The sequence below is a fragment of the Cydia amplana genome, chromosome 17 (assembly GCF_948474715.1).
Source record: "Cydia amplana chromosome 17, ilCydAmpl1.1, whole genome shotgun sequence".
In the NCBI taxonomy this organism is placed as follows: Eukaryota; Metazoa; Arthropoda; class Insecta; order Lepidoptera; family Tortricidae; genus Cydia; species Cydia amplana.
Genome location: NC_086085.1, coordinates 5125746 through 5355460, shown reverse-complemented (window position 1 = coordinate 5355460; position 229715 = coordinate 5125746). Strand labels below are relative to the sequence as shown.

Sequence of the window (229715 nt, the reverse complement as noted above, 5' to 3'; positions counted from 1 at the left end):
ACAGATGTCGCCAGCATAGGTTTTCCGGTCAATCCTTAGAATTCTGTCAAGTTCTTGTTTTTTCTTTGAAATTTTATGGCCCTTTAAGTCAAATCTCATACATATAACAAAAGAGGCAGGGAAAACCTGGCAGCATCTATGAAAACCTTTAACAGTTGCCAACCCCATTCTGGTTGTCAAAAATCGATCAAAAACCTATGGCGCCGCACAGCACCACGTGTTCAGCTGTCACCTCGGAGGCACGAGTTTTTCTTCCATCATCAATAACTTGCACTAAGGTGGCCACGACATCAGTTTACATCATGAAGTCCCCGCAATCAACGCCCATGTCCCAGTCATCGCTGGTGCCCGAGTCGTCATACTCGGAGAGGGCTTGGTCGTACGCGGACGCTTCGTACGCCGTGACACCGTCCAGCATGGAGCAGGCTTGGGAGACGTTGGTGTGGTGCATTATGGGCATCGCGTGGAGGGCGAAGTCGTCCCCGTCTTGCGACCAGGTGAGGCCTGGAAATGATTAGTGTCGGTTATATATTTGGAAACAATTATAGGAGGTACACTATAAAAAGCATTACAGTAATAGCGACTTTTGATCCGTTGACGTCAGTCAACTCAATGGCCGCGAGGGGTGTCAGCGTTGGGTGGACAAGGTCATCATTAGGGATTGCAAATATTCGAAACTTTCAGATATTCGAATATTCGACTTTTTCTGACGACATATTCGAATATTCGAATAATTATTCGAATATTATAAAAAATAAGAAAAGGAACGAGAAATCGGTTTACTATCGTTTTATTCAAAAGCTTTTTTTCACATATTGCTAAGACTGATGATATTTTGCAGAAATCCACTTAATTGACTAGATTTTATCATCCTACTATGAGATGCCCACATTTATAAAAACAAGTAAAACGCCAAAATTAGAAGTACCTATTCAATATTTCTAGATAAAACTTTTATTATAAATGCGTCGTTGCGTGAAATAATATAACTTTAACCATCCAAACACCTAGGTATGTAAGATATATTTTTAGTAGGTAATTATTTTCCGATTTATATTAACTTGTAGTCACTTCTGAGTGAAAAGGCCTTTAATTCCATTGTATTTTGAAATTTATTGACTTTATTTGTTTTGGAAAGTTTTTATTCCTAATGGTCGGCTAATTATATAATATTGGAATATTTAAGGGAAAAAGTTAGTTGACTACTGGGTGGATTATTCGTCAGCTAAAGGTGCATGGTTAGATTACCTAGTTGGGCAGGTTTGGTGTATGATCAAATTTGAGAATTGCGATAATTGGCAAGGTTTAGACTTCAAAAATTCGCTTAACGTATGCTTGTACTGAATAAACAGAATGACCCTTTAACTTAAAACTTATGCACCGTAAAAATAACATCCTTTTTGATTTCGTCTTCTTTGAAATTGAGTTAGGTTTCACTGTATACACGAAGTCTATCGAGAGGAATGCAGTAAAACTATTATTTCCTTCGTGTTTGGGTACCTACCGTTCCTCATTCAGTGTAAATACCCGGAAAACACACAGAAACTGTAACTACAGCGGATGAAATAATTTTTTTATAGTAATAAAAAATATTCGAATATTCGAAACCTGAGCGGCCGAATATTCGAATATCAAAACAGGTCGAATATTCGACAAATTCGAATATTCGAATTGCAAGCCCTAGTCATCATACAATTATTTCCTTTTAAACAATATAAAATTGAATTACATAACGAATCATCATAGCATCTCCACCCCACCCGTATCACAATCCTCACATGAGACCAAGACACGTATCCAGCACCTTTTGGACGAGTCCAAAAGCTTGAAGAAAACTAACTTGATATTGGGAAAAAGTGAGCTTGATTGAGTGACTTGCTGAAACTACCATAGGAAAACTAATTTGATAATGGGAAAAAGTGAGGTTTTTCCCAATATGAAGTCGACATCGATTCTGCCTCATATGCATGTAATGCAATGTCTAGTTTAAATAAGGACACTACGTGCCAGTTGCACCATCCGTACTTAAATTGACAGACTGATCAACGTCACTATGACGTTACCTACTATGAAACTCTCCATACAATAAAAATTTGCGAACTCTTTAACGAAGACAAACAGTTTGATGCAACAGACCCTAACTGTATTCAGTCTAACAGTTAAAGGTACTCACGTCCGCTCCACACGCCGTTCGGCAGCGTGACCCACCCCCACCCTTGCCCCCAGGCGAGCTCGTGCCCCAGCTGGCCAGCCAGCGGGACCTGCCGCTTGATGACCGCCACCAGCCCTCTGCTGTCCAGCGCGCCGGACGCGTTCCGCTGCCGGTTGTACATTTCCGACGACGTGGCTGCTGGAAACCGATGAATACGATTTAGTAGTAGTAGGTAGTGACCCTGCCTGTGAAGCCGCGGTCCTGGGTTCGAATCCCAGTAAGGGCATTTATTTGTGTGATGAGCACAGATATTTGTTCCTGAGTCATGGTTGTTTTCTATGTATTTAAGTATTTGTATATTATATATATCGTTGTCTGAGTACCCACAACACAAGCTTTCTTGAGCTTACCGTGTGGCTTAGTCAATTTGTGTAATAATGTCCTATAATATTTATGTATTTATTTATTTATTTAGTAAATATAAAACGGAGATATTGCACGCCTGTAGTATTTCTCTTAAGTATTTTTAATGGCACCACTAAGCAAAGCAAAGTGCACTATGGCAAAGTGGCGTGCTCTTGTGTTGGAGGCCAAAACTCATTTTGAATCATCGTGCCAGCCAAGTAAGTAAGTATTTTTAATGGGACTAGGCCAGTCAACGTCTAATATAATATGACATTAACCCGTGGAGCGCCCCAGAATTACCGTAGTATGGAACTCCTTACAGGTTAATATTATACGCACCTACGAGTAGAATGATTCCTTAAAAAAACAACAAATGTATTTTTTTCAAACTTCTCACATAAAAATAATCCAAAGGTCACACACAGTCCAATAACCACAACTTACTATTTATATGTAACTCAGCATTAAGCCCAATGGTTCCGCAAAACTGTGAGCCCAGTGATTCGGCCTGTTTGCCCACAACAATGCTTTCAAAAAGCAGAATGGCCGCTTAATAAATTTATGAGGTCCGGAGGGACGCGGACCTTAAAGTTATCCCGATTGCTTGAATAGCGCGGGTGAATACCTACATATGACGCTAGGTGGAACCATGAGCCTGGTTCAGATTGAACCTAGAACCCAACTGCGGAAGTACCTCTACTAGGGCTTCCAAATACCGGACTTCTCACAATACCGGTATTAATACCGAAACTGTCTTCATCAATACCGGGATCCCGGGATCCCGGTATTGGATATGAATCGCTTAAAAATATATAGTTTTATTAAAAAGGGGAATTAGAAAGGCTCACTGGAATACCAGATATGTCCTAAAAGCTGTTACAACAATAAACAATCAATGCCGCCATCTGTAATAATTTTATTTCACACTCCAGGTTGGCAATAATTTTATCCAATTTGTTCACCTCACCAGTCACATTTGTAGTCCAACTTAACCAACCAGACAACATTTTTTCAAATTTCCGTCAAAATTGGTTTGCCATTATTACAGTTATCCTTGCTCTTTCTTTTTATTTTTTGATATAATTATAAGAACTAATTATGTTAATGTTAATGTCACTATCATCATATTCATCACTCACATAACTTCAGGATTCATCCACCACCAACCACCAAATATTTATCTGACGCATTAGACAACGATCTTGTTTCAATAATAAAATGCGGGCTTGATAGCATACGCAGTACGCAGTGCAAGTGTTATTTGTACGTCATAATTTTTATAGAAGTTTGACGTTTAATATAGCACTGCGCGTGCTATCAAAATCGTTGCAGACTTTTCTTGGTCTAACTCTAGATGCGTCTGACGTTTAGTAATCTTTTTGATACAGCCGAATATAATGGATTTAAAGGGTTTATACTGCGCATTTCCCTCATTTTTTAAAATACCGGGATCCCGGTATTGCCTTTGAAAATACCGGTATTGAAAAATGCGTTTAAAAAGACGGGATCCCGGGATCCCGAAATACCGGGATCCCGGTATTGGAAGCCCTAACCTCTACCTTACAGAAAACCGCAGCCAAATAACACTATACCCTACTCATAGTGTTGTGTTCCTGCCGTTGAGTAAGGTTGCCAGAGCTACGAGTATGCGGGGTGTTAAGGTCGGCAACGCGCATGTAACATCTCTGGAGTTACAGGCGTCCATAGGCTCCGGTGACCGCTTACCATCAGGCGGGCCATATACTTGTTTGCACCGGCGTAGTATAAAAAAAAACTTGTTATGATTATGAACTGGTATTGAATTGATACGACGTTAACGATCGTCTTGGTAATTGGCGCGCATCTCACCCACAACTTTCACATCATTTCGCATGCAACAATCAGCGTGCGCGATCTTCAAGGTCGTTATCAAAACCGTAATAACCTCTAGCCGCCTAGAGACCTATAAAAAGGTCTCCTGTTCCATTCTAATTTGAACTTTGTGTTGACAAAATAAAATTTCATTTTGCTTGGCAAGGTTTGACGTATGCGGCTAGAGGTTAAGTTTTTAATCTGAATCGTGTTCCGGATGTCGGGCTCTCGCTACACTGGAAGGTCTGGAAGTAAGATTAGAGTTGCGCTCTCTCATCTATAAGCAATGGTATTTATATAAAGTCTTTATATAAGTTTACACATATGTTTGTATCTTTGTTAGTTCGAGGGTCAATCGTAAGGCGCTCGAGTGTTGTAAAATTTGAGTGTTTATTTCAGGATGGCAATAGGGTTTAGTTAACATATACTTCTGCTTCTGTCCATTGGTACCTATTCAGCTAAACTAACGCGAATTCAGAGAGCATAGGCGACTGAAAAGTGCCAATATATTTTATTGGTAAGTGATTTAAGTGATTTCTTATTACATTTTATTTTATTAAAATATTTTTGTTTGGGATCACTTCAGTCTTAAAAATAGATAATATCAGTTTTTTAATTGAATTTATTTTAGTAATACATTTATTTTGAACTAGCGACCCGCCCCGGCTTCGCACGGGTTAACAAATTATACATAAACCTTCCTCTTGAATCACTCTATCTATAAAAAAAACCGCATCAAAATCCGTTGCGTGGTTTTAAAGATCTAAGCATGCAGACAGACAGACAGACAGACAGACAGCGGGAAGCGACTTTGTTTTATACTATGTAGTGATAGTGATAGTGATGATGAAGTGATGACCCTTACGTCACTCTTGATGCGTCCTCTAATATCACCGTTATAGCACCCAGAGCTCTGTTGCAGCCATAGAGAATTAAGTGTTGCAGCCCTACTTTTAATAATACTGTACATGTTCCAAGTTGCGTTATTAGGCGGGAGGGCCCAATAAGGGACGGGCTTTCAATAAAAATGGCCGTCCTCATTAACAGTCGAATGAGGCCCGGCTAAGGCTGCATTCTGATAAAGAGATTTTTAATTTACGTTTGTTTATGCTACATGAGTTAAGAGAGTAAGAATGTTCCTCTAGAGGATGGCATCCTATAACGATTCCTTATAGTTATAGTTTTGGTTTTGCCATTTTGCCATATTAGGCCAGCATAATTTATTAAGCTTTGCAATGTCAATCCGATTGATTGTACGATGAATGAATCATTGTTAGAATACGCAAATCGGAAGTCACATAGGTAATGTATGGAAATACCTAATCACGTGCCTTTTTTCCCGCATCTGTCATCCCGGTACATATTTTCTTTTCGATTGGCGTTTGCTGATGTACGCAGCACGCTCCAGGTGTGGACACAACTTTGCTAAAAGGAGCGGCCGGGCCGCCGCCTTCATAAAGTATTGTTCGGCGGACATAGCTTATGCATTATAACTTCTGAACTCTCTCTGAATTTTTTGATAAATTGATCTCATTTTGAAAAATAAATGTTCTTTGCTTTGGTAGCAAACTGAGATCAATTAATAAACTGAAATAGATGTCATATAAAACGGCCACGTGGCCTTAATGGTCAGAACGTTAGCCGCGTAAGCTGAAGATGCCGGTTCGAATCATTATTTATTACCTCAACACTTTATATGTACCTAAACGATTTTGAACACAGGATTATCTAGCCTACCAGCGCTAGGTAATTCTATACAGACTCCTATGCTATGCAATAATATTTGTGTCTCAACTGTCTCAATATTATATTTTCGCCTAATCTCCATTGCCATAACTCAATAATCCTAAATACTTGTTCTGAATCTTGACAGCCAATAAGCTAAGGGCAGGTCGTGCGTTTGATGAATATGGAGGCATTGTTCTGACGTTTAGGACAAATTTATGCAAGGATTAATTTCGCTCAACCCTGATAAGCGTTACAACTAATTTACATATATTTAAGAGTATGATATTCTCGAGGTTTTGCCAACCCTTGCTTGTTAGTAGGGTTGGTAATTTTGTTATTGAATTGGAATTGTGTTGATAGTCAGGTGTATTATTCTATTTGGAGTTGTATTTTAGACAGAAATAGATGCGCTACTAACGTATTTTCATAGTGTATAGCGGGTTGAAGGGGTACAAATTAAAATAACAATTCTATGTATTTAATACACCCGATACGAGCAGAGGGTGTTCCAGTTGCGATCGTGCCATTATGTGCACTTCGTATCGTGGTTGCTTTTCAATACGGAGGTCGCGGGTTTTTAACCCCGGTAGTATTAACGATTTTTTTTTATTTTAGTCGCTCTTCGGTGAAGGAAAACTACTAATCCCAATAAGGCGTAGTTTCTCCTCAGGGTTGAAGAGTAATACGCATATTTTATTTCTTTTGCAGCGATTATATCCTAAAATATTTACTACATATATTTAAAAAAAAAGACCCTTATTAGTTTTGAAAGACCATATCCAACGATACCCCACAGTCCCCACACGATAGGGCTTAAGCGAGTTTTTTTTGTAGTTTTAATTTTATCACTTTGTCGCCATGATTGATTTATGTTATTCATGCCAATTGCAGCTTTCTAGCACGAACGATCACGGAGCAAAGCCGTAGACGGACAGACAGACGGACATGGCGAAACTATGAGGCTAAGAGCAATTGCAATACCTTGAGATGTCCATTATCGCGGTCTAATTAGGAATTAATTTAACACATCTTCCCGGCCTCATCTAATTCCCTTCCATTATGTAAAAGGTACACGAATCGCTTTTAAGGCGCGTTGTTCGCCCAAGGACTTTTCTGAACATCATAGCTTTATTTAAGTTTTGCTTTTATCTCAAGTTGGACTATTTTAAGCAGCAAGGCTAAGCATTTTTTCGGGATAATTAGCATAAGTACTACTTAACTTTAGTACAAACATGCACCTGTATCTTTTATATTGAACTATAGTTCAGAATTCCTGCTTTCACGAACAAGCGTTATTTTTCTATACAAAAAAATACTTGGTTGTTAGGAAGTCGATGTTTTTTTTTACATAATATGTTAGTAACCCGTTTTAAATATATATTCAATATGACTGAGTCTCACGGAAGTTTTGTTATTAAAATATGTGACAGTTAATTTCACTTCGTTTCAAAGCTGGTCAAAACGAATCATCGCTTAAAAATAAATAAACACATGAATATAAGTACCTATTATTTATTTTTTACCTTGGATAACGAGTGGAACTTTTGCCAATTTAGGTTCGTTTCATAAATAATTTATCCAACGTATTAATTTGCTACATTTATCGTACCTGTCACACACATATAGTACCCTTCGTCAAATAGAGTAGAGTGACCCTGACCCTTTCATCAAGTGTTCTCAATAATTAGTCTAGAACGCGTCTCGGTGACAGGACGTTGACTTGACGTCTCCTAGGGTCACTAATTACCAATTTGTTCGGGAATTGTAGATGGCAATGCATGGAAAACTATAATATAGTTACGTATTATAAGAGTATTGTTAGTAAGTTGTTTACTAAGGTTTCTAATCGATGAAGTCACTAGAGAAACGCCTCAATATTTCTAATTCTATTCATATTTTTGATAACCGTATTATGATTATGACAACGCTACTGATTTTTCAATAATGTTATAGAATAGAATAGAATAGAATATAATTTATTCGCAAGCACAGACAATACATAATATGACAGAAAACACAAAATAAGATTAAAGTGCCACGAAATGGCCTCATCTCAGCATGTTGCTGGTGGCTTCCAGCGCTGGTCTTCCGATGAGATGTTAAGATCCAGAGAGAAAAATGGGAACTACGTTTGTATGAACAATTTCGCACGGGTCCTCCACTTTCGTCTTTTGTATTAGTATTAGTACATAACTGCGCCTTAAGCGAGCCCCGCCGTTTGGGTCACTCAAATATTTAAAATATTGTCTCGCCTCCATCCCAAATCCCGAGCATTGGGCACTTTACTTTCTGCAATTAAGCTGTAATGGCTTATAAGGCCATGAAACATTAATAATAAAAGGTTTACCTATATGAGACGTATCGCTTATTATCTATACCTACTTACTAGGTGGTAATTTTTACGCGATTGCTTTTGCGAAAAACACATCTCATACAATTTTTTAAATGCCCTTAACTCATATAATAAGTAATTAAAAATTCGAAAAAAACAAGCAACAACGGTTGCACTCCGGGAGTGCCGATAGAAGTGAAAACTCACCTCACTATGTTACCGACGCCCGCGGTAACACGATACATACGTTTAGCGGAGGTATTCTATTTATTTATTATATATTATTAATTATTATCATTCTCAAATAAGATCACACTTTTTCATTGACATGTTTATTTACATACTGCCATGACAACGTTAAATTATTTGAACATAGGTAGGTAAAGAGTCTTGAAAAGGAGTCCGCAACATAAATGTCAAATAACATGAGTTTTTCTTTATTGATTTAAATGCCATTTAAATTATGAGTGGCCACCTTACGGGGCTTACGGTCACGTGATCACCTTACGCCCCTTACGGTCACGTGATCGCCTTACGCTGTCTCGAGTTTATCATTTTTTCCCCACCTCAAAAAGTGCCCAGCGCCGCTAAAGAACTTTTCACTTCAAAAACAAACGTAGGGGCATATACTTAGTTCGTTTTTTTTCAGCATTAGAAAGAACTTGCAAGAAGGTAAGCGATCTTGACATGTCTTTTAATTGAAAAACGCTTTTTAAAAATAAAAAACTACTACTTATGAAAGCAGAAGAATATAAATGATTGTATTCGATTCATAATTGTTGCATATTTGCCGTAACTTATTTTTAAAATGTGTTTTTCAATTAAAAGACACATCAAGATTGTTTACCTTATTTCTAATACTAAAAAAAAACGACCTATAGCTGTGGTTAAAATACAACAACTTGTGTCAAATGTTTTCAATAAGTAATGTTAATATCCAGAGAGGAAAATGAGGACTACGTTTGTATGAAAAGGCGATTTCACGCGGGTCCTCCACTTTTGTCTTAAAGATTAGGTAATACAAAAATAGTCATACTTCAAGCTAAGGCTTCACAAAACAGAGTAGAATATGCGAGTAAAGTAATAAAGTCGCAAACCGGTGGCGAACATGCCGCCGACGTCATAAGCTCCCTAACTTTAGTGGGACGCCGCCTACTTTAGTTGAAATGTAATCCGATGCTTCCCAATCCGTAGTAGAAATGAAAGTGTAATGAAATATTCTTAAATCCTGTCCATTGGCCTTTGCGTCTATTGCAGACGATTTATGGTGCAAATCGGAGAGACAATGACACCACTTGGGACAGAATTAAGGAAACGCAGGGATGCCCAGCACCTGCATTACCCTCTCGGCTTCACTGTCTTAACCCACAGGAAAGGCGAGCCAATACGTGTGAAGGCAGGTCAGCTGCAGGAATCTGCCGCTTATTTCAGGTTGGACCCTACTCGCGCCTTACGGTAACTCCATTCCGGGATTTAATTTTGGAGTATCCTTCTCCTAGATGGATTGCAAGCCAATGCTAAGAGGTCCATGTCCCCTGTGACGAAACAGCTTTTTGCTTCGTTTGTGGACTTAGTCGCCTCGTACGACACCCTTATCCCATGTGAGGGTCAATCCTGTAAGTCTAAAGTTATTAGCTGACCTATTTAAAAGTGACATTGGTAATATACCTACAAAAATATCGTTTTTGGCTCTGGAATATAGAAATAAATGAGACAAGAGACAAATTGAGGTCACAACGCTCGTTGGTGTTTTTCAACTCTACTTCCCACCCACCCTTAACACGTAGAACGATTTCTGGTTGTTTTTTGTATACTTAAATAAAAAAAAAAGACAATATAAATGCTAAGCTACTAACTGTCAAGCGACCGTCTTCAAACGACTGAGCGATTCTTTAATTCTTAAGACCTCGACCAAGTCAGTATCAAACAAAAGAACTTAATCACTCTCCATTCCATTTCAATGAAGGATTTATTAGTATAAAATAAGACACCTTTTTAGCAATTTTCCACTTCCAATATCAGGCTCCAAAGGCAAACCCATCTGCACGTGATGAAAATAAAATGGAGACAGGCATCCCGAGCCTTCACAATTCAATTTGAACTCTTATCAGTTGGAAATTAAACTTGAATTGGCTTGTCAGGATTTTTCCGATTTGTGCTCGTTGATTAATGCGAGACGGACCGATCCGTCCTTGCCCGTCATTCGCGCCATTTTTCTAGCTCTTGTTTCGTATGAACCATTATAAATATGACCTCCTTATCGGTAATAAGTTTCAGACTTTAGTGTAAGGTCTGAGTGGACGCTCGAGTTGGGTGTGCAGCGGGGCGGGGCGTGCGGCGTGCATGTTAAAGTTAGTGCACGCTGCTCAAATTACTTCTGGCCCCGACGCCATGCTGCACGCCCCGCCGAACGCTCCGCTTCGAGCGTCCACTCAGGCCTTACACTTAGACATCATTTCATCTCCGAGACCTAATATTTTGACCGCACTCTCTGTTATATTGAAGTAATTAGTTATCCAAAAGGGTCTCTATTGTTTCCCAAATAGTTTTAAGTGATTAATGTATTGTTTGCCCGCATCGCATCGCGTTCGTTAGTCATAATATATTTGGTTCAGAAACGCGTCACTTTTCAGGATTGCCATAAAACAAACCAAACCTAATCTAACCCATCTATAGGATAACCTGACGAAAATTCTGAAAAACTAACGGTTTCAGTTGTATGACTAACTAGCGACCCGCCCCGGCAGACAAGCATACATACAGACAGACAGACAGACAGCGGAATGCGACTTTGTTTTATACTATGTAGTGATGATAATATGACAAAGAATACATTATGACTTAAAACTTTAGGGGAAACAAAGGGACCCCAGTTATTTTATTTTTATTTTAGTTGTAGACCTTTTCTACTCAAACATTTTTGGGATCGCCTTTATGTTTAAACTTGTGCTTTTCCTATGGAAGCGGTGTTTATATTTAAACAGTACTTATATTTAAACAATAATATCTGAATAAGTATATAAAAGATCATGCTAACATTGTGTTTGAGGCGATTGCTTAGTAAGCGTTTGGGACACAACGACTTGTTTGAGTCGAAAAATGGATTATCGACGTCACGAATCAGTGACTTCAACAGGGTAATTTATTATTTCGTTTAAGTTTTTCTCTTTGATTTTCCTCGGGACATAAATACGGTATACTAATTGGGCACTGAACTGTATGTCACGCCGCTTCAGTTCGCCAGGCATTATGCTTGCTATAGTTGGTCAAACCAAATTGTCAGTAAATAAGAACAAAAAAACCGTCCAAGTGCGAGTCGGACACGCGCACGGAGGGTTCCGCACCATCAACAAAAAATAGAGCAAAACAAGCAAAAAAAAACAAGCAAAAAAACGGTCACCCATCCAAGTACTGACCCCGCCCGACGTTGCTTAACTTCGGTCAAAAATCACGTTTGTTGTATGGGAGCCCCACTTAAGAGCCAACAGGAGTGGTCATTTCTCCATACAAACGTACTCGACTGTTTCCTCCGTGGGTTTTAAAGCTAGAGCAATGATTTTTTCAACACAGATTAATATTGTCAATATCTATGTCGGACCGTTTTGCTTTTTTTGATATTTTTGTTTTTTAAGGCGCTAGAGCCCTTCAAAAATGGCCAAAATGGCCTAATTGACTATGCCGCAATGAGAGGCTTGCTATTCAAAACTGACATCTATTAGCCAAAAAAGCAAAACGGTCCGACACAGATAATGTCATAATCATTTAGATTTCCAAATTTGGTTACGATTGGTTAAGTTTTGGAGGAGGAAACAGTCGAGTACGAAACCTCGATTTTTGATATTTTTACGCAGGATTTTTCGCCTTGTCCTTATCGCACTAGTTTTAGGTGCCGCTTCCGTTAGGGAGACGGGTATATTTACCTAAAATATTTAAATCTTAGCTCCTGTTGGCTCTTAAATCTTTATTTTATTCTGTTTTTAGTATTTGTTGTTATAGCGGCAACAAAAATACATCATCTGTGAAAATTTCAACTGTCTAGCTATGACGGTTCGTGAGATACAGCCTGGTGACAGACGGACGGACGGACGGACGGACGGACGGACGGACAGACGGACGGACAGACGGACGGACGGACGGACGGACGGACGGACAGCGGAGTCTTAGTAATAGGGTCCCGTTTTTACCCTTTGGGTACGGAACCCTAAAAAACTATAAGTATTCATCCTTTTCTTTTGGGTGCTAGTACTAGTGTAAAATAAAGATAGTATGATTCTCTCTGTCTATGTTTGAAATGGGACAGTCCTTTAACAACCTATAGTTAAATAGCGCAATTTTGCTTTTCGCAGAGCATTTGTCATAATAATGGTGTACAGCAGCCAGATGCTTCTTTGATTCCCTATTAAAGAGAACTGACTAAATGTATTTTTGTTAGCAGATAATAATATATTAAATTTAGGTAGTTTTGGTACAGTCAGCAACAAAATTAGCGGATCTGACTACGCGTCAAAAGTTTCTAACAGCTTTCAAGAGCAACCACTTCTAACAGTTTGACAAATATTACGCTCGCGTAATATTCCGGATTTTGTCAACCGTTAGTTTGTTGAAATTAAGGCCTAAAATGGCCGTTTAATAAAACGACAATGAATCAATACTTAAATTGAACAATACTTACGCCTTACTCTAACCGTAGGTTTCTTGAAGGCGGTGCGAAGGTACGGCATGGACATAACCAGCTCGATGTGCGGCGGTGGCGGTAGCTGGAACAAACCAGGACATCAGCAAATTGTGTGCATTTTTCTCTGTCACTCTAATTACGCCTTCATTGGAGTAAAAGTGGAAGATCCCCGCAATTTTGCGAAATTCGGTTTTCGCAGTAGCCCCTCAGCTGACGTTGGGGCACATTGGAGTCAACGGAATACAGGTTGATTCATGAGATGTGAGGGCCAATCCTACACACTGGATCGTTAATTATCGTATTCGAACTTTAAGATACGTCAAATATAAGATATTGAAACGATATGGATCGGATATTTGTGTCAAACAAGTGTCAAAAGTGTCGTTTCTTCAAATAAATACGTCACTTTTGACACTTGTTTGACACTGACATATCCGATCCATAACGTTTATATCTTATATTTGACGGATCTTCGAATATGGCTGAAATAATCACACATTTCCCCTGTTTAAACTTTTAAACTTGTTTTGGTAAAGAAAAAACTATGGTTACCTTACAAAATCTACTTAATACAGATAAAATTTTTAATTTCGCATAAACGCTTTCTTTTGAACCACAAACAATAATTAAATGTGTAAAGACATATAAAAGGCACTTTTTACTTTTTGCTTCTTTGTATCCAATAAAAGATGGGACAATGTGAAAACGCTCTAACGCTACTATGGTACAGTCGCCATCAGATATATCGGAGCGGCCAAGGTATTCACAATATCTGAACACGCACTCTAACGCCCTGACAATAGAGGCGTGTTCAGATATTTGTGAGCGCCTTAGCCGCTCAGATATATCTGATGGCGACTGTACTCAAGGAGCGAAATAACAATAGAAATTTACTCGTCCGGTAAGCAAGGGAAGGACATTTTAAATGGCGACCCTGAGTTGGCAGTCGGAGCGAAGAGAGAGCCTCGCTCTCCTCATATCAATCGTAATTAGGGTTTGCACGACGGATCCGAAATGTATGGGAATATCCGCGGATCCGGATTCAGATCCGGATAATTTCATACATTTCGGATCCGGATTGCAAACCCTAATCGTAATCAGAGATGTGAAAAATACTTTATAAAAAGTATTTAAATACAAAATACAAATACTTCCTTGATATACTATTTCAAATGCAAAATACAAAATAGTTTTTGAATTTGTATTTCAAATACAAAATACAAAATAGGTATTTTCAAAATACTTTTTAAAAATACAAATACTTTGCGATAAAAGGTACTCTGAATAGTGAATACCTAGTCTGAATTAAAAAGTATTACTCAGAATATCCGAATTGAAAAGACTCTCTTCATTCTTTGAAAACAGTGTGTCAATCAGTCCTCTATCTAAAGTGCAAATTTCTAGTTGTTTGCTCATATTAACCGGAAGGATGGATGGATGATGGTTTATAACGGACAATTTTTAAAAGCATTAATTTAGATTTGTAATGTTTTACAGCTAGTATAATGCCTCTCGTTAGTGTGATGAAAACGTCTCGTTTGTGCAGAAAAGTTTCATCAGGGCAGAAAAGTTTGTTCTCCTCTCGTACCTTGAAACCCTCGCAACACTCAAGATTCCACTTTTTTAACCACTCGCTACGCTTGTGATCATGTGCGACGTTACTAAACAGATTCAACAGTATGAGAGAGTTGCCAGGATTGTAACATCAGAAGAGATTGTAACTCCTACCTACCTACATTACCTACTATAAAGTATTTTGTATTTTGAAAATAGAAAATAGGTCCCAAAAACTATTTCAAATAAAATACAAAATAGTTTTCTTCAAAAGGTATTTAAATACAAAATACAAAATAGGTATTTTGCATTTAGTATTTGCATTTTAAATACAAGTATTTCAAATAAGTCACATCTCTGATCGTAATGCACTCCGTCTCGACAAGGCGAGTAAAATCGCACTGATGTATACTCAATCGATTCATTTATTAAACATTCCAACCCTAGACTTCAACCTACGTTCCACGAAGTTAGATTCCATCTGTTTTTCTGACAACTAAACAGAGCGTCAACATTTTATACATCTTATTTTCTTGGAACATTTCTATCTATATTCTCGTTGCAATAAAGTAGCTGATTAAGCTGAAAGGTGAAGTATCCACGGCCAACCTCTTCAGTCGTCAAATACTCGATCTTATTATCCTAACGACGGGGCAAAGGTCACTCCACACCACCAGTATTCAGACCGGGGTTTTAACACTTTCAATGCCAGGTGCAAGCGGTTACTCCGAGGCTTATTCATAGAGCTAGCAAACCAGTCATAAATTTTCTCTTTCTTGCTAACACAATTTTTTAATTGACGGATAGAGACAAACGATTATCAACGACTCAGATTTGACAGACGTTTATGAAAAACGTCATTACTGTCAAACGGGTCACTCACGTTATTTTGGTCGATTATCGCTCCATGCGTCGAGCCTCGCTCATACACTCCGTATCGATTCTTTCTGTACAATCGATGACGACTTATCGTTGACGCTTACAAAAGGCTAGCCAACATGCGTTGCAAGGGGCCTACCAAAGATGACAACGATAGCTGTCTCTATCGCATTAATATGGAAGAGTGATAAAGAGACAAAAGCGTTTCGTTTCGTTTTCTGCAAACGATTGTCATCTTGGCTAGGCCCCCAGGTGTTGCTCAAGTTAACGATCCACGATAGCGATAGCCCATACCCCGCAACGGAGCTAGCAAAACCGTAGCATATATGACAGTTTTGTGTCAGGGTTGGCGATTATGATGAACCATTTTGCTTTAACTTTATTAAGTGAATAATTAATAAATAATTAAAATTGTCCTTCGCTGCCTGAAACACATGGAATCCTAGTTCAGGCATTTGTAAATAACTTGTCTTTATAAATTCTTAGTCTTTAAGAGCAACCGCTGTACTATACTTTTCTCAATAAATTATTTGTATTTGTATTTGTATTGTATGTAAGATTAATAAAATTTATCGAGAACCTTGTTGACCCTCTTCCGATAGTTCCGATATAACCCGGTTTAATTTACTGTCAAATAATATAAATTAACAGGTCAATGTCAATATTAGATGAGTTTCAATGTATCTGTTATTTTGTTTATAAATATTATTTATATAAATATTCTTTCAAATATTAACATGGAATTTTCATTGCTTGAAAATATTGCTGTGTTTGAAAACAAAGAAAAAATATTTTTTATACTTTAGTTTATGCGTAGTAGTGATAACCCTGACGTACAATTTCTACAGACTTGCTAGCTCGGTTGCGAGATATGGCGATAGCAATTTAGTTCGTAATCCGTTATGAATTAATTTTATTACATTTGATTTGATTATATTTGATCTGAATCTTTTAGCATTCAATCTTTATTCTGCAATAGAAAACTTATCGTAGTAAAGGCAGACTTAATGAAAAAGGGCAATTTCTGCTAGTCTAAAAGCCAAAACAGAAAAGTTTATAGGCAGCCAGGCTGCCATTATATGTATTTGAAATCAAACCTATAAAATCATGGGTGTGTTGTTTAGAAGCACGTTTGGCGTTTTTTAGCATTTCAGTTGCACGTTATGGCGTAAAAAAATCGCCTTCAATCACTGGTGAACTGTTTAACTTTACCTAGTAGTGAAAGGGTTAAATAAATTGATCACGAGCCGTTAGTGTAAGGTTCGGATCGGGTCTGACCCGAGTCACTCGAGGGTCAACGCTCGGCACCAGGCGGCCTAGCCAAGGTGGCGATCGCTATCGCTTCGCCATCGAATCGCTTTGTGTCTCGAATCTCTATCACTCTTCTATTTAGTGTGATAGTGACAGTTGCGTTTCGTTCGCTACGTAGCGTTAGCGATTGGCATGTTAGCATCTGCCTGAATTGTTTCAGTTTCAACTACCGTATAATTCGTATACCTACATATATAAGTATCGGTGCAGTCAGTTCCCTAAATAAGTATCCACTTTTAGACACAGATACAGCTATACTTGGTCAAGCAGATCTTGTCAGTAGAAAAAGGCGGCAAATTTGAAAAATGTAGGCGTGAAGGGATATCGTCCCATAGAAAATTTGAATTTCGCGCCTTTTTTTACTGACAAGATTTGCTTGACCAGCTATAGTAAGGAGAAGTGGGTAAATGTTTAAGCTGGGGTACTTGCTGTATTTAGCCTTATAGCGTGCACGAGGAATGTTATGAAAGTAACGGAAGCGAAAGAGGTATGTCAGGATCGTAGCAAGTGGAAATCCGTGGTCTCTGCTTACCCCTTCGGGAAATAGGCGTGATTATATGTCTACATATACATATATCAACTAGAGAAACAAGAACTATACAGGTTGGATTAAATTAAAATAATCCAATTTATACCTTTTATTTAACTTGTAATAGCGTCATGAAGTAGGGTTGCCAACCGTACTATATTATATAGTATTGTACTATATTTTGGCTCTCTGTACTATATACTTTTGGAAAAATATATAGTACGCTATAATACTATATTTCCGATTAAACGTATGTTACACTTATGTTTAGTATTTTATCTAAAAGTACCATATTTTTTTTAAATGTACTATATTTTTGATGCCCTATTCTGGAAAATACTATATTCTACCAAAAAATAGTTGGCAACCCTATCATGAAGTGTATAAAAGTTAGTAGTTGTTCAGGCCCACCCTGTCTAAGTACTAAGTATGCAGGACAGAAAACGCTCCAGGACCTTTGCACTCGTCCGTTAAAGTTCTCAATGTAATTTAAACTTGAAAACGAACACGGAATAGTAATAGAACGAATTCTACTACGGCATCACTTTTTTTGTACTTACAGGAAAATCCGAACGTACAGTCGTACACTGACATCAGAATGATGTCAATTATTTTATTTAACGAGGATTTTAAGCTTAATTTATGGATGTTAATATAATTTAAATAAACTTTAAATATATAGCAACGTTAAAAGCATTTTTTTCAGTAAGCAGAAATGGCTTCCTAGTTTATGTTTTCAAAACAACCCCGTTTTCGAAGATATCCCAATGTTGCACTATGACTTGTTAACTAATTCTTCACACTTACCGTTTTTGATATGGCGTTCATCCAATCCCTATGCAGCAATGAAACAGAAAACAACATATTTACATTAAGAGTCACACGAACATGGCCGCCGCCATACAATCGAGGTAACGCTCTCATTTTAAAACAACTTTAAGTAATATCTGTCTGGTAATCGTACTAGTATTCGCTGCTAGAAATTGTAATAAGATCAGGGGCCCGTTTCTCAAAAGCTTGTTACTTGTAATACAAGTGGAAGTCCCTTTCTAACAAAAGCTGTCAAAAAGTGACATCCGCTTGTATTACAAGTTACAAGATTTTGAGAAACGGGCCCCTGGTAGGGTAAGAGAAACACCGGGGCAAGACCAACTCAGAGTCGGACCATGCTAAGTTTTCATACAAATTGGTGCGTCAAGTAGGGAACTTATGGGCATCTGTATGCATTCTTTTCTTACCTACTGTCAAGTTTATGCAAAGTCCTACAGATTCTCTTGCTTCTAGCAAAGTTAACTATGTTTCTCTTACCCCACCTGGCTTTACAAAGAAATTAAAGCGAGTAGAAGTAGAAGTTTTACATACAAACACAAACATACTACAAGAAATACATGATGAAAGCGTTCAGAAACGAATTAGTTATAGTTTTAAAATCGATGAACAATGTGACCCTACGAATCAAACTAACCCCAGATTACCGGTAAAACTACCAAGGTCGCAGTGGTTGCTATTTCAAGCTTGGTTGTCAGCCTTGTATACATTCACGTAGCGACTTGGCCATGTAACATCCAGCCTCGAAAACAAGTGGAATTGTCCTTGGCGCCGAAGCGAAGGGCGAACAGGCATTGTGGACAGCGGCCACATGCGGCGCCGCGTGCGCTCGCACGTGCGCGGGCACGCGCGAGGAGTGTTAGGAAACCAAATGTACCTTGCTCTAAATTTAACATCTCGCTAATTTCTTTACTATTTATATAAAACCTTTAAAATTGTTGACGGAGGCTCGAGTCTTTTCGAGTTGCGTTTAAAAAATACGCAATAAAGAACTCAAATTGGGACTTAATTTATAAAATTTTATCTTCAAATGTAGACTCTAAAGGACTTTTGACTAGGGTTGGTAGTTCCTACCAACATTAGTAAAGTATAGTTTCAATATGCCTTTAACAGTAGATGTCTCTCGCCTTTAATTTAGCCAGGAAGCTTAAAATTGGCATTATTATAAGGCAACGCGAGCCCGCCTCATTATTTATAATTTAATTGGGTGAAAACGGATAAGGAGGAACACGAAGCGAGTGCGTCGCCGGAGTGAACGGAAAAAACCGGCCAAGAGCGAGACGGTGTGGAGGGTTCCGAACTATGAGAATTTTATTTATTTAATATAATGTTTTTTACACAGAACGCAGCGTTACAGTTAGGGTTTGCACGACGGATCCGAAATGTATGGGAATATCCGCGGATCCGGATCCAGATCCGGATAATTTCATACATTTCGAATACGGATTGCAAACCCTAGTTACAGTCAAAAAACGAATACACATTAAGATGATTAGTTCGTCACCTCACAAAATCTCAAGCATTCCTGACGTAAGTGACTAAACCGCCCAACGCCACCATGTACTGACTGACAAAACAACATCTAAGCTATATCGGACATCTATAACAACAAAATGGGGGGCAAAGAGTAGTTATTATTATAGTAATCGAGAGAAAACGGATTAAGGAGGAATACCAAGTAGGGTTTGCTCCCGGGAAATACCGGTACCGAAAGTACCGGGAATTCACGGGATTTAGAGCCAAGCAAAGAACCGGGATTTCAAAATTAAAATCCCGGTACTCCCGGGATTTTCGGGACTAAAATTTTCGGTACAATATTTGCCTGCTTTCTGTTACTTAGCATGAAATATCATGTTTTATAAAGAAAATAAATATATTTTATCAATCTAAGGCTGTTGGTAATACTTTTACGGCTGACCACTACATTAAAATAAATAAAAAAAAGGCAATGGGTTTGACAATGCCGACAATATAAAATTGCGTAATTTCATACTTTAAGTTAAGGGCATAAATATTTGTACGATAAATAAATTTATATGAACAATTAGTTATTTCATATTTATTTGTATACTAACTAGAAGCAAAAATAGAGACAATTTTGTAATTAATAAAATACTACTTTTAATTCAAATTCAAACACGATATAAGAAACTCACATATGATAATGATATTTTAAATGAATTAATAATTCTGGCTGAATAATTTCTTGATTTGTCGTATTGATAGTTCTGTTATTATATGTTCGAAGGTCCACAGCCCATTTTGAACACATGCAAAAATTATCAATTTTTTTTTATCCTTTTTCACAAAACGTCTAGCGTCTAGCGTCTTACATATTGAAAAAAAATTATGATATTACTGAGCCACAATTCAGTTTTTGCCAATCAACAAAAATAGTAAAAATATCATGTGGTTTAGGAAAAAAAACAAATTATATTAATGATTGTGTGACTTAAAGACACATATTATGGTACAAAAAAAGTGTGTACCTTCACTGTGCTACTTTTTTATTGTTTTAAGAAAGATTCGTGGTCGTTTTACGCTTTTTTTTACTGAAAATTAATGTGAAAACTGATTTTTGAAGGCAGTCCCGAAAGTACCGAAAATACCGGGAAATCCCGGTTCCATTTTTGCCCGGTACCGAAAATCCCGGTTCTTTTAAACAGTACCGGTTCTGCAATCCCTAATACCAAGCTATAGTGCGTAGCTGGAGTAAACGGAAAAAAAAACTGGCCAAGAGCGAGATTCGAGATCGAGAAACAGCATCTACGCGTCATTGAGTTTTTATTAATATTACGTGACAATTTTACACGAAAAGAGCTGACAAAATGCTAGGAGTGCCTCAAGGCTGTATCCTAGGTCCAATTCTAGTTTTGGCTTACCTTTAACAGCCGAATTGCTTTTTTAAAAGTTTTCAAGTTTGTACTGGATGTTAAATAAGGTTCTCTCGTCCCCGCGGACCCCTACAAGCCGTAATTTATCATGCGGGGCCTGATCACCGCGTTATGTGATCGCTTTACCATGTGCTGACATGTTAAGGATCGAGCGCTAGCAGGGTTATGTTTTAAAAAAGACGGAAGAACAACCTGATGGTAAACAATATTCTTGAGAAGGGGCATAAAGCCAGGAAATTAAATTAAACCTGCATGTACTGTACTCAACCTCAATAGATTTAAGAATATTGCTGTGCCCTACCAGGGCCCATGTGAAACAACTATTACCTATGTAACACCTGTGTACTTACCATGAATGCAATAAATATATGAATATGAATATGAAATAAGAAAATAGAGATATTGCGCGTCGCGCCAAACTTTTGGGACGGAAGATATGGCCACCGCGCGGGGTTTTACTTTTTATCTCAATTACTCTGAAAATATACTTATGCTTAAAATTTTGCTTATCAGACCCATCGGTTATATCACTAGCTATTTTATAAAAAAATATACTGCTATGGTATGCAGGGTAACGATATACAACTGAAAATAAATTTAAATTAGAATTTTATGATTTTATGGCGTTGATAAAAGGTAAAAAAAGTTAAATAATAGTATTTTATGCAACCGTTGTTTAAGAGAGGTCAAAAAAGGCGAGTGGCGTGAGTAACAATTTGAGGCGAAGCCGAAAATTGTTAATAAAGACGCCACGAGTATTTTTTGACTCGGTTAAACAACGTTGCATACAATACTTTTTCTACGACTTAGCACTTACTTTGAAATAAAATTGTATATTTAACAAATATTTTTAATTCAAGAAGTAGCAAAAACGGAGGGTACGGGCGGGAAAAGAATGAATGAATTAAAAAAAAAACATGTCTATGGTTCACTTATTTGTCAGAGATGACATTTAAAATAAGGTTGGCAACACTGTATTTCATTCAATATTTTTTAAGTGGTCATTACACGAAGTATCGTAAAATCGCCAAAAAGATACTGCGTGTATGCACAAATTATATTTTGGGGAATAGACTAAAGACTTGTCTTGACAACTATAAGGTAGGGTTTTAAAGGTGTGTGCACGACCCTTTAAATGACAAATAAAAGTACGGGAGTAGAAAAAACTATAACTGTACTAATGTATTTAGCCACCTCTTAATATACTGTAACACAGATGTCGAACAAAGAAAGATAAATAATTTACAGTTAATCAAAAATAAAAATCCGAGTGACACTGTAAATAACGCGTCCAAACACACATACAAAGGCATTAAAATACAAATAAAGAAATTATAAATTATATCTAAATATCCGTCTGCGTTAAAAGCAAAGTAAGCAAGGAATTAACTCAAAACTTTTACAATTTAATCGTGGATATAAGATCAAGTATGGGCGACTTCACGAATGAATACTAAAATTCAACAGATGAATCTTGGTTATTTTAAAATACAGTCGGGGCTACGTCGCACTATGTTTTTAAACGTGAATAAATATACCAATGCATATTTTAGCTTCATTTGAAAACCAAACTTTATACCTAATACTGATAACCAATCATTTCTAATTTACCTAAAAAGCCTCAAAGTTGGAAACCTTTTAATGTATCAGGGTGCTCCCTGTAACAGGAGCAATAAATTAAACTGTAGGCTGTACTCCTCATACTGACCAACATTTGTTCAGCAACTTTTGAAAATAACTCATGTTTTGATTTTTATTACACTTTTAAGTTTATTCTAAGACGCAATGTATTGCAAATTTTGTTATGTTTAAAGCGTGACATGCAACGTCAAACACACTGATGTCAGCGTACATTGAAGGCAATATCTATTTTGTATGAAAAAGAGGAAGTCTAAAGGATTCATAATTTTTAAAAGTTGCTGAACAAATGTTGGTCAGTTTGAGGAGTACAGCCTTTAGTTTAATTTATTGCTCCTGTTACAGGAAGCACCCTGTATATCTAATCTATCTAATACCTTTAAACGAGCAATCCTTGTTTATTTATTTAAATGTATATTTATTTATTTAGGTACCTATATATTTCGGGGATCTCGGAAACGGCTCTAACGATTTCGATGAAATTTGCTATATGGGGGTTTTCGGGGGCGATAAATCGATCTAGCTAGGTCTTATCTCTGGGAAAACGCGCATTTTTGAGTTTTTATATGTTTTCCGAGCAAAGCTCAGTCTTCCAGATATTTTATTTTATTTAGTTATTTCAAACTCTATACATATCTACACAAACATGTCAAGAAAGTTTTCGTTTATAACTTTTTATATTCATATTTATCGTTAACTATACTTACTCGTATCGTTATGGTTATAGTTCATAGAAATCCGGGAAAGAATGATGTGGTTGTATCGTAAAAATGTTTTGTATAAGGGTACTTAGAGCCTGATTCAGATTTAAAGATTTGTTACGGTTTTGATCATATTCGTTACGAAAATTGCGTACGTTGATTGGTAGACCAACACGATCGACTAGGCTATTTACTTTATCTATACCTATAGATAAAGTAACACACCTTGTACACATCAAAAACAGTTCAAAACATATATTACTATTGTTTTAGGACCGACCGTCTGGTGTAGTGTATTTTTACGTAAATTTATTGCTTTTCTTCGTAAGTACACTTAATAGCCGTAAAAGCCATTTAAAACCAGTTTGAATGTGAAATTTATCGGCGAGAATACGATAAACAATTGAATGAATTTTCCAAATGATATACCTACCTACGAGTACATGGCGTGGTGAGACAGAAAAATGTAGTTTAAGAACACAGCGAAACTAAGGGCTCATTTAGACGGCGCGGCGTGCGAACTCGTATTCGCTAGGTGCACGACTGGTGCTGCCCTCATTTTGTCGGACTTTCTACGTTAAATCTTATGGAGTAAAATTAGTTCAAGCGGCTGCCGCTAGTACTAATGTCGGACATTCCATAAGATTACCTGTGTTTGTGACGATCAGCGCCACTTCCCCCTCCACCGACTTCGCACCTTGCCAATACGATTTTAGTTACATTGATGCGGACCATGGAGGTTACATCGATTCAGCCGACCGATTAAATGACGCAATTTCTCGCACCTTCTAAATGAGCCCTAATCGATATTAACAACTAAGACTAGTAGTCTAAATCCGCATGGAGTATTTTTATAAAATGTTTTTGTGAAAGGAATATTCCCTTTTCCACTCACACGATCGGTATCCTGAGCACGTTCTACACATTTATACAGGGTGTTTAAGACAATGCATGGAGATTATCAGCGTGTACCAACACTTTAAAAAAATCTTTTGCTACAGCCGCTACAGGCAGTATTTTACCTTTTGCAAAATAGTTCTTACTAGGTACACACAGAATAAATCCGTACACGGAGGGAAGAAGCTGATAACTCGAGATATTTTGTTGTAGAAATTAGAACTTTAAATTAAATTCCATTAGGTTCAAATTTCTTCCATTTTTTCCTGCGAGTTATCAACTTCTTCCCGCCGTGTACCGAAATAATAAGTAGTATTATCATACTACGAGTATATCTTTGTATTATGTGGCATCTAATAATACTTAATGAAATCTTGTAACTTGTTTAATAAGTGGAAGTTGGTCTGTTTTTAATACAATAAGATAGTAATTAAAGTAACAAACGCTCATCAAATTTTACGAGAATAGATTTTTTTTCCGATAATATGTCTAGTGCGGCACGTGTTTTGCTTCCAACTGGGCATACAGTACCTAGTATACCTACTAAACGTGGCAGATATAATGGCCTGGTAACTATTTATAGTTCTGGTAATTTATTACTTATTAATCTCTGTATTTTTTTTTATGTAGTAAAATAAAAATACGCAGTCAACATCAATAGTAGCGCATGTAACAATGCGTCAAATCGCAGATTCCCACACTCGAATACTTTTTCAAATAAAATAAATCTCTACAGTTCGTACTCAAAAGTATCTACTACATTCCAATTATTCTACATATACTGCCGTATTCGAACTTCAAGATATTCACAAGAGACGACACGTACTAGATCCATTCTAGATACGAGTAAGTTATACGGCGCGATTCGGGAAATGAATTAGATTCACTAAATATGAAATAGTAAAGATATGTGACGTTCCACGGCAAAAGGTACCTTATGGCGGCTGGCGCTTACGCTATTATTAACGCCGCTCCAATATTCAGCCGGGGCAATGGTAACTTTTACCGTGGAAAGTCACATATCTTTACTATTTCATATTTAGTGAATCTCTAAATCATTTCCCGAATCGCGATGATAGTTTAGATTTCAACTAGTTCTCTTTTGCAGCGCAATTTGGGCAACCAATGACACTTTTACGTTAGATAGAGTTAGATATCTATTAGATGCGAATTGGATCTCTAAGTCATATCTTGTGGAAATCGTTCGAGAGTATAGATCCAGAATCGCGCAAATGTCAAATTTGACAGGTTACATCTTAAACATATCGTTATCGTATCTTGGTGAAGTCTAAAAGATATCTAATAGATGTCTATTTCAAAATCCGAATCGGGCCCATAGAAACATAAGTATCTTTTTGATCCGCTACTTTTGCTGCTGATTGTACCCAATTACAGTCAAATAAAGATATACTGCATGGAATAATGGTACTCAATGCGCGGAAGATATAATAGGTACCTATAAAGTATATTTATTTCCATGTATAGATAAGGAAACTGTAAGGTATATAAACTCTCGAGTTATCCTTTCACAACCCATAAAAACTTGGACCGGAAAACAAACAGGGAATATAGAGACTTGGCGCTATTTTTATCGTTCCGAAAAGGAGAATTTTATTGATTATAATATAGGTACGTAAAGTACTTATCTATATTTTCCCTTCTAGAAAAATGATCCGTTTCCGTTATTTGGTGAGTACTTGAAAGTTGAATCATTTTTTAAACAAAGGTAATGCTAACGAGTGACAAAAAAATATCATCCAAATGCATTCAAACGTTATAACCATTACTTGTTAGTATACTCAATACCAATGAAAACGGGTAGATTTCTATAAAAACTCTTATACCAGTTTTGCTCCCAAGTCTACTTAAACAGGACTGCCACTGTCTGCATAGTTTATAACACGGACAGATGCACGTTACATAAAAGCTTTTACTGGTGTCAGGCTAATGTTAGGGATTTAGGGTTTTAGTCGAGCGTGCATGATGTATTCGGGTAAAAAACTGGTGGAGTGTGCAGATTTCGCCAGTCACCCACCTATGTTCGTGATACGGAATATTTGATCAGACGCGGCTTGACTTTATGGGTATGCAATAAATTTTTAATAAATTGCCTTAATATTTTTAGGAGCCTTAATTTCATTTATATATTTATTTTATTGTAAAATTGATCGGTGCGCTGATCCGGGTCAGTGTGACCGAGCCGTTAGTTGGCACTTGGCAGGTAGGAAGACGTGTGCGGTTATAATACTATTAATGTATGTATATTTTATAGTATGGAATGATGTAAGATTTCTTTAGATAGGTAGCGTACATTTGCGCGAAATGGCACCTAACATGCCCTAAACTCTGCCGCGATCCTAGTGCCATCTGCGAACGCTTCGCCCCTGGTGGTAACAATCGTTTACGACACGTGTCTCTATATCACAGAAACATTTCATCAATCGATTCATATATCACTTAATTTCCTCATAATTTTTAGCGAGCATCCATACACAATACCCTGGACTCTGCAGCGATTCAGCGCTATCAACTGGGACAGCTTCGACTCTGGTGGTAGCGCCGTCCGCCACAGAATTCACGGAACCTGTCCCATCTAGGTCGAGATGGCCTACAGAGTACTCTGTCGTGACAACTTCATCACCACCATCAGCTGTGACAACTTCGCCTATCACACACAAATACCACACCTATGGATTAAAATACTCACTTCATTTCCTCATCATTTTTAGCCAGCATCCAGACCACAGTATGCCCTGGACTCTGTCGCGACCCTAGCGCCATCAGCTGAGACAACTTCGCCGCTGGTGGTAACGCCGGCCGCCACGGAATTCACGGAACCTGTCCCATCTAGGTCGAGATGGCCTACAGAGTACTCTGTCGTGACAACTTCATTTATTTATTTATTTATTTATTTAAACTTTTTTGCACAAAATATATACAACAATGTACAAATGGCGGACTTAATGCCAAATGGCATTCTCTACCAGTCAACCATAGGGCCAAACAGAGATACCTTCAATTGGTGCAGAGAGAGAAAATATATTGAGTGAGTTAAAAAAAAGCAAACTATACTTATAAATTACATAAATAAATAAAATATATATAATCATCACCACCATCATCACCACAACTTCGTCTATCACACACACACACATATATATACCACACCTAGCTATGGATTAAAATACTCACTTCATTTCCTCATCATTTTTAGCCAGCATCCAGACCACATGCCCTGGACTCTGTCGCGACCCTAGCGCCATCAGCTGGGACAGCTTCGCCCCTGGTGGTAACGCCGGACGCCGCGGAACCTGTCCCGTCCAGGTGGAGATGGCCAGCATCTCGGGACACTCCTTCACGAGGTGTTTCTGTGTGGCCATGCATTTGCCTGATGCGTCCTGTAAAAGAGTAGATAGTTTAGAAAAGTTGTTGACAAGTTAAAAATCGGTCTGTACTTAGACAATATTCTTAATTACCTATTATTTTTGTTGCCTTGCTGGCATGGGGCGGACGCGAGTGAGTAATAAGTTTTCGGCAAAAATTTCATTTTTGGTACAAGCTTTTATCGCTGACTGTACTTTTCTTACGACAGACAACTAATACTCATCGAGACAATTCTAAAAACCCCTAACACAATTAGGTTGCGTTGTTTCATCACAGAGTTCCTATGGCCACCTCCTGTCTCCATCATCAGATCAGCTCGATGGTTGCATTGTCATCCGATTTATACATGCATGCAAAATTTCAGCTCAATCGGAAACCGGGAAGTGGATCAAATTTAACTTGCAAGATTTGATTACAGACCGACAAACAGACAACGGTCAGGTGAAAGTAAATAAAAGCTTGTAAATAAAAATAGTCGGAGCGCTGTAGAAATCCGCGCCAACATACATTCAGGTGCTATATTTTTATCCTGAAACCCCAGCTTCCAACATATGTAACTCCTAACTCACGAATGTATGAATACTACTACCGCTGATAACCTAGCGGTAAGAGCATGCGACGTTCGATCCGGGGTTGCTGGTTCGAACTTCGGGCCGAACCAATGAGTTTTCTTTTCAGGAACTTACGAAATTTACTAGTCGCTTTTCAGTGAAGGAACACATCGCGAGGACACCGGGTTAGAAGGTCGGGTGGCAGTCACTTTCGTAAAAACCAGTGCCTACTATTAGTTGCCTAGCGGATCCAATGCTCCCATGAACCATGGTAATAAAATCTAAGACAACGGGCGGAAGATGATGATGAGGTATGATTACTAAGGCTGCGGTCGTACTGCAGACGCCGCACGCAGCCGACAACGTCACGTCGCACGCAGCGTCTGAATGGTGTGTTCGAGAATGCTCGGGAGTGGTCGTTTTCGCTCGCTGCGTGCGGCGTCCCCCCGCCAACACCATTCAGACGCTGCGTGCGACGTGACGTTGTCGGCTGCGTGCGGCGTCTGCAGTACGACCGCAGCCTAATAAATAAGAGGTAGTTTAGCGTAACTTCAATATAATATTGGTATCATACGTCTAAAATATTAATTAAACCCATGTAATTATCATGGTATAGGATAACATGAAAGCGCTCTCTCGCGAAATGTCTATGTAGCGCAAAACATGCCAAACATCCGTTTAATACAAATTTTCACGCTCGAAAATACCTGGTAATTACACTTTAGTAGAGTAAACATGTTGCCTTTCAGGGCAAAGATGCGTGAAATAAAAAATGTTTAAAAAAAAGCGAGTGTAACTGATGGGGCGCTGTCAGGTTGTGTGTTTTTTTTTCACTAGATGAGCGAGCGAAAGCTGCCGTAGAAACGAAATGCTACTAGAAAAGTGGGTGGTTTTACCTCCTTTTCTACATAGCGCACCATCTACAATAATTTTTAACCGGGCCGCACAGAAGTCGGTTTTTTTTTCTTAAAAATTATCATTTTATCGAAGATTACTAACGTTGATTGGTGCATTCGAAATGAAGTGAAAGTCGTGCGTGGAATCATAATATGAAAACCAGTTCGCAACTATAACAAATTGTTAAATTGGAATCGACCACCATTTGTCCGAGCGACCAACCAACCGGCGGCGATCGTCAAGCGCCTGGAATCACAAGGGTCTCTCGTGCGTGTAGCTCACAACTCGCGCGTTAAACACAGCCTGTTTTACCCGACTAGTGAAGAACGGCAATGTTTTTCATTATTATTTATCACTGTATACAAAAACTGTGCAGAATATTATACTAATAACTTTAGTAACAAATACGAGCGAAATGAACGCGCGATTTATAACAAAATATCATAATTTAGATATCAATATGTACTTTAGAATTCGCCTCCTGGCGGTCTAGCATGAGTTGATTTACTTGAAGTCGCGCAAGATGTATGGACTAGTATGGAGTCGCGCGCGAGAACGCAACTCATGCTAGTTAGTCTTATGTTTTATTTATTTGTTTGTTTTGTTTGTGTCCCTATGTGCCACTCGACCCTATCGGAATCCTAGAAATTCAGCCCTTTAGCGGTTCACGCCTAGTTTGCCCTGGCAATAAATCATTGGTACATAAAGGGAATATACAAGACATGTCTGCAGACATGTCTTGTATTTTTCCCGGCGTCGTTAGGTCGCGTCGAGGGCCCTTCTGGGCTTGGAATCGTTGTGCCGGGGGCGAATCTGGCAAGTTTGTGACGCGAAGGGCTCTCGAGGGCGGTTATTAAGGACCTGGTAATTGAACTTATTCTGTATAAGTGTAATGTTGCGGTTGTAAATACACACCCGAATGTGTTGATGTAAAGAAGTTTGTCGTTATAAAAGTATTTTAACGTTCATGACCAACAACAATAAATAACATATGAATTTGAATTTTTATGCCGTTACATGAAGACAGAGGTAAACAACAGGCGGCCTTATCGCTAAAGAGCGATCTCTTCCAGGCAACCTTTAGGTAATGGAGAAATGAAAAATGATATAATTAGGAGGTGCAAAAAAACTAAATTTAAATTGATCCTGATGTTTTAAGGTTAGTGTTTTTGGGTCACCTCAAAATAAAGTACATTAGCGAGACTTGCGTCTGAAACCTATAAATATAAAATGAGGGTACCTGTTTGAAATGGCTCGAATCTGTCTGCGACATTTGTAACGGGATTTTAGTTACGAGCCAATGGTTTAAAAATTAAAAACGGTAGGCTTAGGTGATTTTGGCATTTCATAACGTTGTATTTATTCTAGATTTCTCTAAAATGTACCTGTTACTAGAAATGAACTCTTAGTATTATTAAGAGTTTTTATTTAGTCTTAGTATTATTAATAGAACCCTTAGTATTATACCAATGAGATGTCTCCCCCATAAATAAAAATTCTGTATGTGAAGCTCGGGAACATTTACCTCGTAAACAATATGTAGGTACTCACGAGCATTAATAATGATCCAGGTTTAGCGCCCCTGACAGCACATAAAGGCAGCGCATTTATTACTCGTAAATGAACGCTCCAACCAAATGCGCACAACCCATAGCTAAGTCGATTAACTTTTTTTTATCGCTTTAATTAAAAAGACATCATTTTTTACGGCAGATTCCGCGTATAAATTACTGCGCTACGTGTCGATATGTAACGTTCCCAAGGCTTTGTAGCTCTTGGATATTTGTCTTGATTGCAAGCTTATATGCTAAGGCACAGGGTCGATTTTGCAACAATGGAAGAGCATTAGATAATATCTTGCGTAAGTTAATAATGGGTTTACGTGCCGTTACGGGCTGGTATCACGAGCTTACTCAGCTTTTGGCTTTGTAAGGGGTCATAAAGAGGCTATGATGAAATTGACCTTTATTGATTTCGGGCTACGTCACAAATGAAAATAAATTCTGCTGTATTTTCTGCGGCATCAGAAGAGATTTAGTACTAGCGATGTGACATAATACAGCTTTTGGATTATATATCCTGCAGTTCCTTAGTTAAAAGTACGCTTCGAAGTTTAAGTAGGTAAGTTAAGTACCTAGAGTTCGTGTACGTACGTCACACAGTCTGCCTCCAAAAAGCCGCTCCCGCCTTTTAAAATAAAGACCGTAACTTCGAATGGGGCTAGGCTCGTGAGATTCTTAAGTTCATTTCAATTATGTGGCTCCCATAAATTGTAACTGTCGAATTCATGTAAACTGAGCGTAGTCGGACTTTTATAAACATACAAAGACAACCATTACCGAACTCCCAAATAATCACCAAAAAACTATCTAACGATCCCTCTATTTTTAGGGTTCCGTACCCAAAGGGTAAAAACGGGACCCTATTACTAAGACTCCGCTGTCCGTCCGTCCGTCCGTCTGTCACCAGGCTGTATCTCACGAACCGTGATAGCTAGACAGTTGAAATTTTCACAGATGATGTATTTCTGTTGCCGCTATAACAACAAATACTAAAAACAGAATAAAATAAAGATTTAAGTGGGGCTCCCATACAACAAACGTGATTTTTGACCGAAGTTAAGCAACGTCGGGCGGGGTCAGTACTATGGGTGACCATTTTTTTGCTTGTTTTGCTCTATTTTTTGTTGATGGTGCGGAACCCTCCATGCGCGAGTCCGACTCGCACTTGGCCGGTTTTTATTTATCATTATCACCGTGGAATTTGTCATTTGTCACCTGTTATTTAACTCAATTCGATGGGGACGGACTTGTTCCATAAATGTGACAAGGAGCAGATGACAACGGCACTTACATATTTTTCCTCCTTATTTTGTCGTTTATATAAAGTCAGTTATATTAATAATGTTGATAAAAACATGTATTTGACGACCTCTTAGACTGCGACCCTTTTTTATCTCCAACAAGGTTTTATTTAACTGAAAATCATAGGAGTAATAAACAGTAACTTATCAACTACAGATATCGTTGTGTAATGGATCTTAGTTCTATTAAATCCACGGTATAACATTCCAACAAGGAGACCGATTATGATTGAACATTTTGTAAGTTTCGATTTTGTTATGATACCTTGACACGAGGGCACCCTAAACCGGCAAACGTGTATGAGGAATGTTATGAAAGTAACGGAAGCGAAAGAGGTATGTCAGGATCGTAGCAAGTGGAAATCCGTGGTCTCTGCCTACCCCTTTGGGAAATAGGCGTGATTATATGTATGTATGTACCTTGACACGGTCACGGGGCATCTCGCGCGCACTAATATATCTTAACGTATCTTAAAGTTCGAATATGGCCGTTAGACATAGTCATGTATTACGCGCGCACCAATCAGCGTGAGCGATCAACAAGGTAGGTATCACAGCAGGGACTAGAGTTGGCTGCGCTGTGCGTACCTAGTAACTACGACATTACTTTTGTGACTAAGATAGTATACTAAACTATAGAGTAATAATAAAAAACGCACACATGTATCCTTTATTAATGACTACATATCGGTCAACACTTTCATAAATAGTCTGGATACACATTTCAGGACTTTAATAAGTGCAAAATAAAATACAAGTGCTTCGATATTCACGCATCAGCTCCAAATGATGCTAGTGTATCAAATAAATTTAGACCCCGTTATCTTGTCGCACTGACATTAATTTTCCGTAGAGCGTGAATGTTTTTTTTAACGACTGTTTAAGTTTCGATAGTGTAGAACTTAAAGTTATATGTCAGTCATAATTTCAAACCGCCGGTTTACATTCGCGTGCGAGCCACGAGCCGAGCTGCGAGCCGAGCCACGAGACGCGAGTGTAAGCGGTGGGCTCGTGGCTCGCACGCAAATGTAAACCGGCGGTTTACCTATTTATTTTTTTAATCAAGAAGTTTTCATTGGACTTAAAAGGCGAAAATTCAATTGCATTATAATAAACATCGATATCAAGATAGTCGATAAAAAAAACATTCACGCTCTACGGAAAAGCAATGTCAGTGCGACAAGATAACGGGGTCTAAATAATATAATAAATAATAATCTTTTTTTATAGCATGATTCATTCATTCATTCATTGGCCTTTGCGTCTATTCCAGACGATTTATGGTGTAACGCCGGAGAAACACCTTTTTTGGTGGCTGAATAGACCGATGCGAGACCGACATGGTCTACCACAGGACTGACAAAGGAGATTTCCGGAAAACGGCACTGAGACGCCTTGTCGTCGCTTTTGCCTCTTGTCAGCGAGTGCGGCGAACCAGGTCTCATCACAAAACTTGCGACCCTCCACAACACGTTTGCGCCAATCCGTCCGCTGTTCTGCAAGCCTCTCCCAGTCTCGGTGGTCGATATGGAAGGCAATCATGTCCCTCTTTGCGCAATCTTTAAAGCGAAGCAATGGCCTCCCAACGCTACGTTTTGCATTCGCTACTGCACCAAGAAGAACACGGCGGGGTAGTCGAGAGGGTTCCATCCTGTGCACATGCCCTAGCCAACGCAGACGTCTCTGTTTGAGAAACGCGGTTAAGCTAGGCAGCTGTGCAATTTCTAGAACTCTTTCGTTTGTTACCCGGTCTTGCCATGATATTCCCAAGATCTTACGAAGGCAACGCATGTAAAAAGAGTTTATCCGACGTTCTATTTTTGCGTACGTCGTCCAGGTTTCAGCTCCGTACAAGAGTATGCTTAATACCATGATTAAAACCATCAAAAATCGTTTAATCAAAATCGGCCTCTAGTTCAATCAATAGAACTTACAAACTGTGTAAATATAGACCAGCGATTGAGCTACAAATGTTGTATTACAGTTGTTTACTGTTCACTAGAACCAGCGACGTTAGGTACAGACATGATCGCCACTTGAATAGGCGCGAAGACAAATAAAAAGCTCATAATAAAAATGTCCCAAGTTTCAGCGTCTCGCTTTATTGTGACAAATACGAGTGACGTCAGACGAGTAAAAAGCGAGGGAGTGTTCTTAAAGTAATAAAGTGGAGCGAAAAACTGGTCGTATTTCTGTAATGGTCGCGAGGGGCAACGCCAGTTTGACGGGACCTTTACGTTGTAACTTCTAGTTAGATCTCGTTTATCAAAATCGTGAATCAAATAAAAGTAGTATTTATGATTCGCTTATGAACAAATTTAAATATTTTAAATTTAAATATGAATATAAGCATGAGCAAACATATTCCTACTGTAACCCGCCCCAGGCTGCTCCCGACGCAAAAGTGCCCATCACGCTCGCTGCGTAGGATTGCGATGGACAGCCTTTTCATTAGGAAAAACAAGGACGGGTGTCAAGATTGTCAAGGTCCCTTTCTTGCAGGTCATCCAGGCAGTATGACCCGGCTGTCTGAGGAAAGCATTTGCTTCAGCGCACCAGCACAAAATCATAAATAGTATAATAAGTAGGTTGATTCACAAGTGCTGGCGAGATATTTGCACTGAAATATCAAAAGTTTGGTTAGCTATTGGAATGTCACGTCTGATCGTCGTTTACGACTGTTTTGGGACGGACGTGCGCCTCCCATGTTGTTTTACCCGTTCGGCCGTTCGAAATTTGAATATTTATATCGTGGTTGACTTTTTATTGCGGTTTTATTGAGTAAATCGTATTTATTACAAGGTAAACCTAAAAATATTTTATTAGAATGTTAAATAAAAAATCCCTACACAGGAAACTCATCTATACTTCGTTTTTTTTAGCATTAGAAAAAAGGTAAACAATCTTGATGTGTCTTTTAATTGAAAAACACGTTTTAAAAATAAGTTACGGCAAATATGTAACAATTATGAATCTAATACGATCATTTATATTCTTCTGCTTTCGTAAGTAATAGTTACTGATTTTTTTAAAGCGTTTTTCAATTAAAAGACACATCAAGATTCTAATGCAAAAAAATACGAAGTATAGGTAGGTATCTAAAGCTTCGTCACACCTTAGGTTGCATTTTTATAATGTTTAAAATACTAACTTCCTCTCTCGCAAGCGACTCCCGAGCTCCCTAAAGAAGGACCGCGCCTCCGAGCACCAACACCCAGTGGTGCACCACCGCGAGCGGAACAAACAAATAACCACCCAGGCACGCGTACTTTTCCCGCTTTCTAAGCTATCTCAGCAGCTGCCCCCGCTAGACCTACTGTGCGACTCAAGTGCGAAGCAGCAAAACTTACTTAAAAAATACTTAAAATGTTACAAAAGGTAATTCGTAGCTTCTATTGCAAAAAAAATGACATGCCTTTATTACGCTCGCGTGGGCTTGCTTTCTTATTAAATTCCTCCAAATTCAGATTTATTTACAATATTTCCATTTACATTTCAAGATTCCGAATTCTACAATCCAAGTGACAAAAATATAATAAAAAAATAAAAAAGGTATATCTCAGAAAATATTTAAAATAGACTAGAAGACGTGATTTCTTACGCAAATAAAATGTGCTTATCATCATTTTGTTGTCGAGTCTCGAGACAGTACCATAAAAAGAAACTGCCCTTTAATGGTAAATTGGGGGTCGAAATTTATGGCACGAACCTTCGTATCCGCGTTGTTTCCATTTTTCACTCCGTAGGCGTGCTTTAAGGGCCGTATCTACAACCTGCGCGTAAAATATTGTATTGTGTATTGCTTAAATTTTTAATACTCTCAAACGCATTGAAAACGGGTCACTTTTTGTATGGAAATTTGCACAGATTCTATTAAATAGAAAATGTGCATATTTCCATACAAAATGTGGAAAAATTTTGTCCATAAATGTGCATATCGTTTCTGATTTCTCTTTATTTTATAGCTTTACTCGTAGGTTTGTTTTTTAAGTTTTCTTTACATGGTTTGGATTATATTTATTTGTCATGTTATGTTGATACTTAGAGTATTTTTAACAACATTGTTTATTTTATATTTCTCGTAGGTATTCGGGAAATAGTTTTGGGTCCATATCCAATTTTTTAATTTACTTTTACACACTTATGGAATCGTATTCATAACTGTACTACTATGGCACTTTTATCATTATTATTTATCTGAACTCTTCAAATTGTTTATACTTCAGTACAAACTTATTTCAACCATGGATTTTCGTTGCTATACGTTTCAACAACGTTATATAATAAAACATCAGCCGAAACACGAATGTAAGCAACGCTACGCCTTAAATGCGAGAAAAATGTACTGCGTTAACATGAAAAATATCACCGTCCCAGAGGGGAGTTTATCAACTCTGTTGAACTCCGTGTTCACTCCCTGAAATCGTCTGCCAGAATTATCACATACAGCAAGTGAATGGCTCAATTTGAACACATTTGGCGCGGTGTGGGAACTCTTTTGTTTATTACGCTATTTGTAACAAAATTCCGTCCACATTCCCGTGAATTAAGCACGAATTTGTGTGAATTTCGTGTTCAAATTACTAATCAAATTATTTATTTATTTAAACTTTATTGCACAAAACAAAAACTTATCGTACAAAAGGCGGACTTAATGCCAAAAGCATTCTCTACCAGTCAACCTTAAGGCAAATCAGAGAGATTGTGGGCGGTGCAACTGCTACTACTACTAACAAAATTTAAAATAAACCGCAAAACAATTTAAAAAATTTAACACACATATGCAAGTACATCAAAATATACACGATATATAAATAATATAAATACATATACCTAGGAATCCTTTATTCTACCAGCAAAGAAAGCACGTACGTAATTATGTCGGAAACGACTCATATTAATTAGGCTAATTTAGTTATTTAAGAAATAGTTTTAGTTTAATTTAATTTGTAATGTATGGATCTTGTTATCTGAATTAAATATATATAAATAAAATATATTTGTATCGAGAACGACATTTTTACATTTTTAACGATAACTATCTTTACCTCTTATGAAATTTCCGAGAACTATTCCAACTTTTAGGAAACTTTCCCCAACTTTAAATTCGTAGTTTGAAAATGATGCGTGCAAGAAATCCCTAGGCGTCATACTTTAGTAAGTTATCTGCAAAAGGCAACCAAATTATATTTAAATGCTGCCAAAAGTTGGGGTTCATTCCCGTTTACTAAAACCATAATTTTTCGTATTTATGTTTTGCTTGTTGATATTATGTAGTTATCTAGTTATTTAGAAAAGTTAACGTTCAGGTAGACGAAATTCTAAAACAGGTTCAAATGAGAAAGCTCGATCGAATCAATGATGTTACTCTACGAATCAAAGTTTCAATAATTATATACATAGTTATCAAATATTCTTTTGTTATATACGCTCTTGGACTTCCCCCGATTACTTTAACGAACGGAAGTGGCATTTGATATTTAAAAATCTGATCCTAATTTGATCTTGGTTTCAGATTACTCGCAGTGCGTATTATTAGCACTTTTAAAAGGAGTTGTTTTTTCTCTTAAATCTTATGGCTAGTCTACGAGGTGAATATTGAACAACTTTAACCCTGGGATTAACCTAAAAAAATACTTATTTCCTTACTAACTATGATGTGGAATAACGATGATTTCGGAGTTGGTCCCATCGCGAAAATTGTTTTCGTTGTCTCGTGTTTTGCCCTAAAAAAATGTGCGAGAGTGGAGCTTTTTGTATGGGGTAAAATTTAGTTTTTAATTTGTCTCAAGCGAATTATAATCTACAACTTGTAAGACAATCACTAAATTTTATTTATTTATTTGATACCTAAAAGACAAAAATAGAAACAAGACAACGAAAATAATTTTGACCCAACGTCCTTCAAATTAACCTCGCCAACTCAATTTTAATGTAAATTTAACAATACAGACCACGACCGTGTAATCAAAAACAACGTCACGTCAAGATCAGATTTTTCAATGAATATCACCGCCACCTATTATGATAACTCGCCAAAAGCCGACTGGCGTCGAGTTCGCAAACTTGTTATAACTTGTCACAATGATCTTAACTCGAGTGGAATCACGGCGTTTGCCATCAACAAGGGCCCGGGGAAAACGACTGTGAAACACCGGCGAGCTCGGAATTTAAGTGTAAGAGGCCTGAGTGCACGCTCGGAGCGGAGCGTTCGGCGGGGCGTGCAGCGTGGCGTCGGGCTCACGCGTGATGTGAGCAGCGTGCACTAAGGCCGCTCATATACGCTTGCATTTGTTTAACATGCACGCCGCACGCCCCGCCCCGCTGCACGCCCAACTTGAGCGTCCACTCAGGCCTTACACTTAAGTGTAAGGCCTGAGTGGACGCTCGAATCGGAGCGTTCGGCGGGGCGTGCAGCGTGGCGTCGAGTTCCCAAGGGATTTGAGCAGCGTGCACTAAGGCCGCTACTATACGCTTGCATTTGTTTAACATGCACGCCGCACGCCCCGCCCCGCTGCACGCTCAACTCGAGCGTCCACTCAGATGGGTCGTTGTTGGAGTCACTTTGTGAAATAGTCCCTTGATAATAATTCCCTTAGGAGAATGTCACGAGATTTGATTGATTAGAAAGTGTATACCTACAGATACGTGTAATAATCATAGGTACACTCATTTTCGCTAGAGCGATAATATGCCTTGAAGAAGTCAACTCATTCTTCGTGCCTGTTTATTCCTGACATACTTAAGTCTGTTTTTGAGAGTTTTTGAAGCGTGATTCAAAAGGAATCGAGACTTCGATGTAAATTTTATAAATAACACTATGAGAATGAAATTATTTGTAGTACGTAATTGATTTATAAGCGTACCTATACTTACATCTACACATTACCATTTATTTTGTGACTTACATTTTTACACCATTTTGCTGTGTGAAAAATCTAAGCGCACAATTATTTCCTGCATTTCTCAACGTAACAATGCTCTCAGGCATAGCTCGTAGCGCTACGAGCTACAAGCCTAGTGCCGGCGTAGCACTCTGCTACGCCCACAATGTACCCATTAGTATGGTAACTTCACCGGTGTAAAAGTTTTGTTTTAACTCTTTATTATAGAATATATGTAGATGTTACCATTCGGAACCCTTTCTAAACCTAATAATGTAAATATCAGACAACAAAATTTAGGGTTTTCGTAATCCGTGCATAAATTCACAAGCACGGTTTACTCCTTACCTCTGCTATTGACGATACCTACTCTATTCATGCCGATGCAAAACACACCACAAATCTTGTCATATATAGGTAATGATGGAGAAGGGAAAAGTTGCCATCTATTCACAAACAAGTGTAGTCAAGAGCTACACAACAACACAATAAGCCCTACGCGTTCAATTTGTCGGCAGCGGAAGTGTTTACCCTCAGTGACCGTTTCCCTAAGTAAGATGTTTGTATTGGGGAGATGACGGTCGCCTATTGCTTTCCTTTTATTAATAAATAGCTTCTGCTTGCGACTTTCCGAACCTCCTATTTGAAATCGGTTATTTTGGAGTTGAAACTCTAGGTCCATGGGGTCCCAGCGCGCATAAGTTGTTCGCAGAAATCGCGAAGCGTCTGGTTGACGTAACTGGTGACCGAAGAGCTGGCGGCTACCTCGCACAACGTATCAGCATTGCGATACAGCGAGGAAATGTCGCCAGCATCCTTGGTAGAATGCCTCAAGGGCCTATTTTAGATTTAAGCTAGTTTTTAATTTCTTTTAGTAATACCACTGTATATATCTTGTTTGAAATCGGTTAAAAATACGAAAAATAAACCAACATATCTTCCGCCTCGACCGTACTAAGTGCTGTCTCGCGTTGAGTGAGGTAAGCGCCAGAATACAAACGCGAAACGCGAGAATTGAAAAAGTGATATGAGCCAAGACATCCGTATTTCCAAGACAGTGTTTAGATTCGGCAGAATAGCTTTCTTGAGATTACATTTCCGATCTCGTATTGATCTCGCTGTGCTGAGCCAACTTTTATTTATTGCTGTTTGAATTTTAGTGGACAGGGGATGGATAGTGGTATTAGGATTGGACATTAAAAGGACAAATTCTAATGTTCATGTACGTATTGTTTTTATATTTTAGTTGTTCAGGAGCTGAGAGTATCAATGACTATCGGGCGTAATTTTTTTTAAAGTACGAATTACGTCTTTCCTGTAGTCATAAATGATGTTACACACAAGTCTAACCTATGAAATAATATCTTCAACGTATGCAAATATGCTACTGTGCTGCTCCCTTTAGTTGATGCACGCTCCTTATAATAACCGTTTTGTAATTGTTAGAAACCGTTCAAGAGGCACAATGTTTGTAAGACATTATTTGTAGAGCCATAAGAGCGTGTCACATATTTAATGCGGACTTCGAAGAGTAAAATATTATTGCAGGTGACCTGTACTCGTATGGCGGTTATATCACACTGGATGTGATTCGCACGTCGCTCCGATGTGCGAGCGGGATGTCGATAATACGCGTATTGCGTTGCTTGTCTAACTCAAACATCGGAGTGAAGTTCGAATCCCATCCAGTGTGATAACCGCCTATTGCGATGGCGCTGATAGGGCGGCGAGATAAGGTATGCAATATGACCGTGGTCGTATCATGTGATTGATATCGGCTTTAATATCCTGGCTGGAAATGTAGCCATTGTTGGCTCTGATGGAATATAATGCCATCTACTTGGAAAATTCCTTGTAGAGTAAGCCCAAGCCTATTATATAATCTGTGCCCAAGCTATGTTAATATCCAGAGAAAAAAATCGTTCCACTGAAACGGAAATATTCATGAAGAATCTTTTTTTTATTCAAAAATAAGAAGAGGCGAATGCTGAAATTGAGTATATCATTATTTACTAATGCCGTGACACATCATCAGAAAAACAAGCAACAACGGTTGCACTCCGGGAGTGCCGATAGAAGTGAAAACTCACCTCACTATGTTACCGACGCCCGGTAACACGATACATACGTTTAGCGGAGGTATTCTATTTATTATATATTATTATCATTCTCAAATAAGATCACACTTTTTCATTGACATGTTTATTTACATACTGCCATGACAACGTCAAATTATTTGAACATAGGTATAAAGAGTCTTGAAAAGGAGTCCGCAACATATATGTCAAATAACATTGAGTTTTTCTTTATTGATTTAAATGCCATTTAAATTATGAGTGGCCACCTTACGGGGCTTACGGTCACGTGATCGCCTTACGCCCCTTACGGTCACGTGATCGCCTTACGCTGTCTCGAGTTTATCATTTTTACCCCACCTCAAAAAGTGCCCAGCGTCGCTAAAGAAGTTTTCACTTCAAAAAACAAGACCGAAAAACCACTGCTACTGCCTTTGTATGCCCGAATCATCAAACTTTAAAATACCTAGGGGTCCTAGGGATTATACACATAATTATCGGTCTGATCTCATAATGTCAGTACTTGTTAGCCGTGTTCCCCAAATTTATTTACTTATGGTTATGGTATACGCCAGGTATGTCGTCCTATCTATTCGCATTTATAGGTAGGTGAACCAGGATCTATTGAGGGTGCGCCATGTTGCGGAATTTCACTGGAACTAATTTTTTCATACTACACTGAATTGTCACCCTATACATGAGAATAACAGCGCCCTCTTGACAATTATCATATATTACTGGTCAGGCTATATACATTTCGATCAGGCGATCTCTGTCACAGACAAACAGTAAATTAACTTAAAGAAATTAAGACCAAGAGAGATGTCGGTGTGTACTCTAAACAGACCAAAAGTTAACCTAATGTCGTTTCAATAAGGCCTACAAATAGTCAGCTAACGGCGGTATGTTAACGACTAACCTCGGAGTTCACATTTGTCATGCTGAACAATTAAAGTTCCCGCGGGGTTAATGGAAATAGTTGGAAGTGAACCGCGCATCGATTCGCCCCGAAAACACTAAGCGAGGAACAAGAGTCTAGTTCAGGGATCGGCAAACTTTTCTAAGGCTGGCTTTAGCTAAACAAAGCAAAAACAACAATAATTATGAGCCAATTCAGCGCTAATCGCGACACGCTGTCTATTGGTTGCTACGAAGCATTCCCGCTAGGTACATATCGGGAAACCCATGTAATCGGCTACGACGTATCGCTACGACCGTAGCTCAGCGATAAATGTGTTAAAGATACCACTGACAACACTTGTGTGTTGTTATCAGTGGTCTAAGAACTCTCAAGTGTTATTTTTCGTGTGGCTTACAGAGCCCCGATTGTACCTTCAAAGAGCCGCACGTGGCTCGCGAGCCGCGGTGTGCCAACCCCGTCTAGTTAAGAGCTTAGTATTTTTTTAAAGTAATAAGTAAAAGGGTTCAGAATTTTAACACCTTACATATATGTCGCTATGAGTCTTGGTAATATTGTGGTTTCATATTAGCTTCAAATATGCTGGTTTAAGGCTTAATGTATCCCGGACCACGTATATCGTTGGTATTTTCTTCCTGGGTAGTTAACCTCGTAGTGGTTAAGAGAGATGTGTGATGATGCCTCGTGAAAAATAATGTATATTTGAATCGTACCTTGAACCATGCCATGGTTGAGTCGTCGTACAGCACCACCCACTCCTCCGACCACGAGTTCCACAGGTATTTCCCTGTTAACAGAACATTTCTTCAAATAACCGGTTGGGAACCGACCACACCGCAACGGGCTCATTTAGACGATGCGAGAACTCGCATGCGAGTTTCATTACATTTGATCGGTCGGTTGAATTGGGCAGTACGCAATGTAACTAAAATCGCATGCGAGTTCGCGCGCCGTCTAAATCAGCCCTAATAGACACACTGGATAATTGAATATGCCTGTATGACAAAAATCACAAGAAGCTGTGTATAGGCTGCGATGTGGTCGGTCCTGGCCTTTATCGGGCACAATCAGATATGGTAAGGTAAAAATTACCACCAATAACAAATATAATATACTCATGTATCATCTTCTTCTATTGTAGGACTATGAAGTGGCAATGAAGCTTGAATTGCGTTTTTGTTTTAATATGGCTCGTTACCATTAACGAACCATAAACCCATAATCTGTATAAACCCATGTTTATACAGATTTTTGTTTAACAATCCTTATCACTATCAGCGTGTCCCTGATAGTGATAAGGAAAGAACTACTAAGAAAACTGCACCACTTGCACCAGCATTTTCTCGGAAACACGATTTTAATCTAATGTAGTGCAACAGGGTAATAATGACTTACTTTTGTAGCGCAGCATGTAGCCTCCCTTAATTTGTGTGCCGCCATGTTCTAAAACAATTAATTCGCCTTTTAAAATTGTGTTACGTGAGTTTAAACGAATTTTAGAGCGTCGTCGGGAATATTAGTGTCGTACTGTTTGAGGTTTTAGTGTAATGAAGAAAATTGCGGAGGGTACAATTTAACTATATAAAAATAAAATAAATAAATAAATAAATGTTATAGGACTTTCTTACACAGATTGACTAAGTCCCACAGTAAGCTCAAGAAGGCTTGTGTTGTGGGTACTCAGACCACGATATATATAATATACAAATACATAAATACATAGAAAACACCCAAGACTCAGGAACAAATGTCTGTATTAATCACACAAATAAATGCCCTTACCAGGATTCGAACCCAGGACCGCGGCTTAACAGGCAGGGTCACTACCCACTAGGCCAGACCAGTCGTCAAAACGATATAGACTGTTTTTTACAGAAATTAACATTACAACATTAGAAACGGAAATATGTTTTGAACTGGTTTTGATACACCATGACGATTATTTATTTATTTATTTATTTTATTTATAAATACGTTTACACAACATTACAGATAAACCAATACGTCGTGAAACTAACACTACACATAACAACATAATTATAATAATTGATACTATTTACATTACATTTCACATTATATAGGTGATTGGTGCGCATCTCGCGTGCGGCTATCACTTCATTTCGCACGCACCAATCAACGTGAGCGATTTTCAAGGTCGTATCAATATATGGTCAAAACCATAATATGTTCTTCAATCTAAATCGGGCTCTGTGATACTGTTTATGCATTTACTGTGGCATGGCGTAATATCGTTAATCTGCGTGTGGAAGGATCAAATAAATGAGGGATTAAAATTTATCGCGGTAACGTAATACTATTTGTGGTGGATCTATATCTAAATCCCTAAAGTCTTTTCTCCTATCGATGCATTCCCTAATATTGTTTGTCATAATGATCAGTTGTCCTAACACTAAAAACCCTAATTTTGGTTATCCTAATATTGATGTTATTATTCATATTTTATTTTTTGCGAGGGTCGCAGTTGAACCCTAACCTAACCCACTTTTGTGGCAGCAAGTTCTAAAACCTAACCATTTTTCAGAACTTTACATTATGGAAAATAATCGTTATGATATCTAAGTAGCTAGGTCTTATCTCTGGGAAAACGCAAATTTTTGAGATTTTATATGTTTTCCGAGCAAAGCTCGGTCTCCCAGATATTTAGTTCCTTATATTCCACGACTCTTCCCTTCCCCCCACAGATTATACAAAGTCAAACAAAAGGCGAAAATACTTATCGTTATTCATAAAGGCGCTAAATACAAGCTTAAATTCTGTATGTCTGTAGGGCAGTGGTTCCTATCCTGGGGGTAATTACCCCCGTGGTGGTAAAACTGGTATTTTACGGGGGTAATAAGCTAACCTAATATAACAAATACAACAAATGTACACATTTTATTTTTTATTACCCAATGGTAATAGGAGGAGGGGTAAAATCAGGTTCTCTAGTTAGTCATAGGGGTGACCGGACTGAAAAGGTTAGGAACCACTGCTGTAAGGCCACTTGTACCATCCCACTAACCCGGGGTTAAGGGGTTAAACCATCACCCCAGTTTCAAATTGTACTGGTAACCATGATAACTCCAGGTTTAACCGGTTAACCCGGGTTAGTGGGATGATGCAAGTGACCCCTAACCCCTAATCGGTCATTTTGACTTATATAATGTATTTGTAATAAAGGAATTAAACATAAATTAAGCGGTAGATTGATAATTGAAACACTTTATGTTTTTAATCACACAAACGGGTCTAACGCGATATAATTTCATTGTTTTTACCTTTAATCCCGACGTTTGAGCTGAGTTGCACCAGCTGTGGTCACGGAAAGACTGACGTCTCAACAAATGTCAACGGAGATATTAATAAAACACCACTAAACTACCCGAAATTAGTTAATAAAAATGTTCGGGGTAGACAAAGAAATTGCAGCTACCCGTCAAAGTCAGTCAGTCAGTCAGTCAGTCTCAGTGTCAGTCTTTCCGTGACCACAGCTGGTGCAACTCAGCTGAAACGTCGGAATTAAAGGTAAAAACAATGAAATTATATCGCGTTAGATCCGTTTGTGTAATTAAATATGTGTACAAAACGCGAGAGTTTAAAGTGTTACACTTTATGTTTATCCGCCTGTTGGTATAAAACCGTTTTAAACTAAAATCAAATTGTCTGTATGATGCCTGGCTAGACCCTTTATTTTATAATATATATCTAGTTTCCAAACTTTATCTGTTACAAAGCAGAAATTTCCTTTTTGTTAAAAAGTTTGTTATCTTTTTTCGCAACGAACTTGTTCTCAATGTTCAATTAAAATTACTTTCGAATTAAAAATTCACTGCGAAATGGAGATTATTATTTTTTGAAGAGCGCGAATTTTGTGCCTGCATTTCAACTTTTATTCGCAATAGATTCCAAGAGAAAGTAGCTAAACCGCTTAGGTACCGGTACCTACCTACCATAGACTAGGAATCCTCTAGACTGAGCATAGTAACGCTACCCCCTCTGCCACTTATACCGTGCCATGATTGGTCCGTGTCTTTGAATGGACCAATCACGGCACGGGATTCGCTCACCTCGTCCCCCCGCACCCCCGTATTTTTGGAAGCATCGGTTTCATGAAATAATTGCTCTAAACTCAGTCTAGAGGATTCCTAGTCTAAACTACCTACAGTCAGCAGCAGAGATGCTAAGCGGGCGAGGTGTTCAATATTACATTTACATATAAGAATACAGATAAAAAATAAACAACATTTGCGTGTTATTTAAAATTACATTTACATTAAAATTTCACAGCGTTCGAAATAAAATTTGTACCTTTTGAATATTATGCGTGCGTAATGGAGTGATCGGATCGCGTTACAAGTTGCAAAAATGTGAAATTTTGTGGGTCTTTTTCATGACAGGCGGCACAATTGCGCACCCAACTAATAAATATTACAATACAATAGCAATAGGCCTTATACAACATAATTTATCTACAACGTCGACGAAATTCAGCAGAAAAGTTAATTAGAATTGGCAATTCTTCCACTAGTACTCGCAATTCAATACTCCGCCTAAGCTTGAATATCACAATTAAAGACAAAGATAGCGCCAGTTGCGTGTAGCCACAGATCACTGACCGTTTAGACGGATCATGTATATTGTATAGTGTCATTCTATGGAACTTGCTAACTACGTAAACAAAAGCACAGAATAAATAATAGTACTAAGTACAGAAGACTCGCACTCTCTAACAAAACGCGTCTGTTACGATCAGCACAGATATGGCCGCTAGGTTTATGGCTTTCCCCAAAATTGGGGCCGAACGGATGTACTTTTAGCTATCTGTAGCAAAGCGACGAAATCGCGGAGTGAGACACGCCTGACAAAAGTCACTAGTAAATTCATCATTTAGTGACAATTTCAATATGGCGGTTTGTTCCCATAGTTAGCAAGTTCCATAGAATGACACTTTATTGTACGATAGTTCACGGCCACAATAGCAGGGATGAGACCCTCAGCGCGCTTTAGTAAGATACTTTGCGTCAGGCCAAATAATAAACGTAAATGTACGCGATGAAGTCCAGTATTCGTTTTAAAAATAAAAATGAATAACTTCAAACATTCTCTTCAGATCTGATACATAAACGCAAACGTTTGTTAAAATTATCAACTATGCCGTAGTAAAGAAAATGTCAACGTATTTTTGGGCCAACCTGTAAATCTTTGTATATACTTTACAATAGGGTATTTTCCTATTAGTCAAATCAGTTTCTTTTTTAGAACTGTCAAAACGATTTGCTAATATGGAATTTATATGAAACATTACATCGTGACGTCACGGTCAACTCACCTACTTTTTATATTTCTATCCGATTTAAAAGAACTTGTGTTTAAAAATAACTTCTATCTAATATTTATCTAATAATTATGTGGTGCTTTATTTCATGCATGGTGTGAAATTTATTTTAAATGCAGTATAATACCCTATTATGCGGAGTCTCGAAGAGTAAGTCTACACTCGCCGGCAACCCTTACAAGGCAATTTAGCTCGTTGCCGACACCCTCCACGATGGGAGGGCTAATCAAAACGACAATCATCCATCATTGTTGCTGCCTTCATTATGGCTTCATCCACTCTGACAGTTTATAATTAAAAACCGGCCAAGTGCGAGTCGGACTCGCGCACGGAGGGTTCCGCACCATCAACAAAAAATAGAGCAAAACAAGCAAAAAAACGGTCACCCATCCAAGTACTGACCCCGCCCGACGTTGCTTAACTTCGGTCAAAAATCACGTTTGTTGTATGGGAGCCCCACTTAAATCTTTATTTTATTATGTTTTTAGTATTTGTTGTTATAGCGGCAATAGAAATACATCATCTGTGAAAATTTCAACTGTCTAGCTATCACGGTTCGTGAGATACAGCCTGGTGACAGACGGACGGACGGACGGACGGACAGCGGAGTCTTAGTAATAGGGTCCCGTTTTTACCCGTTGGGTACGGAACCCTAAAAACCGCGCTATCCGTACAAATGCCGAAATTAAATTAACAGTACATATGGTGCTACTTTACCGCCCTAGTGCGGTAATTAACACAATAGCCTATGTCGAAAATTTAAAGGGCCATATTTACTGTAAAACGTTGTACAATACACGTGCGAAAAGGTAATTCGCAACTCGTGTCGATTTAAGACTCCCCCTTTGGTCGTGTTTCAATTTATCGCCACTAGTTGCGAATTTCCTACTTTTCGCACTTGTATCGTAATGTATTATTACTTTAAGTGCCTATGTCGAAAATTTAAAGGTTACTAGAACTATGTAAATTAGCTATTTACCTACTAGCTTTTAATTCGTAGTATTCGGTGTAGGGGGTTAACGCCCAAATAGAACACTTAAATCAAAATATCTGGGAGAACGAGCTTTGCTCGGAAAACATATAAAAACTCAAAATTGCGCGTTTTCCAAGAGATAAAACCTAGCTAAATCCATTTTTAGCCCCCGAAATTGATGTTTGCTATATGGGGGTCCATATAGCAAATTTCAATGAAATCGTTAGAGCCGTTCCCGAGATCCCCGAAATACATATAGGTACATATAAATAATTAAATATTCAAGAATTGCTCGTTTAGAGTTTTTTATTTATTTATTTAGAAAACCAAACAGTCATATAAACATATCAAAAATACAATACAAAAGATGTACTGCAACAAAAGGTACAATAAAAAAGACCTGGAGGTTCATAAATTATAAATTATGTTAATTGTGTAAGTACAATTATAACTATATATACTGCATATAGACATATAAGATAGAAAAAACTGCTATCAGTACTTAGGTACTAAAACAACTTACGTTTAACTATGGTTTTTAGACTAGACATCGAATTTTGAAAGCAATATATTTCGGAGAGATGTTTATTTAGAATTATTAGATAACATAATAAACTATAGTACCAAGTACTAAATACCTATAAGTATTTGCTTTAAAAGCAGCTCGGAGTGTTGTTCTAAACTCCGAGTCGATTCCTGGTTATTAATAAGGAAACTTTGACAGCTCTTTTTACATAATCTTGAGCGGTTATTAGTGAAGTACCGGCCCAAGTAAACCTGCTAGGAATGTTTGATGAGATAAATTATTACATATTTAATTACACAAACGGGTCTACCGCGATATAATTTCATTGTTTTTACCTTTAATTCCGACGTTTCAGCTGAGTTGCACCATTACCTAAACTTTGACGGGTAGCTGCAATTTCTTTGTCTACCCCGAACATTTTTATTAACTAATTTCGGGTAGTTCAGTGGTGTTTTATTAATATCTCCGTTGACATTTCTCAGTGACGTCAGTCTTTTCGTGACCACAGCTGGTGCAACTCAGCTGAAACGTCGGAATTAAAGGTAAAAACAATGAAATTATATCGCGGTAGACCCGTTTGTGTAATTAAATATGTGTACAAAACGCGAGAGTTTAAAGTGTTATATTGAGATTAATTATTATTAAAAAAAATATTATGTTTATTTAACGTAAATAATACAAACTTAATACCTTATACAATAAAATAACTAAAACTAAACTTAACAAAAAAATAAAAATCCCTAAAACCTACCTTCTAAGCCTAGGCAGGCGTGGCACACTCAGCGATTTCGTCGCTTTGCTACAGGTAGCTAAAAGTACATCCGTTCCGCCCCAATTTTGGGGAAAGCCATAAGCCGCGCGTGGCTCTGTCGCCACCTAGCGGCGATATCTGTGCTGATCGTAACAGACGCGTTTTGTTAGAGAGTGAGTCTTCTGTACTCAGTCCTATTATTTATTCTGTGGCCTAGGCCCCTTGGCAAGGTGCCCATCCCGCAGGCAGCATTCCCGCGCTGTATAGCTATGGCAATTACAAAATAGTTATTTTCGATACAAGTGCGAAAAAGAGGAAATTCGAAACGAGTGGCGATAATTAATAATCAAACGAACTTACCTGTGAAGTTTGATTACAATTATACGAGTATCCAAATCCAAGACAACAATATAATTTACTGAGCAGCAGTACATGGAATCATGCCGTCCTTGTCACACATTTTAGAGATATAATATTTAAAAAACAAGTTCGCACTGTCCCTCTCACTCGCTACGCTATCATCCCCCGCCATCCCACTCCGACGTCGCTCCTCAGATACTCGTCATTACATGTTTTTGTGTTAGTCCGAGTCACACGTATTTTCGCCAAAATAGTGTTCCTCTAAATATCTGTGTGTGTTTCGATTGATGAAGTAGGGTGTGAGGTGTGAGTAATTTTAATATGTCTATTGTGCGCTGAATGATATAATGTTTGTACTACCGAGTAACCCCGAGTGAAAAATAAATGTTTTTTCGGCACGGCTAGTCCCGTTTACATTACTTAGATGGCTGGTAAACTTTCATTTGAAATTGTATCTTCATTTAGCGTAATAAACTCATTACCTAAGAAACCAACTAAGTAATCTTTGCTTTCGTACGAAATCAATCACTTATTATAACTACCTTCATTTTTGAAGGGTACGGAAATAATAACTACGGGGCTATAAATAGATCTCAGAATGAAATTTAACGCAGTTAAATATATGTATGACTAGTTAAAAATCCAAATATTATAGTAATACCTACTTGTAAATATGTATGATACACATACTCATTACTTACATTTCATGTTTCGAATTAAACACGGTACATTCTATGATGCGTACAATGCAATGTTTTCCCACTAAATTGTTAAAGAATGCAAACACTATATTATATTGACATGCGAAAGCCTACAGATTTTATATATTGTATACTAGTATACAAACCATATCTGAATTGAATAAGGTTTAGAAATACGTACCTACTAGGTAATCATTTCACGAAAACGGCTCTTGCCATATCCGATCTACCCTACCATGTAATAAAATAGATACTCGTAGGTAACAAGTATAATGAGCATCTTATGAGGATACCTACAGGTATAAATGTACATGAAAATTTAATTTACAGGTTTACAGTACATATGGCACTTTAAAGTTTCGACATCGCACGAAAAGTGCTATTTTACGCACTAGTGCGGAAAAGTAGCCCCATATGTACTGTAAAGGTTTTTTACAGTACATATGGTCCTATTTTCCCGCACTAGTGCGTAAAATAGAACTTTTCGTGCGTATGTCGAAACTTTAAAGTGCCATATGTACTGTAAAACGTTGTACGATACACGTGCGAATAGGTAATTCGCAACTCGTGTCGATTTAAAACACTCCCTTCGGTCGTGTTTTAATTTATCGCCACTCGTTTCGAGTTTCCTCTTTTCCGCACTTGTATCGTAAATAACTATTATGAGCTCTCTGGTATGCGCTAACTATTGTACAGGCCCTAGCCTGGAGGTTTCTATTGTATTTTTGAACGTATGGCTCCAACAATAACGTTTTATTAAACGAAAATTCTATTAAGGATGACTCACGTTAGACCGGGCCGTGTCCGGGCCGGAGCTTCCGGCGCTTACTTTTCTATGACAGGTGACGTGATGCTTTCCATAGAAAACCAAGCTCCGGAAGCTCCGGCCCGGACATGGCCCGGTCTAACGTGAGTCATCTTTTACAATTGTTATTTTAATGATGATCCAAAATGCATTATATGCTAAACAGTATCTTAAATTACTTATACCTTAGCTGTAGCATTAAATTAGAATGCAGTACTTTTTTTTACTCACTGTGAATATTTTTTTCTGTTTAATATACATATAAAAGGCATGTCCCTAGCGCAGTAGTAAATTAAATATGAAGCCAAAACCATTCCGATATCGAATATCGATATAAAATTGTAACGAGGCACTTTATCGCAAATCTTTGCCGCCCCGTCTACCCGTCTCAGCTTATCAATACGGGAAGAGAGGAACCGAGACCCTCGTTTAAAAGCCCAATCGTGTCGGCTTTGTTCAAAATGAGATTTTGTTAAGTACCTACCTGTGTTCTTTACGAAGTAATGGAAAAAAAAATAGAAATTGAACTACATGCGTACATTACGTATACATATAGTCCGAGAAACTTACTCGCAAGAGAGTGTTGAGTGTTTTATTTTCGCTACCTACTTAAAAAACCGGCAGGCAGGTGCCCCAATAAAAAAAACAACGGGTTGCACTCCGGGAGTGCCGACAGAAGTGAAAACTCAATGACTAGTCAAAAATGTCTGCAGCACTGTATATAATTGACCCATCTTCCTTTCTATTGAAAAACTTTAGTTCCGAAATGCTGGCCAGTGAGCTTGTTTAAAATTCGAAATTCAAATTTGTAGCGTTTGAATTGTAAAGTTACCTTGCAGACCTTGCATTTAAATATATTTGGTCATGATATTTTGAGTTTTATTCACCAGTACTAGAGTTCACTTTTATTAGTGATTTCATCAAGGTAGCTTTATGGAATTATATTTGAGTGATATAAAGTTAGAATGTAACTGTGAGATCCTATCGTATTTCAGCCCGTACAAGATTAGAACCTTTTCCATGTAATGTCATGGAGTTTTTCTTTATTGATTTAAATGCCATCTAAATGAGTGGCCATCTAAACCTTACGGTCACGTGATCGCCTTATGCTGTCTCGAGTTTACTATTTTTTCCCCACCTCAAAAAGTGCCCAGCGCCGCTAAAGAAGTTTTCACTTCAAAAATAAAAAAAATATTTGAGTTACGTGACAAATAATAGGTATTTAAAAAAATCTCGACTAAAGATTAGATAGGTTATAGGTACCTACTAAAATAATTAGTAGTTACCTGGCTTATCAACCTCAAAGCGGTTAAATAAATAAATAAAATAATAACAACTGTTATGAAAATCAATCGAACCCTAACTTTCGGAATTCGAAACAACAACTTTGTGGAAGTCAAATCTAAGTCGGAGTGATTAAATTGGATCATTAGTAAATAAACGTTATATGTACGATACTTGACGATACCAAAGGGTATAGTCTCTCGCAATATGTGCACGTCTTTGACATTTATCACTTTTCATAATATTATTTGCCTACCTAAATAAAATTCATTATTAAAATTCAGGAATCCAGGTAATTATGGTAAAAAAAATTACAAAATCAGGATCCATTATACATTTTAAACCTGCTTACCAAATTTCATGAGAATTGGTTTAAAAATGCGACCTGTAGACAAGAAAATCCGGACATAGGAAAGAAGTCTTTGCCCTAACTGAAACGGAGACCTTCGCTTTCGCTAAGTCAATAAAACCGTAAGTTACGGGTTCAATTCCCCTGTAATTTATATCTGTGCACTTTTAACATCAATATATCACTTAACGTACTATTATTTCCACTCTACCCGCACAAATATGATGCCCCTGAACAAAATTTCATTAGTAAAATCCAGGAATCCTCAACCTGCCTACCCAGAATTTTATAAAAGTGCAATATAGCTGGCCCCACGTCCGTGAGTGCGGAGTCAACAGCATTACCATAAAACCAATATCACGGCAGTGGCACCTGCGGCCTTGCTGAATTATGGACCTGGCCAGGGCCGATTCGAACTTACAAATTGATCTCCATGAACCGTAAATGTTATTAAACTAGCATATTTAAAAATATCATCTTATATCGCACACTTTTGGAAATCAGACCCTCTTTGGACAAAGGTTTTTACGGACGGTTGCGTATGTTAGACTATTCATAAATATTTTAAATTCAATCGTGAACTGTATAAATTGGTCCTAAGACTTCTAATAAATGTGTATTGTAGGATCCGGCTTATACTGGTCATGTTTCGGAAATTCATTGGAATTATTTGTGAATTACAGCCTTGTTCAAATAAAATTCCCGACTAGAGTATCTATAGAAATGGACACGTGCAGGGTAGAATGGGTGACTCTTGTATTCAAATTTTCTCAATATGTACAGCTTGGCAAAAAAGAGTATAAATTAAAAAGTGACAACACTGTAGTTTCGTCCCTTTCAAACCAATTTATATAAGAAAACGGGACGACACTACTTTTTAATTTCTACACTTTTTTGCCAAGCTGTAGAAAGTTTAATACCGTGAACTTATTGTCTCAAGCTGTGTAAGGGCCGCTTACACCATCCCACTAACCCGGGGTTAACCAGTTAAACCATTAACTCAGTGTCAAACTGTACTGATAGCACCAGGTTTAACCGGTTAACTCAGTGTTAAATTTTACTGGTAACTCCAGGGTTAGTGGAATGGTGCAAGTGGCGCTAAGTAGTATAGCAGTTTAATTCCAATAAGTACGAGTATGTATCAGTGTCGTAAGAATATAATAAGAGAGCCTTATTCAAGTCTTCATCTTCAATATATTAATTTTAATGGGTACCACCGATGTTATGCTGATCCTTGTAGGTACTGTGTATTAGTGATGGGTAGGACATCAATTTAAAATGAGTTTGTATGAGTACCTCATTTTATAAAATGAGGTGTTACAATGTCTTACTTCAAATGAGGTGAGGTACTAGCATATTTTCAGCGTCGACTATTCCATTAATTCCAACGGCGACAAAAATATTTAATGTATATACATATTTATGTATTCATCACTTCCTTTATAAATAAATAAATAGTAACATTTAATTGGAGTGCAATTCTGGAGGTTAAGAATAGAACTTTTAGGAGAAAGATAATTTTAGAATCAAGTAAAATGAATAGAGGAGTGAAGTAAGACATTTTTGCGGTACGAAGTACTGCGACAAATTGACAAAATGAGTGGTACAAATGAGGTGCCTCACGAGTGAGCGACTCAACACTACTGTGTATGGTACCTATACTGATTAGAAAAATAAATTGGCGCGATTTTATACATTATAACAGCTAGGTATCCGAAGTTGAGTAAAAAGATCAAATGGGAATATTTGAGTATTTCAGAAACATTTCTTATTAAGTATGTAGGTATTTTGATCATTGAAGAACGTCGGCCTGTAGCGGAAATTGCTGACCAGAAGGACATCCTCTAGGTAAGTATATTCCGAGATGGTCTGATATTACATTTATAAAAAAGTATAGATAAACGATATTATGTTTATAAGGAAGTGTTTTTATTTATTTATTTCTTATATTTTTACTTACATTACAGCGGTAATTGACATTAAAATTAAAATAACGAACCATTTAAGGAATTCTCAAACTGTAACCGAATATAAGCTTGTTTCATAAACTATCTGGTATACCTACACAAGGCATGGAATATTCCCTATGACGGAATTCACGGAATTAGCCACATTGACCTTACACAACCTTTGTTATTTTGTATGTTAATATTATTGTTATGTAAATATGAATTAATTTTAGATATTATCTAAGTGCATGTTTAGTTTTAGGCATACAATTTGAAATTTGCATGTCACTGTGTAACAAGGCAGCGTGGCTCACGTAACTATGTATACCCTATCTTTCACAAATAAATCACTTATGACTTATGATAGAAGTTTTACCAAAGGTGTCTGACGGTTGAAAAATGGTCTGAATACCTTGGAACCCCCTGTTATTGACAATAGTGTTTACGTCCTCGCACCACAAATACAAGTTATCCTTTATCCAACCCATTGTTCGACACGATAAAACAAATTCAAAGACAAACCAAAATGTCGATCGGGAGACTTGGCGAAACTTCTCATATAAATCTTTTCTACTTATATTTATCCTCGGATCGGTCACACGTTCGATTCCTGAGTTAAGAATGGATAGTGTTACACCGTATCGAACCAAGATCATGACTATTTTGATGAGTTACACTCTCTCAATTTGTTTTGTTCAAATCGATGCAAAGTTATCTCAGGCGGACTATAGTATATTGGTGTGGATGTTTAGTAGTGTGAGCGAGATGCACTAATAATATTTTTATTTTTATGAAAATCCTTATAGAATGTGTGAGTACTACACTAAAATGAATAGCGTGCGAAGCGACGACAATGCATGGCGTGGGAAAAGCGTAAACAATCATGAAACACCGGCATTGTATTTGAAAGATGTCAACTGTCTGATGACTAAATGCAGTCGTTATAGAGTAAACACGTGCGGATACGGCTACGAGAGAATTAAAGGCTAAAATCGCGCTCAACTTGGCGAAAATGTAAACATTCAAGGGACCCCAATTTTCATGCAATATGAAATATTTTAATTGTCAAATAACTAATTAAGATTTTCAAGATCCTTAGATTTTTGTTAGGAGAATAAAAAGTTATCGTCGAAAGACAGAGAATTCTAATATCCAATCACAAGTATGGCGTCGTTCCACAGGTGAGCCGTCCCGGACTCGTGACGGTGTAACAACCGCCCTTTATCCTGTTTACATTATCCACAAATGGCCGGGAAACTTTCGGGGAACGTATTTATAATCCGATTAGACGGCGCTTGGGAAAAATGTGGCCTTCCACAAAGTCGGTATATGTCAGACCTCCGCATGGAAATTATTATTTCCATTCCCAGGATGTGGGCAGAATCAGAATCAAAAAATTCTTCTTCTTTGCCGGTCTCTCATTCTGAGGATCGTGACCCTTGGTTTAGCAGCTCCTGTCATGTGTCTCCATCGGTTTCGATCTCCCGTAGCCCTCGCCACTTGATGGAGTTTGCCTGGACGCCGATGGAGGTGAGCGAGGTGGCCTTGGTGGTGGTCTAACTTGGTCGGACCATAGTCTTTCGCCTTCCACTTTTGCGTGCATGATCACTTTTTCTTCCTACGCACAACATGGCCAAAGTAAGCGACCGCCAAGCAACCGGCGTTGGCATGGCAAAGGGATTATAGTTACATTGTTATATTTGGGACGTAGTATACACTAATAATTAGGTGAAATTTCCAAACAGACAGGTTCACTTAAGGGGCCCACTGATTACCAGTCCGCCGGACGATATCTGCCTGTCAATTGTTCGGAGCTGTCAACTTTTTGTTCTGACAGGCCGATTCCGTCCGGCGGACTGTTAATCAGTGGGCCCCTTTAAACCTAAACCAATCAATTCTTCAATTGTTAACCGTATTCTCGTGCAACAAATTCTAAATTACAACGGATTTTTCAATGGCTGCTAAGGCTGTTATGCGTGGTGGGGCAGACCTATTCTTTAGTGTAGGTACTATACCGACGGACTGTTATTAATCAATTGACTGTATCGTTTTTTCTTTAGTTCTTAACGATAGTTAAAAGCTACTGCCAGGGGAGCACATTAGGTCCATCCTTGTTCCTGGCCCATATAAATGACCTTTGTAAAACTAAGATCAAGGGAGCTAAACTTTTAATGTTTGCTGATGATACAGTTTTGGTATTCCACGGAAAAACTTGGGAAGATGTCAAAGTACTAGCAGAGGCAGGATTAAGTAGTGTCACATGCTGGCTCGAGGACAGCCTCCTTAATTTAAATATTATAGTAAAACCAAATATATATGCTTTAGCAAAACGTCTCCAGGAGCACCTGACTCAGCACTTGACACTATGAAAATTCATACCTACCCCTGCAACAGACAGACAAGTAACAGTGAAATTACCACGAACTGTAACTACGGTATCTTATCTAGAGTGGCTACAATTAAATATCTTGGCGTTGTGATCGACGATAACTTGCAATGGGGTCCCCACATATTATCTACCACCGCTAATAGAATCCGAAAACTAATATTTATATTTAAAAGCTTGCGAACGGTGGCGGATCATAATCTTTTATTACAGACATATGATGCCCTATGTCAAAGTGTCTTGACCTACTGCATATGCTCATGGGGAGGTGCCTCCAAAACACATCTTATCGAGCTCGAGCGGGCACAACGAGCAGTTCTAAAAGTAATGTTCTATCTTCCATATCGATACCCTACTGAGCTACTTTTCAACATAGCAGAAGTATTAAGTGTACGCAAACTTTTTATTTATCAAACATTACGAAGATACCACAGACTAATAGCACCTACAATCACACTTGGCAACAAACGCATAGCTCACTACCCCGTACCTCGCTGTAATAGTGCATGGTCTAAAAGGCATTTTTCTTTTTTGGCACCATACTTATATAATAAAGCAAACAAAACCCTTATTATAAACACCATTAGTAATTTTCAATTAAAAAACAAAATCAAGACTTGGTTAAAATCATTAAATTATACTGAAGCGGAAGAGCTATTACGAAGCGTGTTCTAGTACATACAATCTAAAATAACCAGACACACACGCGCGTAAACACACATAAACACACACATATTCAAAAAATCAGACATACAGAATACTCACATACGCGCGCGTACACACACACATCATAGTTTCGTATGTTTAGATTATCTTTCTTTAATTTTAATCAACATTACGAATATACCACAGACTAATAGCACCTACAATCACACTTGGCAACAAACGCATAGCTCACTACCCCGTACCTCGCTGTAATAGTGCATGGTCTAAAAGGCATTTTTCTTTTTTGGCACCATACTTATATAATAAAGCAAACAAAACCCTTATTATAAACACCATTAGTAATTTTCAATTAAAAAACAAAATCAAGACTTGGTTAAAATCATTAAATTATACTGAAGCGGAAGAGCTATTACGAAGCGTGTTCTAGTACATACAATCTAAAATAACCAGACACACACGCGCGTAAACACACATAAACACACACATATTCAAAAAATCAGACATACAGAATACTCACATACGCGCGCGTACACACACACATCATAGTTTCGTATGTTTAGATTATCTTTCTTTAATTTTAATTTTAATATTGTTGAAACTGAAATATAAAATGTCTAACTTGTAACATTACTGACGCTTGTAATTGGGAAGGAACTGGCTCTTGAGACACAGGGACACCTACTTTGAGAGCCAGGAACCAATGCTATGTAACCACTCAAAGTTGCAATAAAGTTTTTTTTTTTTTACTGAAATAACCAACTTGCCATATCGGCATATCTATACAATATGTCAACTTCAGCTTTGCATAACACATACATTATACCGTATCAAGTCCACACCGTACCGTAACATAAATCGTTTTATTGAAGAAGAATAGTTTTGCTAACAGTAGCAATAAAATGTATACCTAAAGTGACTTATTTGTTTAGTAGTTTAGCTGTGTTGACAACACGAAGTCGCATTCCGAATAATTATGTTTTGCCGTCAACTAAACCTTTTCGCCACGCCATTTCGACTGAGTTCCGTCGACATATTCAATTATACGAGAAGCTAGGTAAATACTAGGGTTTCAGAATTCTGTAAAATGCAAACTGTAACGTGCAGTGCTAATTGTTCTCTGACTACTGTCGAGGCCAAGTATTCCGATCGGTGCGATAGCAGAGGTAACAGGCCAATTCGAACGTGCACCTGACATCAAACCGATATTTGGAAGATATTGGAATCATGGACCTAGAATATTACGGACGGACTGTCACCTAAAACAAACTGTGACACTGCAATGGCGAACGGTTTGATAGTGTGCGTGTAGACGAGTGTTACCATGTCACACAAATTCTCCCCTAAATGTGAAATCATAGAGGTATATATTTGACAGAGAGAATGTCACTTAAGAGAAACTGTGATACTGCAATGGCGGACGGTTTGAACGTGCGCGTGGGCGTTTTTTTTTTTGTTGTCCCAAACACTTTTTTTCCAAATTTGGGATTTTTTATGTTATTTCTACTCAGAATCACGAGCTCTTTCTATCCTAATAGGAGAAAAAAAGTGTCCCAAAATTTCCATACATTTTTCGATCTTTCCATTACGCGACCGCCATACAAAGTCTATGAAAAATGGTGACGGAATGGAAAAAAAAACCTTAGGACACTTTTTTTCTCCTATTAGGATAGAAAGAGCTCGTGATTCTGAGTAGAAATGACATAAAAAATCCCAAATTATAAAAAAAAGTGTTTGGGACAACAAAAAAAAACGCCCGTGTAGAGGAGTGTTACCATATATGTAACACAAATTCTCCCCTAATGGTGATACAATTATTTTTAATATCGTCCTTGTTTTCAAATAAAAAAATTAGGACAGTTTTACGTTAGGCAATAAAAAAGGTGTGTACGTATCTGATTTTATTTGTCTTGAAAATGCGGAATATTGCACAATTACTTTGTGCAAACATTATTTTCAATACCTAACGATATTTAGTATCGTAATGAAATCAGTTCGTCATGTTTTTTTAATTTATACATTTAACTTGAAACATATCTGGTTTTCAACAAAAAAAATGATAATACATAATAAACAAACGTTAACTATCAAACATGCATGTAAGCGTCTAATCTACTTAGTATCGGGAAATTACCATACCGACCTAGTTTGAAATGCACAATCAATAATTTAACCATTTACCTAAATGATCTCTTATATACATAATGATTTAATAAGAAGGGTATCAATTACCCTACTTTCGGGAAATTACCCTATTCATATTACTGGTCACACTCCTGTTTTGCAGTTTGATAATTTATAAACAACAAATTATCGTGATTTTACGTACTAATTGATAAACTTAGTATGAAAAGTTATTCCGTGACTTTTTTTCTTTCGATCGGTACAATTCTAGCAGGATTTAACTACGCATGCCGGCATATTTTATATTTTTCTTAGACATGTTTACTTCAATGACGTTTCGATTCGTCTGACGGCAAACTGGTGGATGTGGGCTGTCAATGTGTGTGTGTCACGCGTAAATACTATGAAACTGGTGGATGTTGGAATCACAGTTGTGTTGTAAGCGAAACTCTGTCCGTAATATTCTAGGTCCATGATTGGAATCATATCAGTTGAGCGTTGAGCTGTTAACTGGCTGTCATTGGCGCGGGCGTCTCAATTTTATGGCGTAGAGATGTCATGTCGCACAACAAATGCGTACCTATAGAAATGAAAATCTCAAATCCATTTTAACAATTCACGATTAATATCGAAGCGAAGAGCGTACCTTTGACTCTCCCTCGCTTAGGTAGTAATTTTGTAAGCAATTAGAATTACATCTGAGTTCGCGTTTAACAAGCTAGTTCGTTAACTGTAGGACCTAGCTACAATACCTACCTACTAGCATATACAAGAATATGTTAGAAATGTTTCAAATTCCATTCCTCTTAACCGAATTTAGTAACTGATATTCCTTATACTCATAGGGTGCCGTTTCGGTACCACAGCCTCGAAACTACTGAGGTTTGAGCATTGAGGTGTCATTTGATTTGTTGTGAGCCCTGGGGACATAGCTACATTTTTTATTTGACTTCCAAAACTTGTAAGAAGTTTCCTTACCCTCGTACTTTTTAAGCGCCACTTGCACCATCCCACTAACCCGGGGTTAACCGGTTAAACCTGAAGTTACCATGGTTACCAGTACATTTTGACACTGGGTTAACGGTCTAACCCCGGGTTAGTGGGATGGTGCAAGTGGCGCTAAGTGTCCAGCCAAATTGCATTAGGGTATGATCATCAGCGCGCCTAAACACAAGGACTATCCAACTTGATTAAAAAGCCCTTTCTTTTTACTTGGTCGCTGGTTCATATCCGGCTCGAAGGACCATGTTAAGATCAAGTCGTGGGCCATGGGGTCCAAATAAGTAAATAAATGAATTAAAACACAAAATATGCGTACTAAACGAAAGATATAATTTTCCAAGAAGACAGTTGACAGGACAACTTTTTTAATGTTGATATACAGACTAAAACTTCATTCTGCAACAGTTACCAATAAGCACAGGGCGGACACGCCATACATCAAAAATGATTTGCGTTTATATAGTGTGCGCGACACGTCTGTACACGCGTCATTGAGTTTCTGACGGAATCCTGACATGTTCTCAGTAGAGCGACTTACGCACACATTCATGTCGCGGCCAGTCGCGGGCGAGGTAATCCGAGTCGGGGCGGGGCGGTGCGTGTATAATACTATTACTTATTCTGTGTCAATAGTAACAAAATATAATGAATTTCTTTCTTTCCTTATTTAGGCTGCTTCAGCCGCTTACGGCAAACAGCGATTAGGGAAAGTTGGACGAGACTTGAATTTTTATTAACTCACAATTAATTAGTTTGCCGGCTAAACGTGGATTAGATATTTCTTGAACCATGAGCCTTCAGTAACAAAGTATGTTTTTGGTTAGTTTGTATTATTGATTTTTCATTAAATAACAAACCAACATCCTTAAACCGCTGAAATGTCCGGGGAAGGACATAATAGAATATATTTTATCAATCATAGAATATATTTTATCAATCATCATCATACCCCGGGTGCGGTTGGTTTTACACTAGACTAGCCAAAAAGTAGGTTAAAAACTGTAAAAATAGAAACTATTTGAACATTTCTAAGCCCGTTTGGAGTTTACTACCTATTTTTATTCAGTTTGATAACTATTTTCCAATAAACAAAGTTATAAACACACGAAATCATTCCTGCACCCAAAAATCTGAGGATTTATCATCATCATTATTCCATGCAGACAAAGTCGCGGGCTAAAGCTAGTTTACATATAAAATTATAATTTGCATTTGCAAACAGCTGCAACAGATTGCTGCAATCTACACATACTTTTATAAAATATCAACCCGTTTTTAAATGGAAAATCTGTATGGGTAGCTGGTAGGTAATCGGGCGTATATTTAACTCAAAAGACTTTTTCCAATATGTTTCGTTACATAACTGTCGGCGAACTACAAAGACTTAATTGCATCCTTTGTAGACGTAATAAATTGTTTATTATACAAGGAATTATAATAATATTATATCGCATTATCTAGTAAGAGGACGATAGTTACAACATTTTTACTAAAGTTTGTTGATTCTCTTATTGAAGTTATTGTACAAATTTGGTAATTTATGGGCTAACTGTAATTTAATATTTATTTGGTTCAATAATATTTGAATTACATTGGGAGTCTAGGCAGGGGGGTGTCACTCCGCAGTTTAGGTACATTTGGCCGGCGCGCCCATCGGACAGGCGTATGGCAGTGGGCTGCCGCTCGGCGTGCACGATAGTTGTGTCACGTGGCGCTCGCGCAAAATTGAAAATACACAATGGCTTCGAAACTTACTTCCGTGAGAATCAGACATACTGTGTAAATGTATGTTTACATAATCAACGTTTGTAATTCCTACATATTTATCTTAAAAATAATAAATCGGTGGGTATAAAGTCTATTTTTTTATTCGGTAGACTAAAATGACATTTCATAGTATGAACATCATGTGTCATTTCATACTATGAAATGTCATTTTAGTCTACCGAATAAAAAAAAAGACTTAAAGTATAAAAACTTGTCAAGTGATAACCCCGTGCCGACACTCACAGCTCGGTCATAAAACTGCGGCGCGCAAAGGAGATTCACGGTTCGTGCGCGGTTATAAGTTTCAATTTTGCTTGCAGGCAGCGATATAGGTGTAATTTTATACCTAAATCTGACTTTTGTGAAGGAGTGAATTTTCTGTACGGTAGTACTATTAGTTATTCTGTGGTCTAGGTCTGGGGGTAGGCCTAATAAATGAATAGGACACGAATACAAATTAAAAAAAACGTACTCATTTAAAATCGCCTACGCAAGAAGTGCGAGCAAGGTGACTTTACCATGAATGTTTGTTTTTTTACTGTCAAAAAAAAAACACGCAAAAACACGCGACACGGTGAAGCAGAGGACTTAAATGTCCGAGAAATTTTATCGTAAATGTCGTTAAATGTCGAAAATTTAAATCGTCGCAATATTGTAGATGTCAACAACCACGGGATGCCCTACAGTTTCATAATTTAATTCACTTGCTTTATTATAGTGACTGTAGTAGGTATGTACCGTAAGTTTATTTCGTTCTCCAAGGTAAAGTATAGAAGCGGTAAGTAGGTACATACCTACTACTATACATATCCGCATCCAATTTTTATTCTTTATGGGAGCAAGCGAAAATTGTCGCTCTGATTGCAGAGTCAATTTCAATATTAAATTGTTGATGAGACTGAATTTTTTAATGGTTTTCCCGTATACAATTAACAGCCTGATTGTTTATGTAGTACACGTTGTATATTGTCAATATTGTATCTATGTTTAGATATAATAGGTATGTCTAGGTACATAGTCATAGTCGCCTACAAGTCCCAGATAACATATACTTTTACCAGCGGTTTAAAGGCAATATTAAATACTTATTTCCTTTAATATCTAACAGTGGACCTTTTTCATTTCATCACACTTCCCAAAAACAAATTAAATAAATCCCTTTAAGCTCGGAATTAAACTTTAATAAACGTCAACGAGCGAACTAATATCCTTCGCTTTTACTTTTAAACTTGAAAATATTTCAAGTTCACGCCACGTCGTATGGTGAAATTTGGAATAACATCGTCCATCGCTGTTCTTCCTTTACACATTTTTTGACTCCAAAAGGTTAAAGAGCAATGATTATTCAGGCGCTCGTTGTAGTAATTACATAGACGTTTCTCGGTAGCTAGTTTATCGATCCGACTTAGTTTTATGAATGGCCGCCTTCCGCCCGGGACGTGACGCACCTGTCTGAACATATGAAGACCTAAATATGATGCCAGATGGTGAATTGAATGTCTGCAATCTGTGGGTATTGTGTCTGGATTGCCTTATGCAAAATGAGGTAAGGCAGTTTGATTAGAAGTTTCTATGTAGTGGCATGACTTTACATTTACCTACAGCAGTGTGAGAGCGGTAGCTAGGCAAGCCGTAGGTAATTTTTAGTGGCTTTTCAACCAGAGGCTGCGGGATTCAATCCTAACCTGTACCAATAAGTTTCACAAGATTTTTCGAGTGCAAATCCATTACATTACTGTTTGTGGAGACTGGTCTATTTAAGCTAACACGAGCTATTATATTTAGTTACTTTATTTTTGAGGATAATTACATGGACACAGACACACATCATTCGGTTCTCGTATGCTATTTTATTTTTATTGTCATTTTCTTACTTAATGAATGTTTTAATTAGGTATACAGGATTTTGACTCTTGGAGACCCTATACATCTCTAAGGATAATTTGATTAACTACTATATATTGTAATCTTTTAGTTATGATGACACTTAGAGACATTTACATCACTAAATACTTTTAGATTATAGTTTTGTATCTTTGTGTTCTTTTTTTTTCAATACTATTGTTATAGCGTTTTTTTTTGTAATTCGACATTTAGAGACTTTATACATCTCTATGTAATACTTTAGTTTGATTTTATATTTGCGGCTTAGAAAGTTGTATTTTATAATTGTAGATGTTTTTTTTTTTTTTGCTGTATGTAAATTCCATGTTGACGTGTAAAAGTGCCCTTGTGGCCTATTTGCTGAATAAATGTTGATGTTTGATGTTTGTTTGACAACTCAGTTCCTTTTTACATTGGCGAACCACAACAAAATCAATTCTAACAAGTCTCAAGTTTTTTAATGCACTTGTAAACTTCTGAACCACCACGTGTAATAATCGTTACATTCGAAAACTTATTCAAATGTTATTCCCGTGTATTATGAGAGTTCGAACTGGAGGCCAATTCGAACGAACGTTTTGATATCTAAATGATGCCATTCAGTTATCGTTAACGCGTACGACGCGAAAATTTCAATAGAGGGAATGGGTACAAATTATCGTCAACTTAGGGAAGCAGTGATTCACATGTTGAAACCACCCCATCTATCTTTGGATCAGCGCAGGGATATTGTGAATTTTGTGGGTGCGAAGACAATCATAAACGGGTATTTTAAATTTCTTTGTCGACATCTAACATTTTTATACATTATTTTCAAGGATGTTAGTGTTGTTTACCCATATCTCCGTTGACATTTTGCTGGCACGTTATTGTGAAAAGTCATCCGTAACCGCAGCTGGTGCAACCCAGTTGAAACGTCGGATAAGGTAAAATAATGAAATTATATTTCGTCAGACCCGTTTCACCCGTTCTAATCACAAAATAGAAGGGCTTGATTTTACATATCTCGTACAATCAATAATTGTTTGATAATATAGTGTCTGGGAGGTAACATGCATAGATTTTACACTAGGAGGAGTAATACTTCCTACTCCTACAATAGTTGGCAGTTGTCGATAATAAACTCACGCCGTAACAATTTTACGATATGACTACTAACTCAACCCTATCCCAAGTAATAAAACGGGAAGCTAGATCGAGTTCAACGGATTCTGATTGATTTTATATATAACTCGGGACTTAAAAGACTGATTTTTTGTCAGCGCAGTGTCGTAAAAACTCAAAAGATTCGAGTCCCTACTAACTACTCATATATGTGACAAAATTATGCCACAACAATAATTGTGTATACAATAGTGGCACAATTATTGTGGACGTGCCATTAAATAGGTACTATCGGAGCAAAACAAAACATAGTTAGGTAATTTAGTTCCATACCCTGTAGACTAAAGTTCGCAACTGTTCCGAGTGCCTCAGGCCGTACATCCACTCCGTTGTATTGTACTTTATTAAATTACTAGATCGCTTTCGCTTGCGGCTTCAGTGTGGTATGTGGTATGTGTTTATTTATTTGAGCATACTATTATGGTCTAGCTAAACCATTTTGTTGATAAAAATGCGGCAATAGAGCATGCCATGCAAATTGTCTACCGGTGTTCCGTACAAACGCGAATTTTTGCAGGTAAATAAAAAGTTCATAAACGGTTTTTAAAGCTTAGATTTCTTACTGGATCCTTATAGAAATGTTAAAACTTTCTTAATATTTATATCATGAAAGTGTACCCAAAGCGTTACCTAACTATTGTAATGTCCACAAGAAAGACGCCGGTTTTCCCGAACTTTTTTCACCCATACGCCTTATGAAACGACTTCTGGTTAAATTTTATCAGCACTATTCAGCGTGAGCCAATGACGCTGATTGTTACTCACAGTCAAAGTCGTATCGAAATAAGATTAAAACCATATCAAATTGTCCTACAGAATCGACCTCACGAAACAAACTTTTATTCATCCGTGCTACTAGCCCACATCATCATCATCCTCGCGTTTGTCCCGGCATTTAGCCACGGCTCATGGGAGCCTAGGGTCCGCTTGGCAACTAATCCCAGGAATTGGCGTAGGCACTAGTTTTTACGAAAGCGACTGCCATCTGACCTTCCAACCCAGAGGGTAAACTAGGCCTTATTGGGATTAGTCCGGTTTCCTCACGATGTTTTCCTTCACCGAAAAGCGACTGGTAAATATCAAATGATATTTCGTACATAAGTTATCCGTGCTACTAGCCCACGCTTAATGAAATTAACCCACGTAGCTTATCTTAATTGTTTTATTATATAATGAATTTAGAAGTATTTAGTTATTCGTACGACGCCTCCAAGCCGTTAACATCCTATGTTGCCATTAGGGAATTAACTCTTTAGTACGGATTTAAATTAACGACCACTTCGGTTTAAGAGGGCATTAGGTGGAATACAATGTTTGCGTTATACGTTACTAGCTGTTGCCCGCGACTTCGTACGCGTGGATTTGTACATTGGTGGTTATATGTTCTACATTAGCTTAGAACATTATGCAGCAAAAGATAGCAGTAGGGACGGTTAATCATTTGTTAATTATTATATGAAGTTTCAAGCCCCTAACTGAATAAAATTGTTCTAGATATAATCTCAACCCCCTTAGAAGATTTTCAAGCCCATCTATATAAAATTGAAAAACCAGAACGGGATAAAAACGAGGGAATAAGAAGCGAGATGGCGCCTTACAAGTTTCTAAGAAAGCTTTTGACACGTTTCTCGAATAGGTACGACGCACGTATGATAAGAAAAAACTGTTTAAATCTCAAATTTGTATTCTTGTTTTTTAATTTAATACCTTTTTGCGAAGTTTCAAGGTATCAGCTTAAAATAAAATTTGCACCCCCTTCCAGACAAACTTTCATCCCCTTTCTAACCCCTTTAGGGGTTGAATTTACTAAAACGTCGCATTTACTTTTTTTTGTAATCGTCTATTATGCCTTTCTAAGTAGTTTTAAAACATTTGTAATGGATTCAAACTTTCCACCCCTTTTTAACCCAGTTGGGGGATCAATTTTCAAAAACGCTGAAATTACTTTTCACTTTTCCTGTCTTCTAATAGTATCCCTATATACAAAGTTTGAAGTCCCGCGCTCGTAATTTTTTTTTATTTCCATACAAACTTTCAACCCCTTTTTCACCACCGTACGGGATGAATTTTCAAAAACGCTGAAATTAGTTTTCTTGTCTTTTAATATTATACCTTTTCACAAATTTTCAAATTCCTAGCTAAAATTGAAACTTGCACCCCATACAACCTTTCATCCCCTTTTTAACCCCCTTAGGGGCTGAATTTCTCAAAACCGCTTATTATCTCTTGTACACTTTATAAATGTAACCTGGTGTGCAAATTTCAACTTTCTATCTTTTGTAGTTTCGGCTCTGCGTTGATGAATCAGTCATTCAGTCAGCCTGACAACCTGACACTTGCATTTATATACATATAAGTATACTATAGATAGATAAATTTACTGACACCAATTTATGTTGTTAGCACTTATATATTGTACTTACAAATATATTATTCAGTTCACTTGTATTTTGTGTCATGATTTTTGGTAATTATATCAAAAAGTGTAAGCAAATATGAATTTTACTTGGCAACTTTCTGAAAATACCTGAATTTAATATTAGGGTAATGGGTAATGTTTAATGACTTACCTGGCAACACTTGAGTTAGCAAGTGGTAGGGGTAAGTGGGAGTTAAACGGACAGTTGTGCAGACTCGTTCACTTGGATTGGGGAGTCAAAGAGAGAACATCTTGATGGTAACGGGTGAGCAAAGTTAAAGAGGCACCACCATTTTATAATTAGAACAATCATAGATAAATTTATAATATTTCAGAAGTGTTAACGTACCACTAACCCACAATAAGATTTTTAGATTCGATCGGTAGAATAAAAACGTAAGTTGTCTTTATTTTATTTCAATAGTAGGTACCTAAGTACCTACATAATGGATTGATTTTATGAACCTCGAGTAGTTTATGTGTTTCGAATGCAGTTTTGTAGCTGTAAGAAGCTTAGACTTTCTTTACATTGTTGCTTTGTAGTGTTGTTTTAAATTATCAAGATATTTTAATGCAAAAAAAAAAATATAAGGTAGTTTTATTATACATGAGTGGTAGTTGTATAATCAGCGACAAAGTAAAATTTTACATCAATTCATTGTAAAAGTATTGAGTTTAGTTTGGTTTGTTTTAATGAAGGTAGGTAACCTACATTTTGCTAACGGTAAAAAGTTATATATTTAATTATATACTCTTAGATGGATGAGTAATTAGAGTATCTGATCTAGGTACGTGTTCTTTGCAAAAGTATTTGGAATATAACATTATATATAACATTAACATTTACTGCGCAACCCGATCGAAATAATACACGTACTTATCCGTGAAATATTTAAAATACTTGAAATGTAAGTACTCAAACCCTTTTCATGTCTTTACATTACAACCTTCCAGACTCAGTCTTACATAGATTCAAAATGCTTGTTATCACAAAAACACAACAAGAACTACCAGAATATTAATAAAAAAATCTGTGGAGCTGTCGCTAGTACGACATAAATCCTCTGCACTCTCACGATATCTATGCCTACTTTTTTTCCACTATAAACATTTTAACATGATCTGCAATAAATGATCAACATTAGCCTGTCAGATCCACATCAGTTTATTTTTTAACTTTCAATAACGTACACGCGCGCTATACTATGTATTTTACTTGTTCCAAACATCTCTAAATTTTCAAATTTAAATAAAAAGTCATCTTCATCAGACGCATACCCGCGTTACACAAAACGAAACTCCAATAACGCATGCTTAAGTAGTACAAATGACGCACTTTCGTGTCATATAGAACTTAACCTCAATGACGCCCCAACGTCAAAAATTCAGCTTCAATGACGTCTCCACGTCATACAAAACAACATCAATGACGCCACAACGTCACACAAATGACAATGCCATGTCATACAAGTGACGCTTCCACGTCACACAAATGACGCCTCCACGTCACACACAAATGACACCTCCATGTCATACAAATGACGCCTCCACGTCACACAAAAGACGCCTCCACGTCACACAAAAGACGCCTCCACGTCACACAAAAGACGCCTCCACGTCAAACAAAAGACGCCTCCACGTCACACAAAAGACGCCTCCACGTCACACAAAAGACGCCTCCACGTCACACAAAAGACGCCTCCACGTCAAACACAAAAGACGCCTCCACGTCACACAAAAGACGCCTCCACGTCACACAAAAGACGCCTCCACGTCACACAAAAGACGCCCCCACGTCACACAAAAGACGCCTCCACGTCACACAAAAGACGCCTCCACGTCACACAAAAGACGCCTCCACGTCACACAAAAGACGCCTCCACGTCACACAAAAGACGCCTTCACGTCAAACACAAATGACACAAGCTGGCCTAGCCAAGGTTACATTCGCTATCGCTTCGACAACGAAACGCTTTGTGTCTCTCTATCACTCTTCCATATTAGTGCGACAGTGACAGTTGCGTTTCGATCGCTACGAAGCGTAAGCGATTGGCATTTTGGCTACGCGTAGGTAGATAGGTATATAACCTATAGTTTTTGTCCAGCAATTTTTAGTGACAACGGTACTTTGTTCCTCTCGGTTAAAGCCTATTTGATTTTTTTTTGTCATATGCAAACTAATAATATTTTATGATACAATATAATCATTACAATTAATTTAAATGAGTACCGTATAAGTAGTATTGTGCAATGCAGTGCATTTACGAAATAAATATGACATTAGTAAGATAACAATAGCACAGGGATCCTGATACTTTAAATCGACGTTAATATGAGCTTGCCGCGTAGCCAAAATGCCAATCGCTTACGCTTCGTAGCGATCGAAACGCAACTGTCACTGTCGCACTAATATGGAAGAGTGATAGAGAGACACAAAGCGTTTCGTTGTCGAAGCGATAGCGAATGTAACCTTGGCTAGGCCAGCTTGTGTCATTTGTGTTTGACGTGAAGGCGTCTTTTGTGTGACGTGGAGGCGTCTTTTGTGTGACGTGGAGGCGTCTTTTGTGTGACGTGGAGGCGTCTTTTGTGTGACGTGGAGGCGTCTTTTGTGTGACGTGGAGGCGTCTTTTGTGTGACGTGGAGGCGTCTTTTGTGTGACGTGGAGGCGTCTTTTGTGTGACGTGGAGGCGTCTTTTGTGTTTGACGTGGAGGCGTCTTTTGTGTGACGTGGAGGCGTCTTTTGTGTGACGTGGAGGCGTCTTTTGTGTGACGTGGAGGCGTCTTTTGTTTGACGTGGAGGCGTCTTTTGTGTGACGTGGAGGCGTCTTTTGTGTGACGTGGAGGCGTCTTTTGTGTGACGTGGAGGCGTCATTTGTATGACATGGAGGTGTCATTTGTGTGTGACGTGGAGGCGTCATTTGTGTGACGTGGAAGCGTCACTTGTATGACATGGCATTGTCATTTGTGTGACGTTGTGGCGTCATTGATGTTGTTTTGTATGACGTGGAGACGTCATTGAAGCTGAATTTTTGACGTTGGGGCGTCATTGAGGTTAAGTTCTATATGACACGAAAGTGCGTCATTTGTACTACTTAAGCATGCGTTATTGGAGTTTCGTTTTGTGTAACGCGGGTATGCGTCTGATGAAGATGACTTTTTATTTAAATTTGAAAATTTAGAGATGTTTGGAACAAGTAAAATACATAGTATAGCGCGCGTGTACGTTATTGAAAGTTAAAAAATAAACTGATGTGGATCTGACAGGCTAATGTTGATCATTTATTGCAGATCATGTTAAAATGTTTATAGTGGAAAAAAAGTAGGCATAGATATCGTGAGAGTGCAGAGGATTTATGTCGTACTAGCGACAGCTCCACAGATTTTTTTATTAATATTCTGGTAGTTCTTGTTGTGTTTTTGTGATAACAAGCATTTTGAATCTATGTAAGACTGAGTCTGGAAGGTTGTAATGTAAAGACATGAAAAGGGTTTGAGTACTTACATTTCAAGTATTTTAAATATTTCACGGATAAGTACGTGTATTATTTCGATCGGGTTGCGCAGTAAATGTTAATGTCTTATTCCTCTTTTAAAATGTCGACGTGGTTAATGAGAGATACTGCAAATAGTTTCAACATAATGAACAAATTGAAATAACATTAAGAACAGTATGGGAGTAATTCTCTTAAAAAGGACAGAAGTTAATGACAAGTAAAACTTTACCAACCATATGACTTGGTCAGTCTAATAGGATGAGTTCGGAGTTGATTTTTTGATCCCTGTCTTGTGCGAGTGATCTGTTTGCACGGAAATGTAGTTATGTTTTCATTAACGTGTTTTGCAAAGTCATATTAAATGTATTGAGAAGGAAGTGTAAGAATTTTGTTTATTTTAAAATGATCATGTGCTGGAGTACGAGGTGGAACAAACGAGATACGAGAAACGTTGAAAGCATCAAAGGAAGTTGATATTGGTTTTGACCTGCTCAAATAGCAGTGAGGGGTCAAGGTGACTGAGAATTGTTGAATGAATTGTGAAATGGGGTCAATGAAAATTTACAGAGTTAGTTAAAATGTCACATTTGTGCTAACTTTATAACAAAGGTCAGAGAATATTTTTTTATACCAGAGAACTCTTGTCATTGGCGGAAGATTGAAAAGAGTAGTTGATTTTTACCTCATCGGGTTTTTCTAATGAATATATTTTGACTATGAAATGAATTCAATAAAATAATATCTGTGTTGAATATTAAATACAATGATCTTTTTGAAGCTATAGTTGACTGATTGATGTCAGAAAACTGTTTGATTTAGAATTTTTCACACTAACGCAATTGGCAATAACTTATTGTATAAATTAAATTAGTATATGTACATGCCATAAGTGAGTGGTAGTTAAAATATTTCAAACCCATTTTAATGAACTATGAAGCAGTAAATGTTCAAAAACTAACTATAAGTAAACATTTTTTTTTAACATTACGAAATAGTCGTTTCAAAATTAGTGGTGATAATGAATGTAATTTTTAAAGTAAAAACTTCTTTGGCGGCGCCGAGCATTTTTTGTGATGAAAAAAAAAAATGTTAAACTCGCGAGAGCGTAAGACGTAAGATTCGTAAAACGTGGGACGGGCACGTGGCCTGGTCGAGGGACTGTTACAATGTCATTGAGTTCTTCTTTGTTGATTTGAATTGAATGCCATCTGGTGACTTTCCCTCTAGCTGGTACTGGTATGGCTCGAGTACTGACAGCGATGTGTTTGGGGGTTTCAAGTGATGAGACGTAATAACGCTGGTTGTGTTGGCCTCAATTGAGACAATTGTCATTTTGCACTGGTCATTGAGTTTTCGCTGCTGGCGCTCCCTGGGTGCAGCCCGTTTATACTGTATGCAGTTGTTTTTTTTTTCTTTAAGTTGCGTTACCTATGGAAACATAAGGAACATTTTTTAGTATCTGTTCCGCAATAACTTTGGTACCTAATACCTATACATACAACGTTATTCTGATCTTTGTGAAGTTTGATACGATTATAGCTTTATAGCTAGCAGGATTATTAAATTGAGAGAGTTACCTATATGCAATTGACTCAGAGGTCTTGATGTAAGTATTAGTGGTGATCTCGATGAAGATAAGGTGCGATCGAGTTTGGTGTCATGTAGGGGTTGGGCTTGATTTCCTCTCTTACAAAATAGTATTTAAGTATCGTTACATGCGGTCTCGAAATATTTTGAGATAAAAATGTACTTTCTCTATGATTGAAAGTTTGATGCGAGTTTATTTTTGAAACTTAGAATATCCAAATGAAAAAAAAAGCTCTAGTAAATTAGATATCAATGTCAAAAGGTATTTTATTTTTAGTTGTCTGTACGTCTATATGAAGAATATTTAGGGTTATATACAGTTACAAATCACGTTATAAAAGCGAAATTGTAGAAATGGCTGAGTTTGTGAAGAAGTTTAGAGCTACAGCCTCTAGATACGTAATAATATGTTTGAAGCATAGAAATAATAAAATACATGTATAGTCGTAAATTAAAAAAAATAATATTTGAATTAGGTATTTGACTTAGATTTTGGTTAGAGACATGAAATAGGTAACATTCATTGCCTATGCGTGATTTCAGTAACTGATTTGCTTTTAAATTATGCGAATTGTGAGATTAGTCGTATTTATGCCAGTGTCTAACTCTAAACATACTCTGCTTGATTATTATTGATTTGTTAATCGATTTAAAAAACAGTGTCTAGAAGAATAGTTTATCTAAATGATGGGATAGCATTAGTAGTTGTTAATAACTGTTCTAGCATATCTAGAAAGGGTTATATAGGGTAACATATACATCAATGATCGAGACATCCAAAATTAAAACCATCCTATCTCTCTCGTATTCAAAGTTATGATTGTGATGTTTCATTCGTATCAGGATCAGGATAAAAAAAAAATGTAATTCAAAATTCATAATTTTCATAAGTTGTAGTTGGTATATCACATGACTTTCCACATTTCCGCTTTTAATATCTAGTTTCTGTATTATTTACGTTCTATTTTCAAAAAGTTAATTTCGTGTCATTGTGTCGTTTGTTCATTTATTTATTAATGAAACACTTACATTTTGAAGTTCATCTTAACAGAGGTAATATAGTAGTTTATGCAACAGTGATATAATAAGGGTTCTTAAAATTCAAGGGTCGAAGTTACAAAACGAGACGTAGTCGAGTTTTGTAAAAAAAGACCCGAGAATTTTAAGAACCAATTATGAGCTGTTGCATACATTACTTTTTCTATGACAGCTGCAGCAAAAAAAAAATAAAAAAAAAAAAAAAAAAAAATAGAGTTATTATTAAAAAAAAGAGTTATTATTAAAAAAAAAGAGTTATTATTTAAAAAAAATTGAGTTATTATTTAAAAAAAAAAAGAGTTATTATTGTAAATGAAAACATACCTCTTTCAATCAAGATGATCGGAACTTGTATCTTTAAAAAAAAAAAGCAGTTGTATTATACTCATAAGATGACTGCTAGCAGTCATCTTATGAGCCTATAGACAAAGCATTCAAATGACATTGCTTTAGATATCACTGTCAGTCATTTAATTGACACATTTAAGTGCTGGAGTAGAAAAAAATAATATTGAAACGGTTATTGATTAGGTACTTAACATATGTCGGTACGCTTAAAAAATGTATGTCACATAAAATTGTTTACTTCAAATTGAATTTTAATACTGTCAATAGAGTTGAATATTATAATTGCCATAAATGGCTTTATATGCACTATAGATAGGTACTTAAAATCAATTAAGTTAGTATGAAAGAAGAAACCAATTGCACCAATAAGATTGGTTTCGTCAGAAATGTTTGCATTGATTTGAAAAATCTGCTATCTTTGCATGATTGCTGTGAGAAATAATATTGAAAGAGTGTGAAGAAACATGTTTTTTTTTGGAAAGCTTACTTTGATTAAAAACAAAAAAAAAAAAGATAAATTGCCATCTTTAGAAGACTGCTGTAACGAATGATATCAAAAGGGTGTGTACAAAATGCAAATCTTCCGTTTGGTCCGACCAGTTGATTTATTTCTGTTACAATAGATGAAATAAAATAAATCTTCAAGAAAAACTGGTAAATTATTAGATATATTGGGTGTCAAATAGACTTTGAAATTTAGAAAATGCATCAAAATATTGGACATTATACAATTATTTAATATTATTTGCAAAAATAAAAATCTACAATTATGCATGATAAAATTGATAAAGTCTGCGTTTTGCTACTGAAACCTGTCTCAAGTGTTTCTGTCGACTTTGATTTTAATATTCGGAAACAGGTTAGCAAGGTTATATGCTAATAAAATAAAGAAAATATGTATATCTTAAGTAACACCAATAGCTAAAGACCTGTAACGTACGAGCTGAAAATAGTATTACAGTTAAAAATCATAAACGATAAATAATGAAAACATTTTTTTTACTATAAATGTAGCAGCTACGCTTTTGTAAGTTTGAGAATTGTTTTTATCCCGTTTTTTTTTTGGGTACCTATTCGGAAATAAACATACCAATATGGATTTACACTCAAGAGTACCCTAGTACATACATACTCGTTGATACTATAAAGCATAAAGGGGATTGTAACAGGCCAAGTTTCTTCCTAGAGAGGTACCAAAATCTGATTTATTTGTCAGGTCTGTTTCAGAGAAATACAATAAAAAAAATAGTTTGTGTTCATAATATTAAAATTTAAACTTTTAAAGGTACAATATCATATTTTACTTGAAGACTATCGAATTCATTGAATAAAATCTATTTATTGCATAAACTTATATCGCTGTATGATGAAAAATGTTTTAAGCGTTTGTAAGACACGTAGTAAACATCAAGTAAATAATTAACTACAAGTCAAATTCTCATAAAGCTAAACATATGCAATTGACAGTAAACATAAAGAAAGGAAAGAACTGAAGGCCGAATGTCATGATAGACGCGAGCTCAAACATATTGATTTAAAACAAAGTTTACACATTTAATGTTATTGTTTACAACTAGGTATAAGAAGCTGAATAAGCATTTCGATCTCAGAGGAATTTCATGGAGTAGGTACGATTTATTTCAGTGTATAAGAAATGTTTTATAAGTGTTTCTAAAGGCGCTTTCTTAGCTATTTTCTTTTCAACCTTAAATTGAGTTTCGTGCGCCGGAGTCATGCACGAAGTAGGATGGCCGAATGTCATGATTTTTGGTAATTATATCAAAAAGTGTAAGCAAATATGAATTTTACTTGGCAACTTTCTGAAAATACCTGAATTTAATATTAGGGTAATGGGTAATGTTTAATGACTTACCTGGCAACACTTGAGTTAGCAAGTGGTAGGGGTAAGTGGGAGTTAAACGGACAGTTGTGCAGACTCGTTCACTTGGATTGGGGAGTCAAAGAGAGAACATCTTGATGGTAACGGGTGAGCAAAGTTAAAGAGGCACCACCATTTTATAATTAGAACAATCATAGATAAATTTATAATATTTGTTTATTTTGTATTTTATCTAAAAATATAAGTGTAACAAAGAACTAACTGTTTATAATGAGTTCTGCCGTGTCACGCGCATCTCATGTAACTTTAAAAGTTGAGTTTCGAGATAATTACGTTTAAAGTTGTAAAGATTCAAATACAGTTATCGTTGACAGTTCATCGTATTTTTTTTATTTTTTCTAATCAACATGTAGGAAATATGGTCACAGAATAGGATCTTTAATTTTTTTTTGCATAGTTGAATAGTTTTCATTTTATTCGAATTAAATGGTTCCGCATGACCAACTCTTCCATGCTATAGTGGTCACACGAAGTCATGTAAGTCAAGTTACATGACATACGCGTGATCAAATAATATTGTTGTCGTATAAACCAAGCGCTCGGCCAGTCATGCCTAACTCCGGTAACTTAAGAAACGATGGTGATATTTTGGTTGTGTCCATCATGCAACTCAAGTTAACTGAGCTGTGTCTGACGCCATCGGCAAAAAAATGAAGTTACATGAGTTATAATATTTAAAACCTTCGCGTTTTGAACACATATTAACTCACATACACATCACACACACAACACACACATTGACAATAATTAACATTATGTGTAGTGGGTGGTTTGAAAATGTGATGTCTACCCCAAACTTTTTCATACACTTTTCGTCGGGTAGTTGCACAAATCTCTGTTTTGACATTTTGCTGAGACTTTAGTTGGCCGCGACCATGACCAGTGAAACCTGTGTCGAAACGTCGGTATATAAAGGTAATTGAATAAATTTCGCGTTAGACCCGTCTATAAATGTGAGTTATTACATGAGTTAGTCATATGCTTTTCTCAGTAAATAATGAAAATTCTCAAAATTTTCTTTTAGAAGATATATATTTAATGGTTTTTAAGACGATTTAGACGGTTACCCGTAACTCATGTAACTCGAGTTAACGGAGTTTGGCTTGACACGGCAGCTATCCGTGAATCCGATGTCTCCGAGGTGTCGACAAACACGAGAAGTATTTTATGTATATTTAAATATACATATGATCATAAAAATAAGTCAAAAATAAACTGCGAGAGCCAAAAGCCAGTCCAATTTGCCGGACGATATTTGTATTTACTACATAGGTACTAATAATCTCTCCGATAATGCAGTTTTAAACTGAAGTACTATGACTGTGAATCTCAGAAACACCAGATATAAAATGAATAAAAACTCTACCAATGTTACTTAGTATCAGAATTATTTTTTTTAAATCTCTATGTAACTTAGTAATGCATAATATGTATATTTAATCCTAGAGATAGTTCGAAAAGTGGATAATGTGTGTAATACAAGTGTACTAATTTTATCATACTGACTACATATGTATTAACAGTATAAGTGTCTTGGCTATAGCTGTAAACTTATACTTAGTGTTTACCTGAATAAAGAATAAAGAATAAAGAATAAAAGCCAATTAGCGTCAAAATGCGTAAACAGGCACGTCAATTCAGGCCGCGTAGCCAACGTGCCAATCGCTTACGCTGCGTCTTACGTAAGCGAAAAACTCGCGAACGCGAAGCGAAGCGGCGCGGCGGGCCCACGGCGGCGTTCGCTTTCGCCCACGTAGGACACTTCTATAGGTATCAAAGGATCGATTCACCCCGCGCCGCATCGCTTCGCTTAACGTTCGCGTGTTGTACGCTGCGTTACGCTCCGTAGCGATCGAAACGCAACTGTCACTGTCGCACTAATATGGAAGAATGATAGAGAGACACAAAGCGTTTCGTTGTCGAAGCGATAGCGATTGCCAGCTTGGCTAGGCCGGCTGCCGGCTATGTCAGGAGATTTCTTGAATTCTCGAGCTAAATAATTATATTCTCTGTGTCTCTTAAAATGAAATCCATTTATTAAAGCCACTTAATCTGATCCACTCCGTTAGTTTTCCTTATTCATGACCTAGAAGTAAGTGTTATTCACATCGACACTCCAGCGTATCGCCTCCGACTGAACCAACGCAAACAACCTTCGACCTTCGACGTCTATTAGGTGCTCAGATTATACCAGCGCCGTGCTCAGATTCAGAGCTCTAAATACTATGTACAAGATTGCCTATCAATTAGAATTCAAAATTATTGAATTCAGAAATAATATGTGTTTACTGATTTGATTACGTAAATTCTTTGCTTTCGTAATACTATATTATGTATATTCCAACCCCACCGGTACGTCCGTAACCCACCGTATCTCTTTTGGTGTGTCTTTGTTGTATCTCTCAGTAGTGGTCGGTTCGATGTTTTTCGAATGAAATGTTCATATTATACTTACTTGATGGCTTCCCTTTTGCATACTTCAATTATCTTTAAGCATGAAAGTAATTTTAGATCTGCGATCAGACTCAAGATAAAATGTTGAGCACCCCATGAGCTTAAATTGTGGCCGTATTCGCTAGCGACAGCGTGAAAGATAGTAGGTACAGCCAAGTCACAATATTATAAGATATCTAAGCTTTTATGCAAAATAGATCAAGATAAGAAATCAAATGTAGAAGTAGGATCCTTTGTAACTGTGAGTCTAACGGTAAAATGACCTACCAAAATCGTTTTAGCTTAGCTCTGCGTTGCCAACTAAAACTATATATCGGCTAAACCTAAAGGTTATCGAAGCTTGTTTATTCGCCATCAGCTGTTACCCAATTAGTAATAATAACAATTTTCGATAGCAACTCGCAATATTATCTTAAATAAAGCCTATATAAAGATCTAAGTCCACCTCAAAACCCACAACCGCCACCAAATTTTATCTCGGCCGTTAGTTGAAAGATTATACATCTCACCCTTTCTCTTCTAAATAGGGTAAGACATTTAATGGGGTGCTTGAGACAAATTATGTTACTATTAACGGTTCTATTTAGATTAGGAAAGGTAATAATTGTTTTCGTTTTGTAATGGGGATGTTTTAATCCAAGACAATTGAGCAAAAATATCCAATTTACCTAAAGCAGGTCGTGTAATTTTTATTAAACTTATAAACTCTTATATATAATATAATAACTATACTAAGTATACCATTATTTTATTTATAGGACCTTTTTACTATTGTCAAGACCTGCACTTTTTAATTAATGAGTGCCTTGGCCGCTCCGATATATCTAAAGACGACTGGAGTCGGATCTACATCATCTTATTCCTAAACGTCTACAGAAATCAACATTGTATAATTTCTATACAAAGCCTTTAAGATAATACCTTTTACAAAACATTAGAGGTGTTGATGTTTTAATCCTTCTCTGAATTTTATATAAGACAACCCTTTACAAACTTAGCTGGCTGAAACTTGGAGTTTTAACCAGTTAAGTTTAAGAAACATGTATTTACATTTAGATGTACATCTTTCTAGATGTGCAAGAAATTTAAAAATGCTAAATATAAAAGTTCACATAATTTTAAAATAGTTTCTTTGATTGAACTAATAACTGGTGGATAGAAATAGGTAATCTAATATCAAAGATAGGTACATTATCGTAGATTGTAAGTTTATCCGGTATTCAGCGGTCGGCAACCCGCGGCCCGCGGGCCGCATGCGGCCCGTGCACCTGTCACTTGCGGCCCGCGAGCGTCCCTGGCTATTTTGTATGTAATATTGACAAACGACAATGTCTGATAAAGTCATAAATACTAGCAAAAAGCAGAGCTTTGTAAGGGCTCGCGGAGTTTTTCTACCTAAACGTACCGTACCGCGACTTTGATCCAGTCCGAGGCTTGTTCCATGTTCAATCGAGTGGGTACGTAATAAGTCCGTTAAGGACGCAGCTATAAGTGAGAGCAAGAAAGAAATATACCTACTAATTGGCCCTCGGTCGCTGTCCGGTACGCCTGTCTGATACAACTTTTACTTTGTCCATTAAAAACGTGTCCAGACGACAAAATCAAATTGCCAATATCATCCACACGTAATATACAATTTCATAAGCCCTTATTTCATCCTACACGATCGCCCAGTACTTCTTGTAAGGAAGCCAACTGGCTTTTCTTTTCTGGCAATGTTGGGTCAGTGAGCCAATGTCCTTGAATTTATTTATACGTCCACACCACACAATTGAGCGTAAAACTATCCCGTCTGGACACCTACTGGCGGTAATCATGCTGCTCCGCACATAAACTCTGTATAATTTGCTCTCTTAAGTGCTCATCAAGACGAGTGAGATGACCAAAACAGCGTGTGCCTATGTTGCAACAAACGTGAGTTCCATTAAATAAGTACTGCCAGGGTTCAGCTACAGCTATATCGTGAGTATCTCCTAAGTGCTCAAAAAGACGAGTCGGATGACCAAAACAGAGTGAGCCTATATTGTATAAAACCCGAGCTCTACTAGGTACCTACTGCCAGAGTTCAGCATCAGCTACCTTGGGTACTACTCTACCAAGTGATCATCATGACGAGTCGGATGTCCAAAACAGCGTGTGTCTATGTTGCACCAAACCCGAGTTCCACTAGGTACTGCCAGGGTTCAGCATCAGCTCTATCTTGGCCATCTTGGGTACTACTCTCCTAAGTGCTCATCAAGACGAGTCGGATGTCCAAAACATCGTGTGCCTATATTGCAAACCTGAGTTCCACTAAATACTGCCAGGGTTCAGATACAGCTCTATTTTAGGTATCTCCCAAGTGCTTAAAAAAATCGAGTCGGATGACCAAAACAGCGTTTGCCTATGTTGCACCAAACCTGACTTCCAATAGGTACTGCCAGGGTCCAGCATCAGCTCTATATTGGGTATTGCTCTCCCAAGTGCTCATTCTGACGAGTCGGATGTCCAAAACAGCGTGTATCTATGTTGCACCAAACCTGAGTTCCAGTAGGTACAGCCAGGATTTAGCATCAGCTCATCAGCTCTATCTTGGGTACTGCTCTCCCAAATGCCCATCAAGACGTGTCGGATGACTAAAACAGCGTTTGCCTATGTTGCACCAAACCTGAGTTCCACTAGGTACAGCCAGGGTTCAGCATCAGCTCTATCTTGGGTACTACTCTCCTAAGTGCTCATCAAGACGAGTCCGATGACCAAAACAGCGTGTGCATATGTTGTATTAAACCCGAGCTCCACTAGGTAATGCCAGGGTCCAGCATCAGCTATCTTGGGTACTGCTCTACCAAGTTATCATCATGACGAGTCGGATGTCCAACCCAGTGTGTGTCTATGTTGCACCAAACCTGAGTTCCGCTAGGTACAGCCAGGGTTAAGCATCAGCTCTATCGTACTGCTCTCCCAAGTGCTCATCAAGACGTGTCGAATTATAACATGACTGATCAGTTCATAGGCATCACAGAACAGAACATCGAGTAAATTGACCTCCGCAGTGAATATGTCGTAGTCCGATCGTATAATCCGCCGTATTACATTACGGCTAGCCGTTTTCAAAAACAGGAGCGTTTTGAAATGCGGCGGTTCGACGATTAGCCGGATTGTCATTGCGATACGTTCTTCAATAAGGCGGCCTACGTGTAGCCGCATCGTATCTAAGTACTATTTAGATTGTAGAGTGACCAGTTCTTTCGGTCGCCTACGTAACCGGAGTTTGACAATGTTTGCAATTTAATTTATTTTTACTATGGTCCCACCGCACTACATGTTTCTTTTCCAAAACATTTACTTCACAACTTAAATAGACGGAGCCCCGCAAATGCGGGGCTCCTATTTCTGGGCGGTTTGCCCTTCGGGCATCTGAAGCTACCTAACCTAACGAACCTAACCTACTTACCTACCTACGCTTTTTTCCCTAAAGTGTAATGTTTTCACGGACGTCTCACTAAATCAATAGGTAGGTAGGTTAGGTTCGTTAGATAGCTTCAGATGCCCGAAGGGCAAACCGCTCAGAAATGGGAGCCCCGCGAGGCCGGGCTCCATCTAGTTAAGTTGCGATGGAAATGTTTTTTGAAAAGAAACAGTTCGACGAACTCCAGATTTGATGGACACCCCAGCGTTTTTCATAGTTTGTTGTTGTTATGTCAGGCAGCGCCACGAGTGTTAAAAATGGGAACTAAAAACTGTCAAAGCGGCGGCTAATGACTCGCTGTATTACATTACGGCTAGCCGTGTTGAAGAACGTATGGCGCCGAATACATTCCGGCGGATTCTCATTCAGCCGCATTCAATCCGGCTAATAGTTAAACCGCCGCATGTCAAAACACCCCTGTTTTTGAAAACGGCTAGCCGTAATGTAATACGGCGGATTATACGATCCGACTGCGACAAATATACAGCAAGATTATTGTTCCAGTATTCAGAGAAACTTAATTGCTAAATTGGGAATCAAACCGAGCGAAGCGAAATGGGTCTGAATCCAAAATTTTAACCCTTTTTAGGGTTCCGTACCCAAAGGGTAAAAAACGGGACCCTATTACTAAGACTTCGCTGTCCGTCCGTCCGTCCATCCGTCCATCGTCCGTCCGTCCGTCCGTCCGTCTGTCACCATGCTGTATCTCATGAACCGTGATAGCTAGACAGTTGAAATTTTCACAAATGATGTATCTCTGTTGTCGCTATAACAACAAATACTAAAAATAAAATAAAATAAATATTTAAGGGGGGCTCCCATACTACAAACACGATTTTTTTGCTCTATTTTTTATTGATGGTGCGGAACCCTCCGTGCGCGAGTCCGACTCGCACTTGGCCGGTTTTTTTGTATTCATCGTTGTTAACACATAGTACATTGACACGAATTTTAATTCATAATTTTTCTAATAGATGGCGCTAGTAGTCATACAAAGTGTTATTCCTTTATTTTATTTTATTAAGTTGATAAAATGATATTTTTATGTTTGATAACACATCTAGACATGAATTTAAATTACTATGTTAAATTTCAAACCTATAAGTGCGATAGTTTTTCCGTAAAGTGTACCACAAGAATGCATAGTTTGTCGAATAGTGATAGGGCTCGCTTCGCTCGCCCTAATTAACAAAGTGCGGCCCGCGTCAACTTCCTTAACTACTATGTGGCCCTTGGCTGCTAAAAGGTTGCCGACCGCTGCGGTATAATAATGGCAAAAAGTAGTTTTTGATACTTTGTCGGGGAACGAGACGCGCGTTTGGCAGCTACATTAATAACCGTCAGAAGTCTGTATTATAACACCATTGGATTTAAACACGGAGTAGGATTTAAAGCTAGGTACTTCGTTAAGTTATTAAACGATATCATGCCTGATACTGATTTCTTAAATGTATCCGTATTAAATAATAGCGTTACGTAGGTACCCGATAGTGTCATGTACAGTGCAGACACTTTTCTGGAATGCCCCCAATGAGCTCCATCATTCGTTATGGCTCCTCTACACGATGGCCCAGCGCTGGACCAGCGAGATGGCCATGCGATGGTTATGGCTCCGCTACACGATGGCCCAGCGGTGGACCAGCGCGATGGCCATGCGATAGTTGAGAGCACGCACTATGGAATGGACCACGTAGATGCGTACACGCCATCGCTGGCCCACTCCCTTTGATGTGCGGCCGAAACCGACCCCGCGACCGCCGCGCCTTAGGCCATCTGACACCACTACCCTCTCTACACGCTGGACCATCTTAGTGGGTTAGTATGATCATCGTGTAGAGCCATTACATGGAAATAATAGGCCAAGCTCTTAAGTGGCATTGTACAAAAGATCCACTTAATCGAATAATATCCGTAAGGGCCTCCAATCAAACAACACACAAGATAAGATAAAATACATAGCACATAAAACTTCTGCTTTTAAGAGTTTTAAGTACCTATTTAGGTACTTCAGTCTAACTTTGCGATGGATCCATGGTTTCATCACCCTGAAGTAATAAAACGCCTCAGCGATGAGGCCGACGGCTGGCGGGACTTAGGAGTTTTTTAATCTACTTAAACCCACCGCAGCGTCTGAACAAATGTTTTTGTTTCCGATACATTTCGGTGGGAATCGAGGAAGCTGATGACATACTTACTGAACAATTTCGTAAAACGTAATTTCTGATTTGATTGAAAGCTGGCAAAACGTTGCTAAGCCGACTTTAAATGGAAACGTTCAAATATCAAATATCAACATTTATTCAGCAAATAGGCCGAAAGGGCACTTTTACACGTCAATATGGAATTTACATACAGCAAAAAAAAAACACATCAATAATTATAAAATACAACTAAGCCGTAAATATCAAATCAAACTAACATAGAGATGTATAAAGCCTCTAAATGTCGAATTACAAAAAACGCAATAACAATAGTATTGAAAAAAAAAAAACACAAAGATACAAAAACTATAATCTAAAATTATTGAGAGATGTAAATGTCTCTAAGTGTCATCATAACTAAAAGATTACAATATATAGTAGTTAATCAAATTATCCTTACAGATGTATAGGGTCTCCAAGAGTCAAAATCCTGTATACCTAATTAAAACATTCATTAAATTAAAGAAAATGATAGTAAAAATAAAATAGCATACGAGAACCGAATGAGGTGTGTCCATGTAATTATACTCAAAAATAAAGTTACTAAATATAATAGCTCGTGTTACCTTAAATAGACCAGTCTCCACAAACAGCACCCGTTCACGAGTATGACGCGTATCTCAGCCATCGCCTCTCTCAACCTTCATTCGGGAAAGTGGCGACCCGATCAACAACGCCACCGTAAGCAAAGACTTAAGCGAGCATGACATATTCAAGCTGCCGGGCCATATTAATATATAAATTGTAATAACGTATAGCTGTGAGACACAACATTTTGTTCTTGTATGTTACATGTAAAACGGTATATCTTCACATAATTACTAAGCAAAATGCCCTATATTGACTAAGAGATGTATAGGTCTCTCAAGTGTCAGAATCATTAAAAATATAAATACCTATGTACAAACAAATTAAAAATAAAATTAAAACTTAGAGATGTATAAGGTCTCCAAGTGTCAAAAACTAAAATTAAATTAAGCAATATAAACAATATACCTAATTAATCGAGAACATGTTGGTCTCATGTGTCAATTCTACTGGACACTAGCATGATTAATTCACAATGAAAAGAAAAGAAAAACAATACATATTAACTCTTATTATACTATCGAAATCAAGCTGCCGGCTTAAAGGCATCTCTATCATCTATAAAATCATTTACAGTGTAGTAAGCCTGACGTTCGGGATATTTCCGAAAATAGGTACTATCTTTGTCAAAATGTGGTTTTTGAAGACCCCTATTCATTTTGAAAGACCTATCCAACGACATTCCACATCAAAGGAAAAACTTAGTTGCCAATATGAATTAAAATAAGCTAAATATTCAAAATTGGACATTTAAAAATGTCGATATTCTACAAACAGGTCTCAAGGAAGAGCCATATTGAGCCCTCACAAGTCAATATTATAGAATATAACACATAAATATTTGAGTAACAAAGACTTATAGGATACAGTCTAGCTACCTATATTCTTGGCTTCATCCAATCGCCGACATTAATTATAATTAATTAACGCTGTTAATATAAATTAATATTAATTAATAATGATGAATGAACGTACCGTGCTCATCTTTGTACCGGCGACACAGGGAGAACATCCTGCCGAAGCCCGACCTGCGACAATTATTCATTATTACACATTGTATTCATATGTACTCGTATTATCGCTAAAAGTTACTACTTGTAGTAACTTAGCGATAATACGAGTACGTAGCGTAGCGTACTACTTGTATTAAGGAAAAACTTAGCAAGCATTTTATGACTAGAAATTTTTATTTTATTTTAAGTATTATGGCAACAAACAGTCCTTACATCAAAATGGATGGATGACAGAAAAGACTAACAGTGCACAAAATTTTACAAGTGATACTGTAGAAACGATATAGGAGTTGATACTGTGTGGTGGAGAGATTCATCGTGCAAACCAACATTAACTAAATTGAAAATGAACATTTGAGTAACAATATCTGGGCGGTTTTTTTTTGTTGTCCCCTACACTTTTTTTTCAAATTTGGGATTTTTTATGTTATTTCTACTCAGAATCACGAGCTCTTTCTATCCTAATAGGAGAAAAAAAGTGTCCTAAGGTTTTTATTTCCGTTACCTACGTCACCATTTTTCATAGACTTTGTATGGCGGTCGCGGAATGGAAAGATCGAAAAATGTATGGAAATTTTGGGACTGTTTTTTTCTCCTATTAGGATAGAAAGAGCTCGTGATTCTGAGTAGAAATAACATAAAAAGTCCCAAAAGTGTAGGGGACAACAAAAAAAAAACACCCATCTGGGAGACCGAGCTTTGCTCGGAAAACATATAAAACATATAAAAACTTAAAAATGCGCGTTTTTCCAGAGACTATGAAGTCTGGTAGGTACTAGTTTTTGTAGCTAGAAATTGTAATACAAAGATATTAGAGCGAGTAGAAGATTTACATACAAAACTTCTAGGTACTATAATTATATTACACAAATGTTTATTTAAAATTATTGTCGTTTTAAAATGAGAGCATTTGGCGGCGCATTTGTGTGACTTAATTTCTTATAGTCGATTTAGACTCTCGCGCGAGCCACGAGACGAGCCGCGAGCCGAGCCACGAGACGAGAGTGTAAGCGGTGGGCTCGCGGCTCGTGTCGTGGCTCGCAAGCTCGTCGAGCTAGTATAATTTAAACACTAACGGCACGGCATAAGGTTTATAACCGAATGACAAGCCGAACGCGAGTGTAAGCGGTGGACTCGCGTCTCGTGGCGCGGCTCGCGGCTCGTCTCGTGGCTCGCGCGAGAGTCTAAACCGAGTGTTAGCAGTTAGAATATTCAGAGTCAGCCGTGCGGAGGCGAGGCTCTCGTCTCATCTCAAATAAATACACTTTCTAAAAGGGTACATTTATTTTATTAAGCCATTTGAAAATCAAACCTTAATCCCTGAGCAATCAGGATTATTGTCAGAGAAACACGGAACGTAAACTTTTTAGCAAAGTCCATAAGTGCGCTATGGCGGAAATTAAGTACCTAGTACCTACTGACGTTTTACACATGTTGAATTTTATAACAAAATCTAGTAAAATAGATAGAAAACGAGCAATTTATCACAATAATGTGGATATTAAAATAAAATATTGAAAAATTACAGGACCTGAAAGTTTCAAAATTTAAGTTTTTTTTAACTTCCAAAAACGACAAAAGTAAGGGTATCAATGGTACCATTCGATTCCTTACATTTCATCCAAAAAAATATTGTATAGCAACTATATACATAAACGCAATATTTCACCGACAAAAACGCAATTTACTTGTTTTGTCCATACTACAAGATGGGCGATGACGTCACGGCCTCTGGCCGTTTTGTATAGGGCGTTGCGCGAGTGAAGTGCGACTGTCGGACTTTGACTACAATTTCTGACTTTTGTGTTACTTTAATGCAGTGGGTCCCATATAGACATTTGATCCTAAAAACAAATCCAATCGATTGATACCATAAAAAAATAGTAATGTAGCCTATTGTATCGTGTAAGGTTTATTCGATTTTTTTCTACAAAATTGTGTAACCTTCATCTAGTTTGTGATTGGTTTATAATACCTACATTTTATTTACTACCTTATTTGTTCGTATAGTCAACTTGATGTATTTATTATCTACTTTAATTCCTGTACGTTGTGGTAGAAAATCAAATACATAAACACCCACCCGTCAATTGCAGACTGTACATGTTGTAACAGCCATAGACTAGCAATCCTCAAATCGCTCGGCACCATAGAATTAGATAAACAAGAACAACTGTCAATCTTCAAAAGTGTGACCAAAAATGAAATGCAAGTGTGTGCGTAAATTGTCTATGTGAGATCAAAAATAGTGATGTCAAGTTACAACATATTAATAATCTGTCGATGTTTGATTGCTTTATCGACTACTTTTTCAAATGTGTTATTTTAAACGTAAAAATTCTACGACATTAAGACGTATAAATAACACTTGCACTGCGTGTGCTATCAAAATCCTTGCAGATTTATCTTAATGTAACTCTTACTGTGTTGGAAAGTGAAGTTTAAATTTATTGCTAAACATGAGCACCTTCAAAAAGGTATAACATTCGTTATTATTTCAAGTTGGTTATAAAAGCTAATATCTTAATGATGTCTTGTGAAGAAATAATTAAATAGCTATTGATATACCGACAAGTTATCGATACTGTCATATGAACATTTTGTCAAGCCCTAGCGTAAAGTAACAGATTATGTTTTTACACAAAATATTTTAAATTATAGACTAATATGATAATTGATAAAATATTAGCACACAAAGGAAGAAAAACTTATAATGAACTGTATAAACCGGCTTCTTACACTTTTTACGCTGTTAATTTGACAAAATATCGTTATGAAAATTTCGCTCGGAATATCATAAATCCTCTGAAATGAGTATTTGCTTGGATTATTTGGCCCTGTGACACTGCAACCCGGCACACTACAAGACACCATGTTCACTGAATTACTTTATTTAATACTTTTCGTCCTAATCCCTGTATATTTTTCAATTTGAAAATTATAGTGATACGCTCTTGGCCGTCAGCGGCCGTCGTCAAACTCAAAAGTGGTTACGTTTTCTCATTGGTAGTCCGACTCTTTCGCACTCATGGGATGTTCATATACGTGATGGCTTCCCTTTCGCACACTTAAGCTGTCTGTCAAGCGCGAGCGGATTCTAGGTCTGTGCTCGGCACAAAACATGATTTCACATTTTGGAATATTGATTTGTTGATATTCTATTGTGTATAAGTTCAGAATAAAACACGATTTACCCCCGAATATTCGAGACGGGTATTCTCGGGAAATTGAGCCTTTTCATTATCAGTTTCGAGTTTTCGACCAGGTTTACCAATTTCCAATAAACGATGTTAAATGCTGTAGGTTCTACGAATTTCACACTTCTCATCTTTTATTCCCAGGGTTCTCTGGAAATTCTCAATTTTTAGGGTTCCGTAGCCAAATGGCAAAAAACGGAACCCTTATAGATTCGTCATGTCTGTCTGTCTGTCCGTCTGTCCGTCTGTCCGTCTGTCTGTCCGTCCGTATGTCACAGCCACTTTTCTCCGAAACTATAAGAACTATACTGTTGAAACTTGGTAAGTAGATGTATTCTGTGAACCGCATTAAGATTTTCACACAAAAATAGAAAAAAAACAATACATTTTTGGGGTTCCCCATACTTCGAACTGAAACTGAAAATTTTTTTTTTCATCAAACCCATACGTGTGGGGTATCTATGGATAGGTCTTCAAAAATGATATTGAGGTTTCTAATATCATTTTTTTCTAAACTGAATAGTTTGCGCGAGAGACACTTCCAAAGTGGTAAAATGTGTGTCCCCCCCCCCTGTAACTTCTAAAATAAGAGAATGATAAAACTAAAAAAAAAATATGATGTACATTACCATGTAAACTTCCACCGAAAATTGGTTTGAACGAGATCTAGTAAGTAGTTTTTTTTATACGTCATAAATCGCCTAAATACGGAACCCTTCATGGGCGAGTCCGACTCGCACTTGGCCGCTTTTTTTAATTTCATATAAACTCTCTCACCGTCTCACCGTTTTTCACCAATGTTTTTTTGGCATAAAAAAAACTAAACAAGAGTAAAAATATGATTGCCACTATGAGTACGTAACTACCGTAAAAACACCCAAGTATTATAAAATACTACAACTAAAAAATTTAAAATAAAAATCTCGATTGCTGGTGCAAAGATGCGATAGGTAAAATTGCACGTAAAATGGTTGTCCGCGAATTAAGAATAGTTTTTGACTGACGACCACTTACCGAAAAATATGGAAAGATGCCTCGCGGGAAAACCCCAATAAGAAAGTCCATCGAGAACAGGAATCCGCTGATTAAGATGTAATTTCTTGTCAGACCCCTATAATTTCTTGTCCACCTTACATACAAACAATATGCTTGTTTACTACGAAAGTAATTAAAAGTTAGCATAATCCTACGAGGAAAAGTCGTGCAAGCGTTATTACGGAACTACTCATAGTATAACTACTGGATTATTGTTACCATCTCTTTCTAAACGACTCATACTGACCAGTAGAAGCATGAACTAGAACATCGTAAAATTTTCGATACTAAACTTTAGTGAGACATATTTTAAACTGTTTAGACGACAACGGTTTCACTCACTTGAATTTTTAGTCGCTATTGGCGACATGTTTCGGACCCTTCGGGGGTCCTTCTTCAGGCTCGAATGCTTGCGGCGACTGCAACTCGTGCACTGCCAATAGCGACTAAAAATTCAAGTAAGTGAAAACGTTGTCGTCTAAACAGTCGTAAAATTTTGTGCGAAATCAGAGATCATATTACACCAGGCGCTCAAGTGATGGCTGGGCTAAAACGTCCGAAAATGCCCAATGCCAGTGTAATGGAATTGTATTTTGTGAGCGCGGGCTAGTCGAGTGTTTAAGTAAACCAGCGTAAATGCAGAAACTGTCTATCGTTGTCCCGTACAAGTTTTCTGAAGATTTACAGGTGTAGGATTTTATTTTCGTCAGTGTTTGTAAAATAATCATTGACTTGAAACGTTGAAAGCATGGTGCGTTTGTACGAGACAGCTCATGGAATGCCTCAGCCACGAAAAAAAACCCTTTCAGCGAATTCGGTTAACTACTATGCGGGAAACTTTTGTTTTATAGGTTAAAAACGTTAGAACTATTGGGTACTAAAAAGTATCAGGAATTATAGAACCCCAGTAAAAAAGTGATCTGCTAACTTCACAGACATCTACTCTGCCAAGCGTTTGGAACCACACTCAGTTGTTTACTACGAGTACGAGCCACAATGCCCACACACTCACACACTGCTACTACATACAACGTATACATGTGTGGCGTGCAGCTTTGTAGCCTTCACTCTAGTGCAGTGACAGTTTTGTTTGTCGTTTAACGAACGCTCGAAGGTCGCAAACCAAAACCGACTGAGACTTTCCATTGCAAATTTGCATTGAATAAACTACCACTCGTTAGAGAGTATTTAATAAACCCAATTGTAAAAGAGAGTTTGAGAACAATGTTCATTACACCTAGACTATATTTACTTTTTTTTATGATTTAGCTTTGTAAAGGAAACAGGTGATTTCGGTAGCCGGTATACGTAAGTACGAGGGCTGTTTGATAAGTACCCGTTTATGAAAAAAATAATCAGTTGTTTTTGTTTATATGCATTTATTTTTCTTCATAGTCTCCTTTTAACTCTATACACTTGTTCCACCTATATTCAAGCTTCAATAAACCATCCAAAAAGTATGATTTCGGAAAGTCATTAAAATAGGCCTCTGTGGCGGCAATGACTTCGTCATTTGATCCAAATGGCTTACCACCGAGCCATTTTTTCAGGTTGGGAAACAAAAATAAATCGCATGGGGTCAAATCTGGAGAATACGGGGGGTGAAGCAATAGGGCGTAGCGTAATTGTGTTAATTTAGCCATCACAACTCTAGACGAATGAGCTGGTGCGTTGTCGTGATGAAACAGTACTTTTTTATTTTTTAAATGGGGTCGTTTGTCCTTCAACACAGCGTCAAATTCATCCAATAAATTGGCATAGTACTGTCCTGTTATCGGTTTTCCCTTTTCTAAGAACTCAATATGTATAATACCCTGCGAATCCCAAAAAACGGTCGCCATGACCTATCCAGCCGATTTTTGCTAACTTTCGCGTAGGTTCACCCGGTAAAATCCACTGCTTCGACTGCCCTTTCATTTCCGGGGTGTAGTGGTGACCCACGTTTCGTCTACGGTCACAAAACGACGCAGAAACTCCTTCGGGTTACGTTTGAACACGGCCAAACACTGCTCCGAAGTAGTCAGTCGGTTCCGTTTTTGCTCCTCCGTGAGTAAACGCGGCACCCACCTCGCCGATACTGTCTTCATACCCAATTTTTCTTCTAATATGTTTTGTACCCGCTCGATTGGAACATTTACAGCATCAACGATTTCTCGAAGTTCAATTCGGCGGTCGGCTAAAACGATATTTTCAATTTTCTTAACCATATCGTCTGTAGTCACCTCAATTGGGCGGCCTGCGCGATCCTCATCAAAGACGGTTGTTCTCCCCCGCTTAAATTCGTTAAACCAGTATCTGGCGGTTGTCATAGAAGGAGCACATTCATGGTAAACCGCTTGCATTCTTACTTTTATTTCATCACATGTTTTTCCTTCCAAAAACAAGAATCTAATTACAGACCGATACTGCTCTTTCCCCATTTTCACAATTTTAAGTTCACGCTTTCACTGAATCACTGTCAAATGAGAAAAAAACAAAAGAATGCTGTTTTTTTAAAAAAAATCCCACCTCTGATAAATGGCTTAAAACGATTGTATACATATTTTCGGCCCGTGATATTAATACATTTGGAAAACGGGTACTTATCAAACAGCCCTCGTATGTATACACATCATTTTACCGCTCCGCGCGCGCGTGTATAATACGTACCTACCTATTGTTACTTGTCTTCCTATAAACTACACCTTGTAGGTATAATATTAAATTCATAACAAAAACTAAATAAAAGCAGCAATTTATGAGAGTCCATCCAACCACTCCCATTATTGCTAATGCACAAAATGCAATGTCCATTAACGGGAAAGCTGACGGTATTGTGTCGTGGTCGGCAGCATACAGCACGTATAGCTGACAGTAGGTGAGTGTGTTGACGGTACGATAGATCTGATACGAGCAAGGCACCAAAAGTAGGTATTTCAAATAGATGGTCAGGCTTCGATAGATTACGTTATTTTTTTGTCGTTTGAATGTATTTTTTTAGTTTTAGTTGAAATTAGTCGGTAATAAAAACAGGATGTCTTTGACGACCGGTCTGGCCTAGTGGGTAGTGACCCTGCCTGTGAAACCGCGGTCCTGGGTTCGAATCCCAGTAAGGGCATTTATTTGTGTGATGAGCACAGATATTTGTTCCTGAGTCATGGTTGTTTTCTATGTATTTAAGTATTTGTATATTATATCTATCGTTGTCTGAGTACACACAACACAAGCCATCTTGAGCTTACTGTGGGGCTTAGTCAATTTGTGTAAAAATGTCCTATAATATTTATATATTTATGTCTACGAATTTCCCGTGTATTTTGTTTTGGTTACCTCTCGATAGGTATTTTGACGCAGTTTCATATACCTACCAATGCCATGTTCTCGGAATACCTAAAGTCTATTTTTTTTATTCGGTAGACTAAAATGACATTTCATAATATGAAATGTCATTTTAGTCTACCGAATAAAAAAATAGACTGTACAGACTATGTCTGTGTAGGTAAGTAAGACAATCATCAAGGTCGTATCAGAACGGTCTTGTTAGCTTGAAATCAAATTTTAATTGAATTAAACGGACCAATACGAGCAACCTGCCAGATGAGAAAATAACTATTTTAATAGTAGTGTATATTAATAAATTTATTTTCTTTTCCTTTTGTAAGAATTTGATATGTTTTCTGAAAGAGCTACGAATTTGTATGATTCCATGTACATATGTATATTTTCTAAATCAAATTTCTATTACACCTTATGTGTATAATTGCATGAATTCTATAGTCATTAAATTGTATTTTTTTTCCTTATTTTCTCGTAATGCATGTTAATTATAAGATGTAATTATTTTTGAAAAGATGTGTCCCGCCGAGTTTGTTGCCGGTCCCATATTGGGATACCCTCCTCCAATTGAGGGGGATTTAAATCTTCTCGGGGCAGAGATGTAGGGTTGGAGCCGGTCTATCTAGCTTTATATGACGTTCATAAGCGCATTGTAATTATGCCTACTTGAATAAACTATCTTTTATCTTTATCTTTAACTAATCCTTGAATTTAATTTTTTTATAAAGACTAGTCTTAATTGGAAAAGCAAAGCAAGGAAAGCGGAGCGAAGTTTTAAATACCTATTATTGGCTGACGGTCAAACACAGATTCTAGTTTTCATGTGTATTTACTGTAACTACCCAAAAGTTATGAACAAATTTAATATCCATAGTATTGGTAGGGAATGATTTGATCGATTACTGTTGGGTATTTTTTCGTGACTACAAAACTTTTTGGTTCAGGCGGAGTATGTCACTTTCTTAGGACGTCACATTCTGAGTTCGTCACTTTCTGACTTTGTCACTTTCTGAGATCGTCACATTCTGAGTTCGTCACTTTCTGATTTTGTCACTTTCTGAGATCGTCACATTCTGAGTACGACACTTTCTGAGGACGTCACTTTCTGAGTACGTCACTTTCTGAGAACGCCACTTTCTGAGGACGTCACTTTCTGAGTTCGTCACTTTCTGAGTTCGTCACTTTTTTAGCATAGGTACGATTTAACAGTATAATATACCTGCACGAAAGATGTATACTGCCAGCAACCAGATTAGCTGTTCGACATACGGTCGCTTTTATATCCTACATACCAATACCAATCTCTGTTTGCCTTACACCTGACTGGTAGAGAATTCCATTTGGCAAAACGTCCTATGTTTCGTGCAATAAAGTGAAAATAGAGAAATAAATAATAATAATAAAACAATCTAATTATGTTTCAATCAGAGTATTTAATTCAGAATAAGTACTTAGAAACTACAAGCACCAAAACATTTAGCCACAGATTGGAGTTAGGCCGGCAACAGCTTCGATTCAATACACATAAATGTATCGCACAGTAGGAACCATGATTTTATCATTCTCCGCTGTGATTAGCTCGTGAAGGTATCACGGCAAGCTCGCTGACACCAGTAGAAGGTCATAATTCTAACATATTTACATTTTAACGGACTGCCGCTCCTTTCGTGACAACATATTCTTTAGCATACCGCGTCTTCTGTCATGTCTCCATAAACTCAAACGTCTTTTTTTCTGATGATAGTGTAAATTTTGGATACCTATCTGCGTATAAAATCAGCATTGTAGTTTTGTTTCAGACAATATTTCTTCTCGTGTCATCTGTGGAGAATAGGCGTCAATGGATTTTTTCTTCAAAGCGTTGCCGAATTTCAGAATATATGTTCAGCCATCAATCACTTCTGCGTATAGAGTGATCCATACTCTCATAGTTCTCATGTTCTTTATTTGTTTGTTTTCTTCCTATATAGGTTACACGATGAATTTTTAAATTATTATTACATTATACTTTTAGCCTGACAATAGAAATCTAGCATGTCGCCGATTTGACAACGCTGATTTTTTTTCTATTTAAAATGCGAAACTACAAAAAGGTTATATATAGTTTGAGGACTGTCTCATTTCAAACATAGACAGAGATAATCATACTATCTTTGTCTTACTCTAGTACTAGCACCCAAAAGAAAAGGATGAGTATAGTTTGTATTGTTCTTATTTAATGACAAATTGGTTTAACCAACTATAATTTGATAATATGGTGCGCTAGCTTCGACCCGTGACTTCATCTGCGTGGAAATATGATGATAATAATTATAGCTGGTCAACCAAATCTTGTCAGTAAAAAAAGGCGCGAAATTCAAATTTTCTATGGGATGATATCCCTTCGCGCCTACATTTTTCAAATTTGCCGCCTTTTTCTACTGTCAAGATCTGGTTGACCAAGTATATGTCCTTCCCCGGGCCTCAAATCTTGGGGAACGAAAATTTGATTATTTTTGCGCTACGACGTACGGTTCAGCCCATCGACACCCCATACTATGATAACTTAGGAACGTACTTGTTACCAACGTTGAGGCATAGTAAATAATCTTATCGAATTAAAATGACTGCTGTTGCATTTTGGTAACACATACCATACTTGCTTTCAAACATAGACGTATTATACCTACTTTTCTTTAGGTTGGTATGATCGGTAAAACGTCTACCGTCATTCTAAATTGTCGTGAAAGCGGTTATGTTACGTGTTTATTTTTGTGTTTAGACCAAATAACTTTAGCTTTTAGTTAAATGGGGGGCAAATCTTTAAGAAAATGTGAAGTTTGTGGGGTCAGGCGTGTAAGGAAACTTACTTCTGATATATTTTTAGCAAGATTTCCCCTTGATTCAAACAGGTCGGTAAACTGATGTTTTTGTGCGATATTTTCATTTAGAGTCGTTACCAGATACTAATTTAATTAGTTTGGAGTAGTTTTTATCGTTTACAATCCTTGATTAAAACGAAAACATTCTGTGAATAGATTTTTCTTGTAAAAAACTAGGTAACCTAAGACACGAATAGTGTGCGAACAACTTATCGATAATCCCTTTATTTCAGATATCGACTATGGGTAAAGGTAACAGGTAATGAGGATTTGGAATATTTACTTATACAAAGGCTGAATGAAACTCCAACCTCTGAATATCTACAAGTGAATGAGCCTGACAGCTTTTTCCCTTTGTGGGAAGTTGGAGTTCACAGCCTTCACAGGCAAGACTCAGTGTTTGCAGGAGTGCTCTAATAGTAGTTTATGCAACAGTGATATAATAAGGGTTCTTAAAATTCAAGGGTCGAAGTTACAAAACGAGACGTAGTCGAGTTTTGTAAAAAAAGACCCGAGAATTTTAAGAACCAATTATGAGCTGTTGCATACATTACTTTTTCTATGACAGCTGCAGCAAAAAAAAAATTTAAAAAAAAGAGTTATTATTAAAAAAAAAGAGTTATTATTTAAAAAAAATTGAGTTATTATTTAAAAAAAAAGAGTTATTATTGTAAATGAAAACATACCTCTTTCAATCAAGATGATCGGAACTTGTATCTTTAAAAAAAATAAAGCAGTTGTATTATACTCATAAGATGACTGCTAGCAGTCATCTTATGAGCCTATAGACAAAGCATTCAAATGACATTGCTTTAGATATCACTGTCAGTCATTTAATTGACACATTTAAGTGCTGGAGTAGAAAAAAGTAGATTGTAGCTTTAGTTACGTTCATAAGCGTATTGTAATATGCCTACGTAAATATAAAACTATTTGTATCTTATCTTTATTATGTAAAATAAAATTATTTTTATATTTTGCATTTATTTTATTAATCCACCTGATTTTCAATATTTACTTTTACAGTAGTACAGTACAACAGCACGTATCGCACATTTATCGATATCGATAAACAGTAGGTACCGGAAGTGTCGAGCCCTAGCGTTGTTTTTTTTTGTGTTGGCAGTATTGACATGTATTTGGTGTGTTGGCACAATGTACGTTCTTAATTCGGTTTAAGGCTTGTTCGAGAGTGCCGACTCTTAAAACGTAGTGATTTAATACTCTTTGGTACGGTTTAGGAGATACAGCATTATAAAGTTTTTTTTTGTTTTTTTTTTCTTTTTTGTTTTTTTTTTTTATATTAATTAGGGGTTTCTTACAGAGGAATGAACATTTTATTATTTTTGCACTACGACGCACGGTTTAGGAGATACAACCCATAAACCTTTTTCATTCTTTTTTATTTTTTTCTTGTTTTTCGTGTTTTTTAAACATCATTTAAGGGTTTCAAAGGGGAACGAAAATTTGATTATTTTTGCGCTACGACGCACGGTTTAGGAGATACAGCATTATAAAGTTTTTATTTTGTTTATTTTTTATTTTTTTTGTGTTTTATTTTCAAATATTAATTAGGGGTTTCTTACAGAGGAATGAACATTTTAATATTTTTGCGCTCGGTTTAGAAGATACAACCCTATAAACATTTTTCTTTCTTTTTTTTTCGTGTTTTTTAAATATTATAAGGGGTTTCAAAGGGGAACGAAAATTTGATTGTTTTTGCGCTACGACGCGAAGGACCTAATTATTGTTTATAAATCATCATCATCATCATTATATTTCCACGCAGATGAAGTTGCGGGTCGAAGCTAGCGCAAGGTGAACCAGGATCTATTGAGGGTGCGCCATGTTGCGGAATTTCACTGGAAATAATTTTTTCATACTACACTGAATTGTCACCCTATACATGAGAATAACAGCGCCCTCTTGACAATTATCATATATTACTGGTCAGGCTATACAGTCCGTTAACTCTGATGACCTTCGGATTTTAGAAAGATACTTACATCGGGTATCGGCGGTAACACGCGAAGGTGATACTGCTATTCTGCTTTCTTACTCACTCACAAAAAGTTTTAAACTTACCGCAAAAAGTTAGGGATACCTATTGTCTCAATGTAAAATAAGCCCTAATTTAATGACGTTATGCTTAATATTTGGTTGATGACTATATTGCTATTTGACTTTTTGTCATATTCTATATAAAATAGAATCAGAATTTGAAAACAGAACGTCACACCGTCATTTACTACTTCTGGCTGAAATTATATAGAGTGGTAATAACAGTCACATTTTTTTTGTAGGTAAGTAAGTATATTTTATAGTTTGTGTTTTTTATTTTATCTTTAGTTTTAATTCAAATTTACTTTAAAATAAAAGAATAAATTAAAACAATAATTTTAAATTTAATTTGTAAATATACAGTAAGTACTTAAAAGTAGTGTTGAGTCGCTCACTCGTGAGGCACCTCATTTGTACCACTCATTTTGTTAATTTGTCGCAGTACTTCGTACCGCAAAAATGTCTTACTTCACTTCTCTATTCATTCACACACGTCAAATTTCAAAAAAACTCTTATCCGTTCAAATTCACTCGCGAGTCTCGCGACCCTCAAAACTCATACACTCCTCACAACTCACAAGAGAGTCACTGGATCGCGCGAGGCGCTAGGTGCTCGCGTGCGTAAAGGAAGTGATGAATACATAAATATGTATATACATGTCGGAGCGAGACACCAGAAAGACGTATTGCAGCATTACAGTTCATAGTTAGACGCCTGTATAAAATCGATTAGCAATGTTTGGCGTATTGTTGAACTAAATGACAGGTAGAAGGCCTTGGAACGTCAAGATGACGTAGTATCTTGAGTGAACGTAGGCACGAGCAGGCATTTTTGTCGTTATGTTGGTAGACTGGTCAGGCAGGTTTACCAACTTGAATTGGAGGCGGGAGCGGTTGGCTCCGCCGATGGAACTGGCTTCTTTCTTCTTGATCGGACCGCGCTAGAGATCGGACGTTAGCCAAGCTCGTGCCTAATTCGCTACGTTCCTGAAGGCTTATACCTGAAGGATTATTCTGAAAGCTTATAGATTCTCACGTTCTTTAACCGTTTAGCTAAGTGTTTTATTCCAAGTGTTATTTTGATTTCTTATGTGCCATTAGAAACTTACTTTTGTAAAATAAAGATTTAAACGATTTCATGTGATCTTTTTATTTTAAATAAAATCATTTTAGAATAGTGATTGGTCGTTTTGATAATTTAGTACTGAAATATAGTAGGCACTAGTATGGTTAACAAGTCTGAATGTTTATTTCATGCGTGGGTAGCATACCTACTATTTTGGCTGTGAAGTAATACATCTAGGTACTACCCCCACGCGCCCACCGCCATTAGGACCGTCCGTCGCCGATATCAGCAAGTGGGATGGATGCGGAGTTTCATGTATTGCTTACACAGCCACCTGGGAGCGTGGTGTATTTCTGGTGACCTACATTCCATAATCTGGACACGTGGTAAATGGTAAGCTCACGTGTCTAACCTTCATTGAAAGGTGAGTGCAATTCATTGTTATTTGGCGAGAATTATTGTGAAATTGTGAATTATAATTGGGGCTGTCGAACAGAGGGCCTACCGCGAACCACGTTCGACGTGTTGCCTCCCTGTCACACTTACGTACGAATTTACAAGTGCGACAGAGAGGCAACACGTCGAACGTGGTTCGCGGTAGGCCCTCAGACTGGTCGTGACGTGACGTCATGTCTGGTATCGCCACGTTTCTTTATAATTAATTTTTGTAATCCATTTAAATCGAAGCGATCTTGAGTTATTTTGATTTGAAATCCATACTGTTAATTAAAACCACGTATTAGCTATCACAACGTGATATTATTTCATCGCTCACTTGTGAATCTACCCTCAATAATTGATTTGAACATACAATTAATTTTTAAAATCCATTTAAATCTAAGTGATCTTAAGTTATTTTGGTATGAAATCCATATTGTTAATTAAAATCAAATATTGGCTGTCGCGACGTGATATTATTTCATCGCTCACTTGTGCATCTACCCTCAAAAAATATTTTTTTTTATGAAAATACAATGCACCGTTAGAAATTGATCCTGCTGATTTGCCAATGCATAGGATTATGTAATCTTTACCCTGTAACGTTTAGTAATTAATAAAATTGCGACAAATTATTGCTCGTAATGCCGTGATAGATCACAAATCGTGCACACTATGGAAACATGAGCTACGCATATGAAAATTAATGTTACAGTGTCCTGCAGCCAGAGCCGAGCGAACTTTGCAGACACCATTACGCCCGTGACACAGAAGCAGCTGTGCAGTATCTTAGTGCTGGAGATTTGGAAATAAAAGGACAGGTTTCGTTCTAATTGTTTATTAGTGAATTTTATTTTGAGTGTAATGGCGAAGCATAACAGTCGAACGTAACTAATAAGCTGTCACTTTTCGTATTAGCCCATTTTACCGTGTTACTTATTTTTGGAACACACGTGTTTGTTCATAGAAGGAAATAAAACGAACTCATTGAAGTTTAAATTTTATTCTGAGATTTTTGAAGTCCCGTATACATTGGAAACATGGTTTTTGTGACCGCTACCTTGCATTTCATAAACCTTTTGAGTTTAGCCTGCATACATGATAAACCTGATACCGTGCAAATGATGATTTCAGTAACACCCAGCTATGTTGAACCACATCGTGTCTCTCGCAATCTGCCGCAGCAACGGCAACGGCAAGCGGAAAGGATCAGCCTCCGTGCTTGGGTTGGACCTCACCGCCACCACCTTTGACTTGGTCGCGTGCATCATACTTTATTAAGCTGGTGAGCAGTTCCCATTTCGTTGGGATTATTTTGAGATGTCTTACATCTGTTTAGAACTCTTGAGCGAGTTTCTGTTGTAAAAGCTAAAGTAAAAAGCGATTTTCAGTTATTTTGATCAGTAAAGTTCAGTTTCAGTCGATCAGTTGACGCTGATAGTGTCAGTAATTCCGAGTTACATGATTGTAACGCCTGTGTTTATTTTCTTTTCGGGATTCACTCTTAACAATTTTTTGTGCTTTCGATGGACTGAAAGCTTGTACTTTCGTAGGACTGAAATTATGCCCGATGGACTGGGCACTACTGTTTTGCTTTCAATAGACTGAAGGCACGCCCGATGGACTGGGCAATACTGTCATGCTTTCGATGGACTGAAGGCATGCCCGATGGACTGGGCAATACTGTTTTGCTTTCGATGGACTGAAAGTACGCCCGATGGACTGGGCACTAGTGTTTTGCTTTCGATGGACTGGGTATTGTTTAGTGACCGCATCAGAAGTGCCGGAGCATGTAAGAGGTGCACGTGGTCTGCTTTTTATGTGCAGAATGCTCTTTGCGAGGAGTAGCACTTACGCGGCTGAGATGGTTACTTCTGACGAGGGTCTGGTATCTGCCGAAGGACTGGCAATGCACCGAAGGACTGGTGTTGTTTTGTTAAAAATGAATTCCTGTTTATGTACTGTGTTCATATGAGTGAAATTGAAACTATCAATTCAGAATGTTATTTATTTTAAGATGTCTTACAAAAATTTAGATCACATATGACCAATTTTTTTTTTAATGCTAGATAATTTCCCCGTAAATTGATATTGATGACAATAGTAGTGATACTGTCGAGCAATGAATTAGAGCTGTTGTGATTTGTGTTTTGATGTTTGGGATTGTTCTGTTTTTACATAAATTTGAGAGTATCCGCCAGATGGATGGTTGTTTATTGGAGTGTATCCGTTAGATAGCGGCGATGATTACTGATGATTATTTTTATTTAGTCGTTGCTCGATGGACTATTTTTGACTTGAGAATTGAGGATTGTTAAAGTAATTTTGAACAATAATTTTTTCTGGTTCGATTGATAACAAAGTTTGATTTTAATAGTAATTTGAGTGAGACCCAATTTATTGGTCAGGAATGACCGAGCGATGAGATACTGTGCTGTATGTTTTGTTACAGAATCAAATACACCCACACACGAGGACGTGTGTAGCGCAGGACGGCCGTGTCGGAGCGAGACACCAGAAAGACGTATTGCAGCATTACAGTTCATAGTTAGACGCCTGTATAAAATCGATTAGCAATGTTTGGCGTATTGTTGAACTAAATGACAGGTAGAAGGCTTTGGAACGTCAAGATGACGTAGTATCTTGAGTGAACGTAGGCACGAGCAGGCATTTTTGTCGTTATGTTGGTAGACTGGTCAGGCAGGTTTACCAACTTGAATTGGAGGCGGGAGCGGTTGGCTCCGCCGCTGGAACTGGCTTCTTTCTTCTTGATCGGACCGCGCTAGAGATCGGACGTTAGCCAAGCTCGTGCCTAATTCGCTACGTTCCTGAAGGCTTATACCTGAAGGATTATTCTGAAAGCTTATAGATTCTCACGTTCTTTAACCGTTTAGCTAAGTGTTTTATTCCAAGTGTTATTTTGATTTCTTATGTGCCATTAGAAACTTACTTTTGTAAAATAAAGATTTAAACGATTTCATGTGATCTTTTTATTTTAAATAAAATCATTTTAGAATAGTGATTGGTCGTTTTGATAATTTAGTACTGAAATATAGTAGGCACTAGTATGGTTAACAAGTCTGAATGTTTATTTCATGCGTGGGTAGCATACCTACTATTTTGGCTGTGAAGTAATACATCTAGGTACTACCCCCACGCGCCCACCGCCATTAGGACCGTCCGTCGCCGATATACATAAAAAAAATGTCGCTGTTGGAATTAATAGAATAGTCGACGCTGAAAATATGCTAGTACCTCACCTCATTTGAAGTAAGACATTGTAACACCTCATTTTAGAAAATGAGGTACTCATACAAACTCATTTTAAATTGATGTCCTACCCATCACTACTTAAAAGTCACATATTTTAATGAATTTAAATATTTACTTACCTACTAGTTATGGTGGTATTAACTACTCTATACAAGGTGGTACAAACCTCGATGTCCAAAAATTTTTTTTAGATTCTTCACTACGTGGGCTATCAGATTACTAATTTGGGAACTTTCCACCTCGGTTCCTTTGACCGGCGACTCTGTCAAATTATGATGTTATTATGGTGTTAAGGTCCCTTTTTAGAGTTTTTCGTTAATAACTCTTGAACGGTGGCCCGTAGCAAAAAATGTTCTACTACATAAGTAATCCATATAAAATTTCCTACAAAAAAGATTCAGTACACTTTTTCGCTAGGATCAATGTTTTAAAATATATTAAAGTGGGAAAGTCACGTATAATTTATGCTAAGGTTGTTATTTTTTAGTTTTTCGTAAATAACTCGTAAACGGTAGCCCACAGCAAAAAATTATCTTTTACGTAAATAATCTATTTGAGATTTCTTATAAAATAAATGCTACTTTTTTCGCTAGGATCAACATTAAAAAATATATTTTCTATTTTCTATTACGCGATTACGTCCGATTTTACCCGAAAAACGAATTTCATTCTGAGAGTTAACGGACTGTAAGTATAGTTGGTCAAACCAATTTGTCATTAAATAAGAACAATACAAACTGTACTCATCCTTTTCTTTTGGGTGCTAGTACTAGAGTAAGACAAAGATAGTATGATTATCTCTGTCTATGTTTGAAATGAGAGAGTCCTTTGACAAACTACTTATATATAACCTTTTTGTAGTTTCGCATTTTAAATAGAAAAAAAATCAGCGATGTCAAATCGGCGACATGCTAGATTTTTATTGTCAGGCTAAAAGTATAATGTAATAATAATTTAAAAATTCATCGTGTAACCTATACATATAGGAAGAAAACAAACAAATAAAGAACATGAGAACTATGAGAGTATGGATCACTCCATACGCAGAAGTGATTGATGGCTGAGGCTGAACATATATTCTAAAATTCGGCAACGCTTTGAAGAAAAAATCCATTGACGCCTATTCTCCACAGATGACACGAGAAGAAATATTGTCTGAAACAAAACTGCAATGCTGATTTTATACGCAGATAGGTATCCAAAATTTACACTACCATCAGAAAAAAAGACGTTTGAGTTTATGGAGACTGGAGACATGACAGAAGATGCTGAAGAATATGTTGTCATGAAAGGAGCGGCAGTCCGTTTAAATGTAAATATGTTGGAATGACCTTCTACTGGTGTCAGCGAGCTTGCCGTGATGCCTTCACGAGCTAATCACAGCGGCGAATGACAAAATCATGGTTCCTACTGTGCGAAACATTTATGTGTATTGATTGAATCGAAGCTGTTGCCGGCCTAACTCCAATCTGTGGCTAAATGTTTTGGTGCTTGTAGTTTCTAAGTACTTATTCTGAATTAAATACTCTGATTGAAACATAATTAGATTGTTTTATTATTATTATTTATTTCTCTATTTTCACTTTATTGCACGAAACATAGGACGTTTTGCCAAATGGAATTCTCTACCAGTCAGGTGTAAGGCAAACAGAGATTGGTATTGGTATGTAGGATATAAAAGCGACCGTATGTCGAACAGCTAATCTGGTTGCTGGCAGTATACATCTTTCGTGCAGGTATATTATACTGTTAAATCGTACCTATGCTAAAAAAGTGACGAACTCAGAAAGTGACGAACTCAGAAAGTGACGTCCTCAGAAAGTGGCGTTCTCAGAATGTGACGTACTCAGAAAGTGACGTCCTCAGAAAGTGTCGTACTCAGAATGTGACGATCTCAGAAAGTGACAAAGTCAGAAAGTGACGAACTCAGAATGTGACGTCCTAAGAAAGTGACATACTCCGCCTGAACCAACTTTTTATTTTGTGACTGATCTTCTAACTTGGTAACAACTGAGATTTTATTATTTATATTTGAGCAATAGAAAATTGTGATCAATTTATTATTTTGCACACTAATTGACATTAATATGGTTATAAATTTTGAGACCGTTTTGAATAATTCGACGAAAAATTTATTTGTAGGGAATAGATAATAATTATAATACATATGTGACCAATATTCGCGACAGAAAATATATTTGCGGTTTTGGTACAGTCAGCAACAAATAGATAATGACTTACAAAGTGACCAAATATAACACAACCTTATTTATATGATAACAAAGGTGTGTTACGATATATTTGGCCACTCTGGTCGTCACTATCTATTTGATGCTGACTTTACAATAGCGTCATAAGCGATATTGTAAGTATCACGTCTCTGACACTCCATTATTCTTACTTAGAGAAGAAGTTCATATCATAGTACGGTCAAGGAATTTAATTTAAGTACCTTGTACCTTTTGTACCTTGTCACAGTGACAGTAGCAAGCGGTCCCTAGTGACTTTCATATTGATTGTCACTGCGACAAGGCACTACATGGTACTGAAATTAATTTTTTTGACTTTACTGCTGTTGTTTTTTCAATTAATGCTGATAGCACGTGTAACGAACCGGGCGGTAAATTAAACCGGTCAATTACAAACGTCCACGAGCATGCTGACGGTATTGTTTTGTGGCCGTCTGTAACAGGTACAAATAGATAGCTGCTGACCGTACCACGTGTACACCCGGTCCGGTGCAAGTGGTAAATGAAAAGCGAGAATATTACAAATATCAATACTGGTATTCTCGTACCTACGGCTTTCTGTCGGATACATGTAGCTGCTGACGGTACCGCGTGTAGTGAGTTGGTGCAAGTAGCGAATAAAAATTACAAATGTCCGTGAGATTGTTAACGGTACTGTCTTGTGTACTTTTGCGACAGTATCGTGGGGTTAAGGTTACGGATGTACAAGTAAGAAGTTGGGAAAGTTCTCGGAAATATAAGGAAAAATACATAGGAACTTAAAGAAACTTTCATTTTGGAAACGGAAAATTTCGATGCCTATACAAAAGTTTCCAAAATGTTTCGATGTGGAAAATTCGTAATTTAGGAGACTTTCTGACGGCACATCATTACTTTAGTTAATCATCATTAATGTTGTGATGACGATGTCCTCCCAGACGTATCCGTCGACGGTGACCGTCGCCGGATTAATGTTGTACCACAGAACAAGTTAGAATGGCGATGCGAGCAGGGTACGTGTCGCCGCCGGTTATGAGCAAACGCTCGCATGCTAATACTCGCCCGCGCTGACCGAAAAACGTAAACATGCCTTTTGCGCCACAATAACGTTCAGATTAAGAAGCCAAGCATCAAATCTGTCTAAAGGAGGCGTATCCATTCACCAGGCACACAAGTTTTTTACTACCGTTGCGCGAGTGTTAGTAAATGTGGAGAGGAACGAGCGGCGACACCGGTTCCGATACTAACTGCGCGCGATAGCCGTTCTAACCTGACGCTCGTGATCAGTGTTGGCAACATTAATGCAATTGACCAAATTGAAATGGTTTCAATTTGTAATGGTTAATGGTCAATTGCAATTAACGTTCGGCCAACACTGCTGTTGATGGACACTTCGTTATTAATTCAAAGATCATTCTTTAAAAAATAACTATTACTTTCTTGGACCCTTTGGACCACCATTGGACCCTTGTCCATTACTGGTACCTAACTGCTGCCGTCAACTTACATTAATAGTTACGGATTTCGAACAGTAATTTGCTACACACTTTTGAGGGACAATTCATTAACCTAATTGCAAAGACCTTAGAGTCTCAAGAACCCTCAAAAAGCCGTTCGTACAATCAACATTATGCTGTCATTCGTTGGTGCAGAGTTAATTTAGACGGACTCCATACCTAATAGAAAATCTCTTATAACTTGAGGCACCCCTCAATTCAGACGACCACAGACATGACAACAACTCCGCGTAATTCAATTGTGAAATTCATATAAATTAAAAAAAAAGGAGCCAGACTGCCGTATTCGAACTTCAAGATATTCACAAGAGACGACACGTACTAGATCCATTTTAGATACGTTATAGTTTAGATTTCAACTAGTTCTCTTTTGCAGCGCAATACGGGCAACCAATGTCACTTTTACGATAGATCGTGTTAGATATCTATTAGATGTGAATTAGATCTCTAAGTAATATCTTATGGAAATCGTTCAAGAGTATCTCCAGAATCGCGGAAATGTCAAATTTGACAGGTTAGATTTGGGTTAGATCTTAAACATATAGTTATCGTATCTTGGCGATGTCTAAAAGATATCTAATAGATGTCTATTACAAAATCTGAATCGGGCCCAAACAGAGCGAGATAAAATAATTCGTAAGTTCGCCTAGATATAGGTATGTTCGCCTGGAACGTTGAAATACAGTTACTAAGGGTTCGTTTTAAGGCGATTGAATTAGTTTTAGGTGATTTCAGCAATGGTGAGAATATTTTCTTATTACCGTAAAATGGGGTGAGTAGGGTTTGCGGGGAGAGTTGGGTTATGAATGGGGAGAGAAGGGATGAAAGGGGGGTGAGATGGATTTTTAAGCCTACTGCTACAAAAATAATGTATTCCAATTTAAAATGGAGCTATAGTTAATACTCATAATAAAAAAAAATCGATCCAACAATCTTCCAAAATCACCTTTGTATGAAAACCACACTTCACTTCACATTTCACCCCATATACGAGGGACTACAGGGTGAGGTGGGTTTTCCTGTTTATCGTCAAAGCTATGAAATGGAACTACCCAAAATAAAATAAAAACTAAAATACAAACGTCCGGAACACTTATTATATACTGTATATACACCATTCAGTTTGCATATGTAAAAATAAAATTTGAATGTCAGTTTTGCGCCTACTCACCCCATTTTACGGTATATTATCAACATCATCATCGTCCTAGTGTTATCCCGGCATTATGCCACCTTATATCAATCACTACCTACATAGTATAAAACAAAGTCGCTTCCTGCTCTCTGTCTGTCTGTATGAATGCTTAGATCTTTAAAACTAGGCAACGGATTTTGATGCGGTTTTTTAAATAGATAGAGAGTTTCAAGAGGAAGGTTTATGTATAATTTGTTAACCCGTGCAAAGCCGGGGCGGGTCGCTAGTATACCTATATAATTAAAACGCATATTTTTACTGATTTCCAAGTGATATTTACCATTAGCCTGATTCAGGCATGTATGTATGTGTGTAGTAACTGTATGTAGCTGCACAGAATAAATAATAGTACTAAGTACAGAAGTCTCACTCTCTAACAAAACGCGTCTGTTACGATCAGCACAGATATGGCCGCTAGGTGGCGACAGCGCCACGCGTGGCTTATGACTTTCCCCAAAATTTACCTGTAGCAAAGCGACGAAATCGCGGAGTGAGACACGCCTGGTAGCTGCGCCACGTGTCGGCGATGGTCCCGCCCCGCTGAAACACTTTGCCAAATTACTCCTAATTTATTTCGCTACTTTCTGCTGCGAATGCGAAAAGAAAGAGAATAATAATATAATACTTGTAAAGATCAATGCACGCGCTTATTCGACATGTTTTGACGGCTAATGATATTACAGTCATCAGATTATTGACTGTACGAACAAAAATGCTTTCGTTTCAGCTTTAAAAAAACATACCCCCTTCGTTTACGTTCTTCGAGTACGTAAAAACTAAGGTATACGAATTTGGAATGAAACCTATTTACGAAAATCGTGTATGTACATTATTTACAAACTAAAATATGTATGTATATATCAGTGGCAGCATGTTAAACACGCTAATTTGGCAAGCCGGAGTAATAGGGCAATTTTTTGTATAGATCGAGTTTCTAATTAAATATATCAACTTAGCTTCTGCCCGCGACTTGGATTGCGTGGAATGACGATGATTAATGATGATAATTGATACTCGTAAAAACGATGTCCTTCCTCGGGCCTCAAACTATCTCAGCGGTTTAAGCGTGAAGAGGTGAGAAATACTTAGGGCCACTTGCACCATTCACTGACCCGGGCTTAACCGGTTAAACCTGGAGTTACCATGGTTACCAGTAAACTAGTACAATTTGACACGCAGTTAACGGTTTAACCGGTTAACCCCGGATTAGTGGGATGGTGCAAGTCGCGCTTAGATAGGCAGAATAACTTTGACATAATTATAATATTTGTAAAGAAGTATTACCAAGTACCTAGCTTAGACAAATGAAAATCGAGCTTTATAGACGCTCCGCCACTAATAGATTTATTGCTCGTTTAAATAGGATATCCACCGCTGGGCACGAACGTGTGATAGGGGTTAATTTGGGGAAACTGATGTACCTACTTGTAATTAGTGACATACTTAACTCTTACTCGATTTCAAACCTAAATTAGTTTGGTAATGAAACAATCCTTATTAACAATAACAATATTTTTATTCATATATTTTTTTTCTAGAATAGAGCTTAAGGGCTAAGTAATTATGAGGGAATCTTACGTCCTACAAGCTCAATATGTAGGTACTATCGATATTTGACGACGGTATAATTACCGGCAAAGTATATTGTGAATAGGGTATAATAATTACTTAACTATCGAGCAAATAAATATGTACGGGTTAATATTAATGAACGGTGCTCAATTATAGGTAATGCAATTATAACGTAGTCGTACACGTCAAATACAAATAAGTAAATTATTTCACTCAATTTACTTATGTACCTATGTATATTCGACAGCTTTGGTAAATAGAGGTGTAGATTGATGGTACATATAATATACGCACACTTTACAGTTTAAACCCTGAGTTTTATATTTTCGTGCTAAATAAATTTATATTTTTAATGGAAATAAACTTTAATCAGGCGTGTCTCACTCCGCGATTTCGTCGCTTTGCTACAGGGAGCTAAAAGTACATCCGTTCGGCCCCAATTTTGGGGAAAGCCATAAGCCGCGCGTGGCGCTGTCGCCACCTAGCGGCCATATCTGTGCTGATCGTAACAGACGCGTTTTGTTAGAGAGTAAGTCTTCTGTACTTAGTTCTATTATTTATTCTGTGCTTTAAGTATGAATTCTCATGGCCTACTTAAATAAATTACCTACCAACCGAATTTTCCGTTCCAATAAGTTTCTAGGTATACTTAAACAATCTTACGAATCTATCGTCTCTAACATTAATTTCAAAATCTTAAGATATTTTTTTCTGTCATCATCACGAATAAATATTTAATATTTTTTTATAATAATTATTATATACCTACTAAATCGACTACTTCAAGCCAGGTTTTACGGGTCTCATAGATACTTACGCCCTATAAACCTATGTTAATAAAAACCTTATACTTAAGACAACATTGCCAAACAACAAAAATCTAGTCTAAGTACTATAAACCTAGGCTAACATATACACGAACCTTAAGTACACGGCTTACAGTCGCCGTCTGGCCGTTTCAACGATACCCATCGCGCGAAAAACAATTAAAAAAAAAAAACAAATTCAAAATTTAAATATTGAACTGTATATCGGTCACTGCACTATTATAAAAAAAGTTTATCACATGTGTAAAGTGAAGGAGGTCGGATAGTAGCGCGGTCGGCGGAGGTTGTTTAGCGACTAGTCGGGACGTCGGTCGGGCCTCGGGTGCACTCGGACACAGTCGGGTGTCTCCGGGGCTCTAGCCCTTTCTGACTAGGACGGGGAGTCCATCAGGGTGAGTAATGGTTTTATAGTCAATTTTGATGCTCAATTTAGTGATCTGATAAAAATGCATTACTGTTGCGTTCGCGAGATAGGATTAGGAGTTAGGTTGTCGCTCCGTTTAAACGCTTTGCTTATAAAAGTGGCTTTTAGCGTCGGGAAAATATGGAAAATAAGCTCTCGTTTTTCTTGGGATTTAAAGAATGAAGACAGGTCCATTCACAGGAATTGGTATGATAAATGAATATTTTTTTACGCAACAATACTGAGAATTAAGATGACAGCAAATGAAAGATGTCATTTTGTTCAGTTAATTTTCATTCGTGTCAGTTTTGTTCAGTAGGCTTGTATAGTTCGTTTTTTTAGCATTAGAAAAAAGGTAAACAATCTTGATGTGTCTTTTAATTGAAAAACATGTTTTAAAAATAAGTCACGGCAAATATGTAACAATTATGAATCTAATACGATCATTTATATTCTTCTGCTTTCATAAGTATAAGTTACTGATTTTTAAAAAGCGCTTTTCAATTAAAAGACATGTCAAGATCGCTTACCTTCTTTCTAATGCTAAAAAAAACGAACTATAGGTAGTGCTTTCCAAGTAAAGTAAAAATGTGGGTATTAGGTTGATAAATTAGATTAATCGCTGTCTGTATTTGCACTTGCTACATGCAATTATACCTTATTTATTGGTTTTTACATAGCTACTTATTTCCTTATCCTCTCGTGAATGATAAGGATCCTTACCAAATTATCTAATAGTCAACTTTTTTCTTCTTGAGAACGATTTTTCTCTAGTATACGGGAATACCGAGGTCTAGATTTAGGTCGCACCATCGTCTGACCGATACGATTAGATGTTTTACCATCACACACAATACACACATATAGGACAGGTTACTTAAAGCATGCTTAAAGTAAAAGACAAACGAAGCGTTCAAACTTTAATAATCTCAACTTGATTTAATATTGATTTGTCATTAGTCGATTTGTGATTACTCGGGGCCCGATTCGGATTTTGTAATAGACATCTATTAGATATCTTTTAGACATCGCCAAGATACGATAACGATATGTTTAAGATCTAACCTGTCAAATTTGACATTTCCGCGATTCTGGAGATACTCTTGAACGATTTCCAGAATGTATTAGGTACTTAGAGATCTAATTCACATCTAATAATAGTTACTGCCGTATTCGAACTTCAAGATATTCACAAGAGACGACACGTACTAGATCCATTCTAGATACGTTATAGTTTAGATTTCAACTAGTTCTCTTTTGCAGCGCAATTCGGGCAACCAATGTCACTTTTACGATAGATCGTGTTAGATATCTATTAGATGTGAATTAGATTGAAGTAATATCTTGTGGAAATCGTTCAAGAGTATCTCCAGAATCGCGGAAATGTCAAATTTGACAGGTTAGATCTTAAACATATCGTTATCGTATCTTGGCGATATACAAAATCCGAATCGGGCCAAGAGTCTCGCATTGCATTTCACGAGTAACATTTATAACATGTACATTCTCAAAGTATATAAGTCAGATTAATACACAATCACTGCCAGCGACCCGCTAGGCGGGTTCAGTGTGTAGGCGCTTTTCGCTACAAGCGTAGCCGATAACACGGGAAAAACTCCGTGTTATCGGCTACGCTCGTAGCGCGTAGCTCGCGCTGGCACTGAACGCGAATATTTCACCTCTGAGCTACGGTCGTAGCCGATAAAATGGAGTTCCCGGTATGTTGCGAAAATGCTTCGTAGAGGTAAACTGACAAAGCGCTGAAGGGGTTACAAATTGTAATGCCCTCATGAACCCATCTGATTGGCGCCTACGCGCTCTACGTTGTAGCTCGTAGCAGTATTGCACAAAAGTATATACCTATTTGCGATTTTTAGGGTACCGTACCCAAAGGGTAAAAACGGGACCCTATTACTAAGACTCCGCTGTCCGTCCGTCCGTCTGTCACCAGGCTGTATCTCACGAACCGTGATAGCTAGACAGTTGAAATTTTCACAGATGATGTATTTCTGTTGCCGCTATAACAACAAATACTAAAAACAGAATAAAATAAAGATTTAAGTGGGGCTCCCATACAACAAACGTGATTTTTGACCGAAGTTAAGCAACGTCGGGCGGGGTCAGTACTTACTTGGATGGGTGACCGTTTTTTTGCTTGTTTTGCTCTATTTTTTGTTGATGGTGCGGAACCCTCCGTGCGCGAGTCCGACTCGCACTTGGCCGGTTTTTTTATTCTATCGAGTTAAACTCAAAAAAACAGGTTTCAAATCGATGAACATACTAGAAAAAGGCTTCAAAATTACTAATTAAATTTTAGGTCATCTAAAATTGTGTTAAAAAAAGCTTTACGATTTTTCAAAAACTCTGCTGGCCATTGACATATATCTAAAGACGGGGCCTTTAGGGCAATAAGAATGGGGCCAGTTCAGTGACGTCACGCACACGAATTCGAGCCAATCGTGCAGTCAAACCTACTGCACCTTAAACTGAATAATTCCATACTCATTCAAAGCTTAAACCATAAAAAGCCATAAGCATTCAAAGAAATAAATTACTGATTGATTGATTTTTGAACAATCAAGAGAGATTATACGAGATGGGGCAGGCGTGGCTCACTCCGCGATTTCGTCGCTTTGCTACAGGTAGCTAAAAGTACATCCGTTCGGCCCCAATTTTGGGGAAAGCCATAAGCCGCGCGTGGCGCTGTCGCCACCTAGCGGCCATATCTGTGCTGATCGTAACAGAGTGAGTCTTCTGTACTTAGTACTATTATTTATTCTGTGGCTGGGGCCCGTTTCTCAAAAGCTTGTAACAGTTGTAACTTGTAATACAAGTGGAAGTCCCTTTCTAACAAAAGCTGTCAAAAAGTGACATCCGCTTAAATTGTATTACCAGTTACAAGCTTTTGAGAAACGGGCCCCTGATGTGGTGAAAATATTTGTTGGGACTTTGGCTTGTAAAGATGTTAGTGAACTCGACCGTATATTATCTGAGCTATGTTCTACGAAGTTTATTGTGATTCTTTCTCGAAGAGAATATAAGCCTACTTAAACAAATTGAATTGTGTCTTCTGACCTCATTTCCATTGGTGAACGAAGCCTTGGACTGACTAGTATAAGTATAACTTTGCGTATATTATATTTTTTAAGTATTTAACAAGAGTAAATAAACCACAATACGATATTTTATTGGGCAAGAATATTCAAATTAACTACTTAATTTTAACTCAATGTATGTCTCAAAACAGTTTAAATTCGAATTTAACTCAATATGTCAAAACCATAGAGAAAAAAATACATAGAGTGCTCACTCCATACATTAGTTCAGACTATTAATTTCAGTGTCTACATCTAGCATCGAGTAGCGGAACTATCAGTACTGCTACTTGACAATAGATGTAGCACCGACCGGAAAGTCTTATCTCAACAGCATAAGACTTTCCGGTCGGTGGCTACATCTATTGTCAAGTAGCAGTACTGATAGTTCCGCTACTCGATGCTAGATGCTAATAGTCTTTTTGGTACTAAAACTGATGTATGGAGTGAGCACTCTATGTATTTTTTTCTCTATGTCAAAACTTACAAAAGTATTAAGTACTAAAATGTCATTCTATGGAACTTGCTAGAACTATGTTAACAAATCGCCATAATGAAATTGTCTCTGAATGTCAATTTACTAGTGACTTTTGTTAACATACTTAGCAAGTTTCACAGAATGACACTTTACGTAGGTAATAATGTGTTACTTAATAAATGAGCAAATTCACTCAACGTATGAATAAAGTTATTGTAATCGTATCGATATTATAAACATAAGAAAATAAGTCAAAATTGACTCACTGACAACTCGAAATGTTACGGAAATTAAATTCGTTGACTGGCATCTTGCGCGTTGCCATCGAATGAAATACACCACATACACGCAAAGAAAATAATGTACTAACTGTAAAAACATTACAAATCAAATCCAAATAAACGCTGTTAAATATTTACTACCTATTCAAAATCATCAATAAAAAGTCAATTCCACCAGCCAAAATAAGAAAACCACTCAAAATTTGCATCAAATTATTTTGCCACTCTTGTGGATAAAATACAACTTTCTCATCAATTTTTGAACAATCAAGAGAGCCTTTACAAGCTGGTGTGGTGAAATTTTATTGAAGCCGTGTACGCATGACGTCACGCAAGCGCACTTCCACGTCCACATCTAACGTACACAGGCCTTCGTGCCTCATTTATTTAATCATTGCCAAATAATCACTGTATCTTTATTAATATGCTGGTGTGCGTAAGCCTAAAACTCGCCTAGGCGGGCTAGGCGACTGAAATAACACCACAGGACAATGAGGGAAGGGTCGTCAGGCCGAGCACGACTTGTTTACGAGAATTACTAATTGCCTGGGTATTGAAATGGTCTCGTTAACAATTGAACGTGATTTGTGTTTGTCTGGATTTATACGACAACAGCATTCGAATTTTGGTGATAATTAGGTGTAAAATAGTTTTAATGCGCCGTGGCAATTATACCTACAAGTTAAGCATATTTTCGCACGGGGCCGTTAGTAAACGTGTTAAACATATTTATTTTTACTCATATGTTTACGCGTACATTTATGAACAGTACAGAAATATCAGCAGTGTTACCAGGGCTTCGAGTCATGTTACGTTTCGTTTAATAAAAGTCACATTTTTATTGCAAAAGTCACGGACCAAGTGCGGCCAAATCACAAGTTACGCAGTTTATAATAGTATGTACATATGTCTCAGTCGAGCGCCAATAGTCACGAAAAATGTGACCTTTGTGAGCATCTGGCAATACAAACTTTAATCTTTGACGGACCAACATAGGTCCGTCCACATCTGACGAATACGCTGCAATATTACATCGTAGCAGCGTAGCTAGCGCTGGCACAACATTTGCGAATCCTCATACTTGTACACTGCACAGTCTGCAAACGTGTCTGCTTGCGCGCCACAGAACAAGTAGAATGGCGATGCGAGCAGGGTACGTGTCGCCGCCGGTTATGAGCAAACGCTCGCATGCTTATATTCGCCCGCGCTGACCGAAAAACGTAAACATGCCTTTTGCGCCACAATAACGTTCAGATTAAGAAGCCAGGCATCAAATCTGTCTAAAGGAGGCGTATCCATTCACCAGGCACACAAGTTTTTACTACCGTTGCGCGAGTGTTAGTAAATGTGGAGAGGAACGAGCGGCGACACCGGTTCCGATACTAACTGCGCGCGATAGCCGTTCTAACCTCTTTAATATGTTCTGTGTTGCGCGCCTAATTTGCGTCTGAGCATTTGTCTGAGCCCGGGAGTGGACTCGTAATGCTCGTATTTGCACTCCCACTAACTGAAATACACACAAAACTCAATATTAATATTAGAAAGTTTAGTTTTCAATCAAATCTAACTGAACGTCGGCTGCTTAAACGGAAATGATTTTTGAAACTTTCCAAAAAACAAATGAAGCAATAACGAGCCCCAATAATGTTTGTGTACCTTAGGCCCACTTGCACCATCCCACTAACCCGGGGTTAAGCAGTTAAACCGTTAACCTAGTGTCAAATCGTACTTGTAACCATGGTAACTCCATGTTTAACCGGTTAACCCCGGGTCAGTGGAATGGTGCAAGTGGGCCTAAGTCATGTAACATACGTCTAGCAGCACTCTTAATACCTATCCCAAGATACTTAGGAAAGCAAAATAACTTACACGAACGAACGCAAGGTATTAGCCACTTGCATCGTCATCTGTATGGTCTTCATTGGCTACAATTGAAGACCACTTTACTCGTCGTTGGCATTCTAAAAGAGAAACGGAGAAAGACATTCCGTAATTATGTCGCAAATCTCAAATACATTCCACAGGTCAACCATCATCGTTATCTAGGCCACTACTTCAAATTTAAATGTCAGCGTCAAAAGTATTTAAAACTTCTAACGCCGCTACATTATTGCAAAACCCACCTTAAATATTCATGATAAAGTCTAAATTCCAATAAAAAGGAATGGGAAGTAAGTGGTTGGAAAATAAGATGTGTTTGCTGGCGTAAAGGGCGCTTAACTTAAATTATGCTTTACGAATTTTATGCACCAGAAATTTCTTACGCAGCGTCACAGAATAAATAATAGTACTACTCGTAGTACTAGGTACGGAAGATTCACTCTCTAACAAAACGCGTCTGTTACGATTAGGACAGATATGACCGCTAGGTGGCGCAAGTGCCACGCGCGGCTTATGGCTAGCCACCAAAATTGGTATGGAACGGATGTACTTTTAGGTACTTATTGCGACGCGAAGAAATCGCGGAGTGAGCCACGCCTGGCAGCGTCTAACGGCCATATTCGAACTTTAACATACGTCAAATACTAGAGATTGAAACGATATGGAATGGATATGTCAGTGTCAAACACGTGTCAAAATAAGTGACGTTTCTTCAAACAAATGTGTCACTTTTGACACTTGTTTGACACTGACATATCCAATCCATATCGTTTCAATCTCTAGTATTTGACGTATCTTAAAGTTCGAACCCGAGAACTCGTTTGGAACTTGAGAGATCGTTATATAGTTTGTAATGGAGCCCAATTAGACAATAGAAAGTGACGTATCACGTATCTTATGGTTTTCAAAGCAGTAGAGTTACAGATTCTCAGGTACAGGTACAAAATAAGGTATGAAATTTTAATGCCTCTACTTATTTTTTTTTTTCACAAATCTTGAGTACGGTGAGTCGTTATTTCAATACATATTTTGCGTTTTAAGGATGACTTTCACGTTAGACTGGGCCGGGTCCGGGCCGGAGCTTCCAGCGCTTCGTTTTCTGTGGAAACCATTACGTGGTCACCGGTTATCTGTCATAGAAAAGTAAGCGCCTGAACCTCTGGCCCGAACCCGGCCCGGTCTAACGATTGTATGAGAAGACAGCTGTCATGTTACTTCCAACCCTTATGAAAAAAGATAAAGTAACTCTATGTAGGTATATCAATCAAAAGGCTAAAATCGAGAGTCTTTAATTCATAATCTTACGAATTTGAATACGCCACCTATTTCAATTAAGGGAGCTCTCTAAATGCGATCCCGAATCTTGTGAAGTACATATTTGTGTTTGTATCTTTATTTTTTTTTATATACCTACACAAACATATTGGCTTAAACCCTTGCATTTTTGGAAGAGCGGGGTTTTATGTCACAAGCATATCTGTTGCTTAAAAGAAGATCCCAACCTATCACTTGTAACACTTGTACAAAAACCAATAAATATTTTTCATTTTCATTATTTTATTTTAAGTTTCTGAATTACTAAACTTAATAGTTCCTTGTATCACAGCGAACTATAAGTAAAAAAATCAATGAGCATAGACGCCTAATATATCTCATTATTATAAATATCTGGGTAACCGAGCTTCGCTCGGAAAACATAAAAAACTCGAAAATGCGCGTTTTCCCAGAGATAAGACCTAGCTAGATCGATTTTTCGCCCTCAAAAACCGCCATATAGCAAATTTCATCGAAATCGTTAGAGCCGTTTCCGAGATCCCCGAAATATATATATATATATATATATATATATATATATATATATAAACATGAATTGCTCGTTTAAAGGTATTAGATTATGAAGTGTAATCTTATATCAACCAGAACAAAAATAAGGACGTTTCTTCCGTCTGGGTCACGACGACCCTGCCAGGGATGAAAATAAAAGGATTAGGTAGTCAACCGACCTACCATTGCGAAAGCCTTAAACAATAGAGATCAATTTCGTGAACTAAGCTATTTGCGTTTTGAGACGTACGTGTAGGGAATAAGATTCAAAGTTATCTAAACGGCTATTACCAAAATATCCGTTTTATTGAACTCGTGGACAGGTTGCATATTCTTATTGCTTTCAACGCGATATTGATAGCGAGCAATAAAAATGATTCGTGACACAGGAAGACTTTATTTTTATAAATATCTAATTGATAATCCACTCACTATAAGTCGGACCGTATGTTAATTTTTTGCTACTGTCGTAGCAATAAAACTTACTTTGTAAATCATTATCTATATATATAAATGCAAGTGTCCTGACTGACTGACTGACTGACTGATTCATCAACTCAGAGCCGAAACTACAAAAGCTAGAAAGTTTAAATTTGCACACTAGGTTGAATTTATAAACTGTACAAGAGATAAGAAGCGATTTTGAAAAATTCAACCCCTAAGGGGGTTAAAAAGGGGATGAAAGGTTGTATGGGGTGCAAGTTTTATTTTAAGCTAGGAATTTGAAACTTTGCAAAAAGGTATTAAATTAAAAAACAAGAAAACTCATTTCAGCGTTTTTAAAAATTCATCCCCCGAGGTGGTGAAAAAGGGGTTGAAAGTTTGTACGGAGATCAAATATTATTGAGAGTGCGGGACTTGAGTCTTTGTATAAAGCCATATTATTTAAAATCAAGAAAAGTAATTTCAGCGTTTTTAAAAATTCATCCCTTAAAAGGGTTAAAAAGGGGATGAAAGGTTGTATGGGGTTCAAGATTTATTTTAAGCTAGGAATTTGAAACTTTGTAAAAATGTATTATATTAAAAAATAAGAAAACTAATTTCAGCGTTTTTGAAAATTCATCCTCCAAGGCGGTGAAAAAGGGGTTGAAAGTTTGTATGGATATCAAATATTTTTGTGAGTGTGTGACTTGAAACTTTGTATATGGGTATATTATTATAAGACAGGAAAAGTAATTTCAGCGTTTTTAATAATTCATCTCCTAACAGGGTTAAAAAGGGGTTGAAAGTTTGAATCCATTACAGATGCTTTGAAACTTTTTAGAAAGGCATAATAGCCGATTGCAAAAAAAAGGAATTGCGACGTTTTAGGAAATTCAACCCCTAAGGGGGTAAAAAAGGGGATGAAACTTTGTCTTGGGGTGCAAATTTTATTTTAAGCTAGGAACTAGAAACTTTGCAAAAAGGTATTAAATTAAAAAACAAGAAAACTAATTTCAGCGTTTTCAAAAATTCATCCCCCGAGGTGGTGAAAAAGGGGTTGAAAGTTTGTACGGAGATCAAATATTATTGAGAGTGCGGGACTTGAGTCTTTGTATAAAGCCATATTATTTAAACTCAAGAAAAGTAATTTCAGCGTTTTTAAAAATTCATTCCTAAAAAGGGTTAAAAAAGGGATGTAAGGTTGTATGGGGTTCAAGATTTATTTTAAGCTAGGAATTTGAAACTTTGTAAAAATGTATTATATTAAAAAATAAGAAAACCAATTTCAGCGTTTTCGAAAATTCATCCTCCAAGGTGGTGAAAAAGGGGTTGAAAGTTTGTATGGAGATCAAATATTTTTGTGAGTGGGTGACTTGAAACTTTGTATAAATAAATAAATAAAAAAAAAAATAAAAAATAAAAAATAAAAATAAAAAATAAAAAAGCCTTTTATTTCAAGTCCAATTTGTTACACTCATTTCATTACAACAGTATAAGTTAGCATTTATTTATAAGTATTTATTTTAGGTATAATGTCAATTAGAATTATTTATTGTTATTGTTAAGTCAATTTTCACATATTATAAATATACAAAGTATTAATTATTTGTGGTGGACAAGAACCCCTCATCGGGTGAAGGCCTCCTCCAAGGACTTCCATCTATCCCTGTTTGTAGCTATATCTTTCCAGTTTATACCGGCTGTTTTATTTATGTCATCAGTCCAACGGCTGTTAGGTTTCCCGGAGCGTCGTTTGCCTGCAGGTCCTTTCCAGGTGGTAGCTTTCAAGGTCCAGCGCGAGTCTGACAGCCTGGCAACATGTCCAGCCCATCTCCATTTTTGTGTTTTGGCGTGTTCGAGAGCGTCTATTAGTTTTGTTACAGCTCTTATATTTATATGTGGTATTTTTTGAACTCTTTTTATGTTTAGCAGGCTTCTCTCCATCGCTCTCTGGCATGTAGTTATTTTTGATTTAATTTTTGCAGTGAACAGCCAGGTTTGACTTGCATAAGTCAGTGAAGGTAAAATACATATATCCATAACTTTTTTCTTGATTTTCATATTCATATTACTTTTCAGGATTTCCTTTAGGCTCCAGTATTTATTCCAAGCTATTTTTACTCGTCGGTCTACTTCTTCTTCGTTTCGTTGACTACTGAATGATATCTGCTTACCCAGGTAAATATAGCTGTCTACGTACTCTAGTAGCGTTCCATCGACGGTTATGTCCTTTTGAGTGCTATTGGTCATAAGTTTTGTTTTTTGAAAGTTCATTCTTAGGCCGACTTTTGCACTAGCTTCATGTAGAGTTTGTATCATGTATTCTAGCTGGGCGCAGTGTTCTGTCATTAATATGATATCGTCCGCGAAACGCAGATGGTTCAGATACTTACCATTCATGTATATTCCTATATTGTTCCAGTTGAGACTATTGATTACTGATTCGAGTACCGCTAAGAATAATTTTGGAGACAGCGGGTCACCCTGCCTGACGCCTCTGTCTATTTGTATGTCTGGTCCTAGTCTGTCTAATTGAACTCTACTGGTGCAATTTTCATAAATGTGTCTTATTATTCTTATGTATGTTGGATGTACATTGCACTGGTTCAGAGCGTCCCATATAGAGGAATGTGATATAGTGTCGAACGCTTTAGCGTAATCAATGAATGCTGTGTACAACGGTCTTCGGTATTCTTGATATTTTTCTATTACCTGCTCCAGTGTGTGGATATGGTCCATGGTTGAGTACCCGCTCCTAAATCCAGCTTGTTCGCATGGTTGGCACCTGTCAATTGCTTCGCTTATTCGGGATAGTATGATTGAAGAAAATAGTTTGTATGTGCATGATTTGTATATGGGTATATTATTATAAGACAGGAAAAGTAATTTCAGCGTTTTTAAAATTCATCCCCTAACAGGGGTAAAAAGGGGTTGAAAGTTTGAATCCATTACAGATGCTTTGAAACTTTTTAGAAAGGCATAATAGCCGATTGCAAAAAAAAGGAATTGCGACGTTTTAGGAAATTCAACCCCTAAGGGGGTAAAAAAGGGGATGAAACTTTGTCTTGGGGTGCAAATTTTATTTTAAGATAGGACCTTGAAACTTCGCAAAAAGGCATTAAATTAAAAAAACAACAAACCCAATTTCAGTGTTTTTAAAAATTCATCCCCCGAGGTGGTGAAAAAGGGGTTGAAAGTTTGTACGGAGATCAAATATTTTTTAGAGTGCGGAACTTGAATCTTTGTATAAAGCCATATTATTAGATCTCAAGAAAAGTAATTTCAGCGTTTTCAAAAATTCATCCCTAAAAAGGGTTAAAAAGAGGTTGAAAGATTGTATAGGGTTTAAATTTTATTTTAAGCTACGAATTTATAACTTCGTAAAAAGTTATTTCTTTAAAAGAGAAGAAAACTAATGTCAGCGTTTTTCAAAATTCAACATTTAAGGTGGTGAAAAGGGGGTTGAAAATTTGTATGGAGGTCAACATTTTTTGTAAGTACGGGACTTGAATCTTATTTGTATAATGACATATTATCAGAATACGAGAAAAGTAATTTCAGCGTTTTTAAAAATTCATCCCCTATAAGGGTACAAAAGGGGTTGAAAGTTTGTATAGGGTTCAAATTTTATTTAAAGCTAGGAACTTGAAACTTCGTAAATAGGTAGTTAGGTAGTAGGTTTTATTAAATAGTGCACTTGAAAATCTTCTGGGGGTTGAGAGAGATTACATCGAGAACAATTTTATTCAGTTAGGGGCTAGAAACTTCGTAGCCAGGTTGTGAAAGACAAATCTCATGGATTGTATAATAATTAACAAATGATTAACCGTCCCTACTGCTGCATCTTTTTGCTATCTTTTGCTGCATAATGTTCTAAGCTAATGTAGAATTTATAACCACCAATATACAAATCCACGCGTACGAAGTCGCGGGCAACAGCTAGTTTATACATATTATTACTTAACACAAATCCGCCTGAACTACAGACGTGCAAGTAAGGAGAATATTCACAGGAAACATAAAAAAAAAAACATTCTGGAAATAGAAAAATTCGGTTCCTATACAAAAATATAAGAAGTTCCCGATTTTTTTCCAACTTTCACGATTTAGGAAACTTTCCCTTTCCGACGGTTTATCAGTTATCAGGTAGCCTGAACGATAACATGCCTCCAGGCGGCCTAGCATGAGTTGCGTTCTCGCGCGCGACTCCATCCAGGGATGTTGCGAATATCCGCATCCGCATCCGCAACCGCGGAACTTCCGCATTGTTTTCAACATCCGCATCTGCATCCGCATCCGCATAAAATCGATGCGGATTTAATGCGGATGCGGATGTGGAACAGGTCGGTACAGGAACGTCTTAACATCGGCGTAAGTGCTAGACTGCTAGGTAATTTAGTCATTAGCCAAAAAAACCTATTAGAAATTAGCAGTCAAGCGTGAGTGGGACTTAATGTACGGAACCCTTGGAACGCGAGTCCGACTCGTACTTGGCCGGTTTTTTTTTAAATAAGAATTACTAAAATGTAATATTTGACGTTTTCTATGTACCTATCTTGACATCCGCATCCGCATCCCTGGATGTGAGCCTTTAAAAATCCGCATCCGCATCCGCATCCGCGGATGTCAAAAAATCGGCATCCGCAACATCCCTGCTCCATACCTACATCTTGCGCGACTTCAAGTATGGAGTCGAGCGCGAGAACGCAACTCATGCTAGACCGCCAGATGTAGTGAACGCACGCGAAGGCGCATTCGTGCGAAAGGTTTACTAACTCCTCGCGCGCATTCCGTAGTAGGTACATTGTACAACTTGCAGCTGACTGTACGAAGAATTGTCAATGTCAGCCGACAATTGTCAGCGTGGAGAAACAGGGGCCAGGCTTGGACGCGTCACTAGAGCCTCCTGCGTTCGGCAAGCAGTAGTCATTCTAACCATTGGCACTATGCCAAATCGACACATGATTGACCTGTGTTTGTGTTACAGTCCGAGATAAATTGTATCTGAGAGCCAGACTGACCCACATCCATTGCTTCACAAGCGAATATACCGCTAACTACTACAACCTTTAAATACAAGAATGGCGTAAACATTCACATGGCCTTGGATCATTTGCTTCTCGACCAAATTAAAAACATTAAAAATTCTTAAACCTAGTTATAATCTTTAATATTTTATTAAGTAGGTACCTAGCTTTACCAGAGACAAGGGTAATTCTCTTTGGCGCTACCTAGGTCCTCTAGGTCGCCCTAGTTTTAAATTGTAATATTCTTTAGAGTCTGTGCGGAAAGAGAAGAGTCGTGGAATGTATTGGGCCCCCTTACCTTTCCGAACATACTCTATCATTTGTGTTCATATATAAGTACCATACAATTTATATATATTTGTATGCTTACTAAACTATGTATTATTGAAACGAAGTTCCTTATCAGACAATTTGCGGATGGGGGCTATTAGGCGAAAAAAAAGTGTAAAATTTTGCCGTCACAAGCCATACTATTGCGATATATGTAATGATGATAATAGAACAGAATAGAACAAAATAGAACATAACGAGCATGAACATGAGCATGAGCATGAATATGAGCTTGAGTATGAGCATGAACACGTCACCAGCTTTTTTTTACTTCGATCCAACCGAGTGTTCCACGACACACATCTTTTATCGTAGTACAAATAAAAGTAGCTAGCTCAGAGCTTTGATCAGTCACCTATTATTTCGTTCGCTGATTCACAATACAATACAATACAAATCCTCTTTATTGCACAACCCTCCCTCAGAATACACTTTTCACTCACTTTTCAGAATTCACTTTTGTATGTGAGATTGTTAGGTATGAAACTGGCATAATTAAAATAATTATCCAAGACATGTCCCAATAATCCCACCGATTTTATCACCCTATCACTTGATTGAAATGAATTTGAGTTCGATCTGGTGGAAGTAGGGCTGAGGGCGCGGCCCGGTCACCCGGTGACCCGGTTACGGGCGGCCCGGTGAACGCCCGGCGCCGCCCCGCACACGCCCCGCACACGCCGTTGCTAGCCGGTGCACGGTGCTTGCACCGGTTTTCAGGGTTCGAGATTCAATTTAACGTTTTTGAGGCAATCTGGGCCAATAGTAGATTGTTAAACAAGGGATGAAAGGCACACATTCATGCCGAGAAAGTTTGGCGGCGGAACGCAGTGAGAGCGCCAATATTCCGAGGCTGAAATGATGCCTTTCACCTGAGTTAAACACTCTACTTTTCATTTCGAATACGAGGAAAGTAATAAAAACTTTTTTTACTGACATTATTTGCTTGATCAGCTATATTAAACAAACTGCAGTGATTGAATGAATGAATGATTCATTCAATCATTTCAATGTTGAGTCGCTTTTTTGACTTTGTCACATCCCTTAAGAGTAAGACTGATTCGTCCCCGTACCACTGTATTCATGTTTACATTTTTCTGTCGTTTATGTATCGCAACGGTTTTTTCTTTAAATGGAGATTGTACTTCAATATACATTTAATAGTTAGTATAAATACTTATATATGATAGGAAACGCGATCTTGTTGCGAATTTGAGCTATCAGATTGCCTTTTACACGATAATACTGCACAAGTCACCATTTTTTAAGAGAAACGTCTCGCGACACGGAACGATGCAAAATGGCGGTGAAGCGACTTCAAGTAGTTTTATATAACGTGTTTGAACAGTTGACCAATGTACTTTGCCGGAGGGGGTCGCCCGTGTATCACATCTCCTTAGGCTATATACTCAAAGGGGTAAATAGGTACATAAAGTCAATTTTTTTATTCGGTAGACTAAAATGACATTTCATAGTATGAACATCATGTGTCATTTCATACTATGAAATGTCATTTTAGTCTACCGAATAAAAAAATAGACTTTAGACTAAGAGTCAGACCAAGCTAACTATACATGTAATTTGCAATAACAAAGCATGGTAATATCAGCATTACCTACTGACAATATTTTACGAAAAATTGTGGTATGCAAAATTAGCTTAGACCAAGTTATTATCAACATAAAAAATCTGCTTAAAAGAGTTATTAAACCTTTGATTAAACCTCCGAGCGCGAGCCCGCTCGCACTGACTGGTGACTTAATAAAGCGACAATGCCTGCTGTCAGAATATGATTAGAATTTTGTTGAATTTTATACAGCATACTTACTTTACTTTTTGTTTTACAATATTTTGGAGGTGTTTACCTTTATAGTTCTTTTATATGAATACAAATTGGCAATTACTATATATTATATTTTTCCACCGAATAAATCGCAGGCATGGACAATAATTCAGAACACCAATTACAGCCACTTAAGCATAAACAAGGGACCAATAACCAAAACGGCAACTGCTACGAACCTGTAGAATTCAGAAATTCCGATAAAATAGACGTGGAAGTTAAAGACTCATCATTAACAACATACAACGTTGATAAGCTTTGCCTGTCACGCGGCATTACTATTAAAAAACTCCAGAATGAGAACAAGAAATTGAAAAACGATTTGGAGAAAGCTGGTGTCGATCTAGAATCGTCTAGAAGAACGTTCGAAGCTGTAACAGGCGAGTTAAAGAAACAACTAGACGCAGCGCATAAACGGGAATCTGAAGGAATAGCAACGACGCTCGACTTGCGTTTGGAAAATGAGAAATTGCATGTTTTATTGGAATCCAAGCAAAGTTTGGTAGACCAACTTAAGAAGGAGTTGTTGAATGTGAAACGTGCGCTGAAGGTGGCGATAAAAGGTTTGTTCTATTTAATATTTATCAGATGCCTTGACAATTCAGTGCATTTATCAACTATATTTGGTTGCAACGTTGCAACGAAGAAAGATTATGATTATGATTCGGATGCGTCTGGGCGTCCCAGATACCGCTGGAGTGACGAAGCCCAAAAATACCTGTCCGCCCTCGGAATACCCAACTGGCGTGAAGTGGCGCAGGATAGGGCAGAGTGGCGCTCTCTTGTGTCGGAGGCTAAGATCCTTTTTGGGTCACTGAGCCAGTGATGTACGTATGTATGTATGTATGTATACATACATTCATGTATAATTTATAACTGAATTATAAGAAATTGCTTTGATGTAACCTTAAACATCATCCAGTAGGTAGGTATTCAATTGTGCTCAAAATTAAAATCATATTAATATCCATGTAATGTCAGAGTTAAGTGACAAGGCAATTTAATGTGCTGTATCTAGACTAAAGTTCTGATAGTAAAGTCGAAAGGTTGACATAGCAGGATGTGGATTGTAGATACAAGTAAAACCCCAATTAGGGTTTGCACGACGGATCTGAAATGTATGGGAATATCCGCGGATCCGGATCCAGATCCGGATAATTTCATACATTTCGGATCCGGATTGCAAACCCTAACCCCAATAAATGCCTCGCACCAGTCGCATCTAGTTGATGTTGTTTCTGCAGATATCTGCACCGTGTCCGGGGCGTCGCAGGGCTTCGATAGCGGTCTCGAAGACCGGCGTTCACATTCACAGAGCGCCCGGAGCTCGTGTCCCAGAAACTCCAAAGTCAAGGTCAAGGTCAGATTCGCGGACAATAAGTCGGACTCTCTGAAAAACAGGCAAACTTAGCTTTTTTTTATAATTAATGGGCTTACTCATGGCCGCAGACTAGCCGAGCCGAAGACGTGGCCTACGATGGAGCGAGCCTGCCCAGAAGGTCCTGTTCACCCTTGATTACGTTAAAGTTAGGATATAATTCGAATATACCAAATTGAATAGTCGGGTGAAGTGTACGGTCGCCGATAACATCAACGAATAGGGACCGTGTGCGTTGGAGGGTCTGCCACCTTTGTCACCCGTATAGAAAACTTACACTTGGCATTGGCACTTCACATTATCCCTTTAAACGTCATCGTGAACCTTCTCAGGATGCACGAAGGTTGACATTAGGCTGAAGCCGCGCGCGTCAGTTGACGATGTCGCCAGTTGATGTCTTTGGCGATCCAAAGCTTACGCAGCGTACTACGTAGGCGAACAACACGCGAACGCGAAGCGATGCGATGCGGCACGGGGTGGATCAATCCTTTGAGACCTATAGAAGTGTCCTATGTGGGCGATTACGTTGCGAACGCGAACGCCGTGGGCCTGCCGCGCCGCGCCGCGCCGCTTCGCGTTCGCGAGTTGTTCGCTTACGTAAGACGCAGCGTTAATCAGCAGATGGTTGACCCTACAGTTCTCGCACGCTCCTTAACACATTAAAGATCTGGAATCTTGTGGCCTAAATCGTTTGCTGTTAACCTGTTAATTCTTGACGCCAATAAATATGGGGCTTCTGTATTTCCCCAGACGATTGTCGCAAGCTTCAGTTTAGGCGACATGCATGTTTAGAAGATGTCACACAATTTATAAATAAAGTTGAGGCCTATTTTTACAAGCTTTTATTTAATGTTCGGATATACGGTGCTTGTAACTTGCCGTTACAAATTTTACAACATTTATTTACCTACGACAAAACAGAGGTTTAATGATTATTTTATTTCTAACGTATCAACCGATTTAGTTTGCGTTTTTTGTAAGGTAGGGGTACTCGTCCAGAGATGACATCACGTTCATTTTTCGTCTAGATTTTCTGCCTAGATTAGGTAAGCCCATTCCTTAGAACTTAGATACCTAGATAGACTCTTTGTTGCACACCTCAGTAAAATATACAGCTTCAGGAAAAACAATATATTTAAGATAGAGGCAGACGACAATAAAGGCCTTAACCCACTAAGCCCGACCAGGTGTATAACACCGCTTTATTTTTTTGGGTTTTTTGTAGTGGCTAATTGATACTATACCGAAAAATCAGAATAAATCCAGGGGTAGGATATTTTAGTTTAAGGGTTATTTGGGTTAAGAGTGCAAGTCTTAAGAGCGATGTCTTCCAGACAATATAAACTTTCACCTGGCTGGTTAAGTGACGGACTGACAATAATTAATATAAGTGTAGTTCGTGGTTTGAAATTGTGATGTCTATCCCGAACTTTCATTGGATACTTAGTTACATACCAAGGGGTCTACCTCAAAAATCGAAATTCGCAAATTGCGTGCATTTTTCTCTGTCACTCCCCGCAAGAGAAAGATCCCCGCAATTTGCCCTCAGTTACCCGCGACTACGACGAAAGGTAAACAAAATAAATTTGCGATAGACCATATTTTTGTTAGCATAAAAATAAGGATGTGTACCGATATATTTGACCACTTTGGTTGTCCCTATTTGATGCTGACTGTACCATCTTTAAAGGTCAGTTAACATAGGTATATACGGACACTGAGCGTGCCAGACACATGCCGTATCAGATAAAATAATATTCTTCTATACCTACAATGTCTTAATAACGTATTCATATCTATCTGGGGGCACGGCAGTGCCCCCGCCAAGTCGAGCAAAACAAAGAGGCACGGCCGTACCATCCTTTTCTCGAAGCGATTCAGGCCATTTTCGACGTCCTGTAATTTTGTGCTGGCTGAAGCTAGAACCCTGAATTTTCAGTAATATATTAGGGCTAAACATGCTTAAGATATATTCTCAAAAACATTCAATTTGAACTAGTAGTTTAAGAATTATTGTACATCAAAGTTCCTTATTTTCGACACTGGCACACTCACTCACTCACTCACCTACGATCATCATAATTCTAAGGTACTTCTAGTATACCCACAAGCTTCAAATTTTAAACATAAGTAATTTTCAGCTTATCAAGCCATAGCAAACCTAAAAATATTGCAATATCAGTCATGTTTTAAAGATCTAAGAACTGCATAAGTAAGTTTGTAATCCCATATAAATATATGCTATTACAAAGTTACTGTTGCAGTTCCTACAAATAGTAGGTAAAGTAAAGGTACACTGCGTACAGATGTGAGTATGAATAAAGATGTGTTTCTTTATGATATGTGTATACATAGTATGGGTATGAATACCCGAAAAGAAGGACTGCCTACAAAAAGAGATGAGATCCCATCAAAAACATTACATGTAAAAAGGTGCAAGTCTCGCAACGCTTGAGCGATTCTCAGAGATGACGTTCGGTGCCTGACTTCGGTGCCGAATTTTATTTTTCACTTATTTGATACACAACTTTATTTCCTAAAATCTAGCCTTAATATAAAAAATATTGGTAGTGGAGGCCTCCATTAGAACCTTATAGTTTCTTTGATATTTGAGATCTAAAAAACACCGAAATCATGTGCAGGCACTGAAATCAATTTGCGTCACCGAATTCAAAAATGCTTACACAGAAATAACACTTCAATTTTATATCTAAATTATATTATAATTTATTAATATTTTTTATTCTTATTTGATGATAAGCGATGTAGCGAGGCTAATGATATAATTGATATAGCATAGCTTACATAAATTTAATAAATAGTACCTTTGTTTACTTAATATTTTAAAATAACCAAGTTGCGGCTTATGAAACAACATCTCTAGAAGATATCCCACACTAATTGACTATCCTCATACAATAGGGCGATGTATGGTCCTGAAACGAGTTTCAGACATGTCGACCATAAATTCGCACATAAGTGCTATGAAGAAGAAAATGTTTGTTTCACACAATCCAACGGCACACTCATCAAAAAGAAACTTATGTTACCTACACCCGATAAACAAGATACTTTTGAGTGGTGTTCAATGCTCAAAAATATTTAATGCACTTATAAAACAATGTAAACAATACGGAAAACGAGTATTTTGCTAGACTTATAAATATGTATGTAGTATTTTTGAATCACAGAGGTTTAAAGCGTGAACTCCCTCAATTTAAAACTATTTGAAGTTGTTGACTAATGCTTAAAGATCAAATCACCTATTAATTATGATCTCCTGCACCCTCACACACTTGAGCTAAATTGTAACTCCGATATTTAAAGATAAATAAATACATCAGACATTGAGGATTGTTAAAACATTGGCTATGTTGAATTTGTAACACCGATATTTAAACATAAATACATCAGACATTGAGGATTGTTAAAACATTGGCTATGTTGAATTTGTGTTCATGGCTATGCTTTAGAAATATTGATCAGTAGGTAGGTATACGTTCAGTGCCTTTGAAGCGATCTCGACAATAGAAGGCCACTTTATTTTTAATCCCTTGTTTTGTGGGTGCACCTTGCATAGTATGTAAAAACACAAGTTATTTTAAACGAAGTGGGATCTAATTAACTGCATTTATTTAATATGGCTGACACGTTTAAAGGTACGTGGTGTAGGGTCTCAAGTGATACAGAGGACAAATTCACATAATATACTCCATTGGTTTGGTTAGTTCACAATGAGTAGTGTTTTTTTTTCACGAGACGTATGTTGAAAATCGTAGATCCAATCATGGACCTAGAATATTACGGACGGACTGTCACCTAAGACAAACTGTGACACTGCAATGGCGGACGGTTTGAATGTGTGCGTGTAGACGAGTGTTACCATGTAACACAAATTCTCCCCTAATGGTGAAACAATTATTTTTAACATCGTCCTTGTTTTCAAATAAAAAAATTAGGACAGTTTTACGTTAGACAATAAAATAGGTGTGTACGTATCTGATTTTATAGGTCTTGAAAATGCGCAATATCAGGTCTCCGTCACTCGCTCACGGCCACGCGCTATATGCCTACCGCTCGGCGTATCGTCGACGATACAACCGACAGAGGGCCGCCGAACGCCCGCCTAGTGCTCGCACCGCACTGCGCCGCACGTTTCCCGCGCTTACGCTTCCAAATGCCGAAACCACATAATTATTGTGCAGTAAATGGGTGTAAAAGTCAAAAAACAAAGGAAAATTTAAGATATAAACTTTAAATAAATGTCAGATACTAAGAAAAAGTGACAGGCACCTGCCGCGATAGCAGAGGACGCTGGTTCGATTCCAGCCTGGGGCACTAGAGGCCTTGGTCACTTTTTCTTAGTATATGACATTTATTTAAAGTTTATAACTTATATAGTAGTGTGTCTACTTGAAATAAAAACAAATTAAAATATTTTCTGAAAATAATTTAATTTATTCTAATACACGAAAATTTAAGAGTTAGAAAAAGTACCTATTTTTAAATAATTTCGACAACGTCATAATGAATCGGCCTGGCCCCTATTTCACCACGGTGACAGGTGCCACAATTGTCGACATCACAGGCCTCCATAGACCGCAACCGCTTAGTAACCGCTTACAATCGGACGGGCGGTGTGCTTGTTTGCCACCAACATATTAATTATATAAAAAAACTCCATTATATCGCCAATAAATAAGTACTTACTTACCGAAAGTTCTATTAAATCGTGTGACAATTGTCATCATCATCATCGTCATAAACTTTGAAAGAGAAATAGGTACCTGTTTTTTGCCGATATAATAAAGTTTTTTAAAAATAATACAATGATGGTGGCAAACAGGAATACGGCCCGCCCGATGGTAAGCGGTAACCGTAACCCATGAATGCCTGTGGCGTCAGCAATAGTGACATTTATCGAATTGTCGCACCTGTCGCCGTGGTGAAATAGGGGCCTGGTAGCACCGTATTACAACTTTTAGAAACCGTTGATTTTCCGTCGCTTTGCTCCTGTTTTCCGTATGAGTATTTATTAAAATTATTTACGCGATTAAGGATATTTTCAACTATACAATTTAATAACACTTTGTATGCTACCGTAGATATAATTACTTTTACTTTATAACTCTGTTCTCGTGTAAGTGACTTGTATGTCTTTTATGAAAATAAATATCTTTAAACCTAACCTAACAGAGAATTCCGAGAAGGGAAAAAAATTATAAATCATTAAGTATATAAAACTAAAACATATTTGATTGACTAATAAAAAATATTGTTGATTCGCAACATTCGTTTTATTACAATAATCATCATAGACCAGGTACAACCCTAGCGCATTCTTACGCTGACGCGTTGGCACGTGACTCGCACGGCGGGCAACACAGTCTCGACTCTTTGTGCGCGTACTTATGGTACATTTCTTCTCGCCCTGAGCAGCAGGTATTATTATTAAGATTTTGTAGGCTATTATAGCGTAGGTATTTTCGCTTTTGTATGGGAATGATGCATCTGTTACGTAGTAACTATTTATTAATCTGTGGCAATATTGCACAATTACTTTGTGCAAACATTATTTTCAATACCTAATGATATTTAGCATCGTAATGAAATCAGTTCGTCATGTTTTTTTTAATTTATACATTTAACTTGAAACATATCTGGTTTTTAACAAAAAAATTATAATACATAACAAACAAACGTTAAGTATCGCTCCTTAGTATCGGGAAATTACCATACCGACCTAGTTTGAAATGCATAATCAATAATTTAACCATTTACCTAAATGATCTCTTAATACATAATGATTTAATAAGAAGGGTATCAATTACCCTACTTTCGGGAAATTACCCTATTCATGTTACTGGTCACACTCCTGTTTTGCAGTTTGTTAATTTATAAACAACAAATTATCGTGATTTTACGTACTAATTGATAAACTTAAGTATGAAAAGTTATTCCGTGACTTTTTTTCTTTCGATAGGTACAATTCTAGCAGGATTTAGCTACGCATGCCGGCATATTTTATATTTTTCTTCGACGTGTTTACTTCAATGACGTTTCGATTCGTCTGACGGCAAACTGGTGGATGTGGGTTGTCAATGTGTGTGTGTCACGCGTAAATACTTAGAAACTGGTGGATGTTGGAATCACAGTTGTGTTGTAAGCGAAATTCTGTCCGTAATATTATAGGTTCATGGATCCAATGTTTCTTTCTCTCTTTTCGCTGTTGTCTTGATTTATAGATAACAGCAAAAAGAGAGAAAGAAACATTGGATCTACGATTTTCAACATACGTCTCGTGAAAAAAAAAACACTACTCATTGTAAACTAGTGATTTTGTTTACTTATACTATGACTTAATTTACGTACAAGCATAGTTTTACGTTTATAAAGCGTATCTTGAACTTTTTAGGTGTGATAAGTTAGAAAATAAAGTACAACAAACTAGTTTACAAAGCTGGATTTGAATTCAGTTATCACTTTCTTGATATCGGTAGTCAAAAAATCCACCGAAACCAAGGAAATCAACACCAGTGATGTCAAAACTAATCGCTTTTTAGCAATTACAGAAATAGTATGAATAATACAGAGGAGATGAAATAATGATGGGTTTAGGTACTTTCGAGGATTTCTTAATCACTTGCATAGCGATAAATGCACTAAAACTGTGGGAGAAAATTGCACCACCGATCTCAAAAAAACATAGAACCAAATCCACCGAATGACAGAGAAACATTTAAAAAACTACCTTAGTATACTGTGACTGCACCTCTACTTTATTCAACGGTTAAGGCACAACTAAAGCATACTTTGTTTGAGCCACTGAGTTCCTGGTCTACAACTTTGTAAGAGTACCGACATGGTTTGTAAATTACACCAATATCGGTCAATAGCCCGGGACACATCGTAAATTTGGTTTTATTCAATGTGTTGAGCAAACACATTATTTTTATATAAAGAATATGATCAGTTAACTAATACCTTATGCGTGAACACCGATAATAACTCCGATATAATGCCCCATCTTGAGTAATAATTTTTTGTTTAAAAAAATCTTGGCGCGGGACACGCCCACCGGACATCATTTTTCGCATTTAGATATTTTTTTTAATGTATTATATAAATAATAAATAAATAGTTTGATAGTGTCCCAGACAGAATATATGCTGAAAATCATGCCTGAATTAATTCAGATTTATTGAACAGTAAATTCAATAACTTTTTGCCCCGGACACGTAAAAATGGTCCTCCTGAGAAATGCCCGCTTCTACTACAAAAATAACTGATTAAAATAACCGACTTGGTTTCACATTACATCTCAAAACTTTTTTTTAGTAGAAGCGTTGCGAGACTTGCACCTTTTTACATGTAATGTTTTTATGGGATCTATCGTTTTACGGCCTCGCAGACACCAACAGGCAACTGGTTCTATAAGTAATAAAAAAATGCACGGCACGTGTCTGACACGCTCAATGTCTGTAGATATAAAGTATATAAACAGACCTTTATGGGTAGACAGCGACCAGCCCCGGCTTCGCACGGGTTAACAAATTATACATAAACCTTCCTCTTGAAACTCTTCCTCTTTCTCTTCTTCCTCTATCTATTAAAAAAAAACCGCATCAAAATCCGTTGCGTAAAGTCTATTTTTTTATTCGGTAGACTGAAATGACAGTTAATAGTATGAAATGACATTTCATGTTCATACAATTAGCTGTCATTTCAGTCTACCGAATAAAAAAATAGACTTTAGTTTTAAAGATCTAAGCATACAGACAGACAGACAGGAAAGCGACTTTGTTTTATACTATGTAATGATAGTGATAGTGATATTTTGTGTATATAATAAGTATAGTAGGGGCCAGGGCACACAAAGCGTACCTAGACAGTGGCCCGGCCGCGGCCTCTGTAAACTAGGACGACGACTGCAAAATGAGGTTACACATCGTCTTAACAAACTATTTATGCATACATCAATAGAGTCGTTTCCTACAGATATAGTTATTTTCGATACAAGTGCGAAAAAGAGGAAATTCGAAACGAGTGGCGATAAATTAAAACACGACCGAAGGGAGTGTTTTAAATCGACACGAGTTGCGAATTACCTGTATCGCACGTGTATCGAACAACGTTTTACAGTACATATGGCACTTTAAAGTTTCGACATACGCACGAAAAGTGCAATTTTACGCACTAGTGCGGAAAAGTAGCCCCATATGTACTGTAAATAGTTATTTGTTTCACAAGGGAGCATAGTTATTGCTTAACCCCTCGTACTAATATTGATACCTGCTCGAGAAAGCGACGATTACAAAAATGGAACCACGAGCGAGCGAGAGATCGAGTGGTTCGAAATGTAGAATCTTGAGCGTTGCGAGGGTTTTAACGCACGAGGGTTAAACTAACTTTGCTTTAGGTACTTTGCAATAGCACAGACCTGTAATGTACATGTGAATTGCAATAAATAAATATGTACAATACAGTACAATACATAACATTATTCACACTGTGAGCCGTAGTATAGTAGTTTATGCAACAGTGATATAATAAGGGTTCTTAAAATTCAAGGATCGAAGTTACAAAACGAGACGTAGTCGAGTTTTGTAAAAAAAGACCCGAGAATTTTAAGAACCAATTATGAGCTGTTGCATACATTACTTTTTCTATGACAGCTGCAGCAAAAAAAAAAAAAAAAAAAAAAAAAAAAAAGAGAGTTATTATTTAAAAAAAAAAGAGTTATTATTGTAAATGAAAACATACCTCTTTCAATCAAGATGATCGGAACTTGTATCTTAAAAAAAAATAAAGCAGTTGTATTATACTCATAAGATGACTGCTAGCAGTCATCTTATGAGCCTATAGACAAAGCATTCAAATGACATTGCTTTAGATATCACTGTCAGTCATTTAATTGACACATTTAAGTGCTGGAGTAGAAAAAGGTATTTATTATATGGCTATAATCATATAAGAAGGCGGTGATATAATTTTAGGTTCTTTTATTTATTATTAGCACATTTTTATGTTTGTACATCTATCTCCTACGTTCTATTCAATACAATAATTGTGTATTGTTTTAGGCAGGCGCTCTGCAATGTACATTCTATGCCCATAATTTTATTTATCATTCCCCCGATAGTTTTTTTTCCGACGAGAGGAGATAAATGAGCCCCGAATTATTACTATCCTGAATGACACTTAACTATAATTCCTTTGTATGCTTCCCACGATTTTTAAAAATTTCTGATTCGCTTTCAAACATTCTCCACTAACAAGAATTTCATTGAAATAAACTCGCGTGAGCAGTCCCTGAACGTGCTGTGTAGTTACTTTAGGCATTATTTTATAACGTTTCGGACCGGAGGATCATAAGTAGATCTTTGAAATTCTTGAAATGATTCTTTCGCTAATTGGTAGTACTTAGGTTGTCAGGGTTTTGTTCATCTTCACTTCCGACTTTGCTCTTGGGATTATCAGGATTTTGAGATATCTCACAGTTCACTTTGATTATATTTTTACCTTGAACCCATTTCTGTTCAAAAATTTCAGAATTGCATATGAGTGGTTCGCCTTTGATAGGAGTCACAGTAAAATCAATTCGAGTGATTATGCCCGCAATCGCTACAACCTGAGTGGTTACCTTATGTACTTTGATGTGTTTAACTATAGTAACACCATTAGTTTCCTGGAACTTTTTGAATGATTCTTTTGCCAAATTTTTGTACTTAAGAAGGTCAGGATTTTGAGACAATTCACCGCCGGGAACCAGTGGGTACTTTTTCCTGTAACAAGTGATGCTTGTAACCCAATTTTGCTGTACAAGCTCTGAACGGCATGATAATGATTTGCCTGTTATAGGAATCACATCGAACTCAATTCGAGTGATAAATCCAGGAACCTTTTCCGTGGTTACTTTAGTCACCTTGATGTCCTTAACTTTTACATAGCGATAAGTTTTTTGATGTTGTTTGAAAGATTTTATTGCTAATGGTTTGTACTTGGGATCGTTAGGATTTTGGGGTACTAAGCCACCGGTATCCAGTAGGTTATTTTGCCTGTCACATGTGACAGTGATGATCTTATTATGAACCCACTTTTGTTCTATGATTTGTGAACAGCATGCAAATGATTTACCTCTCTTAGGGATCACATTGAAATATATCGAAGTGATAACTCCAGAGACTACTTGCGTGGTTACTTTATTCACTTTGAGCTTTTTAATTTTTACAAAGCCATTAGTTTGTTGATATTTTTCGAAAGATTCTGTTGCTAATTGTTTATACTTGGGATCGTTAGGATTTTGGGGTACTAGGCCACCGGGAATTTGTGGGTTCTTTTGCCTGTCGCAGGTAACGCTGATGACCTTATTATGAACCCACTTTTGTTCTATGATTTGTGAACGGCATGCAAAACTTTTGCCTTTATTTGGAACCACAATGTACTCTAATTGAGTGATAATTCCGGATACTACTTGCGTGGTTACTTTAGTTACTTTCAGCTTTTTAAATCCTATCAAACCATTAGTTTCTTGATAATTTTGAAAAGATTCCATTGCTAATTGTTTAAACTTGGGATCGTTAGGATTTTGGGGTACAAGGCCACCGGGAATCTGTGGGTTCTTTTGCCTGTCGCAGGTAACGCTGATGACCTTATTATGAACCCACTTTTGTTCTATGATTTGTGAACGGCATGCAAAACTTTTGCCTTTAGTTGGAACCACAATGAACTCTAATTGAGTGATAATTCCGGATATTTCTTGCGTGGTTACTTTAGTTACTTTCAGCGTTTTAAATCCTATGAAATCATTAGTTTGTTGATAATTTTCAAAAGATTCCATTGCTAACTGTTTATACTTTGGATCTTCAGGATTTTGAGGTATTAGGCTACCAGGCATCTTTGAGCTATCTTTTTTATCGCAGGATACTTTAAAAATCTTAGTACTTACGGTTATTTTCCCTATAATCTCTGAATGGCATGAGTATGACTCACCTTTAATAGGGATAACAGTGAAATCTATACGAGTGATAATTACAGAAACTACTTGCGTGGTCACTTTAGTTACATTTACCTGTTTTAAGTTGTCAATTTGTTCAAAGTTTTTTAAAGATTCTATTGCTAATTCTTTATACTGAGGATCCTTAGGATTTTGGGATTCTAGTCCACCTGGTTCATTTTCAGTATCACCATTCGCTTTCGTGCAGTTTACTTCAGTGATCTTTGCTGGATTTTCGAGTGACCACGGAGCTTCGATAACCCTACTAGTACATTTAAAATGGTCATTATTGACTGTAATCACATGGATTTCAACAGTAATTTTTATTTCAGCATTTATCTCTACTTTTGTTTTGCCTACAGATATTTCCTTTATATCTTTTTTTTCAAAAGGCTTACGGCCGGGGCTTTCAAATAAGGTATCAATAGATACTTGTGCTATGTTTTGGTATTTAAGATTTGTAGGGTTCCGATCTTTCTCAGGTCGATGTAAATTGCTGGAACTTAATTTTTCAAGAAACACCGAATCACATTTATGAGTTACATGTTTTACATCCTTCCATTTTTGTTCCCATATTTTGAAATCACATGTTGTCGATTTGCCACTAACCAGGAATAATCGGAGTTGTATTTTAGTGATGATTCCTGAAACCACCTGTGTCGTAACTTTAATAACTGTAACATTTTTTTTGTCTTGGTCTCTGACATTTAGATAGTAGTGTACTAGTTCATTAGCCATGTTTTGATATTTAGGATCACTTGCATCTTGCTCTTGTACTCCTCCTATTATTCTGTTTGTCTCATCGCCGTAGCAGACCTGAAACACCATTTTGTAAGTATTAAGAAAGAATAATTTTGAAGGTGATATTAACAATTTTAAATTTTCGCCCTATTTTGTGAATTGTGTTTATAAGGAGCAAAAGTACCTAATAATCAAGCGTTTATGTAACTCACAATGTTTTTGTTACTATGCTTGCCGGTTGAGCTTAAAACAGCAAACAATCATCTTGCTAGCAACATTAGCAACATCCGATGTATTGATTTAAAGTACCTAACTCGATTTTCACTCATAAAACTGAGTTTTGCGTTATGTCATAATACTATTACTTATTCTGTGGTTGTGTGTAGGCAACCTTAGCGTAAAAGTACGTACCTATGTATATACTTTATTGTACAATAAATAGGTTTCAAACAAGACCAAGTGCGGGTATTTCGCAAAACTCGCGCAGTTAAAACATGTTGACACAATTCTGCCTGCGACCACAAAGTCCCGTTCGAAACCCCAGACCAAATAATAAAATAGTGTCCCGTTTCCATTTCAATCATAAATATCCGATGTGCCGAATTTGCAATAAATATCTACCTACTCAAGTTTGATGGCAATGCCCTTTTAACTACTGCAAAAAATAAAACAACCAAGATAAAAAAAATTTAGAAGAAAAAAAGAATAAGAACAAATTTGTGTAAGATTGCCAAATATTTTTGATACCTATATTTGTTAGTGTTAAAAAAATAAATGTAATATTTGCTTACCCCACTCCAGATAAGCAGAAAAACTAAAATATGAACATGCATTTTTATTCCCAAGATTGTCCGTGATGTGAACTAAGTGATGTACTTAATATATTATGTGATTATATTTTGATACATAAAGATTTGCGGTTGAAATCCGCATTTATATTCGGTATACTAAATAACTAAAAAGCCCACGGAGTCACAAATCATAGGTTAATTACTTTTTAATAACTAATCTGCGACGGTCATAGTAAATTTGATACAATTAAGAGTGTTTAGCTATGCTTTGTCTGAATTAGCTAACACATATTTTGTTTTAGGATTCCGTAGTAAACTATTAGGAACACAGGACTTGTTCGCTTTGTCCGTTTATGGGCGTTTTTTTGTTGTCCCCTACACTTTTTTTTCAAATTTGGGATTTTTTATGTTATTTCTACTCAGAATCACGAGCTCTTTCTATCCTAATAGGAGAAAAAAAGTGTCCCAAAATTTCCATAAATTTTTCGATCTTTCCATTTCGCGACCGCCATACAAAGTCTATGAAAAATGGTGACGGAATGGAAATAAAAACCTTAGGACACTTTTTTCCCCTATTAGGATAGAAAGAGCTCGTGATTCTGAGTAGAAATAACATAAAAAATCCCAAAATTGAAAAAAAAGTGTAGGGGACAACAAAAAGAAAAACGCCCTTATCTGCATTTTGTTTTTCTGTCCACCGCTTAGCTCAGTGATTAACTGATTACCTAGTAATTTTAACCTCCTACGTCCCGATGTCCTTTTTAAACCACAAAATCAAATTGAAAATAATGTTGAACTGTAATGGAATAAAAGAAGGTAAGTACGAAATTTAAAATTGCTAAAATGGTTAGGACGTTATGTTTTTCCCGTAAATTCGACTCACGCTTTAAAAAAAATTAAAATTTAATCTGTTTATTATATATGTCACCGTAAAATTGTAAACACTCGTCATATTATAATCTCGCTAGTTACATTATAAACTGACGGTAGGGAGATTATAATCTAACCTAACCTAACCTACGTTAGATTATAAACTAACGGGTTCACAATGTTACGGTGTCATATGTATATGTATATGACACCGTAAGATTGTGAACCCGTTAGTTTATAATCTAACGTAGGTTAGGTTAGGTTAGATTATAATCTCCCTACCGTCAGTTTATAATGTAACTAGCGAGATTATAATATGACGAGTGTTTACAATTTTACGGTGACATAATTATATACATTTCAGAGGTACAGACCTCCTTATAGGTTTTCCTGTATAAGAAGGACGTTATACTAGATAAAGAACTATTACTTATCGTTTTATTTTTATTGTGAATTCTGTAATTTAGGAGAGAGGGGTCAGTATTCACCTACTTAGTAAATAACTTCAAAACATTTAAATTCGGAATACTCAAAAAACCAGCTATTTCATTTGATATATAAACGATAAAATCATATTTAAAAATCTTGTACTGGACCAAATGAGTTGAAAACTTGAAATTCGGTTAATATGTAAGTGTAATATGTAATGTAAATAAAAGATTTTTAAATTCATATTATGAATTGCGTCTTTTTATTTAGGTTCGGGACCCTAAGAAGAAAAATACCTCATTTATTATGCTCATAAGCCCCTTGCAATGGACGGACAACTACTAGTCTAAGAGCTAGCTACGGAAATAGGTATGCAATTTATAGAGCAACGAAATCCCTCTAGTTAGTGTGCCATACCATAGAGAAAAAAATACATAGATTGCTCACTCCATACATCAGTTTTGGTACCAAAAAGACTATTAATTTCAGTGTCTAGGTACATCTAGCATCGAGTAGCGAACCAAAACTGATGTATGGAGTGAGCACTCTTGTCTTACTATATTTCTCTATGGCTATACTATCATTATTAATTGGACGCCTGGCAGCTGTTCAGCGGTGGGTGTGTGAGTGGGATAGTGGATGGGCAACAAAGGGGTTGTAACATATATTGAAGGTGTGCAATTTTTAGAGCGCATATGCGACATTTTATACGACTATGCGTAAAGCAATTGTGAGTCAGGTGCAATTTGCTCGTGGTCTTCATGCAGGCGCTCAAGTGGTTTGTGTACTTTCATCACCTGGCACTACTTTTTGGTGTGCTCTGTTTGGTGTGATATAATAGCTAATTATGTATTTAATTCAAATATAACAATGCCAGGCGTTTTATTTGAGGGAAAAGTAGCGCCAGGTGATGAAAGTACACAAACCACTTGAGCGCCTATTTCGTTGCTCTATAAATTGCATCCCTATTTCCGTGGCTAGCTCTCCGGCTATACCGAGCATGGTCTTAACTGTTTTTTTTTTCTCGGGGCGTTTTATAGTGTAAATAATACCTCAAAGCTCTCAAGCACATCCAACAACAATTGGTTTTAAATTTGCTACTTTGTCTCGAGGAGCACAGACAGTCCAGAAAAGCAAAAGCGAACTCTTCTTTATTTATTCCACTCCTTTATTTTCTCTAATATCTTTAGAATACGTCAAGGAAGCGACTTGTCTCTAGCAGGGATACTTTAATTAACATACCTACATACCAAATTTCAGGACTATTCTAGACATTTCGACCTTTTAGGACAAAGGACAATTCGATTGTTACAAATATTAAGCGATTTCACTAAATCCCTGATCGCAGGGCTCAACATTACCATATCATCTGCATAACATATAGGTACCTACTGAGATCCGAGGTCCATACAAATAATTTCGAGTAAGAATTTAGTGATTGATGTTTTTTCCCACGTATACCTACTTAGTATGATTTCTCGCCCATTTCTCGTTTATTTTTAAGTTGACTGAAACAGCCTAATAATTAAATATAAGCTTCTACAAAAAATACGCAGGGAAATATCCGTACTGGTAAAATTAAAATCATTATTATAATTATTATAAAAAACAGTATCGATTGAAAATCTCATTTATTTCAAAAACAAATACCACTCCTCATTTGGTTATATGATTCGTAAAGCACATACAGTAACTATATACCTATAACGTCGGATGACAGTGACAATTAATAACGTTTACTAATATACTTTTTTTGTACCTACATTCGGTCGCAAAATTGCATGGTCACTTCATGAATGAAATCATGCATAAAGCATTCATAATGGTGTCTATATAATTCAGCACACGTTGTACAGGGTATTGCAAATATGTAGCTAGGTACTTAAGAATCTGTGTAATGTTATGTTATAATGTGATGTATACTTAAATGTTAAAGGCAGAGAAATAGCATTAAACAGTTATCTAATTGCACAGCGACTCTACTCTTCACACGGATTGTATTATCCAGTTTTATGTTTTACATATTCCTATCACAATTTGCTTTTTGAATTTTATTACGTCCTTTCAAGTCGTGCCAAACTTTTGTGGAGCACTTCAGTCCATTAACATCCGCATTTAGCGGTTGAACGACGAAATTTATGAAAAACCACCTACCCGCGGCTAAACTACTGGTAATAAAAGTAATAACGATGTCATACTTTCCACTTACGCCAAGTTTTGAAGTTTCCGTGTATTGTTTTAGGGATTTTGACGCTAACATTAAATAATATATCTTTTTACTAGTAGGATCTACCCAATATGTTCCTCCTTTAAGTTTATTATATTTAATACAATTTACGCCGATTGGGATCTGATCGATCAATTTATTTCGTGTACCAAAAACTACACTGCAATTGTAATGACTAGAACCATCGCCGAATGGTCCGGATGCGAATACGTCTACTTTATAATAACTAATAATTTCTTTACCTCGAAGCGTCCGTATTTTACTTAATCCCCTAACCTCGCTGTGCTTAACTGTCCCTCCCTTAGTATTAAAGTAATCGGTAATTGCTTTATCTATGAAGCTTTGTCCACTATTTTTTGGGTTGCTGGCAGATTGAGATAGCCTTAGTTTAGAAGGTGAACAATTGACTTCAATATTTTTGTTTTGTAGCCATGGTTGCTCCAATATCTCAGAATGACATTCTAACGCATTGCCTTTGGAAGGAATTGCCATAAAATCGATTCGAATAATTACTCCTGAAACTACTTGCGAGGTAGCTTTAGTCACCCTAAGTTCTTTAAGTGTAAATTTATCTAAATTATGAGCCATTTGATACTTTTTAAACGATTCTTTTGCTAATCTTTGGTACTTTGGATCATCAGGATCTTGATTCGCTTCGCCGCCTGGTATTCCGGTCAGTTTCTGACTGGTTGCCGATATAGGTTCACATTTCACGTTAATGTTTTTACGTTTTTGACCTGCTCGTTCGTAAATCTCTGAAAGGCATTGTAATGGCTTGCCTTTGGTAAGGATTACATTGAAATCGAGTCGAGTAATTACTCCTGCAACAACTTGAGTTGTTACTTTAGACATTATAAACTTCTTAACTGAAACATATATGAATCGCGGGTGATGTTGCTTTCGATACTTTTCAAAAGATTCTGCAGCTAAACGTTTGTACTTTGGGGTTTGAGGATCTTGTTGTTGTTCACCGCCAAATTTTAACTCGTCCACCTGACATGTAACGTTAAAATCTAATTTGTCATCAACTTTTTCCCAAATCTCAGATTTACAAGTAATTCTCTGCCCTTTGTAAGAATCGACATGAAAATCAATGCGTATCATTGTTCCAGCTACCACTTGTGTGGTTACTTTGTCGATTGTAAGTTTTTTAACGGAAAATTTAACGCTGGTGTGCGATTTAAGATACCTTTTCAGAGATTCTTTCGCTAAGAGTATGTACTTAGCGTCGTTAGGATTTTGAAGTTCTTGGCCGCCTACTTCAGGTTCAGGAAGTAGTGTTTCCCCTGAAGTTTCTTCTTGGGGCGGTTCCAGTTCAGGAAGTTGTGTTTCCCCTGATTTTTCTTCTTGAGACAGTCCCTGTTCAGGAAGTAGTGTTTCCCCTGATTTTTCTTCTCGAGGCGGTCCCTGTTCAGGAAGTAGTGTTTCCCCTGATTTTTCATCTTGGGGCGGTCCCAGTTCAGGAAGTTGTGTTTCATCTGTTTTTTTTCCCTTAGTGATTTCGCAATCTATATCGGTAACTTTAGTCGACTCTATAGTTTCCCATGGTGTTTCTACAACTACGCTCTTACATTTATAACGGTCTTTTTTGTGAGTCATGACATCAAAAGTTAGGACCGTCATAATTCTGGAATCCACCTTAACTTTTGCCCTTGATACAGATATTGTTTTTACGTCTTCTTTTTTAAAAGGTCTTTTGCCTGGCATGGCAAAAAAATCGCCTATAGCCAGGTTTGCTAATTTTTGATATTTCGGATTTTTAGGGTCCCGTTCCTGACCGGGTCGAGAATTAACTCTAGAGCTTAGTTGTTTTTTAGAAAAAAGTGAGTCACATTTAAAGGATACAATTTTTAGTTTTTCCCAAGTTTTCTCCCATATTTTAGAACTGCACGTTGGCGATTTACCGTTAACTAGGAAAACTTGGAATTGTATTCTAGTAATGGTCCCTTCAACTTCCTGTGTCGTAACTTTATGTACTGTTATTTTCTTTATTAGTTTGAATTTTATGTGTAAGTAGGACTGTGCTACTTCTTTAGCCATTTGTTGGTACTTAGGATTATTTGGATTTTGTTCCTGCTCCCCTCCAAGTGATACGCCGGCCGCATATCCGTAACAGATCTGAAAAATCGTTATTCAGCTGAAGTCTAGTAACTGTTCATATTTAAATTACGTAAACGGTACCTATACCCGAAAATAATTTAGAGGCTTAAAAAATCCGCGGATTTGGATGCGCGAAGCCAAAACAAACACGTTGATTATTTAATGAAATTAAAGTGGTGCGTTGAGCGAATACTGCCCCCGCCCTTATTTTAGGAAGCACGCTGAGACAGCACTCACCAAGAGGTAGTCCCAATTGCGAGTGGATAGAATCTAAAATAGACCATAAATAGGTAGATACCTAATACAGAAGAGCCCCATGTAGAAGAAAGCTAATATGGTTAACAGGCCGAATACGAACGAATATGGTGGCCTAACACAAACTTGAGTTGGTTTTTAAAAATTTCTCACTTGAATTAAAGAACACAGGCAATTAAAAAACATACTATATTTACTTACCCAGCCTGATGTTAGCAGGAATAATAATAATATATTTAAATGCATACTAATACGGTGCGCACGATTGTAGTTAATTTAATGATTATGTACAATAGAACATAACACTTTATATGGATTTCTGTTAATGAAAATGATTTTCCAATTAAGTAATTTTCACCGTTCACTAACAAATTTTCTACACTTTTTAATTAAGGGAGTTACCACGCTTTCGATCAGTTGATTGATTTGATTATGATAAGTACGTGTACCTAGGAATATTAATATACTAGACCTACACAGATGGCCTCTCGACATACCCAGTCACCATAATGAAGTGGAGCCAGACGAGACAATTTTTCGCCAATGTGATGGATGAAATTGTCCGATCGAATCAGGCCGTGCGGACGCAAACGCCAATTTGATTCCCCGATCAAATCAGCAGGTGCAGACACAAAAATGCCAATATGCGTAGTTAGAAGCCAGGGTTTTAAAATTGGTGATTAAATTTAATTGTGTACGTGTGGACGCTCGATGAGATTGGCGCCAATTATTTTCCTGATCAAATCGGTCGATTTACCCAGCTCGTCTGGACACGGCTTCAGCCTCATATAAAAGCTATAATAGACGGGCGTACCGGACCACGCCCTTGGTCCGGTCTGAATATATATTTCTCGCACTCACTTAACGGCTACAGCTACGTCCTTAACGGACATACGGCGGACCATCTTCCATACGATCGGAAAGGTCTCAGACCGAAGACCGGACCAAGGTCGCAGTCCGGTCTATTATAGCTTTAAAACGCTTACGAATAATTTAAAATTAACGTTACCTACATAAAATGCAATACCAAGAATCCAATTTGGACACATGTTTATCTTATTTATCTACTTTTCATTGATACTAATGCGGAAGATTATAAAGAAAAGATCCAATATAATTGATCTAAAGTTATAGTTTTCCCCTCCCCTAATTTTCATTTTCTTATTGACTGCTATTAATATTATATTGCACACACACAACTGTATCCTTCCCAACAACAACAACTCATCACCTTTCATTTAAATCGGTTCAATGGTTATTGATTCCCCATACAAACTAGAAGTCCCATTTCTATCCCCTCATAGGATGATTTTTGGGATTAAATCTATCCTATTTCCTTCCCCATGGATTCAAACTAAGTATCTATACTACATTGTAAATAAATTGGTTGAAGATATAAGAGACAGACAGACACACTTTCGCATTTATAATATTAGTATGATTAGTATGGACTAATTTACTTACAATGTGGTATAGATAGAGATACTTAGTTTGAATCCATGGGGAAGGAAATAGGATAGATTTAATCCCAAAATCATCCTATAGATGACTATAACTATCTAATAATCCATAATATTATTAGTAAGGATATCCGTAAAACTGGTAAAATTATAATAAAATCAAGTTAAATGGCAACATGTTTTATTTATGTGAAGAAAACAAAGTTCTCATTGTTTAACTACATAATTCGTAATTCTTAAAACGCGTAACAACTGATGACAGTACATTGTCACGTTTAAAACTTAGGTAGGTAGTAGGTATATACTTTGTAGAGATATTGCGAAATAGAAAACTGTATATCTTGTGTTACAGAGAAACATCATCAAAACATAGATAAACTCCTCTGTGACTATAATTTCAACGATTTGTACCGTTTTTGATTTGTATTATTATAGTCACAAGTTACTTCAGTGATTGTTTGTTTTCCTTTCAAGTCTTCCCAAACACGTGTATAGCACTTCAATCCATTTACATCCGCCTTCAGCGGTCGAACCACAAAGTTTATGGCATACCACCTTCCTGCGGCTAAACTACTGGCAGCAAAAGTAACTACGACGTCATACCTTCCTCTCAGACCAACCTTGTTATTTGTAGTTCTCATGTATTGCTTTATCGCATTTTGGGCTAGAGTTAAAAACATCTTATCAGAAGGATCCCTCCAATCAGTTCTACCGAGCAGCGATGTATGTTTATTACAATTTACGCCAATTGGGATCTCTTCATTCAATTTATTTGTAGCAAAAACCGCACTGCAATTGTAATAACTGTAGTCACCGTTCCTGGTGGATGCGAATACGTCCACTTTAGAATAACTAATATCTTCTTTACCATAACGTGTCCGTGTTTTATTAGAACTCCTAATCACGCTGTTCTCAACTGTCCATTGCTGATGATCAAATTTTTCAAAGTAATCGGCAATGGCTTCATCTATTATGTTAATACCCCCTTTAACTTTTAGCCTGCTGGCAGATTTAGATAGCGTTAGTTTAGAAGGTGAGAAACAATTCACTTCAATATTTTTATTTTGTAGCCATGGTTGTTCCAAAACCTCGGAATGGCAATGGTATCTGAGGTCCGAGTCAGTAATTACATTGAAATCGAGTTTAGTGGCTACACCTGCAACTACCTGTGTGGTTACTCTGGTCACTTTAATCTCTTTAACATGAAATAGGGGACCAATATGAGTATGCCGATATTTGTGGAAAGATTCTTGTGCTAGTTGTTTGTACTTGGGGTCTTCAGGGTCTTGCTCATCTTGACCTCCTACTTTTTCACCATTCAACTGACACATCACGTTAAAATCGAATTTATCATCAACTTTTTCCCAAATTTCAGATTTACAAGGAATTCTCGACCCTTTGTTAGGATCAACATGGAAATCAATGCGTATCATGGTTCCAGCTACCACTTGGGTGGTTACTGTGTCGACCGTTAGTTTTTTAACACTTATTTTAACATTGATGTGCGACTGTAAGTATCTCTTAAAAGATTCTTCTGCTAATTTCTTGTACTTAGGATCTTTGGGATCTTCGTTTGTTTGACCGCCTACACGTTCATCAACATCATCATTAAGTTTCGGACTGTTTGCAAAAGCAGACAACTTGTTAAGCGGGTAACACATAACTGTAATATCTTTAATTTGACGCCATGTTTGTTCCAAAACCTTGGAATGGCAATGGTATCTGAGGTTCGAGTCAGTAATTACATTGAAATCGAGTTTAGTGGCTACACCTGCAACTACCTGTGTGGTTACTCTGGTCACTTTAATCTCTTTAACAACGAATAGAGGGCCAATATACGTGTGCCGATATTTCTGAAAAGATTCTTCTGCTAGTTGTTTGTACTTGGGGTCTTCAGGGTCTTGCTCATTTTGAGCTCCTACTTTTTCACCGTTCAACTGACACATCACGTTAAAATCTAATTTATCATCAACTTTTTCCCAAATTTCAGATTTACAAGGAATTCTCGACCCTTTGTTAGGATCAACATGGAAATCAATGCGTATCATGGTTCCAGCTACCACTTGGGTGGTTACTGTGTCGACCGTTAATTTTTTAACACTTATTTTAATATTGGTGTGCGACTGTAAGTATCTCTTAAAAGATTCTTCTGCTAATTTCTTGTACTTAGGATCTTTGGGATCTTCGTTTGTTTGGCCGCCTACACGTTCATCAACATCATCATTAAGTTTCGGACTATTTGCAGAAGCAGACAACTTGTTAAGCGGGTCACACATAACTGTAATATCTTTAATTTGACGCCATGGTTGTTCCAAAACCTCGGAATGGCAATGGTATCTGAGGTTCGAGTCAGTAATTACATTGAAATCGAGTTTAGTGGCTACACCTGCAACTACCTGTGTGGTTACTCTGGTCACTTTAATCTCTTTAACAACAAAAAGAGGGCCAATATGCGTGTGCCGATATTTCTGAAAAGATTCTTCTGCTAGTTGTTTGTACTTGGGGTCTTCAGGGTCTTGCTCATTTTGACCTCCTACTTTTTCACCGTTCAACTGACACATCACGTTAAAATCTAATTTATCATCAACTTTTTCCCAAATTTCAGATTTACAAGGAATTCTCGACCCTTTGTTAGGATCAACGTGGAAATCAATGCGTATCATGGTTCCGGCTACCACTTGGGTGGTTACTGTGTCGACCGTTAATTTTTTAACACTTATTTTAATATTGGTGTGCGACTGTAAGTATCTCTTAAAAGATTCTTCCGCTAACCGTTTATATTTAGAGTCATTAGGGTTTTGGCGCACTTGGCCGCCAATCTGTTTATTTTTACCCGACTGCCCTGTAAGAAGACCTTTTGTTGCGTCTCCTTTACTGATATCACAATTTACATTAGTAACTTCAACCATATCTAAAGCTTTCCATGGTGATTCCAAAACTACACCCTCACATTCAAATTTACCGTTATTGAGAGTGGTAACATCGAAAACAAGGGCATTTGTTATTTGTGAACCTATCTTTACTTTTACACTTGTTACAGATACTGATTTTACATCTTCTTTGTTAAAAAGTTTACTGCCTCGAGTTTTAAGGAAAACGTCAAGAGCCTCATTTGCTAAATTTAGGTATTTAGGGTTTTTAGGGTTCCGTGTTACTGCGATTCGAGAATTGACTCTGGAGCTTAGTCGTTTATTGGAAAACAGCGAGTCACACTTAAAAGTTACAACTCTTAAATCTTTCCAAGATTGATCCCATATTTCAGAATTACACAATGCCGATTTACCGTTGACGAGGAAAACACGGAATTGTATTCGAGTGAGGAGTCCTGCCACTACTTGTGTCGTAACCTTAGACACTGTTACTTTTTTCGTATCCTGTTTCGTTACATTCAAGTGGAAACGTACTACTTCTTCGGCCATATTTTGGTATTTTGGATCACTTGGATCTTGCTCCTCTTGCTCTCCTGTTCCATATCCATAGGAGATCTGGAAAACATATAATTTATTATTATATTCCAGATTTATAAATTCCTGTCTTTTTAATCTCTATTGGCACCGAATATCTGAATTTATTCCGTGAACCTGCAGGTCTGCTCTTAATTTTAGAAAAAGTGTAACTCATGTGTGATGTGCCTAAATTTAGAGGAAATATTTTCTATACCTAGTCGTGGGAGCTGTATGTCTGGAAGGAATGAAGAATTTTACCTATGTAATGTAGGTAATCAAAATGTTGACTTCCCAGGTATAAAGTAACTGTGTATGTATTTGTCTTGGATACTAGTGATGGGCGTCCTCGGGATTAATACCAGCTAATTTTATAAAGTACCTACACTTAACGTTTACCGTCTAATCATGTCTAATACCTAATCGTTTTGTAATATGGCTAATCTGATACTTCAATTTGAGTCAAAACGTTTTGGTTCCAAAACCACCACCCACAATTTTAAAAACTCGTTGTACTTGTCACTAATTTATATCTATGCTTTCACCAGAAAATTTTGCTATTTTTCTGCAAAAAACCTCAGGAAAATATTATACATCAGATTATAGATATTCTCTATTCCTCTATTCCGCTCAACAGAAAGGATCCGACGGGACAGATGTAAAACTACCTTACCTAATAATCTCTATAGGTATATATGACTACTTAAATACTATGATTGATTTTATTAATGTGGGTATATTTTTTAACAACCGTTTTAATACAAATAATACTTATTTACTTACCAATGATGATAGCAGAAATAACACATAAATATATACAGGCATATTTTGATGCCCAGGTCGAGTGCAGCAATTGATTCAAAATACCTACTAATAGGAAAAACAATACTTTATAAGGATTCCGGTTAATCAATAGCATTTTCCAATTAAGTGATTTGCAACGGTAGCTAAAGTTAATTTGCTACACTTCTGAATTTATACCTACTGTGTGAACTGTGTCCTCGCGTTTGTAATTCGAGCCCCAGTGTATAAGTTCTTGTCTAGTCAGGCCATTTTCTGAGGTCTCTCATTTGTAGAAGCACGGAGCGCGTGATCGGGTTAACGAAAAATAGTATGAGCAACGCTAACTGGCGCGGACGCTTGCGACGGATTTTACCTATATTAGACGAATGGAACTCTGTATATGTAGACATAGACTAGGAATCCTCTAGACGGAGTTTAGAGCAATTATTTCATGAAGGCGATGCTGCCAAAAATACTGGGGTGCGGGAGACGAGGTGAGCGAGTCCCGTGCCGTGATTGGTCCGTTCAAAACACGAACGTCACACAAAGACACTTTGACTCGAAAATGGAGTAAAACTACTCTATATTTGTGGCAGAGGGGGTAGCGCTACTATGCTAAGTCTGTAGGATGTCTTGTCTGTGTATGTAGAGAATGATAGAGAGTATTTTGAAAAAATGAAAAATAAATAGTGCTAATATCTTGAATAGTTTTTCTTTATCTCAAAACTTATCGAGTGAGCTACGTATCCTTAACAGTGATTTGAACGGCAGACTGAGTCTCTCTGTACTTCTCAAACGATTCTTGGTCCATTTTGTAGTACTTCGGATCCGTGGGGTCTTGTATCTTTACAGCACCAAGTCGCCAACTAATTGACGTTTCATTCTACTCTGCTTTAGCGATGTGACGAGTCCACTTTTTTTCAATTCGAATCATTCGAATTGATTCGGCCGCTGATTCGAATTCAAAATCGAGTTAACTCGACTCGACGATTCGCGTGGTTCGCGACAAGGTCACAGGCACAGATGAGTTAATTCGAATCAAGACTATTGGCAATTCGAATCAACTCGACCACTAGCTAACTCGGCGAAATCGCCAACTCGCCGAGCCAACAATTAACTCATCTGTGCCTGTGACCTTGTCGCGAACCGCGCCGAATCGTCGAGTCGAGTTAACTCGATTTTGAATTCGAATCAGCGGCCGAATCAATTCGAATGATTCGAATTGAAAAAAAGTGGACTCGTCACATCGCTAATTTCATTATCTAGATACCTATAAGTCGCGGCTGTGAGCCGCGTCCGTCAGCCGCGCCCGATAATTTGTTTCCAGCTTTAGGTACTTATAATGTTATAATATACTTTATTATATAATATAATACCTATAAGTAGATACTCAAAGGTTAACTGATAAGTTCGCCTTAGTGCATAGGATATATGTTAGCATCGCATTTTATGTATTTACTTGTGCTCATTTATAAAAACAAATTAAGCATTTTTTCACCTTTTTACAACATTAAACATTTAATATCTCCGAAACTAAAAAATCTCATAGGGTACCTTTTCCCGTGGGACGTCACATTTTATGATTTAATACATACCGAATGGTTTTCATTAAAATGCTTTATTTAGTTTAGGTTTGGACAAAATAAATATACTTATAATACCTACCTCAGTTTGGCTGGATTTTGGGTACGCAGTACGCAGTATTAAACTTTGTCTCTCATGGTGAATTGTAAGGTACCTACTTCGCCAGTGTCATTGGGATTCCTATACATGCCAGTGGTCCAAGGGTAGAGGTCCCAAGGGTTTTTATCGGTATTTCGTTTCATTCTACTCTGCTTTTTAACATTATCACAATTTACAGTAAATTCCTTTTGATGATCTAATTTTTCATAAACTTCAGAATAGCAGTTAAGTTCATCACCATAGTTAGGGAACGCGATGAATGAAAGATGATACTCCTGATGAACTCCAGCCACCAACAGTCTAGTTGCTTTTGTAACTATGATATATATACCAGGGATCGGATACCGGTATTTTTTGTATGGGAACGGAAACGGTATTTTTTCGTTCTTTGCTAATTACTTCATTTCTAATTGGGCAATCTAATAATATGAAGTCGTAACCTAAAAACACAACTGAGTCCTACATTTTGAGTATAGAATAATTAGAAAAATATGGTTATTTCTAAGTTTTTGCAAAAAACCGGTTCCGATCCCTGATATATACCTTTAACTGTGATTTGATCGGCAGAGTGAGTCTCTCGGTACTTCTCAAAAGATTCTTGGGCCAATTTCTGGTATTTCGGGTCCATGGGGTCTTGTAGGTATCTCTGGAGTGCCAAGTTTTTGACGCTATACTCTACTTTGCTGTTTTATCACGCTCGACGCCTCCTTTAAAAAATAAAAAATAAGAAACATGTAATGGTATAATTTTTGTTTGTTACAACAATGCTACACAAAACGACTACTTTTTAGTTTAATTTTGGAGTCAAGTGACACTGTCAGTCTCCCTTTATTTCTACTTAATTATACATATGTATTTATATTACATAATATGGTATAAGTATAATATTCCGACCATTAAAATTTGGGTAAGTAGATATCACTTGAATACTCCATAGGGGAACAAGTCCCCTATAGATTAACCAGAAAAAAAAATTCAAACGGTTTTTTTTGGCTAAGTATCTTAGGTACCTACACTCTAGCTAACTACGTAGGTACGACATATGCCGCAATTGGTGCAGTCTTATATACGAGTACCTAGGTAGGTACATATTATATATATTATGTGTATGTGGCCTAATGGGCTCTGTTTTATACTAGGTCGAATAATCGTGTTGAATTCGTTGCGGACACGCAACTAAATAAATGTATGTATATATTAAATATTAGTATTGGAGCCACGGGGTGGTTTAAATTAGCAAATTCCGCCGTAACTACTCTACGAGTACAGGGTAAGTACACGGAAAGAACACATTGAACTTGTTTTTCGTAAATAATCATAGCAACGGGCTCATGGCGCCTCCTGTAACAAGTTATCTTTTATAAATAACTATATTAGGTAGGTAATATTTATATATTTTATAAATAACTATATTACTGCAATGTTCTGCCACCAGCGATAGTTAACTTTCGGTTCCACTAACCATCGGATATAAAAAAAAATTATACCAACATATTTTTTTTATTACTTTGAAGGAGTGAAGCTTTTTATGGCCGGATATTTAAAATAATAGCAGCATGAACATTTTAAAGTAATTGTTTGTACATACTTGTCTACATTTTACAACTTCAACGCCCCTACACGTGTGTTATTTTATGTTGTCGATCATAAAAATAAATACCTACTTTTTTATTGTTTATGTTCAAAAATTAGTCACATGGTAAAACTGTTAGCCTATAATTTTAAAATATTATTATTTGTGCATAGGAACAGGAACCAAAGAGGCAAAGAGAAATATAAGCAAAGTTTCTTACCAAAACGCAAGTTATTTCCCAGTCGACATCGACATCCAACGGCCAGTAGTGGAACTATCAGTACCGCTTCTTGACACCGGATGTCACATTAAGTGTCGCTACCGACGGAAATTGTACTGCTAAAACAACTTACAACTAATATATATTTCAAGCAGAAGGTGTTGAAAATAGAGTTACGGTTAATCCGGTTATAATATTAGCTGGAAATTGTACATCTAGCAGTACTAATCAATTCCGCTACTTGACACTAGATGATGTCAACTACGAAATAACTTGCGTATTGGTAAGAAAACTTATGTATGGAGTTACGACTCTTCCTTTACTTATATTTCTCTATGATAGGAACTGATTAGGTACTTACCTAAAGTGGTACGTGGTAAAAACTAAAAGTTGGTGCTTAAACACAGAACAATAGTATGTGTCTAAGTGCGAAGGCCAAAGGCCAGGTATACGTATAGGTACAGGAAAAAACATCTTCATTAATGTTACCTACATATATGTACAATAGTGTACGACAGACATCTGTAAATATAGTATTTTACCTATTTAATTTGTAGCTGATTCATGGAAGTCACGGATTACATACACACAAGCTACTTATTGTGCGTCCGCGTTCATCCTGCGAATGTGCTGTGAGCACATATAAACAGCAACACTCTTAACTGTCCATCGGTGGACCTTATGCCTTTTGTAATAAGGTTTACGAATTGTCAGTTAACAGTGTGGGCGATGGTACACAAGTTTGCCATGCATTGCGCGCATTATACTAGCGTGGCAAAATTTTAATTTATACGCTAAGTACTTATTTTAGGCGCACCATATGAAGCTAGGGTGGTATTCCATCTGCCCAATATCTTGGTCCAATGTGTATTTGCATCTCAGATTTCGCTTAATGAGAGAGTGAGACGCAAAGCACACCAAGATATTTGACAGATGGAATACCACCCTAGACTCCCTAGCTAGAGTCCCTAGATATTCTATCTGGATCAGTGTTGCCAAATCGTACCTTTTAGTACGGTTTTGCGTACTATTTTGGATCCATGCGTACCTTTTTTGTACGCAGCGTACATCGTACTAAATTCGTACCTTTTGAAGTACGATAGTTTTTCAATTTTTTTTTCGGTATGTTGGTTAATTCGGGGCAAAATTTCTAATTTAAAAATAATGGCCCACATAAAAAAGTACCATGTACATGTATGTACTATAAGGAAATTAAAATTATAGACAGTATAGACAATATACGTCCAAAGAATGTACTTACGTAATTACAAGTAGCAGTTGCAGTCGGCAGTTTTGTCTTAACAAAACTTAGATAGTCAAAATTCGGTCGGCCATTAATTTTTCATGTATATCAATTTAACTTTGTTTATGTTAAAATGTATTTACTGAGAGAAATACTTAAAACAAATGAGTTGTATTGTGTACTTTAAAATACTTAGTTCTTTTTTTTTATTGCAAATTGCAATCGCAAAATGTAGGCAAACGCTGATGCTGTTTTATAATATAACTTTTTTGATACTGAGGGCCTACCCGAAATAAGCAAATTGCGGGATCTTTCTTTTTTACTCCAATGAAGGCGTAATTAGAGTGACAGACAAAGATGCCCGCAATTTGCGATCTTTGATTTTCGCGGTTATAGCCCTGAGGGTCAACCGCGAACCACTTTTGACTTGTGGCCTCTCTGTCCCACTTATGAATTCGTACTTAAGTGTGACAGGGAGGCAGGCAACACGTCGAAGGTGGTTCGCGGTAGGCCCTCTAGATTATTCAAGTTATTTCACGACTCTTCTTTTTCCAAACAGGGCTATAACCGCGAAAATCGATGTTTTCAAATTACGGGCATCTGTCTCTGTCACTCTAATTTCGCCTTCATTGGAGTAAAAGAGAGAGATCCCCGCATTTTGCGAATTTAGGATTTCGCGGTAGGCCCCAGATTCTTCAGAAATATTGTCTGTAAGAAATTTATCCTAAAAATAAATTCGTACTTTTTTTACCCAAATCGTACCTTTTTTCACGTACGTACGTACAAAAGCTGGAAGCGCTCTGGCAACACTGATCTGGATTCTGGATTACCACCCAACATGCTATGCACTCGCGGCGCAATCGCTATTCTAGATCTCATCTTATAGATTCAATACTACTATTTAGCTAGGTACGCCTGTTTGTTATTATTAGTAATGTAAACAATTTTATTTCATATGGTTAGTATGCAGAAAAAAAGATATTTATTATAGTCTAGTAGTCTAGTAGGAAGAAGGATAGTTTATTTTGCCAGGGTACAAAAACTACATTTTATATAATTAACTTTCTTTTATTAAACTTTTATGAATACATATCAAAAATAAATTCCAAAACTGAAATATAAAACAAATATTCACACTTAATTTATAACGGTCTTTTGCACTTTCCAGATTACTAGTCGTCCGGTTCACATGTTACTTCAATTTCCTTCTTATTAAGCCACGGCTGCTCCCAAATTTTAGCATAGCATGTAAATATTTCACCGTCGGTGGGTTCCACTGTGAACGTAATCCGTGTCATGGAACCAGCGACTACCTGGTGAGTTACTTTGGTGACTTTGATTTCTTTAACATCAATTGGTCCGCCTGGGTTAGTCTCACAATATTTGGTAAAAGATTCTTGCGCCAATTGCATGTATTTTGGGTCATTTGGATCTCTTTCTGATTGACCCCCTGGTACGCTCATTTTGCTTTGCTATGTTATTCCGGTTGATTATACCTGAAATAAAAGATAAATTATTTTTTAAGATTATTGCTAATTTTAGCCTGAGAGTCAGAGTGGATACAGTGGCTTGCCGAAACTGGTGAGGCCATTAGTTTACACGCTCGCAAAATCAATTGGCAACCGAATACCTATTTTTAAATCAAAACAATTGACAATAACAAAGGGGCGTACATTTACAGATGTGGATTCCGATTCGTAAACAGATAGAATTTAGTATACCTAATCAATTATTAACTAGTTTAAATTATACTGTACCTGGTCTATTGTACCGCAATAATAGCACAAAACAAAATCAATTAATTTGTTACTAAAGTAGGTACCCACTTAACGTTTTGCGATTTATGTACTGACACTAAAGTGTAACTAACTGTTGTAACTTTTTTTTAATTAAGATAATTTACAATACGACGAGCAATTCAAACCACTATTTATAAAATACAATACAAACATTCAATAACTTACCACTAATAATTTATGTACTGTACGAATAACTTAGATAACGCTCGTTACTTGAGTCACAGCTGTTGAGTCACTGTCAATGTCAAGTCAAATCAAAACAAGTTGAGCTGGGCTATGCTATAACCTCGAAAATCGAAGTTCGCAAATTGCGGGCATCTCTGCCAGTGCCACTCTAATTACGCCTTCATCGGAGTAAAAGGGAAAGATCCCAGCAATTTGCGAAATTCGGTTTCCGCGGTAGCTCCCCTGATGAGCTGAGTCAATCATGTCACTTGAGCCAAAGAGTAAAGTAACTTGGGTGCTACGGGCAACACCGCCCTCAAGTCCATTAAAAAAAAAAAAAAAAAAAAAAAGTAACTTGAGCCTTGAGCCAATAACATACAGCCATAATAACACCCGGCCCAATCCTGGGCGTCCATAATTAACATAAATTATTTGGCTTTGCATCGTTCGGCTGAGTATTATGATAGAAGTGCCCTTGTAGTGGTTATCCTCTTTGGTGCCGTTGTGGCCTATTTGCTGAATAAAATAAAATAAATAAATGTTGAAGTTTGTATATGATCAGCTGGACGTTTAGGTACCTATACCTACATATTATAACTAAGTACCTATGCTAGTTTACTTTATTTCTCTACTAAAAGGAACTAATTCTTATAGTTCGTTCGCGATAAGAATGTATATACTTGGTCAACCAGATCTTGACAGTAGAAAAAGGCGGCAAAGGGTATAGCCGGGTAAGCATGGCCAAACTGCCCTTAGCGAAAAAAACAATTTCCTTTTACTGGATTATTAACCTATGTATATGTAGTGCTTTCACCAAATATTAAGCCTCAAATGCTTCAGATTTAAAAAAAAATGCAAAAAAAGAAAATTCATTTTTATTTTATTACAGCCAAAGTACTAATCCGATTTCTTTGTAATTTGGGTATGTTGTATATACAATTAAGGCCGCTTTCTGAAAAAAATAATATTGAATTATCTCTTAAAATAATAGTAAAAAATTTAGATGAAAATTTTCAGAAAAATAAAAAAAATACGCTGCGCTATCGGCGTAGCATCGGCGTGACCTTGGTAGTTACTACTACTTTCAGAATCAGATAATATAATTTTAATCGAGTTTAGATCATTAACGGCGCCACTTCGAATAGTTTATAGGCATTCAATAGTAGTTTATGCAACAGTGATATAATAAGGGTTCTTAAAATTCAAGGGTCGAAGTTACAAAACGAGACGTAGTCGAGTTTTGTAAAAAAAGACCCGAGAATTTTAAGAACCAATTATGAGCTGTTGCATACATTACTTTTTCTATGACAGCTGCAGCAAAAAAAAAATAAAAAAAAAAATATATATATATATAGACTATATATAGACCTATAGACAAAGCATTCAAATGACATTGCTTTAGATATCACTGTCAGTCATTTAATTGACACATTTAAGTGCTGGAGTAGAAAAAAGGTATTTTAGGCCCATATAATTCAAAAATATCGAAGGCAAATGCAAACTTATCTGTCTAGTGATCGCGCTACTAGTCTTGGGGAAACGAAATTATTTAATATCAATTTTAACATCAATATGCTTGTAATAAACATACTGATTTTCTTCCATTTTTATTGTGGAACGTTCCACATTACAATTTATAGATTGTATCAAAAATATATTTATAGATTGTACAATTTATAGATTGTATGAAAATTTACTGTGATCAACTCTGGCTAACGTGAGACTCGAACCCACTCTTTGGATTACCGATCCAATGCATAACTAATTTTGCCAGCTAACCATCCGTCATTTACCGCGAATTTAACCATTGCAAGCATGGTTAAACGTCTTTAAAAGGTATAAAATGGGGTTAATTTTGAGATATTAAGCGTTTCCACGTCCGAATGTCCGGCCGTTGGCTTCGCACGGAAGGGCGTCGGAATCGGGTCTCAATTAAACTTGGCCACTGTTGAAATTTCAAGCTTTGCTCTCTCGCAGCTCAATCTTTGGCCTTGCATCGCTCGCATGGAATTAATCCGCTATCTGAACCTGCAAGTTTTTGGTCCTGTTTGGAGCTCAACTTTCGGCCTGTTTTAAAGCGCTTGAGCATTGGTCCTTATACGATCTTAGCTCCATATCAGCTCGGCCTCGCACAGAAGCGCGCCGCAATCGGTGCTCCAGGCGTTCAGCCGTCAGCCAAGCTTACACTTGGCGTTCGATTCTTAGCTGTATGCTTACCTGCAGCTCATCCTCTGGCCTCGCATTGGGAGGCGTCGAAATCAAGTCTTCGGTGTTACATGGAGCTCGGCATGGGGCCTCACTTTTTGACATAAATCGGATTTGTTGGGTCGATATTGGTTAATGACGGAGCTCGTTTTTTTTGGACTGTCGACAAGACGTTTCCCTGATACAGTCAATCCGCAATTTTTAACCTAGCACAAAAGGGTCAATTTCACCAAACGAGCATTTTTGTCTAATTCCCATGGAATTTTGAAATACCAACATTACACAAAAAAAATTATGCTGATAATTTGATAAAAAATATAATAAATATTAATTTTCTTATGGGGTAAAAATATTCATAAAACTATAAAAGTTATTTCAATTTAAAAGTTTGGTCAGGGCACGGGAATTAGTGTGTCCATGGGAATTAGATTTTACTAGCACGTAAATTAGAACATAGCACAGGAATTGTTTTCTTAACTTATTTTGGTAGTTAAAACTATTATTTATGTATATTTTAATCTACAATAATATACTTCGACCATACTGAAGTGGCATCGAATATTTACCTTCTTTAATTTTAGTTTCGGACGACAAATCTACGAAAGTATGATACACTAAAAACTACGTATTTGACTAATCGTTTCCTTGATTTTAATGGCAACTAATCTCTCTTTCTTAGTAAAATATACATATTTCAAAACAATACTTTGAGTAGTTGCGTAAACTTGTCCGCCTTACATACAAAACTATTCATTAAAAAGTGTCATTATGTATCTGCATGTAGATAGGTACAAGGTGTATGATCTGGTATATGGCCGTATAGGAAATGATACTAAGAAATAAATAGGGGCACAGAGAGAAGAAGTTATTGTGTAAGTTAATCTGAAGAAATCGAATATGCTGCCTTCATAAATTCATAACACAAAAAATTGTTTGACCACATATGAGGTAAGGTGGGGTAAAACTATCACCGGGGTAAGACTATCACAGACAGACAGACATGACGAATCCATAAGGGTTCCGTTTTTTGCCTACGGGCTACGGAACCCTAATAAGGTATCTAATAGTATTACGGTTTTAATACCCCCTGGCACTGATTAAAATAACCGACTTGGTCTTGATCTCAAAACTTTTTTATAGTAGAAGAACTGCGTTGCGAGACTTGCATCTTTTTACATGTAATGTTTTTGATAGGATCCCATCTCTTTTTGTAGGCTGTCCTTCTTTTCAGGTAATCATACCCATACCATACTGATACTATGTATACACATATATCATAACTATACACATCTTTATACATACTCACATCGTACATCGTAGTGTACCTTTACTTTCCCTACTAGTTGTAAGAACTAAAAGGTAAATTTGTTATCGCATATATTTCTAGGATTACAAACTTATTTATGCAGTTATTAGATCTTTAGAACATGACTAATATTGCAGTATTACGTTTCAAATTTGGAACTTGAGGGTATGCTAGAAGTACCTTAGAATAATGATGATCGTGAGTGATTGTGTCAGTGACAAAACTAAGGGATTATAAAGTGCATTAATTCTTAGACTACATGTTCAAATTAAATGTTATTTTGATAGAATGTTATTGAGATTTGATGGTACGGCCGTGCCACTTTGTTTTGCTCGACTTGGCGGCGGCACTGCCGTGCCCCCAGATCCTTTGTCCTTCCCCGGGCCTCAAACTATCTCCATGCCAAATATCATCAACATAATATTGGTTCAGCGGTTTAAGCATGACGAGATAACAGACAGACAGACAGAGATACTTTCGCATTTATAATATAGTAAGAATAGGATATATTTAATTTTTCTTGTATTAGAAAAGCTAATTTATAACAACTAATCTATTAAACGAGCAATTCTTGTATATATTTCGGGGATCTCGGAAACGGCTCTAACGATTTCGATGAAATTTGATCATATATGAGGGTTTTCTGGGGTGAAAAATTGATCTAGCTAGGTGTTATCTCTGGAAACACGCGCATTTTTGGGTTTTTAGGTAGGTATATGTTTTCCAAGCAAAGCTCAGTCTCCCAGATATTTAAACTTTATACGGCATACGCTGTCAGCTGTCAAATTTACAAAAAAAAAACATTGCAAATTTGACTCATTTTGTTTCATGTAACCTTAGGTACAGGTATTATAATATGTAATCATTCCAGAAATAGTTTTATGTTTATATAATATTTTAATGTTATAATATGATCAATAAATAAGGTAAGGTGGGGCAAGACTAACAGTACAAGGATTCCATACAAGTGATAGTCTTACCCCGGTGTCGTCTTACCCCACCTTACCTTACGTATTAAAATTGCCCGGGTTATTCGGGTCCACCCTGTATGTACTATAATACTTATACTAAAAAACCGTTCACAGATTTTTGTGCATTCTTTAAGATTTCCTTAAATGTAAAATAAAAAGATATACTTCATATTATTATTACATATAATATATATTCAATGCCAATATATATATGTAATAATAATATGATGTAAACATTGCCAATTAACTTACAGTGCCCCTAATAAAAGATTTGTTGACAATATATGTAATACTTTCTAATTCCCGTGCCACTTAATCAGCTGTTTTAGGTAAATATGCTATGGGAATTAGGGCACGGAAATTAGAATTCGTAATAAAAAAATTCGCTAAAAATTTAATTCGTGTTTGACCAAACTGTTATGTTATCTCTTACATAAAGATACATAAAGGGCTCCTAAATATGACAATTGTTATTGAAAAGCTATGTGGAAAATATAATTTATAAGGGGCATCGAAATTAGAAAAAAATTGTCGCCCACCCGGCTTCCGAAATACTTACGCGATTTGCTCGAACACGCCGCGGCTTGACTTACATCCGCTTGCTTTGAGAGACAGCCGAATACTGCCAGTACAGGTGAGGCGGGATACGAGGCGGTTCAAATACAAACGTCGGCTGTCAGAGCCCTTTGAGTTTTGCCAACGAAATTGTACTCGCGCGCTCGGACAAAATTTAAACATCGATCACGAGTTATTTACCACAGTGAAGCTAATAGTGTATGTGCTCAGTGATAGTAAATATCATCTAGTTTAAGTATTTGACACTAAATTAGTGATACTAATGTAGAATTTTTCGTAGGATTTTTCATTATGCTCAAAAGTCGATTCCGGACAGGGCACGGGAGTAGTAATTTGAGCCTTTAGGTATTTTTAAGTGTACTCTAAAAACCAACTAATCAGTGAATTCATATGGAACTCGGTGTGAAAGGGTGACTTCTTTATGTAAAAAAAAAATGGTAAGTATTATCTGATGCTAACCCGCGATTTTCATCACGGACAGAAAAAAAATCGTGTTCAGAAATTGACCCAAAAGATAAGGGCCTCGCTAAGATCTTCCGGCCAAAGCCTCGCCATGATTAAGGCCGCGCGATACCGCTTATCCACAGTTTATACGATATAATTTTTTTTCGTACCATTATTCAATAAATTATCCTTGAAAATAAAAAATGCATTTATTTCATAAGTTTCTTACAGAAAAAACATGTTTTTTCGGTAAAATTTTGGTTTGAATTCTTTTTTCATTAATGTGTTTCAAGGCCACGCCGCCGATTCGCCACCGCCGCCGACCAATTTTGACCGGCGCGCCGCCGCCGGCTGTATGCCTATCGGCGCTCATATCTAGCCCTAGCCCGGTAAGCTAGCATCGAAAATCTACGGCGCAAACGATTGGCATCTTGCTTAGCCCTAGCCCGGTAAGCTAGCATCGAAAATCGAAAATTGAATTATATTTATTTCAGACTGCTTAGGTCCATAAAATTGTTAGTATTACAAGTACTTACATTTAGGATTTAGTGCCTACATATTCCTATTCATTAAAAATTAAAAATGAGAGGTCTGTCGCCTGTATGCAGATAGTTCCAACGCCTCATAACAGGGCACTCACACTTTTCAATAACAGCACTCAGGAGGCTATTGGTACTCTCTCGCACTCTGCGCATCAGGGAGGCAACACGTTTCCGCAGTATCGTATTAAAGCCATCCGTGTTAGCCTCTAGAAATATGCGCGACGCACTGCACCAGCGAGGTAGCCCCAACAGCATCCTGAGGGCGTTATTGTACTGGGCCCTTAGGAAATAAAGTGGAGAAAAAGGTGAACCTTAGGAGGACTCGCACTGGGAAATTAAGTAGACTAGTAAAAAAAAACACAATTACATGTTTTACCATTTACTTTGTGGTTCACAACATATGCATAATTACATGTAAAAAGTAAGTTCTGGAATAAAAACATGAAACAATGAGTCGCATTTAGGGGTCACAAACCCGGTTTCACCGAAATCGAAAAAACCGAAAAACCGGGTTTTCAGCCAATTGCCAAAACTGGGTTTTGACTTTGATAAAACCGGCTTTTTCGAGGTTTTCGATTATACATTTTTATAAACATAAATAGTTTAATTATTTTGATGAGCAACAATTAATGCAGATTGTTATTATATTTAGAACAACACAATACATTATACGAAGTTCGTATACGTATTATATAAAAGACTGCTTACTATTTTCACTAAATATCACGTAATTTCCTGTACTACGTAGTTTAAATAACATTTTTGTAGGAACGCTCGTTGATCTCTAGTTAAAAATGTTGATTGTAGTAATTATAACAAAAGTCAATCTCGCGATATTTACTATGTACAGTTTTCTTCTTCTTTGTTCCTTCAGGTTCCTTTGCCTTTGTTAGAAATTACTAAGAAAGTGTTGTTCCTATCTGTCCAGTCCATGATCGCCTTCCACATCAGATTTCTTATATCCTCAGCTGATGTAGTGGCCGCAACCAAATCAAATCCCTTCTAACTTACCTCGTTTAGCGAGTTGGGTATTATCAGCTGTGTGTGTTTCCTGAAGGAGGACTATGTCAACCTCGTTGTCACGTAATATTTTGCTCAGAGCCCGTACCATGAGTCATTGACAGTGTCAAAACTGACATAAACGCTTTCGAGAACGTAATTTACTTTCTATACATCTCGTTTGCACTAATATGCGAGTACGAGCGAGATGCATAGAAAGTAAATTACGTTCTTGATGGCGTTTATGTCAGTGCCAAACTGATGGTAGCCGTACAGGCATTCCGTTTCAGAATTGCTGACCATGAGGTTAAAAACTTTAGTGATGGAATTTGATGGTCTTTGTAAAGATAGAGTAAATAGTAATGTCGTGGCAGACTGAATAATAAAGCATTGATCCTAAAAATACTTGCTTATTTTACAAATTTTATGTAAAATCGAAATCACCGAAAAAACCGGAAACCCGGTTTTGCTGTTGCACAAAAACCGAAAAACCGGTTTTCTAAAATACGCACGGTTTTGTAACCCCTAGTCGCATTTTTTAATTATTTTTCTAGCCGGAATACAATGAACTCTTAAGATCGATTTTCCTAGGATAGCGGTGCCGTCATATAGCGGCCGTCTCCATACTAAATAATACGGTTAAATATGGATGTCGTAGTATTTGTATGGAGACGGCCGCCATATGACGGCACCGCTTTCGGAGGAAACCAAAGCTTTACTGGTCATCAAAATCACAAATTTGTTGTTCGTCATTGGGGTCGTTTTCTTCTAAACCACAATCGTCAGGTTAATTATTTTTAATTACAATCTACGGTAATATCTTTTATATTTAGCCATGCCTGTTCTAAAATTTCAGAATGACACTTATAAATTTCATAATTGGTAGTGAATACAAAGAAATCCATAACTGTTTTTAAACCAGCAACAACTTGTCTGGTCACTCTGGTTATTATGAGTATCTCAACGTCTACATGGCCGCCTGGGGTAGTTGTGAGGTACTTTTCGAACGATTCTTGCGCCAGTTGTTTGTAAGTTGGGTCATTAGGGTTTTGCAATATTACACCGCCAGGCACTTGTCGCTTCACTCTACTTAGCTCCTGAAATACAAGTATAAATTGTTATTGGTTTAACAACGAAGCAGAGTCAGGCGTGGCTCACTCCGCGATTTCGTCGCTTTGCTACAGGTAGCTAAAAGTAAATCCGTTCCACACCAATTTTGATGGCTAGCCATAAGCGGCGCGTGGCGCTGTCGCCACCTAGCAGCCATATCTGTGCTGATCGTAACAGACGCGTTTTGTGAAGGAGCGGCCTTAGTGCACGCTGCTCAAATTACTCCTGACCCACGCTGCACGCCCCGCCGAACGCTCCGCTTCGAGCGTGCACTCAGGCCTTACACTTAGAGAGTGAGTCTTCTGTACCTAGTACTATTATTTATTCTGTGACAGAGTTATCGTTTAACCCCTCGTGTTAATATTTAAAAAAAGAACTCTTAAGATTCAAAAGTGCAGAATTTCAAGTCCTGTTACTTGGTCAAATCATTTGGTTCAGAAACGCGTCACTTTTTAGGATTGCCATAAAGCAAACCTAACCTAACCTAACCTATCTATAGGATAACGTAACGAAAATCCTGAAATGTTAACGGTTTCAGTTTTATGACTAATGATAATATGACAAAGTTTTAAGTCATAATGTATTGTACATTATGACTTAAAACTTTATGGGAAACAACGGGACCCCGTTTAAGATTTCTCATAATAGTTTTATTATTTTTCATTGTTATTTATTACCTAAGAACCGTTTTTCACAGTTTTATTGAGTTTCCTACTATTTTTTCCGTTTTAAAATTTTGATTTATAAAGGCTTATACAGTGAAACCTGGATAAGTGAGACTTCAAGGGACGAGCAGATTTATCTCACTTAAAGAGGTATTTCACTTACCCAGGTTCTCAGTTAGCCAGGTACTGTCTCATTTACAGAGGGTCCCATTAATAGAGGTGAGAATAGAGGATATATTTCAGTTATAGAGGTGGTTAATAAGGTATTTTGTAATTATCTTTAAAAATTAATAAGGTAAAATAATCCTTGTCCCTAAATATTTTTTAAGTCTGTTTAAATATTTCTTTGAATTTATTTTGAATGATTCTCCAAAGGATAGATTTTTTCAATTAAATTTGATACGGACTTCATTGCGTCTTAGAAATGTATTAAATGAAAATCTGTTTATTCGTGTTACTTATAAAAAATCAGCTTTCGTTTCGATAGTTTTGACTACATAAAGTAACTAAATGAAAAATGAAACTTGAAGTCGTTTAGACACAATTAAGCAAATGCGGAATTTGTGCATATACTAAGAGTTAGTAAGAATACGGAAATTGATCAATAAAGTCCAAGTTAGAGAGGTCATAGATTGAAGTTATCTCAGATACAGAGGTCAATTCCTATACAATTCTAAAGAAACAATTAGGAAAATGTAATCTTATAAATATAGTCTCAGTAAAAGAGGTAAAATACACTCTCTGTCTCACTTATAGAGGTAAATGTGACTATAAAATCACAACAGCTAATCCCAGTTATAGAGGTTCGTTTTTTCTCACTAACAGAGGTAATTCAGAGCTAAAGTGTCGGGACCGCACCATGAGTCCCAGCTATAGAGGTTTCTCACTTATCCAGGTCCCACTTAACCAGGTTTCACTGTATTAAAAAAATAGGTAGTGCCACTTAGATATAAAGTCTGTGCAGAGCTATATGTACTTATAAGACGCAGTCTTTATACTAACGCAGCGTATTACGTAGGCGAACAACACGCGAAAGTGAAGCGAAGCGATGCGGCGCGGAGTGCATCAATACTTTGATTCAATCAATCCTACAGAAGTCTCCTACGTGGGCTATCTCATTGCGAACGCGAACGCCGTGGGCTCGCCGCGCCGCTTCGCTTCGCGTTCGCGAGTTGTTCGCTTACGTAAGACGCAGCGCAAGTATAGGCACAGAATAACTAATAGTACTACCGTACAGAAAATTCACTCCTTCACAAAAGTCAGATTTAGGTATAAAATTACACATATATCGCCGCCTGCAAGCAAAACTGAAACTTATAACCGCGCACGAACCGTGAATCTCCTTTGCGCGCCGCAGTTTTATGACCGAGGTGTGAGTGTCGGCACGGGGTTATCACTTGACAAGTTTTTATACCTATACCCACTGATTTATTATTTTTAAGATAAATATGTAGGAATTACAAACGTTGATTATGTAAACATTGTAAACATACATTTTTTATCCGGAGGTAGTATGTCTGATTCTCACGGAAGTAAGTTTCGAAGCCATTATGTATTTTCAATTTTGCGCGAGCGCCACGTGACACCACTATCGTGCACGCCGAGCGGCAGCCCACTGCCATGTCGCCTGTCCGATGGGCGCGCCGGCCAAATGTACCTAAACTGCGGAACTGCCCCCTGGTATAGGCAAGGTGCGAAGTCGGTGGAGGGGGAAGTGGCGCTGATCGTCACAAACACAGGTAATCTTATCGAATGTCCGACATTAGTACTAGCGGCAGCCGCTTGAACTAATTTTACTCCATAAGATTTAACGTAGAAAGTCTGACAAAATGAGGGCAGCACCAGTCGTCAGGGTTGGGCAAAATACTGGCTTCCACGTATTTGAAATACAAATTACAAAATACATTTTTAAAAGTATTTGAAATACAAAATACAAACTACTTTGGTGACGGGTATTTGAAATACAAAATACAAATTACAGTGTTTAAAATAATGTATTTCAATTACAAAATATACCTTTATTTATTTTTTTGTTTAGCATTTAGTTTTAACGTTAACGAATATCCTTTCATATAAACGTATAGGGTCATTGCGCTAGTTTTCGTCTAGCTCTAGTTTACGTCCACTTGACGAAATTTGAATATATACCTACATTCCTGCACAAATTTGGACTGATTTCAATCCTTATGTCTAAGGCGTCTAAGCAATATATCTGTCTACATATAACAATGATATTTCGCAAAAAGGAAGCGCTGGTGGCCTAGCGGTAAGAGCGTGCGACTTGCAATCCGGAGGTCGCGAGTTCGAACCCCGGCTCGAACCAATGAGTTTTTCGGAACTATGTACGAAATATCATTTGATATTTACCAGTCGCTTTTCGGTGAAGGAAAACATCGTGAGGAAACCGGACTAATTCCAATTACGGCCCTAGTTTACCCTCTGGGTTGGAAGGTCAGATGGCAGTCGCTATCGTAAAAACTAGTGCCAACGCCAATTACTGGGATTAGTTTCCAAGCGGACCCCAGGCTCCCATGATATTTGATAATCCGTCAAGTCGTCGAAAACTAGTGCATGGACGGAAACTACTGCAATGACCCTATCCCCTAGATTTAAACGAAAAGTTCCACGCAGAAGTTGACCTAATATAGATCCAGTATCCAGCCAATGAAAATTGTATCTCGGCTGGATCGGAGGTTCGCGGTCGGCTCACAGCTTGTGCGAGAGATTAGACATTTTAGGATTATAGAATTTAATAAAATGTATTATAGAAATGTATTTTGAAGCTTGAAGTATTTGAAATACAAAATACTAAATACATGTGAGTGCAGTATTTGAAATACCAAATACAAAATACTTTTGAGGTAGTATTTGAAATACAAATACAAAATACTAATTTGTATTTCAAATACGTATTTCAAATACATGTAATTGAAATACTGCCCAACCCTGCCAGTCGTGCACCTAGCGAATACATAATAATATAAATTATTTCTTTGTATTTATACTTACCGAAGTATAGGCAACTCTTGCTAGCAAAGTAGCAAATAGCACAAAATATAGCCGGGACATTTTTTAATTTTAACTGTTTCGGACGACTTTCAATCGACAATGGAAGATATTGATGGTAGTCGGCTGTTTTGTACGGTCCCGCCCTATTCACAATTGACAATTGTACAAACAGTGTAAGTAACACTAGTGTAGGTACCTATTGATCCTGAGATGCATAACAATAACAACTCGTAGGTAATTTAATTTACGTCACCCTAAGGCCCGCTACGCGAGGAGAAAATCTCACTTCCTGGCCAAGGCAATACGTAGGGGAGATGCGTGTATAATGATCCCTCAAAGTGAAATGATCCCCCCTCTTAACTGAGCAATTACTGATGTCATCTATCTAAATATGCATTAAACGTCTTCCCCGTGACCCCGCCAGTTGCCTCTTAAAGTGTCATGGCGGTATGAGCACGTAGCGTGATTTTATTAGAAAATAATTAAAACATATACCTACGTCTAATCTACGGTAGCCTATTTTCCGAATTCCATTACTTTTAGCATGTTGCGTTTTATTCAAATTATGTTTCACTGTCGGATCTTAATGATGTTTATCATACTTTAAGGATGTTTATACTGAAGCAAGTTGAATTTGAAAGTTAGATATATTTTTGTCGATATTTCAAATTTGGTGTTTGAGGTCAAATGATCCCTTTTCGTAGGCGTAAAATGATCCCTGGAATCATTTTACCCCCTAAGTAATTTACTATGAGCATTTCCTGTACAGACCATAACATATCATGTCGCGAATTTATGTGCGCAAAGCCACTTCCGAAAAAATGACCTTAGGAAGAAATGCTAAGGGCTCATAATGCGATTAAATTATGGATTTCCTTTTAAAATAGCAAGCAAAATCTGTGCCCCTGACGGCGTTAAAAATAAGGCCAAAATAGAAAAAAAATAGCACTCATCTTCTGAAAATAAAGAAACGCTGGAATCGACTGACTTAAATGATTAAGACGAAGAAATCTTGATATTACAAAGGAATAATCTGTGATTATTTTAACTCTAACCTAGGGATCGTTTTATACATACCTATGTGTAAAATGATCCTTTACTAAGCCTTTAGAAAACATCACATAATTATTTAACTATATAAAAAAAAACACGAGAAATAAGTATGCAGTTACTTAGTTAAGTAAATGGACAATTCATAAAGACCTAAATCTTGTGTTTTTGTCTCCAACTGTGAACACAGTAGGGGATCATTATACCCACATCTCCCCTAATACTTTAGACAAACCACGGGCGGTAATTCGTAAAGCCCCAGATCGCATATTTATGGCCCTCACCTTCAGTTCGGGCCACAAGCACCTGTGATCTGGAGCATTCACGAATTCATCTCCCTAAGTATGTAATGTACTTACTATTCTTTTCTCTTTATCACACGGACAATATTCGTGTGAAAGAGATGGAGATAACAACATTTAAATTTTCGATGTTCCGTGTAAAACAACGCCAACAGACAGATACACAGACAGAGTTACTTTCGTATTATAAATACGAATACGAATCGATGCCTGCTTAATATATTATAAATATAAGCAGGCATCGATTTCGAGTACGATGGCCGAGACAGATAGCCATACATAACGAAACTATAAGGGTTCAAGTATTGCCATTTTGGCTACGGAACCCTAAAAATACTACAGTCGGAATTTTACAGAAACTTTGTGTCGCAAATTGCGTACCTATGTAAATCTTTAAATATGATCAGCTGGCCATCTACGTATGTCTGCAAGTTGTTTTTGTTTTTTTATTTTTTATTTATTTAATAATCAACTATACGTATATATCATAACTTTATTGCTCTAAATACAAATATAATTGCTCCACGCTCGGCAAAATCCTAAGGGGCCAGTCATTGATTACGTAAGAGATGAGGCATGAGGGTAGGAAAGTTAGGACTACGCCGCATTTTACTTAAGAAAGGGGAATAAGTCTTGTGTTCTCACCACGAATGATGCTAATATAGTTCAGCGGTATCACTCACAAATTCGAGCCAATCGTGCAATCCCATTCTTATTGCCCATAAGGCCCGTCATTAGATATATGTCAATGGTTCTCACATAATACTGCACATGTCAAAGTAAAATTGGGCAGAGTTAGAAATGGACGAAATCATGTCTGCTCTTAATCTGAAACTTAAGTCTCAAGAACGATTTATCGTTGTCAACTTAAAAGATATACATAGATTCTCTAAAAGTAATATTATTATCATATGAATAAGTATCAAATCAACAACATATTAGGCGCTTTTATACTATATTTCCTCGCTTAAGCGATTGGATAAAAATATGAACCTGGGAGGATCTCCCTGTACTGGGAAACTGAGTCCACGGGCTTGGAATAAAATACACAATAACATGTCTCACCATTTTACAAATACAAATACAACAAATACAAATTCTTTATTTTTTATTTTATTTTACTTGGTAGTTCACAGTTTTATTCTAACATAAAAAGGAATATAAACAGTTAAGTTATGTAATAAAAACATGAAACTCGCATTTATTCTTATTCTAGCCGGTATAAAAGTTACTCTTACTGGTCTTTCAAATCACAAGTTACAGTAATTTCCTTCTTGTTGAGCCATGGCTGCTCCCAAACCTTAGAATGGCATGTAAACTCCTCACCATTGGCAGGTTCTACGGTGAATGTTATAAGAGTCAGGGAGCCGGAAACTACCTGGGAAGTTACTTTTGTTACTTTGATTTGCTTAGCTTTAATTGGTCCGCCAGGGTTAGTCTCGCTAAACTTCTCAAGCGATTCATCTGCCAACTGTTTGTACTTTTCATCATTTGGATCTTTTTCCTCTTCTCCACCTGGAATTTGTCTCCTCACTTTGCTCTTTTGTTGGTTAACGTCGCAATCTACGGTAATTTCTTTGTTGTTTAGCCATTTCTGTTCTATAATTTCAGAATGACACGTAATAGCTTCACCATTGGTGGGGGTTATAGTGAAATCAATAAGCGTTCTGGAGCCAGCAACAACCTGTTTGGTCACCTTGGTTACTTTGAGGTCCTTAACATCTATTTCGCCGCCTGGGTTAGTTGCGAGGTACTTTTCAAACGATTCTTGCGCCAATTTCTTGTATACTGGGTCATTAGCGTCCTGCGATGCTATGCCGCCAGGCACTTGTCGTTTCCCTCTACTTTGCTCCTGAAATGAACAAGGGAGCAAAGTTATTTTTTATGACTCGGGCTAATGTTGAGACCCGAGGTAGTGAAAGATGTAAAAAATAAGTTGGCCTATTGATTTCCCGAGTAAAAATGATAATACAATTACGTCGGTTTTCGTTTCGCAGACAACAATTCGTTCAACTTTCTGTAAAACATACGATACGAGGGGTGTTCAATAAGTAATGAGAATGATAAAAATAACCTTATTTTATTTTATTTTTCAATATGACCTCACCTTTTAAGAGTATACACTTGCTAAGTATGTATATCGTTTCTCTAGTCTTAGAAAACCTTGCAATATCTATAAATAATGCCAGCTTTCAATTGATTGCCGTATGTGTGTAATAAAAGAGCTCTATAAAGACCTTGTAAAAGCCTTGTAACAAGTATGTAGTTTGCGATATTTGATACATTACTGACTAAGTACTTCTTAGGTGCAACAAATTTCACTCAATCAGTCTAGTTCCGTATTGCTAAATGTACCACTGTTGCTTTTTAGGGTTCCGTAGCCAAATGGCAAAAAACGGAACCCTTATAGATTCGTCATGTCTGTCTGTCTGTCTGTCTGTCTGTCCGTCTGTATGTCCGTCCGTATGTCACAGCCACTTTTCTCCGAAACTATAAGAACTATACTGCTGAAACTTGGTAAGTAGATGTATTCTGTGAACCGCATTAAGATTTTCACACAAAAATAGAAAAAAAACAATAAATTTTTGGGGTTCCCCATACTTCGAACTGAAACTCAAAAAATTTTTTTTCATCAAACCCATACGTGTGGGGTATCTATGGATAGGTCTTCAAAAATGATATTGAGGTTTCTAATATAATTTTTTTCTAAACTGAATAGTTTGCGCGAGAGACACTTCCAAAGTGGTAAAATGTGTGTCCCCCCCCCTGTAACTTCTAAAATAAGAGAATGATAAAACTAAAAAAAAATATATGATGTACATTACCATGTAAACTTCCACCGAAAATTGGTTTGAACGAGATCTAGTAAGTAATTTTTTTTATACGTCATAAATCGCCTAAATACGGAACCCTTCATGGGCGAGTCCGACTCGCACTTGGCCGCTTTTTTTTAAATAACTTAGTCAAAACTTTACAAAATGTTTCTGACTAAAGATTGGATAAATTAAATGAAAAATCACTCTGCCAAATGAAATTCTTCTAGTAATTATTGCTAATTTACATACAAGCGAACTTAACGGCATGTGAACCGAGAGTCTACCAGACGTTAGTTGACCAAAAGTTATACCTAAGAATAAATCACTCTGCGAAACGATTGAATTGATACTCTGTTCAAATTGGTCGGGGAATCATTAGTTACAATAGTTACCCACTTATTTGATTCTGGTTCCATTATTTTGTTAGGGCTTATTCGACTTACATTAGTTCTTTGTCAATTCAGTAATCAAGTTAAAGAAAGTTATATTAGCACGGTTCAGGAAGCACACAAAATCTGTGATGTCTCCGTATTTGCTGAACATACAGGGGCCTCTAATCGCTAGCACTTGGGTCCTCTATCATTAGACCTTGCTTGATCCATATTGAAGGCGATGACATAATTATATAAATAATTAAAGTATAAACTAAACTAAATAACTAAATTAAGTAATTTATGTGAATAAATTAAAATGCACTTAATTAAATATCATATAAAACGAAAAGTATGTTTCGAGTTGGCCCCAGGGGCTTGGTGCTTGTAGTATTTCTCCGCTGTTGCATAAAATAAATAATAGGGTAAATAACTTTATTTTAAATCTTTATACTTACAGGATGCGCTTGCGCAGCCACGCTTGCTAGCGCAGCTGCCAACGACACAAAGTACAGAGGGGTCATTTTCAAACTATAGGTATCTACTAACTTCGCACTAACAACTATGGCAAATAGCCGCTGGTCGCTAGTTTTATACCACACCGGCCATTCTCATTGACTGCAAATACGAACAGAAAAATGTTCTTGGAAAACCAGCGTAATATGACATCGATAAACATAAGTGTCATTATGTAACCGACCAGCTTCCGTTTAGTTATTGATTCGTATTCGTACCTCCTGTGCTCGGGAAGCGAATGGAATTACATAGCTGTTTTTATTGTCATATACTTAAGTGTGATTTCGTATTCGTAAATGTAGGTATTTATAACTATAACTGTTGTTTTGCATTTTTTATGTCACAATATGATGTCACAGTTTTTTTAAAGTTATACTTGATTTGAAAACACAGGGTAATAAGTCCATCAATGAAACACACAAATTTCCAGATTTTCTTTCTCTTTGGGTTTAAAAGTTACGAATCAAGACGAGCAAAGCGAAGCGAAAGGGCACTACCTACCTTTTCTCGAAGCGCTTCGTCGTTTTTTTGCACCCTCATAACTTGGGTTTGGAAAGGTCTCTGCCCACACACCGTATCATACCATGACCGTGCTATATGAACGTGTCAGGCAAAAAAAATCGTTGTATTAAAAAGTATGAGACTATGACTAGCCCATGCCAGATAAACAAAATTCCCGGGATATGATGTCAATAGTGGACTTATTAAGCATAAAAAATTTCAATTGCATAGCTCTGTGCCACTCACTCACTGATGATCATCAAAACCTTTAGGGTACTTCCTGAAGTCCTAGGGAGCTGAGATTTGGTACAGTCAGCAGCAGAAGTTGCTAAGCGGGCGAGGTGTTAAAAATTACCTTGACACGCTCTTATTCTCTTAACAATAAAGTCGTGTCAAGATCATTTTGAACACCTCGCCCGCTTAGCAACTTCTGCTGCAGACTGTATGTAAGATACACGTAGTCTTAGTATGTACACAAACAACAAAACAATTCAAAAACTTGAAGTTTTTAGCCCCTAAGGGATGAAAAGGGGGGTTGAATTTTGTATGGGGAATCAATAACCGCTGAACCTATTTCGTTGAAATTTGATATGTAGATAGGTTTTGTTATGGGCAAGGATATACAAATAGATTTCAACCCCAAAATTACCCCGTAAGGAAAAGGGAGTGGAAAATGGCGTTAGGGTGGAAAAGGGGTTTGATGTTTATAAGGGGAATAAGTAAAAAGCACATTGTATAAATGGCAAGAGGCGCGGTCCTGAACCTCTCAATATTTGAAAATCTGGTCATTCTTACAACTCGGCTCGTTTTAGAAATATTTTTAGATTCTTTCAATGTTGGATAGTTTACCCAACAGTTTTAATGTGTTGACATTATGCAGTCAATAAGGTGCTAAAAATAAAACGTAAACATTTTAATGTCTGATTCCTTTAAGTAGAATAACAATATAATATACCTATAAAAATGGAAGTGTCAATTTATAATAGGTTGGTACTTAACTATTTTATAAAACAATACAGCATCTTATGTAAAAAGGGGAATATATGTTATCTAAAAGTCATTACTGTCCTCACATAATATTTGCTCTGGCTATGGATCAGGTCTTGGTGGCTCAGATTATCGATCCAGAGGCCGTGAGTTCAATTCCCACCCAAGATAGTAATTCTTCCACGTTTAAATTTATTCTAAGCTCACATAAGTAATTATACCTATTATGATGTCGAAATCAAATATGGTGGAGTTAATAACGATCGAAATCATTTCTTTCTTAACCTGAGTCTTAACGGGAACGATTTATCGTTCTCACGTAATCAATGAATGACCCATGTCGTTACTCGCCTGACGTCGAGTACTTGCTACTATAACAATACTTCCATTCAGCATAATATACCTATACATACGTTCGTATTTATGTGTGAAAATACAGGAAAACCTTTATATTGTTTGCAGCAAGTCGCCATTAATTGTTACCATATTGTATTGTCAATTTTATTTCTAATCCGCGAAACATACTTCGCTGCTGTACCTTGGTCTATTTGCGTAAAACGTAGTCTGCATCATTTTCCTTGAAAAAAAAAATGAGCTTAAGTAGGTATATTACCTACGGCCATGTCAGGTTATGTAGCATAATTTCGAAAATCAAAAATCCTAAGTACGAAATTCCTAAACACAGAACATCGAAAAACAAATTGTCTAATGTACGAAATTCCTAAAGATGCATGTCCTACGGTTAATTAACCTATGTTTTAAATGTCTAAAGTACAATACTGCTAGTGCACGAAAATACTAACTAACTTTTTTCCTACGTCCAGTTGACCTAAGTTTAAAATGTATAAATTGCGAAATTTCTAACGACATGTGTCCCACGTTCCTCGACATGTTTCCAAGTTTAAAAAGTCTGCCGTACGAAAGTGATAATTTTATTTAATATCACGACTTTTGGTCGTTCATGAAATGTCAAAAGTGACGTTTCTTCAAACAAAACGTCACTATTGACACTTGTATGGATGGGATATGTCAGTGTCAAACAAGTGACAAAAGTGACGTTTTTATTTGAAGAAACGTCACTTTTGACACTTGTTTGACACTGACATATCCGATCCATATCGTTTTTATATCTAATATTTGTCGTATATTAAAGTTCGAATAAGGCTGTAAATCTATAGGTAGGTTAGGTTCGTTAGGTAGCTTCAGATGCCCGAAGGGCAAAATGCCCAGAAAAAGGAGCCCCGCGTAGCGTAGCGGGGCTCCGTTGACTCACTCAGGCCACTCAGGGTAAGAAGAAAATATTCTCGGAAATATTGAGTTTCAAAGTACTGTCATTAGGCTTTTTATACTTAGCTATTTTGAGCGCTAGAGTGCAACCTCCGGATCTCCTTCCGAATCAAGGGCTAGTGCCACCGATAACGCCAGAGGAAGTCGAGGCGGCCCTTCGCCGCATGAAGAATCGGAAAGCTGTCGGAGCCGACGGAATCGCTATAGAGGCGTGGAAGTCGATGGGCTCTCGGGGTGTGAGCATACTCACGGATATTTATAACCGCATACTCCTCACCGGGAAGATACCCAACCAGTGGAGGCTGAGTATCATTATTCCAGTATTCAAAGGTAAGGGCTCGGTGCGGGAGTGTAGCAAGTATCGCGGTATAAAGGTTATGTCTCATACCATGAAGCTCTTTGAGCGCATAATCGATGCTCGGCTCCGACAGGAGTGTACAGTCTCGGGGTGTCAATATGGGTTTCGGCCAGGGTGCGGAACGATGGACCCTGTATTTGCTCTGAGGATCCTCATGGAGGGATGCAGAGCAAAGAACACGCCTCTACATTTCCTGTTTCTGGATATGGAAAAGGCCTTTGACTGTGTCCCAGTGTGTCCCTCGTGAGATGATCTGGTGGGCGCTGCGGTCCAAGGCTGTACCGGAGGCCTATATTGACACTATCCGGGACATGTACCGCAATTCCGATTCAATAGTCAGGACCGCTGTTGGTGACACCAACTCCTTCTCTGTCACCGTTGGAGTACATCAGGGCTCTGTGCTCAGCCCGTTTCTGTTTAGCGTGATATTAGACGCCCTGTCAGCCAGCATCCGAGACTACCATGAGCAGCCAGATGATATCGCGCTGACAGACTCTGATAAGGGCCGACTTGTCCAGCGGGTGAACAGATGGAGGGGGTCGCTAGAGAACGGCGGTCTTAAACTAAATGTGGCGAAGACAGAGTACATGGCCTGCAATAGTACAGATCCTCTACCCGTCCGCATAGGCGGGGACATGGTCAAGCGCACGGATCAAGTTAAGTATCTAGGATCTGTACTTAGCACTACCGGGGACATCGACAGCGACGTCAAAGCCCGAATATCCGCTGCCTGGGCCAAATGGCGGGAGATGACTGGGGTTATTTGTGACCCCAAAATGCCGATTAAATTGAAGGGACAGGTCTATAAGACCATCATTAGACGTGCCCTTTTGTACGGCAGCGAGACTTGGCCTTTACTAGAGCGGCACAAGCAGGAACTGCGTGTCACGGAAATGAAGATGCTGCGGTGGATGTGCGGAGTTTCACGCAAGGATCGCGTCCGAAACGCCCACATTCGGGGTAGTCTTGGCGTCCGTGACATCGCTGACAAACTGCAAGAGTGCCGCCTTCGTTGGTATGGCCACGTCTCGCGCAGACCGGCAAGTTACGTGGGTAACAAATGCCTGGCCATGCCGCCTCCTCCCGGTACGGGAAGAAAAGGCCGGCCCAGGAAGCGATGGCTTGATGTCGTTAAGGAGGACATGCGTGCCAACGGACTCGCCACCAGGGACGCCGAAGATCGGGCAAAGTGGACACGAAGGAGTCGGAAGGCGGACCCCGGGTCCTCGCGCCCCGCGCGGGGGCACAGCTGGGATTGACGCCAGGATGATGATGATTTTGAGCACTAGACATATTGACTTTCGAAGTATTGTCATTAGGCATCTTGTACAAAGGAATTATGATTTTCGAAAATAAGATCGTTCGATTAAAAGTGTTTTTAACCGACTTCCAAATCTAAAAGGAGGAGGTTATCAATTCGGTTGTATGTTTTTTTTATGTTTGTTACTCCATATCTCCGTCATTAGTCATTACTGGACCGATTTTGAATTTTTTTTTGTTGTATGTATATGCATACAGATTGGTCCCATTTTTGTCAAAGGCCAGTTCTGATGATGGGATCCATGAGGAATCGAGGGAACTCCTCAAATCTTAAAGGCATACATATAGTGATTTTTGTGTTTTTATCAACAAATCAAGCATATACATCCAAAAAAGTAACATTTGATGAAGTGGAACTGCTGATGATGATCAGAACGGAACTCTTCAACGACGCATAGTACACGTTTGACGATTTGTCCTCTTCATTATGTTTGTTAAGCAAGTTAAGTTTTTAAGCCACATTTTTGTCAAGCTCGAGTTCTGATGATGGGATCCATGAGGAATTGAGGGAACTCCTCAAATCTTAAAGGCATGCGTATAGAGATTTTTGTAATTTCATCAAAAAATTAAGAATTTTCATTAAAAACTGTCGCATTTGATGCAGTGGAACTGCTGATGATGATCAGAACAGAACTCTCCAACGACGCATAGTTCACGTTAGGCGATTTGTCGTCTTCGTTATGTTTGTTAAGCAAGTTAAGTTTTTAAGCCATATTTTTGTCAAGCTCGGGTTCTGATGATGGGATCCACGAGGAATCGAGGGAACTCCTCCAATCTTAAAGGCATGCGTATAGAGATTTTTGTATTTTCATCAGAATATCAAGCATTTACATTAAAAACTGTGGCATTTGATGAAGTGGAACTGCTGATGATGATCAGAACAGAACTCTTCAACGACACATAGTACACGTTTTGTGATTTTGAATTTCGATTTTGACTTGGACTGGGCCCCCGACTCCGGACTCGGACCCGTACTCGGACTCGGACCCGGTCTCGGATCCGGACCCGGACCCGGACCTTGACCCGGAAAACCACTATGATAACTAAACTAATAAAGTATAAGCGCCGTTAAGTCGGGTTAGGCCAGTAGTTAGAGAAGTCGGTTTTTTTCTATTAAAGATTATACTTAACAATAGACAATAGGATTAGCCGTCGGGCTCTATTAGAAAGCTACAAACTACTTATACCTACATTAGACTACATATTTGATTTTCGATGTTCTGTCTTTAGGAATTTCGTACTTAGAATATTTGATTTTCGAAATTGTGCTACATAACATAACCTATTACTTTATGTCCTAAAGGGACCCACTGATTAACAGTCTGCCGGACGATATCGGCCTGTCAGTTAGAACAAAAAGTTGACAGTTCCGAACAACTGACAGGCCGATATCGTCCGGCGGACTGGTAATCAGTGGGCCCCTTAACGGTAGGCTTGTAGGCTAGTAAAAACATACACCATAACATGTTTTTTACTATTTACTTAATGGTTCACAATACAAAAAGTAAGTTCCGCAACAAAAACATAAAACCATGATTCGCATTTCATAATTCTTCTTCTAGCGTTTCAAATCACAAGTTACAGTAAAGTCCTTCATGTTGTGCCACGACTGCTCCCAAACCTTAGAATGGCATGTAAACTCCTCACCGTTGACAGGCTCCACGGTGAAGGTTAGACGAGTCATCACACCGGAAACAACCTGGGTAGTTACTTTTGTTACTTTGATTCTCTTAGCTTTAATTGGTCCGCCAGGATTGGTCTCGCTATACTTCTCAAGCGATTCTTGTGCTAATTTTTTGTTCTCTTCGGTATTTGGGTCTTGCTCCATTTCTCCGCCAGCAATTTGTCTCTTCACTTTACTTTGCGATTTATTTAAATTACAGTCTACTTTAATTTCCTTCTTTTGAATCCACGGCTGTTCCCAAATCTCAGAGTGGCATGCAATATCCTCGCCATTGGTGGGAGTTACAGTGAAGTCGAGACTCGTCATAGTCCCAGCAACTACTGCTGTGGTTACTTTGGTTACTTTGAGTTCTTTGGGAGTTATTTGCCCGCCAGGGTTAGTTGTGCGGTACTTTTCAAACGATTCTTGCGCCAACGCCTTGTATTTTGGGTCATTAGCGTCTTGCTCTGTTTCGCCGCCAGGGACTTGTCTCTTCACTTTACTTTTCTGTTGATTAAGATTGCAATTTACGTCAATTTCTTTCTTGTTTAGCCACGCCTGTTCAAATATCTCAGAATGACACGTAATAACATCTCCATTGGTAGGGGTTACAGTGAAATCAATACGCGTTTTGGAGCCAGCAACAACTTGTGTGGTCACCTTGGTTACTTTGAGGTCTTTAACATTTATTTGGCCGCCTGGGTTAGTCACACGGTACTTTTCAAACGATTCTTCTGCCAATTTTTTGTATTTCGGGTCATTTGGGTCTTGCAATGATTCACCGCCAAGCGCTTGTCGCTTCACTCTACTTTCCTCCTGAAATACGAGGAGAAATATAGTTATTTGGTTAACACTTTGTTGCTGCCGTATATCCCTCCACGTCAATGTGCATATTCCGTCCACGAGCGTATATTTCTTTGATTTTCAATCGTAGATAAAAAAAAACATTTGCTTTTGATTGCTGAAACTAAAGGCAATCGCTGCTTTGTCGATGATTCGATGAAATTATCAATTTTGTTCGTTCGAGAAAAACGTACGCTAGTAGACGGAATAGTCCCTATGACGGGAATTAGCCACATTGACGTCTTACCCGTTTGTTGTTCCAAAAGCAGAATCTTGAGCTTTATTGCATACGACAGGTTGTTTACCTGCCGAGTGGAACGAGACAAACAAAATCACCTCGGACCTCATGAATCAGTGCAGTGTTTATTTAATTCATATTTGATTTGAATTTTGAAGTGCATAGTTTTTTATGTAGGTGTAATACATACATACAATGGTTTTAATATATTTAGGTGTCTTTAACTTTTTATTTGTTATGTGTTACTATGTTAACTAGTAACTATACCAAATACTAGTTTATACCTAGGTTTATTTTTTTAACGTTAAAAGTTTTTTGAATACCACTGAGTACAATTTATATACAGTAGGACAGTAGGTAAATAGTTTCAACTAGCCCTAAACACTTTGATTTTAAGTTTAAATGTTATGATAATTGTATAGGTACCTATATTAATTTAATATGGTAGGTAATACAAACATACATACCTACATACATTATTAGTTATTTATCTCTTTATTTATTTTTGGTCTTAAGTTAGGTTATTTTATAATATGGATATAAAAATAAAATACAAAAACACTTACAAAAACAATACAAAATACTTATAAACATATTATAAAAAAACCTAACCTAGGGTGCCGCCAGCAGCGGGGCAAGGCCCAAGCTGCCGGTGGTCAGGGCTGCAGAGAGAGGAACCGGCGGACTATCCGCGCCGTGTACAAGATCACCGCCTTCTGCATCTGACCCTTGATCCAACCACCTAGCGAGAGTCTCTCAAGATGTTGGTCGAGACTCTTCGCTATTAGACCGTTCACTGAAACGACTATCGGGACAATGATCGTCGAATCAACATCCCACATGGCGGTTATCTCGTGAGCCAAGTCTAGGTACTTGCTGGACTTGTCCTTCTCGGCTTTCACGAGATTCTCATCATGGGGGATGGCCCGGCGTTGCGATCGATCTATTATCACAATGTCAGGCTTATTGGCTACAATAGTCCTGTCAGTGATGACAGATCGATCCCAATAGAGCGTGGCACGACCATTCTCGAGAACTGGCGCAGGTGAATACTTGTAGTACGGTACTTCGCGGTCCACAAGGCCGTATAGAAGAGCAAGCTGCTGGTGTATAATCCTGGCTACGAGATTATGTCTGTGCAAGTACTCGCCATTAGCAAGATGAGAACAACCGGAAATGATATGCCTGAGTGACTCTCCGGGACGACGGCATGCCCGACAGATGTCGACCGTACCGTCCTTCAGGATATATTTCCGATAGTTGTTCGTCATCATTACTTCGTCCGCAATTGCACAGGCAAAACCCTCGGTTTCTCCGAAGAGGTCCCCGAATCGTAACCAGTTCACCGACGCGAGCAGGTCCACATCGGGTCCCGTGAGGGCCTTGTAGAACCGCCCGTGTAGCACCTTCAGAATCAGAATCAGAATCAGAATCAGAATCTTTTTATTTGTGAAAACATAGGTACAATTATGGTGTTAAATTATGTACAGGTTTCTCTATGTCTTACCCACGGATGCAGGTATACAAATATTTGATCGCATGCAGCATGCATCTTAACTATAGGGTAGCAATTTATATACAGCATAAATTACACCAAGTTAAAAATAAGTAATGATATTTAGGACAGGACAGGAGTCACGTCACAAAATAATTTTACAATTTATGGAAAGCGTTTCAAAAATTTACCTAGTTATTAATTTCCTTTAGTAATACCACCCACTGTATATATCTTGTTTGTAAATAAATTATTTCACCTAGTGAATTATTATTATTACAAAAATGTCCGTGCCTTACTCTCCCATGCCGCCTTGCGATCCGCAGTACTTAGTACCACAGGTTTGCGCCAGTTCTCGTTTGCCAAGGAGAGCGGCGTGAGGTTCCTGTCTACTGCCACCACATCACGATGCATCCCACAATCGTTGTTAAGGAAATAATTCCTGAGATTGTACACCTCGCGGTTGTGGAGATCCTTGGCGTTTAGGAAGCCTCGGCCTCCACATTTCCGTGGGATGTACAATCTCATAACTGACGAGCGTGGGTGTAGCATGCGATGCGCGGTGAGCAGTGATCGGACCCTCCGATCCAGGGCATCCAGCTCGGTCTGAGTCCACCTTAGTATGCCAAAGGAGTATGTGAGTAGGGGCATTACCCAGGCGTTGAAGGCGCGCACTTTGTTGCCTCCTGACAAAAGACTGTTAAGGACTTTTGTGAGCCGACTGAAAAAGCGCTCCTTCACCGACCGTCTAATACCCTCGTCCTCAATACCCAACGACTGTGACATACCAAGGTATTTATAGGTTTTATTATTAGTATTATTACCAAAGACTGTAGCTGTAGCTGCTTGTAGCTGTTGGTACCTACTCCTTAAAATAAATAAATAAACTATACTTATACTACATCACATTTAAAATATTAATACTTACAACAGGATGCGCAGTCGCGCTAGCTACCACAGCCAATATCAGCACAAAGTACAGTGTGGTCATTATGAAACAATACCAACTTCGCGCTGATTTGTCAACAACTATAGTAAATAACCGATGCTCGCCTGTTTTATACCACGCCAAGCATTCCCGTTATATGTCTACAAACGCGATAGCAACAAGTTCTTGGAAAACCAGCGTAACAAGAGCTTGATATCCATTAAAATATTATATAGGGTAAAGGCACCAGTAGTCAGCCTTAAAACGAAATTTTTAAGTTTGAACGTTCGGCATTTCTACAGGATTAGTCGTATAATTAAACAAATGACATGGTTAGATCGATTGTTTATCATAGTTTTCAAACACAATATTTAAAAAAATAACAATCCTCTTTATAATATCTCTAATTCAGTTTAAACAAAAAGTGGCACTTACGATTACACAAATTAAAGATATCTTATTGATACGGTTTTAACACCCCCTGGCACTGATTAAAATAACCGACTTGGTTTCATTCACATTACATCTCAAAACTTTTTTGTAGTAAAAGCGTTGCGAGACTTGCACCTTTTTACATGTAATGTTTTTGATGGGATACTTATTATTGTGATTGTTTACATTGTAATCTGCTTACATAAAGAAGTACATATATTGTATACATTAACTACATAGTTCGCCCCGAACTGAGAACTCGTGTTTTGCCAAAAACTATACCTATAGAGTTGAACTACATAGGTATAGAGAGTGTGTTCAAATTCAAAGTTGAATGTAAGAACTTCGCTCGCTCGTTCGATAACATCGTAGGTAATTAAAATTAATAGATATTTATAAAACTAAAATAAACTTAATCTTAAATAACCCTAAAATACCTAGAACTTAAAATGGCCCCTGCGGCATATACTTAGTACCGAAGACTCTGGCAGCATTTCCTCGCTGGACTGTGGGCATTGTGGCTAATACATTGAGCTAGGAAGTTGCCAGCTTTTCGGTCTCCTGTTGGCATCTCTGAGTCAGTTCGACAGGTCATTGAATAGACTTAGGGCGCTACAGACCAAGGGTCTTGACGCCGAATGGAATAAAATTATATCGGCCCCTATTTATTTGACCCATTAGTTGACTCTATTAGTTGACCTTATTATTTTATCATCGACAATGAGATGAATGAGACCTATTTTGATTCTACCATTTGTCATATATTTCGGGGATCTCGGAATCGGCTCTAACGATTTCGATGAAATTTGCTATGTGAGTTTCGGGGGCGAAAAATCGAACTAGCTAGGTCTTGATAGAGTCTGTTCGGAAATAGAAGAGTCGTGGAATGTACCTAATGGGGCCCAATACATTCCACGACTCTTCTCTTTCCGCACGACTCTATATCAGATCTCTCTATTTATCTAGTTTTTATAATATTATGTTTTCCGAGCAAAGCTCGCGGTCTCCAAGATATTTTTGATACTATGCGCACCAATCACCAAGACAATTGTCAAGGTCGTATCAAAACCATAACATTGATAAACTAGAATCGATCTCTAGCGCACTTATCATTTCTTGAGAGTCAGGTCTAGTGTTCAGTAAGCAATCGGAATAGTTGTTACTTATTTTCATATATTATGTACCATATTGATTGTGATTTTCTATGCCTATTTACGTATACCTACCTATTTACGTAAGTTTTATGTCTTTTATTTTTAACCGATTTGTAGGATATAGGTAGGCATACAGTATGTACATAATAGTCAGCAAGACACTAAAAATTAAATATAAAAATTGTCTCCCATTTCTCACGTGTTTTTTCTAAGTACAGTCGCCATCAGATATATCGGAGCGGCCAAGGTGTTCACAATAAGTATCTGAACACGCCTTGGAGGATATAATCAAACGGAGACGCCATGTCTGTAATTTTCTGTACAAAACAGTCTGCCGATTTTTGCGGGGGAGGGGAACGTCAAATGTATGCGTAACGTAAAAATAGCCATGTCAGATAAACGTCAGTCCATACATTGTGTATGACCGTTGGCCGCCTATTTTCGACAGAGGGGAAAGCCTGTTAATGGCTACTCCGTTTAGTTGTATCCTCCAAGGAACACGCACACTAACGCCCTGACAATAGAGGCGTGTTCAGATATTTGTGAGCGCCTTAGCCGCCCCGATATACCTGATGGCGACTATACATATAATGACTTAGTAAATACATCTTTATGATATTGTAATTAGCAAATACATACTCGTAACATCACATCTATCTATTCCATTTTATAAAACAAAGTTCCCTGCCGCGTATGTCTGTATGTATGTTTGCGGTAAACTCACAAACTACTGAACGGATTTTCATGCGGTTATCACCTATCAATAGAGTGATTCTTGAGGAAGGTTTAGGTGTAGGTATAAGGTTTACCCGTGCGAAGCCGGGGTGGGTCGCTAGTTATATTATATTGATTTAATGTAATCGGTTTTTTTATTTATTTGATAGTAACGGACATTTACTTCCTACAATAAGTAGGTATATAGGTACATTTTAAACAATGGAATCGGCTATTATAGTTAAATCAGCCAGCCTATTATGGATAGCTTTATCCATCTTTATCCACGTGATCAAATAACTGTCACTGTTTAACACCGTGGGAAAGAAAGTGACGGACACCGTTTTATCACGCTGTCACGTAGACAAGAACGACCATCATATCCGTACAGGTTCGATTATGTATTATGTTTTAAAATTAAGTATTGGTTGGCAACTGAACATTTTAATGAAATTCCCATAAACATACCTACACATGTATTTACCTACATAGAACTATAGTATCATACCTACATTCGATTGCGAATCTTGTACTTACTTACTTATCTTTTTTAGGGTTCCGCACCCAAAGGGTAAAAACGGGACCCTATTACTAAGACTCCGCTCTCCGTCCGTCCGTCCGTCCGTCCGTCTGTCACCAGGCTGTATCTCACGAACCGTGATAGCTAGACAGTTGAAATTTTCACAGATGATGTATTTCTGTTGCCGCTATAACAACAAATACTAAAAACAGAATAAAATTAAGATTTAAGTGGGGCTCCCATACAACAAAGGCACAAAGTCGGGCGGGGTTAGTACTTGGATGGGTGGCCGTTGTTTTGCTTGTTTTGCTCTATTTTTTGTTGATGGCGCGGAACCCTCCGTGCGTTAATCCTACTCGCACTTGGCCGGTTTTTATTTTATTATCTTACGGCCTCTAGCCTAGCTCTACCTAGTTGGTAGGTACTTACCTAGTGATAGTAGTGACTCTGCCCAAAGAAAGCAGGAGGGCCAGGGTTCGAATCCTGGTTAGGTAAGATAAGTATTAAAGAACCTTAGGCAGAAAAGACTCCGCGCTGCTACCTCTCTTGGACTCTCGTCATGTTTGAGTGATTGCTGTGTCAGAAGATGCCGCTCTAGTATTGGACACTTCAGTCATCGCAGACGCTGCAATCAACCTTCCCGCAACACCTGATTTTACCCGACGCTGTAACCAGGGATGTTGCGCATGCCGATTTTTTGACATCCGCGGATGCGGACGCGGATGCGGATTTTTAAAGGCTCACATCCGCGGATGCGGATGCGGATGTCAAGATAGATACATAAAAAACGTCAAATATTACATTTTAGTAATTTTTATTTAAAAAAACCGGCCAAGTGCGAGTCGGACTCGCGTTCCAAGGGTTCCGTACATTAAGTCCCACTCACGCTTGACTGTTTATTTCTAATAGGTTTATTTGGCTAATGACTAAATTACCTAGCAGTCTAGCACTTACGCCGATGCTAAGACGTTCCTGTACCGACCTGTTCCATATCCGCATCCGCATTAAACTCCGCATCGATTTTATGCGGATGCGGATGCAGATGCGGATGTTGAAAATAATGCGGAAGTTCCGCGGTTGCGGATGCGGATATTCGCAACATCCCTGGCTGTAACAATCATCTGGTATGGTGTCGTCGCCAATCATGATGATGATTTATTTGATCTGACTGTACTTCAAAATAGTACCCGGGCCTTGAAGATCTAAATTATCTTACCTACGTTACTGGTGATAATTGTAATGTATATCTATAGCCATGTGAACTTTACGCTGACGTAAACAAATGATCTGGATATTTAAATGTTCTCAAAAACGGACCTTAATTGCAGCTTGCAATAAGCCGCGAAAAGAGACCTAATTGCACTTGTAATAAAATCATTTTCCTTGCCTATTGCAAAATGCACTGTAGGTCCTTTTTCCCAGACAACTGTAAACGTAACTTTAATACTAATATATTGTATTACGACTATCAGAGCAAATTGCATTCCATATCGGATCAATTTAATTTTACGATGCATACATTTAATTTCATAATTACCTAATATCACATTGTATAATTGCGAAGTTTACTTTATTAATGCAAATCTAATCGATTAGGTATAATATAACAAGCAAGGTCATAATTGAACGCATATATAAGGTAGGTACCTACACCTACCTAAACACTTTTTTAATAATAGGTAACTAAATAAATATCACCTAAGTATAGGACATTATTACACAAAGACGTTTGTCGATGTACGATTGTTTTCATCGTGGCTAGGTCCCGTGAGATATAAAAACAAAGTTCAGTGGCTTATATCGGTAAACACGGCCTTAGGGTCTTAGGGCTAAGATGGCTGTCCAAATCGGAAACAAAAGACAATTAACAATATGCTAATCGTTTTCATGACTAATGGTTATGGACATGGCTAGTACCAAAGACATATGTAACTCCGTATAAGATGAATAAAGTCTAAGGAAAAAACGTGCCTCGGAAATCAAGAAAAGGTCATTCTAGGATAGATGGCGCACACACCTTTGGACTATGCTCGGCTAGATGGCGTTGACGACACCGTTTCATATTTAACAATTTTACCACATAGGTATCAGTGAAAGAACATGGGTCGAAATGATATTAAAAAAAAAAACATTTATCCATATATGTATTACATTTTTTGATAGTTTTATACATTTTCATTTTGTGTTTTAATCGTGTGTCGATAGATGGCAGTAAATTTACTGTGACTACAAAATTTACTATGACAGGACCCCTCTATACTATCTATTCTCTTTGCTAGTACTTAGGTCTTTTACGTGCCTATGCCACATACTCGACAAGTTATTCAGCAGTGACACCATTCAATTCCTTTGAGTTTTACGACTTTGTTTACTGCTTTGGGTTTTCATCGTGTTTTGTATTTTCCAATTCGTCACTGATATACATACTTTGAAATATAAAGAAATCTGGGGGATTTTGAATTTCGAGCACTCGATTTCGTCACTCGGAATTCTGTGGAAAACGGCGAATTGATATTTTTGAAATACAAGCAATAGGAACTGGGAATCTAGAGGTATCGACCACTCGTTTTCAATGTTATTAGTAGAATTTAACCTTTTCGACGCCGTGTCAAACACAAAAGCTGCCTCTCAGACGCCACGTCACCGAAGTGTCAAAACTGAAATTGAACTTTATAGTTAGGGAGGCGAATAGGGGAATTTTCGGCAATACTCGAGCGTGGCAGTTTAAGATATGAGAGATACCTAAGACCTAATAGAACAACCTTGTAAAGTATTTAGCTCTATATGTAGTGACGCGCGCCTAGGATAGACGATCAGATTAGTAAAAAAAAAGGATAGTCTGAAATACTCGAGCGCGTCAGATTAAGATATTGGGGGTTGATTTTAGTGTTTAAAGACTAAATTTAACTAATCTGACGATAAGTCCTTGACGCCGCCGAGTTATAGGGTCGCGAACTTGTAAAAAAAAAACGTTAATCCGGCATTCTCGAGCGCGATTTTTTATTTTTTTATTTTGAAGAATATAATCTAAAACTTACTAAAAATACAAAATCTGCCGGTTTCCGCATGACCGGAAGTGTGGAGGAGCCATTTCGTATTCCTAAGAACGCGTTGCGGCATATAAGTCGCGAACGATACATTTTACAAAAAAAAAGTTTAAATAAACAAAAAAGGTAATTTTATTTTACAGAAAAAAGGTCTGTTTACATTTTTGTCCAAAGTTAAAACTTTTTGACTTGAAGCATCATAAAAACTCAAACTCCCGGTCAGATTAAGAGAACCCACCAACATTTTTGTCAGATTAAAAAAATATGCTTTCAGGATACCGAGATAAACCTCTCCTATGAAAATCTGACGCGCTCGAGTATTTCAAAAAAACTTGTTTTTTTTTTGCATTTGCAAAAATTCATCGTAACTTATCGTCACGCCGAAATCGTCAGTTTTTTTAAAGGAAGCTTCCTTGGGGCCTACTTAACACCCCTTCCGAAAATCTGACGCGCTCGAGTAAATTTTTTTTTTTTGCATTTTTGACTACTTATGCCTACCCCCACCACGCAAACCGGCAGATTAGTATACCGTTGTTATCAGAGGCACTCGGGGCATACGTAGTATGAATATCTGACGCGCTCGAGAATGCCCAAGTAACTGTTTTTTTTAACATTTTTGAAAAACCGTACACGCCAAACCCACCGCTAAAATGGTTTTTGCCATACGAGCTTTTCTTTTCGAAATTATTTTATCTTTCGATTTTGATAGGTCTCGACGGCGCCGTTGAATTACGCCATTTAGCTACCTCGCCTCCCTAACTATTATGCATATGCACCTAGGTCTATGTTGCTCTGTGGTTTATGACCGATTAATACGCCTTTGGCGTTGGACCTGCGGTGCGTATATCGGTCATTGGCGTCCAAAAGGTTAAATGCCTAAGTGAAAATACATATATTGAAGGGAGCCACACGAAATCGAGCGCTCAAAATCTCTAAAAAGAAAAAAAGCTTTAAAAATTCAGTATTTATTTAAAATACGTATATTAAGAGATTCATAATTACCAGTAAGTATACAAAACTTTTTTCTTAAATAACTTTTATATTATGCTTAAAACGATATACCGTTAATACATCCAAGTGAAATAATAAGGACTCAGTTTGTATAAATTATATTAAAGTGCCCTGATGATGCTCTTGACTGTAATAAGATCTTAGGCGCATGGCACACTGCATCCGATTCGCGCATCGGAGCGACGTACGAATCGGATGCAGTGTGCCACGCGCCTTAACTACTGTCATTCGTGTATTTATTTCTTGTTTAAGTAGTTACGTAAAAATATCACAAGATATTGGTTACCAGAGTTTTGTAGAAGGACGATGAATATTAAAAAATATCGATAATCGGCCTCTTAAAAATTATTATGTATAAAAAAAGTAGAAGTTAAATTACAACAATAACACAATTAGTGACATATTTTGGACTAGCAAAGATTAAAAATCATAAGAGAACATAAGATGAAGACGAAAATAGTTATCTGTACAACAAGAGATCAAAGTTTGATATTTCTTCGAGTGCTTATTTGAGTCCCGTGCAAGCCAAAGATTCTATAGTAGATCTCTAGAGAATCTAATTTAAAATCTTGAGCGTAGTAAGGGACTCAAAAGCGCACGAGATGTAAATAACTTTGATCTCGTGTAGTTCACAAAACTTTTCACCTCAGCAGTGAGAACATATTAGACAACCCGAAAAATGTAATCCCTCTTCATCACTTACCTATTCAGTCATGTTTTCTTAAGATATACTGACAATTAAGTTTAATTACCACAATCAAACACAAAAAAAAACATAGTAAATTTCAGTAAAATAGGCAAAATATGAAAACAACGACCATCAATTGATTGACATTTCAATCGGCAACTTTTTCTTTGTAAAAAATAACATTGTAAGATACGGTCCGAATTGCGGATACTTACTATTTGTAAACTATTGTAGAGATTCATAAAAGTATATTTATTTATTTTACGTGATATACTGTGTATTTTTTGAGTTCATTATTTTAATCGTACAATAAATTACGTAAAAAATAGTCTTTTTATCAGTTTTTATCAAATCTGAAACTTTAGTTTCATTAATTAATATTATTAAGAATTCATACTTGTATGTGTTTTGGAACGATGCGTTCTGACGTTTTTCGGGGGTCTATTATAAACCATCAATATACCGTTGAATGTCGTTTGAACTTTTTTTTGTCTTTTTCTTTTTGATAACGACGTGAAAGGGACAGAGATAATAAAATCCAAGTATTTCGAACTTGTATTAGACCCCGCATGTTGAAATGACATTTGAATATTAAGGTCACTTGAATGTCATTTTGTCTCATTCAGTGAGCAAAATGCGATTTTGCTCACTGTTTTTAAGTAGCAAAATACCCTTGTTCGAGTTGCTGAGGTGAAAAATCCTTTTCTTTAAAGAAACAGTCGTTTTTGTCGAAAATAGGTAGAAACAAAAGTAAGTAGAGTTTTTTCGGAAGACTGGGTTGACATTTCCACATCGTCAACTTCTTAATTCACCCAAAAATGCGACGACGTCATTTTTGACTTCTGTAAGATTATTTAACTCTTATTTACTTATGGTGCCATCTTTCTGCCGGTGTTTCGACTTAAATACCTAACTTAACATAAAAACCCGAATAAGCGACTAATTATGACACTCTGAGTATTTTTGAATTTTATAATAGTAGATTACGATACAAGTGCGAAAAACAGGAAATCCGCAACGAGTGGATACATATGGCCCTTTAAATTTTCGACGTAGTTACGTAATGTGTTTATTATAGTGCCTGAAAATCATGTCATCATTAACGCACATTTACGTTTTTTGTTTACGTTTGTCACTTGGCCCCCAGTTTTTCTTTACAGATGTAGTGCATAATTATTTTCCATCGTATTTTCACGGAAACGTACGAACGCGTCTTGCTATTTCAGTCAGCTCCGGTACAAAAAGTACTGAGGTTGACTGAAGTAGCATAAAACGTTCCCGAGAAAATACGATGGAAAAAAATTATGCACTACAACTGTACTCTTACGATTACAACGTAAGGCATATTTTCGATTCGACTCAACTACAGATGTAGTGGATAATTGTTTTCCATCGTATTTTCTCGGAAACGTTTGTATTTATCATGCTAGTTCAGTCAATGTCAAGTACTTTATGTACCGAGACTGACTGAAATAGCAAGACACGTTCGTAAGTTTCCGTGAAAATGAGATGGAAAATAATTATGCACTACATCTGTAGCAATACGTATCCGTATCCCTGCAAAAAATTTAAAAAGATATTTTAGTAGGTACTTGGAATAGAAACAGAAACTTTACTTATAGTATTATTATAATGAAAATGTGATACTACTACTTCCTTGATAGATGAAATATATTACTATAACATAGCGTTAACTATATGCGCATAAATATAAATTATTTGTGAATGTTTCTAAAAATTCATGAGATAAACAATTACAATTACGTATGTCATGTTGGGATTTGTAAGTATTACCAGACCGCTTAGCATGGCTTTCGTTGTCGCGCGCGACTTTATATCAAGCGCGACTTTAAATATGGAGTCGCGCGCGACATCGGTAGTCGTGCTAAGCGGTCAGTCACGAGTATTCAAAAACAAAAATTAGCCGACTGCGGGTAAAGCAAATGAAGCACGATTAACAAGGGGCGTGAATTTTTTTTACCTAGAGTCAGACTTATTGACACTAGCCTGAAGGTAACTCTGTAGGCCTAGCACAGGAGGCTTGACAGTATCTCGACCGCGAGATAGATTACACGTCTTTTTCTAACTGTATTAAGTAGAGTGGGACGGATAATCTATCTCGCGGGCGAGATACTGTCGCGCTATTCCTGTGCTAGGCTTACAGGGGTCCGACTTGATACTAACTAGACTGAAGATAACTCTGCACCGACTTGGCAAGCGACAGAATGTGAGTGTCACCATAAACGTCAAATTCCAATAAAAATATGACGTTTCAATGGTACTTCCAGTTTGTCGCTGTAGTCTGTGCAAAATTACGTTCGCTCGCCTCACGACTTGACCCAGCAGATAATTATCCAGGCCTAGTACAGAAGTTATGAACATACCCCGCAACGGAGCTAGCAAAACCGTAGCAAATGACAGTTTTGTGTCAGGGTTGGCGAGTATGATGAACCATTTTGCTTTAACTTTATTGTATGTAAGATTAATAAAATTGATCGAGAACCCTGTTGATCCTCTTCCGATATAACTCGGTTTAATTTACTGTCAAATAATATAAATTAACAAATCAATGTCAATATTAGATGCGTTTCAAAGTTTCAATGTAGGTATCTGTTATTTTGTTTATAAAATCACGTTTTTTTTCGCATTTCTTTCAAATATTAACATGGAATTTTCATTGCTTGAAAATATTGGTGTGTTTGAAAACAAAGAAAAAATATTTTTTGTAAGTACTTTAGTTTATGCGTAGTAGTGATAACCCTGATGTACAACTGCTACAGATTTGCTAGCTAACCGAGCTAGCAAATCTGTAGCAGCATGTAGCGAGGTATGGTTATTAACAATACTTTTAACCGACCGTCGGTGGTCCTTGTCTTTGTAATAAGATTTACATATCGTCAGTTAACAGTGTACGGTAAAGGTAGTAACACAACAGCGCTGCTTGCCATACTAGCAGAACTCATAAGTCTCACAACCCTTAACACATTCAGTGCCGAAAACCCGACTATCGGGTATTTCATAATTTCGTTCCCAGGCCGGACGACCCGATAGTCGGGATCGTGGTACTACAGCTTTATATGACGAAATGTTTGTGGCCTGGCGCGGATGTCTTGTTTGGCAATGAATGTGTTAAATTGGCAAAAAATGTATAAGGTCGAAAGTTCAAGCCTCCTCGAATGATTCTGATTTACCAATTGGTTGGCCATTTGTCAGTTAACCATACCAAAGTTACACGATAGTTGTTACACGACTGCGCTGCTAGCCATCTGGTTGACGCCGCACGTGCCGTCGCCGCGGTACACGCGGTAGTACCCTTGCTCGCCCCACGACTTGCCCCAAGAGTTTTTCACTGTCCAGTAGGGCAGGTGTTTATGGAAGAGCGGGTACTCTGAAATTAAAAGGTTAGTTAGTTAGTTTTGTCCAGTTTGACACGAAAATGTTTTAACGAACTGTAAAATATTGTACCTCATTATTGCTCATTGTCATACGCCATGTGTAAAGCTTTGGTTTCCTCCGATAGCGGTGCCGTCATATAGCGGCCGTCTCCATACAAATACTACGACATCCATATTTAGCCGTATTATTTAGTATGAAGACGGCCGCTATATGACGGCACCGCTATCCTAGGAAAACTGATCTTAAGCTTTGGTTTCCTCCGATAGCGGTGCCGTCATATGGCGGCCGTCTCCATACAAATACTAGGACATCCATATTTAGCCGTATTATTTAGTATGGAGACGGCCGCTATATGACGGCACCGCTATCCTAGGAAAACCGATCTTTAAGCTTTGGTTTCCTCCGAAAGCGGTGCCGTCATATAGCGGCCGTCTCCATACAAATACTACGACATCCATATTTAGCCGTATTATTTAGTATGAAGACGGCCGCTATATTACGGCACCGCTATCCTAGGAAAACCGATCTTTAAGGAGCCCAAATCCGATGGTTCAGTTTTAACGTTGAAAGAGTTCGTTTGGCCACCTTTCGACTTAATCATTAGATCAGCTATTGTTAACATATCAAATTAATGCATTAACATCGAAATTGCATGTGGTAAATATTGTCTGGCTTGGCTCTGGCAGAAAAACTATCTCTTACAAACAGCTGTTTATATCGAATTCAGAAAAATAGCAGAAAGGCGATCGGAACCGGGCCGGAATATACAGAATATTAAATTTGGTAAAAACAAATTAAATAGCAGTTAAAATTATTGATGTAAGTTACAATAAACCCCACTTGGGCTTTATAGCTTAGGCTGTATGTAGACTTCTACCTACCGTAGCCAAAAAACCAGCCAAAAATCAACTCTATTCGAAATGAAATAGGATACATTATTGGTTGGCAATGGGTTAGTAGAATAGTAATGTATGTTACCTTTGATCCCGAAGCCAACAATTAGCACTCCATGATCCAGGTTCTTGGGGCTACAGAGCGCCTTCCACGGGTGCGATACGCCACCGACGTAGAACTGCATCGCGTTTGCATTTATACCTGCAAATGTTAACAAAAACCGTTAATAAAACTGCGAATCCATACTAAATTATTAATGCGAAAGTGTGTCTGTCTAGTTACCTCTTCACGCTTAAACCACTGAACGGATTTAGTTTAAATTTGGCAGAGATAATTTGAGTCCCGGGGAAGGACATAGGATAGTTTTTAAGTCGGAAGTCTAAAGAGGGTGAAAAAATGAGAACAATTAATGAATTGCCTGTTAGTTGGTATAAGCAATTAATCATATTATGCTCGAAATTATTGCCATTAGATTTTATCCAGGCGCTATACTTACTCTAACTGCTGGTAGTGCTGGTACTAATTACACGCAGACGAAGTCGCGGGTAAAAGCTAGTGCGAATATAAAACCGGGTTCATATAGCTGGTCAACCAAATCTTTTCAGTAAAAAAAGGTGCGAAATTCAAATTTTCTATGGGACGATATCCCTTCGCGCCTACATTTTTCAAATTTGCCGCCTTTTTCTACTGTCAAGATCTGGTTGACCAAGTATATTTTGTGTTCACAGAGATCTGTCAACACGGCCACGCTGACAACGCATGTGTCCTCGTGTGTACTTACCGATAGAAATGGGTCCGTTGGCGACCAGCCACTGCGCCATCTGCGTCTCGTTCGAGGAGATGTTCACGGACCCACTGATCTGGACCCTGGACAGGGTCTTGTTGAACACGCATTTATCATCTGCTCCTTCATACGGGTAGTCGGTCTCTAACTCTAGTCCACCTAGCTCTTCTATGGCTCTGAAAAAAGACGATAAGTGTTGTGTAAAACTATTTTACGTACGTATACGATGTTCATATTATGTATTCGTGAAATAGGCATATGCTATTACCACGAAAATAATGTAAAGCCTTTATCAATTTATTTTCAAATATGTAATTAACCTTTTGAATAACTAGCTATCACAGATATTCTCGTATTTCGTCAATTCGCCTTTATGCTTGGAATTGTAACGTACTCGTAGACTTTGTTTGTTTAAAATATAATTTGGCAAAAAAACCGGTTTCGCTCGGACACTAGTATAAGGCTAAGCAGGTAAGAGCAGGGGTGTATTTACCCTAGGGCCATTCGGGCCATTTTGTTTTTCTTCCTTGACTTCTGGGGCGGCAAAACTTATTGGCCCCGGCGCCAATTTTCAAAATACGCCCCTGGGTATAGAGTCAAAATATTCACCACGCTTTAAAATTATTATCAACGTCAACTTCTACTGCTGATTGTGTCATACATAGCCACTATCAAAATACAAAACAAAACGTTCGTTCTACGATTAGTCAATAAACCCAAAAACGTCTCGAAGGAAATGCCTAAATTCCTAATCCAAAACAACAAACAAATCAAAACTATGCCAATAATCCTGCTTACAAACGGATTTACGAATGTTTCCAATTTTGCGATAACAGTGGCCTTGAGTCCACTTAACATTGCGGCAATTTTATTGTTTCAAAGGTGTATTTCTGTACTTCAAACCATCGTCAATAATATTCTTGTAAATTAATAAGAAATTAGTTTTTGTAAATTAACTGAAAAAAGTTTTATTTAAAAAGACATGTATGTCAATAGAAATGAAAACGAGTCACTCGTATGAAAATTCCCATATAAAATTTGTATGTATGTCTTAATATTTAATATGAAGTACTTAGTTAACACAAATTGCGTTTTTGTTTTTCGTAATATCGCAGACGAATCGCCTGATTGTAAGCGATTACCGTCGCCCATAGAGACCCGCAACACCAGTGGGTGTGTTTGTATATATATATTTATACAACAACCTACAACCCCACTACAACCCCCCTATACTACCCCTAAAATTAATTCCATTTTTTCACTCCTTTTAGGTTTCCGAGCCCAAAGGGTAAATACGGGACCCTATTACTAGGACTCCGCTGTCCGTCCGTCCGTCTGTCTGTCTGCCACCAGGCTGTATCTCATGAACCGTGATAGCGAGGCAGTTGAAATTTTACAGATGATGTGTCTCTGTGCCGCTATAACCACAAATACTAAAAACAGAATATATAATAAATATTTAAGTGGGGCTCCCATTACACACACAACAACCGTGATTTTATTTGCTGTTTTTTGCGTAATGGTACGGAACCCTTCGTGCGCGAGTATGACTCGCACCTGGCCACTTTTTTAAAGTAAATAAACAGCAGATACATTTGTTAATCATACAAATAGTCGTGTGGCTATTTCAAAGCAATATGCCAAACCACGAAATAATAATCGCTATATCGCTTAATTTTAGAAACATGGCGCACACATACCGCTACATTCCGATTTAAAAATTCCAATTTGATTTACATACGTAGGTAATAAGTAAGAGTCCCTTAGTTTCCAATAAAGTTTCCAGTCATAATGTATTGTTTGTCATATTATCATGTTAACGTTTCGACATTAGGATTTTCGTAAGGTTATCCTATAGATAGGTTAGGTTAGGTTTGTTTTGTGGCAATCCCGAAAAGTGACGCGTTACTGAACCAAATGAATTATGACTCACGAAAATGCGGGCAAACAATACATTATGACTTAAAACTTTTTGGGAAACAATAGAGACCCGTAGGTAATAACAAACGACATTGACACGACTCACTATAATATCTCGTGCGCACCAATTAAGGGCTAGCGATCCTGTCATATCAATATAGTCAGTCTGGTTCAGTGTGATTTTTTCTATATTCCAACCATATCAGTATGAGAAACGCTAAACAATCTAGCTACTTGTCTTTGTAGCGTAAAAAGTAAACATGACTGAGTCATGCGTGTCTACAAGAACAATGGCGTAGGTCGGACAACCTACTCGATATATACATATAACATTATATGTATGCGGATGTACTCTAAGAGCTAGCCCTGAAAAATTTGTACAATTTATAAAGCAACGAAATCGTTCTAGATGGTCTGTCATACTATTCTTACTACTAGATCTGTGGAGGCCTAACCAAGACGACAATCGTTCGAAGAGAAAGAAACGCTATCTGTCTCTATCGCAATACGGAAAAGTGATAAAGAGACGGCAGACGCAACATGGTTTACCGATAGGGGTTAGAAAAAAACGATTGAGACAATTTTCATGAATGAGACGACAATGAATTTGTCTTCATATGTAGGTATTTTGCGATTTATATTTCATATCATTTGCAGGCTTGTTTCTCTAACCTCAACGGATGAACAGCTTTGCTTTGAACAACCAGGGAGTTTTTAGTATTAAATATTAACTAAACAGAGAATCTAAGGGTAATCTAAGTTGTAAGGGCAAAAAAACTAGTGTCTACGTCAATTCTTGGGATTCGTTGTCAAGCGGGCCCCATGCTCCCATGAGCCGTGGCAAAAATGCCAGGATAACGCGAGGAAGAAGAAGAGAGAATCTAAGGGTTTATTTCGTCGCTATACTTACTCAACCTCATATCTGCAACAATCATTTGATGGAAATGTCGCTTTTCTTTCATTCGGAATACGGGTGGTTTTATCATCAAATGAGTGTTGCAGATACGAGGTTGAGTAAGTATAGCGGCGATTTGTTCTGTAAATTGTATAAGTAGTACCTTTTTCCGAGTCTAACTCTCCGTCTATCATCCTTATTATAGTGATGTTTTAATGATCGGTGGTGTTCTCAGAAAACTGAGAACATGTTTGTGTTCTAAGAAAATTATGATGATACAAGCAAACGAATTTGTGAAGTCAATGGAAATTCTCCGCAGCTTCAATGCAGGACATGCTTCAATATTAAAGGTGACGAAATTTTCAATAAGACGAATACAATATGTACGTGATAATGCTTAACCTCGATATTATATTTTTCGTCTTAAGGAGAATCATTAACTAAAATTAAAAAGTAATCACTTGATAATTACCATCAAGCGATTCGACTATTCGTTTGCCTCCTATTATTATTATGTGGTAGTTTATATATATTTTATTTATTTATGTAATTTATAAGTATAGTTTGCTTTTTTTAACTCACTCAATATATTTTCTCTCTCTGCACCAATTGAAGGTATCTCTGTTTGGCCCTATGGTTGACTGGTAGAGAATGCCATTTGGCATTAAGTCCGCCATTTGTACATTGTTGTATATATTTTGGGCAATAAAGTTTAAATAAATAAATAAATATTACAACACTAGCTGTTTACAATGCTATTTGTATATTTACCTGTAAGCATTGTCCATCAGGCCGCCATTGCAGCCCTGGTCCGTTTTGTCACAGTCCACCAGCTCCTGCTCCGATAACGATAACAGCTTGCCAGAGGTTAGCTTCCATTGACCCTCCACGTTTCCTGTACAACGTATTTCCGATTATTACTATGGTATTTTACACTGCGTCGCATCGATATTTGATAGACATAAAGACACTTTCTACTAATTTGCCGTCGGCAAGTTTCAATTTCAATACATTTTTATATGCAGGGATGTAAATATTAAAACGATATCTCACCTGTAACACTGAAAGCCCAGCAGCTACCGCATTGTCCCTGGTCCTTGACCTCCGTGACGGCGCCGCGGTCGCGCCAGTCGAACGACTGTGGCAAATCTATATTCGGAATCTCCGCCTTAATCATGGGGATGTTGTTCTCACTCTTCAAGCTCGTCTTTAACCCCAGATACTTGCTGCTAAATTCCTCAGAAGTCATGTCAGAGAACCGAGTGATTGCGTACGTCGCCGATCCTCTTTCGTGAACATTCAACTCGTGAACCTTTCTCACGTTAGCTCTGAATATCTTGAACCTTCTTGACATCTCTTTGTAATCGTCCATGTAATCTGGCCTGTATGTTGCGAGGAAGTTGGCGAAAAGGTGCTCAGCTTGCATTTTATGATACACCTCTGCGGTCTCGCTTTCTTGATAATCACAAATAACGCGGAAATTTGGAGGGTGGTCCGTCCAAGGCCTGATCCACACGTTGACTCGGCAAAATTTGTTATTTTCGAATCCATCAACTAACTTGCAGTCTGTCTTAAGACTTAACGCGGGACAATCTGTAACACCAACCTCCATCTTTAACCTATAGTGAATTCCAGCTATAGTTTGCTTCAACAGAGAAAATATCCTAACAACCTGAAGCCTCTTTGCATTAGGATATTTAGCTTCTATGTGTTTTAAGGCTTCGTTTGCAATTTGATTAGCCGTATCAGCGTTTTCGAATTCCATTTGAGATTCTAGCGGGGTCTCATCGTCTTCGCAAACCACTTCAATATTTCTACCGTTTTCCACCCACAGCCTTTCAAAGACATGGGATATGCAATGCCTTATTGGGAGGTGCTCGAGAAATTCACAATTGCTTATATTCTTGATGGACTCATATTTTAAGCAAGATGAATATCCGACGTCAAAATCTATTGTGGTCTCTCGTCCTCTTGTGATTTTGGTAGAGTAGCTATTGATTTTCAATACCCTCTGTTTATATTTATGCAGCGACGATGTTTCAAGTTTTTCCAGTGACGCTTCAACTAGTTGAGCAATGATAGCATCCTCGCTATTAGATTTAGCTGGGCCAAAGCTGATATCTCTTCGTTCCCTGTGAGCTGGGTTGCACCAAGCTTTAATATCTTTAATGTCCTTGCTATTGGGAGAAAGATATATCTTAGATTCGCAAGACGTAGCTGGTGTAGTAGAATCTACAAAGCACAAGTGTCGTTGTTTAAACACATCTACATCTTTAGTGCAGTTAGTCCTTAAAACAACAAAATTCAATTTAATAGGGAATCTCGAGCTGAGTGCAGGCATTACGTATGGCTCTCCTTGATGGACTAATTTGAATTTTACTTTTGGTGACTCCTCCAACTTTCGCAACGAGGCGACTATCAATTTAGATACTTCGAATCCAGTCACCGAAGAAAAGTCACTATCATCGTCGCAAACGACTACCACATGCCGTATAATCATTTCATCATTGTCAGAGGGCCATAGCCTCACGTGACACAATTTGTGCGGTAGACCTTCCATTTCGTCACACTGGGCGAGATCTACACGCTCAAGTTGATGACGCACACAGAATGTCATAGCCGTTTCAATGTACATACGTATCATTCGTGCACCCATCTGATTGGATACATCAATAGAATGAATGGTAATCATTTTCTGTAAGTTATGACTGTCACTGCGTTCATTAAGATGTTTAAGAGCACGATTGGCATAATAATATTTCATTTCATCATCCATGTAATTATCGTCATCATCTCTAATTATGTCTCGTTTATGTCTATCGGCGTATTTTTCTTCCATGTTTCGTGTTTCATCCTCCCAAGCCATTATGTCTGACTTAGTAGTATTTACATTGTTACAAAACACCTTTATATCTTTAAAGTATACCCATGTCCGCTCCCGTACAACCGACTTGCACAATATTACAACTTCGGGTTGCTTTATCTGGCAGTCATCAACGTTAGTTTCATCAACAGTTAGACATTTCGTGGGTGACGCATAAAATTCAATAGTGGTCAAAATACCTTCACTAATTTGCTCATAGGATTTCCCAATACTTCTTATTTTATGTTTATACATCGAGTTAAACTGTCGTTCATACGTTTCCAGTACCTCTTGAGCAAGCATTTTTAGTTCTTTACCATATATTTCTTGCCGTGGGTGTAATGTTAGTTTCTTTTGATAATCATCGTCTTCTTCTATTAAATTACCATCTTCTTCAACTGTTGTATCATCACTTTTACAGATGACATCAATCTCGTTTGATTTCAACCAAGGCCGAGCCCAGACTTGTGCATGACAAGACAGAAGAGTGTCGTTTCGAGCGATACAATTTTCTGTATTACCCTCATATATTGAACATGAAGTAGGGACTGCGGTGAAATCTATTTCGTAGAGTTTCCCTGCGACTACCTAATGATAACAATAAAAATCAATTAAGACTAGTATAAAAATAATTCGAAACAAACGTATAATAACGGAATATATATATTTTTTTATTTTGATTTCACGTGCCATTTGTAAGTAAGTAATAAATTGATAATAACATGCATATTGAATTTGGTAAAGTATAGATGATATAAAATACAATCGTGCTTTATACGTGCATTTATATTACGGATTTACCTTGGAAATCGCCTTCTTTACTTCGACAACTTCATGATGTACTGTGCTGTTTATCATTTCCACATACTTCTGTAAAGATTCCACTGCTAATAATTTGAACTGCGGTTCACTGGCATCAAGTTCATTTGGAGATCCTTGTTTATATTTATCTGGGTTGTCGTGGAATATTTCACGCTTTTCTCGGCCCTTTAAGCCACAGTTTACATCTATTACCTTCTTGTTAAGCCACGGCTGTTCCCAAATCTCAGAATGGCACGTTATTTCGTCGCCGTTGGTAGGGAATACAGTAAAATCAATAAATGTTTTGGTACCAGACACTACCTGTGTGGTGACTTTTGTAACTTTAAATTCTTTTACATTAAGTTGACCACCAACTAGATTTGTACGATACTTGTCTAAAGATTCTTGGGCTAATTTTCTGTATTTTGGGTCCTCAGTATTTTGTTCTTTGTGGCCACCAGGTAAACCTCTCTTAGCTCTATTTTGTTGTTGATTTACACCACAATTTACATCAATGTCTTTCTTATTAAGCCAAGACTGCTCCCATATCTCAGAATGGCACGTTATTTCATCACCGTTGGTAGGAAATACAGTAAAATCAATAAATGTTTTGGTGCCAGAAACGACTTGTGTGGTGACTTTTGTAACTTTAAATTCTTTTACGTTAAGTTGACCACCAACTAGAGTTGTACGATACTTGTCTAAAGATTCTTGCGCTAATTTTCTGTACTTGGGATCCTCAGGGTCTTGATTCTTCATTCCACCTTTCAGATTCAGATCACGCTTTCTCCTCTGATTTTTTGGACATGTAACAGTAATTTCCTTGCTCTTAAGCCAAGGCCGTTCCCAAACCTCAGAATGACAGCTGAATATTTCACCATCGGCAGGGATAACATCGAAATCAATTTTAGTGAGAGTTCCTGCAACTACTTGAGTGACTACTCGTTTCACTTTTAGATCTTTAACGCTGACTTGAAGGCCGTTTATAGTGGATGCTAAGTGTTGTTTTATCGATTCATCAGCTAATTCTTTGTAGAGAGGGTCATTAGGGTTTTTCTCTATTACACCTCCAACAAAGTTAGTTCGTTTTTTTCTTAATACGGGGATCTCATTTTTTTCAATATCCGTATGTATGTCAGTATCCTCTTCACACTTAACATGTATTTGCCTACTATCTGCCTGCCATGGCCTATCCCATACTTGTGCTTCGCACTCGCGAATGGGTGTATTAAGCAGTAGTTCACAAGTAGTATCATCTACATTCTTATCTTCAAGGCAATTTGTATATCCAATGGAAAATACGACTTTAGTTAATAAACCGGCCATGAGTTTGGTCGAAACTGATTTTACGTCAACTACTTTAAGTTTTCGATTTGCGTCTGTTTTATGTTTTAGGCTCTTTAAAGCTTGTTGTACCATGTTACGAATTTCCGGATCAACATTTCCGGTTTTTCTAACAACTTGCTCTAAATCTGAGAAATCGTCGCGTACGCTTCGTTCAATACACTCATATTCAATTTGCATATTATTATGTATTTCGTGTATTTCTACTTGACAGATTTTAGAGCCCATGTCTTCAATTATACTACAGTTCACTCGATTGTAAAAGGCCTGCGATTTCATACAATTTGTATATTTAAGGGACAACGTGATCCTTGTTAATGTCCCGGACATCTTTTTTGTAGTTGCATCTAGAATTTTAATCAACTTAATTGCATTAGCTTTAGGAGATTCTGATTCAATTTTTTCTAAAGCAGGTTGAACTTGTTCGACAAGTATTGGATCGGCCACCGATAGTAACTCTTCTTTGCTGTAATGGTTTTCATCTTCGTAACAGAATGCATTCAGTATCCTAGGATCGTGTTCATCTGTAGTCTCTACAGCACCGGTGCAAACTTCTTTAACAATATCTTTATTGTTACATAGAGATTTGTTGCAGGGAATGCTTACCGAGGCTTGTAAGTAGAAGAAATGTTGGTTATTTGCAAATTCGTCTTCCGCGCGTATTACATCTGTCAAAACTCTGTTTTGTATAGCCATATCTACTTTATTTAAGTAATCAACCATTAATCGGGCCAATTTTTGAATGTATATAACGTTATTTAAGGGATTATTCACGTTCTGAAGTTCATCGTAACTTCTTTTTTTTCTGTGATGATCACCAGTAACTTCGGGTTTTTCAAAACCGTCTAATTCGAAATAGTGCATTAGATCATCGACCGCTTTCTTCTTGTCTTCGCTTAATAAAGAGTTAGTTTCGCTCGTTTGGAACTGCTGTCCGACGGCCGCATTTTCATTATAATTTCTTTGTATTTCTTCTGCGTGGATCTGCTCGGCAGCTTCTTGGGGCGGCGCTATTTTCTCTGTTGAAGTTGCTTCAATGCGGTGCCCAGATGCTTCAAATTCACTGAGCGGGATAATTTGGTCTTCTATCTTTTTTAAAACTTCGTCAGCATTAGAATTTTCTTGATTAGGACGCGCTTGCGCATCGAAATTATGGATAACTTTTAAAGCATCAGGATCAGCATTGGGGTCTGGGTGAATTTCATTGTTTTCATTATTTTCAAGAACGGGCAGGACCTCGCCTTCGTCACCAAATAGCCATTCAGCAGTGCAGTTGTTGGCTAGTATGGCTCGGTACTTTGAGCCGTCTGGTAACTTTTTCCATGGTTTTTCGAGGATGGAAATTTTGCATGGAATACTCACTGGGCAGGGCACGGCGTCAGGCGCCGTGCAATTGTCGTAATCGACAAGTAGGGTGAGTATGTAGCGGACGCCATTTACTACCTGTAAAGAAGGTATCGTGTTATTTCATCGTGTTATTATATTATAAAAAGTACAGTACATAAAATACTTGACAGTATTTATTTTGTTTCTCATAATTTGCAGTATTAATTACATTTGAAGCAGAAGCGGTGAGCGGGACCCTAAAAAGTATTTAGATAAGAATTCTAAATTTATCTAATCTCTATCTAGATAAGGATCTGTCGCTCAACATCAATTACGGATACGGAAGCGCAGCCAATACATTTACTATGTCAGTGGTCGCCAAACCGCGGTTCGCGAACCGTATGCGGCTCTTCAAGACATCCAAAACTTTACACGGGTATTGTTTGGCCACTGAAAACATTATTTGCAGCTGTTTGAGTTACTAAAAACGGTCATTTACTACTCCAGCTGGCTCTTCTCAAGTTTGCCGAACTCCGTACTATTAGGCTAACTTTTAAAGTAAGTTGTGAACCTACCTGAACCTGTCGCTCCACATCAACGACGGATCTGAGCGCATGCTTGGCCGGGTCGTGGAGGTCCAAATGTCGGATGCCAAGGTTGGCCAGTTCGGGCACGCCAGCTGCGGTAGGGTCTACGTGGGACGCGCACCCGATGCACGGGACGCTGGGGCTGGCTCGAGGAATCGCGACGAACTGCTCGCCCGATGTCACCTGAACAATAGGTAGTATTACTGCAATGTTCTGCCGCCAGAGTGCAGCACTAGCGCCTTTCGTAAACCATAGAGTAACTTATACATATTGTGCCTTAAACTGTTTGACAAGTTTTCATTTTCACACACAATAAAATATGACATTGATACATCAGGGCGGTTTGTTTACAAAGGGCCTTACGGGAAGCGCGAAATCGAAACTCGGCTATCTGCCTCTTTATCGCTCTAATACGCAAGAGTGATAGAGATGGTTAGATAACAAAATTTCGACTTTCTCGTTTGCGGTAGACACACAGATTATGACGAATTGTGGAAGTGGCGCCCCCTACGCAGAGTTTCGCGTAATATTCCCTATTAGAGATACTAATACTAGGTTTATTAGGAATTTTCCCCCGCGAACGATTCGGTCGTGGAAGGAAGTCTGCAAAGGTTTTCTCGATGGACTACATTATGGGGGTTCTTCCAAGGAGTAGGTATACAGTTCTTAAAACGGTCTACCATGTCAATGTGATCTCTCAAGTTGCAACGATCCACAGACTACGGTGACTAACGGTTTTGAAATATTTTAACAACTCACTTATCACTTATTTAGAAAGAAGTGCTTCAATAATTTTTTTAAGCTAACATCTGTCAACAAAATAAGTGTAAGTAAGTTTTCAATAATAAACGTATCATGACTTGGCTACAATACAGATAGCAAAGAAATAGTTTGATTACCCTAAAAAATTAACTCTTTCCCTTGCCAATTGACTCACGATCTTAATGGACAGGCTTAAAGTTCATCATTCTAATACTTCGATGTAATAAAACAAGTCTGGAGGTTATGTAAAATGATGATTACAGGTTTGTGGCGCCTTTCAGTTCATTACCACTTCAACAATAATATTGAATGATAATTACACTCATAGGTGTACAGTTAGACTCATGATATCTCATAGTTTTCTTAGAAATACAATATCAATTAATTTCTGTAAGACTACCATATATTATTATACTAGGTACTTTTTGAAGACTACCTACTCGCAGAAATATATAAAGTATTCAAAGATGGCGTGCGAAAGTTACACCTACGTTTGGGGGGTTTAATATACTAGTTGATCTGCCAAGTCGAAGCGGCATAAAACGGCTGCATGAGACCAAAATATGTTCCGGCAATAGTTAATTTATATCGTCAACTTGACTCAGCCTTGTCTAAACACGACGGAAAATCTTAAAATGCATACTCTATCATCAATATGTATACCTCTGCCAATTTTCCTAAACGATCCCGTGATTCTGTAGTAACACTAGCAACCAGGTAGCAAACGCCCCCGCGCAAAGTTCCCGATTACAATAGGAAACTACCTATTGCTGCATGTAGTTTTCTAGCTGTACACAGTGTGCAGTACGCGTGCAGTTCGCGGGCTATTCAATGATGCGCAAACGAAATAGGTATCCGCCAGACCTAGATGGACCTAAAGATGTGAGTCAGGGTAGTGTCCTGACGCTAAATACTTACAAGGTCACTGTTATTATGCTACGTATGTCAACATTGTGTAGTTGTAATACAATACATTTTCCACAATCAATGTGTTTGAACAACTGTTATGAGTGCTTGGAGAAGTATAGAACAATTACGCAAAAGGATTATTTTGTGTGGTTGTTGGTATACAAGAAACTAGGCCAACTTGTGTTTACTGTTTGTATTAAGAGCCGTAAGAAAGCAAAAGCAAACTCAGCTGAGGTACTTAAATATTTGTATTTGTTACATACACACCTAGACAGCGAAAGGAAATGCATAGTTTTCCCGCTTTGTAGAGAAAAGCGACTACGGACAAAGAACCAGCCGAGCAAGTTCCCAGCACTGAATGTGTTAACTGATGGTCCACGTACCAATGGTGGAATCAGAATCAGAATCATTTATTTTGCTAGAACATTACACAGATGGTACAATTTGTCATGACCTGAACTGCTTCACATATTTAAAAATTACCCTTTATAGACTTTATTTGCTAAAAGTTTTTTTTGTTGATAATTACTAAAAGGTTAAAAAGGTTAATAAACTCTAGAACAGATTTTTGCTTTTTCTTCATGTTAATTTATCGCAATATAAAGTATCAATTACGTGTGAATACTAGTGATGTACCAACTATTGATTTGGCCGACTAGCCGACTAATCAGATGGCCTACCGCGAACCACGTTCGACGTGTTGTCTCTCTGTCGCACTTGTAAATTTGTACGTAAGTGTGATAGGGAGGCAACACGTCGAACGTGGTTCGCGGTAGGCCCTCGGCTCTCGGATGGCCGATTAGTCGGCCGACTAGTCGGCTAGTCGGCCAGAGCATTAGTTTGGTCTAGTTTCGGTTCAAATTCACTAAAAAACAATCGTTTTACCCTTTCGTCGCGCTATTTATCATATAACGCTAAAAAATTAAATAAAAAAATCCTAAAATTACATTTCGTACGGCGACCGCACAATCGGACATAAAAAAGCGACCAATTTCGTCAATAATTTCGAACAAAAGTTTTCGTAAGCACCCTAAAAAAATTGGGTAAAATAAGTAAAAAGCTTATGAAAATAGGTGCTGTTTATTTATTTTGGCCCTGTTTTTCTGTCACTTATAAAGTGCCGACTAATCGGCCATTTTTGCCGACTAGTCGCCGACTAATCGCCGACTACAAATGAGGCCGAATAGTCAGCTTTCCCGACTAGTCAGCGACTAGTCGGTGCATCCCTAATGAATACATACTATTTTAGTAACGTATTACGAGTTATGATAATGAGGTCAAGATCATTTCGAGGATGACATGACAATGAGAATAGTATTAGATTATACTATATAATATTATATAATGGAGGCGCATATCACTTCAAACCTATTATTTACTTGACTACATATTTATTATAAGGTGCATTTGGGTTATTCCGATAGGTTTTTGGTTGCCAGGAAAGTTGTGATTACACTTGAAACTTAGGTATGCAGAGGCCGATTATGATTTGTTCCTGAATGAAAACTGACTGATAATCAGCAATTCAGCATCATCATCTTTGCTGGTTTAATTGGATATGTTGTGTTGACCAAAGTTTTGTTAAAGTATTATTTTAAAATATAACCCAATTTCTTAGACTTCTTAGAGCATCAATTTAGAAAATGACGGGTTTTAAAATTTTTGTGTCATATTTTCTGTAAACGGGGTAATTCCTAAAAATACCAGCAAACATAGAATCTAGGCTAATATTTAGTGAATTTTAGTGTATCATATATTATTCTGAAATATTAAAACTGCCCCATTTATATCAGCATATAGACTCCTGTTAAAGGAGCAAAACCCTAAATAAAAGGATAATACAATACTCCAGAATGTTTCACTATCCCAGTGTCAGCATCAGTTTTTGGCATAGTTCTCTACACTTTAGATCAGTGTTTTTCAAACTTTTTCATGAGGCAACCCCCTTAGTCGGAACAAAATGTTTCACTTATGTATTGTTTTAAGGCTAGCAGAGGCTTCGTGACCCACAGTTTGAAAAACACTGCTTTAGATATCTCACCTCAGCATTGGGCTGTTGTACTTCATTGTATAGCTTCACGGGCCCATCGTAACCAGCAGATTCTGTTGTACGGTCTTCACTACTAACTCCCGTCTCCACGTCTTGCGTAGTGCCAGAATCTTGCTCCTCTACACAATCATGCCCTTGCTGTACGACCAGTACGTCATCCTCGTTCTGTACTAGTTCAGCTCTGCAACGCATTATCTTGATGGAATCCACATTATGGATGTCACTGACTTTGAGACGCGCACAGACCTTGTACGTGTTATCGTTCTAGAACAAAAACAATTTGGTTAGGGTTATTGGCTGATTAAAAATTAAGTTGAGTAAATATGATGTTGTGCCCTGAGCATCTGTCAGGGAGCACCAAAATATCACGAATTTGTTGTATATGTTGCATTCAATGTTTTTAATTTGTTGTTTGAGTGATGCATATCTGTATGCAAGTTTCCATAAAAATGGAACAGTTCTCGGAAAAGAAATAAAGAAAGTTTCTATTTTGGGAAATGGAATCTTTTGTTCACCAAGCAGAATTATGAGAGTTGTCCAATATTTGGAAATTCTGCATATTATAAACTCGGTGGCACATCGGTAAATCTGATTTATTTATTCAGACAGTTAAAAAGCAATTAAACAATTATGTTATCAAAACTTTACTGCTATAATTTCATGATAAACATTTAATCAGAGGCATAAGTTAATCGCCCACTTAATTCATTCACGCATCAAGGATGTTAGCAAAACATTCAGCTGATAAAGGCAATTTATTACTCTGACCTCTGATCTTTAATAACATAAGTACCATTCGTGATTCTAACATGTACAAAGAAATACAATTCAAATTAGGCTACATACCGTCTTCTCCGCTTCTAAAAGTACTCCTTCTTCATAAGTATAAAGCTGATCGGGTAGATTGTTCAACGAATCTATGAAGCCATTCAAAACTTGATCCTTTTTCTCAATGCTTAGCTCACCTAAGCAAAAGTTAATTAAAAAACACTTTATAATAAAAACTGCACAGTAAGTGCGACGCATGATGCAAGCTTAACAAACGACCATTGCGATTTACGCGAACGATGAATGTGTAATGCTGTAATGCGTGATTCAGTTGATTATAATAATATTTTGTGTCTTTGTTGACATCACTTAACTGACGTAAGTGACATACTTCCGCTGACAGTTCTATTTCCACCATTACATTCTGTAACACGAATGTTGAATAATGCAAGATACTATTTCTTATCAAAACTGCAAAATTACTCACTGATGTTGGTGTTCAAATGCTTAAACAAATAAATAAATATTAACTTTAATATTACAAGAAGCAATATTGTTTATTCTTTGATCTTTTCCCACTTGTGCAAGCACTTGCTCAAGCTAAAACCATTATACACTTTGGAACGCTCGACTGTCAAGTGTTAAGGTGCTGTCACTGTCAAGTGTCAAGTCACGAATGAAATCAGTGACGTTCGCAATAGGAGTAGAAGTACCGTTATGGATTTTATTCGTGTTATAATCATATAAAATTTGTAATAAATGTTTGAAATTACTAGGAACAATAGTCTCAAAAATGTCTAATAAAGTAAAAACTAGCCCTAACAATTCATCTACAAAATTGTAAGTAACTCTCACATTAACATTACACACTAAGTATTTACAAACTTTCGCAAAATTTTATTTTTAAAATATCTCTTTATTTAGGCTCGTCCAGACTAAAAAACTTACAATACTTACAAATTCAAATATGTTAAAAGTCCATTCTTTTATTTCGAAATTCTATAGTATAGTAAATTGATATAATTTTACCTAATCAGAACTTGATATTAAATATTTAAAAGTGTCTAAAAATATAAAAGTCAAACACTGTTGTGGTTATAGGTGGTGGATAACATTTGGTGTGCTGTGCGGCGCCACATTTGTGACAAGGTTCTACAAAGTATTGGAACCAGATCACGTATGGTATGTATAGAATAAAATAGATGTGCAGTTGCTAATACTTTCCAAGACCTCAGAAAGTTCAGAAAAAAATTATAGGACTTACAAAAGTTTTGGATTCCAAATTGAGCAAATTTTGAGACCTTAGTTAATAAAATTGAGAGTTTTGCTACTTTTTTTATTAGAATACCAGTTAGTATGTTGAGAGTCAGTAATAAAAAGTTTTTTTTTTTAATCTGAATCTAAATCAAATCAATAATAAATGATATTCAAATAATATCAGAGACTGGACTTCCCAATTTCTAACATGCTATTTATTGTTTTCAGCTGGGATGAAACTCATTTTGGCAAAATGGGAAGTTGGTACATAAACAGGACTTTCTTCTTTGATGTACATCCTCCTCTTGGCAAGGTAAATGACTTAAAAAATATATTTGGAAATTTTCTAGAATAAAAACTTAACAATAGAACAGAAACTTATTCCAAGTTCCAGTATTTCAAGTTGTAAGTTAAAGTTGTTGCGCTAAAACACAGTAAAGTAAAAGAATATAGCTACCAAATAGACAACTCTATAACAATGGGTCCTTAACATCAGACAACAGGTGCTGGTTAATGAAATTAAATTATATTCTATTGTCTAGTTAGTTAGTATGTGACAATCTTGAAAGATTTGAGACAAATGCTTAGCTATGAGTTAAACTAACTGCCACAGCAAGCAGGTTAACCAATTCAGTGTGGATGGCACGTCAGGCGTGTCATCAATGTTTTTAACGTGTGTCATATGACACGATAGACGTGCCATCATATTCTATGGCATAAGGCACGCCTGTTGTGTCATGAAATAGTTGTTCGGTGCCACAGCTGTTTTTGAAAATGGAACACGCAACGAAATGGTTAACTTAACTGTAAATTATTTGTTGAGGTATCAAATTAAATCAAGAAGTTAATTCTGAATGTTGTTAATATTCCAGATGCTCATTGCGTTGTCAGGCAAGCTGACAGGATATGATGGCACCTTTCCTTTTGACAAGCCCGGAGACAAGTATGATGACGCCAAATATGAAGGCATGAGAATTGTAAGTTATTTAGTTAGATGCCTTAATAATTATACCACCTATTTCTATACCATCTGGTAGCTGTTCAACTCAGGGCAAGAATGCAATAGACTATCAATTAATTTCTCGCAAAGAAATGTACAGTAAGCTGCAGAGGTAAAGTCCCCCCAGCGGGGGTCAGTTATCTCTACAGCTTACTGCACATATAAATGTAGACTACCTATATCCTGCCTATATTCATGAATGAACTAGCTCATTGCTTGTGGTAACAGTCAGACAGATGCCTCTGATCTACTTGTGTCAAATTTCGTAAAAAATACTGAAAAGTATAAATAAATTAAAATAGCATTATTTGTCAATTTGTCAGTCAGTAAGAACCAGGAAAACTATACTCTTCCTTTTCTTTTGAGTGCAAGTACTAGTGTAAGACAAAGATAGTATGATTGTCTATGTTTGAAATGAGACAGTCTTTTGACAAACTATATAATATATTGTGTTTCTTTTTACAGTTCTGTACAACATTGGGAGCCCTTGTCATTCCATTGACATTTTTATCATTATGGGAGATGACAAAGTCATTAGACTCCACTTTTATAGGAACAATGCTCTTATTATGTGGTATGAATCATCCTATATATTATTAATGTAAAAGTATTTGTTTTATTTTGATGTTTTTTGTTCAATCACGCAAAAACTGCCGTACGGATTTCATGTAATTTATCACATCTACATGTACTATAGTCATCTACTTTATAGTTTATGCTTTTTATACTTAAAGTTAAAGCTTCTTAACTATAGAAATCGTGGACAGAAGCTAACTCCCACTGTGTCCCACATAAACCTACAGACTCAAAATTAGAATATAATATTTTACATTATTTGCAATGTGTATTGTTTCAGATGTTGGTTTTCTAACTTTAAACCGGTATATTTTATTGGACCCAATTTTGCTGTTTTTTATGAGCTGCTCGATTTATGGTGCTATGAAGGTACATAAATACAATATTTACAGAAAAAAGATATCTTGCATGATTGGTATATTTTTAATTACGTCCGAGCTAAAATATGTGTAGTTTCTGTCTCATTAGTTACAAGCGTTTTTCATTGCTCAGGTCCGCACGCTCACCACCGAAGGTCACGCGCCGTTCTCACCGACTCTCATAACCTGGCAGCTGTTGCTCGGTGCTTCGCTGGCCTGCACCATGTCTGTCAAGTTCGTGGGGCTGTTCGTCGTGCTGTTTGTGGGGCTGCGGACTGTGGCTGACTTGTGGGAGGTCCTTGGAGACCTTACAAAACCTGTGGTAATGTTATAGTTACCTATACATATACTATAAAATTTCCTTATAATTATCGAAGCTGGGGGGCTACCGCGAAAACCGCAATTCGCAAATTGTGGGGATTGTTCTCCAATGAAGACGTAATTAGAGTGACAGAGAAAAATGCCCGCAATTTGCGAACTTCGATTTTCGCCATGCTCACAAAATTTCACGAGAATAGGTTGAGAAATGCAATCGGTAGAGAACAGCATTTTTGTGTTTTCAGGAAAGTGACATATTTGATGGAATACTTTTTGGTTAGTACACATTCCACTTACAATTTTTACTATTCCTTTCAGAGCCTCACCGTGAAACATCTGATTGGTAGAACCATCACTCTAATCTTGTGGCCTGCCGCTCTCTACGTGTTCTTCTTCTGGATACATCTTACTGTATTGTCAAAAAGGTTAGTTACTACACGTGATGATTATGAACACAGATGCTTCAAAATTATCCATCCTGGCAAACACTATCAACAATGGTATCTGACCTGTAACTATGTTATTAATAAATTATTTCATTTCATTCCATTACTTTCCTTATTGAAATTTAACTAAACATTACTTAAATTAAATTTTAACAGTGGAAACGGCGACGGGTTCTACTCATCCGGTTTCCAAGCGCGCCTTATAGGAAACAGTCTTCACAACGCCAGCGCCCCTCGCGTACTAGCCTATGGGGCAGTAGTGACATTGAAGAACCATCGCACTGGAGGGGGGTACTTACACTCTCATCATCATCTGTACCCGGCCGGGGTCGGCGCTAGGCAGCAACAGGTAATATGAGCTTTATTCTTTAACTGTTAAAGTCGCTATTCCCAAGTTTCATAAGGAACAGTCTTCACAACGCCAGTGCCCCTCGCGTACTAGCCTATGGGGCAGTAGTGACATTGAAGAACCATCGCACTGGAGGGGGGTACTTACACTCGCATCACCATCTGTACCCGGCCGGGGTCGGCGCTAGGCAGCAACAGGTAATATGAGCTTTATTAGTTAACTGTTAAAGTCGCTATTCCCAAGTTTCATAAGGAACAGTCTTCACAACGCCAGTGCCCCTCGCGTACTGGCCTATGGGGCAGTAGTGACATTGAAGAACCATCGCACTGGAGGGGGGTACTTACACTCGCATCACCATCTGTACCCGGCCGGGGTCGGCGCTAGGCAGCAACAGGTAATATGAGCTTTATTAGTTAACTGTTAAAGTCGCTATTCCCAAGTTTCATAAGGAACAGTCTTCACAACGCCAGTGCCCCTCGCGTACTGGCCTATGGGGCAGTAGTGACATTGAAGAACCATCGCACTGGAGGGGGGTACTTACACTCGCATCATCATCTGTACCTGGCCGGGGTTGGCGCTAGGCAGCAACAGGTAATATGAGCTTTATTAGTTAACTGTTAAAGTCGCTATTCCCAAGTTTCATAAGGAACAGTCTTCACAACGCCAGTGCCCCTCGCGTACTGGCCTATGGGGCAGTAGTGACATTGAAGAACCATCGCACTGGAGGGGGGTACTTACACTCGCATCATCATCTGTACCTGGCCGGGGTTGGCGCTAGGCAGCAACAGGTAATTTGAGCTTTATTCTTTAACTGTTAAAGTCGCTATTCCCAAGTTTCATTAGGAACAGTCTTCACGACGCCAGTGCCCCTCGCTTACTGGCCTATGGGGCAGTAGTCACATTGAGGAACCATCGCACTGGAGGGGGGTACTTACACTCGCCTCACCATCTGTACCCGGCCGGGGTCGGCGCGAGGCAGCAACAGGTAATTTGAGCTTTATTCTTTAACTGTTAAAGTCGCTATTCCCAAGTTTCATTAGGAACAGTCTTCACGACGCCAGTGCCCCTCGCTTACTGGCCTATGGGGCAGTAGTGACATTGAGGAACCATCGCACTGGAGGGGGGGTACTTACACTCGCATCATCATCTGTACCTGGCCGGGGTTGGCGCTAGGCAGCAACAGGTAATATGAGCTTTATTAGTTAACTGTTAAAGTCGCTATTCCCAAGTTTCATAAGGAACGGTCTTCACAACGCCAGTGCCCCTCGCGTACTGGCCTATGGGGCAGTAGTCACATTGAGGAAACATCGCACTGGGGGGTACTTACACTCGCATCACCATCTGTACCCGGCCGGGGTCGGCGCGAGGCAGCAACAGGTAATTTGAGGTTTATTCTTTAACTGTTAAAGTCGCTATTCCCAAGTTTCATAAGGAACAGTCTGTTGTTAAGAGGGTCGGCGCTAGGCAGCAACAGGTCAATGTGAGCTTTATTTGTTGACGGTTAAAGTCTCTATTCTACCCCAATGTTCTTTACGGGAGCGCTAGCGGTCTCTCAAGTGTTACGAGACTTACGAGTAACATAAACGAAGCTCAACAGAGATAGCGTTGCAAGGAAACGTTACCAGTGATAAGTGAGAATTTGTAAGTGTAATAAACTGCCAACTTACTCGTACGCTTACAGAAAAGAGCGTAAAAGATAAACCGTATAGAATATACCGTGGTTGTAAGTACTAACAATTATGGATCAATTATGGATTAGATTTAAATAAATAATTGAAATTGAAATATACTTTATGTATAGACAAAAATCAGTCAATTTATTTCAATAGAACCCTTTCGCTGAAGTGCTCTTTGTAATCGCAATCCACAGTTTTTGACACATTCCAACCAAGATTGGACTTTAATTTTGATTTACCCCATTTAAAATTAGTCAGAGATCAGTAATCTATTCCTTTCATAGGTAATAATATAACGTACCATCGCCCACACTGTTAACAGACAGTTCGTAAACCTTATTACAAAAGGCATAAGGTCCATCGATGGACAGTTAAGAGTGTTGTTATTTGTACACTAATTCTTCTGCTATGAAACTTACCTGCTAGTCCAATACATTTTTTTTAAATTATAAACTGATCGGCGATTGGCTCTAGTCACACCTGATGGAAAGTGAAGACAGAGCCTAAGATGGAGCTCACCGGTTCAGTCCAATCACATTAGTCCAATCGGGCCTGAAAAAAAAGTAATATTTATTCCTCTTCCACAGATAACAACATACACACACAAAGACGAGAACAACCGCTGGATCGTCCGGCCGTACGCATCCTCGCCCTCAGGCACGGTGCTCGTGCGCAGCGGGGACCTGGTGCGGCTCACGCATGCGCAGACCTTGCGCAACCTGCACTCGCACAGGGAGCGCGCGCCGCTCACGCAGAAATGCATGCAAGTTACTGGATACGGCGAAGTAAGCTAGAGGAATATCTTATACATGGGCATAGAGAAATATAATAAGACAAGAGTGCTCACTCCATACATCAGTTCAGACTATTAATATCAGTGTCTACATCTAGCATCGAGTAGCGGAACTATCAGTACTGCTACTTGACAATAGATGTAGCACCGACCGGAAAGTCTTATCTCAACAGCATAAGACTTTCCGGCCGGTACTACATCTATTGTCAAGTAGCAGTACTGATAGTTCCGCTACTCGATGCTAGATGCTAATAGTCTTTTTGCTACTAAAACTGATGTATGGAGTGAGCACTCTATGTATTTTTTTCTCTATGTACATGGGCTAGAGCAGCGGTCGGCAACCTGCGGCCCGCGGGCCGCATGCGACCCGTGAACCTGGCACTTGCGGCCCGCGAGCCTCCCTGGCTATTTGGTATGTAATATTGACAAACGACAATGTCTAGTCTGGTCATAAATATTAACAACTTCGTTACCTACTATGTGGCCCTTGGCTGCTAAAAGGTTGCCGACCGCTGGGCTAGAGGAATATCATATACTCATTGCCATCGTTACGTTCTCCTGGGTCACTCTTTAAAACCTGACTGGGATTTAACTTTACCAAACACGCTTTTTTGTGATACTTGACTTGACTGAGAACCAGGAAACTATACTCATCCTTTTCTTTTGGGTGCTAGTACTAGTGTAAGACAAAGATAGTATAATTCTCTCCTTCTATGTTTGAAATGAGACAGTCCTGTGACAAACTATACGTATTGTGCCTGTACTGTTTATTGACAAGTTTTCACAGACACTAAAATATGACATTGATACATCAAGGCGGTTTGTTTACAAAGGGCCTCCCGGGTAACGCGAAAATCTAAACTCGGCTATCTGCCTCTTTATCGCTCGAATATGCAAGGGTGATAGCGAGGTTAGACAACACAATTTTGACTCTCTCGTTTGCGGTCAACAGGCCTTTAAAATCTTCATCAGGCCTTGCCGTTTGTGTGGGAGAGCACCTTTAGCTACCTTTGTTATGTTTGGCATGTGAACATCTTTTATGAATTGAATTATCATTTGATATTTACCAGTCGCTTTTCGGTGAAGGAAAACATCGTGAGGAAACCGGACTAATCCCAATGCGGGCCTAGTTTACCCTCTTGGTTGGAAGGTCAGATGGCAGTCGCTTTCGTAAAAACTAGTGCCCACGCCAATTACTGGGATTAGTTGCCAAGCGGACCCCAGGCTCCCATGAGCCGTGGCAAAATGCCGGGACAACGCGAGGAAGATGATGGATATGAAATTCATATTGTTCGTTCTAGGACGGAGTTGGCGACGCGAACGATGTATGGAAGATCGTGATCGCCGGAGGCAAGGATGGGGACGAAATACAAACTGTCAAGAGTAAACTCATGTTCGTGCACTATTTACAAGTGAGCACCATAACGTAATATGACTAATAAGGGAGTGTATAGATGGCATAAGTACCAAAGAGAATAAGAGTTTATAGAGAGTTACTGTCATGGTAATGGCCCCATCTCTCGAAAATATTGCACCATACCTTTGGCCTACCGTCGAGTAGATGGTGTTAATTTCAATATTTAACAAATTAACACATATCAGTGAAAGAATAAGGGTCAAAGTCAAATGGCGTTCTAACAGTTTTAATCTGCTGTCGAAAGATATTATGGCAGTAAATTTACTGTGGCTAATTAATTTACTTTGACAATCCGCCTCTATTTCAAATTCTCTTTGTTAGTACATACTGCAACAAAATAAGTGGATCCAACACCGTCTGTGTTGATGGTGGATTTCAGCAGTGTCGTTTATGAATTAACTTTTGATTTTTACGAGAATGTTAGGAATCTGAGTTGCTGTTTGATATTATTACATTTTTAAGCTAAACCATTATCTATTCTATCTATCTAAGGGCTTAACCCTTTTATTCTGAGTTAGAGTGTCTCTTAACTCAGTGTGCCGCTTGGCAAAGGCCTCCTCCAGCTCTTTCCATTGGGGTCTGTCATGGGCCACTCTTCACCAGTTCAGGCCTAAACCATTATAATCAGTATTATCATCATCAGGGTGTAAATTAAAAAAAATAGCGTTTGTTCGCGTAACACGGAATGTTCCATAAATTCCATGATAACTTTTTTTTTTCAATGATTTGTGTTTGTTTGCAGGCATGCGCACTGACCACGACCGGCAAGCAGTTACCAAAGTGGGGTTACGAGCAGCAAGAGGTCGCTTGCAACCCTAACTTGAGGGACAAAAATGCGCTGTGGAACGTAGAGGACAATGTATTTGATGATCGTAAGTAGATTTAAGTTGGCTAAACAAGCAAAGGTGTAAGATACCTGTCGCTTTATAGGGAATATTACGCGTAACACTGCATAGGGGGCGCCACTCCCACAATAAGTCACAATCTAAGTGTCTACTGCAAAAGAGAGAGTCGATATTTTGTTATCTATCATCTCTATCACTCTTGCATATTCGAGCGATAAAAAGGCAGTTAGCAGAGTTTCGATTTCAATGTGACAATGTGAAAACTAGTCAAAAAACAGTTTAAGGTACAGTATGTATAAGTTACTCTATGGTTTTCTAAAGGCGCTAGTGCTGCACTCTGGGGCTAAACATTGGAGTAATACTCCCTAATCTCCCTATTCCCTTTCATCCGCGAGTCGGACTCGCGTCCAAGGGTTCCGTACATTAAGTCCGACTCACGCTTGACTGTACATTTCTAATAGGTTTTCCTGTCATCTACGTATATGTAAAGAACTATTTTGTGTATTTTTTTCAAAATTTTAGACCCAGTAGTTTCGGAGATAAGGGGGGGGGGGGAATGGTCATTTTTTGCCTATTTTCTTGAATAACTGCTAAACTATTTATCCTAAAATTATAAAAAAATATATTTGAGATTCTAACAATGAGCTCTTTCATTTGATTATATAACACGATATAGTTTGAAAAACTTTATTTTTTAATTTTCTCATTTACCCCCCAACAATGGCCTCCATATTTAAAATTAATTTATTTACGTTACACGTCCATCTTTGGGTCACAAACTTACATATGTGTGCCAAATTTCAACTTAATTGGTCCAGTAGTTTCGGAGAAAATAGGCTGTGATAGACGGACGGACAGACAGACGCACGAGTGATCCTATTAGGGTTCCGTTTTTTCCTTTTGAGGTACGGAACCCTAAAAACATTAAAAACTTATGTCGTTATTCATAAACGGGTGCTAAATTAATCAGATGATGATTGTCGTTTGTCCCTATCTGTCGTTATGCCATAGAGAGGAACAAACGACGATCATCAACTGATTAACTTAGCAGACCTTTATGAATAACGCTTTACACTTTGCTCATCGTTTCAGTTATCTTCGTCTGTACGCTCTAGTTCAACATTTCTAAATCAAATTTCAAATTCTCTGAATTCGGTAAAATCTATTGGATCCCGTTACATGCGCGTCCCTTTAAACCCTGGTACACTCCTTTTTGTAACCGTTGCTCTCTGTTCACAGTGCCAAAAGTAAGCTTCGAGGCCTACGCATCGGGCTTCATAGAGCGATTCATAGAGTCCCACGCCGTCATGTTCCAGGGCAACGCGGGACTCAAGCCTAAAGAAGGCGAAGTCACAAGCCAGCCGTGGCAGTGGCCTATCAACTACCGGGTAAGTTCACAGTCTTTATCCAGGTTTAAAATGTGGGGTAAAAAATTACCCCAGAAACATTGGCTAGTTAAAGGACTAGACATTTAGATTTTGAGGTCTCTATTTAGCAAGCTAAGGCAGTGGCGGTACCCTCGGTCAACTGTCGACTAAAGACGGCACAAGTATGAGACAATCGGTATTTAATCCACATGTTTATGATATGACTTGTTAGAGGCGTTCGATTGCGTAGATCATTAGAATTGACTATTAATATTAGCAAACTTTGGGAAGGAAGAATTTAGATGTCTTACAGATGTATAACTACACAGATAACATTGAGAAAGTACTCCTAAAAACATTTCAAGATTAGTACATTCTAGAATCTGAATTGGTGTTCCTCAAGGATCGATATTAGGTCCGCACCTATTTTGCAAGAATTAAAAGCAATGAAGCCGAAGGCAAACGGGTTTTGGGTTTAGGTACTTACCAAAATCAGTCGCGTTCCCATTGTCAGATGCACTGGGTCCTAATATTAACCCTTTAAACGCCCCGCCTATCATGTGCGGTGCGTCATCGTGAACCTTGATATTAGGCTGTAGCCGCGCGCATCAGTTGTCATTGGCGGTGAAAGGGTTAGGGCCAGTTGCACCAACCACATTTGACAGACTGATCAACGTCAGCCGGCGCGCCCCGGCGCTTTACTATGAAACTTTCCATACATACAAAGGGTGTAGCAGGATAAGCCTTCAAAAATTGCCCCCAAAGCTTTGAGTTCAAAACTACTACCAGTTGATGCCCCGTCAAATGAAAATAATCCACACCAATTTTTAACCCTCTACTGCCGCCTGGAACCCCGTGACATTCATTTAACCCTAAAAAGTTTTTATTTTTTTTCTCAAAAAGTATAAAACGGACAATTATGAAATTTTTCATAAATGTTGATGTCATCTATACAAACTATCAAAAAAAAAACTAACTCTCTACTTACTTATTTTCCTAGAAAAAAACCTAAATAAAAAAATAAAACGCCCTGTATATCAGTTCAAGCTCGTCGTACTATCACCATTTTTGTACTAATTTTTAACCAACTACCTATCTACATAATATATAAGTTTCATGTAAATAACAAAGGTGGAACAGTGTGAAAATATAAGTATTGTTCAGTACGTACCATGTATGTAACACGCTTACCAAACGTTGACGACACTAGTAAAAGATATCGGCCCGCCAACCGGGAAGCCATCCGTAATCATTTTTTTTTTGTTAATTTGAAATGGAGGACAAATGAAACTCATTAATACTTATTCGAACAAGTGTTTCTGTTTATTTTACTTTATTGTTTTGTAAAAAGGTACTACGTAATTGAGTTACTTAGCATTTTATGTAAGTTCTTGAGTCCTGCAAGCGAAATAAATTAAAAAAAATGGCCCTCGGCCGTGATGCTGGCCGTGTTCGATTTTCAAATATTTTTTTCGTAATTAACAAAAAAAAATGATTACGGATGGCTTCCCGGTTGGCGGGCCGATATCTTCTACTACGATATCTTTTTGTCGTCAACGTTTGGTAAGCGTGTTACATACATGGTACGTACTGAACAATACTTATATTTTCACACTGTTCCACCTTTGTTATTTACATGAAACTTATATATTATGTAGATAGGTAGTTGGTTAATAATTAGTACAAAAATGGTGATAGTACGACGAGCTTGAACTGATATACAGGATGTTTTATTTTTTTATTTAGGTTTTTTTCTAGGAAAATAAGTAAGTAGAGAGTTAGTTTTTTTTTGATAGTTTGTATAGATGACATCAACATTTATGAAAAATTTCATAATTGTCCGTTTTATACTTTTTGAGAAAAAAAATAAAAACTTTTTAGGGTTAAATGAATGTCACGGGGTTCCAGGCGGCAGTAGAGGGTTAAAAATTGGTGTGGATTATTTTCATTTGACGGGGCATCAACTGGTAGTAGTTTTGAACTCAAAGCTTTGGGGGCAATTTTTGAAGGCTTATCCTGCTACACCCTTTAGCGAACTCTTTAACGATACGAACAGTTTGGTGCAACCGACCCTTAATCTGCCTCCTGCCTGTCTCTTTACCTGTAGGTATAGTTTGTAGCTTTCTAATAGACCCCGAAGGCTAATCCTATTGTCTATTGTTAAGTAAAACCGCTCGTGCCACGTGCCACAACCACCTGCATAAAAAATCGGTACTTCGGTTACTGAGTGCCGGCGAGTCGAACGCTACAGAACCAGTCTAAAATGTGTCATCGAGATGCGTAACAAAGGCGCGTTATCGGAGAGCGCACCTACACTGGTTTTTTGAGCGTTGGACTGGCCTGCGCTCAGGTGCCAAATAGAATAATTAGGACCCTTTTTTGCAGGTAAGTAGCACGTGCGGTTTTACTGAACAATAGACAATAGGATTAGCCTTCGGGGTCTATTAGAAAGCTACAAACTTATACTGACTGCTCTATTTGGTTACAGGGCCAATTCTTCTCCGGCAGCGCGCACAGAGTGTACCTGCTGGGCAACCCGGTGGTGTGGTGGACCAATCTCGCGTTCCTCGCCGTGTTCTTTGTCATTTACGTCGTTAACTCAGTTAGGGAGAAGAGGGCGCAGGCGCGTGGCATCGTGTTGCAAGGTAGGTATTTTTTTAGGCCCACTTGCACCATTCACTAACCCGGGGTTAACTGGTTAAACCTGGGGTTACTATGGTTACCAGTACAATTTGACACTGGGTTAATGGTTTAACCGGTTAACCTCGGGTTAGCGAGTTGGGGCAAGTGGCGCTTAATAATACAAGTCAGCTTCATGTAGCCCAGCCTTCAGTCAGCTAGAAGTTGACCATAATAACTTCTTGCCAAACCGCCTAATTTAAACCTACATACATACATACATACATACATATAATCACGCCTATTTCCCGGAGGGGTAGGCAGAGACCACGGATTTCCACTTGCTACGATCCTGACATACCTCTTTCGCTTCCGTTACTTTCATAACATTCCTCATACACGCTCGCCGGTTTAGGGTGCTCTTGACCTGACCTTTCTTCAGGATTTCCCCGATCTGATCGGAGAAAGTCCACCTAGGTCTGCCCCTTCCAACTCCCTCTTTTACTTCTCCCTACACACTTAGAGACATTTACATCTCTAAATAATTTTAGATTATAGTTTTGTATCTTTGTGCTCTTTTTTAGGGTTCCGTAGCCAAATGGCAAAAAACGGAACCCTTATAGATTCGTCATGTCTGTCTGTCTGTCCGTCTGTCCGTCTGTCCGTCTGTCCGTCCGTATGTCACAGCCACTTTTCTCCGAAACTATAAGAACTATACTGTTGAAACTTGGTAAGTAGATGTATTCTGTGAACCGCATTAAGATTTTCACACAAAAATAGAAAAAAAACAATAATTTATTGGGGTTCCCCATACTTCGAACTGAAACTCAAAAAAAATTTTTTCATCAAACCCATACGTGTGGGGTATCTATGGATAGGTCTTCAAAAATGATATTGATGTTTCTAATATCATTTTTTTCTAAACTGAATAGTTTGCGCGAGAGACACTTCCAAAGTGGTAAAATGTGTGTCCCCCCCCCCTGTAACTTCTAAAATAAGAGAATGATAAAACTAAAAAAAATATAAGATGTACATTACCATGTAAACTTCCACCGAAAATTGGTTTGAACGAGATCTAGTAAGTAGTTTTTTTTTAATACGTCATAAATCGCCTAAATACGGAACCCTTCATGGGCGAGTCCGACTCGCACTTGGCCGCTTTTTTCAATACTATTGTTATAGCGTTTTTTTTTTGTAATTCGACATTTTGAGACTTTATACATCTCTATGTAATACTTTAGTTTGATTTTATATTTGCGGCTTAGAAAGTTGTATTTTATAATTGTAGATGTGTTTTTTTTTGCTGTATGTAAATTCCATGTTGACGTGTAAAAGTGCCCTTGTGGCCTATTTGCTGAATAAATGTTGATGTTTGATGATGTTTGATGTTTCCCTTATACACTCTCTTTGTCAGCCTTCTTTCATTTTTTCCACGTGTCCAAACCACACCTAATAATAATTAAAATTTCCTACTTTTATATTATTATTTGAACACAGGTGGCGAAAATGCAAGGCTCCTAAACGCAGCAGGCTGGAGCTTCATTGGCTGGGCGTTGCACTACGTACCCTTCTGGGCGATGGGGCGGGTGCTGTACTTCCACCACTACTTCCCTGCATTGGTCTTCAGTTCCATGCTAACGGGTAACCAAATTCATAAATCATAAATCATTTATTTTTCGTGATAAACTAGTTAAACATACAAAAGTAACATGACAAAGGTTAGAAATTCATAATTACATATTGTTTACCACGAAATGGGCTCGCCTCGCCATTAATACGGTTCTGCTAATAAGTATCTGGCTTTATGAGAACAGCATATCATCATTAAGTTCAGTTATATTTTTGATAGACTGACAATGTAATTTGACAGATAAATTTATTTAAATAGAATGAAAAGAAATAATTAATAATTACCTATATCCTTGCCTAATGGGGTTGGCCGCAGTATTTAGCAGATGGCGCCATCATAGCTTGCCCTGTCATTCCCTAGAATTGTGTCAAATTTTTTTTATGCCCTGGATGCCAGCCCTTAAAGCCAAATCTCATAGAAAAAGGGGCAAGCTATGATGGCGCCATCTGCTAAATACTTCGACCGGCCAACCCCATTAGCATTATGCAAACCTTTGACAGTTGCCAACCCCATTCTAAAGTCTATTTTTTTATTCCGTAGACTGAAATGACATTTCATAGTATGAACATCATGTGTCATCTCATACTATGAAATGTCATTTTAGTCTACCGAATAAAAAAATAGACTTTAGCTTCCATCACTTAACAAAATATGGCGTCTTTTGTACATCTCGCATTCTAAGTTTTCTTTTAAGTCGAGCATAAAATCAAAACTAATAGTCTCAAGGCATAACACGCGTTTAGAACGGTTTATTTATGAATTGTATGATGTTCTGTATGTAATATGATAATATGTGATCATCTGATCATAAATGGAATTAATCACAAGAAATTCTAACCACCTTTTTCTTTCCAGGTATTCTCACCGAATATCTCCTAAAAAGCATCAAGGCTTACCTGACCCCGGAGCTCGGCCGTGCTATCTACCAAGGAGCTATAGGCCTTGTGTTGTCCACTACCGTGTACAGTTTCTACCTGTTTTCCCCTCTGGCTTATGGCATGAGCGGTCCGCTTGCACACGAGCCTAATTCCACTATGGCGGGACTCAAGTGGCTTGAGTCTTGGGAGTTTTAGATATTTAATTCACTAAGAGCCATAGGCCATAGGCCTGGTTACTATGGTGTACAGATTCTACCTGTTTTACCCTCTGGCTTATGGCATGAGCGGCCCGCTTGCACACGAGCCTAATTCCACTACGACGGGACTCAAGTGGCTTGAGTCTTGGGAGTTTTAGATATTTAATTCACTAAGAGCCATAGGCCATAGGCCTGGTTACTATGGTGTACAAGTTCTACCTGTTTTCCCCTCTGGCTTATGGCATGAGCGGTCCGCTTGCACACGAGCCTAATTCTACCATGGCGGGACTCAAGTGGCTCGAATCTTGGGAGTTTTAGATATTTCATTCACTAAGAGCCATAGGCCATAGGCCTGGTCACTATGGTGTACAGGTTCTACCTGTTTTCCCCTCTGGCTTATGGCATGAGCGGCCCGCTAGCACACGAGCCTAATTCCACTATGGCGGGACTCAAGTGGCTCGAGTCTTGGGAGTTTTAGATATTTAAATTCGCAAATAGTCCTAGGCCTGGTCACTATGGTGTACAGTTTCTACCTGTTTTTTGTCTGACTTATGACATGAGCGGTCCTCTAGCACTCAAACCTAATTCCACCATGACGGGGCTCAAGTGACTTGAGTCTTGGGAGTTTTAGATATTTACATATGCCATTTGCGAGGTAGCCAAAGCCAGGTAAAATGGTTGAAAAAAAATCGAATGGATTTTATTTATTGTATTTAGTTTTATTTAATAAAGTAAGTAGAATGTAATGCGCTAAAATCTGAAATCCATGTAAATTATAATAACAAAGCATTGTTATTAGGATGTCGTATTAAAAAGTACATATAATACATCTATAACCTGTTCCGTCCAATATGTACCTATATTTTAAGCAATTTTTTATACTTTTTGAAAATAAATACTGATTAAAGTCATTATAAATGTTTTATTTAAGTATGCTTTATAGCCTTTGACGTGCTTTGACCTCAATTCGCCCATTAAGGATTACATGGAGTCATTATTCCAAGAAAAATATTTATATGTTACGATCAAAGGTAACGATTTAGGATTTTTACTACTCTGAGCAGCGCCATCTAGCTCTCAATTTTACAATAATAGGGATGTTGACATGAATCGCGAATATATAATATGTTATGTTTTTACCATAGCAGGGAATATTAGAACGCGGAAAATCATATTTTGCAAGTGTAAATATGCGTAATAAATTAATTAAAAATAATCAAAAGTATTTAAAATAATGCCCAGTATCACGTGACTGCAAACGCCAATCGGAGCGCGTGACGTAATCACAGTGGAATCACCAAAGACAAGTTATAAACCTGCCTAGCTTTGGATTCCTCCGAAAACGGTGCCGTCATATGACGGCCGTCATATAGCGGCCGCAAAAGACGGCCGTCTTTACGGTGGCGACATGTGGAAAGTACCACGGCGTCATAACACACCGTCATCCACCAAGGTCAAAGCGGCAAATTTGAAAAATGTAGGCGCGATGGGATAGCGTCCCATAGAAAATTTGAATTTCGCGCCTTTTCCTACTGACAAGATTTGCTTGATCATCTATAATTTATTTGGAGGATGAAATATCATCAGAAGAGGAAAATAATCGTAGTACGGAATCATTTATTCAAATCTCGTGTCATTTATTCAAAATGGCGTCACCGCTATCTAATAAAACGTTCACGAAACTATCAACACCGTCATGACGGCCGTCATCTTACGTTAAGCTTTGGATTCCTCCGAAAACGGTGCCGTCATATTACGGCCGCTATATAGCGTTGACTGACGTCACTAGAACGTTGTCTATGTAAACAAGATGGCGCGGTTTCCTAGACGGCGTT

General features: G+C 37.7%; 4 protein-coding genes across 4 annotated transcripts; 1 reads left to right on the top strand and 3 right to left on the bottom strand.

Moving 5' to 3' along the window:
• Positions 1 to 253: 253 nt before the first annotated feature.
• On the bottom strand, positions 254 to 111655 carry LOC134655762 (uncharacterized). The gene is made up of 9 exons (XM_063511228.1): positions 111141 to 111655; positions 86423 to 86475; positions 43343 to 43390; positions 42661 to 42734; positions 27567 to 27772; positions 18224 to 18251; positions 13141 to 13225; positions 2174 to 2350; positions 254 to 504 (listed from the first exon to the last, which is right to left on the bottom strand). The coding sequence occupies exons 2-9, from the start codon at positions 86457 to 86459 to the stop codon at positions 296 to 298; spliced, it is 864 nt and encodes a 287-aa protein (XP_063367298.1). The 5' UTR covers positions 86460 to 86475; positions 111141 to 111655; the 3' UTR covers positions 254 to 295.
• Positions 111656 to 137402: 25747 nt separating this feature from the next.
• Positions 137403 to 185410, bottom strand: LOC134656047 (uncharacterized). The gene is made up of 9 exons (XM_063511563.1): positions 185289 to 185410; positions 181683 to 182600; positions 173203 to 173817; positions 166723 to 166926; positions 157996 to 158294; positions 153769 to 153778; positions 148268 to 151362; positions 146619 to 146688; positions 137403 to 139820 (listed from the first exon to the last, which is right to left on the bottom strand). Exons 1-9 carry the CDS (start codon positions 185349 to 185351, stop codon positions 137418 to 137420), a joined length of 7677 nt encoding a protein of 2558 aa, XP_063367633.1. The 5' UTR covers positions 185352 to 185410; the 3' UTR covers positions 137403 to 137417.
• Positions 185411 to 196094: 10684 nt separating this feature from the next.
• LOC134655680 (uncharacterized) lies at positions 196095 to 212510 on the bottom strand. The gene is made up of 9 exons (XM_063511121.1): positions 212232 to 212510; positions 211377 to 211649; positions 207653 to 207847; positions 204408 to 207194; positions 201797 to 204194; positions 201515 to 201638; positions 197926 to 198104; positions 197229 to 197345; positions 196095 to 196242 (listed from the first exon to the last, which is right to left on the bottom strand). The coding sequence occupies exons 1-9, from the start codon at positions 212409 to 212411 to the stop codon at positions 196097 to 196099; spliced, it is 6399 nt and encodes a 2132-aa protein (XP_063367191.1). The 5' UTR covers positions 212412 to 212510; the 3' UTR covers positions 196095 to 196096.
• Positions 212511 to 212896: 386 nt separating this feature from the next.
• On the top strand, positions 212897 to 227900 carry LOC134655754 (protein O-mannosyl-transferase 2). Its single transcript, XM_063511220.1, has 16 exons — positions 212897 to 212993; positions 213255 to 213335; positions 213639 to 213723; positions 214283 to 214387; positions 214876 to 214984; positions 215267 to 215355; positions 215479 to 215667; positions 215982 to 216088; positions 216266 to 216458; positions 218722 to 218919; positions 220229 to 220339; positions 221087 to 221216; positions 222429 to 222577; positions 225045 to 225201; positions 226673 to 226816; positions 227661 to 227900. Exons 1-16 carry the CDS (start codon positions 212947 to 212949, stop codon positions 227876 to 227878), a joined length of 2112 nt encoding a protein of 703 aa, XP_063367290.1. The 5' UTR covers positions 212897 to 212946; the 3' UTR covers positions 227879 to 227900.
• The last annotated feature ends 1815 nt before the right edge of the window (positions 227901 to 229715 follow it).

Bases quoted from the DNA above. Each gene is read 5' to 3' on its own strand.
- LOC134655762 (XM_063511228.1), bottom strand. From the start codon at position 86,459: ATGTTCTCCCTGTGTCGCCGGTACAAAGATGAGCACG. The intron at 42,735-43,342 runs GTAAGTCATTAT...TTCTGTTAACAG, and splicing joins CTACATGCTGCGCTACAAAA to GGAAATACCTGTGGAACTCG. The intron at 2,351-13,140 runs GTAAGTATTGTT...ATCGGTTTCCAG, and splicing joins ACCTACGGTTAGAGTAAGGC to CAGCCACGTCGTCGGAAATG.
- LOC134655680 (XM_063511121.1), bottom strand. From the start codon at position 212,411: ATGCGTCGCACTTACTGTGCAGTTTTTATTATAAAGTGTTTTTTAATT. The intron at 207,848-211,376 runs GTGAGATATCTA...CCTATTGTTCAG, and splicing joins TACAACAGCCCAATGCTGAG to GTGACATCGGGCGAGCAGTT. The intron at 207,195-207,652 runs GTAGGTTCACAA...CCTTCTTTACAG, and splicing joins ATGTGGAGCGACAGGTTCAG to GTAGTAAATGGCGTCCGCTA.
- LOC134656047 (XM_063511563.1), bottom strand. From the start codon at position 185,351: ATGACCACACTGTACTTTGTGCTGATATTGGCTGTGGTAGCTAGCGCG. The intron at 173,818-181,682 runs TAGAAGAAGAAT...TGTTCATTTCAG, and splicing joins TAACTTGTGATTTGAAACGC to GAGCAAAGTAGAGGGAAACG. The intron at 146,689-148,267 runs GTCACAGAGGAG...TCATTAAATTAA, and splicing joins TACAAATCGTTGAAATTATA to CTACAATCGTGCGCACCGTA.
- LOC134655754 (XM_063511220.1), top strand. From the start codon at position 212,947: ATGTCTAATAAAGTAAAAACTAGCCCTAACAATTCATCTACAAAATT. The intron at 221,217-222,428 runs GTAAGTAGATTT...CTCTGTTCACAG, and splicing joins GGACAATGTATTTGATGATC to TGCCAAAAGTAAGCTTCGAG. The intron at 226,817-227,660 runs GTAACCAAATTC...TTTTCTTTCCAG, and splicing joins CTTCAGTTCCATGCTAACGG to GTATTCTCACCGAATATCTC.